This window comes from Lepidothrix coronata, unplaced genomic scaffold, assembly GCF_001604755.1.
Source record: "Lepidothrix coronata isolate B3197 unplaced genomic scaffold, Lepidothrix_coronata-1.0 Scaffold96, whole genome shotgun sequence".
In the NCBI taxonomy this organism is placed as follows: Eukaryota; Metazoa; Chordata; class Aves; order Passeriformes; family Pipridae; genus Lepidothrix; species Lepidothrix coronata.
In genome coordinates this window covers 2,203,892-2,492,249 of record NW_016690276.1, presented here as the reverse complement: position 1 = coordinate 2,492,249, position 288,358 = coordinate 2,203,892, and the positions used below count along the sequence as shown (strand labels likewise).

The window sequence follows — 288,358 nt, the reverse complement described above, 5'->3', positions numbered from 1 at the left end:
GGGAGGGGAGAGGGAAAAAAAAAAAACGAAAGAAAAAAACCCACGTTATACACAGAGGAGTGATTAACTACATATGTCCAATCAAGCAACTTCCTTAGCGTGCCAATGGCAATGAAGTACACACTTTCTCACCACAGAATAAAGCAACGAGCCGACCAAACCATAGCACTATCATCATTATTCAGATTAATTTGAATTCATAAGCCTTCCACAATATTGTAATGCCCACATGTGCTCAGAAGGCCCATTCACTTACTGCATAAACACAATCTTAAAAATCAGATTTAACGGAAATTATTTTATTCATAGAAAATTATTTTTAGCTGCTTTTAGAAAATAAATAGTAATAAATAATATTCTGAAAGAGCCATAAAGGATTATATGAGCTTGTGAATATATCTGGTTTTACTACTGCACTAATCATCTGATAAAAACATGTAAATTCTTCCTAGCAAATTCCGTGCAAGCTCAGCTTTATAGATGAACGACACCCTAAAATACAGTATTTTGTGTTGTTTAAATACTTACACTCTGTAAAGAATAACTAAAGAACAGCATAAGATTAAAAAATAACGCTAACATACTTTACAGCTGCTCTTTGGGGAAATACAAAGTACAAATACCGATATCAAAAGGGGAAAATATCAAAACAAACCAATAAGCAAGTAATGCATTCCCTCTGTGTCCAAAAACAGCTGGAACTCATACATGAGTTTTCTTCTGGGAGTTGCTTACTGCGGGTTTTTCTTTTGTTATTTCATAACACATTTTCTACAGTTACACTGATGCCACTGAGAATGGCTTAGAATTCACCTGTGACAGTCAACTAGTTGTTGTTTGTTATGAAGTCAACAACAGGACTGGGACTTGTATGTTTGGGGTTTTTTAAATTCCCTGAACACCTCTCAAAGATAACACAAACTTTGGACTTCCAAAAAGTACTTGTAACCATTATTTTTGAAAAATCAGTAAGTTAACAAGAGGAAGAAGTAAAGTGAGAAAAACAGATAGAAGAGGTTCCCTTCTCCAGTATCTCCTTCGTGCTTTATAGGCTTTTTCGATTAAAAGGAAAATAGAAGAATAGAAAGCAAACTCCATAATTGTGATTTGTTTCAAGTTACCTAGTGGATGATCAGCATAGTCAGGTCTCTGAATATAACTTGGCACAGGTCTTGTTGGCGTCTAAATAAATCACAGGCAAAGCTGGTTAGGTTGCAAGAACACTTACTATAGTCACAAAAACTCATGCAGCAAAATTAAATACAGTAAAATATGGCTAAGTCCACTTAGAAAAGGTTGTGAAGTACGCAAACACTGCAGAACAGTTCAAATTTTCATTTCTCAAACACTCTCCTGTTACTCTTTGTTGCCTTCATATTATACAACTTCTAGTATCCAACTCCACGCCTTTGTAAAAATCAAACTTTTATGTTTAAACTAAATTGGTTTTATAACATATTATCCCTGTTACACTGCAGTGTTTTTTCTGCTACTTTCCAGAGTACAAGTGCACTGGTTCCAAATACATCCTTCCTCTCTCTAGCAAGGTTGCTATTTCTAATCATCGCCGTATTCATTAGCACTAGTTTCGTTTGCATCAGTCCTGCAGCAGTCAGAAGACAAAAAAGCCAATGTTCAGCAATAACATCACTATTACTTGGCCAGTGAAATATCCAAAACACCCTTTTCTCCAACAACAGTAACAAACTCACGTGGGCTCAGGCTCTGTTAATCTGTTCTCTGATAAGCCTGTAACAGATGGAGAAGACTATAGAGGGGATGCCACTGGGGCAGCATTTCCAGCACAGGCCAATTAGAAAAGACAAATGTAAGCAAAACACCACTACTCCTGTAAAAAAGCTTTGGCTTATTCCATATACAAACTTGTACCAATTCAAAAACATACCTATACTGAGGTCATCATCTTCTAAACCCACCTTTCATAGCCAAAGATCTTACTGACCTCTTGTTATTCTTCAACATTCTAATGCTGGAGATTACTATAACCTCTGTTCCTTCAAAAGAGCTGTTCACCAGTTCAGTCACCAGGTTATTTCAAACCACTAACGTAAAATAATATAAAACCATTTATTTAAACGTTAAATTAATTCACCTGAGTTTTTCTGAAAATAGACTGCTTCATAATTGGCGAGGACACTAAACAGCTAGGAGACATCATCTGAACTAGCAGTAGCTTTCTTGCAAAATAAATGTCAAAAGATGCAGCTAAAAGGTATGAGCTTAAGCCCGTTACTGATGCATGTTACCTCACTTCTTTAATTTTAAACATACCAAGAGACAGAACAAGTTAAATCAAAATGAACCACAGTAAGGACAGTCATATATGTCCCTGCCATCAGGTTCAGACTGCTTAAGAAGCTTGCCTCTCTCAGCTAAAATGTGGGAGGTAATCAGGTCAGGAGTGGTCCATTAGTTGCTACAGAATCATAGAATCAGCTGGGTTGGAAAAGACCTCTGAGATCATCAAGTCCAACCCTTGATCCAACACTGCCGTGGTTACTAGACCATGGCACTGAGTGCTGCATCCAGTCTCATCTTAAAAACCTCCAGGGACGGAGAATCCACCACTTCCGTGGGCAGTCCATTCCAATGTCTGATTACTCTTTCTGTAAAGAATTTCTTCCTAATATCTAACCTAAACCTGCCCTGGCAGAGCTTAAGACCATGCCATCTTGTCTTACTGAGAGCTGCCTGGGAGACCAACCCCCACCTGGCTATAACCTCCTTTCAGGTAGTTGTAGAGAGTGATGAGGTCTCCCCCCCAGCCTCCTCTTTTCCAGGCTAAACAACCCCAGCTCCCTCAGCCTCTCCTCACAGGACTTCTGTTCTATGTAGCAATGTAGCAGTTCTATGTAGGAATGTAGCAGTGCTGGAGTAAGGAGTGGCACCTACTGCTTACCAGTGGATAGTGTGGCCTGAGTTTACCAGTATATCGATACCCAGACCAGGGATTTGTGTTAATGTCACCTTCCAGGGTCCATGAAGACACTTCACGCTTGGCTTTTTCATCTTCTGAAAAGACAAGAAAAAGTGGGGAAAAAATTGCAGCAGCAAGATCAGTTCTACTTAAGAATAAGAACCGTGGGGTCTAGAAAATGACTTAGAGGTATGTAAGTCTAGATCTGACTCATTCTGGCATTTTAGATATTGATACATGAAAGCGTAACTAGCAGTTATCATTTTGTATTGCCCTTAAGTTCTTCGCATTCGAAATTCACAATTTTCCAACTCTATTCAATCACAAACTGGGGAATGTCAGGACTTAATGCACAAATGAAGTGCAGCAATTAAGTTGTTCTTCATTTGTAGTTTTATAATCTAATGCTTGTTTTCATTCCCGGGAAAAATATATTTCTACAGAGACACTCACTATCCCTTCAATTAACACTCTTGCACATCCTTTTCTGTGATCTCTCTTGGCATCCAGTGACAGAAATGACCTGAGGTGGGAAAGAGACCACCCAGCTGTCACTTTCAATACATGGAGCCTGCTACCTCTCCAGATCTGATGAAGGGAGTGCAGGTGCTGCCACTTCTGCATTTCTGGACAAGCACTGTGCACACCTTATAAGATGGTCCCAAACTGCTGGAGGTTCCCAGCTCTCTTGACCTTGTGAAATTCATGCCTGATGTGGTCCAGTGACTGACTTCATTCACAAATAACACAGTCCTAAGAGGGCAGATTGAAGATGTTTATTTAAAGGCAAGTAGATTGCAAGCATTACCAAAAGGAGAAATATTGACTCAGAAAGAGGAGGTAAGGGTTAAGGAAGAGCATGGTAGTATTAATCTTTAACTCGTAACATGATAACTTGTTTGTTTTCTCTTTTTATATCTCACCAGGATGAAGAGATGGCAAAAGGTCTGCCATACCAAGCTCTAACGTGAATTCCTCAGTCTCTGTGGCTTACATCTGAGCCATTTGCTCACATGATATTCAGTTTAGATGAACCACTGGGAAATAATAATTTAAAAATCCAAACTTTTTCATATCCATGCAGATGCAAAGTAATAGGATACAAAATGCAAGTGTGAACTATGAGATCCCTACACTGGGAAGGCAGAACAAAGGAATACATTCGTAATTGTCTGTACTACTCAAACCTATCGTTCGATATTTATCATGGAAAAAGGAGCTTTACTGGGTTTTAGAAAAGGAGGTAAATTATTCGAGGATTTGAATTTCTGACGTCCTCCCTTTAAAGCAGGGCTTAATGAAGACAGACAGGGTGATGGGGGAGAGGAGGCAAGGGGGGCAGAACTGAGGACTGCTCTCTTTTTGGTTTTAAACTCATGGGGTATTTTCACTACTCAGGTAAGGCAGAATCTATCAGTCTACTCGTATTTGTGTGCCAGAGCTACCAGCTGTAACTAAGGCATACAGATCCTCTTATTACCTTTAAACTCAGGAAAATCCTAGTTATGACACATCCTCCTATCAATGGCTGCACCATGCACACAAGCATTTTCCCTTTTTTTTCCAAAGGGGTACACTCCAAATTGTACAGAGCAGCTGCACTCTGACTTGCTTGAAACACACCAAGTGTCTGATCACAAAGACTTCACACAGACGTTTCCCACTTTATTGTCTTTTACTGCAATAGACGCCAAAATGCTATGAAGGAACAAGTCTGAACTAATGATTTATTATTCTCCTTGCCCTTTATTTCAGCATCCTTCTTTCTCTGTTCATACACCTGCCAATGTAGCTCAAGCAATAATTCATACAAAGAGAAAAGTGTACAGAAAGAGAGACTTCTGTGCACTCCCGTCTCTGAAATTTTACACAACACTTTAAATTACTGCAAACTGGTCAAAACTTCAGACATGCAGAACCCAGTGCCCCATACCTTGGAAAAAACCCAACACCATTCTTAGACAGAGAAGCACAGAACAGCTGAGGTTGGAAGGGACTTCTGGAGGTCATCTGGTCCAGTCCCCTGCTCAAGGAGGGCCACCCAGAGCTCACTGCACAGGACAAAACCAACTCAAAACAATATTAAAGTGGATTAAAAAAAGAGTGAACTTACTTGCTTTCTTGTGTAATAACTTGTGAGTGGCCCAGCTTCCCTTAAAGCACTCCTAGAATTGCAAATAAAATATATAAATATGTGTTTTAAGTAGCATTAACGTGGTCATCCTCACAAAATAGAGAAGCAACTGTATTTTAAAAGAAAACTAGAAGAGTGTTTTTATTAACCCTTGTAGCAACATGCATGAAACTGCTAGTCTTAACAACAGAAAATACCACATTCAAAAGTTTATTAACCAGAATAGGCAGAAAGAGCAGCCAAACACTCGTGGTAGTGAAATACATTGACCTAATCTTATATACTAAATACTGTCCCTTTATCATTTTAATGAGTAACTAAGCACCGTGGTTGCTCTGGGTTGGCTGAAGCACAGAGTCTATCTCTGTACATGATCTTACAGCATTGCAGTGGGCAGGATGGTCCTCCCTTGGCTCCTACAACCAGCCATCTCCTCCTGCTAACTGCATCCCTTCTGCCTCCTTCTCCAGCACAGGAAAGTAACAGAGATCAATCAGCACAATCACAGGGGAACTAATGAAGTAGATTAAAGGGTAGGAAATGAAGGTTGCTGAACAAAAATAGGAAATGGAAAGAAAAAAAAAAGAGAAATGTGAAATGGAAATCAAGAAAAGAGTGACTGTGGAGGAGTCTGGCTTTTTCTCTTTTTTCCAAGCAATAAAAGAGCAGTGTCACAGACAATGAATCAGCAACGGGGCAGATGGAAATGGCTGGCAGCTGGAGAAGAAAAAGAAAGACTAAGAGGAAGGAAAGACATGAAAAAAGAGAGAGATTTAAGCAGAAAAGCTGCAGAAGGCAGCATTAAAGGTGATCCTTTAAGGTGCTAATTAGTAAATTACTCAGGTTTGTAGCAGAAATTCTAATTGAATGGCTACATGCACTCAAAACAACCATTAGGAAACAGCTAATTCCAATAATTTACAATAAAGAGGCAGGAAGCAAACTGTTTTCCTTTATAAGGAAAGACAATACTAATGCTGAATCATCATTGTAGAACTACCATCCAGAGCCAACAACTGATTCAACCTAATGTATACAACGCTCAAGCAGTCCAAGACAACAAATCTGTAAACTAAACCCAGTGTATAACATTCTACCCCTGCTTCACAGTTGCTACTGAGTGGTCTTAGCTGTCTGCTCCTGCCGAGCCGTCTTCTCCCCTTTTCCTCTTTAGTTCTTGCAACCAGTAGTTACCAAAATGCCTCCACAAAAACACAGTAAAGTGGTGCACAAGTACACCCACGTTCAAAAAGACCCTGTTGTGTGCTGTTTCCCTCATTACCAAAACCAGTTGCTTGCTGTCTTCTGCTTCCTACGCCACATACCAGGAGTCACCACACTCTCTGGACCAGCACAAGACGTGCTGTGGTGCTACAAAATGGTCTGTCTGTGCAACAAGATGCTCTGAAACCAACACTTTGGATGACCAGAGAGAATGTCACTTTGAACGAGCAGCAGAAGGTTTTCCTGTACAACCCACTGCATACAGACCTTTGCAATGCACTAATTTCTGTTTTCTGTTGGAGAGCTGGGAGAAAAGGAGCAGGTTTTAACTGAGGCCTATTTAAAAAAAAGAAATTAAAAAGCTAAAAACGCTATTTTCAAGGACATTGGAAGCACCAGTATGGTTTTAATCCCCTTTCAAACATGAGGTCTCTGTTCTGAAGCAGAAGGATTACACAACTAAGGACTTAGAGCAGCTACCAGGTATGCAAACCTAGAATCCACTTATTTGAATATAAAAGAGCATTTGGTGGATGAAGATGTACATAAGCTGTGGTAATTCCTGGCTGTAGTTCATTCTCTCCTTCCCTATGGAATTTTGGGATATACTCTCCAATGTTGTTCCTTTGTCCTATATCAACAGTCTTTTCCTCTTTGATGGCCTATAGCCAGAAAACACCAGGCAAACACGGCACCACTGACAGTACCATAACCTGACAACAGGCTCCATTTTGGCTTTTTATGCCCTGCAGCTGCGAACAGCCGAAGAGGATCCTGCATAAGGCTGCCATAAGTCTGATTTTCCCAAACACGTTTCCCAGATTCTACTCGCCCTCTATTTCTAGAGGAGCAGCAGCTCCGTCAGAACTCCTAGAGCACAGCTCCGCAGGAGCTGCTGTACAGCGGGACATCCCAGACACGTGGAGATGTGGACATCCATCAACTGCAACAAGCCCAGCGAAGCAGTAAGTCTAAAGCATTTTTGTGAGCACGGGCTATTACACGTGCAGTGTACAATTAATGAGTATCTCTGCCTTGGTCTGACACCTTTGTAAGTCGCTCAAAGGATATGCTGAACATCCACCTACAACCCATCTATTTTGTGTAAGATCAGTCATATGCTTCCTGTAAGCACCGGACTTGCTGGGTACACACAAATTATTTATATTCAACAACTTACTGCACAAGCACCACGTTGCACATGACTGCAGAGCTCTGCCTTGGCAATTCCAGATAAAACTACGGCAGCTGTCATCTCACGGGTTGAAGAATCACAGCCCTGGCAACAAAGCACTACTCAGGTACCACTGCACATTGCAAGCATCCTCACCTTCTATACCTCAGACTTCCTGACAAGCTATGGAAGAAAGCTGCTCTTTCTCTCCACCTGGGCCACCTTCTGAAAATTTTTTGGAAAAAATGATGCTTTTCACGGAGCCTTCTCCTGAGACATCTACTTCAATCTTCCTATTACCATTCCTGTCTCCTAACGATTCTTCCATGTTCCTATGCCCCTATACAGGTCAGGATAGAAAATTTTCAATGACTAAATAAAACAAACCTAGAAAAAAAATATCCAGGGTGATTTTTAACATTAAAATTAAGAAAATGAAGATTTTTTTTTCTGATATGGTGAAAAAAGGAACATGTAAGATGGCATGGCTATATTTTAAAATATTAAAATAGCTTCATGGGGGAAGTACGCAGGAATAATATGAATTTGGCTTCAAGTTTCTTGGAAGACTTTCTGGATTTAATTTCAAAAACTACATTATCCATCAGTATGCCTGATATTAATACCCCCACCCTTCTTACCTGAAGCATTTTTCTTTTTATGGAATGTGGCTTTTATATAGCGAACAGGACAGACTTGGAAACACTGGAGAGGACTGTACAAGAAGAGAGGCTAAATGTACGACAAAAATGAAGGCAGAGGGGTAATCCTTGATTTGTTTAGAGCAATCCTGAGTACAACTATTCTATCAGTAAGAAACCTTTAACAACATTTCTGGCTTCGAGCCATTCTTAAGTCAATCCCACCAGTTCTGTGTTTACAAACAAGCTCAACACAGTGTTCACCAGAACCTGTGCATATATGAAAAGGTAACCAAAGGCACAACCAGCATTACCATCCAGAAAGATTCCTGCTGGATCAACTTGTGGAAGCCATGTTATTGCTGTAAATGATTTTTACCTTAAGGAGTCAGCCCAAAATCTGTTTACTGGTTGAAATATTGACAGAATCATTCAGCATAGCAGAATTTGTTTTACAGTACAGTGCATTTTCATTATTAACACAATGATCACTACTAAATAACTTAAGCTTTCTTTTTTTCTTTAAATCAGCCATTGAAAGAACAAAACAAAACCCTTTAAAAGAGTTACTGAACTAATTAGGAAAAAAAAATTCCATGCTATGTTTATCGTCATCCTTACAGTAATAACAGAGAGTTTCTTATTCTTTCAGTTCATGTACCCATGCAACCTGATTAAGAGGTGGAAAAGTACAGCCAACTGCAAATTCCAGAAGAGAAAAGGGTGCTAAATCAACCAAGATTAGAATACTACTACACTGCAAACCTCTGTATAGCACAGACATAACCAAACTATATTTAAATAAGCCACCCAGAGAAGTTGTGGACACCCCATTCCTGGAAGTGTTCAAGGCCAGGCTGGACGGAGCTCTGAGCACCCTGAGGGTGTCCCTGCCCATGGCAGGGGAGTTGGAACTAAGTGATCTTTAAGGTCCCTTCCAAACCAGGCCATTCTATGATACCCAAACACAGGAAGCTATGAAGGCACCACAGCACAGAATTCAAGGCACACTCATAAATGGTGTTTCTGAACTGCCTTTGCATGGGAGTAGTTCATTTAAAGTTAGCTCTGGAAACCCTCTATCAGCACTTTCCAGCCTTAAGGCTGGCACTCCTCTTCAGGCTCCCCTTCCCCTTTGGATATGGCTTCTTTACACAACCTGGCATTCGACACTGTCAATACACCTATTAGGAGGTATACAAAAACCACCCCACTGTACAGTTAGAGAGAACTCGTGTCCAACTGTCACAAAATTACTGCCTCCATCCCCTGTGCTCCTCATTTAGAGCCACTGTGATGAATTTCCAAAAATACCTATTTCATAGCAAAAAAAAAGAAAAAAAAAAAAAGGAAAGAAAAGACAGTTGGAACCAAGACTGTGGGGACAGACTGTCTGTCTCTTTGCATGCCATTACACCCTGAATTGTAATAGACAAACATCTAGGAAACAGTGCCAAGCAGTACACTGTATTTAAAAATATTTTGAGCAATCATTTTAATTGAATTTACACATGTCCTTTAGAATGTAAAGTTGTCTTGGGCTTAATCTGACATCATGCCGTTTTGCTTAATGAGAACTCGTTTCTAACCAAATACCTTGAAGGTATGCAAAACAGAAGACAAAAAACCCCCACTTAAGTACAGTATTTAGCTGAAGAAAAATATAAGGCTATCAGTGAGATATATATATATAAAACACACAATACAAATTAACTGTATATTTTATCCATAAATACAAATATGTTGAGGAATGCAATAGGTAATACATCTGATGTTAAAATAAAACAGTTGCTTCTTTTCAGCATGCTGAAATCCTTCTAGGGCGGTACAAGCCTACAGAAACAGCCTCTGGCCTGAAAACTCTGTACAAAATTGCCAAACTAGCCTAAGCGGCATACATGAATAGTCAGTTTTCCAGAAAAGTCAAATATGTGTTTTCAGATTCAACTCCAATGGAAGCAGCTATACGCAGCATGTTGGTATCAGATCAGCTTTCTCCTTCATCTAAAGCCTGATCTTAATCTGAGACTCCTAGATCCCACACAACCGAGCCCTTCCTTTGAGGAAGGGACTGCATTTTGCACCTCTTCAGATTTACAGAGATATACAAGTGATTTTTGGGAGTAGTGAAGGAACAACAGAACAAAGAAATACAAACTGGACTATCCTTTCAGTATATTCAACACTAGCTCAGAAAGTTATGAGGGCTCAGTTTTTGTGCCTCAACAATAATCAGGCATTTAGCTCAGACACAGGTATTCATGGTGGTTTATAGGCAATTAAAAATGTCAACTTCCTGATGAAGGAAATCTGTCAAAAGATTTTCTAGAAGATAGTATCTGCTGAGTGCCATTTATACCCTATGTGTTGCAGCTGGATATGAGCAGCAGGTTTTAGCCTGTTTTCTGCACATCAAAGAACAGTGAACCAAGAATGAAATATGGCACTTACGTGACAGAGGACAAAAAATAGTTCCATCCAGGTCCACTGCTCCCCACCTCCTACCCCCAACACACTGATGGTGAAAGGAAACAGCAAAGTGGGAGATGGGACAACACCAGTCTTCTCTTCAGGACCACAATTTTTCACAAATTACTGTGACCTTGAGTCACACGAGCATCCAGTCCACACCACAGAAAACCTACTGCTTTGTTCAAGACACTTACACAGGCATAAGTAGTATGAGAGAGGAAGTTTTCAGGAAAGCAACACAAAATCTTTAACAAGAGATCCATTTACCATTAAAAGGTTTGCATAAAAATGGTAACTGGAGATCTCAAGAACAGTCACTACTTTCCCCTTCTTTATCATCAAGCCTCTTCTGGAGGAGACATAGAAGAAATGTAAATTGTCCATTTAAATACAAACTGTTTATGTATACTACATACAATTTACACACAAGTGACTGTGTCTACAAGGTAGATTTTACAATAGCAAATTCATCTTAGCAAGAGAAACAATATGCCTGAGACACGATGCTGCACATCTGTGTTATTTTCACATTCAGAAGCTAGCCTGAATTACTCTAAGATGATGAACACATACAACACTGCAGTAGCTCCCTAAAAGAAAGAAAGCAAGACAGTGAAAGAAGGTAGCCAGTAGTGACAGTACTTGATTTACTAGCCAAAAATATTATTAAGGGTTAACAGCAGACAGAATCCCAAAGCAGAACAGTCCCTCATGTTATACCTTGAAGCGAAAGAAAAAAAATTATGCCAAGGGTTCAACACATCACCTCAGAGCTCCTCCACTGCTAAATGCCATCCCTACCCTGTCTCCACTACCAGTTCAAAACCTCTCTGTTAGGCCAGAACCCGGCTGCCTTGGCCCCCTTTCCGCGTATGAGCACAAGCACAACTATTATTCAACAGCTGTGCTCAGTTTCCGAGGTACCCCATAGCCAGACAAGAAACAGTGTTGGCTCAAAGAAATCTCAGAGAATGCTGAAGTACTTCAGCATGAGCATTTTCAGGGCACATTAGTGAGGCATATGTTTCAATGCAGAGAGGTGGGAAAAAATAAATTACCAGAATAATACCCTTTCTCAAGGAAAGGAGAAACACAAATGATAAATCCACTGGGGAAATCATTGTCTTGATGCAATCTACTTGAAAAGTTCAATTCTTTATGTGCAATAATGAAAAATAATGCTTAATCAATCTCCACACTTTGCTGATATTCTCAGTCCTATACTTCCTGCATTTTCTTAGCAAACTCATATGTTACTAACTTATAATCCACATTGCTTCATGCTAGTTACCTTTCTACATCAGTACACACTTTCCTACTGTTTATTCTTAGCACTGGAGAATATAAACTCCTACAAATTTGGGCTTAGCTCTGACTGGAGTTTTGGCTGTATGATAAAGTCCTTGTAGGCTTCCAAGCAGTTAATTAATAGAGCCTGTGTCCATACAGATGCTTTTACCCCTCAAGGAGACACTGGTAGCTTCTTGCTCCCACCCCGCCCTCAGCCCAGAGTAAGTGCCTGCACACCCAACTAACACCACCGCATTCCATAAGGACGGGTTGACTTTACAGCTGGGCCAAACTGGGCCATAACACTCTTCAGCAGCATGTTCTCCAACTGTTTTATGACCCTGCAGTGCACAGCTTTGGAGAGCTAAACCAGCAAAAGAATTAATGCAACTGCTTGTCCTTCATTAAAAGAAAACCCTGAAAACCCCAGAGGTGGTTCAGCTTAAGAGAAATAGAAGTGTGCATCCTTCGGTGCTACGTAACAGCATGTGCTGTGAGGTGGAATAATATCCTAGGTCTGTCCACTCACTAACTTGTCTAACAGTTATTTATGCATGTAAGACCACAGCGGAAAGAAAAACAACAAAGAGAGAACTTAGGAAAAGTTTCACAGATGATAACCAGTCCACTGCTGTCAGCTGAAACTTGCTGGAAGTTCAGAGAAAATTTCCTGGCTTTTAATCTCCTTCACCTGTCATGTGCTTATCTGAGCAGGCAGCCAGGTCGTCAGCAGCACCTCACCTACCCCTCCTGCCTGTGCTCGCCAGACACCAGTGGAGGACTGTCCAAGGCTCCTCCATGGCACACACCAGATGAGAGATGAGGAGAGCTGGAACCTCGGGGCAGTCCCGTACTGGGCCCCACAGAAGATACTAAGGAGGTGCTCAGGGTCCTTGCTACAGAACATGGGCACTGCATGACGCTTCTTTCCTGTCTTTAAACAGGCTGCTGTTAATTTCCTTCTCTCTTCTGTAACACATCGCCCCAAAACCTTCAAAGCACCTTCCATGTGCTTACCTACTTTACTGATCGAGGCACAATTAGGAGGAACAACACACCCAAGGTCACTCAGAAGTGGGATTCCCAGTTCAATATTTTATTTTCTAGGCAGGACAGCTTTATAAGCATGTAGTCAGTTATCCAGCAGCCTATTTTAACAAGTCAATAAATATTTCAGGTAATTCCCGTTTTAGCTTACAACAGTAGCAGATATTTCAAAAGAATTAAACCTAGTATATAGATAACAAAAATCTCTGCATCCTATATGACATTAGCTGATTTGGGGACGGGAAAGAAGGAAGTAAAGATGTAACTAGAGCTCTTCATATGGCCCTGTTTGGTCTGTTAAAAAATAGTTTTGTCATCACGAACTAATATTTGTATATGCTGAAGATGCATTATGATGAGTTTTATATTAGACATGTCAAAACGGGTAGTAAAATGTAGAGCAAATCCTCCGAGCCAACTACAAGCTCTACATGGGAACTAGAGATACAGAATCGTCAGAAAAAATTTGAGTTGTAACTTGGCATTGATTTCCAGCATATGGCACAGAGACTTCAGGGGAAAGTACCAGAAACTGTGCAGTGGGTGTGTCACATGCACGTGGGAAGTTTTCCCCTAGTTCTATGCAAACTATAACTATCAGTTTACACCCTAACTCAGAAGAAAACCCTGCCAAATAAATAAGTAAATCTAGCTGATGTGACTGTATGATTTTCTTATGTCAATCTACAAAACTTCAATGATTTTACCCTGGGTTATAACTGTGACAAGGAAGGTCAGCTGTAATCTCTGAATTAAACATGTGTCCTCGCTGATTTTGACAGAAATTACACATACATAAAGTTTAAAGGATTAGATCACGTATTTTACTGTGCATTGTAAAGTTAATAAAAAAACCCGAAAATACCACCCACAAACCAAAAACCCCACTCAACAGTCATAAGACAGTTCTTTCTATTTAAGGACCACACTCCATTACCACTGTGGTAATAGGTGAGGATGGCCGAGGCCTACAGAATACATTTAATTCTCTAATTTACACGGAGGAGCTGATGGCTGTATGACAAGTGGCCTAACCTGAACCTCCTTGTTAGGCACCTTTAAAGTAAAACATCAAAAGATATATATTAAAAAAAAAAAAAGAGGAAAGAAAACAGAATTAAAGAAAAAAAAGGAAGAGCATAAAATAATTTTCAAAAAACCCTCATAATTTAAAGAAAATCTGTTTTCAGAGCAACAAGTCTCCCAGTGTCTATCAAAGCCGAGCAACTCCAGAGCCAGAGCTGCTGCAGACACAGACACGCACCCGCTGGAATTTGATGAGCACGTCTCATTTTGTCCCACTAAGCCATTATTTTTAAGGGGGGCACAGGGACCACAGACACCTCCAGGCAGAGAAACACACGTGCCCCCTCTCACGAACGCCCCGGCTGCTCTTTAGCCCGCTCAAGTCCCGCATCGCCCGCGGCCACGAGGTGCGACGGGGCTCCCGCCCCGCCCGGGGCCGCCGGCCCGGCACCCCCGGCACCAACAACCGGGGAACCGAGGGGGAACTTCGTGCGGCGTCCCTGCCCGGACCCTCCTGCCCGGCGCTGGCCGGGCCCGGGCGGGCAGGGAGGCAGAGCCGGGCACGCCGGGCCGGGCCCGGGCGGCCGGGAGCCGGCGCGGGGAGCTGGATCCTGCGCCCCGCCGCACGCCCGGAGCGCGGCAGCGCGGCGCTGGGGCCGGGGGAACCTCACCTGGGAGCAGAAGTAGGAGCCCTGGATGCCCAGCTTGAGGCAGGTGGGGCACTGGAGCTTGGCCTCGCTGCTGCAGCCGGCGGTCTCGCACACTCTGCGGGTCTCCACCGCCGCCGCCATGCTGCCGGGCGGCCACGGGGGAGGAGCCGCCGCCCGGAGCTGCCGCCGGCTGGGGCGGGCGGGAGAGCAGCGAGGGAGGGCAGGGAGGAGGTTGTGAGGACTCAAAGCCCGGCCAACCTGGGCTTTGGACGCTCCCAGTCGTGGGGCATCCACAGCTTCTCTGCGCCAGCACCTCACCACCCCTCGCAGTGAAGAGATTGTTTAGAGGATGTTTAGTGTGGAGAAGAAAAGACTGAGAGCGGATCTCATTAATGCACGTAAGTATCTCAAAGGTGGGGGTGCCAAGAGGATGGCGCCAGACTCTTTTCGGTGGTGCCCTACGACACGACGAGGAGCAGTGGCCGTAAACTAAAACACAAGAAGTTCCACCTCAACACGAGGAAGAACTTCTTTCCATTGAGGGTGGCAGAGCACTGGAACAGGCTGCCCAGGGAGGCCGTGGAGTCTCCCTCTCTGCAGATATTCAAAACCCACCTGGATGAGTTCCCGTGTCACCTGCTCTAGGTAACCCTGCCTTGGCAGGGGTTTGAACTAGAGGATCTCCAGAGGTCCCTCCTAACCCTAAGAATTCTCTGATTCTGTGAAAAACTTGTAGTTTTCATCAGTGAGGTTATACCAGAAGTTTTTCAAGCATATCTTCTTTATTATGGAGTGTTGGTATGTAGGGCTGTCTCTATGGTTTATAACAATTCTTCCACTCTATTTTTAGCCCAGGTAAAACCATCACAAATTCAACATTCAGTAAGGCAGTAACTAAAATTAGAAAAATAAGCTGCAGAGTCATAGTGGCATTGTCACAGGAAGGACACTGATTTTCTTCCTGGAAAGAGAAAGATTAGATACCAGTGATCGGTCATAAAAATAAGTCTGATTAATACACACATTACATTTCTCCTACTTACATGGGTTGGTTGTGAAAAAAGATACTACCTGTGCCTGTGAAGGTGACTGTGCTTATGTTCTCTGAGGATTGTTGTCAAACTTAGTGTCAATATAGAAAAGACCTTTAATATCATCAAGCCCAACTGTACATGTAGCACCACCATCAAATTCACCACTAAACCATGTCCTCAAGTGCCATATCGACTTGTTTTTTTAACACTTCCAGTTATGGTGACTCCACCACTTCCCTAGGCACTGTTTCAATGCTTTACAACCCTTTTCATGAAGAAATTTTTCCTGCTTCGATGTCATTGACTTCAATGAAACTACACCAATCCTTTTTCTGATCTTAATACGCAAAATATTCTCTTGATTTCTTGGAATCCAGATAAATCCCCAGAAAGTGTGATTCAAAGTCCAAACTATAATCTCAGTATTTCCTGCAATTGTTTTATTCCCTGTGGTCTTCTGGCCCCATCTTTAACAAATAATAACAAAAAAAGCTCTTTATCTCCTAGGCTTAGATGTTAAGTGAAAAATTCTGCTTTTCCAGAACAGAAAAGTATACGTCTTATTCTTTTGTCAGAATAAATGTATTCATATAAATATACTTGATATCTTATGACAGTGTTAATTGGCAAAAAGTGGCTAAGTAGCCCTGCTGACTACAGGACCACAGCAAGAGATAAAGGATCTGACCCTGTTTTGCTGTGTGATAAGCGCTTTCACTAGCATGGTCAAATAACCGAAGGAATTTGATGCCATGCTATTACTGAAGCGTAGTTGCTACTTTTGTTTCTGACATTTCTCACCTTCATTTCTCTAGTATTGATAATACTTGTGTCAGACTACCATTTGTAGAAGGAGTGAATTAGGAAATGTTTCTAGGATGCTTGAAAAATGTAAAGATTACAACTATTATTTTCTTCACCTAGTGAAAATAGCTACGTACTGACTCATGCAGCTCATGCCATGAGAGCATTTATGTCCAAATTCTGAAGACACGCAACCAGCTGCCAACCAACATCATCAAATATCTTTAAAGGGCACATTATTAAGTTCTTAGTTTAATCTTCTTAAAGCACAATGTTACTGAACTGGCAGAATCACTCTTAAATGACCCATGTTGCTAGCAGGTATTTTACTGTGAAAAATCAGTGCTCCTTTTCCAAATAACCAACAAACAAAGCTATCAAGCAATGCAGGACAGGTACCTTTGTGCACTTTAGTTGCCTCTGTGCCATTTGAAGAACCCTAAGGAGTTGCATACATTGTTTACCTGGTTAAGCAGGGTTTGCAAGTACTTGGTGACACTGACATGGTATAAAAAACCTGAAGCATACTGGTTGATCTAGTTCAATGTCTTCTGCTCAAATGTCATCACTTACATCTCGATGAGATTTCAGTATAACCAATATTAATAATTTAGGATACTTTACTAAATTTTATGAGCATCTAATTCACATTTAAATTCATATCTGAGTATAACCTCACAATATATTCCTATTTTTGTCTTTCAGTATCCTTGCTTGGACAATGTCAGTAGATGTTTGTGCTCATTTTGCAGTGGTCGACAATGATGCAGGTTAGGAAAAAAGAGGACTCCTACTCTAACTAGTAGATAAGGTTCCTCTTGTTACTCAGTTTCATTTATTTGTTCTATTTCTGCAAATGCAAAGCAAGCTGTTTCCCTGCTTCCTTAGAAAAGCCGAGGATGCCTATATTAATTAAACAGTTTAAAAATATATGTAATTTAAAGAACTGTGAGCACCCTAATTGAGGGATTAGCAAACTCGCATGCTTGTCCTCCTCAGTCTTTGGAAAGAACACAGAGTGCAATTGCTGGTCAATCTAGAATAACAAACTCTGGCAGATTTGACCTAAGATTGGTTGTTGAGATCGTTTTTAAACAGCCCTGTATCATCATTCCCATTGTAAAAATTATGTGGTTTCTAAGCTATTTCGATGCTTTTGTTTTCCAATTTGACCCTGATTTTCTGATTTACTAAGTGAACCGACTAATACCTCCTGGAGGTCCATCCACTGACACTTCCCATTATCTGGTGGCACACTCATTCTCACTGGGGAAGTTCACTGATCTTTGCTGTGACCTTCCCTGAGTAGAGCTCTTTTTTCTCTGTCAGGCTTTTCATGTCACTTTCTAGCTGCCTGTCCCCCTGTGTCACAGACAAACGCACAGAGAGGCACATGAGTCAGAAATTTTATAGCCCATTCATGATCCTTGATTTATGTCCATGCTGTCCTCCCAACTTCTCCGAAGTGATGCAAGGCTGGGAGTGCGTAAGGCAAGCAAACAAGGGCAGAAGGAGAGGTCAGCAATGTCTCATGGGTCAGATGGCTGCTGCAAAAAAGCCAGAGCAGCTGGCAGCTGAGGCAGCTGCTGCTTAGGAAGAAAATGGCCACTGAATTTGACATTACTTAATTAAGAGAGTGCCTTAGCTCGGGTTCCCCCCTTTGCTTCTCTACAGTGCAGTAGTGGGGGCTGGGCAATCCCACTTTCCCAGTGAAACTCCTGGGTATCATAGCTGTCTTCTGTTCAGGCTCATTGAAGACACAATTAAATGCCTCTTTGTTCATCGATAACTGAAACAATGCAAAAATACCACCCAGGAGCCAGATCACATGCAAATGTGCACTGATGTGGCTTGGCACTTACTGAGATTCTCATACCAAATGCAGCAGTTACTAGGTTGTGTATGTCTGTATGGGCATGTAAAAAAAGAGAAACTGCAAAACCATCACAAACGCAAAGACAAATGTCTCAAAGATAAATATATGTAGCATGATCTTAAAAAGTAAGACAGCCCTGTAGGAAACATTACCCAGAGCAAAAGACAAACCTGAGGTCAAAGCAAAACAGTCTTACTATGACCAGAGGGGAAAAAAAAATTCTTTGTAAACATCCTTGTAAATGAACAGAGTCACATTAAAGAAATACCTGTCTCCATTTTTCCTCTTTAAGGATTTCAGGTTAAGTGCAATTCTGTAAGTCAAAAGGCACTGCAATATATTTTAAGCCCCTGCATCACTCTTTTTCCTTTCAATTGGTGCAGATGCAAACTAAACTACTGAAAGGCCCACTCCAGCCACAGTCCAGTCTGTAGCAGGCTTACTTAAAGCTAATTCCAAGCATGCTTTAGCTGTGGTGAAAAGGAAGATCCTGCACATTCTTTTGTTTTGTTTTGATTGTTCAAGTGGCACTGCCTCTTGCAGCATCTGTATTAATATAGCACATCGAAATTACCACTGTGATTTAAGAGTGGTTCTCTCTGCATTCAAGAACACTATTCTGCTATCCAAGAATCTTGGCATTTTCTAATATATGCATATGAAACCAGTTGTTTTATAATATGACAAGATCCAAGGAAAACAAGCCACATCTTTTTAAACAAAATGGTGTTTTATAAAAAGCATTCCTATTTAACCAATAAGTTGCAAGCTTTAAAGAGAGAAACTCCACTGCTTGTAATAGTTGAAAGAATCCATGAATGTGTCTTGAAGTGGTGAAAAATTTTATTCTTTACTATGGAAACACAATAAAAGTCATAGAGTGAAGTTCTGGTCCAATGAATTCAACAGGAACATTACTGATACCAATAGGGATTTCACTCAGTCTGTGTCATCAGAGTCAAGGCCATAAAAATAGACTTTCAAGCAGAAAATACGATCAGTATTTTATTTCCACTTTAGATATCTTGGACAATACTGTGAGACATTAAAAAATTCTTTTTATTTTCAGGTTTCAAAATCAAACTAAGATGATCAGATTTTTAATCACATAAAATACAACGATTCTAACTCACCGATGTGAGGGCCTGCTCCATTTCCACTCAAACCAGTGAGATACAGGTGTGCAGTTCAATTAGAGCTTGTACTTGCACACCTTTGACTTGGATGCCACACTTTGCAGAATGAAGCAGATGTTCCCAACAACTACTTAAATTCACACTGGAAATTGATAAATCCCTGAAGTGTGTGAGGATTCCTGAAGATGAGATATCCAGCATTTCTTTACTTCAGTCCCTTCTTTTTTTCCACTATAACTTCAAAGGGTGGGATTTTCTGGTTGTATTGATGATACCTCTTTGCCTTCTATCTTAAATTTCATTTTAGTTTGAAGACGATATCACTTGCAAGGCAGCCACATCACTTCTGAGCATCTTCTTTATTATGTGTGTTAGTGACTTGAAGAAAAGATTATAGTAGCTCATAATCCTCTCATTGCTACTATAAGTTGTTGGATAACTTCCGATGTCATCTTTAGAGGCTTTGTGCCTCCATAACTCAAGAAATCAAAGACAAACATACCAAATCACAACACATACTTACTTCCTATTTGCATGGCAATAAGGTAGGCCATGTTCTGAACTCAGCAATACTATATTCGTCTAGCTAATTAAACATTGTTAATAAGCATAGCTGTCTTATAAGGGACTTCATGCTGTTAGCCCTGTGTTGCATAAGAAACATGAAATAGCCAAATGCTATATGACATTCATTGATTTGGTTGTTATCACTCATTTATAGTTCTTCTCAGTAAAATGACATTCACAGCTATAAAATTTAGGTCTGTGCACTTGGTTTATTGAGAATATAAATAGAAAGTTAAACACAGAAGAAGCTGAAGAAAAATTATCAGGGAGGAAGACGATTCTGGGTGGATTATCTTTATTTATGTTAAGACACTTAAAGACAGGATTAAAACAGGCAGTCAAAGAATGTGCACGGCTGCCAAACAAGTAAAATGGAATATCAGATCCATCTGGCATTCCCCATTCTGGGAAATAAATAGGAAGACCTATTAATTACTCTATTCACATTAAAAAGCCTATAAAGAATTAGCAGAAACCAAATTGTATAAAATGGGTTAAATGGACAGTATGTCACTGGACAAAAAAAAAAAGCTGCTGGATGTCTTGGTGTACTTTCTGAATGTACAAATGTAATAGATTATGTTCTTATTTTGCTGTCATAACATGATTTAACATTATACCGTTTAGGGAGAAATATTTTCTTTCTCAATTTCTGTTTTATTGCTGGGATAAAGATATGTCCTAGTTCTTTTACTTTGAAAACTGTTATGGTATTTATTATTATAAAAGGTTAAGAACTTAAATATATTTTTGTTGTGTTTTTCTTTAGAGATGTGAGGTGGCAGATGAAATATTACTTTATTGAACCCTCTGCCTTTGTCAAACAAAAATCAAATCATAACACTGAACTGAATTCCATGGCTGGGATTACCTGGTTTAACGAGGCTGCCCAGGGGAGTGGTGGAATCACCAGAAAACGTGGATATGGTGCTTATGAATATGGTTTAGGAGTGGGCTTGGTGGTGCTGTGTTAACTGTTGGACTCGATCTTAGAGTTCTTTTCCAACATGAACCATTATGTGATTTTACCTCTGCCAACATACGGCTTCCCACGGAGTTGGGGAAGTGAGGGGAAGAGATGGGAAGGCTGCATCAATGGGCCGAGATCAATGGAATGCAGTCCAACAAGGCCAAGTGCTGGGTCCTGCTCTTGGGTCACAACCACCCCATGCAGTGCTGCAGGCTGGGGGCAGAGTGCCTGGAAAGCAACCCAGTGGAAAAGGACCTGGGGGTGCTGGTCAACAGCAGCTGAGCATGAGCCAGCAGTGTGCCCAGGTGGCTGAGAAGGCGAATGGCATCCTGGCTTGGATCAGGAATAGTGTGGCCAGCAGGACCTCTGTACTCAGCACTGGTGAGGCCGCACCTCCAGTCCTATGTCCAGTTCTGGACCTCTCACTACAAGAAGGACATTGAGGTGCTGGAGCGAGTCCAGAGAAGGGCAATGAAGCTGGTGAAAGCTTTGGAGGGTAAGTCCTATGAGGAGTGGCTGTGGGAGCTGGGGGTTGTTTAGCCTGGAGAAAAGGAGGCTTAGAGCGGGCCTTGCTGCTCTCTACAACAACTTGAAAGGAGATTGTAGCAAGATGGGGATCAGTCTCTTTTTCCAGGCAATAAGAGACAGGACAAGAGAACATTGCCTCAAGCTACACCAGGGGTGGTTCTAGTTGGACATCAGGAGGAATTTCTTCACAGAAAGGGTGATTAGACATTGGAATGGGCTACCCAGGGAGGTGGTGGAGTCATCGTCCTGGAGATGTTTTAAGAAAAGACTGGATGTGGCACTTGGTGCCATGGCCTAGGTGACAGGGTGGTGTTTAGTCATAGGTTGAACTTGATGATCTCAGAAGTCTTTTCCAACCTAATTGATTCTGTGATTCTGGGAAGTGCCTCTCACTTTTCCCTTATCCTACAAAGTTCTCTTTCTCCATGTGTGGAAGGCATCCCACCTCCTGGCTTCATTCATCACTGTCCCGTACTTCCCTGCCAGAAGTGTGAGCGCGCTCAGACAGGGGCAATCTCGCTCCTTGGATGCGATGGCATTCCCGACACCAAAATGCAGGTATCTCCTGTCCATCAGGTTCGGGAAGAAGCGGAATTTCATGTTTGCTACCTTTTTCTGCCTGGTGAGCCAAGGTCACCGGCCGTGTCCCCGGAGTGACAAGTCAATTAAGTGTGGAATCGGCAAAAGATCAAATTCAATGAAACAAACAAAGCGCGTGACCCGAAACACCGTGCCCGTCTGCGGTGAGTGAAAGTTCTACTATGCCGGTAGCTTTTCCCTGGGGAGCACCGGGCAGCTAAAACCACTTCTCACGAGCCACCCCCTCCTGCATGGCCAATCCCAACGTGCCCGTTCCCGGTGTGGCCGGGGGACCAGGGGATGTGAATCCCGGCGACTCCCGAGCGCCCCGGCAGCTCCTGCGCTCCCCGAGGGCGGGCGGTGCCGCCACCGCCGCCAGGGGGCGCTACCCCATGGCCGCCCGCCCCTTCCTGCCCGGGCGGGAGCGGGAGGGCTTCCCGGCGTCCCCCGCGCCAGAGGACTACACCTCCCGGCGGGCACCGCGCCCCAAAAGGCCGCCGGCTCCACGTGACCTCCGGGCGGCCAATCGTGTGTGGTCCGCGGCCTTTACCCGCCCCCGCCCCGCCTCGCGGCGCGTCGGCGATCCGAGCGCTGTAAGATGGCGGCGGTGGAGCCGGTGAGTGCCGCGCTCCCTTCTCCCGCCCGCCTCCTCCTCGCCTTTCTCCCGCCGCATCCTCCTCTTTCTTCTCCTTCTTCTTCTCCTTCTCTTCCTCCTCCTCCTCCTTCTCGAGCCGCCGCGCCGCTGGCCGCGGCGGGCGCCTGGCGGAGCGGGCGGGTGGCCGGGGAGGCCGGCGAGGAGCGCACGCTCGCCGGGGCTGGGGCGGGGGAGGGGGCCGCGGGGCCGGGGCCGGGGCCGTGGCTGTGCCGGCACCGCCGCCCTGGTGCGGGGAGCGCGGTCGCGGCTCCGTGAGGGCCCGGCGGGAGCGGGTTGGGCGGCCCGGCGGCGCCCATTGTGTGTCGACCCCGCGGCCGCCCGGCCCGGCCGGCGCATGTGGCGCGGTGGGGGTGGCCATGTTGGTTCCCGCCGCTGCGGCCGTCCGGGAACCGCGGGGCGGCTCCTGCCAGAGCGGGAAGGGCCGGGTGCGCGGCACTCACAGGGCCCGAGGGGCCCCGCGGGGAGGGGACGAGCGGTCGGTCGGTCCCAGACGCGCTTCTGGGGCAGCCGGAGCGACAGCGTGGCTGCTGAGAGTGGGTAGACGGAATTGCCCTTTTCAGGCTGTGTCATCGTTCTGGATAAAAGTTATAATTTTATTCAAGTTTTTTTATATATATATATACACCTTTCATGATAATTAAGTAATTCCTTCTTTTTCCAGGTGTTAAATTATGGTCATGGTACTATGCTCCGTCTTACAAATGTTGCCCCCAGCCTGCGCTTCCATAATGAGCTGAAGCATCTGGAAGTGATCCAAGTGCAGTTGTTATTCTAATCCCACATGATTGTGTATCATGAGGAGTAGACAGCAGAAAGCTGGGTGTTAGTGTTTCAAGAAAACACAGCTAGGGAAGGCTGGTCTCTTGCTGCTGCACTTACCAGCTGTGGTTAAATAGCCAGTCTGCTCTTTGGAGATGCTTTGTATCATGTAGGCAGAAACTACTTCAGTTTGAAAATCACGGGGTTTAAATAAAGATTAACCTTACCTTTCTCTGTGAGGGACATTGGTCCTTCTCCTAATGGTTTTCGTCAGTGAACAAAAGAAAAAATTTCTACCCACAAGGAAGAGATTTAGGTTAGTCAACATTTATAAATTCCTTGGCAACAGTTCTGAACAGGAAGAATGTCAGTTATTAATACAGGAAGACAGACCACCAGCAACACCCGTCCCATGTTCTCCAGCCACAGTGTTACACTTATTTTGCCATCCAAAGGCCAGTCTTTCTGAGCTGTAGCCCATGTATCTGAAGATGAGAGCGTACTGTGAGTGCAGTCCTCTGTTATGGCTGTGGAACTCGGCAGGAATTGTGATAAATAATTTTTAATATTCATAGCCTCTAAAAATTGAAATTACTCTAAAGGCCTGGCTGTGTGGGGCTGTCTGCACCATGCTGCTGGCACAAGCCTGTCTTTGCACCATTTTCTCCACTGTTTGTACATCAGTGTTAAGCTGGACATGCAGGTAGATCGGGGCCCTAATTTAGCCAAAAGCAAACAATTGATCTTGCCACACTATTTCCTAGCAGGATTGATTTGCCAGGTCCAGCTCACCACGAGCAGTCATGCTAAGCCGGTAGAAGTGGAAGATGCGGCAGCACAACTGTTCAAGTAATGCAGTTGTTCAGTGTTCTGCTGTAGCTGAAGCATGTTTGACTTCGGGAGTCAGATATTGGCTGTGCTTGCTTACTTTCAAATTGAAGTAAATAATAAAGTTTTTGTTTATTGTCCTCTTAGGTGGCTCACTTCTCCTGCCTAAGGTTAAGGTTAGACTCGTGTAGTGACCGAGGTCAGAAGATGCACAATGTCACGGAAATGCTGTTGCTTTCCACTCGAACAATTAAATTGGGTGTGTGGTTAGGATTACCTCTTGATCATAGGGAAGCCTTTCTGTTCCTGACCTTCAAAATCTGGACATGAGTTTCTAGAAATGTCATCTGTGATGCTTCCCTGGTGTGAAAATGTGTTTTTTGGGAAATGCAAAATATGACTGAGTGTGGGTTTGTTTGGTTTGTTTTTTTTTTTTAAAGTAGGCTCCTACTAAAATCATTGCTTCTTACTTCCATGCTTTCAGATTGTTAAGAAGCTTGAAAAGTGCTTCAAACTCTTCACAAATATGAACTTGAGTTTAAAGTTGTGTAGAGAGTCCCATGGAAGCTGCTAAGAAAAAGATGATTATTCTAAGTAAATTCAGACCTACTGCACAGGGGTTTACTTCTCCACTGCAGGGAAGACTTAACCCTTTGCAACACTGACAGGTTAAAACTCATTTTTTTTCTCATGTGAACCAGATTTTTTCTCTTAAGAATATTCTAGGTTAATTTGTGAGAATATGCAGGAGTGTGTCCTGTTCAAGTGCTCTCACTGTAGCCTTTGAGGATTAAATGTGATCAGATAACGCTGTGCAAAAGTCAACAAAGTCAACAACAAAACCAGTAGTAATGCTTTAGTAAATAGTAGTTTGCCAAAGGTGACTTTAAATTGTAGCTGCCTGTAACTTTTTGGTGCATATGAATCTGATCCCTCATCATTCAAATTAGAAATGGGTGTCATGGTTCTTTTATTATATTTTTGTTTAATGGCAGTTATTGTTGTAAGTGCAATTCTTAGAAATTTAACTCTGCACTTTAGGATACAAGGGTGAAATTTCAGTTACCTAGAATTTGAAAAAATGCTTGTTTAAGCAGCTAATTATCAGTAGGTGGGACTCAAAACTTATTTTAAATGAAACTTATCTTAAGGGCTTACATAGTGGTGTAAGGCCTTGAAATTCTGGAAAGTTCAAAATAGCTCCTAAAATTCAAGGTAGGCTGAAAGGTATTTCTTTTGTGTTATTTGCAGACAGACAGCATGTAAGTTGAGTGTTCAACTTTAGACTTGCTCTTTTGCTGGGTGTTTCTGCTGTAATAGTCGATGACCTGCTGAGGTTGAAGTCAGTACAGCATTGAGCTGCAGCATTGTGAACACAGTTGCTTGCTCATTGCATTTTTCTGAAAAGATACAGGATAGATATGTCTGTCATGCAGTTTAATAATTGAGAATATCTGTTACAAGCTTTTGTAAATTTCTGTCTGAATACAAAGCTTCCTCTAAGAGGAGGAGTATGTTGGACAACTTAAATCTTTTGAGATAAATATTTTTTAAAAGCAATTTTGAAAAGTTACATTTCACACAGCATATAAAATACCAAGCTTATTTCAAGGTAATGCATAAAAATAGCATATGAGACGGAGCTGTGTTTCATTTACCAGTACTGCCTGCAGGTGTGGAGGTACATGGGAAACTTTGAGAAAATGTGCTCTGTAAAGTAAAGGTTAGTTTGAATTTTGAGGGGACAGAGGGGAGAATCAAATAAGGGATTTGGTAGAGAGCTGGCATTGAGGAAGAAAAGTGCAGACTTTAAAAGTGAATTAATGCGACTTTCTCCTTAAATAAATTTTTCTTTCACTTTTGAAATATTCTAAAGTCAAGGCTAAACCTGAGTTTAGAAACTGTTTTTAGCTTACAACAGTCCTCATTTCTTGAAGTTCGAAAGCCTCTTGCTCTATAAAATGTTCACGTTATGAAGGTAGCAAGTGTGTGATCTACAGATTTAAGGGTACTGTGTAATATAAATGTCTTGTTAGCTGCCTGAAAGTGGCAGCTTGATTCTATATAGTGGATGGAAGCCAGAAAAATTTTAACTGTTTAAAAGTCCTTTTTTTCCCCTAAATGCACGGAGCAGTTGTTTAAATAAATGATTTTTTAAACAGTAGTCTGTCTGTCTCGAGCTCAGTGCTGTTTATCAAAGTAGCTTGTGTGTATTGCATCCTTTACAAGCATCAGGCATACCAGTAGTGTGTCCAGCACTTTCTGTTTGAAGACTGACCTCTTGACCATTGACATTATATGTTGTTTTAAATTCTTTTCTGAAGATTGAATGTGTTCTAATTTTTCATCTGATAGAGAATTCTATGCTTACTTGTACCAGTGACTCAGTACACTCATGGAAATTTGGAGTGGTTTTGTGTAGAGGTGTGTGGGGAGATTAGAGGTTTTTTGTCCTTTGAGTCATCTGAACTGTTCTCCTCAGTGTTTTGGGAAGTTTTTGTTTCCTTGTTAGAGTGCCTTAGAACTAACAAAATGTTAGATGTGGAAAGTCATCCCATGGATAGATTTTATGTTCCAGTAGCAAAGGCAGCAGCAGAGTGCTGACTGGTGTGAGGGGTGTTAGCACAAGGGCAGCTTGCTTGGGCAGCTACAAAATCACAAAGATATTGAAGTGTTTTGATGTTCCTTGTAACTTGTTTGATAATGCTAGTCGGGAGGTTGTGGGGTAAATGGATATGTTCAAGTGTATGTAACCCATTTTTCAGAAGTCAAAAGGGCTATAAATATCCTTTGTATCTTTTAAAGCTGAGGTGATGATTAGTATAAAACCTCTGACTTTTTCTCTTGAACCTTTTGTTCCTGTCCTCGTGTACAGGTGTTGCACTTCAGTTGTAATTTGAGGGGATGTCACTCAGTTAAACTCACGTTCTAACGTTTGTGTTCTTCCTAAAAATCTGTGGTGTTCTAAATGATGCTATATGCAGTTAGGATAGTCGCTCTGTATTAGGCCTTGTTATGTCACATCTAGGAATCTTTTCTCTGTCCTGGTGTCTGGAAGTCTACTTCACACTGTTAAATTGGTAACAGGTGCCTGTTAGTACCACTTTTCCAGTTGCTCTTACACTACCTGTGGTTTTTATCGCTGTATGCTCATTCCTCAGAGTTGCATATCAGATTGTCGCTTGGCTTGTTTTCTTACAGAACACAATACTTGCTTCTTGGGTGGGCTTTAATCCTTTTTGTTCTGTCCAGAATATTTTTAAATAAATAGCTCTTGATTTTGGGTCTTTTGAATTGTTATCCCGACTGTAGCATAGCAGCAGTTATGTGCAAGAAGCAGAAGAACCAGGAGACAGTCGACATGTTTTTCCCTATACATCAGATAACTGGCACATACAGGTTTCTCGTTCTGTTGTAAACCCTAAATGAGAAGGTGAAAACTCTGGAATGTGACTTGTTTTGGTTTAGCGCAAGAAACCTTTGGAAGCCTTTTCCACTTATGAATTCTCTTCGCCTTCACCAAAAGTGCATAATTGTCGAGGACCAGTGCTGAGTTACATCCTTTTAGGCAATAAACGTTGCACTCCCTCAACTGGTCTTGCTGAACAACTTCCGTAGACAATTAATGACACAAACGTGGTCTGGGCAGCATCTGAAAACCCTTAGTAAAACCCAGTCAAGCTTGTTGTTCTCTTCAATAGACAAACCTGATGAGGCAGTTTTTACTGTAAATGCTATTTGTTTCCTGTCCTGGTGACATGCACACCTTCCTTTGATATGTTGGTCATTATGTGCTGTGGAGAAAGAGTAAATAGCACCAATTAAATCTGCAAGTGTCAGAATCCAAGTAATGTGCAGATACAGTCATTAAATGCTGAGTAGGCAGATGTTTTGTGGACTTTTGCAAGCTGATTCCTACATCAAAAACCATGTGGGTAGTGAATAAATGTCACTTTTAATTATGTGCTGTCCTGTGTATGAGAAGTGGGATTGGCCATATGAAGCTTTCCAGTTTATCTGGTAATACTACCCTATTTTATGACATACATTTTAAAAGCAGCAAACCAAATGGTTACTTAGTTTAGTTCTAGATGCAAAGTCGATTTTAGGTTAAAGAATGCATTAGTTGTGAGCAATAGTCAAGTATTAAGAAGGATTTTAAATTTAGTAGACCAGAAACTACTGGTGGAGTCAATCTGACTTCAGGTTAATAGTGTTGCAATTTTAAGGTTTCAAGGTGTGAATTGGTAAAATGTGAACAGTGTAACATTAATTCATGTAGTATTTATAGAATAGAATTCTAGATAATTTCCTGTAGAATTTCTTGGATACCAGGGATGGACTTTGAATGACAATTAGTAAACTTACATACTTCCTATTTGACTAATAATGAAAAGTGCTTTCATATACAAACACTTCAGTTTCATAGTCAGAAGAGTGAGATAAATGTAAGATGAAAAAATAGGAGCTGATAACGATTAACCAGCCAAAAATTAAAATGTTTCTTTTTGTTTTCCTTGATGGCTGTGGGAAATATAAGGAAGTGAAAACCACCTGCTTTAGGCTTCTGTCTGAGACCAGCCACAAAACTGTTTTGTGATAAAAAGCTCTACTTCCAACTTTATACCTGGCACATAGAACTGTACCTATCCTTGATGGGACAGCGTGGTGTTTAAAAAAAAAAAAGTTTAATCTGGCTGGGTTAGTTTTTGAGGGGAGTGGCACAGTCCTGAGTCAAGGTCATAGTTAGCTAGGCCTTGGAGGTGAGCTGTCACGTTCTGTTTTTGGACAGGAGCTTGAAATAATGGTTAGTCCGAGTTTCATTAATGCTTTGTAGCTTTCTAAAGGGACTTGTTATTGTTGTGGCTTAACTAAAATGTGCCGAGTCAGATATCTTTCATTTGTAGTTGTGCAGAGGGGGACTGTTGGTGTACTAGGCAGGTATGGAGGCTCATTGGTTTGTTTGTTTTTTAACTGGACGTGCTACCTTAATCCTTTTGGATATTGTCTTGCATTGGAAGTTATGAAACAGCATAGCTCTGCATGTCCTCAATGGCTTCGTATTGATTGTTTCAGTTTATAGTTATGACACTTCTGGAAGAGTGACAGGTAGACTTCGGTATTAGTTCTTTGTATATTGAAAGCTAGTTGCTGAGCAAACGTGAATGAGATTCTCAACTGAAATTATTTTTGGAAGATAGACTCACTCTTGCTGAATGCAGACTATTTGTAAAAATTTTAGTGTAATAGCTCTTGTAGATGAGTTGTAAATATTAGATATCACAACTGCAGAGTATTGTGAATGAAAGCAAGCTTTAGCACAAAACTTAGTGCTATTCCAAAATATCAACAAGATTTTTCTTGTATGGTCACTGTATTTGCACATGTAATTTTTCTGAATCTTCTAGTTAGAAGGGGCAACAAATTTTAGTTGTCTGTACTTGGCTTTTTGTAATTCAACATAGATGATAAATTGAATGAGGAAATATTGCAGTGCCTCCTTGATGTATTCTGCAGCTGGTTGTGTGTAGTTAAAGATGTATGTTTGATACCATCAAGGTAAACATGAATGGGGGTAACACTAGAAATTTTATTCTAGGTAGAATTTGAAGAACATAGTAAGTTTTTTGAAGATCTGTTTAGCTTTTTATAGTATTACACTGGAGGAGATATGACAGATTGTTCAACACTGTTTTTCCATGGGTTTGTTAGTGATGATCCCTTTGGATAATCTTCAGAAAGCATTTAGTTTTATTAGGAGGCAGGAATTTGCCCCTTGTACTGTATAAATCAAAGCACTGGCCTAGTGCTCCTGTTAGGCCTTCACACTTCAGTCTCTTTGCTGTGGACAGGGGTGCATGTGAAAGTATTTGAAATGTGATGTAAACCAGCTTTTGAACTGAGGTGTTTTTCTAGGTGAGCTGTTAAACTAAAGCATACTTGATTATTTTCAACCATAAAGGAGTAGCTTCTCTGATGTAAAACATATCGTGGTTAATAATGCTAACTATATTGATAATGAAAAGAAAATCCCTGTTAAGCCAGATCTTTAAGTGTTATCAGAAGAGCTTGCCAGCTGGGTCTGTGAAGATTGAACAGTGTTATCACTTCCAATCCATTCCACTTTTTTCAGCAGCTTTGGTGTGATGATAAACTGAGTTGTGTGGAAGCCTGGAGTAAACTGTTCCATTAATTAAATGACTTACCATTACTTAATCCACCCCTGTTAATTTGTTCTCTTAAGACCACAGAGTTTAAATTACTTCTTAAATACTACTTTTGCACTGCCGCATTTAGAAATGTCCGGAGTCTTTGAGTCTGTAGTTAGCTTTTGTTTGTATTACTGAAGTGGTTTTTCTTTCATGGGGTCAGCTGTATAGGCATTTTTGTGTTAGCTGTAGGGAATGAGCTATAGTCATCATTCCATGTTTCTGTGATTTTTCTAGCATGGATTGCCAGATTAGGGAGAGACGGTGGTAACTGGCAGGGACACTTGACCTCACAATAAACCTTTGTATTCCCTGATTTGAAGGAATGGCATTAGAATTTCAAACCTGACACAGTGGCTTCTCGAACTGAATGATGAACATGAGAGAGTTTGCATACAAAGAGAATATATTTTACTATTTTGTGTTTAAGTATCTTTAACATTTCTATCGCTGTTTCTAGACATTTGAAAAAATAACATTTGGAATCAGTCTAATCTGTGCTAAATCAGTAATTACATTTATTTCAGTTTGAAATTTGAGAACCTATGCATGTTTAAATTCTGCTGTTTGGTTGGTGAAGATGTTGCAAATACAAAGATAACTACTAACTGGCTTGGCTTCTATCTGCTTGCAATAGTGGATTTCAGACCTCAGAAAAGCAGGTCTGTCTTCTACTTGTCTTACGTTTTTCTAAATAACAGGGTCTGTATACCTGTTTCCAATAATGCTTTGTCAGAAACTAATTAAAATTAATTTTCCTTCTGAAATTATTACTCTCTAAATTTATTTTAGGTGTGCATATTCTAGATAATATAGTATATTTTATATTTCTGAAGTAACTCTCAAGACTGTTTCAAAATGACACAAGTATGTAAAGTGAACCATTCTGAAAACAAATGACATAGGAAGCAAATCACCGAACAGCAAAATGTGAATTCCTGCAGTTAGTATTTATTGTAGGGCCTATTCAGATGTTGAAGAATAAAGGGATACAAATTGTGCTTCCATGATGTGATTTAGGCCCTCTAATCAGAATTAATTGTAGGAACTCTTACCTTCAGCCTTCTTAAAGTTACTTCAAAGAACAAAATCACCTCAATAAAAATTGAGAAGGAATGTATTAATAACTCCTTTCTTCAAACAGGAAACCACTCCCAACCCACCTCAACCTGCAGAAGAGGAGAAAACCGAGCCAGCACCTAGTCAGGAGGTTGCCAGCCCTGAACAGTATATTAAACATCCACTACAAAACAGGTAAATAGTACAGAAGCATGATTGTAGTTTTGCCAAAGACAGAAAAATGCCTGTGGCTTTGCAGTTCTTGTTTACCTTGCATTTTCTAGCAGTATTTTGACAGTTCTTGGGGAGTTTTTTTGAGGATTTTTGCAATGAGGTTGCAGATTAAATAGAATCTGATCCAATTGTTAATATTCAGAGTCTTTTCAGATAGTGCAGTTAGAGAAGGTGAAAGTCTTCGCAAATTTTCAAAATGCAGCCAGGTACTTGGAAAGAGCATGGCTTTGCTTTTAGTTGGAGATGAGCAGAGCTTTTGTTGCTTTTGTCTGGTGTGTTTTAATAGGCTGACACTGAGCTGAAGTTGCTGTCCAGCAGAACTGGAAAGCCTTGCCTTATACTTGGGTAAATTAAGGTGCCAGTGGTAAAAACTTGTAGTTAAAATTATAGTTAAAAGTTAGTGAAAAATCCAAGCCTTCCTACAGCTTCAAAGAGACCAGCTAGGAAGTAATTTTCTCCAAATCAGCTGAAGAGTTAATGTGGGATGCTCAGTACTTTGTGTTAGTAGGTAGGCACTGCTCCAAAGTGAACCTTGTGCCAAGTGACACCTTACTCTTTTCCTAAGTTTTGAGTAAGTGTGGAAAACCATGCTACCCTGTAGTGCTATGCTGCATGCATCCCATTTTCCTTGTTGTCTTTCAGCTTCCATCCTTCCACTGTTTCCTCAAAACGCCTTGAATAAATTGGTGCTGACACTCCTTTACAAGTGGTAGTGAGGCTATTACTGGAAAGGAGTAAACTTGTAAAACAAGATTTGGAACATCAGGAAGGGTCAGTTGATTGATCAATAGATTCATATCTGGTAACCTAAAGTTTTTTTCTGTGAGAAGATAAATCTACTCTAGTGCAAACCTGAGTGATTTCAACACTATTGAAACGATTGGAGTGAAAAATAAACCTGTTTAATTAAATGCTTCATCGGGTATTCTGTTCCAGCTTTTTAAATGATGCATTTTAAATCCAGAAAGAGAATCTTTATGTGAAAGGTTTGATTTATAATGTGTTGAGATTTGTACTCAGTAGAGATGATTTTTTTCATTTAGTCTTGTCTTTATATATGCTGATTTTAGAACTTGAAACAATAAACTTGTGGGGGTTTAAGAATGTTGCCGTTAGTAAGTTAAGGCAGCTTCCCTTTTAAAATGTATGCTTTCTTTTATGTGCATGTATAGCTTTGGAGTGATATAACTAGCTTATGTAACCTCTACAAGGAAATTACTGGACAGGGAACTGTGCTGCTGGTTTTATTAGTTGTTGTTTTAGACCGTAATCAGTTATTTGCGGTAGGGGACTGCAGTTTAGTAGTGACTGCAAGGAGAAATGGAACGTGTGAAGTTTAGAGTCTTAGTAAAGTTCCAAAAATATTTAAAATGTTTACCTAAAGGGATTGATCAAATCTGCCATGATTCTTGTAATGGGAACACAAATATCGTTATCTGTAAAGTATTTGAGAACAGAATATATCATGTAGCTTATTGATGAAAGCTGACCTCTGTGCTGATTAATATCTTAAGGTTTGCAATTAGTTTGGATATAACAATACTAATTATTATATTTTTTTATATACTTTATTTTCTTTTAGATGGGCACTCTGGTTTTTTAAAAATGACAAGAGCAAAACTTGGCAAGCAAATCTTCGTCTTATCTCAAAGTTTGATACTGTTGAAGACTTTTGGGCGTAAGTAAAAATTTTTCAATCTGCATGGTAATTCTGGGATTTGTTGGCAGAGTTTATGTCAAAGTCAAAAAAGCCATTAAGTACTCCATTAACCACAAATTTTTTGGGTGTAATGTGAAATATTTGCAAAATTGAAGGTGAAGTCTATGCCTTGTGGTAGAATGTCACCTTTGAAGAGAATGTCAGTGGAAAAGTTGTTCACAGTTTCAATGCACGTTGTCTTGCTGTAACACTGCTTATATTCATATGTACATGACACATGTAGAAAATCTTATTTGTGCAGTAGCTATCTCATAGAAGCATGGACTTGTAAATTCTGATTTTCACTTCCTTGCCCCTACATTTTCCCCCTTGACTAAATTCTCGGGCTGCTGTCTCTCTGCACATGTTCAAGGGTACCTGAATCTTGAGCAGAGTACTTGAGATTCATGCAGATTAATGGCATCCCTAAAAGAAGTGTGTTAGAGGTTACAGAAGAAATTACCTTCATTCTAATTTGAAGGTCTGTGAAAGAATTTAGGCTTCCAAAGCCTTTGAAGTAGGCCCATACTTTCTGAACAGTGGCTTCAGTCAGATTTGGGTGATTGGCTTGAAAGATTTTGCCTGCCATAATGATGAAAATGTAGAGAAAATGCAAGTGGCATGAAATTGAGGGTGAAAAAAAGCACTGTTGCTTTCTTAGTGTTTCATGCTACATTGAGTGGTAGGGTTTTTAAAGTTTTTGTCGCATACTTTTTTTGGATGTGATCAGCAAGGAAGAGACATGGTGCCTTAGCAGAATAAGATGACTAATTAGCACAAATAGAGAAGAAAAATGCTTCTACATTTTCAGGAACTTCATCAGTGTAGTTGTCACAGGGAGGGGAATGAGATTCTGGGCTCGTAACCAGCTTTCCCATTCCTACTCTGGGAGTGATTAATGGTTGAGTGAACCGTAGTTTGCAGACTTGTGGTATGTGATGTGAGCTTTAAACAAATTTAGCTGCCCTATTAAAGTTGGTTAAGGGTAAGTTTTTAAGCTCCTATAACCAAGAATGTTTGGGTAATGAAAAGAAGTGCTTAATGGAGATATCTACAGTGAGGGTGTAAAATCGGTCAGAAGCAACTGAGAAGTTAAACCTCCTTTGTGGTTGGAGTGAGGAATAGGTGTGTTCTTCTGGGAAGAACATGTTATGGTCAAGATACACATTTACCAGCTTGCTTCTTTTAAGTTTATTGGCATTGTAAATTCCTGTGCCTGATTTCTCATTGTTAGAACATCACACTAATTAATTTTCTTTTTGATGCTGAACTGTGCCTGAATGTTAGTCTTGGGCTACAGGTTGCTGTAATATGTGCAGGCAGAAGGGAACAAAAGTAATCTCTCTCCTTGCTAGAGGAGGAGACAGTATGTACTCCTTAGAATGTTTTTCTCTGAATTGCACAGTTGTAAATTTAATTCTGAATATAAATTTTGTTTTGTTGTCAGTCATCTGTTCTTGCCTTTTGAGTCCTTAATTCAAACTATCAGACCTAGAACATTTAAACCTGGAGTACTGTATTAAATTCCTAAATCTTTGTTCACAAAGCCTAGCCATGATGATGACTGTATTAAATACAAAGTCGATTACTTCTCTTTAAAAACATTCTCTGCAGTGAGATTAGCTTTAGAAATATAAACAATTATTCCATGTATGTATACGTCCAGAATACACATGTATGCAGGACTTGTTGCCGTGAAAGCTCAGTGAGTTACATTCCTAATAACTTTGTTAGAATTAGATTTAGAAGAGGCATTGGTATAAGAACCCCACAAGTGTTCATAAACTGGCTTCCATTCTGCTGCTTTAAGACCAGAGCATCTTAAAGCAAGTGCTTTTATACTGTTGAAAAATATTTAAGAAGTAGGATTGCTTTTGAAATAACTTAATTGCTCTTTAATTTTTGGGTCTTGTTTGGTCATATGTCTTAGATTCTTTAAGAATTTTGTACTGTAAAATGATGCTTAGTTTTTAATCCCACTTTTTTCCCTCCAATAGTTTATACAACCATATCCAGCTCTCTAGTAATTTAATGCCTGGCTGTGACTACTCGCTCTTTAAGGTATGCTTGCTAACCTTTTTTTTTTTTTTCAGTTATGGATGTTTATGGATGGTTTCCTGAGAAAGCAAGATACTGTCCAGATATTTTACTTAAGACATTTAGGAACATGGTTGGGAGTGTTCTAAAGGTGTTAATTTTTTTTAGAAAGTCCCAATTATGTGCTGTCTGAAAATCAGGCTGTCGCTGACTTCTGAAAATACGAGTACTTGCTTTAACACTCAGACAGTACGTTTTAATGTTACTGTTTGTCTCCATTCTACATTTGAGATTTGTGCAAATAATTGTGTAAATTTTTATAATATGAAAGGTTTTCCAGCTCTGTCACTTGATGTGAAATGAGTTAAAATGTCTACGGGAGGCAGCAATGTTTTCCAGTATTCTTTACGGATTCTACTAGCCAAGTGGACAAGGCTCCTATTAATTTTCATGCTGCCAATTAAATGCTGTGTTACTTGTGTATGAAATAGAAAATTGTGCTCAACATGGACATGTAAAGCATGCTGAGGAAGTGCCCAAACTGGTGAATAGAAAGTGCTTATGGGAAAGGGCACATGAAATCGTGCCTCAGCTGGAGTGGAGGATCCGAATTGGAGCTCTAAGTTAAATCCTTACCTCTTGGAAGTGCTTCTAACATACAGCTTCCTTTCTGGATTCAAATATCTAAATAGTCCCTGAAGTACTGGTGCCTGGTTCCTCCTTTGCTCATAAAGCCCAGCAATGGGCTGGGACTCCTCAGCAAACCGTACATTGTTTGTAAACCCCAGCAGCTTTAGATAGTGAAGAGGTGCTCATGCTTGGGTTTAGGAAGGTAATGATATTCTAAGTGACTGAAATACCTTACTAGAATTTTTGAGAAGCTGTAGACCCTTTAGAGGGTAGGATATCTATGGATCATACTTGTATTTTTCGCATGAATGTTAAATTTGTGTTTTAAGTACATGTATCTATCCTGTGTTTGCTTATCATCAAGCAGTAAAACCTTAAATATATAACTGAAACAGGTATAAATTGGCAACTGTTGCAGGCTCACCAGCCATCTCTTACTGTTGTCCTTCAGTTGTGACCTCCTAAGAGTGCCTCTTAAAGGTGATGAAGTAGTTTAAGATCTGCAGCTGCCAGTGAGCGTGTTATATTTAAAGTGAGCTGACACCACTCCACATCCTGCATGTTGAACACTTTTTGTTTTCAGCCTAAGTTCCGTAGTACAGTTCTCTTATTGGACAGTTCTTAACCAAATTCCTTTGTCTAGACAATTACTTAGTTTTTGAATGACCTTCTGAAGTGCAACATAGCTGGTGGATCAGCACATCCAAAGTCATTTAATTCAGTGCAGGGCCATTGGTAAAATGTGAATCAGAACTTGCTTTGAAATAATGTGTTGATTTTTTTCTTTTTTTCTTTTTTTTTTTTGTCCTGACAATGAAAACCCTTATTCTCACCTTGTGTGTGAAGAAGGTCAGTGAGGTAGACTGCCAAAGGTGTCTGTTTCAGTGAAATAGTCTGTATGCATAAGTGAAGCGCTTGGCTGACATTGCACTGAGTCCAAAGCATAAAATAAGGACTGCAGATAAAATTAGCAGCTACATTCTAGTTTCGTGCAGGACAAAGTGGGTGGTTGACTTTGCCTGTTGCCTCAGGTTTTTTTAATGTAATATGTAGCTAAGACTTGCCTGGGCTGTGAGTCTTCTGTAGAAATAAAGATTAATTAGAGAAAGTGTACTTGTTGAGCTGTTTTGGAGCTTTGGTATTGTTGTGAGACAGTGTTTAATGATCTTAAACTATAAATTTTTTTCTTAACTTACTATTTCAGCTGTCATTGGCCTTTTGGTTATTCTATAGGAAAAATACAGACTGAGTCTAATATAACTTCTGGCCATTTTTTGCAGGATGGGATTGAACCCATGTGGGAAGATGAAAAAAACAAGCGAGGAGGGCGATGGCTAATTACACTAAACAAACAGCAGAGACGAAGTGACCTTGATCGCTTCTGGCTAGAGACAGTAAGCACTATGGCCTGACAACTGTTGCAGCTGAGGAGTCTTGTGTTTGCATTAAAATATTTTTAACTGGTTTGATCTTTGTGTGCCACACTAATCTTCTAAACTTCTTGTCAGCAGTGTCCTGTAAGTTTTGATTGACAGGCTGTATTTGAAACATGATTTTTCAATAGTGATCCTTAATGTAGTTGTATTCTGTTCAATACTTCATTGTAACAGGCAGAGAGATCTCTGCAGGGCAGATTAATCTTTTCCTGTGGAATGTACAGAACAGCTGTTGAGCTACTGTGAAAATACTACGTTGTCTTGAGTGTAACTTGCAGATTCAACTGCTGGAATATAAAAATTTGCTTTACAAATACTTCTGGAAAAATGAATAGTTCTCAGGTTTTGGCCTTGCTGAAACAAGGGACTTTGATTTATTTTTTTCTTCCTGTTTTTATCTTAACACCAGGGCAGGCAAGTAATAGTATGTTCATCCTGTATGTACACTATAAATATGTCTTCTATTGCTGTTCTCTCTTAGGAATAGATTTAACTGAATGGTAAATATATTTCTAGAGATTATGTGGGTTGCATTAAATGTGTTGTAGAAAAGGATATGACTGTATTGTTTAGGAACTGACTCAGAAGAGCCTAAAACAGTCTAGTGTGATCTAGGTTTAGAATCATGGATTGTAGACAGGACAACAAAAGCAGTCTTAGCAAATCTCTGATCTTTTTTCCTTGCTTGTGTGAGAGGCAAGAAGTATTGTGTCCCTTCAATAGAGAGAAATGGCTTTCAGAATGAAAGCAGAGGTATCAAAAACACCTGAACTTTCAGGATCTTTCTAGTCCCTGTAGTTGTGGTTTGCAGAGAGGATTGGGAGCATTACGCTACTAGGCTGTGTGACTGCACATGAGTAAATTAACATCTTACAGTGTGCATTTGGCCTACACACGTGTATGAGTCCTGATTCCTGCCAGCCATTACATGTGGCTTGGAAACATGCAGGTGGTCTGTGTAGACTTAGGGTTAGAGGGCTCTGATTTTTGTTTAGCAGCAAGCAATGGCACAGAGCCTAAATACCCGGGTGACTGATATGTGCTCCAAAGCAACCCTTGTCACTTCTAATTCCAGTAATTATATGTAACCAATTTTCTCCAATAAAAACCAAAGCCTTTATAACTCTCATTTGGAACAAATTTTTTTTGTAATACAATGATCTTAACTGTAAATTAAACTTGAGTTGAGAAGACTTTTTTCCCCTGTTGTGCAGCATTCATGAAGAGTGTACCTGACTAGTGTTTATTGAGCATAGTAGTCATCTTTGCTTATGTGTGTACTAAGGCTGTTGATCAATATTTTGCATGTTTGTGTGTGGTTTAATCTTAGCCATTTATGGCTTGCATTACTCATCGAGTGCGTGCAGCCTGCGGTTGGGTGTAACATTTAAAGCACAAGTAGTTATACCTGATTTATTCATTAGCACACTTTGTCCTTTTTGTATTTCCTCGATGAGGCCAACCCTTGTAGGTCTCATGGGTACTGGAAGACCTGCTTTGTTTGAAAAATTGCAAATGTGTTGAATTTCCAAATGTTATAAGTGATTCTGGAAAACTGATGTAATAGCACTGTATTTAATGTACTGTGCAAGTGAATTAAACAAGCGTTCATTTGGAGATTGTGTACTTCAGTGTGTAGAAGGATTTTTAATTCAGCATAGACTAGATGAATCTGTCTCAAAGACAAGAAACTATAAGTTTTGATTATCTGTATTGCTTGTTTTATAGGTTGCAAGTTGAAGATTTTAAATATCACTTTGACAATTAGCATATTGCATGGGGCTGTGACCCCCCTCAGTATGATGTTCCTGAAGTAAAATACCTCTGCCAGTTCCAAACTTCACCATTAGAAGCCTGTTGGGAAGAATCTTGTGTTACTTGTACACTTGTATTGGTGCACTTGCATTGCACACTGTTCAGGAGCACTGATGCCCACTGTAGAGTTTATGGAAACACTGAAACTTCCTGACTGTGTTGCTGGAAGTAGCACTTCATTGAATAGCGCTTCTCATCTGACTGCAGTGCGATTTACCTCTGCATTGATAGACTTCAGCATTGAAGTTAAACCTTACATGGCTGATATTATGCAAATAGTTCTTCACAGGTACTTCCTAGGTAATGGATGGAAATAAAATTTCAGATTTGTCTACCTATGTTAAATGTACTGTAGAAAGAATATATTCCTTTAATTCTTACCTTGTTTTGGATTGGGAGTATGTGGAGGGAGGCAGCACTGTGTAAATGATCAGTTGTGTCAGAACTCGTACCTGGTGGGACAGGAGGAGGAATGGAAAATTCAGAATCGGTGGAAGATGTCCTACTACACCTGGGTTGATGTTCACTTGTAACATTTGGAACTTCAAGAAGATACTGCAATAAACAGAAAATGATTGCTATACGGCAAGTGACTGTAGGCAGTAAAGTGTAGCATTCCTCAGTTCTTGATGTGTACACTGAGTGTTTGCCTATGGAGCAGGATTCTGACTCTGAACTACTGCTTTGTTTTCTAGCTGCTGTGCCTTATTGGGGAGTCGTTTGATGACTACAGTGATGATGTATGTGGTGCTGTTGTTAACGTTAGAACTAAGGGTGATAAAATAGCAATATGGACAACTGAATGTGAAAACAGGGATGCAGTTACACATATAGGGTAAGTAATGTGATTGGTGTCTTGAATATATGAAGTGTAACCATTCATTTAAAGCCAGCTAACTTAATAGAGAATGCACTTCAGGAAAATGTAACCTGTGCAGAGCTGTATCCCAAGTTTAAGTAATTCTGTGCCAAATCTGTGGTATGGTGTAGTTTTTTATATGGGCATGTGCTAGTAACTACTTTGTACTGCTGCACTGCCTTCATTGTAGATTAGAAATAATGAACAATTCAACACAAATCTTGGCAGAAGTTCTCATTTGTTGCACTTAATACCTGTAGATAATGTGGGTTCTGTTGCAGTGTGCCAGTTTGTAAAGGTGGGAAGTAAGTAACAGTAGAGCAAGGTAAGTTGTGTTGATCATCAGCTGTCATATTGCCATGACTCAGGACAGGAGTGGCCCTTAGTGTCTTGTACCCCACTCACTCTATGCTAAGGAACAGCGTGTGTGTCTAAGGGAGGTACTGCTGCTTCCTTCTCTTAAGACATAAGGTCCAAGCTGATTTTTCTTAAAGCTGCTGTTGATTTCTTAAAGCTTCTGTTGAGTAGCTGATCATGGCCAGTACCATGGGGTGGCTGCTTTCTATCAGTAGTTAAAGCAAAGACAGCCACTCTCCGCAATGGAGTTGTGATTGTTGATTAAAACTGACTGTTTCAGGGAATTGCTGTTTTATTTGGCTCAGGTGACTTTATCATCTCAGTAGTTCTGGAATCCTGGACCATGGCTTATGCATGGCTATTTTGTTTCTGTATGTGGGAATACAGCTTGCTGATAATAATGATACTCATATGAGAGCAGTAGAATCCTTGCGTTCTACATTTATGTAAGCCTGTTAATTTTTTGCAAGGGCTTATTCTATTATATATGGTAAGTCATTTTACAAAACTGTAAGGGGGTTTTAGATGCAATACGCTAGAAAAATCATATTTCAAGTCCTTTATTCACGTCTGAGAAACTGTTTCTAAGTAGGCAACTCTTTTTGATGGTGTCAGCTTATGTTAAAAGCAGGTGTCCTGATACTAATTCCTTCCTAAGGACTTTGCTTAAACTGTTGTTCTGTTGTGTTTTTTTTGTTTTGTTTTGTTTTTTTCCTCCAGGAGGGTATACAAGGAAAGATTAGGACTTCCTCCAAAGATAGTGATTGGTTATCAGTCCCATGCAGACACAGCTACTAAGAGCGGCTCCACCACTAAAAATAGGTTTGTTGTTTAAGACGACACCTTCTGAGTATTCTTTCATAGGAGACTGCGTCAAGCAATCGAGATTGGGAGCTGAACCAAAGCCTCTTCAAAAGCAGAGTGGACTACATTTAAATTTGATTTCCATCTAAATGTTGCTAAGATTTGTGAGAAGTCTCATTCGCCTTTGTCTTGTACTTCTGTGTTCAATTCTTCTATTTTGGCTGAAGTAACCATTACCAATCAGAATTTTAGTACACTTCACCCCCCAAATCCATAAATGTGTTTCTGGCCCACTCTGTATTAGCTTGGTAGAAACATTACTATTACAAAAAAATTATTTGTTTATCCACAGTATTCAGAAAAGAAGTTGCATTTCTGTACCTGCGGGAAATTACTCTGTTCTACATTTGCATTGTATGCAGTAACATTTTGCTGGTTTGGAAAAGAGTATGGTGCATACAGTTTTCTAGCAATTTTTTTATACAGCATCATCTTTGCTGTAACCTATGCTGATGGCTGCTAGATTAATTTATTTGTTTTCCCTATTTGATAACATTAGTGATATTTTGATTTCAGTTGTTTTTGCTCATGTAACACTTGGTGAAGAATCTGGGAATATGACAAAGGTGGAATAAACATTAATTTTGTGCATTCTTTGGTAATTTTTTGGTTTTTTTGTAACATCAAAGCTTTGCTACGAACTTATGCATTTCAGTCAAATCAGTGATCTGTTTGTGTGATTTCCTAAACATAAATGTGGATTTTTTTTTTATGTAACACCGTAATTTACATTCCTTACTAGAAATAGTATGTCTGTTTTTGTATCTTATGCTGTATTTTAACACTTTGTATTACTTAGGTTATTTTGCTTTGGTTAAAATGGCTCAAGTAGAAAAGCGGTCCCATTCATATTAAGACAGTGTACAAAACTGTAAATAAAATGTGTACAGTGAATTGTCTTTTAGACAACTAGATTTGTCCTTTTATTTCTCCATCTATACAGCAAGTATTTGTACCTCTTGTGACAAGGCAGTCTCTACTGTGGCTTCTTTTGTAGTAGTGTCTTCCAAGAAAGGTAAAGTCTGGAGCTATAGTCTGTTGAAACTTTTAATAAATCTATTAGATAGCACTCTATATCAAAGTGAAATTATATTGATGTGGCTACTGTTTTTTCTTAGTGGTTGGTCTAATTGATAACGGTTTGCGTTGTTTCTCTTTTGGCTTTGTTTTGTGCCAACCAGGAATTTCAAGGGTACATAGAAAGCTGTTTAGTTTCAGGTAGGAGCTACACTGAAAGTGCTTTAGTGAGTGATTCTGCTCTGAGGATGTAATTCGTATACAAAGTACAAGTAAAGTGCACTAGAGACATGGCTACAAAACGAAAGTATGCAAGGGCCTAGATTGTGTTGCTAACCGAAGTTTCATTTCACCATTTGAAAGTTGCTGTGGGAGCTGTAAGTTTGCTTGACTTGCAGGATGGGGGGAAATTGAGGGTCATTGAGTTAACTTGTTTTGAGCAAAAGATGAGATACTTTTTCTTTCCACTCATTTAAAGCAGAGTATGCAGGAAAGTCAGTGCTTTATTGCTTTTGGTATTTTCTTACTTTGTGAGTAAAGGTCTTGCCAGGGCTATGTAGCCTTTCTTCAGTGAAATGTTAAGGCAGATGCTTATTAGGGTTTTGATCTTTGATAACTCCTTAAAGGAAGTTTAGTCACTGTGGCAGTAAAGCTTCAGTTGAATCTGCCTGATTAAGGCACTGAAGTATCTGTTGTGTGCTAAAATAGACTTGAACACTTATTTGCGTGTTTTATCAGAAACGTGTGTCATAAAGAGCATATCAGACTATACCAAAAAGGTCCAGATCATTAATTACAGTAATGTCTGGATCATTATTATGGCTGTTTAATAGGAACACTTAGAGTAGGTATCTATATCTAATGGTACTATGCCTTCAGTATTGGTCATTAACCAGGATAGGTGTTGGATGTGGAGAGAGCTATTAAGGCAGGTTTTTGTGGATTCTGGTGAAACTGGTTGCCTGTCTCGATTCTGCAGGTGTGCAAAGCAAGTCAGGTTTGTTTAATAAGACCACAGATAATAGAATAGAGCAATTCCTGCATGTTTTCCAGCTTACAGCTTCAGCTACTCATCAGTGATGTTTGCATGCATGGGAATGTGAAGACGAATTGGCTTCCTGAGTGGTTGACATTAGGTTGTCTTTGTGTGTGTAATTTGGGAGCACTGTGGCCAGGCTCACTAGAAAGAAGTGTCATTCAGAAACGTTAATAGTGCTGCCATTTTGTAAAGAGTGCTGAGATTAACTGGAATGCTGTTATGAGAAGTACATTGTATTGGTTTTGTTTCATTTCACTGCAAGTCTGAGCAGAATATTGTTTAGGGCAGCAGCATTTTGTTCATCTAGAGAAGTGATTGATTTCTTTTGGTATGGTCTCAGGTTTTTGAACCTGAACCTCTTTAAGCAGCCAACTGACTTGCACTGTAGTATGAAACTGCAGGTAGGTTGATTTGAGGCTCTTTGCTGCTCCTGTAACAATTGTGATATTTCTAGAAGACTTGAGAGAAAATTAGCTGGCATAGTTGCTTTATCAAATATATAACCTATGCCTCTAATTCACTGTTAGAAGAAGTAAATAACCATGAACCTGGTTTTCTCCAGCTTGCAAATCACTTTGTGCTGCATTCTAATGTTCTTCTGATTATAATGGTGTAGTTTGTATTTGTGCTACGGGAGAAAACTGAAAGCTCTCCATTCTGTGTATCAATAAAACAGCCACAGGCTCAAGAGAGGAAAAAAGCAGTAAATGTTTAAGTATCTAATGTTGGTGCAAAATATTCAGTGTTGTTAAACTCTGAAGGGTTAGTAGCCATTGTCAGCGTGTGGTTTAGTAAGCCTGGGAAGACTAAAGAGTCCAAAGCATCTTCATTCAGAAGTGGTTTTCTGTGATACAAAACCAGGAGAGCAAGGAAAGCAGAAACTTGCTGTGTTTGAAGAGGTGTAAGAATGTGCCGAAATACAGCCTGGGAAGATGGGTAACAGATGAGGAGTATGTGTGAATTGTCAGCTTCTGGGTGTACTGGAAGTCTTGGGCTGTGCAATGCTTTTCATTGTCACTTCCTGTTTGTCTTGCTTGTCACTGTTTTGTGTTTCAGTCTGTCTCTAGCTCAGGAAACTTAATTTTAATGTTAGCCAAATTCTGGAAACTTGGAACAGTAGCTTTTAGCCAAGCTTGGACTGAGCTCAAAACTTCCATCCTACCTAATGGAATCTTTTCCTACTGAAATGCTTGGAAAAAAATGTTCTGGACTCCATGGGGCCCTTACTAAAAGAAAAAATAAATTTGTTGCATTTCAGTCTGTAAAAGTCACATATATCTTCCCTTCGATATATGACCTTCCCTGTTTCCGAGAAGCTTTATTTTTGAGTCTAGGCCTGATGGTTTTAAAACCAGATTTTAAGAACATCCTCCACTGAAGTACTCAATCAAATAGTTGAGCTTGATAGTTAAACCCATAAAGCTTTCAGACTGGCACTTCACTTTTATATGGCTTTTGCCCTCTTAAGAACAGTCAATGGTTTCTACAAAATTTTGTTGTAACTAGGTTTTAGTTAAGTCTTACAATAAACTTTTTTAATGCAGAATTTGTGCCTTTCCACATTGGGCAAGAAACAGACAAATGAAAATGACATGACCAGTAAGGAAATAGTTATACCTGGTTCACTTTGAGACATTTCATACCTGTCTATCCAAATTAGAGAGGAGAAGTGCAGAGCATATTAACAAGCAGTTAATATTGAATGCACCTGCTGAACCTCTCCATCACTTCCAAGCTCCAGAAGCTGTTAAATCTTGAAGGTTTGCCATTTTGATCTCTGTGGGGCACCCATTTACTTTAGCTGCTAGAACAGATTTTCTGCCTTTTAGCTCTTAGTTTTGTATTCCACCAGAATTTGTTTTCAGGCATCTGGCTGTGGCACTACAGCAAAGCCCTTAATAAGCACTTAAATTCCTTTCCCTGTGATAAAAACCATGGTCACTCCTGCTCTTGCCTGTTGGCTGCCTGGCACTTTCCCAAAAGACTATGGGATTCCCTTCTAGCCTTTCTATTTTGAAATAAAGCAGGTTCTGATGTCCAGAGATAAATGTGAACTGTGGCTGTGCACATGATGACTGTTATGTTTCCCAGTATTAACTTGTTCTGTGTGATGCCTTAAATGTAAAAACATCCTAGCTGAAGTCTGTTTGTTGGTATCAGTTTGCCTGCTAACCAAACATAACTCAGTTTTATTTTTTTGTTACTCCCCACTAGTATTGAGTGTGTGACAAGCTTAGCTGAGAATTTGTGGGGTTTATGGCTGCCTCTGCTTTTCTCATCTCCATTTTTCTAAATCCTGATACTTTTCAAGCCTTATTAAAACATGTTTAATAAAGGGAAAAATTACACTGAGTCTAGTCACTGCTTTTTTAGTCACTGTGATACCATGGAGAATTCCAGGTGTTGCTAAATCCAGATAAAGACTGTGTGACTTCTTCGGCATAATAATCTGCTTATGGGATTTCATTTTTTTATCTCTAGCCATGTAAGTATGATAATAGTGAAAATGATACTTGAAAGTGTGTGTGTGAATATATCATATATAAAGCAAAAATGACTCATCTATTTTTTCAAAGTAGAAAACTGTTTTTTTTATTTCTAAAAGGTTTCTTTGACTTTCTGTAATGAATTATTGGATTTTGCTTACAATAGGTAGTTTAGATAATCTTTTTCCTATGTTGTGCCTATTAATGTTATCAAAGAGTTGGAGCCAACCTCATAGGTAAGGTTTGGCATTCTTTGAAGTAAAGCTAGTTTTTGAGCCTTATATTCCTCCGTATGTACAGGGTAGTTTATCCTAGTGCATCTCACCCTGAGCCGTACAAATACACAGAAAATATGATGGGAAATTGGAAGGTACTACTTTATTTCTGTAGCTTGAATGAAAATAAAGTTTCTGAGGAACTAATGTCTCAGCTTCTTGACTCTGTCTGGGATGTAGAGAAACACAGATCAAAGATGAATGAGTGTGGGGCTACTTGGAAATGTGTGTTCACTCTTCAGTTTGGAGCTTTTGCATAGCTGGGGCTCCTTCAGCTCACCCACAGATGAGCCTTATTCTGAACAGAACTGGAGTGACATGATTGCAAAAACGCTGCTGACTGCTCTCTCCTTGTTGGCCATAGGTTGTCCAGTAGGACGAGTAGTCTAAATGTGTTGGTGTAGTGGCACCAGCTAGCAGGAAACTGCAGGTGAACTCCTAATAGGAACTCCTATTGTACCACCATGGTGATGTTTAACAACTGAAGATAGTGTCTTAAACTTGGAGGGGTTTTGGTCTGTTTGTGCTGTCCATTGTGGCAAAAAAGAAAAAAGAACTTGTCTCTGTAGGTGTGTCATTGCACAGCTGTGCATTTAATGCTTGAGATTTTTTATTTTATTTTTTTTTGATTCAAGAATAGATGTTTGACTGCTGTAAACTGATTTCACTATTTGGCCTCAGTTCATCTCATGTGTTTGAAGTGAGAGTGCCTCCTGTGTAGTGACAAAATGATGCCTATCGGTGTCCAGAGTTGGAGATGCTGTTGAGAGTTTCCCTGGAAAATCCATCCTCGAGTTCGTTCCCTAAAAGCAAGGAAGAAATATCTGTCCCCAGACAGTAGCCTGCAGATGTGCTCCAGAGTGGTTGGGTAAAAAAAAAACTTAAAAAGATCTCTTAAGTGTTTATTGCTTCGTCAGTAGAGTTGTGTCTTCCTTGTACACACCAACTGGAGGTTGTGGGTGAGGTGAGAATCAAGGGCAGAACTGAGGTTTGATTTTTGTCAGGCCGTGATGGGTTGTGAAGTGGTGCAGACTAGTACTAAGCTGTAGCAGCAGTAACTGTTAGGGCAACGTACTGCAAAAAAAATTAAATCTGTTTGGATATGGATGGCTTCTTAAACAATAGGTGGTTCTTTCACATTTGTGTGAAATGTGAAAATGATGCAAAGGGGGGAATTGGATTTTTTCTAACAGATTTGTGGCCTTTCCTTGTGTGTCGTTTCTTTGTAGGTGTGGTGCTGTCCAGCCATCTCCCTGCACTGTGCAGCAGGGTCTCACCACAGGAGGCAGTGCTGAAGGCATACCCAAACAGAGCTCTCAGCAGTGGGAGCTGGTTCTCCTGTAAGCTTTTATCATGGCTGCTATTGGTTACCTTCAGGAAGCCCCAGGACTGAGACACTTCTACCCTCTGACATAATCTTCTCCAACTATACTTGTATTGTAGTGTAGAAACATAGTCCTGGTTCTGTGCACTTGATGTTGTTGCACTAACCCTCTCAGCTGTATGGTTTTCAAGGTTGAGATTGTAATCCAGGATGAATATTTATGTGAAATTCTAGGTGGTCTGCCTGAATAGGATTAATTCTGGTTTGAATACAGCCCAAACAGTCTTTCCTCTTTTATGCTCTTGAGGGTACATCTTAATTGCACTGGAAGTGGTATGGTTTAGGATCATCTCTAGTTAAATTAGCTTGAGGTGACTCGGTCCTACTCCTTGTCTAATTTTAAAATTTTTCTAGGTTTTAGCAAGAGAGACTCAGCTTTTTGGAAATGCTGGACTGTATATACCTTTGTTGCAATACAGGTAAGCTTCACCTGCCACCTAGGTCTGCCTTCCTGTCGCCTAAAAGAAGCAGTTACTGGAATTTGCAGCAGACTTGACACGTGTCAGGAAGGGAATAAAACACCTTGCCAGCTGGCTATCCTGTTGCCAACTGCTGTACCTTGCAGTGCTGAGCCTGGAGTTTGTAAGGAGGTTTGTGCAGGTGCATAACTATGCTTGATATTACTTCTGCCTTAAAATCACGGTGTCTTCCCTGCATTGTGTCAGTTTTGAGAGGCTTTATTTCTGCCTATTTTATAACAGTTTCTGAGAATTTCCCCAGCATTGTTGAGATGTGCCAAGATTTTTTAACATCTCTGGAACTGTATGTTGGTTAATGCACCTGCATGCTGGCTGCAGCTGGGCTTGGCTCACTTGGAAAAGGAAAGAAGAGATTCCTAGCTGCCTGGTGCATCTATTTAATTTTTTGGTTGGTTGGGGTTTTTTCCCAAAGCTGACCTGTGCTATTAAAGTGGAGAGTGCACATAGCTATGGTAGCCTTTCAGTTGTGCCCTTTAATATCTTCCTGTAGAGGGTATGGCCAGCAGCAGGTAGAGGAGCAGCCTCACAGGAACATGCCAAAGGGCAGTGAAGCTATTACTCAAAAGTGACTGAGCTACTGTGTCAGTGAAACAGCTTCTTCTGGATCTGAAGAAGTCAACCCAAAATACTATTAAAATCTGTAGGTTTTGTCCTAAGCGTTAATAGTTCCTTCTTTCCATAGGTCTGAGCCTAAATACTTCAGAACGTCTTCAAGAAAACATTTCACACTTTGCTCTGCATGTTTTAGGGGCCAGTATAAGCTGTGCTCATACAATTGATGCCACTTTGCTGAAGTAGATAAAAGCTGTGTGAGAGGGGCAGAAGGACAGTGCTGATCCGCACAAGAGGAGCTGCGTGTAGAGCATGTTTACACCAGCCAGAGTGCCTCAAGCACTGAGCTTTTTCCAGCTGCCTCTGTGCTCTCCCTCTTCAGGTAATCTTTTGCTTAGTTAAGCTACAGCTGCTGGGCTGTAAGCAGTCAAAAGTCCTTTACTGGACATGAAGTTTCAGCACAGCTCAGAGGCACAGCATGTGTGAGCTGTTCCATACCTGGTAATGGCATTAGGGGATGGGTGACTTGTGCTGCAGTTTTCGTGCCAGTATATTCAGCAAGTGCCATCTCAATGTTAATTCCAGTGAGAAAACAAGTATTATTGATGGTGATAAAGACAAATTGAAGGCATCTGAGCCAAAGCACTTCCCTAGGCCCTAGGCAGATGCTGAATCTGAAATCAGATATAATAAGAGATTGAAGAGATTGAACAAGTTTTACAACTCATCCTCAATCAGCATCAAATGCTTTTGATACAGCAGCTGCTCTGTGAGGTCAGTACTGTGCATGTGACAGTTTTATCAATTTTATTGCTTACCTTAATGCTATATTTTTGGGATTTCCAGTTTACCCCGTGCTGCTCCCTTACTACAGCAGACAGAAACTGGAGTTTCCGAAATGGTATTGTTGGACAGGGCAGTTCATATTTTCTAGTTTGTAGTCTAAGCTGTCCCTTGAGTCTTGAGACAATTGACTTTAAAAGGCCTTTTAACTGCAGAAGTCTAAATGGGAGTAGAAAATAAGTTTGCAGTTCTGTTCAGCAAAGTCCCCATATAAACATCAGTCCTCAACCTGACAAGAAAAGGCTTTTGCTGTGTGGACAGTTTTCTGCAGCATTAGTCCAGTGTCCATCTCAGGGGTTAGCAGATGGCTCTGGGGCGACATGAAAGTAGTAAAGTTAGAGAAAAACAAGTTTTTGTCACTTCCTGATAGTTTGTCAGAGTCCATCCTGGTCTTCATATCTTTGTGGGGAGTGCTGGGGTAGAAAATTCAATCCACGGACTTCTCTACCTGTTTCCTATCTCTGTCCATGTGATATTTTACAGAGGAAGAATTCAATTGAGTTTGAGATCTTGTAGAAAGGGAAAAAATTCAGATAAGGTGCTACTTAAATCTTTTGTTTCAGTCATTTACTGAGACTTAGATATTTCCAAAATAAAAACAAAAAATTAAAAAAAAAATCACTGAGTTCTTGTTTTCCAGTGACTTCAGGCCTCTGGTGTTTGATCTGTTCTAGCCGCATTGTTACCCATGGAGAAAACAGTAGTTGACAGCTTAAAAAACTTACCTTGTTGGAGTTTTTTTTCCTTTCAGTGAAGTTCCTTTTGTGCTTTGTCATTAAGCACCATGGGGCAATTTTTTGTGGTTTAGATTTTGCTGCAGGGGCTATAGAAATGGGTGGGGATAGGAATGTGTGGATTAAGAATTTTGCCCTGGAAAAAGCTTCTCAGTGGCACAGAACTGGAAGATACTAGGAAGATATAGCAGGATGATGTGCTCCCTTAGGGAGATGGTATGCTGGAGGCACAGCTTAGAACAGCTCCAGTCCAGCTGGGCAGCAAGCTCCCTCTCTGACTCCAGTGCTGTCCCTGGCTTTTAGGCATCCTCCCTTCTCTGCTTTGTGTGTGGCTGCACTGCTGAGGGAATGTGGCCTTGTATTTCCCTGCAGCAGGCTGTGGATGGCACACAAAGGAGTGTTTGAGAGCTTCACCAGGTGTGTGTATTGTTTCCAGATATGCTCTGGAAAGGCTTAACAGCTGGGCCTGTTCCCACCTCCTTCCTGGCTGAGATGATTGGATGCTAACTCAAATACTAGCAAGCACACACTTACCAGGTGCTGGCCTCCAGCTATCGTCTGCCCTCATGCAGTAATAAGATGGTAGCATAAAAAATTTCAAGCAGTAAACACGTGTGGAGGGAGACATTTTGCACAGCAGTTGGCAAGCATGTCCCAAACAGAACTCCAATAAAAAGTGAGACAGAAACCAGCAGTGCCTTCCCTTTTCACAACAGTTGGTGTTGTGTTTGTTGTGATTAGGATCACCTAAAAAAACTTTCAGCATGTTTTCCTGTACAGCTGTTCATATCTGCCCCAGCAAGAAGGACTTAACACATTTGGAAAAATCAATAGACTTCAGCTGCAGGGGGATGGGGCATGGGCTGGCTTTTGCACTGAGCCCTTTAGAGACCTTATTTATCTTAGTGGCATGAGATGTGCAAGAGGAAAATAACTGTTACATGATTCTTGTGCCTTGCCAGAGTCCAAAGCAGGAAATGCCATAATTACAGCAGTTCTGTGTAGTTGCCTGGATTAGAAAGGTAACTCTTAAACCATGGTAGATGTTTTTGAACTTGTTGAAAGCAGTTTCCAGCATGCAGTTTGATGTGATTGTTGCTCTCCCTTCAGGGCAGGAGGACAAAAATGTGAACATTTTTTTGTTCATATAGTTAGTTGTTATCACTATGAGTTGTGGTACAAATAGGAAAATTAGATTATATGTAACTATAATACTGAACTGGGCTGACAGGAACTTATGTTCTATAGACTAAAATGTCACTAAAAAGGGGATATTCTTTACTTTTCAACATGTGGTGAAATCCAGGACCTGTTTATTCTTTGGAGGCAATTTAAAAGCAAAAAAAATCCCCCAAATGCAGGTGTTCCATTACTACTAGTAGAGCTTTAAAGATACTTTATTACTTGGAGCATTCCATGCAGAAAATTAGTTTTCTAGCTCACTTGGGAGGCAGGAGCTCTGCTGTTTGCCTTCCTTTGGCACATACTGTAATCTTGACCATGCTTATTTGAATCTTGGGGCTGACAGCAAAGATGTCCTCCTATCTACTGACTTGGTTAAAATATTGACTGAACTTTGTGTCCTGTTTCCAACAGTAGCTCATGACAGATGATTAGGAAACAGCTTAAGAATTGGAAGATCTGTAGTGTAATCTTTGCGCTGGGACACCTTGTTAACTTCTGGCAGAAGTACCTAGACCATCATATATAATAGCTCCTGATTGATCTGTCTCCATTAATTTGGTGAGTGCCTTTATGAATGAATTTATAGTATTGTTCTTCAAAGTTGTCACAGCAGTTGAATTTCCAGCACAGCCATGCCTTGTGAGGAGGATGCCTGTGTCATCCTCTGTAGCACCTTCCTGCAAACAAACCTGTCTTGGATTGAACCTCCCCTTTCAATTCAGTCTGGTGTCAGACATGTCAAAACTACCACTTAACAGAGGAGGTGGAGATACTTGTCTTTGCTTTAGGTTTTGGGTTTTTTTAAAAAAACTATGCTCTCTACCAATCCCATTTACGGTTTAGCTTGCATATTTTGTTGGGTTTTCAGTTGTTGAATACTGGAAACCTGGCTAACAACTTCATTTCTTCCACCTAGGGCAACGCAAACAGCGCAGTTACAGTATGTAAATAAAAGTATTGCAATTTAGCAGACTATGTTGTAGAAAGGATGGAATTACAGAAGCAGAAAAATCTGTTTTTCAAATTAAAAAAAGAAAGGGGCAACTCCTGATAATTAGCACAACTTTTCCAAAGTAGTTCTGTCTGCCTTCCTCCAAGTCTACATCGCCTTATAAAGCAGACCAGGGGTGTTTCAAATGCAAGCTTTATTTTTTGACCCTAGTAATAGTTAGATCATTAAGCCCAGATGTCACTTGGCAAAGCTATCTGTAGGTACTGTGGGCTTTTCACTTTGCTACTGCTGTAAATCCTCTTTCATTTAAAAGTAAGCAAATACAAATGGTGTATATCTGTAGGGGAACCCTCTCTCCTGTACTCCATCCTCTTGTGTTAACTATTTTCAAACAGCTCCATGGGTTCCCAATTACTTCAGGAACCTTGTGCTCTAATAAATGAAACAGCCATAATCAAAGCCAGCTTAATCTCGTCACGTCAGGCATTTTGCCATGGGAAGTCATTGTTAGCTGGCTCAACTCTGTCAAATTGAACAGGTACAGAGAGAGAGAGAGAGAGATATGACCCACCATGTAAACTCATCTTTCTCTGTCATGGTGAGAGAGCTTTATACATTGCCCTCTCCCTGGGCTCTGCAGACCAGGAACCACACCAACTCGACCAGCAGGACCCTGTGTGCAACTCTGCAGTATGAGGTGTATTTTCATGGAGCAGCATCTCCTTGGGTGAGTACGTGCCTGTGTCTTCAGGTTGCCTCCTTCCAGAGTTCAGACTCCTTCCTCCATAAAAAAATGCTTCACAGGCTTTTGAGGTGGCTACAGTAGCTTGCTCTTTTAAAGCTGACCTTCAAAGGAATAAATGCTGTCAGCATGTTTGAGGAGGTCCTGATTACTTTTTCTTTCTTTTCTGCTTGTTCTTTATGTCACTGATTAAGATCTTGTCTATCCTGGATGACAGAGTGGCAGATCTGGAAATGTAACAGAAGTGTGAATTCACAAGAGCAAAACTTGGATCTGCTTGAGGGTAAGGGTCTTTTTTTTTTTTTTTTTTTTTTCCCCTTTGATTGTTCTAGAATAATTAATTCATGGTGAAGCTTGCAAAAAGGAAGGAGCTACTGTTCCTGATAAATAGTAATGTATATAAGACCCTCACTCTCATAGGTATAAGTTTTATTTTTTAGGGTATCTGACCTATTACTGGAGCCTGAATTTCAGGTGCATGGACTTTCCCTATCGAGAGACCCTGCTGTAATTGCTACAATTCTTTATAGACCTGTTGGTTTTTCTCTGCCAAAGAAACATCTTATTTGATGTATTATGTCGCCTCCTGAAAAACTTAACTCCTTTTTAGACAAATTCAGTTGAAGATAAAAATACTTCCAAAACCCATTGTGCTTCATTTGTGCACAAGTTTTGCCAGGAAGGGAAGTTTAATAAATATCCCTCATCTTGCCTCCATAAAATTAACTTTCATACATCTGTACTGTAATTTATTAATAAAAAATTTCTTAGTTCCTAAGCTTATACCAGCCATTCCACATCACAACTACTTCAAGATAAATTTTTTACATTCCAAGAGTAAGAGGATATAAATCTTACAACAACTGATAGAAGACAGGCTCAAATAACAGAAAATTCCAGCTATAACCTACTTTCCTTTGGAGAAAAAAAAAAAAAGGGAGGAAGAATGTAAGATTTTATAAATATGCCAAGTTTGCATTTTATTTCAGTCCTCGGATTTAGTTGAAATAACTGTATCTGTGTTATGGACCTGTATTGTAATGCATAGGCTCTGTTTGGTGTCTTTACTTTAGATAAAGTTTCTGGAGAGACCTGTAATGCAGCGGTAAACTCTGCGCACAAGATTCAAAAGCTAAATGTGAAAACTGGATGCTGGTGGTTGTTGCTGAGTCATGCTGACAGCTCAGCCTGGTTAGCTTTAATGAAGGTTCAAAGTGGAACAGGGCATCTTCTTGAGTAATGAGGTAAGACCGAAGAAGTCCTGCAGGCAGTACCGGTGCTCAGTCCGATTCCTGCTGAACCTGCTGTGCCTCTGAGCTGACAGTAAGGGAAAGAATTTGGCTTCTGATTCTCAGGTTTCTGGTGCTGTAATTAGGGCTTTGGCTTTTTGACTCTCTGCAGAGCAGCATCTTAAAGCAATCTGAACAGTTCCTTTGCTGTCAGATATCACTGTGGTGTAAACAAATTTTCATTGACTTCAACGATGGTGCCCAAAGTTTTACTTTATAATTTTTCTTAAATATGATTAGGCACTCTTGCAGTGAAGGCTGCCATTGCTGCCAAGGGATTCTGGGAACACATATAAAATACAATTTACTTGTGAGTAAACTACGAATGGATGAACTTTCTTTTGATAAACAGTTAGGTTAGAACTCAATCATGCCCTGGAAAGCCAGTGGAAAAGGGACATGGAACCTCAAGGCAAAAGTATTTTGTCCCTAAATCAATCCTTTGTGGTATCTGTCACAGGATGTCCTTTTGCAAATGTGTGTCCGCCATAGAAAATGGCTTAATGGAAAAGTTGTATAGCAACAGATGTTGTTTGTCTTCAGGTGGGTTTACTCAAGGTGCAAAGGATGTGCTTCCTGTTTTCTGACTTTGTGGGCACGCATTTGGCTGGGGAAAAAAGATGCTATTAGCCTGTGGTAGGTCATACCCTACCAAGGATAGAGCTGTTTGCCCTTTCGATATGAGTCACGCTGGACTAAGCACTGCATGATGCCAATCAGTTGTTTCATCCTGTTAGTTCTTGTGAAAAATAAAGTTTCTTGCTCTTTCACCTGCCTTGCATTAGTAATCTGGCCTTGCACATAAACTAAGATCAGTCCTTTTCTCACAACCAAATATAAAGCCCACTTTTAAAGTGCACATGACTCCTGCTAGCTCTGACAGCTCTGGTCTGCAGCCCCTGTCAGTTATTATATTGTGAAAGTTCAGGTTTCAAACTCACCTGTCTGCCTGACACTACAAGGTTTCCCTTTGGATATATTCATTGGATGTGACTTTAGCTTTATTTACCACTAGGCTTGTTTTACTGTTCCAAGTAAGGGCTAGCTGCTTCCTAGAGCAGAACGTGTGGTATTTGTCAGAAGGAGACTGCTTTAAGGCTTCCAGATAACCTGACCAGCCTGTTCCTCTGTAAACAATTTTGTGGGCCCTGCTGATAAGGATAAAGCAACTGCACTGAAGATGATTAGAAGATGCTGATATCTGTAGGGGAGCAGACTAGTACTGCTCTGGCATATGACTACCCTTGAAGAAAAGCACTTACAAACTTATGAACATTTATAACATCTTGTTACTGGTGATGGCACCGATCTGCAGTTTTTCTGCTGTCAGTGTATGCCATCAAGCCCCAGATGCTTGTTATTTTGTTCTGATCAGAATCCCTGCATTGGTTTGCAGGCCCACAAGAAACTCTCTGTGGCTCTTTGCAACAAACTAAATGATAAACAAACTCCCTCCAGACCAGTCCGGGTGATGTTTATCAAAGGGCTACTCATATAGATCTTGCCTGTACTGGAAAAGGTATATACTCCTAGAATGAGGCAGCTGGATCCATGGAGCTGCTGGTTCCACTAACTGTTCAATCTTTATCTGAGATTGATTTTAAGCCTTGCAGGATTAATATAAGATTTTGCAGTTAGGGATTACGTAGACCTATGAGGTCATGCTAGTGACATTTTGCTTGTTAAAAATTGTGTTGTAGATTAGATTCTAAGGGACTCAAGTATTTTAAAACTGTCGTTCAACCTTGTACAGGTGGACCAAATTTATCTGGTGGGCATGTATAATGAAAACCCTGAGAAGAGGAGTGGAGATCTGTTTTCTCGTTATAATGGCAGCAACAGAGAAGTGATGGCTTTAGGTTAAACCTGTCAGGTTTCACCACTGCAGGCAGGGTAAGGAGAGCAACACCTTCATCCTTCCAGCAAACCGGCAAATAGAAAAGCAAAGACTACAAAGCAGAAGAGGCTGAAAGGAGACTCTGGGGTCTAAGGAGAAGATGGCTCAAACAGAAGCACTGCGTGTCCTGCAAATACTTACTGTGTTGAAGCATGGGAAGCCATAAAAGCAGTCTGAAAATCTGAGTATTTGCCATCTGCAGAAAGAGAGAAGGGGAACCAGAGAGCAGGTATTAGCTTTTTTTTCCTCTGGTTCTATTGCCAGAGGTAATGGTTGCAGCTGTCTCCAGGGTATGTGGGCAAACCTATCAGACTCCTTGCATTGCTTTCATTTCAGTGCAACTCTGCTCCTTACACCAAATTCTTTTAGAAGATCTATAGACTGCTACTGCCTGCCCTTGCCTGTGTAATTTTTGCAGGAGAAATGGATCAATTTTGCTTGATGTCTGCTGCTTTTAAATCAGCTTCAACTGATGTGAGACTCAAGTGGTGGCAGCTGGGAGACTGCTTAGCTTCAAGCATGGATGGAGTTGTTCTGTGACCCGAAGAAGATGGCAGAATGCCATGCATTAAGGGTGATGGAAAATAGGTATGTGGGAGGAAGCCCTTACTCAAACAGTTAATACACCTAAATGTGAAGAAAAGAGGATTTGGTGTCAAAGTACATCTGTTGCCTGTGGTTTGATGCAGTCAGCATGACATATTGCTAAACCTTTGTTCCAGCTGTCATAGGTGCCTAAGTTTATGTGATTTTTTTCATTGGCTGCTGCTTTTGAAATTTAGTGCTTCTGACATATGGGAAAATTTTTTTTCAAAGTGTGAGTGAGCCTGCAGGATGGGTGTGTTGGTAGTACATGGCTGACCGCACTGTGCTGAGAGCTTTAGTGCAGCAGCATTTCAACTCCTGGCTGCAAGGGTAGTTAGAAACAAAGAGAATCAAACTGGATAGCTCTCATCAAGTCCTCTGATTCATAGTTCCTGAAGAGATTCTTGTCCTAGTCTACTCCTATGTGCTATATAAAGGAAAACATATAAACTCTTCCCTTTGTATTTAGAAAGCGGGCACGGATTAGGCTTACTAAGCAATAATCAGCTTTCACTGGTTTAAAATTAACTAAAACAGCACTAGTCTTTTTTTTCTCTCAGCTGGTGGCAGTGGGGGACAGAAGATCTCTGGAGGAGGTGGCTCAGTCTTTTGTCGAAGTGTGAAGAGAGATGTGACCTGCAGCAAGCTCTGTCCATTGCCAGAGGCATGGTGCTATGTCCATCCTGGATGAGTTTTCCTGGCCTATCTTCCCAGCTGCCAGAATGGCTGTACTGGAGAGGTGAAGACTGCACTATTAGGGAGGGGGGAGGGAGAGGTGTTGTTCCGATGGGATGGGACTGCATGTCCTGGGGCTGGTGGCGTGCCAGCAACAGCAGGTGTCCTTTGCTGTCCACCATCCTCAACCTGTTACCCTAAAGAGAATTTCTCTGGGCACTCTCCTCTCCTCCCCTGCGCTGATAGTTGAGCTATTTATTTGAGTTGTAATTGAAACAGGCACGTTGGGGATTTTAAGCCCCTGCCCATTTCAGGGGTAAGGACACTGAGATGCCTTTGCTACCTTCTCTTACTTTGCTCCGCTGATAACATGCTAAGAGCTTCAATGACAGAGGATGTTTCTGATAGCTCAAGCTGAGTTTGGTTTTGTTTTATGTTGGCTGAGTAGCGGCTAAAGTTTTCCCCTTTCCACTACTGAGCAGTTGAGCCAATGGCCTCCTCCTGAAATCACAACTGCAATCCATTTTCTCTGTTAAAGCAGCAATGATGCAATAGTGCACAGCATAGCACAGAGCAGTGCCTAGGAGGCAACACTCACAATTTCTTCTGTTTGCCGAGTTTCTTCTGTTTGCCAAGTCATGCTGGGAGTTGTAACTTAAGGCTAAAAACCCTCCACAGGGTGTGGAAGGCCTGTCTGTGTGTCAAGCATCTTTGCGTCTCCTCTTATATGGCACTGAATAGTAGAAGGCTATTTTCCTTTTCTAGCATTAGGGGGAGCACAGCTGTTAAGAGAGAGATACTACATGGTAAAAAAAAAAAAGAAAAAGAAAAAAGATACAAACTGGAAAAAAGTTCTGAACCTTATGAGTCCATTTAAACCCTGTCCCTACACGATGGTCTGTTTATAATCCCTGTGCCACCAGTAACAAAGTGTCTGCAGGCACCCAGGACTGTAGGACCTTGCTCGCAGAGATGTCAGGCAAAGAGGAGGAATAGAAATGGACAGCCTGCTAATTTTTCAGTCCCCTAGAAAGAAGCAAATAAAACTGAGTGACATTAACAACTGTTTTAAGCTTTCTTGGCGTTCCAGAAGCCATGTTGACAATGTTACAACAGCTATTCAGGAATGCTGTTATACCACCAGGGCTGTCTTTGAGAATTTATAGACTGTAATTTCTTGTTTTAGCTTCCAGTGGTGTCATTGATGATTGTACATAAGGCCTTGGCTTCAGGGGAAAATATTCTTCTCTTGTTCCAAGCCCTTGACTCTGCAAATTGATTTTGTTTTGCACTTTGGTAGGAACATTGCCCAATAAGCTGTGTGGTAAAGCCTCTCTACCCATAAAATCCCCAAACTCTTAATGATTTTCTCAGAGCTAGGATTTCACATGTGGGCTCAAAGTTCATAGGCCTATGTAATTCCTCTGCTTCTACCTCTACTGGCTTGTGCTTGCTTCCTCTGCTTATGAAAATACTTTATTGATCAGATCTCTTTAAAACCAAAAGGATACTTCCTGGCTACTCAATGAGCAAGGCTAGCAGAATCAGTCCCTGTGTGCATAAAAGGTACCAGATAACGACATTTAGGCCAAATATTCTATCAGGGATATTTAGCTTCATATATTTTTCCTCAACTCAGCACACGCTTTAATCATTGGAATGGACAGGCTGATTGATTGCTTGGCTGATTCCTCTACACTCAGCACCTAAAAATAAATGTTTAAAAGTTACATAATCTTGGAGTTAAGGCTGCTGTCTGCATATTCTTGGGAAGTGAGAAGTCCAAGTTAGGGCTTATGCTTTGGGAGAGCAGACAACGTACCAGACTTGGTTTGTAAAGAAAGGTCAAGAGAGAGCACTGTAGTTTGATTCTGCTCTTTCCACTGGTGCGATCAGCTGGCTCTTGGTGGTGTTACTGATTTGGTTCTGTCAGGTTCACAGGAACATGTCAGCATCCATGCATCTCAAGCTAGTCCATTCTAGCACATGTTCAATTTGCTTCTTTAGGAATATACCAAAGTTAGTATTGTGAGGAGAAATGAAGGACAAAGTATTTAAGAAGAATTATTCTTTCCAAGGGAAAAGTTTGAGATGCCCAAAAGAGGCATGCCTGGGTGCCAAGCAATAGTACTGCTACCTGCAAGAATACTGTGCAAGGAGGAAAAATTGTAACTGGTACATGTGGATTTCTCCTTAGTAGTATTACTCGAGGAGAAGTTCCTATGAGACGTGTGATATTTGTAGTGCTTCCAGAAGTCAGAGAAGGAGAAGTGGGAGAGAGTTGAAAGGTACTAAAGAGGGAGGAAGAATCTGGGGAAAGGCAAGGAAGAAGACCAGAAAGAAAAAACATTTGTAGGTCATTCTGTGAAGGGTACAAAGGTAACACATGCTCCAGAGGGACAGTGCCATGAAAGTTACAATAGAAATCACCAGTGGGAAAGGATACTCTTCTTTCCTCCTTTTTTTTTTTTTTTTTAATTTAATTCAAAAGGATGGCAGGAGCATGATGCAAAGTGTTATTCATATACTGGGGAAGACACACATATGAGGACATCTGTTTTAAGAAGCTGCTTCAAAAATAACCACAGGAGAGGAGTGTGTTTGGAAAGTGCAGCAGGCAACCTGCAGAGCAGTGAAAAGTAAGACAGCAGTGGTGCTCTGAGTGCAGATAGCCCCAAATGTTTACAGGATTGTGTACATTTATACTCGCTGCTGAACCACCCCACCCTGACCCCTGTGGGTGTTTTACAAATGGAAGGAGGTGCTGTTTCCATGTTTTCTGCATGAGAACATTGATCCCTTTTCTGTTGCTCTCCTTCTTGGCCCCTTTTTCTTAAGTCAGCAGCTTCTAAATTCCAGTTTCAAGCCTTTAAGAAATAACCCTGTTTCAATGAATATCCAAAATGTATGGGAGAGGAATACAGATTTGAATACTACTCCATCCCAAAGATGAGGCCTTATCTGCCTGGAAAAAAAGGAAAAGCAGGCTGAGAGATTTTGAAGCAGGATGCTCATATCCAGCATTCTACCCTAGCCTCTTACTGACTGCTGAGTACAGGAACAGGCAGCAAACCTGGCCACTGATTTACTGAGATACTGTGAGGAAGTTCATTACAGCTTACCTGTTGTTTCAGCTTCCCGATGGGTAAAACAGAAGTGAAAAGCACAACTCTTGTGCTCATCTTCTTCCTAAAGTCTGTGGTTTCAGACAGCTCTGAAAGTGCTGTGGTGTAGGATTCAATGCAAGTATCAGGTGTGATCCATTAGTGAAATGAGAAGGGGTAAAGCCAGATGGCAGGAGACATCCCACTGGGGAACACAATGTTTCAGGCACCAGGCAGTTAATTTCTTGTGTTAGCCAGGTAAGAGAGCATGTTTGATAAAGACCAGATGAACAATGAGCATAATTGTGCATTGGGAGATTCAACCTCTCCTTAAAACAGAACTTTGACAAAACATTCATGAAGAATTTTCATCCCTATCTATTTTCTAGTTTTTCGTAGGAGAATCAATGGCAAATACCACTTCAAAGTAGCAACCAGATGTTTCCCTCCTGCTTTTTTAGCTACCCATTGTCGGTAACAGAAACATTTCACAAATAGAAGTGAGAGTTTGATATATAGTAGCTGATATCAATCTAGTAGGAAACAGCTGTATTTCTTTTCTGCACTAATGGCTGTCAGCAAGTAACACTGAGCTGACTTCGGATATCCCCTACCTCAAGGGAAGCGTTATCCTCTGTGCTCCCTCCAGTACTATGTTTTCTGATAAAGAACAAACGTGTCTCAAAATCAGTTCATGCTGCAGTAACCAGTTGGAGCAAATCTTTGTTTTCAGTTATAAAAATTCTCCCTTACAGCACAAAGTTAACTATTTGGAGTTTTGCAGAATTATTCCATATTTACCTGGCTATGCATGGTATAACCCCAGCTCCACTTTGGCCAGTGTTTGGTAGCTGAGTGAAACCTGCAATGCATTTTCATATGTATGTAAACCAATAAAGGGATGTGCTTTGGACAGAATCTGATATTTCAAAAGAGTTGAGTAGCGGTCAAATTAGCTTGGAGTAAAATGTAGCAACAGGGAATTTAATATCATGCTGTTACTCTACAGGTTAAACAGAGATGGAAATAAATTGCTTGTCACTATGTAAGAGGCTGTATCTCTAAGATATGTAAGAGGCTGTTTTAAGTAAAGTACTTACATTTACAGTTAAATAAACAGATTATTTGCTTTATGTTTTTGCTGGGGCTCAATTCACGTTGAAACCAATGGTCATTTAATGTCCAAATTGCTTATGCCATCCCACTGGATACCTCTTCTCAGTGCCCAAGCAAGTTGCTGACTACCCTGCAGGACTTGCATCTGACTGCTTTTAAGTGGGCTTCTAAGCACTGAGATTGCTTTTGGAATGGGAGCTCTGGCATACTGCACTGAATACTAAGAGGTATTCAGGCATACAAACTGTTTGGTTTTTAAACTTTCCTTGAAGTATTTCATGGTTTACTATTTTGATGTCACTTCAGGCTTTGCCAAGATTAAGCTTTTTCTATTATTTTGTAACCATATAGAAGATATAAAACAGTTCACTCTCAAAAAGCGTTTTATTCCAGCTAGGACTATGCATATGGCTTTCTGTGTTTAGTTGTTTGTTTGCATCATTCTTGTTTCAGTTGTGACAATTTGACTTACACCTTTCTCTTCTTGTGTGAAGTGAGATCTGAGTGCACTGCACTATTCTGTTGTGCATACCCACTGGACATGCTGTTCTCTGCTATGGGACTATGGAAAAATGCCCAGATTTTTCTCTGAATGCTGCTATACAGGTGCAGGCAGGGTGGCAAGCGTAAACTCATTGGGACAAAGACGTATTCTGAAAGAAGGACTGACTAAGCACTGTAAGCAGGCACCTGTAAGCAGTTGTACTTCTACAGTGTAGAACACTGACTGCAGGCTCCTCCTTGTCCACCCAGCCAAAGCTGACCTTGTGTTTGATACGGTTACTGCTCCTGTCTGTCTTCCAGTTTTGCTGCAGGGTCCTGTGCACCTTAGCTAACTCCCTAGATGTCTCACTGCTGCCACATCCTGCACCTATTAAAATCTGGGCAGTGTCCCTTTCTCCCTCTCCGGAGCACATGGAGGCCCTGTGAGTATCCCCATGGAAGGCTGACTCCAACAGGCTGCACAGCGGGGTAATTTACCACTAGATGGCTGGACCTCCTTATTGTCCAGCTCTCGGTTTTGTTCCCGGCTCAGCCTGACCATGCTTAGTACAGAACAATGGACTCGTTGTAAGCTCTCTGCCCACCCACTTTATAGCTTAACATTTTTAAACAGCTGATGCTTTTAGCAGATTTGCCTTCGTGATGAATAGTTCAAACTTTTGAAACGTACTGAAAGAGCTGTGGTAATATCGAAGAAAATTATAGCTATTTTGCAAGGTGAAAAGGAAAAGCTCCCTAGTCCTATTCTATTTTTTTTCCATTCCATTATATGTGTAATACAACATTCACTGAGTCTTTTATTTTGTACGTGCAAACACAAGTGGGACACATTTAACAGTTTGTCACTCAGGCTGGAATATAACATTATGATGTCCTGAGTAATCACAGCCACATACTTTGATCTGGTGAATTTGGTGATGTAAAATCTGTAAAACTTTTAGACACTGACATATATGTCACTGTAATTTGGGGCAGAAATGTCTTTCCTTTAAGAAAAATTATTTTGCTCTCAATCAATCTCTTCAAAAAGTTTAATACCTCTGAGTGAAAAATGTCAACTTTGCTGATGATTGCAGACTGATACATTATACAGAGCAAGAAAGCCTACTTCAAAAGGAAGATTTCTCCTGCCTGAAAGCAGACAAGAGGAATAGACAAAGTAAACATCTGTTTCTTAAAGATATCACTTTTTTCCCCTTATCAGTCTCTTCACATTTTCAGCTCTGTTACTTGTATTTACTGGGTTCACGTTGTATGTCTATAGATGCATTTGTATCCTTGGGTTGCAAACAACAGAGAGGGATATTTTTAAATTAAAATTACTTTAGTTGCTTTGCTGTCACAACAGTAGCATTTTATGCTTGCCATTTGCAGGAACACAGAGGAGTCATAGTCCCTGCCTCCAAGGTAGTATAAACTAAAATATCAAACCTGGAAATCTTAGGGCACATTAACAGCTTTGTGAGAGCCTGAAGATGTGTCTAAAGAAGGTGATACATGGAATGGTAAGATAGAGATGAATCTAGGAATAGATTTGGAGTGGGTTTTCTTTTATTTTTTTGAATATCAGTATCAGTCTTTCACAGTTCAATTTTCTTAAAGCACTATGACAGTAAAAAAAAAAAAAGGCTGATAGTATAATTAGTGTGCTAGAAGAAGAACAGGAAATTAAAATGAACTCCACCCATCCAGACTCACAGAAAAACATAGGTAGTGAAGCATACAGCAAGTGACAAGCCTCTGAAAAAACAGACTTCAAAAGTAATTGCTCAACCCAACAAGAATATGGGTTGCTACTGTTCTCATCTGCAGGAAGGTTTCTGGTTATGTTAATGCAAAAGGTGAGAGTAAGAAAGGCTTGGAAATTTACACTTACTGGACTTGCAAACAAGTAAATTATATATTTTTCTGAAGTGTTTCTTTTTAAAGGTGCTTGAAGGGTAATGTGCAGGTTATTTATGAAGTACAACTTCATGCTTGGAAGTAGTCTGGACCCAGTTTACTTGCTCTTTGAACTCTTAAATACTGAAGTTCCAAAGTAAATAGATAAATCACATGGCCAGCTTCAATCTTAGTTCTGGTACTTGATCCTGTCACAAACAGCGTGTTATTGCTGAGCACAGAGATGTAGCATTATCACAGGCATTGTGTATTCCTCCTATGAAGTTATAGGAAGTATAAAGCCCTGACAACACAGCATGGCTTTGTAATCACTCTAGTACTGCTATTGGGAATGTTTAAAAAAACCCTTTATTTGCCTTGTTCCTAAGGTCCAGTGATTAAAAAGTCTACAGAATACTGCTGTGAAATACCTGTTCACTGGTGATATTACAAGTGCTATGTTTGCTGTGGCAGCTCTGCATAACATTAGAGAAATTAAAAGTGTCAATGCCAAGGTAAAGGAAATAGGTATCTTTGATCTAACCATGTGGTAACTGTCATTAGATGTGAATAAAAAAGGCATATATGAAGAACCAGACAAAAAATTGTGAGGAAATCAGCCTAAGCATTTCAACCACCTTCCTTTGGGATTATCAGCTCACTTGCAGAACTCTTGTACAGTCCTAAAAAACTGGTAGAGGCCCAGGATACACCCTGTTATGTAGACTGACAGACAGGAGACACCGATGTCACAGCAAAGATGGCACCCCTTTTGTCTGCTGCTCTTGCAGCAAGATGATTTAAGGACTTCACAGAGGTCTGGGGGCTGAACTCCTGACCAAGATGGCCAAACATATACTCCAATGCCTTGTTGCTCAATTATTGGTCAGGCCATGGTAGCAAATTGTTCTAAAAGCTGAGCTCTGAGATTAATTGTTCTGTCAGCCTCCCCTCCTACCACTTTGGCAGCAACTTACAGTTAAAGCCTACAACAACCAAATTTGCAGGCGTGCACTCTCTCATTCTGCTTCCTGCTTCCACTCCATGCCCTTCTGTCAGGTTTACAGATATTCCTGGCAAGAGATGCCAGAATGATTCCTGAGGGACTGTTCATGTGGAAAACTCTGATCCAGGCTCCCAGGAAAAACAAAAATCTGCACAGGAGGAGGGATGAGAGAAGCTCAGGTGGTTTAGGCCTGAGTTAAAGGAAACCCTTGAAGGGAACCATACTCAAAGATTACTTAAAATGGTGGACTTGCAGAAAATCTTATCACCATTACAAACATACTCAGAGGAACTTGTTCTCACACTTGTTCTTCTGAGTGGTATTACAGAGGAAATAGCTGTTAAACCTCTGAGTTGTAGGTGTCTGAGGGAGGATGTCCTGTGTTATATGATGAAGAATCCCTGAAAGCGACTTGGAGGGCCTTGAAAAACCTCATGGATCTTAAGAAAATCATATGGTGTTCCATTTATAGGATAAATATTGGTTGCCCTTTTGAACAGAGCATTGTCAAGAATTACACCTGAACCCCCAGGTATACACAAGCAGTAGTCTGTGTTTGGGAAGTGAACAGTTTCCAAATTTGAAGTTTGTCCAGTGCTTTTAGCAATATGAAGTTAGAAGGATAAATTTGACACTGGAGTCTAAGTTTATATCCATATTAACAACCAGTAGCACCAGTAATGAAAGGGGAGGTCACTACCCATATTCTGATTGCAGTCACCCCTAATTTAGAACTGTAAATCTGTGTCTCTTTTTGTAGAATAATGCATATGTTTTATCTCATTAAGCCCTCTCACTGTCCTGTGCACGAAATGGTGGTAAGAAGTACCTCATAATTAATGCACTTTGGAGCCAGTTTGGTTGTAAGAGTGCTTGGAACCACACCTGCAGTCACTGTGCGGCAGTGAGCTATGGACCAAGTATGTCATATTATTCCTGCTTCACCGTTGTATAGACTCATCAGAGGATAATTTCTGATAAGAAAGAGGTCTGTAAAACACTTCAGAAGAGGAGCTTGCTGAGGCACAGCACTACAGAAACAGAGCTGTGTGTCAGCGTGTTTGCCCCAAGCAACACCAAGGTGCAGCTGCAGCCCCGGCTGTTCCTTTGCTAATGAGTGCACAGTGTGGGGAGGAAGTGTGCCACCACTCCCACTCCTTCCTCCCACAAGCAACAGAGGTAGCAGCCTCGAAGTGCCTGACACAAAATGTACAGCATTTTGAGAAAGATAATAAAGACTCAGATGCATGTTCTCATGAGAAAGTAAAATCACACTTAATGCGATTGGTTATTGGTTGTTATTTGGTACTCCTTAGCTTCAGATTCTGGCCTGGAACCCTGTATAAACATGTTCAATGCTTTGTGAATCATCATAACAATGTTGTTGTTATCACATTCTAATGATGTTGGGTTGGTCCTGCAAGATGATATCATTATCCAGTATTGAGAGCTAAGTTTCATATGAAAAAGCAGCTCACTACTCACCAGTGCTACCCATAAAAGTAATTAAGCAGTACTTGCACTTGTAAATTAATGAAATATATTTGTGTTATTCCTGAGAGAAGCTGAAGTCATGTTCACATCTGGGACACAGCATGTGATTCCACCAAGGCCAATACAACTTGTATCACTACTTGAGTTTAGACCTATGAAATTCTTAGCTCAGAATTCCTTTTAAACCTAAAAAAAGTCCCCTCATCACTGCTCACTCAGTTGCTAAGTGGAAAGCATGGCTGCAAAATTATCAAATGAACACAAATGGCGTTACAAGCTAGTATGGTGTTTAGATTGAAAAATATTTTGAGGTAGGTAATACCTCTGACTCTACAAATCTTGTTTTATGTCAGAAAGCTCTATGCCTTCCCTACAGAAAAAGATTGCTCTCCTATGAATTTCTACTAAAATAAAGTGTCTAGGAAATACCTAGACTTATGGACACAGGCACTGAACTTCTCTTAGACCACAACTCCTTATCTCAATACTTGTGGCATGAGGTGAGATTGGCAATGTGATAAGTCCCAGAACTACAGTCTTCAATGTGCTGCTCTGCCATTTCTCAAGTCGCTCAGGCTTGCATTTCTTTTTCCCTGGAAAATGTCAAAGAATTCATAGATCAAAAACTGGGAGCTGATGCACAGACAGAGGTGCTGGATCTAAGAAGTGATTGAGGAACTGGGATGAGAGTTCTTGGTGGAAAGTAAGAATTTTAGAGTCTGCAACTCTACCTTTTCTAAGATGTGAACTTCTTAAACTTGCCGCACTTATTAGCATTAGAATTGGCCGGTCTTTAGTCAGAAGAAGTCCATTGATATCTACATCTTAGAGATGGGAAGTAGATTGTCATTTGGTGGGGACTTTTTCTCCAGTGTCAGTAGGAAATCAAGGCATTGCCCAGTGTTATGAAGCAGTGTGCTACTAGAAACATTGCTCTGTCATTGAAATACCATCCATTAGTAGTCGTGACTCGTCAGATGAATTATGAACTAACTGAATTTGAGTAATTGTCTTGCCCTACTGCAAGGAAAGGTAATATTGCTCCTGCTTAGTATTGCCTCAGGCTTTTGTGCCAGAAGAGCACACTAGAATTCAATGTTGACTGGTAACTAACAGTGAATTTAAAGTGCTGTCACACTCATCGTGCTCAGCTTCCCTAGGTGGCCAAAACACGTAAGAAACAATCCACAAGAGTTGGCACAAAGCTAAAGGATGGGGATTTTTTTAATCCCTGTTTGTTTAGGATAGGAAACAAAATGTGTTTGTAAACCAGAGAGGCTGCTGCAGGTGTAGAGGACTCTGTTACAGCTGGCATTCTGAAAGATCAATTACCTACATCAAAGCTGTTCTGCTGCCTTTGCTGTCTGCTTGCTTATTTCTGAGGCTGCACAGGAACCATACACACAAAGTGAATTAAAAAGAGCAGGGTTCTGCATTCAATACCCTCTTTGAGTGAGCTGTCTAACCCTTAACACCAGACATCCCAAGTTCTCCTTAAGCTGATGAGATGATGGGACAAAGTGAAATGCTTTTGGCTTTGAAAAGACACTTGGCAATGATAATATTATGCTTGATTGAGAAAGCAAGTGAAATCATGTAATATGATGCTAGAAATGATGTAGGTTGTGTTTCAATTTGAGTTGTTGATTGGGAATGAATGGATTAATAGGTAAAACATCTGAGATTGTTACTGAATTTATTGTAATAAATATTACTTTACAATATTTTCCTCCTGCTTGTGAAGCATTAAAATATTAAGGGGTGCCAACACATGATATTAGGAGTGTGTTATGACAGGAATATTATAAATGTTTAATATTAATAATTTAATAAGTATTACAGATTGTCACCAATATTTGAAGCCACTTGTATGAAGCGCACCTTAATATAACACATTATTACCATACCCTACCGTAAGGCACCTGTTGTGCCTTTATCCACTGGTATGGAACATATGCATTATTGATGATTCACCTTTTTCTACCCTCTTGCCATGGATGGTCTTGTAAAGACAGTGTTAACAACAGACACAGGGATAAAGCTCATGTGATAAACGCTACCGTCATAGTTAGTGTATAGATGTGTTGCATTAATTTCTCATTTACCAATAATTTTATAGCTGTCAGGATCAATATAAACTCAGAGTATGTTAAAATATAAATTCTAGCAATCATTGTAAAATAGTTCTTCACGCGTTCCTGCGCACACGAGGTCCCGTGGGAGGCGATCCGAGGGCGCCCATTCAGAACAACACACACGGTGTAATTACGGTCTGGCTCCTCCTCGTTACCGCAGCCAGCCTGGAACCGGGGCTGTCGTCCGTGCCAGGCGGGGCTATTCCTCGCCGTCTCGGCATTCCCGGGCCTGTGTCACCCCGGAGGAGAGGGAGGGAGGGATGGCACCAGGACAGGGGGACGGAGCCCTCGGGAGCGGCTGCGGAGGGAGCGGGGCCGCAGCTCCGCCCCTTCCCCGCCCACACGGGGCGGGCGGCGGCCACGCGGTCTGATTGGCGGGGAGCGGCGCCAATCACGGGGAGGGGGCGGGGCCGGGCGCGCGCGGCAGCCGTTGGCGCTGCGGGGGCGCGCTCGGGGCAGCGCGCGGCTCCGGCCTCTGCCCGGGCAGATCCTGCCCCGCCGGCGCCTCTCCCGCTCCTTCTCTCCTCCCTCCCGCCGCGAGCAGCCGAGGGCGTCCTCCATGCGGGAGAAGAGGAGGAGGAGGAGGAGGTGGGAGCTGCTCGCCGGCCATCCCCGGCGCCCGGCAAGTCGGAGCCGACCCGCCGCCGCGCCGCTGCTGCCGCATCTCCCCGCGGCGCGGAGCCGGCGCTGAGCCCTGCCCGCCGCGCCGCACCCGCACCCCTCCTCGTAGTCTTACCCCCACCCTCCTTCCAGTCTTCCCAGCCCCCTCCTCCTAGTCTTCCCCCTCCTTTTTTTTTTTTTTTTTTATCCCCCTCCCGCCCCCCCGCGCCCCCATTTGGTTCTCACCCTGGCCGCGAGCAAAGCGTCTTCATGAGCGCAGAGGATGTCCGGGAAGCACTACAAGGGGCCTGAAGTCAGTTGTTGCATCAAATATTTCATCTTCGGCTTCAATGTCATTTTCTGGGTAAGCGGAGCCGGTTGCGCGGCGCTTCGTGTCCTCCTCTGCCACCTCCTCCTCATCCTCCTCCCCCTCCATCCCGGCCGCCGGCGCCCCCGGTCTGGGCACGGCCGGGAGCGACAGGGACGTGTGACAGCCAGGCGCGAGGCCGCGGGGGGATTTTGGATGGGGTGCGGGTGCGAGGCCGGGGGTGCCGCCGCCTCCGACACCTCCCCCGGCCCCGGACAGCCCTTCCCCGGGCAAGTTGTGGTGCTGCATTCCTCCACCTCCCGGGGATGCCGGCTCCTCTTCCCTTCCGGCCCTCCTAATTGCTTTTGTTGTAGGTGCGAAGAGGATTTCGTGCCTTTTTTTTTTCCCCCTCCTTTTTTCCTGTTTCCTCCTTCCTTTCCCCTCCTCTGCTTTGTGGTGGGGGAGGAAGGGAGCAGCCAGACACCCGGGCCTGGAGAACGAATTGATCTGCGTGTTTTCACGCTGACATCCCTGTTAGATGCAAATAATAATAAAAAAACCCATCATAGCTCAGATTCTCTTAACAGTGATGTTTAATGATTGCACAATGGTGAAGCTGAGTATGGCAAGGGTTTGTTATGATTAGCTGTTAACACATACTAGTAGTAGCAATCATAGAATGGAGGAGGAGGGAAACTATTTCCACCCATCCTTAAAGTTCAAGCCCATGGGAGGCTTGCTTGGGCATTTGTTGGGATTCTGGCTGTGATCTGCCTGCACAGTATCTTGTTGCACCGTTCTGGCTGTAGAGTAGGCAGAACTGTATAGTGAAATGTAACCTTCATATACTAGTGCTTCTAGCATCTTCTCCATGTGTTGGATTTGAAAGAGAAGCAGCTGATTTTGGATGTACATGCCAAATTTCGGAACCACAGAGGGGAAGGATGTGAGCATTCTCACACACGTGTAAATGATGAGATCTTCTTACTGCATAGAATGTTCAAGTCGAGTGAAGGTTCTTAGATGTACAATCCCCCTCTTGTCATGAGATGTTCCACATAACAATGAGAAACATGCACAAATCCAGGTAGGGTGAATGTGTTTTTGAGGGGCTTTGAAAGCAAGTTGAGTATATATCCAGTATAGTGGCTTGTTTGGACTAGAAAGGAGAATTGAGGAAAAAACCCCACACCACTTTGAAGTTTTATGGATGAAAGTGGGGAAGAATAGAAGAGAAAAAACCTAAGCAGTACTGAGCTTCTGATTGTCCCCTTGGTGAGAACAGAGAGTGGTTACATGGGCAGCAGGTATCCATAGCTAATCTCAAGTCTGTTTTCCTGGAAAATAAAGATATCTGAAGAGGATGTTTGAAAGGATGGGGGGTTTGATTAATTACATTTTTATACTGAAATACCTTTCCTTAATCAAGAAGGTATGCTGCAAGAGTGAACCTGACTCTAGCTTTATGTCGGTGTTTACTTGGCCCCAGGCTGACCCCTGGAGATGAGTGGTAGCAAGCTTTGTAGTGTTCTGACCCGACAGAGCTGTTTTGATTGTACTCTTACGTTCAGTTTTTAGTGGTTGAGTTTGCCATGGTTCTTTTCACTTGTCTGTTTCTTCATTTGGATTCTCCTAGGCATATGTTGCTGTGAGCATGAATATTTTTCAGCAGGAAACAAGTGCTGTGAGGAACATTTGAGTGCAGTGTCCTTGGACCAAGAGAGGGAGATTATGGTGAAATCTATGTTCACATGCTGTTTCAGGCACTGTCAGTATATCAGAGGCTATACACCCTATAATTGCCTTCATTTTGTTTTCTGAAGGTTAATGTGTGCAGGGTGCAAGTGGGAAAGTGCTATGTTTTCTGTAGCTACTAGTTTTCTAATCCTGTGTTCTTGAGGCTGGTGCAGCACAACTTCTGCAGATGTGCCTCTCTTGTAACTGAATGGGCCAAAGGATATTCCACTAGGCCAGAGGCTTTATACTATTGGAATGCTAATCTGAAAACCTGAAAAAATATAATTGTATATCACTCACTCAGCCACTTGCTTGATGTGTGGCCCTTGCTTGCAGATTTCCTCTTTTGTGAAATGCTAATCATCTCATTTGTGTTCCTGGCAAAACTTCTTGAAATTCACGGATACCAAGCACTTTATAAGAGTTTAGTAATTTCTTTAGAATATTGTAATCTCTTTACAAGAAAGCCTGCATTTATTACCACATCTTTCATGATTTGGAGTGAAAATATAGGCAGTTACTCTCATAGAATACATTTTAATATTGTTTTTACTGAATTAATAGCAAATCCTTCAGTAGTCTATGATGAAACTGGGCCAGAAAAACTGTAAATGAAAATTGCAAATTCAGTTGGCTGTTTACAGAAAGTGATTATCAAAAATAGCCACTAATGTAGTAATTTTATATAGGTAAAAATAATTAAGAGGTCGTCATATTAATGCCATGACACTCTCCAGGATCTTGCAAACGTGGAGATACGTAGCACACCTTTGATAGACCTTTTACCTGAGCATTGTTATATAGTTGTTTCAACACAACCTTTAAAAATTTTAATGTAAACAAGTGGGAAATACTCTTTATTCTGCATCATAAACCAATGGACTAAAAGAGAATGAGTTGGAAGAGTAATGATTTTGACAAGAAAATTGTCAATGCCTTGAATAGAGGAATGTTATAGATCTGCTGAAATGATTGGGAGAGTGATTGTACACGCTACTTAAACTGAAATTATTACAAAAAATCTGAGACTTTAAATGCCACAGAATGTGGGCAAAATAAATTACCAGGCCTTTTTGTCTTTTTGGTTTTGTGCTGGTTAGATATTTCTTTCTTTAAAAACCACAACTGAATTATTGGAGCAATGACTATGGGAAAGTTGCACTCTAATGCTCTGTATGTAGTTGTGACTAAAGGTGACAGCATGCTTTTTGAAGATAGTTCTCTGACTTGCATCACACCAGGTAACATGTTCTTGCCTAAATATGTGCTTCATACTGTTGTAGAAGACAATATTATCTGCTGAGTCTATGCATAATTAATGTTTTAGTTATATTTGCAAGCTTAATTTCTTTTGGAAATTCGGTATTCATGTTGGTAAATACGCTGAAAGTGTTTGTTCAGAAAAACTTATTTTATGAGACTACTATGCTGCTGTGGAAAACGGAAGCTCATTTTGCAGTGGTCAAAGTAAGATTTAGGAATGGAGAACTAATAGGCACAAATACATCTAAATCAAAAGTTAGAACTCAATATTATGCCTCCTTTCACATTGCTCAGCTGCTGTCCTTCTGCAGGTTGTTCAGGGGGCACACACCTGTGCTTTAACTTGATTAGCATAATGCCTATGCAAAGCATCACATGGTTTGCTACCTTTCTAGGCTGGCAGCTGGTGGAATAGACAGGGCTTTTTTATGAACCTCTCTGTTTTTGTCTAAGTAAACCATAAGCTGTAATATAAGGTAAGAGAAAGCATTTTTCTATAGTTAAAGAAAGCAAACAAATGATGCTCCTCCCTCCTTTTCCCCTTAGGCTTCCATGTACAATGTTGTCAAAGATAGAGTGCAAAAGGTCAAAGTAGGCCAGCCAGCTTCCCAGAGGCCAAGAACCATTTTTCCCTCTTTCCCCCTCTACTTTTGCAAGACAGTTTTAGGCTGACTTTAGTTCCAAGAGTTGTTTTAAATTGTTCTCTGTGCTTTATTATATTTTATGGAAACTGCATATATATGCTATTGCTTAACTCTGAATTTCAATCCACACTTGATTCCACTGACCCTTGTCTAATTGGAAAGATATAAAAAGCACTGACAACTCAGAAACTTTTGCTTTATCTGATGATTCACTGTAAGTTGTGAGATATGCTGCAGTTATGATACATCAGCATATTACAAGTCATAACTTGTGTTTTAATTTGCTTGGCATCTGATGGTTTTGATGGCAACCATATGGGAGTCTAGTCTTCCGAATTACAGAGAGATAGCAGAAAGAAAATAAGGTTATGTAAGTGTGTTATGGGAAAAGTGTTGGAAAAGTGCAGTGACCTTTAAAGGACAACCAATAGATTGCTTTTTAAATTTTGTACATTGTTGATAGTTTGTTTTCAGCGGGGGAAAAGATAATTTTTGATGTCAGCTGGTTTTCAGATATCCACAAGGAAGTTTGGATTATGTAATTTTCCCTTGCCAAAACAAATCAATGTTTGTTCCGTGCAATTTTCTAATGCATTCTGTAGCATTTGATCTTTAAAAATTTGCATTGAGAAGATGTCCTTGCAGTGGAAGTGGAAACATTCTTTTCATTTCCCTCCCTTCCCCCTTTTATGATCAAATGATTCTTATTTTTTATTTTGCATTTCTTAATAGCACAGATAGCTAAACATTCCACAAGTGGTCTTGCCAGAAGCAAAACAATGCTTGTTTTGGGCAAGTATCCTGCTGTTTTGTAACAGTGAAGGGCAGTGGTATATATATTGATGAAAGAGATGCGTTGTTGTGAGTTTGTGATTCTTGAACTCCTCAGTGTCTCTTTCAGCAGGTGTAGCCCCAGTATTTCAAATGCATATAAAAATTTAGTAGCTCCCGGCTCCAAGAGGCTTGCTTCAGATTTGTAGAGATTGTTCATGGCATAAAATTTTTCCTTGCCCTGTGTTCCCTTATAGCTTGGTGGTAGGCTGTGTCATTGGTCATACAAAAAGAAATAGGTAAGGAACATGGATGAAACTGTTTCCTTTCTCATAAATATTTGTTTTCCCAAACTAGATGTTTGTAAATATGTTACTGTTTTAAGCTCTTTGATGTCTCTGGTTTCTGAAAGACTGAAGAAGTGTAAGGGCACAAGAGCAAGAGAAAACTCATTGTGATTGATTGTGTGACTCCTCCTGTTTGATGTCAATGTACTTCAAGAGAATATTATAGAAACTATCATAAACAGCTTACATACTTTTCTCCTCTGTTAAAGACGAATTTGGTAAATATATTTACTAGTCTCTCACCTTGATTGAATTGTCAGAGTAAGTTTTTTCTGGTTGCACATCTTTCTCAAAGTATGAAGAGTCAATTTTGAATCTTTAATGTTCCAGTCAGAGAAAAATGTGAATGGCACACAGAGTACAGTCAGTCCCAACAGAATACTTCTGCAAGTGAAACATCTTACTGATATGTGTATGTGTAAAAAGAGGTTGTCTTTGGTCCTAATGTCATCCCCTTTGTTGCATGTTGATAATACTTCCTTAATAAAGGCAAGAAATCCATGTTCTGTAACACTGAATATCAGGGTGGACGTGCTACCTTAATTCTGTAAGGCAGTCTTGTAACTGTAAACTTTTTGGTGAATGGATTATGTGTATGAATATGTACATATTCAACTGCAGTGTATGATATAATAGGCATATAGGGAAGGCAAGCATCAGCTATACTGGGGAAGAAAGGCTTTTTTCCCAGATGGGAACCCAGAAAACATATTCTTGTAAACAAACAAAAACTACCAGGTACAATAGATGTAGGATAATTTTCAGATGGAAAACGTGGGGGAGAAAGTTTTTTGGGGGGCAAGGGAGAAGGAAGGGTTTGGGTGTTTTTGTTGTTGTTTTTGTGTGGAGAGGAGAAAGAAGAAAAATGTAAGGAACTTCTCTATCCTGTCCAGTGGAGAGGAGTTTGAAAATATGTATGTAATCTGCCATTTAAGAATGCTCTCTAAAACCTAGTTCTATAGATTAGAACAATCGTGATGTACTTCTTAGTGAACTTTTAATTTATTCTTTGTTCCTTAAACTCTGTAAGATGCAAGTTAGTGATTAGTAGAGGATGAGAAACTTGGGCTTACATTGCTTCCTTTTCTTTTGATTTCCATTCCTACAAATAGACTTTATGAAGTCTATGTTGAAAACAAATTAGAAACTGGTTTTGGCACCTGGACTACTACAAGTAATAAATTTGGAGCAAGAAGCTGATGTGTTGTTCAGTATTCAGGCTAAGTACTTCAACAGTTTATACTCCATTAACCAAAAGCAGTAAGCTGTGAAGATTTGCTGTGAACATTTAGAGTATAATGTTTTGCTTTCAATTAAAACTGGAGGTGAGAGAGAATATCTTTTGACCCAAAGAAATCGCTTGACCTAATTCTGCCAGTTAGGGGATTCTAATCTTAAACCGTAGTGCTGTAGGAGAGAACCAGCCTTCAGACTTGGCTTTGCCCAAAATATGCAGCACGTTTCTCAAGTGCATGGCTAGTAGTCTGTCAACAGGACTGTCATTGTTTTATTGATATGGACAGGAGCGAGAAGCTAAACAGCTCGTGAAGTAACCCAGCTCTGTTAGAGATGACCCAGAAGTCACTGTTAGCATTAGCCCTAAAAGTGCCTTCCAGTATGGTAATATTTTAAACTCTTCTTAATATCTGACTTTTCCATTAGCTAGCATTTCATAGTGACTTTGTACTCTTGTACCAGTTTCTGTCTTTGTTTCTCATAAAAGTTAGCAAGTATTGTTGCAATGCAGTAAAGAAGTAAAACAGAAAAAGCTTATCCATTTCTAATGAATGTACTGAATTGCATTTAATGACATATTTACAGTGCAAAATCTAGGAAAACATTAGGCCTCAAATCAGTAAAGAATAATCTGTTTCTTTTTCATTGTACTGTTGTGTGAGTTTGGAAAACGTCCCATTTTTTGTGATTGTTCTGCTGCTCCTGCCACAAAATATCCTATCTCATGGATCACTGTGGATATAGATTTTCACTGATTTCAGCAGTATTTTGTACAGGTGTTAAGGGTTGTTGTGGGTGGATGTCACTGTTGGCACAGTGCTCAGTGTAGCTACTTCTGTAACGTACACAGAGATCTAGAGCAGTTCAGCCGCCTTCTTATGCTGGCATTTAAAAATGTCACTAACACACTGAGGCTTGCAGTCAGGGGTGCTTGATTTGGTATCAAACTCTGACTCATTGTGATCTCATATAACCTCCAGATGGCCTAACTTGCGGAGATGCTAAAAACAGTCAGATCCTACTCCTTTAGCTTTATAAAATAAATGAGCCAAATGGCAGTACAAGTATTTATTTTAATGCACATCAGTCTCCACATCAGATTCTCCTGCTAATGTTTCAACTTCCCAGCCACTTTCCTCTGGACACATTTAGAATAAGTATTTCAGCACACACAGAGGATCTTATGAATGAACTGTCAATTTCCCACAGAACTGGGAAAAATCAATATGCCTCTTCCAGGCCTTGAAAATCCCTGTGCTCTTAGTGAAGACTCCATTACATCAAATAATATTGAAAATCATTTCAAGCAAAGTTCCTGATGTATTGTGATGGAAGAGGTTTTTTCTTTTTGCAGCAAAGCAAATACATATTATGAAGACACTTCGTATATCTGTTCTGTACCTTTCGTCACTTGGTTTTCCTAACAACATAACTTCTTATGGAAAAAAAAAAGAATTGTAGGAACTTTTGCTTAAATAGGTTCTTTTTCTCCTCAATAAGCAAGTAACATTATTTCTAAAAGTGTTTGGTCCTTCTTTGTGGTATTAAATTCAAAGAAAGCATTAAAAGGAGACTAGATATCTTTAGATACATGGAATACCTTAGGTTCATAGAGGCTTCTGTTTTGTTTTCTTGAACATAGTGTTAATGAGTTAAAACCTGAGTATGTCTCCGGTCCTAGCTCCAGTAAGCTACTGTTAGAGGGTAATGAGTGTGATAGAAATGATACTGCAAGGATGCTTGAAATAACTCAGCCTATGAGGTGTTTCCTAGTGTTAGTAGCTTACATTTGATGAGAGCCCAGCTTAATTTACTTTGATTTAGGGGCAAAACTTCTATGATGTGGAACACTGTTTTATGTCAGGATTTTCTCTGTGTCAAGAGGGCAGACTCTCTCAACTGAGCTCCGGTGCCTTAAGCAAAGATGTGGTAGCACTTTGTGTGGGCTGTCACCCCAAGCAGATCCACCTGGTATCTGTTATTTTGTCAGAGCCTGCATCACAGGTTCTGCCTGTTGGACACCTTTGCTTTATGTACTCATGTAAGCTTCACATATGCATATATTTACCCTTTTGAGGCTAGGTTCTCTGTGCTTCCCTCGCACTGAACTGCATCTCTTCTGCTGCATTCTGTGTTCCAACCAGCTGTGATTTAAAAAGAGCTTGATGGGAGTTCCCTGTACGTGCTGTAAATGCTTTATATATCAAAACAGAGACACTGAGGAAAAACATTTACAGATAATATATAGCAAAGGTTTTGCTGCTTCATGCAATGCTTCGGTTAACTGTGTCACCTTGTGGAAGATCACTCTCAAGTTTGTCTTTGCAATGCCACGAGGTTAGAGTGTTTCAGGCTGGAGAACAGAATTTCAAAATGGTGACAGTTTAAAACATTGAGTCCTACTAGGTAATGAGGAGGAAGGTTCGCAAGTATCCGGGGCTATTCTCAGCTGGGAGTATACAGAGGTGTTCTACTATGCACAGAGCAAGGGTTTCAGATTTTTTAATTTTTGCCATCTAAATATAAAACTAGAAAGGTTCCCTGTGGGTATAAGATAGCATTTCATAAAAGTTGTCTTCCTGACTGCCAGTTTATGTGGGTGTATGTCAAAAGGAATATGTGTGAATTCAGTCAGTCCAACAATAATGAAATATAAAATTAAAATAATTTAAAAAGAAGAGGTAAAACTTGGACAGTTAGAATCCCTCTTTTCCAAGGAGTTATCTAATTAATTCCTAGATGAAAATTCAGCCATTTGGCTTGTGAAGACTATTGAAATATGTATAATTGTACTTAAAAAATTACTAAGGTCCAGTTTCTAATCAATATTGCTTGATATCATGAACATTCTCTTGTTTCTTTTTCTTTCTGTAAGCATTAAGGGGTCACGTGAGGTGTTGCCCAATTCAAATTTTTTTCCTCTCTGAATACCTAGGAAGACCTATTTCTGTAGCAGGGCCACTTCCCCACCTTGGTTGGCAGTAGTTTCATGGATGGTTTTGGTGTGCTGTCTTGCAAATTCTGGTGTCAAAAGGAAAGCAGAGGGCTGCAAGTGGCTGAGGCTGGCACAAGGCTGCAGAACCACATGTGTTAATACAGCTTCAGTGGACTGATAGCAGTCAGTTACCAGATCTGACTGAGAACTCTCTCATCTGGAACAATTTTTATTGACTTGCTGTTTAGCTGCAAGAATGAAGTATGGGAAAATGATAGGACCATCTTCTCCTTTCCCTGCACAGATCAACTTTAAGTGATTGTACAGGCATGGCCTGTCTCAACTCTAGGTAAAGTGGTTTTGGACTCAGGAGTACACAGAGGTGTAAGACATATTGCTGTGTTAATAGATAGCTCACTCCAGTGAGGACTGTTATGTAGACATGGGCTACTTGGGAATACCCCTCTGGTGCACTTTGATCTCTGTTTTTGTAAGAGTTGTGGTGGTTATCTGTTTTCTCCTTAGTGCTCAGTGAAGCGGAGAAACAAAGAGCAATGTTTGTCTACCAAGTTTATTGTAATGTGAACTTAATTTGAACTTAAGGTTTAGTGGACAACTCCATCATTTACCTCTCTAGTTTCTTCTCCTTCCCATAAATGTCATTCTAAACACCATGCCACTCCCTGTAATAATGCAAATCCTTCATTGGAGTGGCCTGCTAGATGGCAAATGATCTCTCTGAAGAGAATTTGTCATGATTATCCCTTCCCAAGTAGTATCCTTTCTGGTCGCTTTGTTATAAACAAAAGGTTAGTATGCATTTAATGTTGGAGATACATTTATATATATATAACACTATGCATGCATATATATATATAAAACATGTACATAAAATAACGCAGTACTAAAAAAATTTTTTTTGACTTGCTAGAGCAGAAGTTTATTATTAACTTATGTATTTATCTATTGTTATGTATCTAAAAGGAGCACTTGAAGGGACTGGAAACCCATCTAATTGCTGTTACGGGCAAAGGACTTTTTGCTTCCTCTGACTATTGTACTGTTCTGTTCCTGCTGGGAGCTCTGGCATGGTCACCAGTTGTGTTCCCGCTTCAGCTCTGTGGGCTGGGTGTGATTTGAAAACGTTGCTTTTTGTTTTATTTTGTTTTCTTCGTTTTGAAGATAGGCAAAACCATTTCCTGGGTAAGTCTAGTGGTTTGTGGTGATATTTGAATCAATGTTTTATTCTGCAGAAACTTTTCCATGCAAGTAAGTTTGTGTTTGACTCAAGAACATAAGCCTGTTAAAGTTTAACATGGTTTACATCCTTGTTGACCTCTGCTTTCCTTCATTTTTCCTAAACCACTCTCATGCCTGTGGGAGGGAAAGTAGCTCCTGAACAGATGCAGTTAATAACTTTGCATATTAAAGAAAACCACTGCCAGTCCTGATGAGACTGACACTGAAGAGTTTGTGCCACTGTAAGAGGTGAATGAGTTGTAGCTCCCATCTGGCCATTTTTTTTGTTCTGAGTACTCTTCTCTGCCCTATAGTTTCATGACCCTATCAGCTGTTCTGCAGAGGGGCTGACCTCTGACAAAGGCAAAAGGACAGCAACAGAGGGCAACAGTAGCTTGTGTCTTCAACTTTTTCCATCCCAGAAATTTCTCTGTATATGTGTGTGTGTGTGATTTCCAGTGAACTCTCTATCATCCTGTATTTCATATATTATTTTAAATGTCATACTTAATAAATGACAGTGATGATGTACTCCACCGTTACTTGTGGCTTTCTTGTCAATAGCAGCTTACTACTGCCTGGATAAATCACTGTTCCTGCCTCTTGTTACCTGATTCTTGTTGGTTTTGCCCTCCTTTCAGTTTGTGCTGTACTCCAACTTGCAGAGACTGTTCCATTCTCCAAGAAAGCCCTTTTTGTGTCCTATATGTGTCTGTTCTTGCTCTTCTCACCTGGAGTTGAAAGCTCAGCTGGGTCTGTGCTGTTAGCCCACAAGAGCCTCTGCATGGTCATTGCCGTGCTCCAAGAGGCGCAGTTTGCTGGCTTTGTTACTGGAATTCAGCTAAATGTCCACAGGGTTGAGAGTTGGTGGGATTCCTTTTTTGTATCTTTGGAGATGATAAGAACTCCAGTGGATATTGCTGTTTGTTTAAATCTCTGTAGTGTACCCAAGTCAGATTTTCATTTACTTTAAAAGGCTATCTTGCTCCAATCTGCCACTGTAACGTGTCCTTAAAACGACTGCAGATGATGTTTATAGAGCTACACTTCTGGTGTAACTGTGTTGTTAAAATTGTTCAAGTGAGCAGTATTGGACACCTAGCTTGAGGAATTCAAAGGACTTTATAAGTTGGAAGGATGGACTTTGCATTGTGGGATGTGATTGGACTTCTGTGTAAATGATGGTGAGAAGAGAAACCTGTAACTTTTCACAAAAAGAACAGGAATGGAATACACCACTTGTTCATAAAGCAGAAGGTGTTAAAATTTAAGAATGTAGTCTTTTAAAAGTGAGAGGATAGTCATATTTTGTCTGAAAAACACTACCTTATTTTTTATTGTATGTCCATGTTGCTTTCTGCAAAGATACTTTTCTGCAGTTATTGTTATCAAAGCGCCATTCTGGGAGCTCCCTTGTTATTGTTTCACTTTGTTTTGTTAGTAGAACTTTAGTTTAAAAACTTTCTACCTTGGAAAAAAACCCCACAAAGACAAACCAAAACAAACGTCCTTAAAGATGTCTCAGAATTCCGAGAAACAAACTATGGATCAATTATTAAGTGCCTTCCCTCTCCCTCATGCACTTCCTGATGTGGTATTAATTTTACATGAGCCCCCTGCATTGCCCTTCATCTACTTAGGGTATAGAGCACAAAGGCTTTCAGCACTGTAAATGATTGGGCACTTGTTACAACCCTCTGCGTAAGAGCAGATCCTGTTGACTTCAGTGGGAATCACTTGTTGGCAGCTGCATAATTGTTTTTCAAACAATGTAGTTTTTTGAAAAAAAAAAAAAAAAACAACAAAAAAGGGAGGATGTGTGGGAAAACTCAAAGAGGTACCCGAAACAAAACACTGAAAAGTCTTTCATAAGAGCTAGAGCAATTACTTCAGTTGCCTAAGTAGCTAAGAGCTGGCAAAAAGGGTGTTACAGTAGTCTAACCAGAAACTCTGGCAGGGAACAGTGGAGCCTATCAGGCAGTGTTCCTACTCATTTGTGTTTTAGAATAAGCATCCTGTCTGACCATCCTTTAGATGATAACTTCCCCTCAGTAGCAGGAGCTATATGGGACTCTAATACTTGTAGCACTGGGAGAACTCAGCCAATGAAGCACATGGAGTTTGTCCTCAGCAAGCAATTGTGACTGTATTCTCTCTAGTTGTAGAGTAGTGGTGTGATTGGATGAAATAGATTTACATGTGCTGAAATACGACTTAACAGTGGTTTCTGCAGGCTATGTGCCTTGCCACCAGTCTGGGCAGCGAGCTGGTCACCGGTGTAATTTTTTTATAACTAGCAATTCATAGTACTTCATTGAGCACTGAGTCCTGCTTTTGCCAGGCATGTACATAACAGCAGCAACTTCATGATAAATCTTTGTCCAATGGAGCTGCTAATGCTCAGCTCTAAAATACCACTACTTATGTGGTCTACCATTAGCCACATAAGAAATCTCCACATTTTGTTTATGGCATCTGAACTTCAACAGCATCTTGGGCTAAAGATAATAGCTTCTGCATGAAGTATGTTCCATTACTGCTAATGGTGTCTTATTTTATCTGACACACTAGCTTACTTGATAATTTCTGTAAACAAAGCATAAAAGAAGCCATGTATATAAATCAAGCCTGAAAATCAATTTATAGCTGAATGGGAACTGAACATCTCGGTCTAGTTTTGTTTATGCTTTGGTGATTGATAAAGGAAAAGTAAAAACAGTCCAAATGTAGAACTTGATGCATATTGCATTTATTTTCTACTATTGGATTGTTTCAGCACTTTGTGGAAAAGCAATATGAGTAGGTAGTTATAGTCTGTGCTAATACCAATGATTTCAATACTATTAAAAGTAAACAGTAAGAGCCACCTTTCTTTTTGCCTTCGAGAAAGGCTTTAGAGAACTGTGCAACTGATTCTTATTGATGGCTCAGGGAAAAAAAAAGGGTCAAAGTTAACAATCCCTGCTTTTAGATTCATTGTACCACCAAGGGAGATGAAGAACTTTGAGCTATTGCACTGAATCCTTAATCAGCTAAGTTGTCATGTACCTTCAAATGAAACATTAGCCTCCAGAGCCAAAAGTTGCTCCACAGTTTTGGAGATGTGCTGAGCCTTCCCTTTTGACTAGATTCGATGCAAGGGAGTTCCCCAAGGGAAAGAATCTTGCTCTTTTATTTCTCACTAGTATGTGAAGAAACAATATATTAATGCACCTACAGCTCTTATTAAAAACGTCAAAATTTTAATGGTTTCAAGTTTAAAAGTTTGAAGATCCTGTAGTCTGAATTTCTGTTACTTTTGTGTGGATTGACTACTTTTAAATACCTAGAACAGGTGTTTGTTTATTTTAAGATATATTTGGCTGTGTTTTGTACGGTGTGAAAGATGTGATTAAAAAGGCATTTTTGAATAATCTTTAATTTCCAGATGGGGTCCCATACAGATCAAAAGTAGCTTGGAGGTTTGATGTTTTTTTTTCCCAGAGGACATTTCAAGATGGTATCCTTGCCAGCTAAACTAACTTAGAACAGTTGGACCAGTGTAAGGTATGGCTTCATAAACCAACTGAGAGGCTGGTGAAGAGTGACATAAGAGGAAGACAGCTCCACTCAGGTGAGGATGTGACCAGGGGAAATAAACAGACCATTTTGCTACTGAAAAACCTATCTGGTTTAACTGCCTTGAGTTAAAGTCATGTAGGTTTTGTTTTTATGAGTGTTGTCCATGTCAAACACCACCACTGGAATTAATATTTGGCATAATTAGTAATTTTTATGGACAGACCCAATCTGAAAAAAAAACCCCACTGTAGACCGAGCAATGTCCCTTGAAAATATTAATCTTAATTAGCTTTGAAGTCTGTGGACAAGTTGTCATTTCCCTATTGTTTTCAAGGTCTGATGCCTCTGATTGACGCCAGGCTGAGTTAAGAAAGCCTGAGTTGTGAAAGGTATGTTGAAATCTGCAGAGCTAGAGTTACTACAGAAGTTATGGAAACTAAACCATTAATACTGGTCTGGTATGACCCAGCAGGAGTTTGGAATGGTTTTTCTGCTGTACTTTACTTAAGGGTGGTAAAGGTATGCTCTTTTCTTTCTCCCTTGAGCTTTGGGATAAATGTGTCTAGTGAAAATTCTTCTTTCAGGCTTAAGCTGAGATAATGCCAGCAGTTTGGACTGCATTATCTGTAAACTGTAACAAAATTTCAAAATGAATTCTCAGTGTTCAGAATGAGTTATATATTTGCTGTTTGTGAAATGTTCTCAACAAACTAAAATCATCAGTAAAGTAACCGAAAGCAAAAGGAATAAATAATCTTAGGTTTCAAAGGTAGTATTGGAAGTAATTTTGTGAGTGTTATTAAAGGTAGTTCTGAAATTTTCAAGAAATCGTTACTTTAATGAGAATATATAGAATTGAAACGTTTGTTTAAATTCAGATAAACTGTTAAATCAGTGTCTTCCTTTTAATAGGGATATTTTGCATTTAAAATAAAAGGGAATGTTCTTAGATTTGGATAGGATGCAAGATGAAAACTTGCAGAGGGTTGGGCAGAAAGGTGTTTTGAAGCTTTTATGGTGAAGTGCTGTGAGCTGTTCTAGTCTTTCCTCTCTGACATCTAACATTATGTTTGGATTGAAGCATTTCCTGATATAGAATAAATAAGATATAGAATTTCTGATGCAGAATAAAATAAGACATCACTGTTAAGGTAGTCCTCAACCTTTTTAGAAGTGCAGCAGAGACCATACCAGTGATCATACTGGACCAGACAATAGGTTTGTTTAAGGTAAATATTCTTAGAACAGCGGCCAGCTGGTAAGAAGTATGAGAAACAAGGCAGGTAGTGATAAATGTTAGGGAGTATGCTCTGAATCCCCAGCCTTTCAGATCTAGAATCAGTATGTTTGTACTTGGATTCCCTATATGGATTTTTCTTTATGAATTTATCTGGTTGGTCCTTGAATCTCTGACTTTCTGAAGTGTGTGACATCCAGTTGTTAGCTGTACATTTTCCCTATTAGTATTGGCTTACTTTTGCAAGAGGTGGAGTTCCAACAGGCATCTAATAAAGCATTCTGCAGCTTGGAGTCAATTAACTTTCATGTTCATCTGCTTAGTTTCTGTGAAACCACAATGAAAATCCTGCATCTAAAGAATGTAGTTTGAAACACCTTTTATCTGCTCCCTCTGTACCCTGCCCCTGGCTTTTCCACACAATACCATTAAGAAACAAATTTTGGATACCTTCCTTTTCAGTGGTTCGGATGGTTGAATTATAAATGTAGGAGGCGTGTAAAGTCAAGTAAGTGTAGCAGTCCAAGGCAACTACAGCTGGATGTCACAGATGAAAAAGCTTTCTGCTGGGAAGAGGAGCTTTAAGTTTCCAGATGGTGACCTACTTGGATCTTTACACAGCTCCTCCAGTTACAATGAATTAACCATTTTCAGCCCAGGCTGTGTTTAACAGTAAGGTATATAGCTGGCAGTTTTTATGTAGGATTCCAATTGCTTGTCCTTTTTCATCCTCTCTCTCCCTTGCCTCCCAAAAGGAAGAAATGAGCAAGTCTGCACTCCGAGTTCTTATTTAATTCTGACATTGGTTATGGTGGATCCTTATTAAGTAACAATGGTATACTAGGGCTGAGAGTTCTGCGATAGGCAGGTGAATCTGAAGAGTGTTCTCAGGCAGGTACCAGACCGTTCCTTCCTTTGATTACTATTTTGGTAGGTTCTAGAAATTAGCTTTAACATAAAAGCTCAAATGGTAGCACTTACCTGTTATTTTGGAAGGAAAGGTGGGAAATTCCTTTCTTGTCTGGGCCCTGAGAAAGTCCACGAGCAAGTCTGTGGCTTTTGGGCAGTGCTGCCTGCTGCCTAGGCTGTCTCTGAAGCAGAGACCAATGTGCTAGGAGTACGACTTTGAGGGGTTGCATCAGGTAAATCAGTGGCCAGACAGTACAGCGGAGTCATCGGTGCTGTATAAGCATGACATCCCTAAGGTTGTGTTGTAGCCCAAACAAATTTGTTAAGACAAGTTTATAGAAGTCACCTTAAGTTATACCATGGCATTTGACACCTGGTAAATGAAATGTGAGACTTTTCTTGTTTATTTGCATAATAGTCATGAGAAGGGAGGAAGAACATAAGTGTCATGGGTGACTACTTGTATTTACTGACTGACAAAGAGAAGACAAGAGATAGGCAAGAGAGCCACATGAGCTGGTGATAAGGTTCTCGCCGAAAAATACCAGATCCTTTAAAGCTAGCTGACCATGCAGAGGCTGACTTTAGATTTAAGTTAGTTTACTAGGCTTGGGGAAAAAAAAAAGCTTACAGAGTTCTAAGACTTTTTGTTTTACTAAGAAATAATAAATGAATGCTTCTGAATGCCTTTGTAAGTCCTTATTCCCAGGGCCCAGGTCCATGATCTGATCCCACTGGGAATAGGATTTCCAGATAAACAACTTAATCTAAATTCCTGTTGTTATAGGAAATGGAAAAAAAAAAAAAAAGGAAGAAGGCCTGAGAAAACAGTTTGGTAGGTGTTCATCCTGAAATCTGTTTTATTTGCTGCACGGGGATCTATTTTAGAAGTACTTCAATGAAAACTTGCACAATAGAACAAAGTGCTTTGAGGCTTTACATTTAAAGGTATGTTATCTTGTTTGGTTGATAGTTTTGGTTTTCTTAAGTTTTTAGGTGTGTGATTTTGTGTGGTTTTTTTGCGGGGTGTGTGGGTTTTATTTTTTTTTTTATATATATGTGAACTACTTGGATTAATTAGTGTTTTCTTGGCAGCAACAAAGAGTGGTTCCCTCTCTTACCTCCATCCTTGGTCTTTGCTGTATAACTGTGTTTTGCATCGTACCCTGATCTTTGATATGATAGATTCTACTGAAGAATAAATAAGCCCATCCTGCAAACTGAATTTCATGCTGTGGGCTAGGTATACTTCCAAAGGTGTAATTGCTACAAAATTATGGTTTCTACTAGTGTTAATAAAATCCAATGTGAGCAGCGTGTGCTAGGATGTTTACTTTTATATAAAGATATGTTTATGTGTGTATATATATATACTTATTTTTTTAATGTTTTTCCCTGGTTCTGTTTTTCCACTTCTTCTCCATACCAATACTGCTGAAGCTCATTGAAGAGAACAGCTTTTGCTCTTGCCAGCCAGAATCTGTTTTTGCAGTGAGGGGTCCCTGCTGGGGAAGTCTTTCTTTTTCTGCTATCTTTCTTCTCTCTGCAGGGTATCAGGCATCAGGGCTGCCCTCCTGTCTGCCCTGCTGACAGCCGTACGTTCTCTGCTCTTACTGCAGCAGCTGCTGCTCCTCAGCCTGACTGAGAGAGCATAAATTAAAATACAAAAGTCTCCTGTGGCCACTCTTGGCTGACAGTGCAATGGCAGATCAGACCTTCCTACATCATCTTCACTTGACTTTCTTCTTTTTCTCAAGAATTTCCTCAGCATTTGTATCAGTCACAGTCTTTTACCACTGGGCTGAATAGCAGCAGCAATCCAGTAACTCTAAATGTTTTATGTACTTGAGTGATTGGAGCTGTTTGCAGAGAAAAGAATCCGCAATGTGGGTTTCACCAAAAGCTCAAGTCTTTCTTTCTGCTTTTTATACTACCTGAAGAAGGCAGGCTATTTTTGTGCTTTTCATGGCTGCTGAAGATACAGGGCTAATTCCTGTTCTCTTCTCCCCACGAAGTCAGTCGGAGAGTTAGAAACATCAGAACCATTGCGTTGCCACTGTGTGTGTGTGTGTCTGTGTGTGTGTGTGTGTGTGAGTGACTTAGGGCACAGCAGTGAGTGGAGTGTTTTCTCAGATGAGTCTTTATTGTTTTGAAGCCTGGTGTTTGTAAAGGGGTTCTTAACTCCCAGAGGGCAGAGAGGGAGCTGCTTAGTGGTGGGATGGAATGCCATGCCTCAAAATTGACTATGTAGAGTTTCTGGCCCAACTGTATTCTTTTTGTGAGGAGGTTGTTTTGTATTTACCCTGTGTGTGTCTGACGTAGATGTTCTTTGGCTCAGTGTACTTAAATGTGAGGACCCTTCCTTGTAGAGGTGATAAGTGATGAGGATAATGATTATTTTTAGTCTTTTTGTTAAAGGAACTATGCCCACCTTCTCTGCTTTTCCCTGCTCTGTATTCCACAAGCTGGTTTGGCTTATTGGGCACTTGAGTGTAAATGTATTGATACATCGTGTTTGAATTTCATATCTTCTTTTAACTTTCGGGAGAGCACGTTAAGCCACAAACGCTTTTCCAGATGGTTCATTTTGTTAAAAACTGCAGTGTTTTCAAGTTAGGTGGACACTGCCCCCTCAATGCTCTTCTAACATGTCATTGTGAGCTTTAAGTTCTGACTGGGCAGTTGGGGCATTTCATCAAAGCATTGCTCTGATTATCTGCATCTTTTGAGTGGAGAAACAGCTTCATCAAAGAACCCTGGAAAAATGTTGTTGAGACTGTTCCCTCCTGAACTAAGTGTAGCTGTCAAGTTAATTTTTTTTGTTAAGAGTTATTTAGGCCATAACTGAACAAAAATAGGCTTCAAGGACTTAGAGAGTGTTACCTGAAATCAATGGCACTGCCTTTTGTTTACTGTGGAAAAGGGTCTTAATTTGCAAAGACTCTTTTCTCTGAAGTAAGAATTTGATAAAGCTTTCCAAAGTAGTGTAAGCTGTGGCCATCTTCACAAGTGGCTTCAGGCTGATGGAGGCTGATAAGAATCTCTCATTGATAATACAGCAGACTGGAGTCCATGTTAAATGTTAATAGGTCGTCTAAGTGCTTTTTGAAAACTTGCCCTGTTTAAAAATTATTCCTTAAAAATGTCATAGATATTATGGAAATTGTATAAGCATATGGTAATGTTTGGAAATAATCATGGGACTAACGGTGGAATTGCTGTTCTGCCTACCAATTGGACTTAACAAGAGCAAAATGCCATTACTACCTTTGTAATTAGATTTATTTTAATGTCTTTGAATAAAATACCTCTGAAATCAACTACTGAGTGCTTTAACTGCTTTGTTGCTGCTTAATGAAACCGTAGCCTTGCCAGACTGCCTGCTAATGGAGTGCTTGTTCTTTTCCTCCCTGTATATTTAGTGTCTGGACCATCTTCAGTAATGCCTAATGCATATGCATGCAGTAATGAGATTCAAGAGGAGCAGGGTTGATGTCCCTGTATCTTTAATCACAGTTTTCATGTGTGGTGCTTATAATGGCAGACAGGCAGGATGAAAAGTTCTTCTTTAAACTTGAAGGCGAGCAAACATTCTTCCAAGACCAGTGAGAAAAATGTTCCTCTCCACCCATCCCCACCCCTCCTTGGGTGAACTTCTTTGAATGAATCAATTACTCTTCCAGCAGGTTTTACTTATATGGTAATTGAAATTTGCATTCAGTACCCATCGATCAGAACAGAATTATCCTGCTGTTAGGTTAGGTGAGGAGGACTATAATGGGACTGGTGACTCCTTGCTCACAGGGAGAGTGGGAGGATTCACTAAAAGGATCTGAATGGTGTTCAGGATCAAGCTGTTTACTGTGTTTCTTTGTCTGATTTCCCAAATCTGGAAGCAATGAACAAATGTCAGTGTAATTCAAATACCTCTCCTGAATGAATAAACAGGCTATCCCATTTTGTCATACTAAATAATATTCCGCATTGTGAAAGCCTGAAAGCAAAGCATGCCTAAGCTTAGAACCTTTTAATCCACATTACATTAAAATGTCTTGATTTATGTAATTGATTTTATGGATTTGGAGGTAGGGAAGTATCAGGACTTGCTCATGCTGTTCATTTTATCATGCTGATTAGGCAACTGAAAGCTACCTTAGTGGTGGGGTTAGAGACAATATTGTGCGAGTAAACTGTTATATGAAAGCAAAAAACACACATGTGGAAAAGTGCATGTGTGTTTTTCCTTCAATAAGTTTAGTGCTAGTAGCAGGTGCCAGATGAGTAGTCCTGTAAGCTGGCATCCTGTATTTCCATGTCACATACAGCAGGATGAATGGGAAAGCAAGTGTCTGTACAGCATCCATGCTGAGGTGCAGTGCCAGGGTACTTCTGTAGCTGTTGGTAGCTCTTTCCTGGTAACTGCACCCCAGCTAGTACAAACAATAGTGGCTCCTTGGTGTGAACTTGCCAGCTAGTGCTTGAATTGAGTAAGCTGATCTTCCTTTGTTAGCTGCTCTTCTGGAGAGTTGCAGTTGTAACAGCGTGTTGACTCTTCCTATCTTTTTTTTCTCCTTTTTTCTCTTTTAAATGGTAAGCCTTCTCCTTGGAGAGAATGGGAAATATTTTGTGCACTGATTTGCTGTTTGTAGTGATGTGAAGGAGTATAAATTTCTGTTAAATTCTGGTCAGTCCAAAAATATTTTGTTAGAAAGAGTCCAGGGTGTGTGGAGATTACCCAAAAAGGTTGCTAATTGTAGGAATTAATAAATTAATTGTAGGAATTTTACCGTTCCTGTCAGTTGATGGTGCTCACTTCTTTTTTAGTTCTAAAATTGTATCATCCTTGAATGCATTTTTGTGAATCACTGTCACTTGACTTGCTTGTGGGTTCAGAAGATTGACTTTTGTGTAAAGTTATTCCCTGTCCTTTCCTGGCTGATTAAATAAATAACACTTTCCTGAATTTTTGGCATACCTTTGTGTTTGTGTTATCCTTTAAAGGTGAGGAAGAGGACCGAGAAGCGTATCTGCATCCTCTTCTATTTAATACCAAAACTTACAAAACCCGTGTGAATCACGAGGGCACCTTTGATGTTCATGCTGGTCTCTTCTACAGGCTAGAAGATAAGAAAATAGGAACAGTACCTGAAGTACATGGTAGATGTAATTGCCTACTATCACGCTGTGATTTGCAAAGACTGTAGAAGCAATACAGATAGCATTGGTGGAGGGTTTTTTTTCCCCAGGCAATGTTCCTTCCACCCTCAGTTATGACCAGTGCACTTTAGTTACAGCTCCCTAATATGAGCTGAAGAGACTTATAGCAGTAGCTCAGTGTCAGAGAGGGAGTGTGTAGCTACAGTGTAGGATTCATTATGCTCTGCACTGACACTGCCATGATTCAGCTGACGGTTTTTACGCTTGCTGGCATGGCCTTTTCACAACATAAGATGCTTTGTTCATTTAGTATTGTGCTAGGTGATTGCCATGATTTCAAACAGGCTGATCATGAGATTTTGAGTTTTTTGACACTTGTTTTGGGTTGACTGCACTAGCCTGTGTTTCCTGTGAGTGCTGTAATAATATAAATAACTGTGCTTTTTGTTCTGACCAAGCATATTCTTGAAATGTCATTTCAAGTGTAATAATGGAGAGCATGTTAATAAGAACGAGTGGGGAATGCAGCTGTTGGGTTGTTTTCTTTTTTGAGACTGACCTGCTCAACCTTCCCAGGACCTTCTTCATTTTTTCGTGGGAGCTTGGGAAACAACTGCTGATACATTACCTTCAGGACATTGACAAGTATTGTTCAAAAGGGTAGTTTGTTCTGTTCTGTTTCCTCTACTTCCCACTGCAGTAAAGCTTGGCCTGGCTTGTGTGTTAAGAAGCCAGTTACTCTGACTGAAGCTCTCTTAAGGGCTATAGACAAAGACGGTGAGAACTCGCCTAAAATTTGGTGATGTCTTGGACTGGAATAACAGACTTCGGTTTGGTGTGACTTGCTGTTGTCAATGCTTTGCTCAGAATTTTGTAGGCTGTGCAGATAGCTGGAATACACTTGCATTAAGAATATTTTGGCATTAAAACAACATGTATTTTCATACTGAAAGTAAAGCCCTTTCTTACTGATCTTGCATTTGTTCCTAAAAAGCAGAGTACTTCAGAGGTGCCTGTGGAAAAATAGAGATCATTTAGTTTTGAGCAGTTACTGGAAAACTAATCCTGCACTCCAGAATATAATGAGTTGTGGATTCTTCACTTCATTGAGTGAAATATAACTGGTGTGACCTACTTTATTTGCATATTTAACATACTGGATACTTTCTGTCGGTTTTGTGTTTTTTTTTTTTTTTTTTTTAGCTTGTTTCCTAGGAAACAAATGCCCTGGTATACTAGAGAACAGCTATTGTATGGAGAATGCTGCCCTTCTGAGCATTGTTCTTTTGTAGGTGGAAGGCTTTATAGGGGAAAGAGCTGGAGTTTTCAAAAACATCTTTCTTAACCAGAATAGCACAAGGATGTGTTTCATGCTGCTCTGCAACCACTCAATGTATTGCTTTTTTTTTTTTTTAGTAAGAGTATCTATGTTATAATGGCTTATCTAGTAAAACTGCTGTATATGTTCCTATGGAAGGCATACCAAAATAAACTGAATGAGTAACTAATAAATGGTTGTTTTTGTCATCCTTGCTGAGCACCATGTAGATGCATATTTCTAAAAGTGTTTTATTTTGAATTATGTGGAATGGAAACAATAATGCAGAATATAGGGGTCAAGTAGACTTCAGGAAGTAATATTTGCATTAGTGCAGTAGATCAAGAGGGGAGCGAGAAACCTTTTAGATGTAAAAATTGTCTGCAGTTTGTTATGCTGCTGTGGGTTTTTAATTTCTTATTTTTATTTTTAGCCCAATGTTTATTGTTATGATGTTAAAAAAATAGTTGTGATTTTTGCAATGTTAAATTTGAAGCTGTGATAGTGGCATAGTTTTGGGATTGGTAATGCTGAATCTTACTAAGTGGTGAAAGAAAACAAACTAGCTCACTGGTTGAATTGTCTGGTTAAATTACAAGAATGGTGGGGAGAGTGTTGTTGAGTTTAAAAATACTGAGCAAACTGGGGGAGGAAGAATAAAAGGAAATCTGAGCTTTTGGTAATGTGTGACAAATAGGGAATGAGTTCTATGGGTTGAAAGTGCTGCACAGTTCCCCTTTGGTCTTTTTACACAGGCTTCAAAAACTCGCATAATGACCAATGATCAATGGGGCAGGTAACTTACAGCCATATCTCTTGTAATTTGTGGCTTATTCTGCTGTTTCTGAACTGCTTGAACTGAGCGTGTAGAATGTGGTGTAACTCTCAAATACATATGTCACTGTAACCTGAGTTATGTGCTGCAAGGTCTTGATAGTTGTTGTGCTGATAATTTTCTTTAATTCTATAGTTTTCCTGTAGCCCACCTTGAGAAGGGAATAGTGGCAGGATGAGAGAAATCCGTCCATGTAGCTCCTTAATTTCTCGCCAGAGCTTTATTTAGTGCCCTTTTATTCAGCGCCTTCCTGAGGGAAGGGCAGATTGCTAACAGTAAGAGTGTGTGATCCTGAGCAAAATAAGGGGATGTGCTGGGGAATGGAGCTTGTTTGTGTAGAATTGCTTTTGGGTTTGAAATCCAACAGAGCTAATTCTTTGTCCATATTTGCCAGTAGTAGGGATATAATGTGTACTTCCTGCATTCTCTAGGGGTTACCACTTTCAAATAACAGAGCATGTTTCATATAGGGAAAGAAATGATGATTTTTCTTAAGAAAAAGCTCTTTTTGGGGTCAAAGGGAGGTTCAGATTCTGTGTGGTGACTTCTGCAAATGAATCAGATGGTGATCTCCCCAGGTGGTTGTCATGTGATTTATCAAGCGGTTTTACCTTGTGGAGAGAAAGTAGATGACTGACATTGTTCTGGATGTTCGATACCAGCATTAACTGCTGTTCACAAGTACCTGTTCCTACTTGTGCTTGGTCAAAAAGATGACTGACTGCTAGTAATGAAAGATTTTACAAGTCTTTGAACTCTTCACATGCCAGCTTTTGTGGTTTGGGAGTACATTATGCCACTGCACCTCTTCACTGCTTACCAGGGAATCTCCTCAAATTGAAACAAAATTTGAAGACACAAGCATTATTTAACAGTCTCTCCAAGTAACTGCTTCAAGTTCTTTTAAAAGCAGCTGTACTCGATGTGATCTGTGCCTCTTGTAAGAGCTATGTGCCAGTGAAACCGTTGATCTTGTCTAACTTTGTGCACATAAAATAAGACTTTCTCAACACATAGACACAGGCAAACAACTTCAGGTTTCAACACAAAGCATAAAAATCGAATTCTCACACAGAGCATCTAAAGTTGTTTGTCAGCGTAAGGGCTGGAGTGGGGAGCAAAAATAGATCTAGGTGTCATAGATCTCTTGAAGCAGTAAAATATCTAGATTATATGACTTGAGCCAGTTAACTATTGCTGAACTGTCCCTTTGCATAATAAATACTCAGCATGTGAATGAAATAATGAGAAGCTGCTGGTTATCTTGCTCTTCCACTGGTGATGGTGGAAGAATCTAGGGGAGAACTCTGTGCCCTGACTACTCAGTTATTAACATCCATGGATACAGCAACTAAAACTGCAAAACATGGAGAGGCCAAGCGTTTGGGAGGGAAAATCTCTCTTTTAATTCCAGCTGGGATTAAGTTAAAGCCTGTGAGCGGTGACCATGGCAAATTTTGCAGCATGCCATATTAATTTAACCATAAGAGTCCCCGTTGTGTGGATACATTAGTTAACACTGTTACAAGCTGCTCTCTTTGAAAATGCTGAACGCCTTCCTCTCCCCAAACCCAGTGCTTGCCTCTGTTGCCTTTCTTCTGGTTACCTTTTGAGACAAGGTGAAAGGAGGTTGAGATGACCAAATTGACAATTGCAAATAGGACTGTAGCTTCTGTCTTTGCATTAAGCATTCCCATCTGTTGGATCTTTAATACTTCTTTTCTTTCACTTACATAGTGGTTTTTTTCTTCTTAATAGTACATGCCATGCACATCCATTGCTGCTCTCAGAGCATTTGTATGCAAATGTAAAACTCTGAAGTGTAGTGCATTTGGGGTGATTGTGTAAAGCAGTATTTGATTGTGTATGTGATTGCAAAGTACAGGCATTCTCTGCTGTGGAACAACTAAATGTGTCATTTAGGGCAAGATCTCAACTGTTGTAGAAAATACAAGTGGAAATGTTTTAAGAGTTCATTACATAACTGGGGCATCTGATTATTGTTATTCAAATCACTTCTCATAATAAAAGCCAAAAACTTGTAGAGGAGTTGTCCTTGTATGTTAGTGTCATCCTAGCTGTTCCACAGTGCAGTGTAAATCTCAAAGCAACTCTGATACAGCAGTAGGATGGTTCCCTCTTACAGCAAAGTTACAATTTCATTTAGTTTTACTATGCTTTTCATCATATATTTAATGACCCGGGCATAGGAAATTTCATCCTTTTTTTTCCCCTTCAAGTAAAGAAGTTCAGCTTTGATTTGTAACATAATCACAGAGTTTCTTAAATCTGTTAAGATTACTTACCAGTGCTAAAAATAGCTTTTGCCTGAGGTTTTGGAAAACCTCAGGTGCTCTGAGGAAATGAAACTGGTGGCCAGATAAAAGAGCAATATCAAGCAGTGGCTACAGCTGTCCCAGGTTGATGTAAACTGGCACTGATGATGTGGGAGTGTATTCTCACAATAGCTGCAGTGTTAATGGGGTCCCTGGGTGTGGGGTGAATTGCATGTGGCAGTACCTACTGGCAAAGATTATTTTCCTCCCTGGGGTTCTCTCTAGGGTGTTGAAGGACACGATGGTGATATGAGAAGCAGAAAACAAGGACTATTCTCAACTGTGCTGGTTCTCTGTTTTCTGCACCACTGATGACTGTGATATGTTGGTCAAAACTTTAAAGTGCTCTGTGTGCAAATAAAAAATCCTTAAATATGGTGTCTAGATAATTGTCAAGTACGTTCTAGGCCTCGCAGAATAAATCAGCAGGAGAGCAGTGAGGTGCAAAATGACATGTCTGTTGCTTTAATTCAAAGTGCTTGGTCATTAGGGCTGCAAAGTTGCAAATATTCATATAGTAATACTGTTTTTTCCTGGTGCTTTCAGTTGCATTCAGTAACTCCTTGCAGAGGAACAGAGAAAATCCTGTCCCCTTTAATGATGCTTAGTTTGTTTTGAAGAGCATCCTTACTTTCAGAAAAATTCTGGTGAGTTTCAGCTAGATGTAATATGAAATGACTGTCTTGGTGGCAGATTCACCATCTGCTGGTAGGTGACACTGTTAATTGTACTAGCATGATTGTTGGTTTGACAGCTCTCTAAACTGAAATGGTGAAATGATACAGGTTGCAAACATACAGAAAACCTCCTTTGTTTTTATGCCTTATTTTGTTTCCTGTAAAAATGACATAATTCATAGTTCCAGCTAAACAAAGTAGTGTTAGTGCGTTGAAGAAGAGCAACCTCTGTCTCAGGGTGGAGGAGAAATGGGCATTGGAGGGAAGATCTCAGGCTTAAGATCTGTTGCCGATGAAAGATTATTTGCATAACCTCAGATGAAACCCTGGCCAGAGAGCCAGTCAATATGTGTCACATATGACCTTTGAAAGGAAATCAGGATCAACTGTAAGAGAATGTAGTAGAGCTGCTCTGTGGTGTTGTCAATTTTCTGCTTGCTAGGTAAATGCAGTGGTGCAGTGAATTTGAAATGGTAGAACCTTAAAAAGATTCAACCAATTTTGTTGAAGATTGTGGTTTTTAATGGGAGTACCAAATCCTTATGATTTGGTTGCTTTTTAGCTACCTGTAGTTCCTGCTTTTCCTCATTGTTTTTTTTTTCTCTCCATTTAATGCAAGTTGCTTGCTGCAGAACTACATAATCGTTTTTTTCTCTCAAATAAATTGCTGTATATTAGTATAATTATACAACAAGCTTTATTTTGTTCCTTGCTTCATTGCAGTAGATCAGCAGTTCTCTAGGCCATGTAAATCTCTGCATTTCAGCATTGTTTTGCAACCTGCTTTAAACTTTTTTCAAATGCAACTTGCATTTTTACTGTATACCTTAGAAATAGAGTTAAGTCATTGACCTGCAAAGTAAGAATGTGGTTTGGGTTATTTTGACCTGAAATTTCTGGGGTATTTTTTTTAGGACTGCATTTCTGCTTGATTTTTCATTTTGTTTTGCTAGCACAATGACTAGTGCATGCATACTGCACAGGATGGGACAGAAAAGTTCTACTTTTAGAGGGTTATTCTTAGCAGCATTGCAGTAAAGAGAGAATTGGTATTTTGATTTGCTGCAGTGTAGCCACGATCATGAATTAGGTGCATGAACAATGCCAAGAGAAGTGCTATGTAGCTGGTGTGCTGCCCTTTCACTTCTATTAGCTCTTTGCATGAGACAGTGACACCCAAACCTACTGGTGGTAATATACTATCTTTGTGTTCTGCCTGCACTTTGAGCCTGGAGTGGTTAATGTTTATCTGTGCCCACTCGTGAGTCACTCCCTTACAGTGCTTCCTCGATTAGCTTCAAGCACTGCATTCCTGCTCTGTTCTTAGGCGTAAGCTCTTCCTGCAAGGACTTGAAATACAACCCTATGCTCCTGAAGCAGCAGATGGAAAACTTTTTGTTGCCAACGTTCTTTTGTTGCTAGCTGATCAATGAATTTGAGTTTCTCTTCAAGTAGGGTTAGGTGTACTCCTGTCACCCTCACTAACTACTCAGCTGCTCATGCTTTCAGCAGACCCTCAAGGAAAGAAGCAGCACTGCTGGGAACAGTGATGTGGTGGAACTTGTTTATCATATACAAGAGCAGCAGAGCTACCTTCATGTGAAAAGGCTTTTACAGTGAATATGTTGTTCTTATCAGCTGAAGTGAGACTTTAAAGCTTCTGGAGGAAAATATTAAGATACTTTTGAGTCTGCTAGAAGTTGCTTTATTGTGGGAGATGTACTGGCACAGATACTATTGAAAGCCTATTTTACATGACAGCATAATAGTAAATTTAGTTGAATGCTTTTAAAACCTTTCACAAGAGCTGAGATTTAACACTATAATTTTTTCTTGGGTTGTGTTTCAAAGAAATTGTTTTCTACCTTCCTTGAATAATCTGTAGGGAAGCAAAGCAATTTAGATCAGCAAACAGGAGCTCCTCAAAATACATTTTTAGCAGCTAGTGATAAATAATCTTTTTCTAACAATGGATTTGTTGCTAAATCTAAGTATTGTTCTCAGGTGTTCGATTACCTGAGCTGATTTTGTTCATATACTAGAAGTATTGCTGTGCTCCAGTCCTATGCTTATTGTTCAGATTTGAGTGTATGTATCAGCACTGAAGATGGAGCTTTTGATACAAAAGACATACAGTATCCATTTCCTTATTGTCTTGAGTGGAGCTGCCCCAAGCTGGCAGTCCTCAGACTGATCTGCAGCTGTTTTGCTGTACTGTGACAACACTGTGGCTGAGGAGAGGCAGCAGCAGCAGGCAGAGAAATGGGCTTTCCTGAATTCCCTTCCTCACAGAGCAGTTTCTGTTCCAAAGGCTTTGCTTTATGGGAATTCAGTGTGATTGTAACTGAGAATGAAGCCTACAAGGAATGCGTTTTGAAAAACTGAAGTTCAGCAAGTTTATGATGTTCATTCATTAGTTTAAAAACATTTTCAAATGAAGTAAAGGGTCTCATGGGGCCAAGTGTCTCAGTGTTGAGCCCACGCTGATTCAGTTGAGCTCACATCTGGGGATTGCCACGAGGGAACACCTGGAGTTGGGGAAGGGTAAAAGAGCCACGCTGTAGGTCTGTTTGCCACCCAGCTCTGTATTTGACACAACAGGACTTGCTGGACTGTGCAGAAAGTGTGAGGTGAGCACTGTGTGGGCTTATACCATGTGGTGCCAGTAACAGAAGCTACGGTGGTTTGAGTTGGTCAGGTTTGGATGGAAAGCCTGCGGTAGGCTCAGCACCCAGACAACTCTTGCTCCATTCTTGGGTTATGGCCTTGTAATTTCCTTTTGTTCCTGCAGAACAAAAAATGGGCTGAGTGCTGTTGCCACACATACTGTGTCTTTCCTTCTCAGTTGAGTGGAATGCTAGTTTTAAAAATACTTACTAATCACATACGTGGCTACACAAAGTAAGTGCCATGTTCTCAGACCTGAAGCCAGTGGCTCATGATGGTAATGTTCCCCAGTACTGGTTAACATGTGCGGATCTGTATGACACCTTTTGTAAGTCTTACCTAAAGGGTCCAGCATTTGACTGTTGTTTCATCTCATTTATAACATTTTGCATTGCATTGCGTAAAATTTGTTGAAAGCATTGTAGCCAATTGCTGTGCAAAACTTACATTTGGAAGACTTATTATCAGTTCCAAAATGTTAATGGCTCAAATATAGTGCCAAATCAACAGTTTATTCAATTTTTAATTGATTATTTTATATCTGGCAGTTTTTTAATTGCCAGTCATCACTTTAAAAAAAGTGATCATTCTGCAGTTTTTAAAAGAATGAAATCAGGTTACTTTGGCTGTCCAGTTTCTCAGATTATTGTTCCTTCTGTGAACACTTGGAAAGAGGGACAGTCCACTTCAGCTGATTGTGTTGTAACTGTCCTAGTGGCTATGAGAAATTGTATGAACTCTTCTGTACTTATGAGAAAAAAAGGAAATATAGACTTCATGTGAAGATCTGGCTTTATTTGATAAAATATATTTTAATTTGAACTTTCACTTGTTTTCAGCAGCACTGCTAGCTTGATATGTTTATGCATAGTCTGTTTCTGAGGGCCCTTGAGTTGAAAACTACATGGAGGTATAGGTAAAGAATTTCGTTTCGTGTTTTACATTGTATGTGATCCTGCACCTGGAGAATTCAGCTGGCTCTTCCATGCAGTTCCTCGATTCAACCAGTAATTGTGTTTTGTCCTGTTTGGGTTTTTTTGTTATTGTTTGTTATGCTGATATCCCAAAATAGCAAGGCATATGTAAACAACCATGATAATTTATAACTACCTATCTTTTTTTGAGGGAGAGGAGGAATATATTGAATTGTGCAAAATCTTGGTCCTGTACCAGTGGGCTGTGACAATTCTGGTTCCACCACTCTTCAAACTTTTGCTGACTTGTTAACAAGAATACAGAGGAAGTAAGGACCTAAATGTGTTACCCTCTCCTCCTTCCTCTGTAATAATTCTAAAATCCTTTGGCCCACAGCTGCAATATTTATTGGAGGGAAAATGAATATATGCCTTTGATCTTATCCAAACACCTTATCCAAAGGGATGGAGTAGGAACCTTCTGCAGAGGATCCTGTTTTATAGACAGGAACTCTTTGAACAGTTAAAGTTCTGAGTTGTCGTTTCCAGAACTTGAAAAAGAGGGACAAGAGGGGAAAAAGAAAAAAGCTAAGAATAACTGAAGCGTCCCTTATTATTCAGATCCTAACTCTGTTGCCAAAGGAAAGCCTCAGCAAAGCACAAATTAATGATGAGTTAGCTCAGGGTTTGCACCCTTGAGTTACTAGTTAACATAGGAGGACGTGGCCTGGCTTTCGAAAGAAGCTGCTGGCAGAGCACTGCTTGATATTTGGCTCTGACATATTCACGATGATATGAATAGATTTCTTATGTTGCAGCACGTAAGCAGGATGAGAATGTGAGTCTACTACAGCAGTTGGTGAAAACAACATACGTGTAGTTTTGTGAAGACTTAAGGACAGATGGTGTCCCATAGAATAATTATATAACAGCCAAAATTCCCTTAAAAAAATCTTTATATAATAGGTGTGATAATTACTCATAAATTGCCAATCATTGCAATATTTTTCTGTTACATAAATAGTACAGGGATCTAATTTAGCCCCACTTAAACTCTTGGGTGAATTTGTTCTTTAGTCTAGGTTATTTTTTTTCGCTTGCCTTGTCATTTCTAGTCTTCCCTTGTTTTTGACAAAAGGCCCAAGTGATGTGCGCTTCTGTCCAATCAAGTGAGATAAAGCTGAAAATGTCACCTCTCTCTTACATCTGCCTCTTTAGGACTATTTTCTTTGCCTTCATGGACTCCCGTGTTTTACTCCTCCCAGTCTCCGTCCAAAGGCATTAACGTTCCCCTAAGAAGTTGGCTACTGCATGTTGCCCTGCAGTCTGCCTGAGAGGGATGGAGTATAGAATTAAGATCTGTTTTCTGGGAACTGCTGGCTTTTGCCCAAGATTTTACACCCATTTCTTCAGCTGTTATCTTGGCTGTTTCTTGCATGACTCTTGAGTGGGCTGGGAATTTGTGCAGATTGCTGGAAGAGGGCTTTTAAAACTGGGAATGATCTGGACAATTACTTCTGAGGCATCAGTGTAGCAGCCTTTGAAGCACCAGTGGCCCTGATTGATCTGACATCAAGATGAACTGTCTGCTAGCAAAGGACGGTTGTCTTTTGTTGAGAATTTTAAGGATTGGATTTAACAAAGTCCCTTCTTCCCTCTCTAAGTCTAAGCCCTTTAGTATCCAGTAGCTCATAACCCATCTGCTTTCTGTATCCAAAGGGCAGTTTGCCAACTCCATACAAGCCACAGGTTGCTCCTTGACTGACATCATTTTAGGGGAAGTTACAGATAAAGGTTTTTTCCTAGCTTGTTGCCTATATCATGTCCATGCTGATTTCTGCTTTTTCTATGGGAGGTAATATAGGGCAGGGATTCAGATATATATGATGTTAAATAGACTGGCCAAAATTAGGGACACTACATTTGGGAGGGACAGAATTCTACTAACACAACATTTCAAGTAGTGCTAACCAAAAGTAGAAGCATATATTAAGCACTGACCAGTTTGTCTGCAAAGTGTGCTTCTTACTTAAAGGCCTCTGTCTGAAGCTGTGTCCCTGCTTTCCCCAAAGGAACATTGATAGCTTCCTTGCTAGTCATGGACCTGTACCAATCAAAACAGATGAGGGTTTGAAGAAGTAATTATAGGAAGTACAGCAGCAAAAGTACTTCAGTAAATGCCACGGTTTCTCATCTGGAGAAGTACTAATGTTGATTTCCTTTGGGACACCACACTTATTCTCAGTGGTAGATATGAGTGTGGTCCTTGACAATTCTACTTGAGTAAGTTACGAGAAAGTTCCTCATAGCAAGAGCAGCTCAGGACTGCAAAGTTGTAGAGGCTGCTTGTGTTAGCCAGGTCATTACTCTGAAAATGAATGTTTCTTATGTGACCCTGTGCACAGCATAACTTACTTCCATGCTGTTTTATGAGAGCATCAGCCCCAAACAAATTCTCTCCAGCAGTCAGCTGGAAGCTGATCAAAGACTTCTGCTTGCTGGGGCTGTATCTGTCTAGGTAAGGATCCTGGAAACTGGGCATTCACCTGCAAAAGCACAGATGGAGGAAATATTCTGGAGTTTGGGGAGTGTGCGAAAAAAGGGTATTTGTGACCTTTGTAAGTTACCAAATTAAAGCATTTCAGTAACAATAAATTAAGGAAAATCTCCCTTTCTGAGGAGATTTCTAAGTCAACCAACTTGCTCACAATCTATTAAGAAAGAAATGTCAGTTTGTTCAAACTTTAACAAGGAAGTGTCTATTTTTTACTTCTCATTTCTTTTTAGGGGAAAGCATTTTTCCAATATGGAATTGTTTGGTTGGCTGGTAATACAGTTAATTTTGTCACTCTGTCTGCACAAGAAATTCAAATCAGATTCAGTCCCTGGCTCAGACAAATTGAGAAATTAAACAGATGTCTCTAGCATCATAAAGAAGTCTCTGAGCAACTAGACTCTTGATTACTCTGTGATAACTTTCATGGTCATCCATCAAAGAGATGTGTTGATTTCTTGATCTGGATGTTGTTAGGATCCTTGCAGGACACTTAAATTTCTTATTTTCCAAGTCTAGTGTGGTTTTTGCTTTACAACTTCAGGATCATCTTTCACGTTGTCTATTTGAATTTTTAGCTCATTCCTAAACAGTCCTTTTCTTGTAGTGCACAAGATTCAGCAAAGTCAGCTGGCTGTGAGAGAGCAGGGTGCTGTCTTTGCTCACCTGGGTAAGACAGCATACCTGCTTTTAATGCAGTTGACCAGTGGATTACCCTTGAAGCCCTCGGAATGCTAGTTGGCATGGAGTTCCTTCTTGCTCCTGGTTGTAAAATTGCAGTTTCTCATGATAGATCTCAGCTTCTCTGTTCATCAGCCCCCTGACTTTGCTTTCTCACAGTGCTCAGTGTGTTTTGTTGTCTTGCTTGTTTTTATTTACGTCTACTAAAAGCAATATGACTGATAGTGGCTGTCTAATATACATACTCAAGGATTAAAGACTGAATTCTGTGGAAAGGCAGTGAGATTGCCATCTCAGGCCTGAATTATTTTATATGCCTTTTTATCTTTTTTTTTTTTTAGGGTTTTTTTCCCTCCCCAGTTTATTGTCAAGATTGGTGTTTGTTTTTTTTTTAACTGAACATCTGTTCAGATTTATTCTGTGGTATTCCAAGATGATTGAAATTAGTATTTCTAAACCAGTGGTATAGATGCCTGCATTCCCTTTATCATGGAGAGCTGCTCCTCATATTTTTCCATGTCCTGCTTCACTTCAGCCTGTTAAAATGACTCCACTGTTCTCAGTCTTGTCCTTCTCTTATATGGAGATCAGGTTGGTGCTTGGACAAATGAATACACAAATCTTGCACATCAGACTTCATAGTCTTTTTTTTTTTTTTTTTTGTGTATGTGTGTGCATCTTACATGAAACTCATTTAGGAATGAGATGTATTTTGTTCTGTGTTTAATCAGTTGGTCATTCTGTAACTTGCTTAATTACTGTTTGTATATAAATCAGGTTGAAAAGACACATAGTTTATATTTGTGAGTCTACAGAAATGCTTGTTGACCCGTTTGGTGAACAGTTAAAATATTTGTTCTTGTTTTTTCACCCTATAGAATTACAGAATTTAATGTTGGATTATTTGCATATTCAGTGTCTTAGTGTCACATATGGTAATTTGTATTATTTGCTCTGAGAGACCTGTGGCTGGGAGTAGGACACCCCTGATCAGCAGAAATCTTTCTTCTTTTGAGTCCCATGCTGCAAGACCTGGGAGTGCAATAGGATCACTAGGGATCCAGAAATCTGTTCCCAGAACTTCTTGACATGGCCCATTTATTGTTACAGCTTTTGTGTCATGACTTTTTCTAACACTAAGTGGAAATGTGCACATCTTCCCTTGTTGCTTAACATGTTACACATACTAATTACATGCTTATTAAATATTTAATTATCATGCATGTCCTATAAAGAGCTTTGAGATGCAGAGACAGGCATTACCTATGCTGACAATTGTTTGCCCTTCTTAAGATGGGCTATAGGAGTTCAAGAGAAGGTTGACCTCAGACGTAACAGGATTGCTTTCTTATCTGTTAATAAAAGCATCAGCTCTCCAGTAAGATGAAGTGATAAAATACAGTCACAGTTAGGTGATTTCTAACACTGCCAGTGCAAGCCTTGAAAAATATCAAGGCTCCAAGATATGAGACTTGATTTTTAGTAATAATTTAAACTAATATAGTGGGAATTTTGGACTACTAATTTTTATATTTTTATTTGCCTGTGAAGACTAATGAGCCAAGCAAAACAGAGAATCTCAAGTAACAAATAACAAGTTAACTCAAGCTAACAGTAACGAGTAGTTAGAGTTTTGTGGAAAAACTTAATTACTAAGAGGTCCATAAAACACTTGGAAGAGTTGATGCCTCCCTATTTTGAGGATTTTAATTTTCTAGTACTGAGAATTAAAGAAAGGCTCTAAGCCTAAGAAGTATTGCTCCTTGTTAATCAAAGGAGTTGCACAGTGGTGACCTGAAGGAGTAGAATGCCAGTGTCTTTCTCAATAGGTAAGAAACCCCACTGATGTTCCTGCTAAGCAGGTGGATATGTGTTGTTTTTTTGAGTGAGGAATAGGAGTCAGAAAAGTGTAAACTTTATTCTGTTTTGTTAGAAAACAGAAACAGAAGTTTCTGTTTTGTTTTCTGGAATAGTCTGAGAGGATGTAATTCCCCTTCCTCTTAAAAGGTTCTTGAGCATTAAATCCTGCCTGGAAAGGTGCTATTATTGTCCCTTTATTCAGAGACTGTTGCAAATTCTCATTGATTAATGTTGAAATAACCTAAGCTATGCTAGAATAATGAGTGTATAGATAAGTGTATTTATATATGCATACATAAACACAGATATTTTTAAATTGCTTTGTATCACAGAAATTGCTTAACACTTCTTGCATTTTTTTTCAACTTGATTTGCTTTGTCCTTCAATTAGGAAATGTTATATTCTTTTTCTTTGTACATTTTTTTTTTCATTCAAGTGAGGGAAAAATCCCAATTGTTCTGTTATAAATATAACTAGCAGACATCTGCCATGTTTGCAAGTTCTTTTATTACTTTCTGGTAATTTAAATGTCATTTTTTGTAATATAACTTTTCTAATTTTCATGCTTTTAACCCCAACTGGCAACAAAGCTCCACACAGCTGCTCACTCAGTCCCCCCACATCAGGATGGGGGAGAGAATAGGAAAAGTGAGAAAACTCATGGATTGAGATGAAGTCAATTCAATAGATAAAGCAGAAGCCACAGGCACAAGCAAAGCAAAACAAGAGATTCATTCCCCACTTCCCATGGGCAGACAGGTGTTCAGTCATCCCCAGGAAAGCAGGGCTCAATCACATCGAACAGGTACTTGGGAAGGCAAACGTCATCACTCTGAATGTCCTCCCCTTCCTCCCTCTTCTCCCCTCTTTATATACTGAACATGGCACCGTTTGGTGTGGGATATCCCTTGGGTCAGTTGGGGTCAACTGTCCCAGCTGTGCCCCCATCAACTCCTTATGCACCCTCAGCCTCCTTGCTGGTGGGATGAGATGAGAAGTAGAAAAAGCCTTGACTGTGCAAGCTCTACTCAGCAGTAACAAAAACATCCCTGCCTTATCAACACTCATTCCAGCACAAATCCAAAACATAGTCCCTACTAACTACTGTGAAAACAATTAACTCTATCCCAGCCAAAACCAGCATGCTGATGGAGGTGGGGACTGCATGCAAAAAAAAGGCATTAGGTCATAAAGCAGTGAAATGTTGCAAATAAAGTTTATAGCTAATATTTGTGTTTCTTATCTGATCCTTAAAATTAAGAGTATATTCTGTTCATTCTTTTGTGGGAAATGGCTAAAGAGAGTTAGAGTTTATGATGTTGATATTATGTTGGTGAAGTGACAGTTGCCAGCAGTTTGCAAAAGAATATTCTTTCAGATTTCTCCAATTGGTGCAGCTTCTTTGCCTCTTTTTAGCAGTAGGAGTCAGATAATTTAAGAAAAAAAAAATCTCTGCTACTACAGGGCAAACTGCATTAATATTTCATCTATTCTAGACCATTGTATTGTGTGGAAGGTACAAGGTTCATGGGAATAAACTTATAAGCAGCAATTAGTTGGTATGTGATTTACATACCATGAAAATCTATTTAACTATTTTAGGCCTTTAGAGCCCGTGATTCTTAAGTGGATCTATTGTCTGTCAAAGTTGGAGGACAGAGGCACTTATATCCTCAGGAAGATGCTGGTTTGGAGGAGTGAACTAGCTCTCTTTCCAGCCTGGAGTTAAAAGTAGGACTGTCAGATTTCCCTAAAGTGATCATTTGCAGCATGATATTAAGTCTTTTATAGTGAGGAAATGAAAAATATGCAATCTTAAATGATAACACTGAGAGTGTTGAGGTGTAAAGGTTTATTATCCTTAGTGTATACTGCTAAGTCTAGGGGTCTTACATTAGTCTCTTCAGTTTGCATTTTTTTGTTTCACTCAGAAAACCTTTTAATGCATTCAACTTGTTCTTGCTACAAGGAAAAAAAGCTTTCAAAAGCAAAGAATGTGTATTCATTGAAGATGTGGGTGAGACAAAGCAAAATAATTATAATGACAGCTTGTAAGTTGGTCTGTACCAGCTTCAGTTATAACTTACTTCTACAAGTTTTTCTTTTTTTTGAAGTGCTTGCCTTTCTGGAATTTTTAACCCTACCTTGTAACTTGTCACTTGAATTTCAGAAATGTGAAAAAAAGATTTTGAATCCAAATCAGTTTCCCTTATTGATACTAGATAACAGAAAACTGCTAATAGTTTGATTTGATTGAGGTCTTTAAGGAACAAATCATTCCAGTGTGCAGGAGTGCTAAGAATGTCAGAAGAAGGGATGTTTAGCTAAGCAAGGAGTTTTAATGAACTCAAATGTATTAAGAGAGCGTAGAAGAAATACAAGAAAGGACAGGCAAGGCAGAGGTGGATGCAAGCATCCTATGGGCCCTAGGGATTCTACCAAAAAGGCCAAAGCCTAGTTGCAGTTCAGACTAGCTTGGGACATAAAAAATTGTCAAGAAGGACCTCTACAAGTATACCAGTAGCAAAAAGAAAGTTCTTTGAAAATACAGGTCTGTTATTGAATATGGAGGCAACTTAATAATGGATCATACAGGGAAGGCCGAAGTATTCAGTGTTTTTGGCCTCAGAAAAGCAATAGGACAGAGACCTCCCAGAGAAGCTGAAGTGTTCTAGTGTTGTGCTATGAGAAAGCTTTATTTGATGTCTCATCTGAATCCTCTTTGATTAAATAACAGCCTGTTGTTGTTTCTGTTTGAACGCAGAGTACAGGTTATTCTTTTTTCCTTATGCAATAAAGGCTATTACCAGTTTGCTGCCCTTTGCCTTGTAAATAAAGATCATAAGCCTGTTCTTTTGAGGCCAACAGTCATTTCTTTGCTTTCTTAGGTACTATAAACTGCCCATGTCTTTGTAAAAGTTAAGTGCCTAAAACTAGATGTAACATCCAGCTAAGCTTTACAGGGACTAAGTAGAACGTAAGGATTACTGTCTATATTTTGCAGGATATATTGCTTCATTTTTAAGCTCCTGTATGAAATTTGTGGGGTTTGTATAGTAGCTTTTTATTGTTGACTTAACTTACGATTTACCTTAGGTCTTTAAAACACTTATTTTTAATCTTTAATTTTTTTTAATTATACCTTCTCAGTAAGGAAGCAGTGTATGACTCTGGTTTTGCCAGAGAGGCACGTAGTTATTGTGGCTGAAACTGCAGCAATGCCTTGGTGTTGCTGTCCTGGAATGAGAAAAAGGATGGGAAGTGGGGGATCCTCCTGAGAAGTCTACGTGCTATATGTGTGCATATGTATATATATGTATAAATAGCTGAGACCTTTGAGTCTGGGCAGAATTTACTTGCGCTGAGAGTCTTAACAAGCATCAGCCATTTGAATAATCCTGCATTAGATCTTTTTCTGTGAGGAACTGCCACGTGGTGTTCTCTGCACTGCACTTCTGCACTTGACTGTGTCAGCTTTTGAGTAGCTCCTTGTACATTGTCCCTGATGAATGGATGATTTCATTCTGTTTTGATCTCTACTCTGTTAAAATAAACTTGAAGTCTCATTCTGACTTCTGTAGCAAAACCTATTAAATGTGCTGTCTTCTTTTATCCTGTTGTTAAGAAAAATATTGAATGGCACTAGACTTAGGACAGGCACCTTGTCATGTCCTTCCATTTTGGCAGGGTGGTATTGGTAATTACTCACTTAGCTTATTCTTGTCATTCTTACTGTCATCCTAGTAGATTCACTAAGACTACTTACCTAAACTTGACAATAAGAGCCACTTAATTGAAATTCCTTCAAAATGCCCAAGACTAGTTAGTCTTGCTGGAGGTAATGGGGCCCAGGACAGGCACAAGATATGGGTGGATATTGCTGTAAAAACAAGGTTTTCACTTTGTATGTTGACATTAATCAAAATAATTTCAGCACAGTGCACAGCTGCAGTGTCAGTGTCCTCAGGGAAACCTTTTTGATCTAAATGCAGTGGGTGTCATTGAGAGCACTTAAAGTGCACAGGGGAAGTGCAGTCTTGTGGCATGAAATAATCTCAGAATGGTTTGGGTTGGAAGGAACCTTAAAGATCATTTATTCCAACTCCCCTGCCATGGGCAGGAGCACCATCTGTCAGGTTTTATTTTATAAAGAATACAAAGACAGTTGCCAGACTTTTTTTTTTTTTTCTTTTTTTGTATTTGTAGGTTACGTTTGTCTTCCTTTGAATGGAGGAAAAGAAGCTTCTAGTCATTATTTGTTTTGCTTCAGAGCCATTATTGGTTTTGGAAATTCGATAAATATCTGAGTTAATGGTTACTCTGTTGCTTTTTCAAGTGGAGCCAGGCTTGGCAGAGGTTTGCCCTGGTACGTGGCAAACATGATAAAACTTGTCATCAGGAGCCTGTGTTTTGATTCTGTAAGCTGAAAAACAGTAACATCAACTTATGATCCTTTTTCCACTGCTTCCAAAAAATGTTTTAAAAGATGCTCTCATGAGACCCTGCCTGGAATACTGTTTTGAGCTCTCAGGTCCTTGGCACAGGAAGGACATGGACCTGTTGGAGTGGGTCCAGAGGAGGCCATGATGATGATCACAGGAATGGAACACCTCCAGTGCAGACAAGCTGAAAGCTGAGGCTGTTCTGCCTGGAGAAGAGAAGGCTCCAGGGGAAGATTATAGCACGTTCCAGTACCTAAGGGGTACCTATGAGAAAGGTGGGGACAAACGTTTTAGGAGATTCTGTTCCAATAGAACAAAGGTTAACAGGTTCAAACCAAAGGAGGATCGATTTAGATTAGACATAAGGAAGAAGTTTTTTGCAATGAGTGTAGTAAAACACTGGCACTGTTTTTGTCATTTAAGGAGATGCTACCTTCTGAAGCTTTCAAGCTTTAAAAAATTTAGAGTTGTTTCATGTCTTTGATATGCTGTTGTGGTTTAACCTTAGCTGGCAACTAAGCGCCACACAGCCACTCACTTGCTTTAACAACTCTGCCAATTTTGATGTAAAATTTACTTTGTCCTGTCATTACTGACAGTCTGTGGGAAGTAGTAAAAGTATCTGAATGAGCAGAGTCACCATTTTGGACGGAAATATGAGTCTTTTAGAAATCCTTCTATTTGTAAGTGTAACTTTTTTCTTATTAAATAAAACAAAAACCCTATCCAAAGAAAAAAAACCAAAACAATCCAGCCTGCAACATAAAGTGACCATGAACATTCTAATTGGAAATTGTCCTTTAAACACCACTGGGACTGCACAGTAAGTATTCAGTTGAAATTACATGAATTAGTAGTAGTTGCTTGAAACTGGTAATTCATATGGAAAACTCTAGATCTGTTTTGCTGTCTTCATTGCTAATAACATTGTCAGAGAACATTAAAGAATGAACATTTTGTCACTGAACAGTAAATTTATAAGATGTCATATAGCAGTGCATGGGATGGTCATTAAATGTTTTTTAATTTTTGTTTCTCTGGAGGAGCCGATTAAAGCTGGTCGCTGCCTAAAAGCACATTGGAAAAAGCTTCTGTTCTTGTTTCTTGGGTTTTCTCTTTGTTTTTAAAATAACCTAATGCAACTAATGCAATCTGTTTGGGATCTAAATGAAAGAAATCTGCTTCAAGCAGATTTCAAGCAAAACAAAGATTTTGCTCCAAGCCTCATTTCATAGGGGAATTTCTCTTCTGAGAACTGGGTGGACATGCAAAACAGATGAGGAAATCTGGAACAGACAAGATAGCGGGTAGCAAGTACTGCCACAGAGAAAAATGTTAACACACTTTTGGAATTTCCTTTTTTTTCACATTGTTGTTAGTATTTCTTCATTGTCTTGTCTGGGTTCCATCTGTGGTCTTGGTCCCTACCAGCTTGGAGTTCCCTGAATTATATTTGTGATGTCTGAGAGTGGCAAAAAATATCACAAGGAGCAGTTTTTGATCTAGTCAGCACTTCAGATTACTCTGGCAAGGACAAGGACATACAGCTTGTAGCAAACAAGCTTAGTGCCCTTGCTCTCTTAGGATTCTCTATGGCATTACTAGACTTAATTGTGTTGATCCCAAATGCACTTTAATTAGGACAGGCAAGGAGAAAATGAACTGGACAGCACAAATCACATGAATCCCCTCTATCCTGCTTTTTATGTTCTTTGCTTTATTTTTCTCCCTCGTTTGATGCTCAGACTTTTATTGGGGAAAAAAAAAAAAGAAGTGTCTGGCTTTGTCAGACAAGGTAATTGCATCTTTTAAAGTATAGCTGTCTGCTGTGACTAAAAGGTACCAAAACAGCCTTTAATGTTCTGATACTGATGAAAGTTTGTCAGGTGTGAATGGTTGATAAGGCTGCTGTTAGGTTTGTTTTCTAGTGACATTTAAGACAGGCCACTAGAAAAGATGGGCCTCTGCATTTCTCTTGTGTCTCCTCTGGGTTTTTCCTAGATACTTTTATCATACAACAGTAGTGCTACTCCTTTACACCTGCATTTATCTCTCTATTCTCTCCCTTCCTTTCCTTTTAGACTTCTTAAAATCTGTCAAATTTGTAACCCACTGTAATAATGTATGGCCGAAACCAATGAGTGTTCAATTTAGCATTGCTAAAATGAAACCTTTGCTAAATGCTTTTTCACATGCTGTGTTCTTTCCTGTATATTCAGTATGTTTGAGTGGAAGCGAACCAGCAATAATCTGTCATAAACCCCCAAATCCAGCCTTGTTTAATTGAACAATAAAAACCAGTGTTTCATCAACACTTTACCCTTCCTGAGCCTGAGAAACTACTGGGTTTTTTGCCTGTACAATAGGAATAGTATTGTACTCAACCGTCAGCTTTGAGAGAGGCCTTGTCCTGAAGAATTCAGTCTATTTAGACAAGACAATAGATGATAGGGAAAACTGAGGCACAGGAGGGACATGACCTGTGCGGGGTCTTGTTGCAGGTCAGTGGCAAAACCATGGTGAGAACTCGTGTGCTGTAGCTGTTGTCTCATTGCTGGGTCAGCCAGCGCTGGCTGTGAGCTGCCGCTTCCCAGGCACTCCTGATAATCAACTTGCAACATGCACTGAAGGTCAAGCTTCTCAGTGACTCTGTGGGTGGTGCTGTCATATCTGTTCTTTCAGTTCATTGTCTAATATATAGCTTTGGGTCTCTCAGCTTGTTTCTAAACTTCTTCATAAATCCGAAGACTAATCTGGAATGAGAAAATGTTAATTTGTAGAAGTATCTTACACCAGATTATAATAAGCGGGTCATTAAGCTGTCATGGTCTGTCATGTCTGTGGGACTTGAGAGACCTTTAATCAGCAGATTATTGACACTACATGGCCAACAGTCTGATATGGAAATGAAAGTTCACGACCTTAGGAATTGCTAATAAAAGTTCCTGATTCAGGTTACTGCTGCTGAAAAAGAAGAAAGGTTTATATATATTTTTGCAGTTGTTTTTATTGTAAGGTCAGTGAGAGGTGAAGAAAGCAGTGCCTTGTAGTTCAGGCTCAAGGCTTTTTATCAGCAACTGTAGCATTGCACTGCTGCTAATGTTCAATTTTGTCAAGCCCGCAACAGTTTCCATATGTTGTGCTGTAATCCTCTTTTTGGTAATATTTTTGTCAAAGTTGTTTCAAGTTCCTTTGACATAATAAGGATTGAAACAGTATGCGTGTAGTTTTAGGGATTTGTTTATTTAGTGTTAGTAAACTCATACACATTTTTATGTAGACTATAAGCACTGTGCAGAAGTTGCAGTTTCACTGTGTCTTCGCACGTGTAAAACTGATTAGCTGTTGCTTTGTAATGTTTTAGATGGTCTTAAAAAACAGAATCCTTCTCTGTACATCAAGACAAAATGCATTTTGCTTATCAGCCCTCTCCCAATTAAAGATGTGAGAGCATCTAAAGTAGAGAAATTTCAGAGCCCTTCTCTAAAAACAGCCATGTTGTCTCCCCCGCCCCAAGCTCAGTGCTCTGGGACCAAAGTAGGTTGTGAACTGCAAACCAGAACTGAAAGGAGCTCCTGGATTGTGTGTGAAGTGTAGTAGTTTTGGTGCAGAATACAAGTACAGATGACCACAGTTAGTTTAGCTCCCCCAGAATTTCCACTGCAATCTCTTGTCCTTATGCAGTTGCCATTTTCCGTGTTTCATATCACAGTGAAAATGAAAACTAATGTTTGAAAACAACAGTTCTCAGGAAGAAGCTACAGCCTTAGTCCTTGGTGTCTGTAATTGACAATAAAAAGTGAATAAAACCAACAGAACTGACAATAACCCTTTGTGGTAAATAAATTCTCTTACTTAGGATTTACAGAAGAAATTAATAATAGCTGACATTTTATTTTTCTCATATTGTTTAGACTTGTTGCCAGTGCTACTGCCTGTGCTACTCTTATTTTGAAGGGAAATATGTTTACAGTTAATTGGCCTAACCCTAGTTAGCTGAATTTGGTAGATAGACAAAATTTTAATAATGAAAAGGATTACAAATTAATATAAATAGCTAATACTTTTGAATATTGCGTAAAGCATTCTAAATGTTAAATGGAACATGGGAATACAAAAAAGGCTTATTTTTAGTTGTTCATTCAGCCAAGTGTAAATCAATTAGATACTGTACTTCTTGTCTTATAGTTGTTTTGTCTTTCATACTAGTTTTACAAGAACCTTAGCTGAAACTTTGTAAGAAGGTACTGTAGTTTTAGTTAAATGGGAAGGATTTTTCAGTGATGAATATTTCATACCACCACGTAATTTCGGAGCGTGAGGACTACCCCTCTCCGAGCTGGATCAGGGGAAAGACTGTCCCTGGGGGTCTTGAGACCTGATGGAAAGGTGGGTCCCTGGTGTGGAGCATCAGAAGGAACTCGGGAGACAGGAGATCAAAAGCGGGCACAGGCCGGAACTGCTCTCTCGGTACCTGGGTTTTGCCCGCTGGAGGACGGCGGACTCCGAGTCTTTTGCCGGAGTGCTCAGCCTTCCTCTGCTGTTCGGCTGAGCTCAGACTTGGGAACCACCATAGCGCTGCTTTTTGAAGCACTTTTGGAACTATTTTTCAGTAGCCCGGGAGGCGCCGCCAGCCCAGGAGTTCCCCTTTCCGGAGTCACCGCAATCTCATCTTCAGCCATTTCGCTCTCTCGCCCGCACAAAGCGCCACTGCCCCGGGGCCTGAGCCCGCTTGGCCCCGCCAGCCCCAGCCCCGCGCCGGGTCAGCCCCAGCTCTGCCACCACACACACATGTGGTTTGCTATGCTGGAACCCACACAGGCAGCACAGGACTTCTTCAGTCTCCTCTCCTGAATATATTGTCATTAAACCAAGACAGAAGGCTTGAGTTACTAATTTCAGTGATAGAATAAAGCAATGAAATATAATGAAATATATAGTAAGTATTAGGTGTTAGACTGTTCAAGAGAAATACTACACTTGTTAGGTGTTTTTCTGACTTCTGAAATGTAGTTAGATTGCCATAACTTGGGGTTTTTTTAAATTTATCTCCACTGTAATGGCATCAGTCTGTTGCTCCTAATCCCTCTTTATGGAAAAATCTATGGGATTAAAAAAACACACTGTACAATTTCACTGAAATGTGCTCTATTTTTTGTAATTTGATGTGAGTATGTTCAGTATTCACTGAGTAATAGTTCAGTGAAGAATTCCCCTTGTTAATTCAATTAACGCTTCTTGATCCTTCTCACTGTCCAAGTTGCAGCCTTCCTTTTGTGGAATGAAATTGAACAATTGATAGGAAAGGTCAATGGAAATTAGTTTGTCTGTGCTGCGAGACATGCAGCTTGTTCAAAGAATAGTCACTGAAAAGTAGATCAGGGATAATTTGTCTTATGTAAAAACTTTGGTGGCTTTGAGCTCATACACATGCTTCTATAGCGAAGTTCTTGCTCTTGTGTAAATGGAGAGGTGACGGGGACATGAGGTTGTTTCTGTATAAACATTTTTTGGCAGCTCTTTTTCAGTAGAAAAATACAAATGATGACAGCTGTTGGAGTGAAAGAAATTTTGCTTCCATAAGGAATTTTTTTCCTATGCAAAATCATTAGTGGTGGCCTTATTCAAAAGTATTAACAATAGCAATCTGTCTACAGTTTGAATGATAAAAATGTATATAGTTTTGCTAGAAGGCATTACTCAGTGCCTTTTCTTGAAGGCATGAAAGGAATAGATGAGGGACCAGTGGTTAAACTGTATCACCCTTGATAACGTGTCAGTGTTATGGATTGTTATTCTTTTAACAGTGAATCAAGGAAGTTTTGAAAGTACACGTTCAGGGTAAAAAAATCTGAAGTGAAAATTGTGGTACAAGGATGCATTTAAAAAAAACTAAGAACTTATTTCTAAATCATGAGATGGACTGTGCTGCATTGATTGCTTATGCATACTACTAAAGTGCACCATCTTGGAAAATGAAGCGCATCCAGGATACTGCTTTGGGACTGGCAGATGTCATGCAGCACTTGGGGCAGATAATTGAGCACAGCTTACCTCCTCAGCTTTTATAAACAGGTTTTGCATTTTTCAGGTTTCTGGATTTTGGTTTTGGTGTTTGTTTTTTTTTTTTTTTAATTTTATTTTGCAGGTTAAGGCAGGGTGATATGTTAACTTTCATTATGAAATGAACTTCCTTGCTAAAGAAAACTTACCTGGATGCTTACCATGCAGCTTACCATACCGTGCATTGTATGTGCCAAGAATAGCATTATTTTTGGTATAATTCCTAGGGGACTTCTACAAGTAGGCAATTTTCAACATCACTGAACACAGGAATAAAATTCTCAATTTGTAAGATTAGCTGCAGTGCACTTATTAGGAAGGACTCAGAGCTACACACTCTAAAGAATAAAGAGAGAAAAAAAAGGGAAAGGAAGAAGAGCCTGAGATCCAGGTACTATTTTTATTAGTGTCTGATCATGTTTTGCCTTTTAAAGCTAGAAAAAACTCTGATCAATATGAAAAATATTATTATAAAAATGTATCAAAGTTCTGGTTTTGCATTCACTAATATCTCTCATTACCCTAGAAGTCTGTGTATTGGGGAGGAGAACTTTTGTACAAAGTTCTGAATGTGTGCTTATGGCCAGTGTATACATACATGTATTCCTCGTGATTTTATCAGCTGTGTTATTGCCTTTCCTGCATATACCAGGAGAAAAGGAATGGCTGGATTACTCAGAAAGCCCTTGGTGACGGGATTTGGAAGAGTGAATTAAGTAGAAAGTGTATGTCAGAGCTTAAGCTGAGCTCTTAATTGTATTGCTCCTGTCAGGTGAGATTGACCCACAGAGTAACCTTCCCCTGGCATTGTGCAAACCTCCAGTGTTTTCAGTCCTGACTTATGGAAAAGCTACATGGAAATATAGTGAAAAAATATAGCAAAAAAAGACTCTTCTGTGGTTTACTGCAGTGCATAGGACACACTATCGGGCAGCTTAGGGTCTTTGGTTTCGCTCCCACAGTTATTGCTGATTCATATGGCAGAAATAGGAAGAGCACCAGGATGTCTGTCTGTGTTACATTGATCGGTGAGGTTGTTGAGAAAGAAATGGTTGTATTTAATAAGCATATATGAGTATCTTATGACTCAAACTGGATGAAATTATTTTGTATTTACTGGGAGCCAAGAACTGAGGGAATCCCTCAACTGATGCAAAGAGGAGAATCTGTATTCATGATGCATCTTTTTTTCTCCAGGGAATCTGTGATCTGTAAGATGCCTTAATTTTGCAAGGGGGTAACCATTTAAAAAAGTAAACTGAGAGAATACAAAAACACAGCTAGTTATTCTCAGATGGAGATATAAAACAGTTTCATTTGTAAAACTGACTTCTTGCAGTTTTAAGTAACAGAAGATATGGTAAGGCTGGTGGGCATTCTCATGTCTTTCTAAAATAAAAATTATTTTTAAAGAGGAGATGGAGCAGTTGGCATCAAATGCAGTGGTACTATTTGTAGTCTTCTGATTCTGTGATGTGAATTAATGGTAACTGAATTAAGGAAAGCTTACTGGTTTCTCACTATGGTTTTTTTTTTGTCCACTTCTTAGTTTTGTCTACAAGTATGGTAATAAATTGTTTCTCTGAAGTCAGGTACTGTGGACATTAGCAATAATTATAGGGAGAATTTTCAAAAGCTTCTAGTAGTTCTTGGCTACTGTTAAAGTCAAAAGGAAAATTAGAGGGAATTGTGCCTCAGTGAAGTATGTTTGTATATCTTGATTGTTGTGCATATTTTGCCTAATTTTTTCAAACATAAAAAAAAATTTTTTTAGTTGTGTTTCATACTTTTGGATAAATAGATGCAGTGTCTTATGGGGATAGACAGTCAGCCAGCAGCCAAAACTAATCCCCTAGTCACTGGAACATTGTGGGATGTGGGCTTTCTCCTTCTGCTGCTTCTTTCACAGCTTCAGCCTCCACACGACCCCATAGATGATCAGAAGCTCTTTTTTGTATGTATATGTGATTATGTTAGTTGAGAGTACAGGAACTCATTTTCCAAAATGGGGCTTGTAAGTTCTTGTAGCACAGCCTCAGACATCCGTGTCTTGTAGGAATTGTGTAGGAGAGGCAAGAGTAGGAGCACTGAACAAGTCAGTGATAGACCACACTGACAATGTAGAAATCTATGAGATTTGTTGTCCTGCATTGTTATATAAAAATCATATGTCTTTACTGTAATGGCAGGGCAGGACAACTCAGTTCCTTAATTTGGGGCATACATGGTTTTTCCTTCTGCTCCACCCAAGGCAAGATCTGGTAGTGCTAATTACTGTATTAACTGAAGGAGGGACAAAAAGCTATTGGTGGTGTCTCTTGTCTTCATACACACAGTTCCCCTTGCTCTCTCTTTTAGTGCCCTGAGGGGGACTGCTGTAGAGTATAATTGTTTGATTTGGTGCATCGAGGGAGAGAGAGAGAATCTGACACGCCACCCTGCTCTTGTTTGTTCTCTGCCCATTTGGCAGTGACAGAAACCAAGGAGAGGTCATGTGAGTGCAGCCAGAATAGCGTGGCAGTGCTGGGAACGCAGTCGCATTACACTGGGCTCCTTTCATGCCTTCTGTCTGAATAGGGGTCAGTGCTGTACCAAATGTCATGGAATTAATTGGTGATTTTTATGCAGACACATCTAAATGGCATGCACTGAGGAACCCCACCCCGTGCTGCAAACAGCATGTTGTGCTTTCAGGGCAGGTGGGAAGAGCTGACCATGGACTGTTGAATGAAGGTTCAAATGAAAATGAGAGTGACTTTGGTTAAAGCAATTATGGGGCTGATCCTAGAAAACCCAGTTACCTGCTGTTTGTATGACACAAGCTAGATGATCTACCACGGAGACCAGAGTCTAGCAGTCACACAAGGATCTGCTGAAGACGTGTTCCCTAATAAAAACACCTGCCACCCCAAAGTTTTAGGGGGTGTAATCTTGTATGTTTCTGTTCGTGTGTTTGTACTTCAGTGTTCCCTTGCTGGGATGCCTTGTCTCCCTAGCATCCTTGAGGTTGAAGTGTAGTTAATGAATGTGCAGTTTTATGCTGACATGCCCAACTACTTATGAAGTATGATGGTCCATGTACAAAAATCCTGAGAACTCAATTTCATTGCTGAGTGTTGATGGGGTGCAGTGGGGTCTCATACAGGAGTTGTAATCCATATGCTTTAACTCTTAGAGTTGGGCACTGCCAGTGGCAGTGACATTTGAAAGAAGAGCCCACAATCATTTAGCAGGCTATAGCTGTACTAGTGATGCTGTACTAGACCTTTGCAGAGATAATAGAATTGAGGGAAACTTAGAGAGCAATTAGTTTCTTTCTGAGAATGTTTTCTTAAATGTCATGAAATTTATTTTGCCTTTCTATATTCCATCAACTTTCTAGCTCACAGATTGATGCATGCAATTTCAAAGCTGTCTTCTGTTGTGTTCCCAATGAATAAATTTTCAGCTTATAGCAGGTATTTTCTTAGTCCTTAAGTATATGATACTCTGTTTGGATGGTTAAATTTCATTCCATCTGTGTGTCCCATATGTTCAGACCTCCTACTGTTCCAGTTTGTTTGTGGTCACATTTCTTCACTAAGTTAAGAAAAGGACATGAGGTACTAAGGGGAGGATTCTTGCTGATGGCTCCACAGTCATGTTGATGGCCTGTACAGCTGTGTTCTGCTGACCTCTTACTCTGTCTCTGGGTAGCTCAGCGTGGGGTTAATTGCAGTTTTTGTGCAGCAGGGGAGGATCAAAGTTAAAGGTCTCTTTCTGTCTCCTGATGTTTCAGCTTAAATAAAGAAATACCTAAAAGTATATGAATATGGTTGTAGTGGATGTACTACAGCACAGGTTAATGGGGAAATCTCCTAGGCTGGAAATGGAAGAGAAGATAAGAAGAGCAATCTGGATTTCCCTGGGCGTGTTGGTCAAGATAACAAATAGTTTCAGTTGTTTCAAAGAGGTCAGTAGATGAAATTATTGAAAAACAGTAAAAATATATTTGATGTTCCTTTTCCTTGCTCAATTAAATTTTTTTGGTTAGTTTGCATTTACTTCTCAAAAATTTGACTTCCAATTACACTTGTTCTTAAACAAAAGCAGGACTGAAAGCTGGAGAAGCTATGTTAAGAGTGCTTTCCTTTCCAAACCTTCCTCTGGGAAAGCATACCATTGCCTTTCAAGTTGTCTCCTCTCCTGTTGTCTCTGTGTTTGTCAGGATTAGTGGCTGGAAAGTGGAACCGACACTATTGTCTTTGGGTAAGACTTCAGAAGTGTTTTTCAGATGAGGGAAAACCTTCAAATAAGTTGTTATGCTTGCACTTTTGTGCTGCAAAATGTTTATCTTCTCTTCTAGCATGGATTCAAATTGCAGCACAGGCAGGGAGGTGTCAAAATTGATTTAGCAGTTTGATGCTGTGCATGTTCTCCTTTATACTTATGTTCAAGTTTTTACCCTTACTCTACCAGGATACCTCTTGACACTGGTATTTTTAGCAGGAATTAACTGTCTCTGGTTAGCAGCGGAGATACACCTTCTTTGCTGTATAATGTATAATTATCTGTTATCTGTAGTGTGGAGTTATACTCCTTTAGAAGATGAAGCCTTTTAAGCAAAGTTGAGAAAATGTCCTGTTTTGTGCTTTTACCCTTTTGTTTCTGTGACACGTTTGTTAAAACACACATTTCTTGATCTCTTCCTATCCTTGACTTTAATATTTATGCTGAGAAATCTGCTGTCAGGGGTAGTTGTGAGCCTCTCTGAGGCTCTCAATCTGACAGAGGTCTGCTTGCCCTAACACATTGGTATTGTGTAATGTGCCCAAAGCATCACAATTCCAACGAGATCCTGTGGGACTCTTAAAGCAGAGTTCTAGACAGTTGTATTATCTTGCAGTTGATCAAGCCAACTGTAGTAGATTTGCCTGTAAGGCTGGAGTTGGGAGTCTGTGGATTGCAGATGTCCCTTTTGAGATTCTATGCAGGGTTTCCATGGGGAAACAGCTAAAGTTGTTTAAATGAGTTTTACTTCTGGCAATCAATAGTAAAAAATAAATGCTTTCTTTTATTCTCTTCTATAACAATGTCCAGCTGGGCATGGAAACTTATCCAGTATTCATATTTTTATGATTAAATGGCTGCTTTGTACTGCTCATATACCTTGTGCCTTGAAACCCTTTTGGGGCTGAGCAGAAAGAAAGAAAATACTTTTCCTGCAAATGAGGAGTTGCAGTTCTTGGACCAAGTTAAAGTGACGGGTGAATGCATAAAGTCAAACCAAATCCAGTTCTCTGTGCATGATTGTTGGGGGTTTTTTTGGTGGCATTTGTTCTTGAGGTGTTGTTTCGTGTGATTTTTGTTTTCTTTTTAATGTGGGCCTCTGTTTGAATACTGAGATGTGACATGAAGACTTTACTTTGAAGATCATACTAGTGTTTCTAAGGCTTTCTTAAAAGTGGTCTTGAGGTACTGTCCTACTTGGTAATGACTATCTACAAGTATGTAAGGTGGGATCTTAAAAACAGCTGCTCTGCTTTTACGGATAAGGGAGAAAATTAGATTATCTGGTTGGCACGTACACTCTCTGCTGCAAGTTATCTTTGCAGTACTAGAACATCATCTTCATCCAGAGAGAGTGGTAGGCAAAGACTGACTGACTGCAAGAGCACAGCTATGCAGCACAAGGGTCTTAATGGTACAGCATCATTTGCTTTTCATAGCTTTTCTCTTAGGGAGCCTCCGTATGTACTACAACTACATTTCCACATCCTTCAGAGCCATTTTCTAATCCTTGCTTTCCTACTAGGTGTCGACAGAGGGATGAGCTATTGGTGTTTGTGCAAAGCAGCGAAGGTTTGTGCAAACAGTAGGCAAAGGTAGTGGATTCATCGGGAACTATAGTTTATGGAAATAATGTAGTTCAAAGTGGCAATAAAATTGGGAATAAAAGTTTGCACTTACAAATGAGCATTTTATATGATATAGGTGATACTGCTCATACTGTTGTTTAAGCTGAAATTATATAAGAGTAGGCTCTGTTGTAGTGAACTGGAAATCTTCCAGTATGGTTCTGTTTATTCAATGCATTTATCCTTAAAGCAAGTTTAATACCCTCAAATTAAATTGGAGTGATAACGTTGTAGATATCTTCAGCACAAATCCAGCAAAGGTGTCAGCAGCAAAACCACCCCGGGCTGCCATATGTGATCTCAAGAGGCACCTGTAGAGAAGGGGAGAGGATTTTGTCTACATGTTTTGTCTACATAGTCAAGCCCCGATGCCTCTTTTGAGAATAACAAATAATAGAGATGCTTTTGATACTACCTGGAAACTACATAAAAGGGACAGCAGTCTGTTTCATTTAGACAAGCAGCTGTTTATAACTTTTTTTTTCCCCACTGCCAAACTGTGGAACTTTTGCCTAGAAATAAAGCCTTCAGGTAAATGGCATTGTGGCCATTTGTTGCCTCTTGTTTGTTCCATGTCACTTGTGTTTGAAAAGCAACTGAAATCACTTTTGTTTACTTTGCCCCCTGCAAATAATATGAGCGATAAAGAAATTTGGCCAATATTTACAGAACATCTGTCTTGTAATTTGGCTTTGTGTGTCTGGATTGCTGGTAGTAACTGTGTGTGGGTATTGGAAAATAATTTTTTTATGTTTTCCCCACATTTCTCTCAAAACCCAAGGTATGCATAGGTATACACACAGCTGCTCTGACTTTTGAGGTTGTGCTTTTGTTTGTGTTGACAAAATAGTGCTGGTTTCTGTACACTCTTGGCTGCATCTTTGTATAGTGAAGAGTTACTAGGCTGTCAAATAACTCTTAATAAACCTACCACAGCCCTTCTGGTGTCTGCTTCTATCCTGCATCCTCCAGCACTGGGTGCTGTGACTATTGGAAATTGATTTAGTTTGTATATTAACATATGCCATATATGTGTGTGTTTGCCATTGAAGAGTGTATAGTTCTGAGCCAGATTTGTTCAGGGGAGAGGTGTGATAGGCTATACAGTTACATCATATCAGGGTTGGAACTTAGGATACTTGAACTTGGCTTCTGGCATGGTGTTGAATTGCAGTGCACTTCATACCTTTTCAAGCTATGATTTCTTCATAAATGTGATACCGATTTCTTTGTAAATGGTTTTAAACATATTACTGTGGGGGACCCTAAAAAAGAACCAGGAGTGAGCATTTGGTGAAGGTAAGAGGCAATAAAGCTATTAAGGAATTTGCTAGGAAAAGTTCTATGTGCACTTGCAGATTGAGGGTGTGTTCACCATTTGCTTGTTGTTTTTTTTTTTTGGTTTGGTTTTATATGTGTGTGTGTGGGTTTTGTTTGTTTTGGTTTTTTGTTTGTTTGTTTGTTTTTTGTTTGTTTTCTTTTGTTTTAAGTAGGAGAGCCAGTTTACATTGTTTGGCCCAGATTTGTCTGTAAAGCTGATGGGGTTCACTTGCCTCTCTGCTCAGACTTGTTCAGTGTTCTCATACTTCCCTCATCCTCCATATGCACTTGCTTCTCTGCAGAGTGAAGGAAATGAATCTCTGAGTATAGACCATTGAAACAGCCTGGGATGCGGCAGCTTCTGTAGCTGGGATAGAAGATCTTGGGACTCTCTCTTGTCCCTGTCTCAGCTGTGAGCACAGCTAGAAGCTGAGACTGCTTTCTCAAAAGGAAATGCTGAACATTCAGAATATCGTGCTGTGTTGACAAACCTACCTGTTTGTGTTTCCTGGCTCTGCACTTTGAGGTACTCACCACTTCAATCAATTGTGTACGCAACTCAATTGCCAATTTGTTACTAAGGAAAAAGACTAGCTCAGATTGTTTCAGTTTGCTGTATCAAATGCTTGAATTAGGCATTACAACTTTACTGCTTGTAGCTGAAATAAGTGAATATTTGTGTATCGGTTTCCTAATGAGACTTTAATGTATACTATGTTTTGTTCTGGTTGGGTTTTTTTGTTTGTGGTTTTTTTTTAAACTTCTGCTTTTAGTGGAACAGCAGCTTCAGGAAAAGAACATGAAGAAGAATCATAGTGGGGCTGCACCTAAATAGTCTGAAGCTCAGGTAGGGTGGTTTGGGATGAATGAGATTGGCACAGTGGCAGGAAGAGGACAGCCGGAGGAGGTCTAGCTGTCCTCTCGGGCTGGAAGCTGCTAGTCCTGGGTAGCACAACAGATCTGGAAAATGACCCATTTACAATACTGCTTCCAGACCTTTTCCTTCACCTTAGCTTGAAACAGAACATGCTTTCTTTACCTTTAAACTTTTTCTTAGCTTACAGGCCAGAATGAGAAGACTTATGTCTTTGCACTGTGAAATTGCCGAAAAGAAGTAATGAGTGTACTGCTAGAGGATGTGGAATTCAGGTTTAGTTTTTTCCCCTGATTATCTTATTTTATACTTTTCTGCTGCTTGTATTTGTGTTTTAAACCCATTCTATTTTCATACACTGCTACACCACCACTTACATAATTTTGGGCCGTTTTAAAAATAGAAACTGACTTTGGGCACAGAAGCTGCAGTGGAGGACTGATCCAGAGATGGAACGGTATGGGAGAGATGGAACTGGACAGGAAAAGTAGAGGGACATGGAGCACTTAATGTAGTTCAGAACTGAAGGTGGGGAAGAGATCCTTGAAGAGGTGTGTGCAGCAGAATTTCTCAGTCTTTCCACAAAGTCTTTTGGGCTCAGGAAGAGCAGAGAAGAGTACTGTGAAACGAAGAGGAATTGAGAGTGTAAAGAAGAGTAGAAGAGAAGGGATAGGAGCTGTGCCAGATGCATGTACCAAAGTGACAGTTAATGGAGATGTCTTGTTACTTCAACTCTGTAGGCTTTTTAAATGTTTGTGTGGTAGTGGTAGTCTACCAAAGACGTTAACGGTCTTTGATTTTTGTATGGGGAAAAAAGGTACTGGTTTTAGGAAATGAGCTATATCCCATAGAAACAAAAATATTAAACTCTCAAAAGCTTTAATAGAAGAATTTAACAAGTGACTGTGATGAATAAATTTTATGTGCTTTAAAATAAATCTGCTCCAAATGAAGTATTTTCTTTAGACATCAGGACCTGAGTTTGAAGAGTCTGTGTGCATTTGAAAAGAGTTAAATTTATTTTATCTAGGCTTGAGAGGAGTTATTTGAAAGTTGAAGCAGGGGAAATAGGGTCCAATTCATTCTCCTTTTTCTGTTTTCTTGTATATCAATTTCTACGGACAAGAGGAGAGGGACTTCAGTCTTTAGGGACTCTTGCTCCAAGCCGATTGGCAGTGCTTACAATTGCACCACCAGAAAGCAATAAAATAAATACACAGAACAACAGTAACAGAAAGCAGATGTCTTACTTTTGCAATTAAAGAACTGGAGAAGGCAGTAAGAAAACAATGGCAATTGACTATGCGTTAGGACTGAGTGTATCTATCTTGGTTACTTGTCAAAACAGAAAACTGGTGAAAATGAAACATACGTTAACAGCCATAGTATCTTGCTTTAAAAAGTTTGGTCAAATGTGCTTAATTTTTCATTAGAGAACATCATGCTAAGAGTCCTGCAAGATGGAGCAGACAGCTTTTCTCATTGTGTTCTCGTGTCTGCTTTTCTACTTTGGATAATTCTATAAAACCAGTCAAGTCTCTGATTTAGCTGAGCAAGATGTGTGGAAACTGGGATCTCTTTTTTTTTTTCTTCCATATGTGTGTTTTGTATCAGGAGGGAAAAGGTGTTACTGAGACAGTTATCTGTGAAATATAGTTTAATGTTTTTTTAGAGGCTGCACATAAAATGGAAATATATGTGACATCTTGTAGTCTATATCTGAATGTCACCGTGAACTAAAATGGTAATTAGTCACCTACACAGCATCTTCATTCACTGACTGTCATACATGGAGCTTTTCTGCTGGTAGTGTCTCAAGGCAAACAAGAAATAGGCTTTAGGAGAATGCCTTCTTTGTAAGCATTAGCATAACGTGTAAATGTATATATATACTTTGAGCAGTTTGCCTCTCCTTTCGTCAGCATGTTTGTTTAGCCACGTGAAAATGAGATGCTGTAACAATTTGTGTTGAGAATGAAAAAGTTCTTGAAACTGGGGTGTATGGAAAAAGAAACAAGGGCAGACTTCTGATACCTTCCTTCCATGTGATATTGGTTCAGGCAAAAGCTGTAGGGTTGAGAAGATCTTTTTGCAAGAACGCTAGCTGACATATTTTAAGCAGAGTACACATCAGTGGCATGAAGGGGAGAAAAAAACTGTGAAACCTTATTTTAATTTCTGGCTTGGTGCTTTTTCTGTCAGAGCTACTTAAAAACAAACAAGCAACAAAACCAACAACAAAATCCTTTGTGCTCTGACAGACAGAGCTCCTTTTTGCCCTGGCTTCAAAAGCAAAATGACTGATTTGGCATAAAGTACCTTAAAGAAAGCAGTGAATATTCTGGCTGAAATATCTGTGAGTGAGTCTGAGCACAGAATACTGCAGAGGAAGTGCTTAGGGAAAAATTGTTCATCTGGGGTTTTGGAGTCAGTCAGGAGCTTGTCAGCACTGCTTTATATATATACAAAGCTCAGAAGTCCTGTGTTTTCTTGATTGTATTTCAGGATGTGAAATACTACACTTCATGTTGTCCTGATCACCGCTGTGCTTGTCAGTAAAATACTGTACCTTGTATTTCTGTGCTGTGCTGACTTAACTCACACAGAAGGAAGTCTTGCTCTGTGAATAACCTACAGCATATTGCCATGGAAGAAACACCGAAGTGCCCATAGGAATCCTTATAGATCTGCTTGCTAACAGTCCTTGCTAACATTGTGCACAAAGTTCTTGCACCTTCAGGAAAGGGCAGGTGGAACGTTTTCACACTGCCAAAATATAAGGCTAAACACCAAAAAAACTCTTGCAAGTAAGCGCTAGTTCTGAACTCTGACAATTTTGGCAGGCTTCTGATAGCGTGTTTGTGTTGTTATGGGGAAGGTGAAATTAGTGGCTGTGCTAGGGTTCTGTCTCTCACAAGTCTTTATGTAACCACAGTTGTACATACATTGGTTTATACACGTGGCTCATTAACCAACCTTTTACTGCTTGGCCTGCTGCTGTCATCCTTTTGGTTGAAAACTGGTGCCAAGTTATTTAAGAATGTCAGCTGAGATGAAAAATTCAGTATGTGAAGTCATGTCTGATCCCTCTACAATTAAGCGCCTCTCAAAGTTTTTCTAGTGTTTCTGTTAGTATTTGCCCCAGTAGCCTTTAAATGCACTGCTGTGCTGTATGGTGCTGCATCCCTAGCAACAAAGAATCACTTTCCTCCACCCAGGCAAGACCCAGAATAAGGTATGTGCAGCTTGAAACACTTATTGATCAATTCACTTCTGAAAACCACATGTGAATTTTACAAGCAGGGTAACAGTAAAAGTATTGCTACATGTTCTATTTTTAAATACATATAGTCTTTATAGAAGAAGAAATTGGAACGCATTTGTTTTATGTTTGTGAATAGAAAACCTACGGCTGAGAAAGTACTACTATGCCTGTTTTTTTGTAAGGCTTGTATTCCAGAGGAATGTTTTAATATTCTCCTGCAAATTATTTTATAAAAAAGGAAAGGTATCAAGATTTTACAAGCTCTGCATCAGATCCAGTGACCATTTATAGTTAGGCCAAATGGTCTTACTTGATGTCTGTGGAGAATTGAGACTTTTTCTCTGTTAAATGTTTTGTAGATAATGAGGCAAACTTCCACCTTTTTATTGCTCATTGGAATAATTTAGTGGATATAAATTAAATTTTCCAGACTTAACTGAGATTATGTGTGTGCCATCTCACCATCTTCCCACGTGCTTCAGATGTGAAGAGATTTTCTTTATGGTTACAAGCAAGCAGAACAAGACTGTCCTTGAGACATCTGCAGAAGGGCCGCAAGATAATCAGGATATGCATCCAGTTTCAATTCTGGTTCTAAGAGCAAATAGAGGGATTTTTGCTAAGCACTTCCAGATATTTTTAGGCTATGCAGGAGTTTATTTCATAATTGTCAAGAAAATCCAAAGTTAATCCTGGTGAGAGGTGTAAGTCTTCTCATGAACAGCTGTCTTCTTCCGGTGGGGATTACTGATAGCCTTCCTATGTGCTTTGTTGCCATGGCAGGCTGTGTTTCTGTGAAGGTGGGCCTTTTTAGGGTGTGATTGTAAGGGCTTAGGTCAGTGGTCTGTCTACCTCTATATTTTATCTCAAGTAATGCAAGTGGAGTTTCTCCAAGGCAAGAGACATTTAAACAAAAAGCATACACACAGAGATCTTTCCCTGATTGTAATCTCCCAATGAGCAACAGCGTAAAAACTTTGAGCCAGGAGCTGCATCAGAATCACACTTCAATAGCTATGAATCCTCCGTTAATTTATCTGATCTCTTTTTTCTGAACGCCATTAAGCTTTTGGTTTCTGTAGTATCATATGAGAGTTCATGATTTCATTCTGAACCTTTTTCACCTAATGGATCTTGTTCATTGTTCCTGTTTCTTATCTGCTCAAAAGAGCATTTCTGTTTTAGGGTATGGAGAGGACTGAGCAGCATGCAATTTTTTGAGCCTCTTGAAAACTTTGAGNTTTGGCCAATATTTACAGAACATCTGTCTTGTAATTTGGCTTTGTGTGTCTGGATTGCTGGTAGTAACTGTGTGTGGGTATTGGAAATTGAGCTTTATTTGTTTTCCCCACATTTCTCTCAAAACCCAAGGTATGCATAGGTATACACACAGCTGCTCTGACTTTTGAGGTTGTGCTTTTGTTTGTGTTGACAAAATAGTGCTGGTTTCTGTACACTCTTGGCTGCATCTTTGTATAGTGAAGAGTTACTAGGCTGTCAAATAACTCTTAATAAACCTACCACAGCCCTTCTGGTGTCTGCTTCTATCCTGCATCCTCCAGCACTGGGTGCTGTGACTATTGGAAATTGATTTAGTTTGTATATTAACATATGCCATATATGTGTGTGTTTGCCATTGTAGAGTGTATAGTTCTGAGTCAGATTTGTTCAGGGGAGAGGTGTGATAGGCTATACAGTTACATCATATCAGGGTTGGAACTTAGGATACTTGAACTTGGCTTCTGGCATGGTGTTGAATTGCAGTGCACTTCATACCTTTTCAAGCTATGATTTCTTCATAAATGTGATACCGATTTCTTTGTAAATGGTTTTAAACATATTACTGTGGGGGACCCTAAAAAAGAACCAGGAGTGAGCATTTGGTGAAGGTAAGAGGCAATAAAGCTATTAAGGAATTTGCTAGGAAAAGTTCTATGTGCACTTGCAGATTGAGGGTGTGTTCACCATTTGCTTGTTGTTTTTTTTTTTTGGTTTGGTTTTATATGTGTGTGTGTGGGTTTTGTTTGTTTTGGTTTTTTGTTTGTTTGTTTGTTTTTTGTTTGTTTTCTTTTGTTTTAAGTAGGAGAGCCAGTTTACATTGTTTGGCCCAGATTTGTCTGTAAAGCTGATGGGGTTCACTTGCCTCTCTGCTCAGACTTGTTCAGTGTTCTCATACTTCCCTCATCCTCCATATGCACTTGCTTCTCTGCAGAGTGAAGGAAATGAATCTCTGAGTATAGACCATTGAAACAGCCTGGGATGCGGCAGCTTCTGTAGCTGGGATAGAAGATCTTGGGACTCTCTCTTGTCCCTGTCTCAGCTGTGAGCACAGCTAGAAGCTGAGACTGCTTTCTCAAAAGGAAATGCTGAACATTCAGAATATCGTACTGTGTTGACAAACCTACCTGTTTGTGTTTCCTGGCTCTGCACTTTGAGGTACTCACCACTTCAATCAATTGTGTACGCAACTCAATTGCCAATTTGTTACTAAGGAAAAAGACTAGCTCAGATTGTTTCAGTTTGCTGTATCAAATGCTTGAATTAGGCATTACAACTTTACTGCTTGTAGCTGAAATAAGTGAATATTTGTGTATCGGTTTCCTAATGAGACTTTAATGTATACTATGTTTTGTTCTGGTTGGGTTTTTTTGTTTGTGGTTTTTTTTTAAACTTCTGCTTTTAGTGGAACAGCAGCTTCAGGAAAAGAACATGAAGAAGAATCATAGTGGGGCTGCACCTAAATAGTCTGAAGCTCAGGTAGGGTGGTTTGGGATGAATGAGATTGGCACAGTGGCAGGAAGAGGACAGCCGGAGGAGGTCTAGCTGTCCTCTCGGGCTGGAAGCTGCTAGTCCTGGGTAGCACAACAGATCTGGAAAATGACCCATTTACAATACTGCTTCCAGACCTTTTCCTTCACCTTAGCTTGAAACAGAACATGCTTTCTTTACCTTTAAACTTTTTCTTAGCTTACAGGCCAGAATGAGAAGACTTATGTCTTTGCACTGTGAAATTGCCGAAAAGAAGTAATGAGTGTACTGCTAGAGGATGTGGAATTCAGGTTTAGTTTTTTTCCCCTGATTATCTTATTTTATACTTTTCTGCTGCTTGTATTTGTGTTTTAAACCCATTCTATTTTCATACACTGCTACACCACCACTTACATAATTTTGGGCCGTTTTAAAAATAGAAACTGACTTTGGGCACAGAAGCTGCAGTGGAGGACTGATCCAGAGATGGAACGGTATGGGAGAGATGGAACTGGACAGGAAAAGTAGAGGGACATGGAGCACTTAATGTAGTTCAGAACTGAAGGTGGGGAAGAGATCCTTGAAGAGGTGTGTGCAGCAGAATTTCTCAGTCTTTCCACAAAGTCTTTTGGGCTCAGGAAGAGCAGAGAAGAGTACTGTGAAACGAAGAGGAATTGAGAGTGTAAAGAAGAGTAGAAGAGAAGGGATAGGAGCTGTGCCAGATGCATGTACCAAAGTGACAGTTAATGGAGATGTCTTGTTACTTCAACTCTGTAGGCTTTTTAAATGTTTGTGTGGTAGTGGTAGTCTACCAAAGACGTTAACGGTCTTTGATTTTTGTATGGGGAAAAAAGGTACTGGTTTTAGGAAATGAGCTATATCCCATAGAAACAAAAATATTAAACTCTCAAAAGCTTTAATAGAAGAATTTAACAAGTGACTGTGATGAATAAATTTTATGTGCTTTAAAATAAATCTGCTCCAAATGAAGTATTTTCTTTAGACATCAGGACCTGAGTTTGAAGAGTCTGTGTGCATTTGAAAAGAGTTAAATTTATTTTATCTAGGCTTGAGAGGAGTTATTTGAAAGTTGAAGCAGGGGAAATAGGGTCCAATTCATTCTCCTTTTTCTGTTTTCTTGTATATCAATTTCTACGGACAAGAGGAGAGGGACTTCAGTCTTTAGGGACTCTTGCTCCAAGCCGATTGGCAGTGCTTACAATTGCACCACCAGAAAGCAATAAAATAAATACACAGAACAACAGTAACAGAAAGCAGATGTCTTACTTTTGCAATTAAAGAACTGGAGAAGGCAGTAAGAAAACAATGGCAATTGACTATGCGTTAGGACTGAGTGTATCTATCTTGGTTACTTGTCAAAACAGAAAACTGGTGAAAATGAAACATACGTTAACAGCCATAGTATCTTGCTTTAAAAAGTTTGGTCAAATGTGCTTAATTTTTCATTAGAGAACATCATGCTAAGAGTCCTGCAAGATGGAGCAGACAGCTTTTCTCATTGTGTTCTCGTGTCTGCTTTTCTACTTTGGATAATTCTATAAAACCAGTCAAGTCTCTGATTTAGCTGAGCAAGATGTGTGGAAACTGGGATCTCTTTTTTTTTTTCTTCCATATGTGTGTTTTGTATCAGGAGGGAAAAGGTGTTACTGAGACAGTTATCTGTGAAATATAGTTTAATGTTTTTTTAGAGGCTGCACATAAAATGGAAATATATGTGACATCTTGTAGTCTATATCTGAATGTCACCGTGAACTAAAATGGTAATTAGTCACCTACACAGCATCTTCATTCACTGACTGTCATACATGGAGCTTTTCTGCTGGTAGTGTCTCAAGGCAAACAAGAAATAGGCTTTAGGAGAATGCCTTCTTTGTAAGCATTAGCATAACGTGTAAATGTATATATATACTTTGAGCAGTTTGCCTCTCCTTTCGTCAGCATGTTTGTTTAGCCACGTGAAAATGAGATGCTGTAACAATTTGTGTTGAGAATGAAAAAGTTCTTGAAACTGGGGTGTATGGAAAAAGAAACAAGGGCAGACTTCTGATACCTTCCTTCCATGTGATATTGGTTCAGGCAAAAGCTGTAGGGTTGAGAAGATCTTTTTGCAAGAACGCTAGCTGACATATTTTAAGCAGAGTACACATCAGTGGCATGAAGGGGAGAAAAAAACTGTGAAACCTTATTTTAATTTCTGGCTTGGTGCTTTTTCTGTCAGAGCTACTTAAAAACAAACAAGCAACAAAACCAACAACAAAATCCTTTGTGCTCTGACAGACAGAGCTCCTTTTTGCCCTGGCTTCAAAAGCAAAATGACTGATTTGGCATAAAGTACCTTAAAGAAAGCAGTGAATATTCTGGCTGAAATATCTGTGAGTGAGTCTGAGCACAGAATACTGCAGAGGAAGTGCTTAGGGAAAAATTGTTCATCTGGGGTTTTGGAGTCAGTCAGGAGCTTGTCAGCACTGCTTTATATATATACAAAGCTCAGAAGTCCTGTGTTTTCTTGATTGTATTTCAGGATGTGAAATACTACACTTCATGTTGTCCTGATCACCGCTGTGCTTGTCAGTAAAATACTGTACCTTGTATTTCTGTGCTGTGCTGACTTAACTCACACAGAAGGAAGTCTTGCTCTGTGAATAACCTACAGCATATTGCCATGGAAGAAACACCGAAGTGCCCATAGGAATCCTTATAGATCTGCTTGCTAACAGTCCTTGCTAACATTGTGCACAAAGTTCTTGCACCTTCAGGAAAGGGCAGGTGGAACGTTTTCACACTGCCAAAATATAAGGCTAAACACCAAAAAAGCTCTTGCAAGTAAGCGCTAGTTCTGAACTCTGACAATTTTGGCAGGCTTCTGATAGCGTGTTTGTGTTGTTATGGGGAAGGTGAAATTAGTGGCTGTGCTAGGGTTCTGTCTCTCACAAGTCTTTATGTAACCACAGTTGTACATACATTGGTTTATACACGTGGCTCATTAACCAACCTTTTACTGCTTGGCCTGCTGCTGTCATCCTTTTGGTTGAAAACTGGTGCCAAGTTATTTAAGAATGTCAGCTGAGATGAAAAATTCAGTATGTGAAGTCATGTCTGATCCCTCTACAATTAAGCGCCTCTCAAAGTTTTTCTAGTGTTTCTGTTAGTATTTGCCCCAGTAGCCTTTAAATGCACTGCTGTGCTGTATGGTGCTGCATCCCTAGCAACAAAGAATCACTTTCCTCCACCCAGGCAAGACCCAGAATAAGGTATGTGCAGCTTGAAACACTTATTGATCAATTCACTTCTGAAAACCACATGTGAATTTTACAAGCAGGGTAACAGTAAAAGTATTGCTACATGTTCTATTTTTAAATACATATAGTCTTTATAGAAGAAGAAATTGGAACGCATTTGTTTTATGTTTGTGAATAGAAAACCTACGGCTGAGAAAGTACTACTATGCCTGTTTTTTTGTAAGGCTTGTATTCCAGAGGAATGTTTTAATATTCTCCTGCAAATTATTTTATAGAAAAGGAAAGGTATCAAGATTTTACAAGCTCTGCATCAGATCCAGTGACCATTTATAGTTAGGCCAAATGGTCTTACTTGATGTCTGTGGAGAATTGAGACTTTTTCTCTGTTAAATGTTTTGTAGATAATGAGGCAAACTTCCACCTTTTTATTGCTCATTGGAATAATTTAGTGGATATAAATTAAATTTTCCAGACTTAACTGAGATTATGTGTGTGCCATCTCACCATCTTCCCACGTGCTTCAGATGTGAAGAGATTTTCTTTATGGTTACAAGCAAGCAGAACAAGACTGTCCTTGAGACATCTGCAGAAGGGCCGCAAGATAATCAGGATATGCATCCAGTTTCACTTCTGGTTCTAAGAGCAAATAGAGGGATTTTTGCTAAGCACTTCCAGATATTTTTAGGCTATGCAGGAGTTTATTTCATAATTGTCAAGAAAATCCAAAGTTAATCCTGGTGAGAGGTGTAAGTCTTCTCATGAACAGCTGTCTTCTTCCGGTGGGGATTACTGATAGCCTTCCTATGTGCTTTGTTGCCATGGCAGGCTGTGTTTCTGTGAAGGTGGGCCTTTTTAGGGTGTGATTGTAAGGGCTTAGGTCAGTGGTCTGTCTACCTCTATATTTTATCTCAAGTAATGCAAGTGGAGTTTCTCCAAGGCAAGAGACATTTAAACAAAAAGCATACACACAGAGATCTTTCCCTGATTGTAATCTCCCAATGAGCAACAGCGTAAAAACTTTGAGCCAGGAGCTGCATCAGAATCACACTTCAATAGCTATGAATCCTCCGTTAATTTATCTGATCTCTTTTTTCTGAACGCCATTAAGCTTTTGGTTTCTGTAGTATCATATGAGAGTTCATGATTTCATTCTGAACCTTTTTCACCTAATGGATCTTGTTCATTGTTCCTGTTTCTTATCTGCTCAAAAGAGCATTTCTGTTTTAGGGTATGGAGAGGACTGAGCAGCATGCAATTTTTTGAGCCTCTTGAAAACTTTGAGGTTTTTTTTTTTTTTTCTTGACAGAAGCTTGACAATCTCAGTTTTTTAGGTGCTTCAGTTTAGTATAGTACAGTCTGATTGCCCAGTCTGTAATTGGAGGCCTGACTTGAGACCCTGTAGTCTAAGTCACCTTTTACAACCCATGAGGTAATCTTATCCTTAAGTCTCAACTTCTGGTGAAGGATCAGGACACTTGACTAGATTAAGTATGTAAAGTGAGTGGATCTGAGCCAGACTTGCAGCTGATGTGTATGGCTGTAAAGTTACATTCGTATGCACTGATAAAATTCTTTCATTCTGGTTTTCCACACTTGTTCTGTTCAAAGCCATATTAAGCTTTTTGCAAAACATAATTTTTTATACCTCTTACCAATAACAATTTTCCACTTCCAAATGCAACTTATGGATTTCTATAATACTATAGCTATTCCCCCCCCCCTTAACTCCTGTTCCTTCAACTATTGTGCCTTTGGCTGTGTAAGAAAGAAGGAAAGGAGACTGTTGCTGAAAAAAGATCTTTGTCTGAGAGATTTGGAAACTTGAACAGCTTTATCTCAAATTTCAAATAATCACTGCAGTCAGGAGGATTACACACGCTCTTCTGGCAAGCTTTATAACCATAATAAAAAAAGCAGTCATGATACAGGTAAGATGACCTTTCTTGGCTCAGGTAGTGTATCACAGGAGGCTGTACCGACTTTCTCAAATCCACCTTTCATACTTTATGAAAATTAAGGCTGTTGAAGTAAGACTTTCTTGACCAACAGTTATGTTTTTCTATCTAGGAAAAATTTCCATTTATCTTGTGTTAAAATGTGGCCAAGCCTGCAATGGTTTCCTTTGAAGAATGCTAACTTGTAGTATTGTTTAAATTTACAGTCATGACTCTTCAAGTAAAAAAAAAAGTTTCATTCCCAGTATGCATGGTCCTTTGGGTAGCTGGAAAAGCACACTTGGAGGAGAAAGTCAGAGAAATGAAATGGGCGTTAGGGAACTCCAGGGCATTGCAGTGCGCATATTTCACTTGATATTGGGTTATGCTTTTACATATATTGTTGTGGTACAAAGATAGAAGTGCCCCTTCAAAAAAAAAAAAAAGTGCATGTAAGAAAGAAGGAATCTTTCTTTGAAAACATTGAAATCACTTCTGGGAAAGCTTTTAAAGTTTATGTTCCTGCCTCCTCCCACTTTTCAACAGAAACCCACTTTTGTCCTGTTCTGCAAAGGAAAAATCATTAGGATACTTAACTGTTTACACAGATCTTAAGAGAAAAAGTACTTGTGTGCCAGAGTAAGTCCACGCCAATGCAGTGTGGAGAAACCACAAAGAAGACCAGGGTTTTATGTCTGAGCAACAATTCATTATGTGCTCTAATACTAATGTGAATATAGTTTTCTTTTTAGTTAGCGCTTAGGTTTTAAAAACCAGATATGCAAGTTGGACAGATGGACATTTGGAGATGTGCTCATACATTTGCTGTGTGTTTTTTAAACATTTTACATGATAGCTACTGTATCATGCCAAATATGCAGTAATGATGTTGGGAGATGGAATGCTTATTCTGCTTGCTTTGCTTGTCTCACTAATCTTTAGTGTAGATTTTGTATGGAAACCCTGTAGATTTGGAGGGAGGTGATGCCCTCTAAATTATTCAGTGGAATGGAGAAATACAGGGATGTAACAAAATCCGGGACGCTGTTCCCTTCTCCTTAGTGGAGGAAAGGGAACTTTTGAGTTTGGAGCTTTTGAGTCCCTTGGAGGAGAAAGGGAATGTTAACTTCCGTTATTAAACACAGAAATGCTCAGTATCAGAAAAGTTATAAAGTGTTGATTTCATGGCTTTAAAAAGTTCTTAGTCTTTCAAACCAGTATTGTTTTTATTATTTCCCCCCCCCAGTCATAGGTTATTTTCTGTGGACAACATTGCTAAAATTGATAATACATGTGTGTCTAGGACTTTAAAAGGACTTTCTGTCACTGGGAGAGCATTGTGAGAACAGATACTTTGTGCAGGTGGTGGTAATACAATAGTAAAATAATGTGTTGCTTGATGGTGGAGTCTGCTTTGAATCTGGCAAACTCAAAAAGAACTTAACTTGCTCAGTGCTGATAAAATGACACTTACTGCACTTACTATTCCTATGTGGAACATCCCTGAGTTGTGCAAGTTTTAAATTCTTCAAGTTACAATGGTTGAGTTGTGAAATAAACAACGAGATACATATTATACGTGTCTCTCAGTCCTGATAAAATTGATTCTCCAACAGAGAAGATGAATCAATGTGTATTTTAAAAAAAAAATAAACAAAGAACCCCCCCCAAAAAACCCTGTGCAAAACCCACCATAAATTTCTAGTTCCTGCTCTGATTTTTTTTTTTCCTTTTCCTTTAGTTCCTTGGCATAGCATTTCTTGGGATTGGATTGTGGGCATGGAATGAGAAGGTAAGCTGAATGTAGCACCAAATTTTGTTTTTCTTCTTAATCTCTCTTTTTCTGATGAAATGTTAAAATAGTAATATGCTGTGTATTTTGGGTCTACACACATTTTCTACTGAAACAAAATCAAGCCGCTCTGTCAAATAAAACCTTGGCTTGGGTCACCTAGAGGAACATCACTGGCATTTTTCCCAAGAATACCTTGGCAAGACATCATGGCCGACACTCACACATAAAATAACCATTTCAGGCCTTGCACACTCAAACTGCAGCTCAGACACCAGAACCCTTTACTGAGGCAGTATTGGCAGTGTGTCTCCACTCTGTGTGTCCCCAGGAAATGGAGAGGGAGCCTACATGTCTTATAAAGCAGCTTCCTGAAAATAGGCTTGCTTGGCTTTGCCCTAACATAGCATGTTACTTGCTGTTCCTATTAAAACAACAAAAACAAAAAAAAGAGAAACAAAATTAGCCCTGAAAATCAAGGCAAACCTTTAGGGAACACTCTCTGTTGCAAGACTGTAAAATCATCTTCAAAATGGGAAGTATGTATGTGTGTGGGGAGCAGGCAGGGAAAGAGAAAACATTTGTGAACCAGAGCCCAATTTTTAATTTGCTTGCTGCTGAAGTTGAGAAGAAGATCAAGACATGCTATACAAAACAAGTCAGTATATCTGGGGTTACTGGATGAAGAGTTGGCTCGCTAAAAGACATCAGCTAAAATTAAAGCCAGAGTTTCCTTTTCTTCTTTGTTTAAAAAACTGAAAATAACAAAACCTGGCCGATAACAATGGTGCTATGAAGTTCAGTTATATAATAGTTTTTTCTTCATTAAATGGAAAACACTGAGTAAGTTACGAATTGATGTTCACTTAAGGCATAATAACTGGCACTTGCAGCAGAACAAATAACACATTGGAAGCTCTGAAGTTTTGCCACTTAAAAATTCACAACAAATTTTTCTGGTTCAGAAGTGAGTTGTTAACTTAGATTCTAATTGCTCTCTGCGTATGCCTTGAATGTAAGTAATACGAATACTAATGGGATATTAATTAGCTCACACTATATACACTTTTATATATATATTTATATACCATATAATACTGATGTTGGGTAGGTTCAATAGCTGTGTCTATTTTCATTCAGCAAGGGTGTAAAAACATGTCTTTTTTAATACTCTGAGCATAATCTCAGAGCTTTGTACCTGTGTCTAAGCCAAAGAGAACAGCATTATTTAGGAGTGGTTTTCTAGAAGAGATTTAGACATTTTTGTTTCATTGCAGTAGGCAATAGACGTGATTCCTCTTCAGAATGAATGAACAGCCATAGGAAAATCAGCTGTAGTCTAGTGTTTGAAGTCTAAAGTATGCCAGTCCTACAGCTAGAAGGTGTTCTGGCAGAGTAGTGTTTTTCTTAGGGTTTACATATTTTCTATATGGGAATGCATGCGCCCTTTCCTAGGAAAAATGTATTCAATTCATAGTTGCTAATAGCCAGAAGTCATAGGTCATGTTTTTACTTGAGGTTTGGACATCTGTTACCAAGTCATCTTAAACTATTTTTAATCAGATTCTGAAAGTGGAAGAAAATGCCACGTTGTTTTTAAGACAAGCAAATAAAACCACCTACAGCAGTTTAATATGTGTTAGCTCAGGCTCCATATGTAGTAGGTTTTCCTTTAGAAATTAATAAATAAAATACTCTTTATTGGTATAAAGCACAGGTTTTTCCTTGAAAATGAGCATCTTTTCCCAGCTTTTTTAGCTGTTGTGTCTTGCAGTGCTTAGTGTGGACTCTGCCAGTTCATGGTTGTAACAAACAAAATGCCATGTAGGTGTAGCTGAACCACACAGCTCCTGAGCATAGACAGATTTGAGTTATTGCTACAGTTTTGTAGCAAGAGCTATGGAAAAATGGACTTGTGTCAAGCTAATTTGAGGTCTTTATTTCACTCAGCTCTCCAGAGGACAGGCAATGGCCAAAAGCTGCAGTCAGCAGGATCAGGTTCCAGATACATAGGCCCTGTGTAACTTAGTGGGGGGCAGATGTGTTAGATCCCAGGCAGAGTTGTTCTTACTGCAGATGGGGATTTGGAGATGAAAGCCAAGTAGGTGACGCCCAAGGTTTGAGAGATCTGTGTCTTAACTGAAAGGCACTTCTCTAGTTAGACTGATTCTTGCCTAAGGGTGGACTGGATATCCCTTAGGCTTTGTGGGCTGTTGTAAGACAACAAAGCAGCTTGTCAGAGAAGGACACAGGAGTCCTGGTGTTCACAAAATTGAACTTGAGCCAGCGGTGTGTCTTTGCGACAAAGCCCAGTGGTGTCCTGGGCTGTACTTGAGTGTTGCCAGCAAGTTGAGGGAGGGAATTCTTCCCCTCTACTCAGTGCTGGTGAGGCCACACCTGGGCCAGTTCTGGGCTCCCCGGTACAAGAGGGACATACTGGAGAGTCCAGCAAAGGACTGCCTAGATGATTAAGGGACTGGAGCATCTCTTCTACAAGGAAAAACTAAGAGAGATAGAACTGTTCAGCCCAGAGAAGGATAGACTCAGGGGACTCTTAATGCATGTAAATACCTGAAGCAAGAGTGCAAAGAGGGTGGAGCCAGGCTGTTTTCAGTGGTGCCCAGTGACGGGGGCAGTGGGCACAAACTGAAACACAGCAGGTGCTCTCTCTGAACATCAGGGAACACATATGTTTTTACTGTGAGAGTGACTGAGCACTGGCACAGTTTGCCCGAAGGTGATTTGGAGTCTCCCTCTTTGGAGATTTTTCAAAAGGAGTCAGGACATGGTCCGAGGCAGCCAGATCTGGATGACCAGATGACGTCAGCCATTCTGCGAAGACTTGCTGCTGCCCAATGAACTAAGTGTTTATCAAAGTTGAACTTGATGCTGTTATTGTATAATGTATAAACATAAATTTGTAAGGTTTTTTTGCAGGAGTGGGTCTTCAGAAGGACTCCTACTTAATTTGGTGCTGTCGAGGATTTTGATTTACTTCTGTTTTGAATCGTGTGACTTTATATCCAGCTGTGTGGTTTTATAGCCTGGCCATCAACTTGTATATACTTTTGCTACTTCACAGAATCTTTTTAAAGTAAAAAGATAGCATTCCAGGCCACATTAAAACTGCAGGACAAAAAGAAATCCACACCTTTCAGAAGTCCCATTTGCTGCTGGCTAAAACCAGTTTATGGTAGATTTGTGAACTTGGTGGCTAGTTTCTCTTTTTTTGCTAAGTTGTCTTGAATTCTCCCCTTTAAACTTTCTTGTAAAGAAGAAAAGCACAATATACAGTCTCGTGACCTTCCTTACGGCCTTTGCAGGGAGGCAAAAGAGCTCATTTGTCAAATAGGCAAAAGAATTGACTTGACAGCCAGTCAGCCAGCCCTAAACAAAAACTGGGCAATTAGCATTCTGAGTCATGAACCTGAAAGAGAGCTGGGGTGGGTGGGGGCAGTAAACTCCGAGGACGAATAAAGCGATCTATACATGGATGTACTGTATAGCTCACAGTCTCGCAGTGTTTTCAGGCATGCTAGACTCGGGCTTGTACCATAAAATAGTTCATCCATGGCAGCTGATTTCCACCCTCCTCCCTGCAACAGTGACATGAACATTTTTAACATATAAAGAGTCTATACTAAGCTCCAGCAACCTATACTACCTTTGCTCAGCAGCAGGGGAAAAAGTTTATATTTCACTGCTTTTTTTTAACCACTTCAAGTCATGCCTTCTGTTGACTCTTTAAAAATAAACTAGACTTGTACAAAAATGTCTATTTCCCTCCTCTGTTGTATATATTAGATTTTGTGATCTCTAGGGCTGTTCATGGTATGATGCCAGTAGGTGCTTTGGAAAATAAGCTTCCTGGCTTCCTCCAGGAGATTTATATTCAAGAGTAGTGAGCCTAATGATGAATTGCTGTTACGTCTTCTGAAACCTTTCAAGACTGTCTATGGGGACAGACTTTTTAGAAGGAAAGAACTGTGGTTTTGGGGTAAACTCTTTAGAAGGTAGCAAAAGTAGAGATACTAAAGTAGGGAAGAAATCTGCAGATCCTTGCAAATTTTGTTGATTAAACTCAGTTTGTGTATAAGTTTACTGAAATGAAGAGGGAGAAGTGGAAGAAGTTGATTATGTGCATAAGTTTGGTTTCTAGGCTTTTCCTGTTAAATCAGCATAACTGTAAGACACTCCAACTCAGAACAAGTTGTGTGCAGTTTGGAGTACCAGTATGGTACCTCTGTATGCCAGCATAGTATTCTTAGTGAGCAGGAGTTCTAAATCTGGATCTCAAGTTTTAAGGTACACTTTTACTTGTTAATATAAGGTGATTTGGGCCTGCTTTGGTGTTCTGGGAAAGGCTAAACTCCCTACATAGAAACAGTCACAATTTGTCAGACCAAGTCTGTCTCTCTTTGCCCTGAAGTGAAAACCACAGTTGTTTTCAGGAAAAATTCTCACTTCTCTTACTGTCCCAGTGAGTGGCAGACATCAAGGAGTGATACACTAGTCACTTTATAATTGTTATGCATACATGCCTGTCATACAGTTCTTCTAAAAATTATTGCCAGCAAGGAAACTGTGCACGTATCCTATGGTTCCTTACGGGCTGAAGGATACCCAAAGCATGTATCTTGCCTCTAAGTCAGGACTGTGTATGGATTTTACGTGGTTGAGGAAGAGAGTGAGGGATACTAATATTCACTATTACATTTTGTTTAAATTTCAGTACATAAAGATGAGTAAGCTAAACAGACTTCTAAATAGTTTACTAGTGTTCCAACACTTTATAGCCCTTAATCTTGAAAAATCTAAAAATTGGTATGTTGTAATGTATTTGTGCCAGTTATTCGTTTATTGAACTCCTCTTTGTCAGGGCAAGAAAGTTAAACTAGTCATTCTCCTTTATTAGACACTGCTGCTTTTACTGTTTGCTGTGGGATATGCAAAACCAACACAAATCAAGGAAATAAGATTTGTAAACATCTCCCAGCTAGTTTCTTGCTTGCGGAGACAAAATTCCGAAGTAGAATTAATTTGGCATGTTTCAATGACTATTGTTCTGTTCCCCATTCTCATTCAGATGCACAGCATGGAGAAACTGCATGGATTTTATGACTAACAAAGCAGAGAGACATTTTTCCGTTTTAAAATCATGCATTTGGAAATACTTTTATTTACCATCACCCCCACATGTTCCTGTTTGCCGGTGATTCTAAGTCCCACAGACAAGCCTGTGAAAAGGCTAAACCTCAGTTTGCAAAGAAGAAATCTTTTTTTTGATCTTCTGGGTTGGTTGTTTTTTTTCTTTTTTTTTTTTCCTCCCAGTAATGGAATTCTGCAACAGAGAAGTTTTTTTTTCCCCATCTTGGAGGAAATAGAAAATAAAAAGTAGCTGATTTCTCCCATCCTACTCTCACAGTGTATTACCCCATTGTTCCCTAGGATGATGATTCTCCTAAGGTGTCTCTGACTCAGTATGCCTTGAATTTTCATTACAGGATCAGCTTTTCAAAATTGCTGCTGCCTGGTGTTTCAGTTGGTGCTGTTCTCTTGCCCTGCAGTGTGGTACTGGGCCTGCTAAATCAGCAGCTGTTCACAACAACAGACCATCTGGAAATCTCACTAGCTTGTTAGTGCACTTGTGACTTCCTTCTCTTTGGCCTCATCAGGAACCCAGGATCGCATCAGACTGTACAGGTGTGACAACACTGAGGCACTGTTCCAGCCAAGATGACTGTCTTGCTTTGGGTTCAGTGTGCAGGGGCTGTGCCTGCTAAATGCAGACAGTGTGGACCAATAGAACAGGAAATGGTGTTGAAGATCCAGCTTGCAAACTCTACTGGTTTTGAAAGGGTTTGAATTCTCTTCAGCTTAGTTCTAGGGTGATCTCATGAACTGAATACCTGCTAGTGGTTGGAGCATGAATTATGTTCCAGGGGCACATCTTCATTTCTAAGTAATCTAGTGTGTGTGCTCTGGGACTGATGTGGACTGAAGCACAGCTAGTGTGTGATCACGTCAAATGAACTGCTGGATCTGACCTGAAATATTAATGCAGATGTGCACCAAAGGCAGGAGCTAGAGTCAGGGACCTGTCTCTGGAAAGTAGTACAAGTTGTTCTGATGATCTTAAAAAGTACAAAATGGAGACGGGGTGGGGTAGAAATATGAGATCAGTCTTTCCTGTTCCATCCGTGCATCATTGCATCCTAGTGATTGAAGTAAAATACATTTAACAAATAAAGGAACTTTTCTAATAACTTCACTGTTATGTATTTTAGTTCACATATGGATGACGCTTTTGTTGTTTCACTACCCCAAACAAATTTTGACTTGTGTTGGATTAAAAGATTAATTAACAACTCATGCACTGTTATGTACAGCAAGCTATGGAGGATGGAGGAACAGAGCAAACAGATGATCTGGAGCTCAGCCAGGGAACATGTCCTACTGGCTCTCCTTGTGGGACTACAGCAGAGCCCTAAGTTGACACTATGGGGAGAAGTAAAATATTTGAGTATGTAGCTTTTTACAAACAAAGTGTTTCCTGCCAAATACAGATTATACACGTGCTTAAACTACTAAGAACGTGATGTGCATGTACCTCAAAAATAACCGTGCTTCCAAAATGAGAATGTGTGTTTAGAGGAAAAAAAAAGTTCCTCCTTTTAGAAGCTGAAGTATCAAAGTACCTGCAACTATTTAACAATAAAGGTTGAACTGCTACTGGGGAACTGCAGTAGCATTGCTGAGGAAAAATACCTTGCATTTGTAGAAAGCGTGATGCTAAACTACTTTGAGGTGGTTTGTTTAGATGTTGCGTTGATGCAAGAGAGAAGTGGACAGTCACCATATATGACAGTCAGTCACCATGACTGACTGCTCAGCCTGAGGATTCAGAGCAGATCACTGGAGGATGCAGTGTTAGGATATGAGATTCTTGATCCTCTTAGAATATGAGATTCTTGATCCTCTGCTCAAGCACCTCTGTAAACAGTCCCTTCTGCTTTTGGCTAAAGATGGGATGAAGACAGAATTGATCACTACCAGCTGTTTTTATATTTCTGTCAAACTTTCCCTAGCAGTAGCCATTGCAGCCAAACAATACTGAATAGTGTGGTAGTAGGTACAGTAGGCATTACAGAAACCTGTGGTGGATAGGAAGAGTATGTGCCTAGAGGACTGTACATTTAGTTCTTCTTAACAGTATAAAGTGAGATAATATTCCCCAGTTGTTGCCCTGCTGATTGAAGCAAAATGTGCTTTTCTTCAGGGTATTGCACCACTGTATCTTCAGAGAGTTTATCTTTAAGTGTCCAGAAAACTGTATTTCAAGCAGTAATCTTCTATCAGACTACCCCTGTGCATCTCTAGATGTAACCACAGAGCATTGTCTGTGTTTCTCATTCCCACTGCTGGCTATTGTTTTATTGCCAAAGCCTCTCTGACGATTGTATGTCCTGAGATGTCCCTTCAGAATACTGATAACTTGGGGTTCATATGCAGAGAACATATGCAGTACAAACAAGAATTACACAGCATGTGCTTTGCATTGTCGAGATGTATGATTTGGGATTTAGCCAAGCTAGGCTTATGATAGCCACGTGTGCATTAGCAACAGATGCTTTCTAAGGACAGCAATCAATGGCAGATAAAGCTTGTGTTGTTTTATTTCAGTACATGTCAAATCATTGCTACCCTGAGAAGCTGGAACCTGGAAGAGATGAGAGATGGGATAAGTGACTTGTGCCAGGTAACTGGCCAACATGTTACATGGTAGGGTGCTAAGAGCCCAACTGTGCTAGAAAATCAAGTAAAGTGGGGAAGGGCATGATCAGAAAAAGAGTATAAAACTGGTTCAATAAGTTTTACTGCCATCGACTTTCATGGCAGTGTGGCAAAATGCAAAGGAATGTGTTTCTTACTACACTTTATATTATGACTAGCTTCTCTAAGAGTCCACAGATGTGAGCTGAATTTCACCTGGATTTCTTTTCATTTGAATTTTACTACTTTCATATGGAAAGAGGTTGATTTAGCATAGTAGTTTTCTTTGGAGTTTTTGTTGTTTTTTTCTTCGTTTTGTTTTGTGTGTTTTTAAAGAAAGACTAAGTGTCATACAAAAGGAGACTTAAATGGCTCTTCATCCATCTTGGATTTTTTCAAGTAAATACAAATAATACAAAGGCAACATCCTTTATCCAGTGACTGTTTTTTTCCTCTACTATTCTATGGTCCATCAACTTCAAAATCAGCTAATATTAAAAGAAAAGAGTAGTAGTACTTGCTTTAAGGTAGAATTTATTCTCATCTTGTGGTAACTATATAGGCACAGAAGAAAGCACTTTAAACTTTGTGAAGACATCATTTCAGTAGCTTTTTTTTTTCCCTTGAGGCAGAGGTCATGCTTCCTGTCTTGTGTATGGCCATAGCCAAAGGCCCCGATTTTTTCAAAGGTTTCTGTGTTATTGGATTGTACTGTTTATATTCTGGCTTGTTAGCCAGAAAGTTGTCTTAGATTTCTTTTCTATGACAAATGTAATGAAACGAAAGTAGTGGGAAACTTTTGCACAAGCTGATATAAGTGTTAATGACAGGTAAGTGTTCATTTCATGCTGGTGTGTACCATCTATTCACTGAGATGATCCCAGAAGAGGGGATGGGCCAACTGGTTTGCTTTGATAGTAGTGCTGGCTTTGAGTTGTGTTATGTCATTCCTTAGATCTATTTTTGCGTTTTTAATGAATGACAGTAAGGCTAGTACTATATGTAATGTAGGAGGAAAGTGATGAATCTGATTTAAAATTTTTTTTCATCCCTCTCTGTCAGGCAATAGCCTGTTGTAGTAGGAGGGAGAAGAATCCGCTTTGAGAATGTCATTCATGCTGTTGGATTATTGTTTGTACTTTAGGATTGGGTCGTAGTCAGGTTTTTCTTTTGCTTTTAGCATACTGGACTTTTCTAAGGGTCCTTGATGTGTGGATTGGAGAAATTCATGTGTACATTTTTATCTAGTCTGTCCTTGTCTGCAGAATTAAAAAACTTTGTGTACTGTCTTTGTCTAGTACTTGTTCAATGTCAGTTTTGCTTGGGAAACTCTATGAAAGTGGTTGCAGACTACATGAAGTAATGTGTTAGAAATATTGGTAGCATGATAATTGGTATGTTTTGAGTGGCCCAAAATAGATTTATATATATAAAATAATCACAGGTCTAAAGCTACGGTTGTGAACAGTCATCCATTAAAAATGTTAATATCAACTTCTGGAAATAAGGTTATAATAATTTCCTTCTAAATTATTGCTGGTTTGGGACTATTTCAAAGAAACAAATGGGATATGAACAGGAAAAAGGAAAAGGATGAAGAACCTAATAACTCTGCAAATAAGGAGCTGTAGATGTAAAGGTCTATATTGCTGCTTTTCAAGCCACAGCAATATTCAGGAGTTAGTAGGAAGCAGTAGCCAAAGCGTTCAGCCTGGGTTCAGAGTTCTTTGAGGAAATGCAGCAGTGTGCTTTGCATTGACCTACAGCACCAGGGAGGGGAATGAAGAAATAGTAACACTTCAGCATTTTTTTTCTGCCAAAAGGCTTTAGGAAACTGTAACTGTTGCTGTGCAAACACACTGGAATAAGGGAGACTTTGTACTTGCTTCTTGATATGACCCATCTGTTCAGCATCAGCCAAGGGATTACTGGCATCACAACCCAAGCTCTGCTTCTAAGGCGAAAATGGCATTACAAGCAGACTGTGCTGACTGTCATATCTAAAACACAGCGTATGTGATTTAACATATGATAGGTCTAACCTAAGTTAGTGTAAACCATATCCCAAGACAAGTCCTTAGACTGTCTTATGTCCCACTAAGAGACTTTACATTATTTTCAAATTTTTGCTGCTAACTAATTAGTCAGTAGCCACTTTATTTCTAGAATGAGGTTTTGGCACTGGAGATGCCTGAATCTGAATTGGCCAGGTATGTAGTTTGTCAGAATTGAGTGTAAAATTTTTTGTTGCAAGGTGCTGCAACCTAGGACTAAATTCAAGTTGGTTTTATTACTGTTGACTGCTTTTTCTGTCATAGCATGTGTAACTGTGTGCTTACATAAATGGTGTATATGATATGTAAAACGCACCTCATCATGGGTAATAAGATTGGGTTGAGTTTTGTTCAAATATCTCTTCTGACTTTCTGGCAGACTACTTTGTATTGCTGCAGAAGCAGGAAATGCCCTGTGGGTTTCTCACAGAACACTCTAGAAGCACATTTTGTTGTTCATTCACATGTTGATTCAGAAATGTTGTACATAATTGCACTTTTTATCTCTTCTGGAATGCAAAGATTTTCTTAATTGTGTTTTGTTGCTGTACTGCAGAACATTTATTTTGCTGTAGTCTTCCACCTTTTTAAAAAGAAAAATGCAAGCAGAATTTGTACAACTGAAAGCTGAACACGCTAACTAATTCTTGGCATTGTCTCTTTCCCAGGGAGTGCTGTCCAATATCTCCTCCATCACCGACCTGGGAGGCTTTGATCCTGTTTGGCTCTTCCTAGTGGTGGGAGGAGTAATGTTCATTTTGGGATTTGCAGGATGCATTGGAGCTTTACGAGAAAATACTTTTCTCCTCAAATTTGTAAGTAGCCTTTGCAGCTCTGGCATTCATCAGTTACACAGTGTGTCATGTTATCTGTTCTGCTTAACTGTGTGAAGCTTTTAAAATGTATTTTGGGGAGGAAGGTGGTATCCTGTGTGAGAGTACCACAAAAGCACTTAACTTTTAACACTTTACAGCTCTTCAGTCTCTAGTGCTTATTAGTTGTGTTTTCTTAAGGTTCAAAACTATTGGCGGTAAGAATCATAACATGGAATTACTGCTTTTCATATGGATATAGCCTAACATTTTGCTTTCCTGGCACAAAAAGAGAGAAATTTCTGCAGAGAATCTGTGTGTTTAACTTGGAGGCCATAATAAGCTGCCTGTGAAATACAAGGGATGTACATACACCCCTGAATGTGACCCATGCGGCTTCTGCTGTGCAAGTGCTCCCCATGGTACAGAGGAGATAGGACTGTTATTAGGGGTTGCTTGCTGATATCCTCAGTCTGTGCTGTTTAGCTAATTTGGAAAGGCTTCAATGCTTACTTTCAGTGCTGGGGCCTGAGAAGGAGGAAGGGAGGAGAATGTGCCCAGGATGTGTAAAGAAAATGCAGCTTGTCTTCTTGAACTCTGGGCTGAACTGTTGGTTAGGAAAGGAATTGCTGATATGCAGTCATACCTCAGTGTGCAGAACTCCTTTAGCTAAGTAGCTTGCTTCTGTTTTTTTGAAAACCTTCCTCCTGTGAGCTTTGAAGACGAGGATGACAGTTCCATTTTAGATAAATTGAAGATTTATAATAAAAATGTAAGATTCTTTCCTCCACCACTCCCACTTCCAGAGGTGGGCACAGCCTGGGTAATAGCTGTGTCTCCATAACCATTAGCAGTTAATATATACATGAAAAAGCTTTCAGGGAAATAACTGCCTCCGAGTGACACATTTGGCTCCCACAGACATGTTGTATATGGGGAGGAGGCAACTGAGAGTTACAGTTCTTGAGGCATTTATAAAGCAGCTTGTAACACTTTTTTTTCTCTTCTTCCTTGCTTCTCTTAGCTTGCCTAAAATGAACCCATCTGCTGAACCAGAAATAGCTCCCCATACAGCAGCTGCAGGAGAAATTAAAAATGCATCTGAACACACACAGAGAGCATATTAAAATGAAATTCAAAGGCGCAGTTGCAAAAAGGATGGAGTTCCAGTATACCAGGACCCCCTGTGTGTTCTAAAACAGTGTAGACTCAGTGGAAATGCTTAGAGAAAGTGGCAGATCATTAGTAATGCCTTTGGCATCCATTGCATTTGCATTAATCATAGCAGCCTCATTTGGTTTTAATGTGGATGTGAGTCATTTCATAGACATTCTGCTCTGACTTAGTCATTAATTAAGTTCTGCTGTTACCAATTTTTGCTTTGTCTGCTTAGGCGAAGCTTTTCCAGTGAGAGTAGCTAAAGAAGAAGTCACGTAGAAAATATTTTACTGGCACTACTGGTTGTTTATGCCTTTGAAAATATAAGTGCCTATGTGTAAATTAAGATGGGTTTTCAAGGGCCTTACATGTGGTGACTAGCCATTTCTTGAAACTTACAGTGAATTCTTTTGGATCTCTTTGAAAATCCTAGTGAAATGGCCAAGGTTTGAATTTGTTGGCATTTTTATTATTTGTTAGACTAGAATTAAGATTTCTGTACTACAGCCCTAATAAGAAATGGTATATTTTTAATTGAAAATTTCCTGTGTGCTAGAATGGCTTGAACTTGCACTGAAACAAATAAAGCCTTATCATTGGATATAATTATGAGCCTTGAAATAGTTTTTGATCATAAAGGAAAATAATTTTAACCTTTTTTATTTTCTTCATAGTTTTCTGTATTTCTTGGAATTATTTTCTTCTTGGAGCTGACTGCTGGTGTTCTAGCATTTGTTTTCAAAGACTGGATAAAGGACCAGCTGTATTTCTTTATAAACAACAACATCAGAGCATACCGAGATGACATTGATTTGCAAAACCTCATAGACTTCACGCAGGAATATGTAAGTTGGCCTATGTTTATTTTACTTTAAAGAAATATTTTAGCATATAATACTTTTGAATGTATATATGTATGTATATTTGTCTTTACAGAACTTCTACAAACAGTACCTGTGAAAAGTGGTTTATTTGTTGATGTATGACTGAGTAAAACAAGGTGGAGAGTTGGGGTGACTTATGCTGGAAGACTTAGTGTGTCAAATACATTAAGTTGAAATATTTTATTGTAGGAGATGTCACATCTGTTTAAAAAATTATTCATTTTCTAAACTTAATTTGGTTCTAAGATGAACGTTGGTGTAGTTTTAGCAGCGTTAGAGTTGCTACACCATACTGCAGAGTGGCAGAGATATTTGGTTGGTCCAAATGAAACTACAATGTTGTTTCTGCTGAAGTAGACTTAGTGGAATTGGGCCATTCGTAGAGTTCTTGTGACTCTAAACTCTGTGACTCTTGTTCTCTAAGTGACACTACATCTGCACTTAGGAGGGAGTGGTGAAGCCAGAGATGTACCCACTTGTGAGGGTTAAGCTCTGTAACTTAACAGTGTGTGTAAAGGAAAATTGCACTGAGTTTTGCACACAGGTTATTCTATCAGTACCTTCTTGCTCCAGTACTAGGTTCTGGCCTGTGTTGATGAACTTTCTTTTAATTTGGCCCTGTGTGGCTAAGATGGTTAAGTGTTGTTTGAATTCATGTTTACTAATTTTTGTACATTCTACAGTTAAGATAGTTTCGACATTTGATTTGCCTCTATGTGCCTGGGGGGAAAATGGCAAGTAACAGATCCTTGCACTGGTTTGAATCTTGTCCAGTTGGGAGAAGGTCAGAGGTCACTACATCTGAAAACAGTGGTCCATTTGTATGCAACCAAAAGCCTACAGTCCAACTTTGCAGTCACTGTATAAAGCTTTCTCTCCTTATTGGATTAGCACTCTTAGCAGATAAGCCAAGGACAGCACAAGTCTGAAGAGCAAGCTACTTTTTCAGCCAGTAAAGATAGTGCTTGAAGACATATTCAGGTATTGCAAAGAGAACTGTGCTACATCTAGAAAGAGAGAATTGTTATTCCAATGCTTTTAAAAATGTGGTTTGTTTGTGGGGTTTTACATTTTAAAACTTTTTTTAAGTTGACACAGATGGGTTCATTGGGCTAGCTTCTTAAATGCTGTAACCATCAGTGCTCCACTGATCTCCAGTCCATTCTTTGCAGTTCAGCAAAGCACACCAGTTCTTTGTGTGTTCGACATGTTTTGCCAGAGACTAAGCCTGCCTTTTGGTAAATATACTCTTTAAAGAAGTCAGTAAAGATGTTATTTGTGCAGTGTGTGATGCTCAAGAAACAGTATGTTCATACAGTCTGATGCACAGACAGGCAAAGTTCCCCCAAACTGGCTAAAGTACCAGTGTAGCCCTCAGAGCTGATTAGTTTTGTTGAGAATCCAGGACACAATTAGACTGGACAGAATGTCACACTCTTGGCTCTACTGTCTCTTGGGCTGAGCTTGTAGGCTTGTGCAATTCTGTGGTGGTGTTTGGGCTTATCAGCTCACTCCACAGATTTCTCTCCAGGGAGCAGCATAGCAGGGTGTGAACATAACTTTAATCACATAATAACTTTAGGACAACTTACAGGTTTGGAATGGTCTTTAAAGAAACAACAACAACAACAAAAAAAAACCAACAACAACAAAACCAAAAAACCCCCCAAAACCCAAAGAACAGCAACAACAAAAAAACCAAACAAAACAACCCCCCCCCCGAAAAACCCAAAAAACCCAACCAAACAAAAGAAGCCAGTGGGAGCGTCAGATTTTGTTTTGAAAGCTAGAGGGAAACTGGCAGCAGTGATGCGTGTTACTAATGCTGAGATTTTTGTTCTGAAAGTTAAGAAGCTCTCCTTTCTTTGTTCTAGTGGCAGTGCTGTGGGGCTTTTGGAGCTGATGACTGGAACCTTAATATTTACTTCAATTGCACAGATTCCAATGCAAGTCGAGAGCGCTGTGGTGTGCCATTCTCTTGCTGTACTAAAGACCCTGCTGTAAGTGACAGTCAAGAGGGTAGGATGGGTCTGCTGTTCCAATTGTAAATCACTCTTCAAGATATTGTTTTTTTTGGTCTGGAAATCATGCATAATCATTACCTTCTCACCCACATGTATTCTTTCTGTTCCTGAAGCTCAGCTTACCACTAACTTTTCTGCAGACAGCAAAAATCCTAAGCTAACTTAAGTCTTCATTGTTTGTTTTCTGTTGCTTTTCATTAGAATGAGAGAACCATGGGCTTGGCTGAATGTAAATATTAATTTTAGCAAGTATAAAAAGCAGAAGCTCTTAATGAGTTGAAGGATATGAGCTTTCAATTGAAAATCATCAGAACAGCACCTCTTAAGATCAGACACTCTGAAGGAGATATTATTCATTATTTAATGCAGTGTCCTGAGGCTGCAGCCAGTTTGACCCAGTTTGTTCCAGGTACAGTAATGAATGTCGGTCTGTGCCCTGAAGAACTGACGTGTTTGCATTAGAATCTGGAGTTGGGTATAGACACCTTTACACACTCTTTTTCTCCCCTGTAAAATTACTGCCTGTCCTACGGTCACCTGAAATCAGACTTGAGAAGTCAGAAATTGTTTGAGGGAGCAGCTTTTTGGTAAATTTTCATGTCTTTTAAAATAGTTATAGTTCTGGATCAAGTAGAAAATGTCGGAGCCATGTATTGCTAATGTGGACATGATCAAGAATGAAGAGTAAAGTGTAGGAAAGGGTTCACTAACAGTGAAAGACTTGGAACAGGGATGGCTGTGTACATAGAGAGTGTTATGCGCCTAACAGTGTATACATTTGACTTTCATATGGCTTGAAAGAAGCTGGCTTTGAGTGTTTGCATTATCTAGCAATTCAGCTGTGGCTTTTTCTCCACCTGGAATGACTTAGAGTTCCTTAAATGTATGAGTCTAGCACTGACTGAAGTTAGGCAAGTTTCCAACAGGCACCTCAGGTGCTTCCTGCCTTGCTAATGCAATGCAGTCACTGCTCCCAGCATCCAGTCACTGCTGCTGCACTTCTCCTCTCCTGATAAGGCACTGCCACTTGCATAAGCTGGTTCTGGTTCCTCTGCAGCGAATGTGTCTTTGCAGTAGTTTGAATCTTTCTCACAAACACAGCTGAAAATGTTTCAATGGGATATTAAAACAAAATGTAGATTAGGCTCAAGGGGCCTCTGGTGGTCTAGTGGTTAGGGTGCAGGACTCTCACCGCTGCGACCCGGGTTCGATTCCCAGCCCCCCGGGCAGATGGAGCTCGTCAGCCTTGTAAGGCAATCCATCTAAGAGAAGGTCACTCTAAACAAACCTATGTCCTGGGGACCTCACTGCCACTGTCCAAGCTTGCTCGGCCCCGGCAGATGAACCTCAGGATTAAAGGGTGGGCTCAGTTCAGCGCACGCTGTGTCTCACCTAAAAAATCCACTGCGCAGGCTCGAAGGGTTAATGACCTTTCCCAAATCTTTGCTCGCGAAGACTGGCCATTATATATATATTTATTATATAGATTAGGCTCAAGCATTACATTATGCTTTGGATTCCCTCTACTGTTTGCCTGTCTCCCCACCCATCCACACAGAGGTCATCACAACCCAGTTTTAAAAATATGGTTGTTATAAAGCCAAACCAGTGACAGCAGTACAAGGTAATCCTATAAATCCTATAGTTCTCTCTCTCTTTGTTGTGTATATGGCTATGCAGTTTCTTAGAGTGTGATGGAGCAACCAGAAATTTAAAGATTAATCTCATTCATTGTAAGGAAGCAACACACTTAATTGCCTTTAAAATAAAGACTAAAAATATTAGAAGTCATGTATATAATGGATATAATTGTAAACAAGCTGTGACTGGTTCAATTGCAGTGATTAAATGTAGGTTTATTCTGTGGAAAAGCAAAGTTGTCCCTTTTGGAATTAGGATTCAGTGTTAGACTGATGCAAAGAGTTATGTGGATGCTTTATTGAACAGAACTTACTTTTAGTTTAGCTTGAATCAGGAAGTGGTAAGTTTAAGGTAGACTAAAATAAGTATCTTAAAACAAATTTTGACTCCTGTAGTTCACTTTGCTATAGTTTAGCAGGTTCCTGTACAGACAGGTGTAGTCAAGTTTGTTTATTTCATTTGCATTCTTCATACCTTCTTTCTGTTAACAAATTCCAAGGCAGAAGACATTAATGGTGAAGCATACAGTACAAGGAAGAAAGCTTAAAATCCCTCTGTCAGAATCTTAGGTACTTTTAGAGCCCTGAAGAACTTGGCACTTATATCCCGGCATTGAAAGATACAAGTTGCTCAAATGTTAAAGGTTCATTAAGGGAATCCAGTTTGGGCAACTGACAGAATGCAATCTGTTGTACTTCCTGCAGAGTGAGGAAACAGAGGAGCTTTAGTGCCGATAGGAGATATTTTTTTCCATATGGCTGCTTTTTAAAATCCATTTCTCCACTGCCTGCCTTTCTCACTTCCCACAATTTGATTACGTTGTGGTGTTTTGTACACCTAGCTAGGATTGGCTGATTTTCTCACTTTCTTGAGTAGTTCCTTCTTCTGCTCATTGTTATTATATGATAAGCCAGTAACTTAATATTTTGCTCCCTTTGTGGATGACGCCGAAAGTACTTGCTTCATTTTGTTGCCATGAAATAATTGTATACAAAGTAATAATGCATCTTCAGCTGTCAGTAGATAGCACTTGTTCACTAGGGAAAGTCTTCCAGAGCCTATTTTATTACCTGTGCTTTGGGAGCACTAAAGGAAAGGAAGTAGGAAAAAAAACCCCCTCCTTTCCCATTGGTATTGAACTCCTGTAAGAATGAACAGGCAGTAAGAACACGTTCTGTTCTTTTTTCTTTCTGATTTTTGGAAAGGAACTAGATACTGTATATATTTCTAGGGACATTCCCAGAAAGAACTTGCAATTTCTGCAACAGAACTGCCCCTTGTCACCTCTTCATTTTGCACAGACTGAACCCTGAAAATGTTAACAGTATTCTTGGCATATATTTTTTAGTATAGACAAAACCTTTTCAGCAGAAGGTTCTTCCATTTAAAATAGATGTTCCCTATTCCCTTTGCTTTGACTTCTGAATGCTTGTATCTGGAACATGAAGTTCACCCAGGTGGAAGGCTGGTCTTCCCAGCTTGCTGACTAAATCATGAAAAAGGTTTTTGATCATGTGCTTTTGTTTGTTGCAAATAATTGATAGCACTGAGTGGAAGAGGAAGGCTTTGCTTTAAAGCAATATGCTAATCAAAGTTAAGGTGATTGTCTTATTTACATACAGGACCAACTCTGGGGAGCCTGGGAGAGGTGTTTGGGAGACATTTCACTAATTGTCTCTCTCTCTCTCTCCCCCCCCTCTAGGAAGATGTTATTAATACTCAGTGTGGCTACGATGCAAGGCAAAAACCAGTAAGCTTTTTTTTTCTTTCTTCTTAATGTGGTATGTTAAGGATCTGAATCCCTGTTGCAAGAGCAGATTATTCTACTGATGGGATAGTTGAATATAATTATCTCTGTTTTCTTCCCTCTTCTCCTTGGCAGGAAGTTGATCAGCAGATTGTTATCTACACTAAAGGCTGTGTCCCTCAGTTTGAGAAATGGTTGCAGGACAACCTTACCATAGTTGCTGGTATATTCATTGGGATAGCATTGCTGCAGGTAAACATCACGCTCCCTATAATGAGTCACGCAAAGGAATAACGAATAAAGTGAATATATGAGGGGGGAAACTGTATATGAGAACTGGAAATACAGTGTCAGGTGCCCATAGAAATATAATGTGCTGGTTTTAGTGAGGGGAACTAAATGTATGAGGCTTTCTTTGTGTTAAGGAGTATTTAATTTCTATCTATAGGGATGCATTTTTTTCTTTTCAACAAAACAAACACTCCCTTAGATAAAGCTTAGGTAGAGGTTTTTAGTCCCTACAGACTTACTGCTTCTGATGGTGTTTAAATGAGCAGCAGAAAGCCTTTAGAATTGCTTTTGTTGAAGCAAGACTAGAACTGTTCAGTTTCCTGAAAGCCAGCAGCACTATAAAAATACTGGCATTACAGGAGTTTTGCAATATTATTCCTTCTTGCAATTTACTGTTAATTTGATTTCTGTCTGTTGCTTGTTTTCATACCTAAGTTTTATATAACCTAAGGAGCTGAACTTTGTGAAGAGTTGTCTTATGCTCTAAATGAATAAAGTGTTGTCTCTTCCAGATATTTGGGATATGCTTAGCCCAGAATTTGGTTAGTGACATTGAGGCTGTCAGAGCCAGCTGGTAAAACTGCTGAAGTAACCACAACAAGACACTGGACAACCGAAACCCTCTGAAACCTCCAGTGTGTCACTCCGACACCAAGCTGTATGGACATGGGTGACAGGGAAGCCTTCTCTCCAGAGCAGTCTCAAGTCTAAGTTCCTGATATTGCAGTGAACTCGTGTTTCTTTGGGGTGGGGGAGAGAAGAGTGGGCTATTGAAAATCTGCTGCTCACTGTCAATTTTTTTTTTCTTTTAAACCACCACTTTGAAAGCTGTTGAGCCGTGAATCTCTACTGTATTCTTGATTTTGAGTAACAAGTGGACACTTTTTTAAATTGGTGTATTCAGTGAGACAGAGTTGCATCGTTGTAGTCTGTGGATATGCTGTTTATTCTTCATGTCATGAGCTCTTTGGTAGCTGCCAAATATTCCTGAGATAGTCTGTCTCATCACCACTCCATAAAGGAGCAATCTTCTTGTTTTCACAGCTAAACGTAGCTACAGGCATAAACCCATGAAGCAGGAAGCAACTTTCTATGCATCTATTGTACAGTAAAAGAAATTGTTTTTAAAACAAGGGAAATTTTTTTTTATGTAAGCTTCCAACCATCTCCCTGTAGTACCTTGAGGTTGGAATCAGCAAGCTCACAGGGAGAATTGCCTAATTTTATCAAGATCTTTCTTCCTTCTCCACCCTTGTATGATGGGAAAGGAGTTTTATATTTGACAAACAAGGGTTGTAGAGCCTTTGGTTGCTGCCATACCTTTGGACATCAGTCTTTTAAGGCAAGGATGGGATATAACTGTATAAATGTATGAAAGCAGTGTGGATGTTGGGTCCAAGTGAAGAATAATATTCAAAGAATGATTTATATATTAACTTAAAAAAAATCAAAACATATGTATCTGATATGGCAAAATCTTCTGTTTCTCTGAAATTTAGTGTAACCTAATGTTTTTAGGGATCTTACTGATATTAATGCTTTGACATACTCCTGCAAAAATTCCTTTTTTTGTCTGTTCCTAGCTGAGGCTTTGGTCTTTCTTTTTTTCTTTTTCTTTTCACTTGCATGAGCTGTGGAGTAAGCATCTGTGACACTCCAGTGCTTTAAATACGTGCATATGTTTTAATACAGTCTAATCCAATCTTATTTATTGGTAAATGCATGTGATTATGGAAAGATCATATCCCATTCTCTTGGAAGTTGGAGAGAACAGTTTTTACCAGAGTAAATGCATACCTCCAGTGAACAAATCCTTGCTATGGAGATGTCTCCCTTTCTTGCTCTAAAGGCAACAAAAAGCTTTCTTGAAGCAATGGAATAAAAGTTTTAAAATAGAAGTGTTTATTAGGATCAGCCAAGACAGACTCTTTTGAATTGGACAAAAGAGAGTAGAATTTGGAATAAAGCACAACTAGTGGAAGAAGGCTTACATCAGGTTCCATCCAGCTCAGGCTTTTTGATTTGTCCTTCTTCACTAACAGTAGTGAACTTACAGACCTGACCATGGCTTGGGTAGTTTTATTGCACTTTGTATAAATTTAGCTTGTTTTATGACCTTTCTCACTATCTGCAGAACTAGTCCTGAAAGCTGTAGGTTCTCAGCTCCTGCTTTGGTCAGACAGTGACAAAGGGTGTGCAGCACCTCTTTTTAAGAACTTAACATCTTTCTGAGTTGAGTTTCCTAAAACATGAGGTATGTGGAGTAGAAGAGATGAATGCATTGCTTTCAAAGCTTTTCTGTTCTGGGGGATGGATAGAAGGCTGATCTGATGACCTGTTAAGGCCCTTTCTGGTCCTGTGACTCTTAAACAAATGAGTATACATACCCTTGCACATTTTGCCTTTCTGTGCTTTAGCTGGCCATGGTTTTTTTCCCCTCTGAAGGCTGGTGATAGGCACACCAGCACTTCACAGATGCCTCAGACAGACCTGTTGTCCTCCTGTCTTTGAGCATTACCTCATCCTCTTCTGGTTAACTCCCACTGACTGGCTCTGAATCAGGCAGCCTCCATATCCCTTGCTATCTGCTGTTAAAGGCCAGCCATGACTCAGAGTATTTTTTTAAAGCCTTTGAAAGCAATTATAATTCACTGTCCTTAATAAAATTGGTTCCACCTCACCACAGTGTTATGTTTTTCTTAGCCACTCCTCAACTTGAGGAGTTACTGATGTTTGTTTTGCCCCAAAAGGGACACACCATTTTGCCTGATAGCGGCAGGACAGGTATTGGTGCACTGAAACAAAATGATGCAGGGAGGAATCAGGGAAGCAGGGTTGAGGAAGTAACCCTTCCACCAAAGAGCCTTGATTGTGACCCAGGGCTTTGGTTTGGAGGAAAAAAAAGCCTAATTACAGAAACATTCCTTGTTGCCACTGATCTTGAATACTGCTGTTGCTGCTCTGGGCTTCTGAAGACAGCTTCGTTCTTCTACTTGAATTTCTGCAGTTGTACTGTATTGGCCTTTTGTCTTGTCACGCTGTTCTCTCAGTTCCAGTCTGCTGAATGTGCTGTTGGCAGTGTCAGACTGATAGGAGGGTAGATGCTCTGAGGTGAGCAAATCTTGTTCTCACTACTTGCATGTGTACACACAGATGTGCAACACTTCTGCTGAATCCCGGAATGACTGACTGTTCTTACAAAAACCACTAAATAACTTATTTTTCTAGAGCTTGTCTTTATTGCTGCAAATGTTGATCTTCCTCCCTTCCCCACTCCCAAGAGATACTTATTTTCCTTGTGTTCACAGTTGTTTGATGTATGTGTACTGAATGTTCAGGATTAGCTGTCTATATTGCATATTTAAATCCCACATTTTCTTGTCTAAAGATCAGGTAAGATGTCCTAATAATGCCCCATCAGCAGCTGGGCTACTCAGCAGCTTAAGTGTCCAGTTTGGATAGCTTGTGGGGAGGCCTTGGAAATCAATGTATTATTGTTAGAGCCTGCTGAATACAAGCAAGCTTTCTTCCAGAAAACTGAAAAGTTCAGGTGAGCTGCAACTAAAGCACAACTGTTGCTACATGGGCTCGTTGTCTAAAGCAATAAGATACAGTAGGCGTGAGGACTCCGTGGCAATTTCTAGCCTGCCTGGTGTGGTGGTGGGGTAGATGTGAGGTCAGAGGTCAGTGTAATTATCTTTAATGTGCAGTAGTTGTTCAGAGAATTGTTGTCAGGCTTATGGCCCTTTAGACTGTGAAACAGCTCTGTTTGCTGTGTGATTCCTGTGGGATGGTGGCATTGCTAATGAGGAGCCTGGTAGCTTCAGCAGCAGCACTGGCTTTAAAGCCATTTCCATATACCCCATTGAGCCCTGCCAAAGGGCATCACAGTCCTTGCTCCTCTGCTTTCTAAATACTCTGTGTTCACAGGCCTTTCTGTTGTTTTTTTCCTTTTTTTTTAATTAATAGCCTAATTGTCAAATGTTTGATTCATCTCTGTGTGACTCTTTTGGTAGCAGTAGAATCTCTTTGTTTCAAAATCCATAATTTTGATTGTGCCCCTTAGAGTTTGAAGCTGTGGGGATGCTTGCTCAAGTGTGCTCTGTCCTGAAAGCCTTCTTCTCTCCCCTTTGAGAGAGATGCTCATTGTAGTTCTGGTGTGTAAATAGTGTTTGAAATGTAAATAGTAGCATGCAGATTAAATGATTCTTGCACATGACTGCTTTTCACCCTGAAAGTGTTTATTGTGGATAGGAAAGGTGTCCACCGTGAGAGTTTGCTGGTGAGTCCTGTGTGGTGGTCCAGGCTGTCCCTCACACCAGGGGTGCGGCCTGAGCACCTCAGCTGCCTGCACTTGCGTGTCTGCCCAGCGGGCAGGCAGGTGGCAGCACCTCAGAAAGATGGAGCCCTGGCCACCCTTTCGGGCTCTGGGCAATGGCAGGACCTCCTTTGCCTTTTCCCTTTGCTGCTTGGCATTAGAACAGCATTAGACTGTAAAGTGGAGGGTGGTGTCAGCACCTCCAGTTATGGGAGGTTGCCATCCCTTTGTGGCGGGACTAAACATGGTGCTATAAGAACTGTCCTGGACGTCAATCTGTGTTTTTACTACTTTAGAGTTGCCCTTGGTAAAATTGGTTCTGATTAATATGGTTGGTAACAAGAGAAACTATTGTGTGAGTTTTTGATTCTGTTTCCTTTCTTGCTGTGTGTGCCTTTTGGTGCATTGAAATGGCAGTTCTGCAAATACCTAGGAAGGAAATTAGACTTTAAGAGGTGTCAGGTACTCCTGAAGATTCAAGTTCCTCCCTCCCATTTTTGTTTTCTTTCTGAATCTTTTTCAGATACCTATAATAGGTGATGAAACTGTCTAAAGCAAACAAAACAATACTACCCTGATCCATTAGCTACCAAATTTTGCCACTTGAAGAAATAAAAAAATCAGTCTCCCTTAACATGCAGGATACAAAGAAGTGTTTGTGACTACTAGCGTGCACCAGGCAGCACTGCTAGCTGTCTTTTGTGTTTTGGCAATATAAGTGTGTTAATAAAAAGCTCTATGCCTACATGTGTTCATGTTCACGCTGTGTACATAGTAGAGATGGACCTGAATACCACCTTGAGCTCTGGGGAGATTGGGATTTGGGTTTTGTGACTCAGACCCATTTCTGATACGTGTATTCCAGATTAGTTCCGGCTGAATCTCTTTTTCTGGTTCATCCTAAGGTGTACAGCAAGGTGTTGATATTTACCCTTTGTGTATCATTCCTTTTTATATGAATGTACTCTCTTGTGTTCCTTTTTTTATCAGTTGTAAAATTGATTGTAAAAGCCAACTACACTTACCGATTGAAAGTATTGCTATAACAGAACTGCATGCCCAGTAGAGTTTGACTTGAGCTTTAGTTTTCTGATTTTGGATTGGTTCCCTTCAGTCTAGGAGAAAAGCATAGATCAGGTGCATAATGTATTACTTGTCATCTTTAGCATTAGACTGTGGTATTGTATCACATGCTGATCTCAATGGATGTAACTGGAGTCTACTTAGGAAGTTAATGCAACTTCCTGGTAATTCATTTTAAGCTATTGAAAGTGGTCTTGGTCATGCTACTTGTGTTCTTGGGTTTTTGTTTTTTAATAGAGGCATTTTTTAGGAATGTTTTAATACACTTATGATGGACAATACAATAGTTTTAATAGTCGTGCAGTATTCTGTATTTACTTGAAGTAAATCATTTTATATGCAATTTGTTAGATAATTACAATTTTATAAATAAAACTGTGTGAAATATGATGTTGTGAATGTGTACTCTTGATGTAGCACTTAATACAATACATTCATGCAAAATCCCTCCAGGAAAAGACCCCCTACCTCCGTCCTCCAAAGTAACAGTGGAAATAAATCCCCAAGTCTCTCATCTACGGTGCAGAATACTGTATTCTAATTAAGTCACAAAACACATTATCACACCACAAGTGGCTGCCCTTAAATTAATGATAAGCTAATATGTGAAGAGCATGTCCTCACTTGAAGAGATCCTGTATCTGCTGTCAGCTCTTGTTAAAGTCTCTGGCTAATGAACATGCCCTGCTTCTTTCCAACAGGTCGTTGGTGTTCCTCAAGCTGCAGTGACTGCTCTCTCCCCAGAATCATTTTGGTGACCCTGAAGTGTTCATAAGTTGCTGCTTTGCAAGAAACAGCACAGAGGAGATTTGTCACAACTTAAACTTTTGAAAGGGAGGTGGGAATTTTATTTGTCTACATGCAACATGTCCTTAAACAGAAGTAGTGAGAGCTGGCTTATTTTTTTTTGTGCAGGTAAAAATGGGTAATGATGTCTTATGCTTCTTTGGACAAAGAAGGAAGCAGCCCTTTTTTTTTTTTTAAAAAAAGTATTTCAAAAACTGTAGATTTTGTACACAGAACACCACCATGACTGATTTGAAAGAAGGTCTCTACATCCAGATTGAAGTGGGTGCTCTGGATCCAAGGATCCATATTGTTGGGATTTGTGTCTTACCCAAAGTGAAAATTCTCCTTGTAATAAGGACATTGTGAAATGTAAAAACATACAGATGTTTTTTTATCTTCCTGGCTGGTGTGATGCTAGGTCTTGCAAACTTCCTAGAGATGCAGACAGGTGTAATACACGAGGCAGGCACTGCCTGCCCTGTGTCGTGTGGCCACAGAGATGCTTTAGCTTGGTTTACGGTGGTAGTAAGACAGAAGAAAAGGCCCCATGTCCAGCATTGCCATCCTAAAAACAGTCTGAGCAGCAGATGTCAAGCTTTGCTGAGATGTAATCTATTAGTAAACATCTAATTGGAATTATTGTCAGCAGTTTCACTTAAGTTGCCTCCAGTCAAGTGAGTAGCGAAATACATGCGATAGTAACATCCTTAAATCCCATTTCTGGTTTTGAAGGTGCTCAGAGGATAAATGATTTACCAGCTACATAGAAATGACCTGCAGGCTGCAGGATGCCTCAGGACAGTGCAGAGTTTGTGTGGCCAGATAGAGTCTCCTCAATTACCTCCTTCTACTGTGACATATACCCATCTTCATCCTTATGCAGCCTTTCCTTCTTAGACTTAGCACAGATTTTATCTAGGAATGTAAGTCATTTGATGTTCCATCCAGGGAAACCATCTGAAAGTAAGGTATCACCATTGGCCTGTGCTTATGCTTGCTATGACAGTGGTATCCTTGCTTTGATGATCAGAATATGGCTAATGCTTAACCACAGCTACCGTCAGACAACCAGGCAAATGGGAATTTTGTCAGTGTCACAACTTTGTCCGCTACAGCTCGTATGAGCACTTGCAGTTTATGCCAATGTCAAAAGAATGGTCTCTTTCTAGAACCAGGTAGGTCACTGATAACTGGCCTTTCAAATATATTTTGGGATCTGTTTAAGTCAGTTTCTGTGCCTGACAAAACTTGGGCTTGTGAGGGCCTATGACCCGTGACTGTAAACATGCTGGTTATGTTCAGCAGCAGTGCAGAGGTTCTGTGTTGTTTGAAGCCTGATGTCACAGGGTCCTGCACTCTGTTCACAGCTCTGCACTCTGTCAGTGGCTTTACTGCACTATTGCTAGCAAATGCCTTTTTGAATACGTGGGTTTGTTTTTTTCTGTTGTTGTTGTACAGCTTGGTATTAGAGGCTTTTTCTGGATGTTTCTGGCACTGGATTAAATGATTAAATGGATGTGGAATCTCTGCAGTGTGAAAACTCCTGTAGCATCTGCTGCGTTTTTTCAATTACCTGGCACAGGGATCTCATGGGTGATTGAACTTTGGGTTTGCTGCCTCTGATGATAAAAAAGGAACCTGAAACTTCCAAGGCTGGCACTTCAGCTCTGGAAATGCTGAATTCACTTTAAAATGTTATAGATCTTACGACCTTCATGCATGGTGGGCTTGATCAAGCTAGGTAATGGTATCGCATAGTCCAAAATAACATCTGCTGGCTTGCTGGAAACTCGCAACTGCTCATTGTTTTGCCAAAGTGGTGTCTGCTGATTTGCTCACAGGCATGTTACAAACCTACAAAGGAGCAGCTGTGAGATACGATGCTCAGACTGGCAGTTTCCATCTCCCTTACCTAGGAAAGGAGAAAAAGGAAGTGTCTTGCATCCTCCATTTCTCACTTGATGGGCTTCTGTTGAGAAACTGCTGCAAGATATGCCCTTAAAATTCCATCTACAAAAACCCCCCCTAGTAAACAAAAAAGCAATCCCAAGCAAGCCCAAGAGCACTTGTACGCACATGGCTTTATAGGATAAGGATTGTATCACGCACTGCTGCTCAAATGCATGATTGTTACACCACACAGTGCCTCTGTGTGAGCACACACAGCAAAAGTGGTTGGAATAGTTTCTTTTGTATCCGCTCAGCTGCAAGGGAGTGAATGCGTCGGGCCAGAGCCAGGAACAAAACCAACTCCTTGCCAGTGCACAGTAGTGCAGTCGCAGCTTCTGCATGAGATTACAAAAGAGGATAAACCACAGAGTAAAGTGAGAGCACTGAAATTTTTATTTGTTACCTCTAGGTACCACGAGTTTGACATTAATAGGCAAGACCAGTGAATGAGCAGCAGTACATTGCATTCAAACCTGAATCTCCAAAGCACCAAAATTTGAGCTAGATTTACTTCTTAATCCTATAGTCAGCACACTAGTCTGGACTTGCTGCATCTCGTATTGTCCCTAATTTAGTAGTACATTGTTATGCAGTTAAGGGGCGTGAGGAAAGAGTCAGTTGTGTAGTACCACTTCTACATCATCATTGGACTACAACATGCACATTCTACTGTGTGGCCCAAGCAACAAGAATACAAGTAGAACAGTTACGGGTGGAGACAGGTTCATGTTAACACCACCTATGAATTTGTAGAAACCTTTTTGGACGGGTACCTACAGCAGTTCATCAATTTGTGTGGGAACGTTACACGCATGCACGAGTGATACAGTGGAAAACATAGCAGGAGTGGCAGCAGGACGGAGGACAAAGGAGGAATCTGTGATGGGATGCACTGGAAACAAGACCTTCCTCAGCTTTCTACAGCAAGTCTCTGCTCTGTTAGCGAGGCCTGCTGGGCAACAGTTTTGTTCTCATGGCTGCGGAGTTTTGATATGACTTCTAGAAACGCCATGCTCTGCACTTCCTTTTGAAGAGGCTCTGGAAAAGGAAATATTAAACAGTGCTTTGTATGAGACGGAAAGAAGAGCAGAAAATGTGAGCAACTTTTCTACTGAACCCTGTACACACATAAGCACACAGCTCTGTGTGTACACATAATCTGGTTATTTACTTTTTTGAATTGCTTTTGAGGAATGAGAAAACTCTTCAGGGCCTGGGGCATGCACAAACTCCATGGATTTCAGGTAATTATCAGTGATGAAACTGCTGAACAGCAGTTCAGAACATCCACCTGGACTGCCTTCTAAAACAGAGGCTTTGGAAGTATTTTTACTGAAAACATTTTTTCACTTTATTCCTTAAACCAGCCTGACCAAGTGAGGTCTCAGCCTTGACAGGCTCACTGCCTTGTTTGTGTGTACCAGCTCTTACTGGTTGTGTGGGGATTGATGTCTTTAATGGATGTGTCATGACCTGGTCACTGTTTGCTGTCCATTCACAGCTCAGCTCTGAAGTTAATGCAAACACAATGCATGGAGCATTGCCCAGTGCTGTGCATATGGATACACTGCTCATGTTTTACTCAAAACTAAGAGACACTCTGATAAGTCTGATCCTGGATTGCATGGTACTTTAATAAGAAGAGGTTGTGAGCAACTCATAAAATCAAAGCCCCATACTCTAAAAATCTCACAATTTTGATCCAAAGCAGTTGGTTTTGTTTCATGCTCTGTTCAGGCATGAAATCCCACTCAGCAACAAATGCCTACATGTATTTTTGCTTTCCACATGCTGCTCTGGTCCTGATCTCTGAATTTCCCAGGAGAAAACCCAACCAAACCTGCTTCAGATAGCTACGCTGTAGCTGTGGCTATTTACTTCTTTTTTTCTTTTTAAATAGCAGACTTTGCATTTGTTCCCATCTCTACCTTCTTTCTTGTTCACATATTTTTAGTTTTCACACAGTTTAACCCCCACCATGTCAGAGCTGGGAACTCTCATGCTGCTGTGTACCTGGGAACCTGTACGTGATGTCATCAGAGTGATGTCAGTGAAGCTGTTGGGGTGATTATGCCATGTAAGCACTTTCTTCTTTCTCCTGAGATATCAACATGTTTATGCAGGCATTTTACTGTGCTTTACAGCGGCTGATAACATCCAGGTTCCCAGAGACTCTCGCACACAGAAGTGACTGTGCTATCTACAAATGCTCTGCTTTTGATGATTCTTCCGTTTTCCATTATCCTCATTTTTCTTTCTCTAACCATTCACTCAGTTGCAAGAGAAACTTCCAGATGGCAAGAATCACATACAAATTGATATCTATTTACTGCTTAACACTCAATGAAGTTCAACAAAGGCGAAAGCAGGGTCCTGCACCTGGGGAAGAATTACCCCCTGCACCATGCTGGGGGCTGACCTGCTGGAAAGCAGCTCTGTGGAGAATGACCTGTGGGTCATGGGTAACAAGCTGTCCATGAGCCAGCTGTTTGCCCTGGTGGGCAAGAAGGCCAATGGTATCCTGGGATGCATTAGGAAGAGCATTACCAGCAGGTCAAGGGAGGTGATACTGCCCCTCTACTCAGCCCTGGTGAGGCCACATCTGGAATGCTGTGTCCAGTTCTGGGCTCCTCAGTACAAGGGGGACAAGGAGTTCCTGGTGCAGGTCCAGGAGAGGGCAACAAAGATGCTTAAGGGATGGGAGCGTCTCTCTTATGAGAAAAGGCTGAGGGAGCTGGGAAGAGGCGACTGAGAGAGGACCTCCTGAATATATATATAATTATCTGAAGAGACAGTGGCAAGAGGATGGAGCCAGGCACTTCCTGATGGTGCCAAGCAATAGGACAAGAGGCAATGGGCAGAAACTGATGCACAGGAAGTTCCACCTGAATATGGGGAAGAACTTCTTTACTGTGTGGGTGACCGAGCACCCGAACAGGTTGCCCAGAGAGGTTGTGAGTCTCCCTCACTGGAGATATTCAAGAACGGTCTGGATGCAATGCTGTGCCATGTGCTCTAGGGTGACCCTGCTTGAGCAGGGAGGTTGGAGCAGATGACCCACTGTGGTCCCTTCCAACCTGACCCATTCTGTGATCCCGTGAATACAGTTGTTGGCAATATCAAGTTAAATGTGATGCCAGATATCCTGTAACAAAGCACAGTAACAACAGCAGTCACTGGAGAATTAAACTTACCAATAATTAAACCAGTAGAACCGCTTATAGTCTTTATGAAACTATACTGGGGTCTATTACTTTAAAATGACTACCCAGGTCTGTTTACAGTAGAATACAGAACATGTAAATGCTCACTGCGTGGAGACAGTGATGAAAAGTTTAGAGTCAACAGAACTGGGAGAGAGGTGTACTTTAGTATTTTCCCATGTAAAGGACATTTGGCTCTTTGATCCTCCCCTCCTTGGTTAAAATAGTAAAAAAAAAAAAAAAAAGTTAAAAGTTAATTTGCTCAGTTGCTATTCTTGTGTTCTCACTGATTTTACATAGGTCTGTTCGTCAGGAAGCAGGGCAGAACACTGGGTCAGTCAAGTGCTAGGCCTAAACTTCACAGCTGCATAATTCAGTAATGTGCTGTCTGTTCGCTGGAAGCAGGGTAAGGAGCCTCATGTCTAGGCAGAGCTTACAGTGTGGTGGCAGACTGAACTCTGCCAGTCAGATAATCCTAAAGAACCTCCCCTAAGATAGGACTGATCCATTCTCTGGTGGACTAGAGAGACCAGTGTTTGACTTTAAATAACTGTCAGTCTTGCAGGTGACAAGACTCAAGGAAGGGAAAACGCAACTGTCAGGTGGAATTTCTGAAGATGAATATTTTAGTTGGAAGGAGGTAGGAATATACACAAGAACATCACAGTGAGGCTGAGTGGGAACCTTTGCCAGAAGAATTCTGCTCTACAATGGATGGATAATCCAAACCATGAAATGGCTCTAGAAGGTTGTGAGTAACAACTAAATTTACATGCCTTAACGTTAAAATGAATGCTTACTGGCAGCTGAGCCTGGTTAGCAGATTTAGAGCACAACCTTTGCACACCGAGATGTGTATACTCTCTAAACCCAAGTATTTGTTCCTATAAGATGGCAGTAATACAGCATTCACGTGCATGGATGTACAAGTCACCCGAATTACACTTGCAGTAGGCAATAGCTCTGTTTAAGAAAAAAAGCACCTCTGTTTACAGAGACAGAACATGCTTAGCTATGGTAAAATTTAATCAATTAAACTGAATTGCTGTAAATTCATCTGAATTCATCTCTAGAAAACCCCAAATATTTCACACTTGGCAAGTTGTGTGCAGATAGACTCTGAGTTTACACCTTTCTGTACTTAATCCAGTTGCCATCTTAGTTGTCTGTAAATGCCTGAAACCTTTATGGAATGAAATTAGTTCTCCTTCCACAGACTAAATACTTCTTAAAAAAACAAATTAAAGAAATGTAGCAACTTCTTGAAACCTCAGCTGGGAATCAAATTTTCCCCTCAATGACACCTTGCTCTTTTTGTTTTGTGGTTTGTTTTGTTTGTTTGTTTGCCCACACACAGGAAGTTGCAGTATCAAACCACAGCCTGCTACACCACCCTGAAAACAGCCTGACCTTTAGCAGAGGGTGAGCTCAGAGAGATGAGAGTTTGCAGCGTCCAGCACTGACATGTGTTAATGCATGTCCTGCTCATCTTTCAAAGCAACCTAAACAGTTGTGGCTGGTGGGCTGAGCACATGAGGGCTGCTGAGGGAAGGACTCTTCCTAGTGAGGTAAGTGTAAGGATCCTTCCTAAACCACCATCGCACATCAGTTATAGGGAACTTGCAGCTTAAGATGAAAATAAAGTTCTTGCTAACCTTCATATTTGCAAAGACAACCTGATACTGTCATTTCTTTCCTGTCAAAGTTTGAGCTAGCTGCACCCTGCAGAAGCCAGAGTCTGATTTCTACAGTTAATATTCCAAACTGACTTAACAGCCCCTTCCTTGACACTATAAATGCTATCAAGAAAGTGTCATAGTAAATTGAACCTTTCTGTGTACATCCATTGCGAACAGAAAACCAGTTTCAGTGTGTTTGCATTTGCTCTATGTTCAGGCTGTAGGAGGGAACTAAGTTTGCATCCATAAATCTCAGGAAGCAGCCTCTCCTGAATACTCACCAGATCCTATAAGAGCACAGATCAGCACCATGGAATTGTATTTTATTTCTGGAGCACTCCTGTCGTCTGAGAGCAGTCTGTGTAGAATCTGAACAAGCTGAGCATTTTCAAGATCCTTTTCAGCAGTGACTGAAATAAAGTGAAAATTTTTAAGTCTGTAAGTGCCACTTGCTTTGATGCTTCCGTGTGTAGCTGTTTACTGAAACATGGATCTCTCACTGGAGTGAAAGGGGTGCTGTGGTACATAACTCACTGGTATGAAACTGAAGCACATAATTGGTGGTATGATGACAGGAATCACAGCTCTTCCTATAGAAATGTGAAGCTGCCTAACTGCTTGAAAGGACAGCCACAGAGTTTAATGACAAAATCCAGTCTTAAATGTGCAGTGAGCTGATGGAAAAGCCACCAGGCTTTCTAGCTATTTAGGCCAACACTTGCAATATTTCAATTTTCAAGACTTCCGTTGCCTGAATTTGCTTTTGGAAATTTTGTCTGAGTAAATACAGATTGTGAAGTTCTTGATTCCATGGTAGAGGGAGCTCAGAGTCCATTATAAAGGCTGTGAAAAACTTTTCAAGATCACAGTGTGAGTTACTACCTCTGTAGCTGTCTAAGAAACATTAGGTATTGAACTGGGGCTTAGCCTTTAAAGGCCTGAAGACAAGAGAGTTAGACGATTCATGTGACTAGGAACCTCTTTCCTTTTATTTAAAACAATTCCTTGATGTATTGGCAGTGATTTGGAAGTTGAACAGAGCATTCCTGTAGTACACACTTGATGACAAGAGATGAAATCAAGAGCAAAAATAAGTAATGCTATTTGTTTAGTTCCTTATCTTAGTTAATAAGCAAGGATAAACAGAACCTCAGTTGGCCATTTACCTTTCTGTTTGGAAATCTGAGGTACTACAAATGCAAGTCAAGCCGTGTAATCATCTCTGCCTTCATATGGCAACTCTTGCACCTGTTTCTGTGGAACTTAATGAAGACATTTTGGGGACATTATCCATCTGTGTGTGTTCTGTAGCCCTTACTAATTAGGTAAGTGAAAGCTTTATTTTCATTCTGCCAGTTGGTTAGAGCATGGTCCTAATAACGCCAAGGTTGTGGGTACAATCTTTGTATGGGCCCTTCACTGAAGAGTTGAACTCAATCCTTGTGGGTCCCTTCCAACTCAGAACATTCTGTGATTCTGTGACCATTCCAGTGTAGGAACAGGGTCAGGTCATATAGTCTCCACTGTAAAGTACGTTCGCCTTCTTTTGGGTTTTGCCCAAAATCTGAAAGTTAAATTGAATGGCCCTTCTAAATCATGTCAACATCTGCCAGAAGGATGGAGCAGATACTGTAGAACCAGCAGTCTCCAGTTTTCTGCACAACATGACAGCCTGCCAGTGTCTTCATGAACCGTCACATATTGCTGTGCTACCCAAAGGCAGGTGGAAGGAGAAGGCTGTTCTACACTGCCAAAGAAACTCACACAACTCTCCCTCTATGGCTTCTCTTGGGCACAGACTGGAAAGGCAACAGGTGAACTGCTGGGATACTCACCTAACTCTAATGCCGCTATTAATGCCAGTGCAACGAGGGCTTCGTTTTGCATTATTACGTGTTCGCTGGTCGCCATGGTTACTAAATGCTTGATGCCACCACTCTGAACAATGGTCCTAATTACATCCTAAAATAAATAACAGAAAGATAAAAAAAATCTGTATTGCATACAAACTGCATTAAATAAGGAAACTGTCATGAAGGCTATGTTATCTTCAGGTAAGGATCCGCTCACTGGCTTTATGCACATAGAATCACTTTATACATAAATGTACACACACACAGGCCTACAAGTTATCTGTTACTACTTTGCAACTGTAAGATACATTGTGTTAAACCAAGCCAGGTAACCCCATGACTAAGTTAAGACACACATAACTAACTCTTTTCCAGGTCATATTGTGTAACTCAACTTCTCCCGATGTGCCATCAATCAACAAACAGTGAGGTGCTCAAAGTACCCAGTGAGCCACATATTTGGGATAAGGAAACACAAGAACATTTTTAGAGTTTCTTCAAAATGTTCAGAGAGGTGAGATCACAATTATTACACCTCACTATGTAACAGAAATGGTGTACTTTAAAAAATATATTTAGAAATAGGCAGGAAAATGAGCATCAGTCTCTTAAATATTGTGGAATTTTCCTTCAAATACAAAGGAAAGGAAAAGGTAGGTATGGGATACCAATGTGTTGGTTTCTGTTCTAATGCCAACCATTAAAATGAATTGTTGGCCAATACTGCTGCCCGGTATATAAGAAATTAAAATGTTGACTGGGTTAAATATCCCCTAAATCAGTTCAAAAATACAAAGCTGAGATTCTATTTTCAAGTCCAAAATTTGATCCAACTTACTTATGTGACAAGAATGAATAAAGATTTCTAGTCTCTGCAGGTACTTCTCAGTTATAATTCTAAAAGTGATTTTGCACCTAATGTTTTCACCATTTTATGTCCCAAAAATTGCAGCCTAATAACTCAAGAGTAACACATTTTAAACCCTTTTTTCCCCTAAATGACATAATGTATGCAAGCATTTAAGTATTTATATATATATATATATATAAAATAATTATATATTTATTATTTATAGAGTGTACTTGCAATGATGTGTTTTATTATTTGTGATTTTCTGGTGGAACTCCAAAGTAGTTTTGAGACAATCTAGAAACTGCTAGGTCCTATTTGAATTGGTGTGGAATTTTGGCTGTATAAGCCTTAAGAATCAGTCAGCATCATCGACATCAAAATTTTTTATGGCTTGGTGCTAGTGTGGCTAAAATTAAAAGTATCTACTCCATTTTTTTAGAATGACTAAAACTAAACTACTGTTGCCTTTGTAAATAGTACTCCAAATCCTTTAAAGTTAAAAGCCAAATTAAAATCTGACATGCTGTAAAGAACCATACAGTTGTACTCATATTCAAACCTAGAGGGCAGCAAAAGCTTAAAAAAACCCACCCCCTCAGCTCTGTTTTCTTCTTCCAGTCAAGTTTCGTCTATGAGTACATAAACCACACAAAAATTCACCTGTGACAATTCTGTTAACTTCTGTATTAATATCTATTTCATGCTATCAGTAGTGTCTCCATATTTAGAATTGAATTCTGTTTTCCTGTAGAGAATATTGATAAAATCTTGCATCTGTGGTGGCATTTGCCATTCCACGCATGCTGGGGATTGTGTGGGGTGGGTGTAGAAAAAATGAGAACTCAGAGAAATGAAACCTGATCAGTTTGAGAGGCTGAACATAAAATGGAGAACGGGTATTAGAGAGAGGTAATATTAGAAACCAGGAAAGATTTAAATCTCTATAAGGCCTGTTGACTTGTTCTTGGAGAGGCTCAGTATAGATCAGGCCCACACTATGTTTTTGACTTTGTAAATACCATGCATGAATGAAGAGGTCACTGTTACAGTCTGAGTTCTCCAAATCACACTTGCTATTTAAGCTCAGTAATGCAGCCTGTGTTCATATCAGTGAACACGCTGAAGAAGTCTGAGCCTGAAATAGCTTGTCTCCAGAGGAGATGCATTTGTCCCTTCTAAGGCTTTGTTCTGCCTAATACTCTCTGAACAAGGACAGCAGGCTTGGACTGTTTAGGTAAAGGTATTTGATTGAAAGGTATTGAAGGTGACGAGACAGACAAATGAGTTTCTCTTAACATCATACCTTCAGCCACGTGCAAGCTAGCTTTTGTTAGAATTTGGGATAAATTATGATTTCTAATGATCCGTCAGAATCTTGTAACTCTGAAATATGCTATATGAAAAGCAGGGGGACAGACTGTTTCTGGATCTCATTTTTATATAAATATATATAGCAAGTTCATAACAACTGAGCTCAATGATTCTTCACATATAGCATCACTAAAACATGGAAAATATGGCATGCTGAACTGCTGCAGGATACATTAAAACCAAAAATGAGTCAAGACTTGGGCAGGGGAGATGTAACACGTGAATACCCAACCTGGCTCTCTAGAAGGATTGTGTGCTGAAGGGTCGGCTACCGATAGCAAGTGCAGAGTAACTCTTAGTTGTTACACTAAGAGTTACACTTTTTCACCACTAACTTACTTTTGATTTGCTGTGTCGTATAAGTGCAGAAAGTAGTCTGTTGGACTCTCCCATCACACCTGCGTGATCCTTGGCTTCACACCACTCCACCAATCGTTCCACCAGTTTTACATTTTTGCCCAGCTGTTCAGCTGCTTCTGCTACACGATGCCGGAGCCAACAACACAACAAAAAAGTTGTCACTTTTTTAAGCAAGTGCTAGAAAAACAAGCTGAAAGTTACTAACTAGAAGGCGTTAGTAGAACTTCACTAGCTTGCACTACAACAGCAGAAGTCTAGGCTGCATTGAAGCAAGTAAAGCCAGTCAAAATGGAAACACCTTATCAGCCCAGTTAATGAAGCTTATGCATTGATTAAGAGCAGGGAAAATACAGGTGATGTCAGACCCCCAGGTTAGCTGTGAGCTAGCTCAAAAATTTAAAACCAGGAGGGACCGCTGCCACAAGGGAGCTCTGTTGTCAGTTAGATTAGGTTTGATAGACTAAGTCATGTAAGTTTCTTCAATGAATTTCTGTTTCACATCTAATAGCTTTACTAGAACTATAATGGATCTTTTGAAAAACTCTGCAGGACTGGGTCAAAAATACATATGCAGCTAATTTTCTTCATTAACTACTTGTGGTTTTTACCAGACTTTTGATTTTATAAATCCTCATCCTGGAATGAGCTGTTAACTCAAAGGTGCTTGTTCTTTTTGAAATTGCAGTCTATTAATTAATAGAGTATTAGCCTGTTCCAAAGAGTGAGGTACAGCCAGGAAATGCGGTAAGTGAACAGCAAAACAGGAGTGGTTGCTTCAAGCACTCACGCCTCAATACATACTTGTGATGTGACAGTGTAAAGAAATTCAAAAGTAAATAAGTATTTGACACTTATTTGGAGGGTCCTTAGTAGTCAGCTTAGGAGTTCTGAAAGAAAAAATCAACCCACATTCCTCTCCCTTTGCATATGCATTAGATTTATTCCAAGACTTCAGGAATAAAATTTAAAAAAATTCCCTGCTTCTCTCTTTTAAGAATCTTGGCAGCATGTCACAGACTGAACCAAAGAGAATCACTTAACACAGAGAACAGTTTATTTTTACCTTGTGCATCTATTAACATTCTTAATGTTCCCAGCAGCTTGAACTGAACAGGGGGCATCTCCGATCTGAGAAATTTCAATACAGCTTCTGCAACGCCAGCTGATAGCATCTTAGCCTTATTTACAACTGCATGAATAAAGAACAGGGATTGATCTCAAGAACGTTTCTGGAAGATAATTTATTTCCAAGATGGTCTTGAAGCAAATCTTCAGACGTGGTTTGAAAAATAGGTTGTGAGCACAGACTTCAGGAACACGAGCGTGCGCTGGTGCTACCGCATTATGGAAAAATGTCACGGCTCCTAAGGCACAGCTGTGAAATTAAGTGCTTTTTCCTAGCATGCACATCTAATTTCCAGTGTTCAGCCTGAACACAAACTTGGGCTAGACTTCTCCACTTGGTCTAGGAATGGCATCTTCCACAAAATGCATCAGGTAGAAGCCCAGGTTAATACTTGCACCCCAAATTATGAGGTAACTTCCCCGAGTCCCAACAATTCTCTTCTATTCCTCAGGCAAAGAAACTAAAGCATCTAATTAGCAGAATAACCTCTTACCCAGTTCCATTACTTTATAAGAACAACACTGGCCTGACATGTCTGGAGTCTGTAGTCCTTTTATTGCCCCCTACCCTCTCTCAACCTCTCTTTTATGCCCTCCGCTAGTCTACGCTCCCCGCTTTCGCAGAGCTCTCTGAAATGTATTTAAGGTGCAAATCCTGCCCAACAGCGTACTTAGAAAAAAGCACTTATTTGATATTCAAAATAGTGTTTTAACAAGCAGCTTATCACTGAGGTCAGTCATTACTTGCTCATTTTTCTTTAACAATGTCCAGGGAAGCTTATTTAGGTCTCTGGCAGACACCCTTGAGCACAGGCTATAGGGAAGCTGACTGATGGAAGTGAGAAAAATGACTCACCTGCATACCACTAAAGCAGAGTGGGTTTAGTTATGTATGCATGATCATTTCTAAAAAGTTATGGTTTGTCAAAACTGAAAATAGTAAAATAAGGTTAAATGGATAAAAGACTTATTTTTGGCTTGGCACAAGAAAGCATACCACAAGTATTACAGATTTGCTTTGTTTTTTATGTCCATGTGCTCTACCTTTTATGCTTGGGTAATCAAAACTCATACAAATTAAGTTATTAAAAATGACAAAATTGGCATTCAGCTCACTGCCTACAAACAGTATCTAATTGCAATAGGCTGGCTATTCTAACAGTCTACCTCTAAATCTAATTTGGCAATTTTCAAAGTCTCAGGAAGTTACAGTAAGGTGCATTGTTTCAACAAAGTGGGCACTGTTCTCTGGTGGGGATCCTCAGCTGTGAGAGAGATCCCAAAGGAAGCAACCAAAAAAACTCATAATGCAGTGCTCTGGGCAAAAAGGTTTGAGAAATCATATCCAAGGCCTCCTCACCTCCTTGCCTTTTACAAAGCTGCTCTTTTGTTGGTGGGAGATACTGTGGGATCAGAGGGGCAGAGGACGGTCACTAGGCCTGTGATGTCTTTTGAACTGCTTGTCACAACTGCTGTACAACAGACACAAAAGCAATGATGGGGCAGAATGAAAAGCAGCAGTGTGATCTCCCTCTAGGACTGTCAGTCAGTTCTCCCACCCTCATTCCCTGGGGGGTGCAGTGGGAGAGCAGAATGTCACCTTTGGGTAGTTAGCAATGCAAAGAGAGGCTTACCAGGAATAGCCAGGTTTCTGAGCGCGCTCAGTGCAGCATGCTGCACAGTTACATTTCCATCCTCCACATGTCTGTCTAGCAGATCCATCAGCTTTTGAACTATGCCATTATCCACCATATGGATGCAGTTTCCGTCTGTGCGAGATGAGACAAGTCACTTGTGAATGGAAGATCATTACTAAGATTTTTACGATAATGTCTAACAAATGGAAGGGTTATTTCCTTCCTCCTTTCTAGATTTCATTGTTTAGAATTTGACCACCATCATCAATGGGAGCTGCAGTGCTCGTGACAAACTTAGAAGAGTGATAGAAGAAACACTGAAGAAGGCAGAAATCCCCTATACCCCTCTAAAAATGCGAAACAGTATTTTTAAAGTAGGCTTAATGCTTTTCAGGATTGTAAAGTATAAAACTACTGATGTTGCTGTATAAACACCAGCTTTACTGTGACACAGGTTTTGTTTGTAGCTGTACAGATAGAGCATGATAGAAGGGCACACATAAATTTACATAAGCTATTATGGCATGTTCTTACCATTTCTGGCAAAATTTGCAATAGCCAGTGCTCCTGCAAGCTGTAGCTGATGACTATTGGAAGGAATCCATGAAAGCACTCTTTGGAACACACTGCCTTTTCCTCCTTCAAATAACTTCTGCATGGATTCATCTGGGGTAAAAAGCACAGACAGTCAGCAAACCAAAAAAGTGTTTGTTAGGGAAGCTTCTCTTTATATTTGTGAAGCTATGCTGGTTGCACTACAATTAATACAGTCCTGCAGTGGGATCAGGACAAAATCTGACCTGTTAAATGTTTGCCTGGTGGATAGCAGGTCCTCTAAGTTATTTAGAAAATTAATGAATAGTGAAATTCGGCAGCCAAAGAGCATTACAAATATCTGCTGTTGCTTTGCAGAAGACAGTGACAGCCCATACTTACCTCCAAGCAATAACAGAACCATAAGATCAGAAGCTGTTTTCAGCTCTGCAATATCATCCTCTTTGTCACTGTCCACAGTCTTCTGGACGATCTCAAGTAAGCACTCCACCAAGCCTGCTTCAACCAGCTGCAGTTTAATGACATCTGAAGAATAGCATGGATAATGGGAGTCAGAATCAGGATTTTAAATACACCTATTGCACACACACGCAGGACAGACTGTGAGAAGAAGTAATGAAGAAGTCACTGGTTTCACTGACGGCTTGTGTACATAAACCTGCAACTCCTTTATTTGAAATTCTTAGGGCCAACTTCTGTTATTACTCCTCTAGCAGGCGCTCCCTGGACGGCCTTTAGAGCACAACCATACACTGAAGCTCTGTGGAGTCCTTCACTTCTTAAAAATGAGGATATTTCTCTACAGCAAACTTCTGGCATCTCAGTCAAGACACAGCAGACTTATAAGGACTGTGCTGTGTTCATGCTTTCCACAGACTTTGGACTATGCTGCAGAACAAACTTAGGGTTTCTTATTCTGTTTCATGTACAGAATGTGTACATTTGTGACTTCACTGACACAAATAAGTATAAAATACAGAACTTTTTGATGAAATCTTAGACCAAGCAATTTCTTTTAGTTGAGACAATATTTTTGCCATTCACTGAAAGGGCTGCAGCAGGAGTATAGTAAGGCCAAATCCAAAAGGCTGGGTCTGGAGGGAAGTTTGTTGTTATTCAAGAAAAACTGGAAATTGATGAGGCAAACACATTTCTTAGTTATTACTAGAAACAAGGCTCAAGAAGGCAATAAATAAGTTTTTCAGGTGGTGACACAGAACCTGGGAACAGTGTTTTATCTCCTGTTTCCACAACAACAAAATCTTTAACAGATACTTCCCTGTGAACTTGGAGCTGGGAATCTCCTCACATGCCTAAACTCCCTTTCTGTTAAGATGGAATGGCAGGTTGTCTGATGCTGTTATTAAGTCTTTTCACACATGAAAGTGATTCTGGTAGTTTTTGCATGCTGGTTTTGGAAAACACAGTCACAAAGCTCTGCAGAAGTGTGCAAAGAAATAGATTTCTCTCACCTTTCCGCATGAAATGGTGTTTTAACAATAAGCTGTTTAACCCAAGTTAAAATACTTGTAAAGGTCAAAGCTTTGGAAATATTTTTTTCTTATAGTTTACAAGCCACAGATGGGAGAGGAAGTGTATTCTACCTCTGGTGAAGGATGTGTCTGACTCTCAGTTTCCTGGTGTCAGTAGGCTTCTGGCCTGAGTGAAATTCATTGTTCCTCTAAGAGCAACTGACCTTCTCATGAACTTTGTTAGGGAATGTAAAATATCCCGTTGGGATTTTTTTAAGATAGGCACTTTTGCACTGAGGTGCTTTAAAAAATAGAGAATTCCCTTAGTTCCAGAATATTGGGTTGCAGATGTCTTGTGATTTGAAACTGAAATTGCTACGCCAATGTGCTTAATCAACAACTAAATAAGAAACAAGCTTAAAACACCCCAACCACCAAAATCTAGACTCTGCAAATACTTAATTTAGATGGTTTTTCCTTCTGACCTATTGCTAATTGTCTGCAATCAAAAGCACCTAAATAGTACCAGCACAGTGAACTCATTGAAGTATGCCTTGAATTCACAGTGGAAATGTTCAGCTACCTCGTACATGCAAGCACTTGAGTTACAGTCAGGTGAACTTCTCAAATCTACCTGGAACTAAAAAACAGAGTCTAAGAAAAATTAAGCATTTGAACTGAAATACATCAAATACACAAAACGTTCAACCCTATTCCATGTCAGTCCCTGAGAATGGAATAACTCAGAGCAACTTGCTAGTTATTATATAATAAATTAATATATTTTGGAAAAAATTTGCAGCTTTAGAACTGAAAAAAGGAATTTATTTCCCATACCACTTAAAAGTCAAAATAACTTTTTAAATTAAAGCTTATCTTAATTTATACAATGTAAGGCAGACACACACAGAGTGTGTAGGTACACAGGGTAGAATGAAACCTAAATCTTTAGAGTTTGCAATTCTATCTAATAATTTATTCAATTTAAACAAGCTTTAATGCTGAAATGGTTAAAACAAAGTTATAGAGCCATCAAATACGGTGATGTCTTCTATACTTAGAACTGTTTCCCACTGCAGTCCAGCTCCATTTCCACTAAGGGCAGATGACAGATTGTACAAACTACCTTTGTACGACCCTTTGTTCCTTTGGGAGGAACATCCCAGAGGGGTCATCAGGTGTACGTCACTTCCTGCTCTGGCTTGAGCAGTGAATGAAACTCCCAGGGGCCACCTGGGGCTACCACAGTATATGCCACCAAACACCCAAATTAAATTCCTATGATCTCTTAACAAACATTAAATGGAGTGTCCATCTCTTAGCTCTGCAATTAACACGTCCCTAGCAAAAATAATGTCCATAGGAAATGGAACTGCCAGTGGCTCTGCGATTCCAGGAAATGATGTCCTGGTGCTGCAATGGTCTATGCATGCTTGAGCCAGCTTTTGCAGCCAAATGTTGTAAAGCCCTCTAAAAAGCAGTTTTTGATATTCCCACTGAGGGCACAGGGAAATAAAATATAACATAATCGTAGAGTGAATCACAGATGGAATTAGCATCAACAATTTGTTGGCTCCTGTCATACGCTCGACAAAAAAATGAAGACCTATTCGCCGTGCATGAAACTACCATCACAAGGGTCAGTCATAGTGGCTTCTGAACAAAGCAGCCAGTTACTCTGCATTTAGTCCCTGAAAGAGACACCAATATACCAAAATACACATAAGGGAATGAGTAAAATATAGTGCAAGAAAAAATTCTCACCATTTTCTGCCAGGGGAGCCAAAACTTCAAAAATCATCTCTTTTTTATCATGCTCTATTTGCTTCTTGAACAGTTTCACAAGCTCTTCAGCAATGTTTGTGTAGGCAAACTGCTCCTTACTTGACTCTGTGAAGCAAAAGGAAAAATTCAGTATGAAGTAAACAAACCACATGAAAAGGTAGGACTATTTCTTTTCTCTTTGTTACCAGGTTTATTCACTGGTAAGATGTTTATTCACAGTAAGATGACTAAGAGTGCTCTTGACAGACAAGAACAATAGACTCGTGCTTGTCACAAAATGAAAAGATACATGTCTCACACTTTCAGATAAATGTGCTGACCTGAATTTATTATGATTAAGGCTGTAAAAACTATATAAATATATGATCAAGGCTGTTGGGGCTGGTTTTGCCCAACAAAATGTAAAGGTAGCTATAGAAACAGTACCAGTACAAAAATATATATTAAGTCTGATTTCCCTCATCTTAACAGGAAGAAGAGCAGGTTATATACCACACTTTCTATGGGAAAGATGAACATTTGCACTCAATGCTTTAATATTTACATGGTTTCACGATGTTGACATTTCTTTTGAAATCTGTGTGTGGCTGTTGCTGGGCCATCTCACCCTGCACAGAGAGCATAAAGCAGCTTTTAGAGATGGGTGGGCTTCCTACCAGCAGATTAGCCAGCAGATCTTCAAATGTACATTCAACAAAAGCATCTCTTATTCCACTGCCCGTATCATATTCCTTCTCCCTGGCAGTATTACAAGGGATGCAGGTGGTAGGGCTGGTGTTCTGCATTCTCCAGTTGCCACCTCCTGAGGGCCATCTGTAGTTAGAAAATCTTCCAGCACCTTTGCTATTGCTCTGATGGATGGTTAGGGATTATTTTAATCTAGAACTGACCCCAAGGACTTGGGAAAAGCATGAACTGAAGACCTAGACTCTTTTGTGCACATTCCATTATTGTTTTATCTCACTCTGCACAGTTGCACAGCATATTCTAAGTGGATTTTTGATTTTTCCAGTATTTTTAAAAGGAGATTCATCACTCTCTTTATTGGTTTGTGCCCTGCTTTGGCAGAGAATAAGAGTCATATAATGCTTTCCAAGGGATCTGTGCAATGCAGTTGTCTCTTAAGTGATGCAAAATGGTAACTCCACCAAAAAATTCCCTGAAGTTACAAGGCAAAAATAAAATAATACAGTTTCAATGTGATTGACTAAACTATTGCTTAAGGGAGAATAAAGTATTACAAACTAAATTAATTTTGTGCCGATCCTAAAGAATGAGGACCTTTTCATCATATAACAGGAAAGGAAGCAGCTACTGTTAAGCTTCTTTCCCATGGTTCTTGTTCCTCAACAGGACAGAGCTGGATCTTTCCAAAGAGGGAAAGGCGATGTAGTTCTCCATGAGGCTACCATTTCTTGTATTTAATATCCTTATGGCTTTAGTTGCATCTAAGCACTAGAATTTTCAGAGTATGACTCTCATTATACTTTCTGTTGTGCACACACAGTACACAGTGCCCATCTTGAAGACCTGTCATCTATTAACTTCTTTAGTGCTACTTTGACGGCTCTTTCTGTTGTTGAGTTGTTAAGAGGAGTTGTCTACTCTAAGTGAAGGTATCATGTGTACGATCAGACCGCTAGATATGATGTTCTTTCTGGCCTTGGAATCTATGAACTCAGGCCACCAAACACTACAAACCAAACTCAGAGATATATTTTTCATGTTTTGAACTGCTGAATGTTCTCAGAAAAACAGGATGATATCATAACTGCTATATTATTCTACTGCAGTGCAAAAAAACTCATAAGACTAAAATTTCATTGAATAGGTTAGCAAAAGAACAGCAATGTAAAACACAAGTGATATTAAAACATAGGCTGTAACAACCTGTTGATTTACACTGGATCGAATTCCAATGAAAACTAATCCAGTTGCAAAGACATTGGATCAAAGCAGGGCTACAAATTTCAATTTAAATGAAGTTGTAACTAAAATTGCTAAAGATAACATCTATTCATGACTTATACATGGAAGCATTTAGACTAGAACATGTTAAAACTCTTCACCTAAAAGAATATTGTATAGGCAGATTAATGAACTGTGCCCGTCTCAGTTTCATTCAGAGATTTTCATGAGTCAAAGTTAATCCTGATAAAACTTTGTGGACCTACACCAGGATACAATATTTATATTATTAATAAACAATTCACAGTAAGTAGCAGTGCTATGGAAATACTGTTCAGATGATTTAAAACGTGTTTAGTTGCACTGAAGAACATTAACATAAAACATAAGATTGTATTAAGCACCCAAATAAATTTCAATTACTGAAGGCAAAAAAAAAGACAATTATAGATTCTACGGAAAATAAGCAGAAACTGCTTGTCTATTATTATAGAATGTACCAAAAGGAATGAAACAAGCATCAGTGCAAAGCTTTTGTTAGTCTTTAACTAAGACTTAACTGAATGTGAATTTGAGATTAATATCATGGACTTACCGAGTTCTGCTAAATTGCCAAATGCAACAAGGCACATTTCTGTCAGAGCTGCATTTTGGCAATGAATACCCAACAATTTCACTAACGTAGGAATAACACCCATATTGATAAGCTGTGACTGCAACGTATCTACATAAAAAGAGAGTACAACAGTGAGTTAGCATTTCTGTTCGTAGTACCATTCCTTTAACCAAAAAAGCATTTTTCACACAAAGCAACTTCTAGGCTAAGCAGCATTTAAATGTCTGTCTCCTCTACTCTGCTACACTATCAGGTCCAGAGCTGAGATATGGACTCATAATTCTCCTTGTCCCTGGCAATGGGATGTATTCCCAGAAATATTCCTTCCTGATCTGGTCATAGGGTATAATGAGTTATGCAGCTACTGACAATTTTGTGGTTATCAGGTTCTTAATACATGTCGGGTTTGATTCTGGGCTCACTGAGACGAGCCAGCTGAAATCAACCTAAACTAGGTCAGTGAAATAGTTATTTATCTGAGAGCTTTTTCTACATACTCTTTTATTATTAAAGAGCAAAACCGGAAAATTAAAATTAGGATGAATATAAACTGGCACTGAAATAAACACGAAAAGTTTTATAAACACAGGAAGTCACAATGTAGATTATGAGGAGCTTGAGAAAAAAGAAAGTTTAATAAAGACAAAAAATGGAAGGTTTAAGAAAAGTCCTTAGAAGCCATTCTGATAATTTCTTGCATAGGATGAAGGTTTATAGTATTTACAAGTAAGAAAGTTATTGCTCCTAGATGTCTGCAAATAGAAAGATGCTTTGATGGTTAGGCAGAAACATGATTGTTTTGAAAGATTATTTATAACGATATTTTCTCTTACACATTTTACCTATAACATAGCAAAGAAGAAAAACATTGTTTTACAGTTGAATAGAATGAAGCAGACTTAAATAAACACACCAGATGTTGTTTAGTAATTTTCCTAAGCATCTTTTTTCCTTTGTTTCCAAGCACTTTGACTATGTTTAAATGTTACAGACCCAAAAGACAAGGATCCAAAGCCCAGTGAAGTCAAGAGAATTGTATTACTTCATTTAGCTTTGGGTCAAGCCCTACAGGGGAATTCTGGGGGGTTTTTTGTGTTTGGGGGTTTTTTTGGTTGTTTTCCTTTTTAAGGAATTCATTTTAGGCAACTGAAATCAGTTGGAGGTTTTATATCTGTGGGATCAGAGCCATAAAAAATTGCAGATTTTTACAGGGAGATAAAAACAAATTTAGTACCATCTCATGCTCTCAAAAAGCTCTTTGCCCTCAAAATTCTGCCAAATGTGTTTGAAATTTTCATATAATAAAAATTATGAAAATATTCCAGAATATTTAGCTCATTTTTATTAAGCATAAAAGACTTTTATAATAATTATCAATTTGGTACACTAAGTAGGTAAAAGCCTTGGTTATTACAGGTTAGTGGGGATGAGCAGGAATCCTTATGGCTTGACATCTTTAATAAAACTGTATTACTTACCAGTAACTGAATTTCCTTTTCTGGGGAGAGGGATTATCTCCTCCACAGATTCATGATCTTTAGTGAAATTTATGAGAACGCCATGTCAGACACCAAAGAGCTGTTGAAGTTGTCAAATTTCAGGTAAGTACAAATTGTACTAGCGCATGCATTGAATGCCATTTTACCTCTGGTAGATGTGTGAGTCACTACTACACCCTCCTACTTCAATCCAAACTGACTGTAAAATTCTGTCTCTGAATAGGAAAATTGGAGCAGGGGGAGATGGTTCTGTGGAGAAAATTATTGTGTAGGAGAACTCAAGTTACTGGTAAATAATCTGTTTTTGTCCTTGTTTTGTGATTGTCCCCTGCAGACACTTAAAAATTCTGAAGGAAAACTGGTAGTCATGGAGAGTGGGAGAACAAAGACACAAACCACAAATGCCATAGAACATTATGTGGAAAGAAATTGCTTTGTTACTAGACTATACCTTTAGTCACTCTAAAAACCACTTTATCCAACTGTAATGGACAAAGAGACAATCTCTATGGACTTCATTCTGACATCAGAAGCATAAACTCTCAATTTTGAGGAGGGTTTTTTTTATCTGCTGTCTCTTTCTTAATACAAAATATATAAAAAGCATGGAGGAGAAGATGAGTGGAAAAAGGGAAACCACATCCATCTTTGAAAGGAAATAGGAATCTTTAGAGCCAAACAGAAAGATATATTGTTGGTCAAGAGAGCATGGAGTGCACTGACTAAAGGGCCTCTAGAAAAAAACCCCATATACTAAGAAAGGACAATTGTACTGGGTCAAAAGTCAGGTATTATACCAGACTCCATACCAGTCTCATTTCCCTGGATAGAAGGATGACACCTGAGTACAGGAATTGTTTCCAGTGGTAAGAATGGCATTACAAGAATTGTCAGTAGGGTAACCATTGCCTTAACAGCAGTAAGCGAAAGGATAAATTTTCTCTTTTGATGAAGACAGGACAACCCCATGAGTCACAAAGCTGCATAGGAGGTGAGATCTTTGAAAATAAAAGGCTGCCAGCAGCTATTTGCAATGTTTATACTTAAGCTTGGGCTTGCCATACAAATTCTGGACTTGACATTTACATCTGTCATTACCACCAATAGGAGGTTCTTTCTCTAGCAAAGTCTATTAAGCAGTTCAAGAGAAAAGCATTAGGCATCTCAGTGGTATTGAGACCTACAGAACTTTTTAGTTCAGAGAAATTAAAAGCATCTAAGTGGTTCAGTCTTAGCTGAAAAGACTGCCAGCAGTTCTGTATCTGTCCGAGGAAAGACCTCAGACTGGGTAACTTGGATTAACTGCGTATCTTGGCCTTTCACTGCAGGAAGTGTTAATGCCCTACTAGAGCAAGAGACGAATTCAGGGGACACATGCATCCATCCTACAAGCAGTTGCCTGACACAGGACTAAAGCAAGCCATGAAGCCAGGCAACATCGTGTCTCAGGATGAAACAGCTTCCTAAGCAGAACTTTATGCACAGTGAGCAGGAAGCATGAAAAACTTAATGCCTCTTCTGAATTTATGACTCAAAGCCACATTTTACACTGCTATCACATGTTGCACTAGTAAAATGCCTCTGTGTTCTTTTGGGGTGAAAAGCACTGACAGTGATGCTGTACAGATGCATATACAGGTATATAAAAGGCAATCAATACATGCGCCAGCACAAAGAATTACCTACCTAAAACTTGAATTTCAATGGCTCCATGTCCTTCGGTGACACACATGGAAACTCCAAAAGAGTAAGATCTGGGGAGAATATCCCAAATTGAGAACTTTATCGGGGGCATTTTTGTTTAAAACTCTGATTTAGGCTAGTTCATGATTTTGAAAAGAATTCCAAAAAACAACTCATCATTTGTGTCCCATAAGCAACTGTGATTATAATGCTGAAGGAATTTGTACAAATTGGTGGCATGATTTCATACCCTAGAGAAACCTGCTTGCACTCCCCACAGCTATATTAAATCATCACATAACATAAAACTGATTGTATTGATTATCTCACTATCATAAGGAACATACTTTTAATCTGCTTTTACATACTTTAGGTTACTTTGCATTTAAATATATTTAAGTCTTGAAAGCATGCTAGACATCTTTAGCTGTGATGTAAATGAAACAAAAACCACGGCAAGCATGGAAATTAGCAAAGGTAAATCTTAGGAGGAAGCATTATTGAAATATTACTTTTAGACCATAATAATGGTGTCATAAATCTCCCTTCCATTTCTTGTGTATTTACATAATTTCTGCAGATGGTCAACAGTGCACATCAGTCCCCAACATTCATTCCAGTTGCTAAGAGTTTTGTGAGAATAAGAAAGGCTTGGCAGTTGTATGATTTAACATCGGGATGTCACCTTTTACAAAGGCACTGAAGGAAAGAGAACCTTGACAGACTGAAGTTTAATATGAAATGAAATGATGAAGGAATCTATAAACATAATTATTTTTATCTACTATATGCCCATATATATAAATGTATGTATACTTTCACACATGCATACTGTATCCAGCTAACTTCCAATCTCCAATTTGACTACCTAATAAGCCAATTGGCCTAGTTCTTGCATAACTTCTGTATTTCTTTAAAAAGGCTTTCATGGTTTGTTTTAGAGATCTCAAGAGACAATTAGTTACCTTATAGACTGATCCCATTAACTTGCAAATAGTCTTGGCTTACAGGATTATGAGATCTGCAGAATAACTACTCATGTTTCTAACTCAAGTAAAAGAGTGTTTGCATATGATTATTAGTTTTATTAGATTAGTTATTAGTTTTTCCCTCTTTATCCAAGCCTGCTTTGCTTCTTGCTCTTAAGCAGATTCATAGCTACACAGAGACTAATAATGGAAAGCAGGAATGAACTACTTGTGATTGAATTTGTGTAGTAAAATACAATTATGACAAGAGGGTCAAGATAACCTGAGCTGAAGGCAAAGGGATGTTTTCCATAAGAAAAAACCCCTCTGATTTCTAGCAATGCAATTAAATATCAACACTTTCTTTTCAGCTTGAAAGAACTGCAAGAGATGCCAAAGCTCAGTTTGTCCTCTTAACTCTGTAGTTACTAATAAAATAAGATACTAAGGAAGCAAAGAAAGAATTGAGAGACAGTAGGCAAAAATAATTCCTACAAGCAGATGACACAAGAACCTTGTAAAAGGAATCTTAGTTTCAAAGCTTAGATAAGTGTTATAAATGGAGTTACAACTGCAAGCTGAGTGTCCAGAATCAGGATGAGATACAAGTATGCTCCATTAATTTGCTCTGTTTAGAAAAAGGAAACCTTACTTGTAGATGCTCTTCAGTTGCCTTTTTTACGTAACTCAGCGTAATAAATCCCCGAAAGTACTCAAGAATGAGTCTCTCATGTTAAAAAAAAAATGAGGTAGTTGATAGTTACTACTAATAAAGCAGTAGCTATTGGAAAAAGGCAACTGGTTGACTGGGAATGACAAACTGTTTAGAATCAAATAAAACAATTCATATACTCTTTGCTCATAAAATGTTAATAATTGGAAAATATTAGGGTGTTCACAGATAATTAGATGCAACTAAGAGCCAACTCTGCTGTAATGGTCCTTGTCTAGATAGCTAGTGCAACTTAAAAGAGTGCAAGTCATTAAGAGCAGTTAGAAATCTTCAAAGTCCCCACCTGTGATTTTGTAACACAGCATGCTAAGCTAGAAAAGATTACAGAAACATGAAAAAAGAAGGTAGAAGTGCTATTTCAAAGACTGGAACACCTCCTCCTTACCTAATATTTTTCCTTTTATTTTTGTCCAATTGGTTTCCATAACTACAAAGAACGTGATTCTAGGCTGCAATCCCATACTGCTCATCCTTCAGCAAAACCAATGCAGTGTTTATCTTCTTTGTAAGTAACTGGGACCAAACCTTTATAAGTAAATCCTGAAAATGATATTCACTAATCTGTGACCACAATTAACTGTCAGGGCAATCTCAGTTTTGATGTTTAACAGGTCAGCAAAGAACTGCATTTAGTCAGAATATTATCCACCTGATGCTGCAATGCATGGAAGTTAAGTGGTTATCTCAGGCTGACATTGACTGCTGTCCTGAAAATTTATGATGGCCCACAAGCAATATTTTTGATCCATTCACAACTATGGTCCAATTGTACTTGTGGTTCTTAAAACAAAATTGGAAAGACAGGTCAACTATGCATTTCTCCATTCACATGCTACAGGTACCGTCACTGAATTTTCTTCTAAAAATAGTCCTCTAAATCCTTTTTCTCCTTTTTTCTTATTTTTTTTTAATATTGTTTTGGGGTTTTTAATATTATTTGGGGTTCAATTCAATGGTTGCCCAAGTCAATGGGCAAATTTTACACAGCATACCCATGGGTGCTGGGCCAAACACGAGCTGGGTTCCCACCAAAAGGAACCCTTCCTCATGGAGACCCCCAAGTATGTGGGGTAGGGTGAAGGTTTGGTAAGGCCCCAGCACTCCTCCCTGATGTGGTGGCAGAACAGGGTGGTGGTGTGCACCCAAATCCAAGAGCTGGGAATACTCCTGCATTGATCACTTCTGACATTGGCTTCAGCAGCTCTTGTGAATATTGTGTCAGTGTGTGAGATGAAAGATGTTCTTTAGCAGAGAGGAGAGCAGCTAGTGAATCCTCCTAGTTGTCACTGAACTACACAACTGCTTTACTGATTGCATCAGAATAAGCTATCTAACTAGATGGAATGAGTCATTTATTCAGTGTTCATAACAGTTAAGCTGTTCAGAAGCTGCTTGTTTGGGAGATTTATCTCATAATTAGTTTTCCTAGGGAAGATCTGCTGGGAGCTTGGTCACTGAAGCAAAACTGATAACAGTATCTCTACACATCGCTTTTGGACTCGTCTGTCTTGAGCTACCAAGTATACTGTATGCTCATTAGTCTTAATACATAGGATTCCAGTAGCTTAGAGGTGAGAATATCTTTTTTTCCCAAATATTTTAACAAAGAAAACATGGAGTTAACACTATGAAATGTAATAAATGTGACACTCATGCAGACATCAAGCAAAATAGCTCCTGAAGACTATATGAAATAAAGGAACTAGAAAGTTGCTCTTTAGAGAAGATGGAAGAAGTACTGGAAACAAGAATTCTTAGATAATACAAAGAAAAGAGGAGGAAAAAAAAAGAACAAGAGAAAGAGATGAGACACATACAACAGTTGTATTTGGAGCTGAATGAGTAACACCAAGAGATGAGATCTCCACAGAGATGGCACAGAAAACACATATGGAAATTATGCTAGAAGAGATGATAAAGCAGATTAAAAATGTATACAGTAAAACCATTCTGAAAACTAGAAGAGTTTTAGGAACACAGGATCAGAAAGTGAGTAACAGGAAGTTACAGCAAATTATATCTTTCCGGAAATGGTGAGTAGCTAATAAAGAAGATATTTCTTCCTAAGATAAAACACTGAAATTCATGAAATGGGCATGACTGAAGGAACAAAGTGATTACTAACTACATTTGCAATCTGTGCCATTGCAAGTCAAGAGAGCAGCCTCTATTTAGCCTTCCTCACTTATCCCAAATTTCTTCAAATTTTGAAAGCTTGAAACTGTGTGAACACTATAAATATGCTTCGGCATATTAACATACTTGTGTGCAGAAGCAAACGAGGCACTAGTTTCTACAATTAATATAGAATGCTATTTTGTTACTCTCAGTGGTCAAGGGTTTCTCACTTAAGATACTATCTTGGTTTTTGCCCCAGCCCCTAAAAAAATCTGTAGACACAGAACAATGTTGACCATACCCATAAATGATTTCCCATTTAACTTAGAAGAACATAACATGTTGTTTTATTTACATTTCACAAGGAGAAAAATTATTAACTGTTTGGCATACATACCCCCAAATCATTAACAACACTGCATGTCTGCAACAAATTAGTCTTATTTGATACTAAATGAAAAACAGAGGACTGAATGTAGCCTTCTAATTAACTTCTGTAATTTGTTTTTTCCTAAGGTGTACGATACATCTTCATGCAGTGCTTTTAAAAGAAGTGAATTCCAGATGTTGATCTTAAAACTTTATACAATATACTATATGGAATTGTGTCAGGAATATATCTAGTATTTTTGGGGAACGTAATTTTACTGACACAGAAAACTGTATACGTGAACTGAGGTCCTTCATCTTTTCAGAACAGCTTAGTGTTAGTATCCACAATGTAAACCTACAGATGACTTTAACTTTTTATCTTTTTTTTGTTGGGGTTGTTCTCCTGGTAGACAGAAAGCAAATTTTTGGTGTTGTTTACCATTCTCATTGCTATAGTTCATCAGCATGCCACAAAAGACAGTCAAGAGCTTCTCACTGGCTGGATCTGTTTTACTGCACAGTGACCTTAAATGGTCTACTACAATATGTGCACCACCTGCATGGTCAACTGCGTTCCTGCCCTCATCTGTAAAACAAAGAGTTACATTAAAAAAAAATGAAATCAAAGCCGTTGAATCCCAAACATAACAGTAATCATACAAAATGAAGTTTTTAAACAGAGTGAAGCCATTCTTCCAGTGTTGTCAAATTCATCTAGAGAGATGCTTGAGGGCCAGCTTTTAGTGCAACAGGGCTAGGAAAGTGAAAACACCTACAACAAAAGGGATTAACCACCTGGCACTAACACCTTTGTAAAGAAGTTCAGTGTTTGAGGCAGAGCTGCTGGAGCTGATAAATAAAATTCTGAAGATACATTCAGTTTAGCCAGAAGGAGGTTCTGGGCACTTTACAAAGCCTAGTCCATATGCAGGTAAATTACTCTTACCATTATGCAACTTGAGAAATTGAAATACAGAAAATAAATCGCTTGAGTTACTTAAAAACAAAATGGGGAATAAAAAGGACAAAGCAGAGGTACTAATTCACAGTGACAAACTCTGTTCATGCACTCACTCTGCCACACAGCATGTTCTATGTGCTCCTATAGCTGAAATTTAATAACACTATCAGATTCTTTTTGTATGGCTAAAAGAAAGATTTGCTCTACATCTATAAAAGGCTACAATGTTCTGAAATGTTGTAAATAACACAGTATAATCTTTGTATGGAACTCTTCCTATATAAAAAAATCAGAATTTGATGTAACAATTGCCTTCTATTACATTAATCATCAATACTGCTTTCTTTCCCAGCAGGCAATCAGCAATACTCAACAGCCAATAACCTAAATTCCAGGGCTTTCAAAAGAAAAGATATTTCCATGTGAGCTACAGTTGGAATCAACTGGAAAATCTGGATGAAAACAAAACCTTGTTCAGAAAAAGCAATAAAGCAAAAGTTTTTGCGTAATAAGAAAAAAACCAACCCTCTCCCCAATTTCTTAATGGCACCAAAGCAAATCTCCTCTTTTCCTTGTTATTCACCACTCTACCATCAGTCCTCTCTCCCCCCCATCATACGTGGAGGCCAAGCTATCAAATTTTCAACATTCTGCAAGGTACGCAGCATGAAAACCAAGACTGCACACATCTATAATACGATCTTCCACTATAAAATGTTCCAGAACTCTGCAAAAAGAAGTTTTTAAATCTTCCAGTTCTTGTTAATACTATTTATGAGGCATACATACCCCTTATACTAGATATAAAAACCAATATTATAAGTATTGTATATAGGAACTGCAGATAATTTGCTGAGTGGAGTTGGAACATTCATTCTTAGTGGATCTTAACTATTAGGATTATTACCAAAGTGATAAGTGTTTTGCAGAATAACTGAGATACATGCAACAGAGAAAAACATCACTGCCACGACTGTTTCCACTTTGGACAGGATCAGGGTATCAGAAGACTGTGTTTTGCTGCAAGCATGTATACTCCATATTGAAAAAGGAGATAGTCATCTATTTACACTCAAACAAATTCAAGGTAAGATTCCGTGTCAAGGAAGGACTATAAAAAAAAGGATAAATACAAAATAAACCTCTCACGTATTTGATGTTATAACAAACATAGCCATACTGCTGAAATGAAAGGAAGTCCTACATCAAAATAGAGTGGAATTATATAGTTAGGTGTTCAGATTCGGTGTTTACATTTACCAAATCTGCAGAGAATAAAATCAAATTCGGTTGGAATATTACAGCATTCTGCTTTATGTATACCTCTTCTGGTATTTTTTATTACAAAAGTAATGCAAATACATGATTTTGTATTTGACTCACCTGTTTTGTGAGTCAAAACAAGTAAGCAAAATGAAACTGAATCACTGATTCTGGATCAGAAGGGCTGAATGTGGTCCTCAAATTACTATAATGCAATTAAAATCAACAAACTGAAACCATAATAAAGATTAGCTTCAGATAAGGATCACATCTCAAGCTTGTTCCTGTGTCATGATACAGAACTACATGTAAAATGTGTAAGTGAAGAATAATGTAAAAGTAGAGTCAGGTGAGGGTTTGGAAGCAAGGGTTAAAAAAACAAAAAAAGGTTACAAGCCAAGCTCCTTACCTGGATGGAATTTGGCAGAACTCCACTGAAAATAATTGTGTGGCAATACTTAAAACAAATTAAAATCTAAGTCATATATCCTTTAACTTCCATTTTCTCTGGTTTGTGAAAGAAGTTCTATATTAAAAACTGGTGTTAAGTCTCTCAATTCAAATACATGACAAAATTTGTATCAACACAATATTTTTGTTAGGTAAATAGATAGTCAGCTTCCACTGTAGAGTCAGCAAAAATAAAGGAGAAAGAAACAGAAACAAATCTCACTCCAAGAAATGTCGCTGTCTCTATGGTATACTCAAAAAGTTAAGTACAAATGAACTTCAGGATCCCTCCCAAGAAGGTGGCAGGCTGTAAGTGCCAGACTTTGACAGGACTACATAGGCTGGCAGTCTTGTAAAAGAGATGCCTGAACTGAGTTTGTTGCTCTATCTCTTTCCCATGCTAGAGCTCACCTTGCATGGCTGCTTCTCTGCCCTAAGCAGCTGAGTGAAGAACAGACCTGGGCTAGGGCTATAATTAGGATGTCCTGGTGCTGCCTTCTTTGCCCAAGAGGATTGACTCAGCTCATTAGTGCAGGGCCACAAAGAATCCTGTACCATATGTAGGAGGAACATTCTGAAGGTCCTGACTACCTACTGCAAGCACTGCTATGACACCCCGCTGCATCCACAGGCAAAAAGCTACTTCTGACTCAGAATGCTTCGTGTACATATTGCCAACTTACTTCTCACTACTCCGTCGCTAAGAAACAGATCTTGCACACAAGAATACTCATCAAAGTCCAAATCATTTACAGTCAAAACAAGCCCACAGCATGTTGTCGTGTCTTGTTCTCAATCCAACTATTACCTTGCAGTTCAGCAGCTCTATGAACTCCCACACTTAACGTGCTTCCAGCCTCCCAGAAGCTGTGTTGAATTTTTTTCCTGTGACCTTTTTAAATAAACATTTGCTATTCCTAAGAGAACACTGATTGAACAGTTTAATGAGAGCATTCACATTTCTGCTTAAAAATGCTTTACTACAGCCCACAAAGGGCAATGCTGTTGTATAGCTTTTTTTTTGAAGTACATGTAACACTGTCTAAAGATGCCAGAATGACAACAACCCAAGAGACCAGATATTTTTTTCCCTGTAAAATGTACAGTAAGATTTATTACAGAATGAGCTATTACTTCCACAACATTCTTTAGCCCAATTCAATACAATCGTCTCTAAGAATTAGTACAGTCTCTTTTCTCTATCCTGAGTTGCTGGAAGGAGTTTTATGCAAAAAGGGGTTTTAATGTGGATTATCAAATTACTGCAACTGCTCACATTCCTTCTATGAACAGTCTTGTCAAATTTTCCCATAGCTCAGCCATGCCTGCTCCAATGGATGCCCAAGTCAACAACCAAACTTTTTTTATTGTGTATGATTGCTAGAACTTTAAAATGCAGCACTTAAAGTAGTTTCAATTTGCTTTTCCCAAGATGTATTTGCATGATTTTTGCTTGAGTTTTTGTCCGTAGTTCACTAAGCCCTAAAACAAATCAGTCATAAAATGTAAACAAGAAAAAATAATTAAACTGACAGCTTAAAGAATGAAAACTATGGAAAGCATAAGCTATATACCGCCAGTGAGTTATTTCTAAACCACATGCACCAATACTCATAATAAGCTTTCCTCACCAAAAGCTTATTATTTCTGGACATACAGCTAAATCAGGAAAAAGGGCTGTGCCACAGTATAGGCACAGTGTATATTGGAAAATATTTAGGCTTAAAAAAACCCACCCATTTCTCAAATAATCAGCTAGAAAACTATTTGACAGCATTTCTTAAAAATGATCTTTTGGGCTTGAAGTATACGATTTGAAATGTTCTGATTTTGTCTTGCAACTGGAAACCTGAATTCTTCTTTCCCCGATTCATGTTCTGCAAAAGTTTATTAGTGTAAACAGCTGCACAGTATAAATGGTGCAACTCAGAGAGGGAAAGGATCATTTGTATGATCAAGGTCCCTGATTTGTATATTCCAAGCTGCCAAGACAGCAACTTTTGGTAACGTGGTAAAAACAGTATTTATTTTAAAATTCTTTTTACTCTGCAATTGGCTCATCATTTAAGTGACATACTGCCATTTTATTTTAATTACTACATCTTTATTGCATTTGGCTACAATCCTGCATTTTTTTTTTACCAAAATATTGCTTAGTCCTGTAGTAAGTTTATCTTAAAATGCTGGCAGCTATCCTTAACCCTAAGGGTAAGCACTGAGGGTACTGTCTCATAAGCTATTCCTTTAGAATAATTGCTAAAATAATAAATATGTAATCAGTAAACTAGAAATGCTATAGTAGAATGTTGTCTTTTAATACAGTCTCTTCAAGGATTGGAAATAGGTAGCGTTGATCTTTTTGGATAAAACTGTTGCCAGCAATTTTGTTGGGTAATGACAGCTCATGCAGCAGCATACTGGCCCTCTTATGCAACTAGTTCATTCTAACAAACAAATACAAATTTTAAATGTTGTATCCAAATAGAGATGTACGGGTGTTTTTGGTTGACTCCTTGTAGTATGTTCAATGTGTGGACCACAGGATATCAATGCCAACAAGCCCTAACCTCTTTCATGATTTCTTTTGTCTACAGAGTCAGGAGTTTGGCAGAACATTTGAAGGGAAAGGTAAATGTGCCAGGACTGCAATCTCCCTAATGTTACGCTGAGGCAGCAGTCAAATGCAAGCCAGATTCTACTCTACAATTTAATTTCAGTAAAATGTGCTTATTTGTCATATTCCTCTTATGTCAGATAAATACAAGAAAAATCATATGTTTCTGATTTCAGACAAAAGAACAGTGATGAGTTTACTGTTTAAGACTTCAATACTTCATTTCCAGTCAAATTCTACTAGTGGACCTGAGATTCCAATATAGCAGAAGAAATGTTTTTATCAACAATGAGGCATCCAATACTACTAGTCTGCGTATTGGCAAATTATTTGTTCTGGATTCCAAGGATACTTCAGAATGTAATTAAAATGTAGTAATTACCCCTACTGAATTTATTTGAAATTAAAGAAGCCAACTAGTATGAGAATGTTCTACTTAGATATACAAAACTCAGGTAAAGGCCCTCACAACCGAATTTAGCAGTTCCCCTTGCCTTCCTTTTCATGTGCAATATACTTACAGCAGACTCTTCAGGTGATTTTATAACTCTATGAAACTCCACAGTAATTCCATTGCAGTCAAACAAATTACTCTAGGTTTATGAGAGCATAAGTCAGAGCTGAAGCCTGCCTAAGTCAGAGCCAGCCTATGCTTATTATTTCATACAGCATGAAATAAATCATGGAATCCAATTATACACTAAAACAGCAGGCAGTTTTTCTATACTGGTAAATAGGCATTTATAGCATCTCATGCTATTAACAGAACAAACCTGCACAGCACAATTAATTTAGAATTCCTACTCCCAGGCCTGCAGTGAAATGCTGTCTTCTAGTTTCAAACTGTCCAAGAACAAGGGTGAGAAGTAAGCATGGCATGGTCACAGTCTGGTGCAGAATAGGGTCACGCTGCTGACTGCTGCTGAAAGGAGCTTGGCAAGAGGCTTAGACTGGTGTTGTGTGACAGTGGTTCCACTCTCTGAAGGAGCTAAAAGGAGCTGGGTCTCCACCAAGGCAGCCAGAGGAGCAGTCACAGAAAGTGTGTGACCCATGGGGATTTGGAGTAGATTAGGAAAAGCCCAAGAAGGAAAAAGCAAAACAAAGCCAAAAGAATCCACTGAAAAGCACATCTGTGAATCCTACTAGGCCCTGGGAAGAAAGAAAATTATTTAAAGAACTGAAAATTAATAAATGGACCTGGAATCTAGGAAATGCAAGTCTTGCATTTAGGGTCAGTGCTACTTGCCCCAAATCATGAAGCCTAGAGGTAAGTGAGAGGACCTGGCCCTACAAAGTAAATCCAAGCAGCAGCATGGGAACTGATGCTTGTTGTACTCTCCTTGTGCAGCCTGCACAGAGGAGCTGACTTGTAGAAGATTCTTGTATCTGAAAGGCTGGAGGATACAGCCTGCAAAAGACCAGAAAACATCTTGTTTTAGGAAGCCTTTTACTTCCTTAGCAGAAGGCAACCCACTGATTTGACCGGAGGGCAACTGGCAATGCAATACAACTGCAGAACAGCCTGAGCTCGAGGCCAAGTGGTACCAAGATAGGATTGATAAACTGGACACTGTCTTAGGTAAGTGACTCTTTTCTAAGGGGAATCTGAATGCTGTTGTAGACAGGGTATTCAAGCCATCTACTGTGATGCCTCAGGCCATCCTGCTGGCTGGACAACTAGCCAGACATACAGCAGTCTCAGGATCAAGGAGGCTTAAAGACCAACTTTGCTTATACGCACTGTATTCCTAACACAGACCACTTTGCTAGTATGTGTAGTGTGAACTAACTCTTTCCTCACCATTTTTTGCCAAATACTTAAGCTGCAACTTCCTCTGGTGGGCACTGTCTCCTGACTGTACTAGTGTACAAACAGCATTATTAGAACTCTCTAACTAAATGGAGTCCTGGTCCCCTGGCTGAGGCATTTAAGGGCTCCACTGCATTAAAGGGCAGATTTTACTAACACAGTTCCTCCACAATTATGTCCAGTTTCCGTTTCTGAGAGTTACACAGTATTCCTTAGATAGGAACACAGCAAATGGGATGCAATTTAAGGGGTTTGCATGTAGTATGTTATCTCTATGCTGTTATTACACTGTAGGAAATGCTGTATAAAACCAGATGCTTGTGCAGCTATCATATGAACAACTAAAAGACTTGATCAATGCAATACATGCATGGTGCACAGTGTTGCAAAGATCTGCAGAAGTGGATCTGAGAGTACAACAAAATTATATTCTTTGGTACTATTTACGAAGCTGTCATTACACAATTAGACTGTATTAAACACAAAGTTAAAAGGAGAAAAACAATGGCTAAAAACTTTAAAAAAGACAATAAATTACTAAACACATTCCAATTTTATATAAGCAATGCTTAGCAAGATACTAACAGATTCTTTCTTCTGTCTTCCATAGTAATCAGTTGTCGCTTTCTACCATTGCTGACTTATTGACAGTTGATATTTCTAGTCACATAATGCCTAATTTTCTAAATAGAATAAGCTAGACACTTTGCCCATGTTGAGACACTCAACTAACAAGCTTTGTTTTCTGAGGGGCGAGAAATCAACAAGCTGACTGTGCAGTTATCTCTAAATATGAAAAATTTCACATATCCTTAACAGCAAAGTGAAAAACAACATGAAAAGGGAGGTTGAATTAAAAAGAGAAGAGGGAGCTACCCATTTTGGGTTGTTCACTTAGAGTTACTGAAATTCTAAATGCTTTTCCTCCTGATAAGAATTTTTTTTGTCATCATAAATATTAGGGGAATTCCAAGTTTTTGCTTTCCTACTGTGTTTAACTTTGAAGCATGAAGAAATAGGTCAGTTTTTAACTGAAGTTTGAATCTTAGATTTCCTTTTAAGGTGGCAACAAGATCTAGCGAATAAGGGTTTCTTTCTAAGTCTGCTCATGACCCTGGAAACATCTTCCATATATTTTTTTTTTCCTTTTTTTCTTGTTGCCAGTGGCTTCTATTTTGACTGTTAATTAAGCAGATGTCTCTGAGCCAGTTGTAATATGAGCAATACACAAACTTTACAGACTACGGATTAAATGCTGGAGAGGAAGAAAGGAAGGAATCAGAAAAAATCTGCTTGGTTTCCTAGATATTATTTTCTTTGTACCTGTACTGACAGAACAGCTATCGACTTATTCTGCTTATTCAAATAATCTTCCTGGAAAAAAAACAGGAAGAGGAAAAGTATTTGCCCTGCAGAAAATAAACAGGACCTGTAATACCTATGAACTTTAAAACAAACAGAAAATCAGGTCTCATAGCTTCATCTTAAAGGAAAGAAAAGTTCCAAATCTATGGCAATTTGGTTTGGGTTTTCACACACACATATGCAAACAAACTCTCCAATGTGGGCTTCTGTGAAGTTTTGGCTTAAGTAATGAGAATTTTGCCATTTGTTTCAGTAGAGTTAATATTCAGTGTAAATTTTAAAAAGAGTATTAGCCCGAGAATGAGAATTCATGGGTTTTGTATCACCTTTCAAATGGGTTTTTTGTGATGTTCTAGGAAGACTTCATCATCATTCTGATTCCATTTAGGCCAGCTATAACATAAATAAATGAGAATAATATTGTTTAATAGCTTCTTAAGAACATTCATGATTAATTGCTGTTAAGTACTAAATATTACTGAGAAAGTATGTGTTGGCATACATATGGTATGCTTAGTTTCTAGCTGATGCACACAAGGATTGCATCCCTAGAATTTTAATCCTCTGCAAGCAAAACAATTTTCAAGCAACAATTTAAGGACTCTGGTCTTGATTTCATGGTATTTCTTGGGAAACAGCTTAGTAGGTGGCATTTGCATTTGGTAGGATCTAGTACAATGATAAGTGAAAAATCATGCTAAGATGCTGCCTAGCTTCATGAATCAGGGTGACCTTCATAAAAATGATCAGCCAGTAGTGTGCTGTTATCAACACCAGTTGTGTTCTAGGACTCTGCTGGTTTTCCATATGGTAATGAAAAAAGTTATGCCATTTTCTAAAGAAAACTGAATTTGACTGCTTTCCAGTACGCTTAATTTCTTAAGTGACTGGCTTTCTGCTTTAGATCCTGAAATTAATCTTATCTCCTGAGATGGACATAACTGAAATTGAGTAGTTTCTTATTTTTGTGCTTAGCCTTCCTTAGCAGATCTCTGTAAGAGGTCTGTATATCCTTTTAAGATGGGCAGCTGAGAATTTATAGCATGTGCAAGATCTTTTTAACAAGAAGTGGTATAACGTTCATGTTCCAGTGTTGAGGGTAAGAAAGGCCACACAGTCAACATTCAGCTAGGAGTCTTGCCATCAATACAAGTAAGACTGCATAGATAACTGAAAAATATACAGCTTGGGAAATGAGAAAATGATCCAATAAATTTCCTGCTGAGAAAGGTAGATAAGCAGCTGTCAGAGGAGAGCCTTTATAGAATGAGTTGGCATTTCTAGCTTCTTCCTAACTCTGTAGCTGTTTATATCATGATGTATGGTTGCTGAGAACATGTACCCAGGCTGGTGGTTTCATGAAGAAACAAGGTACTGGAGCAAAAAGAAATAGCTTTGAGATTCCCCAATGAGGTCTTTATGCACTACTATTAATATGAATATTGTGGAAGGGCAGAATGGGAAATTTTTCACTTCTGTTACAAGATACATGGAGAGCTTACTTCCCTTTGCTAGCTTTCAGAATACGTGTATGCTCTAAACAGCAAGAAGGACTTGCTTTCTACTGGGTAAGAGTCTAATCCATTCTCAGCTGAGTCAATCAGAATCACTCCCTCTAGTCTGTATGGCTCCTGAACCAGGCTCTAAATATCCCAGCCTTTCAATTCCTCTTAGAATTATCACTTTTGTAGTATAATTATGGTAGCCTCTATCATATGCACAATTCTATATAAAAACACAGGAAAGTAGTTTGTCAATCAGTTCAGAACTGATGTGTGTAACAAATTACCTGTGGAATAATGAGAGATTAAGATAGCATGTGCATCACAAACTTAATGATAAAAAAATATTGTGAGGTTATTATCAGCTAAGAAAATAATACTAATTTAATATAGCATCATTTTCCATTAAAATTCTTGATAAAATTTATTTGGTTGGCCTGATCTTTCATCTATACAAACTGCACTGCTGGGGGGGGGTGTCAGAGTAGGACAGAGATCTGGCTACAGACAGGTTTTGTCTTTCTCCCACATTGTCATGTAGGTCTTGCAAGAAGGCAGGCCTAACTCGAAAACTGTGTCTTAGTCTCCCTGTCCCCCAAGCATTCAATCAGCCACATGAATCAAGTCACCAGAGTCTGCCCAGTCTACTGGGAAAGAAGCCAACAGAGAGAGCAGAGGTGTGTACTAGCCACCAGGCTGTTCATTAAGTGATCAGAAGCTGCAATTTGGATAATGTTGTTTCCAACTGCCAGAGCTGATAGTAGCAAATAATTTTTAGGCTTTATCTACAGCAGAATTAGCCATTCTGTTCTGACTTAAGACATTGCTTTTTGTAGCAAGAACCATGTTAGGTTATACATAACCTTCTCCAAACAATGGAGACAAGATCTTTATGTTGCATGTGGAGCCCAGGTGCAGGGAGGTATCCTTATTTGTAACATTTGTACATCCATAAGAGACAGCCCTTAATGAACAAACTTACTGAAGAAAAAGCACAGGGGAGAATGACAGGAGGGGTTGGAAAGACATACAGTAGGAAGGCAGCCATAGTTTGACTTATGCATAAAGAGTGATGAAGCAGGTAGAAGGACAACTCTTGTGCTCTGACTGGACAATGCCTAAGAATTTAGCTCGGACTATAAGCAAAAAACCATAACTGGTGGCTAAAAGGAAAGAGTAGGCTAGGAGCCTTGCATCTAGTACTATAGTTCAGATACAATTCTGTCCCCAAGTAAGGTTGTGGAACCCGTTGTCTGGGGATACGGAAGTACAAGCAGCTGTACTTGGTACAGGCTGTAGAGACAGTGGGGAAGAAAGCAGGAGAGAGAGGAGGAGAGATCATGTCTCCATTTCTTTACTTTGCACTTTCTGCTTTGACAAAAATTTGAGGGCTGAGGTGTATGTGCCATTTACTAGATAAAGCAGGTAGAACAATTACAGGCTGCACAAGAACCTTCTTAAATTGTACGACTGCACTGAACAGTCTGCATGCTGTTGCTTCTGACAGTCTGCAATTCATTGCTTCTGACTTAAGATCTTTTAGTCTGCCTCAATTGTTTCTTTCATTTCTGCATACAAAAGGAAGGCTGGGTGACTAGAAGACTCATCACTACTAAAAATCTGCCTTCTACTCTGCTTTGCAATTGTATTTGCCTGTATTCTTGATGTTCAGAGATTCACATAATGCACATTTCTTCACAATACAAATACTCTAAAAAGGATGTTCTCAAGGCTGCTTGGTATAAATTTGACCTATTTTTTCCTCTTTAATTGTTTATGAAATGCATTTAATTCTCTGTATTTTCTTCCATGCTCAAATAGGTGATGCAGTGTTATTTTAGAGGGCCAACACTGATGAGCACCCAGACAACAACACTCTGCCATGTGTACCTCAAACTTAATAAAGAAGAAAATCTGTCAGTAAGTCAACAGGTTTTCATTTCATGTTTTTTTGTGAGGAGATGAATCTGTTCAGTGAGGTCCTTGGCCAGCAAGTGTGTAATTCCCCTTTTACCTTGTGGAAGGTACTAAACCTCTTTCAGCATTGGGACTGAGCTATGAATTACCGTTCCACAGCAGCTGTGTTCCAGGAGTAGTCTCTCCTGAACTTATGTGGAAATGGTCTTGCCTTCATGACAGCAACTCTGGCATCTGTCAACACTAAAAAACTACTGCCATTTTCCTTTAATCAAGAAAAAAATTTCAGGCAATTCTCTTCTTCAATGTCACTTTTAAGAGGCCTTCCCTGCAAAAAAAGCCATTTGTCCCACAACTTTCCTTCTGCACCACGCAAACTTCTCTCAAAAACAGAGACCCTATTAACTCATTTTTGTAGAAACTGTCACTAAACCAAGTGATGCATGCTTGCTGGGATGAAATACAGGACAACTGGGGCTTTCAGTAAATAGAAAAGTTGCTATGAGCCATCCAATATGGGCTTTATTTCACAGTTTCATTCTAACATTGATTTAGGACTTAAAAACATTCCTCGTTATTGCATAGTATAATTACATGAACAGTGTAAGTGAAAAAATGCTCATGCATATGCTAAAATAGTCGCTGATGTATTTCAGGTTCTTATACAAGTCCCAGTTTTCAGAAGGGTAACAGCTGCATTTGTCTCAACTGAAAAGAAAAATACTGTCAATATGTAGCATTTTAATTAAAACTACTGGCCTCCACATGTTGTCTTTGTTATACTTTATGGTTCCTTGTTAGAAAAAACAATAGGAATAAATTGAAATATATTAAATTTTCTAGTAATAAGCATAGTGAAAGTATTTGTCCTAAATAAGAATTCTGGATAGGGTACATAACAATTAAGCTTAATATATACATTAAGCTAACATATAAAATAATGCCAGATAGGGTGGCTGTGATAACTAGGCACTGTAAATAGCCTCTTCCACTCAAATCCAATTTGTTAATCTTGATTTTTGTGACATTTTATTACATTTTATTCATTAATCTTATTCAAATACACAGGGAAGGTAGTGACTGTCCTTCCACAGGAGCACAGCAACACATGGCACACAGAACACATCACTGCCCTACTGTAGATTTTATCAGTGCCAGCTTTGCTCCACAGAAGGTGAATAACACAGCTTTTCTGCAGAGGATAAATCCTGCACTGTAGAAGTCAGCAGTAGTCCACAACACCTAATACTGCAAAACTGTTCATGTGTGCCCTTATTGTATTTCGTGAAGAAATGTGAGGTGGACAACAATGACATGAATAATTACATAGATTTTACTTATGTGAAATAAACCGTGCACTTGAGAGTGACCTTTATGTCACACATGATCCTGAAATAAAATATAGTAAATAAATTATGTTATAGAAAAGCTCAACAGCTTCTACTTGGAAGTTTCCATGGGGAAGCAGTTGTTCAGTGACTGGTCACCTTAAAGAAAATCCTAAATGAAAGAATTATACATTAACATCCTCAAGAGTAGTTATCTGTAAATGGAAATGCCAGCATGGAAAATATGATTAACTTTCCTGAGGTCAAAGGCAAGGTAATTTAAAACAATATAAAATGTAAATTTTCAAACTTGGATGAAAAATGGAGCAAGGAGAAAGGCTACAAATAATTCATTTTTTGTTTAACAGGCGGTATTCAGAACAGCAAATTTTTTAGTAACTACAACACAGTACACAGAAAATTTCTTGTCATATGAGTAAGGCACTAAATCTCAAGATAACAAAATGCTTTTACAATTTCATCTCACTTCCCATCTGCAGACATCCATAGCCTTCTAAATCCTTATGTGCTTGAAAAAATGTTCCTGTTGTCTCTGCTTCTGCAGTGGCTTTTATCAAAATATTTAAAGTAAGGGATAATGAGGCCACATTTTCAAAACACTGCAACCACTGACTTGGTTTTGCAGATGACATATCTACGCACGTAATCAGCACATGGAGTCACAACCACATTTCAAAACTCAATTGCTTCTCAGTGTAAAAATTTATTGTGCCCATACAAAGCTAAAAAACCTCACCAACCTCCCCCCTCCATCACCCTTGACTACCAAAAATACCAATATGTAATCTTAGGGTGATTGACTGGCCACGCAAAAATGTTGAGAATTAGCAACATAGCTCAAACATCATTTCAGCCACATACGCAGCTCTTCACAGCTTTGCAACTGGCAGAATAGAAATATTCCCTTCTGACTCTGGTCCCTTCCAAGACATTCTGTTTGAGGAAAAATTAACTGTTCAGGCCTCTGCATATGTAGCACCTGCTCCTTGAAAACCTAGTATATTGTGTTTAAAAAATCCCAAACCCAGAATCATGAATCTTTTCTATTCTTATATCCAGTTGTATCACAATATTGAAACAGGTTTTTTAATCTTTCTGTCACAAAAGCATAATCCAAGTGTGACATTCAATTTTCCCATACAATCAGAAGAGTCGTGTGGTAAATAAAAAAAATCAAGGAAAGAGGAAAATAACCCCCCAGTACACAAAGTACAGAACACCAAAACACTCCCCTCCCTTCTACAAGAGCATCTACAAAATAGGGCATATTTCAACACTCACGGCTATCGTAGCATATATTGCCCAGGGCACGTCCTGTTTGAAGCAATACTTCCTGGTCTTTGCAGTTTAACAGCTGCACCAAAGGAGGGATCAAGCCAGCATCCACACATGGGTTCCGCATAAATTCTGCAAGTAACACAAAGCCTGTTAAAGCGAGCCAGCTGTTTTCAGTTCATCAATTCTAGTTACACTGGCGTGGCAAATGGGCCTTTTGTGTGACTAAACACATGCATAGATAAACAGTGTAAGTTCTCATGAAAGTTTCTAGAGAATAAGCCCAAATCAGGATTAGGGCTTAGTTCTTTCCATTATTTGCTAATTTAGAAGGAATTCAGAGTATTTAATTGACTTCCATGGAAACTAATTTAACATAGTTCAGACTGTGAATATTTTTAGCATCACAAAGAAGTGGTCAAAAGAACAGTGAATTCACAATAAATTCAACATAAATTAAAACTACTAAATAACACAAAAGGTGATATTTTAGTACTTAAAAGTAGTATTCTAGAGCAACATTTTTCACTCTCTATTCTCTTAATCAGAATTCCTGAAAAGCTTTTGCTTTAAAACAATAAAAAAAATAAAATTAAAGCTCAGTAAGAGGCTATTTATTTAGAAGGTAAGGAAAGGAACAGAAAAAGAAAGAACGAGAAATACAAGAGATTATGTGAGCCCAAAGGCCTGTATCTTTCCACAGTCTAACCGACGCCCACCATGGGAGGAAAGGTAGAGGATCCATCCCTTGGGAAGCTCTATCCCCTTCTGTCCCTTCTGGCTGCTGTGTCACAGAGAACCAAAGTATTATTTCACACTCATACAAGTCACAGAGTATGATCCTGCTGTCAGACAGATAAAGGGCTGATCTCCAGAAGGAGCTATAGTTAGGCCGGCACTGTGCTGCACATTTTAAAAACGAAGTTTATAGAAGGAACCAGCTGATACATCAGTAAGTGTTACTTCATAGTTTACTACAGTGTACCCTTAGGGATGTAGTACTGTACCAGGCAAATGGCCAATATGTTTTTGATTTGTTGTGAATGGCAAATTATCACAGACTGGTAAGGTTGGAATGGACTACAGTGGGTCAGGTCATCTGGTCCAAAATCCCTGCTCAAGCAGGGTTTTCCCAGAGCACATTGCATGGGACTGAATCCAGACAGATCTTGAATATCTCCAGTGGGGGAGATTCCACAACCTCTCTGGGCAAGCTGTTCCAGTACTCAGTCGCCCACACAGTAAAGAAGTCCTTCTTCATACATTGGTAAGGTCCCTCTTAGTCATCTCTTCTCGAGGCTGAACAGGCCCACCTCTCTCAGCCTGCCCTCAGAAGAAAGATGCTCCAGTCTCTTAACCTTTTTTGTTGCCCTCTGCTGGACTCCCTCCAGGAGCTCCACATCTCTCTTGCACTGAGGAGTCCAGAAATGGACACGGTAATCAAGATGTACCCTCGCCAGGGCTGAGTGGAGGGGCAAATTATGTCTCTTCCTGATCCCAGACAATGTTGGATCTTTCAAAATCAGTTTGCCTTTGTGTTACTTAGTCATTTATTAAACAGACTCAACCAGGGTGCACAATCCCCCTAAAAACAGATGAAAAAGTTTTTCTGATTCTGGATGAACAAAATTCCTCATGCCAATAATTCCAAGATTTCACACCATGCCTGAAGTACAACTACATCTTCTTAAATACTCCCTTTGTTGCATCCATTACAATGTTCTTTGAAATTTCTGTAGCTTCAAAATCTAGTCTCTTTTGTAGTTAATCTCACAGTGTTATTTTAGCTAAAGAATTGTCATAGAGGTAAGCAATAGTCCCGTGATGATAAACTTCAATATATCAACAGTAGATTAAGAAGAATCAGCAATATCTAAACACTTCCACAGGTACAATGGAATATAGTTGTGAGTGCAATTAACATGCCTTCTAAAGTTACTGCAACATTTTAAAACTGTGGCCAGATGCTATAGTGTGATAAACAGTGATGATATCCATCGTAATGAATGTAACAAATATCAGATACATCTGTTCTTTAAAATTGGTCTTGCCATGTCCTTGTAATGTTCAATCTATTTCTTTATCACCCAATTTCATCTTCATTGCAACATTTGTTTGCTAAATGTATTTTCTTCCTGTCTTCTCTGTCTCCTCAGCCTCTTCCTCTCAATTGCCTGTAAAAGCTTTTCTCTGGTCCTCAGCTTCTGAAGCACTTTCTTTTACACCTACTAATTTACCATAGTCTCTACAACACCAAAGACAGATTTATGTTTTTCTCCTAGTCTGTAACGGGAAATGAAACCTTTTCTCTTCGAAAACATTGAGAGGTCTCAGTCTGTTCTGCTGTTTGTTTAGGTTCTTCCTCACGTGGTGAAAAAGAGTAAGAAACCCTTTTTCCACCCTCACTCCATTTGGAGTGCACAGAAGCTTTCAGGCTCTCATTCAGCAACAAAACAACCAGGCAATATGCAGAGCAAACTCGTATTTATGTAGGTCATGTAAGGGCAAGAAGTAAAAGAAATGGTGCCGTATATAGCAAAATAGATTTCTGAAACAGGAACAAAAATGTGATAACTGCAACCACATTTGCAGTTGACACTACACAGAAGTAATAGAAGAAAGAGGAAGTAATCGAGCGCAGACTCACAAAGTTCCCACTTACGTGGCAGGGAGATGAAGCAGATCCTGTGAAGCAAAGAGTGAAGAATAGCTTAAGAAGTTAGGAGGAGAACCACCAAGGACAGAGTAACATAAACCAAAGGACAAGATTTTGAAAGAGAAATGTGATTGTGATCTAGTATTACAGACTGTGAAGATGATGTTCTCATTCTTACACCTTGGCAAAGAAGATGAGGCTAAAGACCTTGGAAGAGGGTTTAAAAGGTACACAGTGGGGAGAGAAACTCCATGTAAAAAGTGCATCTGAGCCTTCAGATTGCTCACAATTGAAAGGGAAATAGCCATAGCTAGAAAAACAAGAATGACTAACAGGAGTTTTGTGTGTTTGGATATTCAAAACAGGAGAGACTAACATGAGGTCATGCTGGGAGGAAGAAGAGTCATGAGGGCTGAAGAGGTGAAGCAGCAAGAGCACCAAGAGGTCGAAAGAAAGATGAAACACGACAAAACCACTAAAGCAAGTAGAGGAATTTGATGTGACCAGATGTGTGAACGTGTGTGTGTGTGTGTGTAAGACCAGATAAGGGGAATGCAAAAGGAAAACAAGAAGTGAGGAAGGAAAAGATGCTCTTTTTTCAGTAACATCCAAAGTCAGTCTCTACTCCCAGCTCTGGCAGTGTTGCATGGTGTGACCATACGGAAATGAGCTCAAGTGCCTGGGTTTAATGCCTACTATCCGTAGGATGTTGATAACACAAATCGCTCGAAGTGCCCTGAAACTTGTTGAAAACAGGTGCAGTATAAGCATTAAACTCTTGTATTTTTATGTAATAAAACAAAGAAAACAGCAGAATTCAAATGAGGTATTCCTTGCTATCCTGCCTAAGCAACTATTTCAACAGAGTTAGAATCCAATGAAAAATACCCAGATGATCTCAGTCTTGAAAGCACTGGGTACCTTAAATAATTTCTGAATACTGTCACTTTAACCTTGGCTGACAGAGGTCCCAGTTACACTTGCTAATGACTAAAAGAAAGACAAAAGCTATTTTGTATGATGAACCAGGTAAAATGCCAGCTTTTCTGAAGTTTGTACATATAACACCAGTTTAAAAGCTGTCAGGAAAAATGATACATTAGAAACTATTCAGACATTTCATGTATTATTTCAGATTTGAAAGGTACTGGCTAAAATGCTCTGTAAGAGAATCTGTCATGAAACAATACACAGTAATCAGTTTAGCCATTGTGAACACTGATTTTATTTTTAACTTTCCTCAGGTAGGAGCTACAAGGACTAACTGGGAGGATACACAGCTGACTTTGATATTCTAAATACACTTATTATGAATTCATTAATTACAGAAAAAACATGTAATACTGTTTCATAAATCTCTATCATGCTGAAACATTTCTAAGTTGAAATTTCTATGTTTACATTTTTTACTGGCTACTTATCTAAATAATTTTAACACTTAAAAAATAAACATATATATCCTTTTTTTGTTAATGTAGTTTCTGAATGTCCATATATAGCACTGTCTCAAATTCAGTAAAATGGGTGGAGAAGGTCACCATGGGGCTATCAGTAAGAAGCTGTATTATTGTGATTCCAAAGAAAAGGTGGAAATGGAATGTGGAAATAGTCAGCAGTAATGTAACCCTTTCTCTGAAGAGGCATCAGCATAAGAGTTTACAAAGGGAGAGGGATAAGGCTGCCAGGACAGCAGTTAAGAGGCATCCTACTTTTCTCTACCTGGCCTCTGGAGAAGGGAAGTCCAAAATGCAATCTCTGCCTCTTTTGCTGGGACAGCAGCAGGGCCAGGGGTGAGAAAAGTCGGCCTCTACCCTCATCACAGGGTCTGTCCATAGTGCCCTCCTGCAAATATGAGGCCATTCTTCTGACCTCAAGGTATGCAGGGTATTGGGTGAGTTTAATATAATTCCTTATAAAGAAAAATTTAAACAGTCTTTTATTATCTCCTATGTTATATCATACACTATATGTATATAATACATACAAAGATGCATGCCTAATTCTCATTTGGGACCCTGGACTCTAACACGTATAATGCTCTTTAGGTAGAAGTAACTGGTTTTGGTGTGGTATCAAAGGCCTCATAAAGGTAATAACCTTATCACAAATCTCAGACCAAAGAAATGATCTGCTATCCCTTAACTACCTGTATACATGCTACTGCTGTAACTGCATGCACTATGCAAAACTGGCTGCACAAATGGTGCATGTCTTTTTTTCTACATGTATTTCATATAGAAATGCATTTCATCAGTGGTGTGCTATTTCTGCCCAATAAATTGCACTATTGTCTTAAAAACTAAATACCCTGAAAGTAAGAGCTAAAAAAAATCCCAGCAGGCCAAATGCTGTTTTGACTGTATTAAAAAGTAGAGAAAAAAAATTTGACAAAACTAAAGGAGTGAAAGGGAGAGACATGAAAGGTGTCTAATCTATAAAATGAAAACATAAATGAAGTAAAACATACTGACAAGTGAGGTGAAAAACTGAAGATGTTCCAGCAGAAAAGTTCTTGTAGAAAACCTCACCATTTCTGGCTACTTCTGCTATGATGTTAGCTACTTTTGCTGTGCAGGAAGATTGTGGCGTCAACAGATTCGCGAACACCTGAAGAACTCCGCTTTTCTGGATTTTTTCACTCGTCTCCATATCTGAAAAACACATCACACAAAAATGACTTGTGCATCAACTTGCTTTGGGGAAGAAAAGAAAGAAAAGCAGAAGGGAAGTTAAGTCTTCTCAAAAGTAATGATTAAAGTCATTATTTTCCCATATAAGAAGGCAACTGTTATTTCAGTAACCATATTTATTTTATCTGATGTGCTTGTAGAACTTAATACTTTGCCATTCCCAGTCAATTGATCTTTATAAGGTGACTGCTATATAAGTAAATATGATATAAACTTATGCATACATAGGGAAAGTCTAAAGGTCATGGAGTGATATGTAGCAGACTAAGGTACTATGAAAAGTCAAGGAATGATAGATACTCTGAAAGGATGAACTATTGGAAATGTTCAAGGAATTATGGGGGAAGTCCTTACAGCTGAAGGTACAGCTTAATGCAGTGCAGGAATCAGGAACTGGAGAAGAGGGAGAGCTAAGATGATCCTGGTCTAGACTTCTCTTATACTCAAATATTTTTTATGTTACTCTGCTAAGCTACAGTAGCTCCAATGTAGAATCAGTAGAAGGAAAAGGGGAAAAGAACACTGAGTTTCCTGTAGTAGAGATCAAAGATTTGTGACTAAACCTTTCCTCTCTCAGCATGCAGTAGAGAATTGTGCAGCTGCTCTGTAACAAGGCCCCGCCTAATATTTTTGGCCAACAGCTCTGTAACAAACTGAAAATTAACACTGATTCAACTGCAATTAAAGACAAGATACTATAGATGCTGTAACATATTTTGCTAATGCTTTAAATAATGGTATATTTGAGATGAATACTAGTGTGACATACAGCATGATTGGATGGCAGCTATCATTTCAGAAAGCAGCATGGCTCCTTAAGCCATTTATAATAGAAGTTGCTTCCCTTCTTCAAAAATGACTGTGAGAAGCTCCAATTGATGTCTTTCGCAAAGCAAAACAAATTCACCTGAATGGAAGTCTGCTGTTCGAAAACCCTGTCTCACAGGGTCATTTTTAAGCAGTACAACATGCACAAACCCCCTGACATCACTTTTAATTAAAGGCGTAAGTGTAAGTTAAAATTTATAATAACGCTACAGCTTGCCAGTACTGGTGAGAAACAGATGTAGACCTTTTAGGGTTGAACAGACAGTCCTCTGAGCACCACTCTCTGCAGTTTCTTAGAAGCACCCTTAGTCTGGCCTAAGAGCCATCAAGACAGTCAGGCAGGGCGGGCAGCTATACTAGAAATCAATGGAATTTGGTTTTATAAAGTCTCTTTCAAGTTTGTGAGAAAAGTGAGGGATACTCCATACTCTTGAATAGCAAAGGAGGAACCTTAAACTAATCCAACAGTTTTTTCAAGTCAACATCCTCTGTTTTCCCCCTAAACAAGTCAACGCATATTTTGTGCACCACAACCAGCTGGTCTTACAGAGCAGCAGTCTGCAACCACTCTTTAGCTGTGCTTCACCTGTAAACTGGTAACAACATGTCCCTGGGCTCACCACTCACTCTCCGCCTCCTCCCTTTCCCCACTCTCAGGGCTGCAATTGATTTTTGACTTGTGGCAGCCCCAGGACCATCCTGCTGCCTCCCAGCATGGGCGAGATCCACTCAAGCTGACCCCGAACAGAAGCCAGTACAAGCCTGGCAGAAGTGACTCACAGGGGTTTTGTGGCTCATATACAGTATGTATATGCTTCAGTGGCTGGGAGCTGGTTATGTCTAGATAACAGAAAATAGATTAAAAGAGAGAATTTCAAGTCCGGATTGCAGTTATGCCTCCTATTTCTGTATTCAATTCCAATTTGGGATGTTGGTGTTTAGCTAGAACCACTCATCTACAGTATGCCATTGAAGACATTTGATTACAAACAGCTTAGGTATCAATAAAGGTTAATTTCAACATCTCATGCATAATGTAAATGCTAATTATTATTAACCTGTTTACAATTTACTTAACTGCAATTTTGGAAATACACTGAGAAAGCCTCTCAAAAGATATAATGTAAAGAAGCTTATGGCTTATTTGGAAGCTTTTATAAGTTCTAACATATAGCATATATTTAGGAGCTGTATTCTCCTGTGGATATATACAGAAGAAAGAAAAGTTTGAATTCAGAGAAAATCATATCAGGACTAAAGACTGGTCCAGACATCTTAGCTGTCTGCTAAGGAAGAGTTCCTCCTTCTCCCTTAAGTTCAAAACTCAAAGTACAGAATTCAAAATTCAAAATGTAGGTATCTGTGAACCAGTATCAGTAGGCAGGAAACATTACTGCACTTTCTCCTGTCATGCTGCTGAGATATACAGTATCCAGTCTTATTTTTATAATCTCTAGTTTGATGGACTCATTACTGTGCAAAGCATAAATTACATAAGTAGAACTAAATATATCCTGCAAGAAGAGGGGAAATAAAATTAAATGCTTCTCCAGGCAAGTTGCGTGTAGCAGATACACCCTGATTTATTTTCTTAAGATAAGCAAGTGAGCACCAACAAAAGTACAGACCTCAACAGGCCTGTCAGAAATTGGGAGATCAGCTAGGTGTGATCACATAAATGAAAACAAACCAGTGAATCTTTACTTACTCTCTTAAACAGTAGAGGAGGCACACCTGCACACACTCATCCCTTCGAACCAATATCTGAATCTTTCTTGTTACCCAGATTGAGTATCAATGTCAAACTTTTGCTAGTCATAAAGGAGAGAAGACTGATTAATTTGACCAGCAGTGAGTGAGTATACCTGTCACTGGGCAGGGACACTCTTACCTCTGCTCTACCCCTGGTGTGTGTTCAAGCATAATTATTTCAGGGAAAAAGCACATTACCCTGGCATCAGGCAGAAGAATTGCTACTAACCATGCAGCCCACAGTGTTCTCTGAGGTGTTTTTTTGCCAGGAACTGCCTTAGGTATAAAAAATGCCACAGGGTGCTTCAGCTTGTCTACTCCAAGTCTACCTAACCCCTAACTAAGCTCTTCCTCTGCAGAACACATACAATTTACACTTGGTGTAATATACTGAAATTAATCCAGTTTCAAAATAGAGAGGTGACAGTATGACATTAAATCTTTGAAAGCAGTTTATAGTAGAACCTCCATATAAGGCATCTTAAGGGAATGTGCCAAGAAAATTAGTTACATCTTCAGGCACATTACTCTGTTTTGTATCTGCAGAATAAATCCTTTTTTTTCCCCCCAGGGATTCTGTGTTCATCACATGAAAGTTCTATTAAAGAAGGTGGGGAAAAAAAAGACTGTGCTGAAATATGCAAATTAATTTCTTAAGTCACATGTAATTAGTAGATATTTTAGTTATAGTAAACCAATCTTTCTGGAGCTTTGAAATGCTTACACATGAAAGGGTATTTTAATTGGAACAAGATGTCTTACATATAAACATTGTTAATTTTTTATTTAAATTGTTAATTGCCTTGTTAAATATAGCATTTTTGCTTGTTACTTTTTTATGTTCTTTTAAAGGAGGAAGACTTTACAGGCAAATGATGCACAGGGCTGCCCTGCAAAGTACAGACAAAGATCTTCAACCACTCTTCAACTGTCTGAGAAGTCAACTGTACACTCAGTTCATGTACTAAGTGTTAAAATGCATGTAGAAGAAAATATCAAGTTGGAGGTCCCAAGGTTGACTTCAGCACAGCTATGTATGTATGTATGTATGTACAGTATGTAAGTATTTCTTAGAAGTGCCCAAATGGGACAGTTACTTCATGGCTATTTGCAAAACATGAGCTAGCAGTCCTGTGAGTGACTCCGTGCACACACGTGTGTGTGCAGTTCTCAGCTCTGTTCTGTGGGATACACCTGAGGCATAACTGTGCTAGGAGGGGACTACAGCTGCAAACGCACTGTAAAGCAAATAACTTCCTTAATCAAACTAAGCCTTTCTACTCCTTTGGGTTTTTTTCCACTTACAACTGTAGAGTGGCACTGTTAATGCAGGGGCTGCCCACTCATTAAGGCCCATGCACCTCTGTCTCCTTTTTGCTCAGCTTCATATAACACAAGTCCTGTAAAAATACGTAAAACATAAAGGGACATACACAGGGACATAAATGAAGGAAAGTGTGTGTGGTGTTATTCTTCAGAGTGGACAATGAAGGGTCATGTTCATACAGCAGTATTTTCACTGTGATTGTAAAAACCATGGGTTAGCGTTCTGCAGAACCTGAGACTGAAAGACCACACACCAATGCTTGCCAAAGGGTTGGTGCTCATACCAATGCCTGGCCCTGGCAGAAATACTGTAGGGTTTGCTGAGAGAATTATAAATTGCTAGTGGCTTTAGCATAGGCAACCCTCAATTCTTGTTTTTATTTGTTCTCTTCAGAGGCTGGAGAAGGCCTGACTGGCTCCCTGTCTGTGTGTGTGTATGCATGAAAGAGGTATTAGTTATTAAGAATATGCTTCTGCATGCTAGTTTTATTCTGGGCTTCCTAGTAAATTATTAGAGGCTAAATTATTTTGAAAACTCATTTCAGCTCTCATCTTTTGAATTACTCTTTAAATGTATTGTCCACTGTAGTTAGAGCAAGCAAAACCAAAATATTTCTCTAGGAGCAAGAAAGATCTAGGCAAAATCTCTGCCACATATTCTTCTTCTGTGCTTTCTATACTGGCCAAAAAGGAAATTATAGCCAACATTTCCTTTAGCAGAATTGCACCCCCTTTCAAATCTGTTAGTTTTGTGTCTGAAAGAAACATAGAAATCTAGGTAGCCTGACATTAGGGTGCTAGACCTCAGGATCCTTTTGCTATATGCAATGTCCAGATTTCAAATGCTTTCTTTTAAAGCCTGATTTTCAGTCTGCTTGCACCAGCCCACCTGTGGAGCACCCACTGTCCCCTATCTTAAAGCAATGAAACTGTAGGACTGTAATAATGTTGCTTTAGAAACAGCCCATTTGCACACAATATAATAGTGATGTACCACAGAAGCAAAATTGGGGGAATAACCCTCTAAGGTTAAACCTGCAGCTTTAGATGTCTCTTTATATCACTAGATATCAAGACAAAAGGTATGTTAGATCACATAGTGTCAAAATCTTATTAATGTCATAGCTGGGTGATTAAAATGTCAATATCCTTGCTTTTCGTGGTTTTTGCAGTGCCTGAAGTCAGAATAATAAAATGTGTGGGCAGGAAGTTTTTTTAATGCCATAGATCAGAGCCAGAGAGCTGAGCACCGTGGCTGCTTAATTAAGTAGCAGAAATCAGTATAGGAAAAAAATTCAGTGAGTGCCCCAAATTAAATCCTACACTTTCTCCCCTCTCAATTCCTCTGAAATTTCACTTCCCTCTATTCACTCTTTTCTCCTCTCTGTATCATTTTGTCTAACTTCAAGTGAAAGAAAAAGGAAATGGGGAACAGAAGGGAAAGGCAAGGTGCATCTGTCAGAAGCACTATACTATGCCCTCGCTAGCAGAAGAAAGCTATAGGTTCACCATAACTATTCTCTATAAACAACAAGTTTAAGTTACACTGTTGTTAGTAACTCAACAGTAGTGATGGCTAGCATTGCAATAATTCCCATGTTGTGGAGCTTCACACCACAAATGAGGCTCACCACAGAATTGTAGATAAACAGCTTTGTGAGTGTCCTCTTTCTTAAACAAACCATGTTTGCCATGTACTCTTTTGAAAAACATATATCTTTCTAGCTGCAAAGATGTTTTATAAACCTACTGAAACTACTGCAGAAAATTACCTTGGCTTTAAAATGTTCCTCCTGCAGGTACTCTCATCAGAAAGAGAAAGACGAACACATGAATAAATGATGAGCCACATATATCATGAAAGGAACCTTCCATCTGCACTTTCAGGAGGCAGAAGGGAAGAGAATGAAGGGAACAAGGGATATCTTTCAAACTGGCACATCTTCCTAACCACCACAGTAAAAAGGTTCACAAGACCAAGAGTAAGTACTGATGTTCTCTCCATATACAGCCTCCCTCAAGCAATATCGTCTCTCTCCACAGCCTCCTACTGTATTTTTCAAACCACATAATGAAGATTTTAGTCTGACTACAAGAGCACAAAAAGTGAGTTGTAAAGAACCTCAGTAAAATTATGTGCTCTCATGCAACAAAGAAAGTACCACTGATAAGGAGGCTGTTGCTTAGCATACCTTAGCCAAAAAGGCTGTTCCAGTCATCAAGAGTTAGTTTTACAGGAAAAAAACCCCCTTTAATAATAAGTTATAAATAAAAATAACTGTATAAATTTAATTTCTTTTTGGCATACTCTTCCTCACATGGGGAAATCCCCAAAAATACAATCTGCTTGCTCACTTATCCTTCAAATTAGACACCTTTGAGGCAGGGAGGGAGGATTCTCCCTTAGCTGTGCAAATGTTTCCATCATGGTGTTTGCTCTGTTCTGTCTCTGTCAGCAGCTACAGGGCAACTTCAATTCCTATTTTTAATGAAGAAAAAGAGACAGTACACAGATGTTTGTAATTAAAATCTCAGTTCTAACATGGAAGGAAGGACAGATGGAGAGACAGATTCATCAATCAACTAGCTGCAGGATTCCCCCTGATTAAATTCTCAAAAAGCTACATCCAAAGTAAAAAAGTGAATTTCAGGATGAGATTCCACCCCTTGATTAGCCTGTTGCAGGTACCAATGAAGTAAGTTAATAAAAATACTTGTCACCTTTACCTTCAATGAAGAAATATGCATACCAATACTTCCACAAATACTTCACAGCACAAGGCAGAATATTAAAGTTAGGCAGCTCGGAAGCCTCGAGTTTCAGAACTGGATCCAGTTTAGAACCCTGACACATAGCTTGGTGGATTTATCTAAGCTGTTCCCCTGCTCCCACTTTCTGACTCACCCTCTCCCAGGCTGTAACCACTTCAGTAGCAAAGTTGACAGAAGAGTTTGACATTTCTGCCTCAGCATCTTCATGTTCTATACTCAGCCTGTGTGGACATTTTCATCTGCCTCCTTTGGTACTCATACTAATTGGAATTGTTACAAGGACCCAGGGTAAAGGGTACCATCATGCTTTAGGTTTTCAAACTTTGTAACTGAAATGCTAGGCCTATAGTGTAAAATCCTTTTTCCAAACTCGATTTAGTTTAAACATCAAATCAAACTTGAAAGCTGACCATTATATATGCAGGAAATGTTTCATGGTCCTTTTAAGCAACCTCTTAAGAGTGCTCCTAAGTGAGCTGAAATGCCTGCTGTAAAATTCCATCCTCTGCTCATTGAAAGAGTAGGTCTACATTCAAAGGAATCTTTTACCTACTGATATTTTTAATAAGTTCTGCTGTCAAAGTAGCTGAAGGAAAGCCTAATCTATAAAAGATCACATTTATAAGATATAAGTGACTGAAGCAAAACTAAGAATGAAATTTCAAACCTGAAATTGTGAATTACATGATGTTTAAATATAACTTTTTTTAAAAAAAAAAAAAAGTAGACAGCTTCCTTTGCCTCTGTATTGCATTTTCAAAAGGCAGGCATTTTCCTTTGCTTCTGTATTGCATTTCAAAAACGCAAACTAAAAAAAAAATATGTGTCAAGTCTATTATCTGGAACTGCTATTCACTGACGTCTTCCGCAAAGAAAAAATATGTAATAGTTAATCTTTATTGGGCACATTGTGTATTTAATGAATAGCACTTGGAATTTAACACTTGGATAAACATTTAACTATCTGGCACTAACTAAATACATCACTATTAGAGGGACTTTATGTAAAATATAATCCCACTAAGCGGTGATGATTACCACTCAGTATCATTAGGGTAAGCCAGTTTACTGCGAGACAGTCCAATAAAAAGCAGTCACCTTGATTTAGTATAGTTACATTGTATTAATATACTACATACAGAACTTATGATGAAACATTTCTGGATTATTTGTATACAGTGCCATGACAAGGCAACAGCTCCATGAGCTAAGACACAAGAAGCATCCTTCTTCAGCAAAAAGAAGGAACACTTTATAACACAGTATTTGAGCCAAAACTCCCTCTTATAAAATATCCATCAGGATCCCCAACTTTTAGCTGGATATTTGACTAGAAGTCTTCTCAGGTAAGCTTAACGACCTGCAATGAGCTTGATGGACTGAGATGGCCCAATTCAATTTGAACCCCTGGCTCTGCTACAAGAGATTATCTGCATCAGAGGCAGACTAGAAATTCTTGCTTGTACGAGTAGACTGGTCTAAGATGTGGGGTTTTGGTTTGATAGTTTCCTACCAGCAAACCCTTACTGCTGACGCAGCTATATTGCCAAAAACTACAAAAATAATAGAATTCTGTTTTGTTGGTAATGTTCTTTCAGAGGGACATGGTGTAAGGTACCGTAGAAACTGTCACTGTACTAAGATGGTTTCCATTCTTGCTAGTGCAAAAACAGGCCTAAGCCTTCCCTAACAGCAGAATATAAAACCTTCATCAGCGTTTTATGTACTATCTTCATTTTCTCACCAAAAATCTGAGTGTAAGCAGCTGTTGTAAAAGGCAGTGGGAATCACAGAGGGATGGCATCCATCACCACTTAGGTACCCACATTTAGCTTGTTTTTTTTCTTTCAAAAATGTTCTCTCTAAATCTTTTTCTCCCTTCTCCCATTTCTCTCGTTCCTCTAAAAGAAAATCTTATGCACTACTTTGATCCTTGTTACTCACCCTCTTAGTTTCATTTCTATTCCCTCTTCCTCCCTTGGTCTGAATAGACATTAAATGCATTATCCCCACACCACTGAAGTCCAAAGAAACTGGATTGAGATTTACAGAAGCTAAACAGACACCAGCTCATGTCTCCAATATGCAAAGAAAACAAATCATACAGGATACCGTGGGTAGCTCAGCGCTGCTACTAATATTTTCGCAGTTTCCAAGACAAACTAGGAATAATACAGTAGTAAAATCTTTGTCATGGGCTAAGGCCACTGTCTTCCTAAAGAATACTTTAATTTCAGTAGATAACTATAAATTTTAGCAGCCAGCAATAATCCTGTTGTTGTTTTATCTTTCTGGAGGAGGATATTCTAACTTTCATCTGCATATTTCCATTTTGTGGATATACACCACAGGTGTCTGCTGCTTGTTGGAACATTCAAGCTGGGATGCTTAGGTGTCAGGACTAACATTCAGGCATGTGTCTGCTGTGTCTAAGTATACATCCATGGGTGTCCTCCTCCTTCTAAGATCACAGGTAGGTGGCGTATAATAGGGATCATTGGAGGGCAGACCCAAGGAGGATCAAAAATCCACCTGGATGAGAGACTGCTGTTAAGAACAAAGGCAGATGCTGAAGATCAAAGAGGAATAAGAAAGCAGGGAAATGCTATTTGTCAATTAATTTAGTTCTACTTGCTATCAGTTGTTTTAATACGCCACTAATCCAATTAGTAGCATTTTCTACCCACTCGCTTGTGCTAAGCTATCTTGAGGTGCTTTTGCACTGGTTTGTGTTGCCACAGCTTACGTATTAGTAAAGTGTAGTAAAGCTATGGGGATGCTGAGAGCTAATTTTTCATTTACATGAAACAACTGTATCCAAAAGTTAATTCTATGTATGAGGGTCAAAATAGAACCTAAGGTATTTTATTTAAAGCTATAATGCTATGCAAGCACTCACAATCATGAAAGCATTGTTATTTGGCCACAATATGCATGAAATTATGGTCACCTGCTTTTACTCTTATTCTGTTCAAACAGTCTCTTCAAAACAGAAAAATGTTAGTCTGGTGATGTTTAAGGATATCTTTGTTTGAGCAAGCTGTGAAATGTGGAGTTCCACCTCCATGCTATGAAAGGGAATGGAGAAAGCTTAAAACACCTGGCCAATGGGAAAAAATGAAAGTGATTTCAGGAATGTTTGTGACTTAGAATAACTCTGCTAGGACAAAAGTTTCTACAACTTAATTTTTCTTATGTTTGGGGTGGGAAAAAGCATGTCTGTTACTTTCATGCTAACATGTAAAAGGATTGTGGAAAAAAATGATGAAGTGACTATTGCTTAATCCTCTGTGTACTAAAGACATACAAGGTTTCACTGAAGTCAGATGGCACTCTTGTGTTACAAGTTAAACAGATAGCTGCCTGACTCTTCAATAAATAAATAAGAACTATAATGAATGTCCAAAAAGGACATAGATAAAAATAGATAAAGCTCACTTTTGTCTTTTACAAATCAAAGGCATTAAAAGTAACAATAATTTTAAAATTTCAATTTTTTATTTTTTTTAGTTGAGCCCTGAATTAAACAATTACAAAACACTATCCCTAAATTCTCCATGATTTTTCTGCTCCACTAGAGGAATTGTTCCATCTTGCAACAATCATCACTGGCTATAGAAGATGATAGAATCTGCAATTCTGTCATCTTCTATGGCCAGTGAAGATCAGAAAAAGGAACATTAGGTATAGAAAGCACATGAGTACTAACTAAATTCAACAACATAGGGAAGCCATAGCTATAAAGAACAGAGGAAAACGAAGAATTTCCAACTCAAATATAACCTCAGTGTTAACATATGGTTGTGAGAACTGGAAATCCACCATAACATAGATGTCTTTCAAAGCAAGTGCCTACAGAGGATTCAGGGCATTGGATGTAAAATTTAATCGCTGATGAAGGAATGTGAGAAATCTGCAGTCTCTGCAGAAATCCAACACTTTCTTAAGCATTCCAGATGCTAACACATCCTCCTCTGTGATGCCTTCAAATAGGAACGAATGCATTTCAGAAAACCCACTGGTGACTTTCAAGAGAAAACCTGAACAAGGTGGTTAAGGTAGGAGGGCTGAGCTCATGATTCCAACACCATAAAGCTGGAACAGCAGGAAGTGATTGATGGCAAAGGCTTACTAGCAGTTGCTCACAGAGTTTGTAAAAATGATATTTTCTCTGACACAACAAAATCAGTATATTCAAAATAAAACATGGCTGCCGCATATAGCCAAAATACATTTGGGGGCAAAACAAAATATCACTAAGAAACTGTGTTCATTATGTAGAGAAGAATGACATACTGAAGTAGCCTTTGAAAAATGCTGAGATTTCCAGTTTCAAACATAGATTCACAATTTTCACGGGTCATGTGATGGTTCCTTGAGTTACCAGGTATCAGCATAGCTCAACGAACAGAAAATAGGGCATCTTAGCAAACACATCTTTAAGGTAAAGTGTATTATTTCAAAGCTTTCCAACATTTCTAAATTCCTCTCAAAACTGGGGCCCTGCCCTCTCACTTAAGATTTTTTTTGCTGGTCTGATTTTGCTTAACTATTTTTACATGTAACATGTAGACTCATACTCTTAGTCTCCCAAAACGTATGAGTTAAAAAAATGTTTCAAATGCATGTGCCAGTCTTTGCACTTCAATTACATGTCAGACATTTTCATAGCCAAGTGCTGAAGGCTGGGATTAGTGGGCATTTTCAGCCTCTTACATTGAGTACATCAGAGCCAAAAATATAATTCTCAGCAGATTTTCCAGATTTCTCATTTATCAAAACTGGGTTATTTATGTCTGCTATAACTTCTTGTATCTGAAACACAGTATGTCTGGACTAGCAATAACTTCTTTTTTTTTTTTTTTTGTTATTGCAATAATTATGTCCCAGAAAGTCTGTGGTTTAAAAGGAAATCTCTATTTCCTTTTTATTTTCTTTTTCTCAGGTAGTCCTTTCCTGCAGACCTCTATTTGGGGATCTTAGCTTAACAGCATTTTTTTGATAGACACAGTATTTATGAAATTACTCTTAATAGGTAAAAATTTGTATATATATTTGTTGATATAAAATTATGGTCAATATTGTTTTCTGTTGCATTTCCTTATACAAGACAACCAATTGTTCTCAATATCCCATAGTACATACCCATATTTTTCTTTGGGTGTGAGATACAAAATAAAGCATTTATATCACTTTACACTCCATATCACTGTAAACAGTCTGATCCCAGATCAGCAAAATTCTTTCTTTACAATAACACATCAAACCATGTCTGAATAGAAAGAATCCAAATTCTGTGGAGCAGACAATGGAGTAACTTGTGTTAATACACAGTTGTTAAAAGAAAACACATGCAACATATGAATTTCACTTCTTGATTCAGTAGAAGCCAGTATTTCATTTAATGCAAGGTTGACTGTTTTTTTGCTCCTAATATTGCTTATGGATCATGTACCCCAGCCTTCTCTTAAAAATCTGAATTAGGGAAAGTTTAGCAATCTAGAGAGGGTGAACGTTGGCAGGTGGAGAAATACCAAGCATTCCTGTTTTTCTTTCAGAAAGAAGGTGGACAGAATCTCAGCTTATGTGAACGAGGTAGATGCACAGAGGTGCAAAGAGCTGTGCCGTCTCACATTACCTGGGAATCTGGACTAATGTTACTGCAGCCTTATGGCTGCAAAGTTCCCAGATATGTCAGTTAACTTTACTGGGAATGAAGCAACTCCACAGAAAATGAGGTATGTTCTTACTATCCTGAATAATTTCTAGTTTCTAATTTCTACTCTTCTGTTATTGTTGCCTCTTTCATCTTGAACTCCTCAGTTTTACCTAGTGCCAGAAGCTAGGCCATATATGACTGGCCTCAGCCAGAAGTGCTGGTGACAGATAAGAACTAAAATACTTGCATAAATAGGAATATACATATTTCCAAGCAATGTCTCCTAAGGAAACCGCCTGCAGCTTTTTCAGACCTGGCTCTCAGATGTGAAGGGCTACACAACTATCTCCCTAGACAAATAGTAGCTAAAACAATTTGAATTTGGTTTGCCAAATATTTACCAACAGTTATCACATTCAGCTATCTGACTCATCCTTGTGTGTATGCATACACCTTAATGTGACTGGTGTGACAAATACCATAATATCTCGTAAAGTCAGACAGGAGCTATCATATTCCAGGGCACCACCTGTCTAGGATTATCAAAACATCAGCTTTGAGAAAGAGCATGAAAAACAAAAGAAAAACCATCAGATTACATAGAAAGAAATGAAAAGTTCCAATATTAATCATAACTTTGCCATCTCTTTCTATACAGTAAACATTATGAGAAGAAAGTAATGTTTTAACATAATGAAAATTTAAAACATTGTATGCAAAGTAAATGGAACTATAATTGTCACTGCATTGTTAGAGACCAGGGAACTTTGATTTCTGCAGCAACCACAACCCTATGCTGCGTGCATAGAGATACCAATTAAAAGCAGCATAATGGTCACTGAAATGTTCCTATGTATATGCAATATGCAGAATCGAAATTGTGCAAACAATTCTTTCCTTTGCTGAAAATCTGAGTGTTGTATTAATACTGGGTTTAACTGCTGATCTTGGCTGGCAGTAGATGGGAGTGGGTTGCATTACTGTATTAGTAATGTACTGAATTTTATATAAGATAGAATAATACTTTTGTCTCCAAGTCTTAATGAAGTGAATAAAACTCACTTCTGTGACTTACAATACCACTGTGAACTCCCAATGAAATCACAGTCCTATAAAATTATTTTAAAATAGACTCTATTCCTTGTGTGGCTTATTTCTCTAGTGTTACTCTAATATGATGATTTACTGAACTATAAGCAGAATGTATACCTCATTAATACAATCAAACACATGGAAATATACTAAAAGAGAGAAGAATAACTATTTAAGAAATCTTATTTAAATTATTTCTGCATTACAATTAACATACTTTCATATTAAAAAATTGATTTCTAATTATTATTGTGTAATAATTTATAAACTGACACAGAGGTACAGTGTGTATCTCATATCTAGATATCATATATATGATAATAAAGACTGTAACTAAAAATCAATAAAATCCATTTTAAGATGTTAACTGTATGGATGAGAACTATGAGAAAGTATATAGAAAGCTGATTCTGTATCTATTTGTTGAACCAATCTATTACATGCAATTTACCTCATAAAGTCTTTTGAATGTACTGCTGTTCTCACAAAATTATCCCAAATCAGAAGTCTGTCTTCTATGAGGATTTTTTCCCCCCCAAATCATCAGACTATCTTGAGAAATAAAGTCTGTTGTCCAAAGAGACTTGGCAAAACTTAGGTATTGGAAGTGTCCCGTACCCTTGACAGAGCATCGATATACTGGTTCCTAAATTACCAGCAAGCTGTTGAAAAAAATGTCCTATCTAACCCATCTAGTTTTCAGAGTCTGTTGTTTAAGTTGTCCTCAATCTTGGGCAACTGAAAATATGTGGAGATATGTATCATATGGCAGCTCACCAGGTTTATATTCATATTACTGACTTACATGCAAAGAGCCTGGTAAATGATGCAGAGATTAAATTTTCTAAAACTACCCAAAAGAGAGATGTCAGAATCCTAATAATCTGTTTATCTGATCTGGCAGCTATAAGACTAAAAGAGAAAATATTTTGGAAGGAAGAGCAAAGCCCTAGACTGAGAGGGAAGAGAGTCATGTGGATGCAGGGAAGCATCAGTAAGTTTTCCATACATTAATCAAAATTACTGTGCATCTGCCAAACTTGTTCTGTAACACATCTACGTGACCTTCAGAGGCAAAATGGTAAACTCAGTTATTTACACAAGTATATTCTCACTTTTCATAACATCTTCCTTTAGTACTTATTGTTCAAGTATTAGACTTAAAGGTACTGGAAATACCAAAGCCAACTGGAGGTTGGATTAAAGTACTAGATACACCTTATAAATAAATCCATAAGAAAAATGATTCAGCAACTTCAAAAAATGGGTTATTCTAAACCCCAAATATTTTATTACTTCCTGGCTGACATCCCCTTACAAAATAATCAGAATTAAAAACTGACTATCATTAAATGCAGAGGCCATTATAATGCATTTTTTACTTGATATGGATGGTGCTAATATTCAGTTGTGAAAAACCTCATGAAGTATTTTACACCAATTAAGCTAAAAGGCTGTGATTTGTAGAATACTATCATGGGAAAAAACCCAAGACTTATTAATAGTATATACTTTTGAGTGTATTGATATTTCCAAAGGGCTAACTTTTTTTTAAATGAAGAATTTTTAACCATGGCTTGTAACTATCCTGAGAGGTCTTTCAACTTGAAATTGTACACGCCTTTTTCTTCTGCCACAATCTGAAGCACTAAGAAAGCTGAACTCAAGAAAGTCTTATCAACTGTCATCTTCATGTACCTTACCTTTCTGTTCACTAAGAGTGGGGACATGCATTCTACAGTTTTTGGTGAAAAACACATCTTGTTCCCTTCTGATGTTAATTTTTTATCATACTACATATCAAATTTGTACTATCTTTGGACATCCAGCCTAGTTCTGCTGATTGAAGCTCTTGGAAATAAGACATCTGTGATCAAAAGTATGAGGAAAATACATCACAAATAGGAAATCATACTCTTTCAATCAGAATTAGCAAGCAGCTCCCTTATCCCTCTCCTCATCTTATCAGGCTTATTTCTCCATCTCTGTTCTTTTTCTCTTGAACGATCAATTAGAAAAGTAATTGTGTTACTTCATCATATTGGTAAAAGGACTGGACTACAGCTGTTCTAAATATTCAAGCGTTTACCTGTCACTGTCTTCATTGTTACCTGAATGTTACAGATATACAGGTTAAAAATACCTTCTCAGAACAGCCAATCCAACAGCCTACTGCTTGACTGAGTCTTTCTGCCACATTTTAATACCTCCATTTTAATTCAGTGATTTCATATGATTTAAAATTTGAAAGGTCCATACAACTTACTGTTTTGTGCCAGAGCTTGAAGCAGACAGTCCAAGCATCCCTCCAAGCTATCTGCTGTGCTGTCAGTGGTTGTTATCTTCAGCTTTTTCAGGGCATCACTTAAATTATCTGCTTGGTAAATACAAAGAAAAGAGAAATCAGTGTTCTCATCAATTTGGTAATAGCACTAAAGCCTTGAATGTAAATACTTAGTGTAAAATAAAGAATTTCTGTATCAATGAAGAAGGCATGTATGGTCTGTGTTCTGAGGATACAAAAAGCCAAGAGTCAAAGGTTATAGATGAAATTAAACTTGTCAAATTTATATGTACATTTATCATTCTGCATTTGAGAAAAGATGTCAGCAGGCACTTTATGAAATGTCACCGAATAGTAATCTAGCCATCAGTATTTTCTCATCCTAACTGGTGCAGAAAACCAGGAGCCATTTCTTTGCATCTATCTTTGTGTGCAAGAATAACATAGAATGAAAATAAGCATATCTTGATTTTTTTCATCAGTAAAGGGAAAATAATTGAAAATGCCCATTTCTGCATGCTGTGTAGGCTTTCATCTTAGTTATACATTCACAGATTCCTAGTGCTAAGCTTACAGCCCTTTAAGTATTTTGCCATTTTCCAAAAAGAATGTTACAAGCATCATTGCTTATATTTATATATGTTTTACTGTGTTAACTCTTTAAATTCAACTGATCTGTAGAAACAGATGGCATTTTCTTGAAATAAGAAAGTTCTGTTGTGGACTTTAGATAATTAACCCTTTCCCTCTTTAAAAAAAAACACTGCCCAATGCAAATGACATAATATCATTCTCAAAAGATGCACATTTTTCCCCATAAAGGTCAGGGTAGTAGGACCGTTACCATTTTGAAAATTCTGTCTATTCACGAGCAAGGTTTAAGTGCTGGCAGCTGCAGCCTGAGTCTCCTTGGTAAGACTGCTGATGACTAACCTCACTCTGCATGGACTGTTCTTCAAAAATGAGTGCTGATTCAGTTTCCATGCCAACTCTGACAGTAAGCAGAAAGCGTTACTCAAAACAAATAATGTTAAATAATGTCTAGCTGTCCCTTGTTTCCCAGTGGCTAATCCAAGAGCCTTGACCCAAACCCAGCTGAACTCTAGGTGCAGTTTCTTTGCAATGCATCACCGGTATCTTCTGAGGCTGAATGGCAGCCAGCGCTGCCTTAAAGTTTCACACCAACATAGGAAGCCCCTTTCATAGGTTGGCACCTACTGTGCTTTGCCTCCTCTTCACCTGCCTACATATGGGATGGTGCAAAGGAAAGGAATGGAAACATAGCAGGCATCCCGTGAAGAGGGTGGAATCTCACTCCTGGAACTGCTCTGTTTCTCAGCCAAAGCTGTGGCTTTGTTCCACGTCCATTTTTTATTAGCACATGCTTTTGCAGTTCAATATCCCATACAGATAAAGGTAAGGTACTTAATTTTTAAAGTGCTCAGTATTTATGAATGAAATTGTTTATATGTTTCTATGACCAATCTGTTCATTAATAAACGTGTTCTTAGCAACACTATACCCAGGATTCCCATTACTCCTAAATGCAGAGAGCCAGCAGCATACTGGGAACTCTATAAAAGCCTTTGTGGCAACTGCACTTAGTTGTTCTCCTTGAGATCTTAAACCTGCCTCCCTACCGTCTCTCCTTGCTATGCTGAACTCCCAACTCCTTGAACAAGCTAGAAGGGAAAAAAGCCCTAAATTTACTTTCCTTCATACTCATGTTACTCTGTAGCAGCTTACTGCAGCACCTTTCTTGAATGACATTTAACTAACAGTAAAATTGACCATGCACTGCAAAGTATCGCTGGTTAAATACATTATTCAGGAAATAACATTGGAATTTGTCAAGAGACACAGGTGTAGAGTACTCAATGACCAGTCTCAGTACTACAACTGTGCACTCCACCTCCTCTTATATTTTCTTCACCTGCCTCCATCTCATATTCTTACCTTCAGTTTTCTGCTAATACAGCACGAAGTCTCTTCCCCCCTTACAGGCATCTCTCCATATATTCACACATTTAACTTTTAAACTCTAGAAACATTTATAGTAAGAGTACTAAATCTACTATACAGATAAAAACCAGGGGCTCCTACAATCTGGGGAAGAAGAAAATACATTGGTAAGAAATCCACCTTCACATCAGATTTTGCAGACTATGAGGAGAGGTTATTGTAATCAGAGAGCACACACAGACTTTATTTTTCTCTTACAGCCTCTTCTACCTCATACGCTCAATAGATCCCACTTATTATTTCATTTTTGTGTGCAGAGATGGGTGCTTTATCTCAAATACCTGTAATTTCTTCCACTCCACGCCACATCAGAACCTGCAATAGAGTTAGGAAAGTCTCTCCAGTTGTTCTTCCTACCTCCCCATTCTGCTCAGTGCCATGTTAAGCTTCTGTGGGTGAAGGCCACTATTTTAATACTATACAATTGCATATGACATGCGGAATGATGCATTTAGGGCAAAATTGTCAAATGTGACTGTCCAAATGTTTCATTCCCTAGGACAAACAATTCATTTTTTCATGGTACTGAGCATGTGCATGTCCCACTGACATACATAAACATTAAACTGCAAATTAAGACACACTTCAAGTATCAATGGACACTTGTAGCAACGGTGTACCATATTACCTTTAAAATATCTTATGAAACCATGATGCACTATGTCCCAAACTGCCACTTTACTGGGTATACTTGGATGCTACAAGTACTTTAAAAATAATAATAGAAAACAATTAATAAAAAAAATAAAAACATATGCATTAAGTGTGTTTCTAAAATAAATTCCACTAATCCTTGATTTTTTAATAACCCTACAACTCTAAACTTCTTGCAGCTTGGGATTTACTCACTCTGTGCTATAGAAGAAAACATAAGTAGGAATACTGTAGAAACAACAAATCTTTTGATACAATGTCAGAAGGCCAAGAGCACAGAGGGAAAGAGAACACCCTTCAAGAAAAAATTTATTTGCTCACTTCTGTCATAGCCAGTCTCCTTTCTAAAAAGTCAACACCTTGAAAGATACAGTTACTGTCAAAACCCGAGAATCTTGGACATATGCAAATACACCTTAAACAGATTCAGGAGTTTTGTTATTATATAATTTTTGTTTCTGTTGTTGTTCTGAAAAGCACAAACCCTTACAGTCTGAGATGACACTGACACAGATATTCAGAGAGAAAGGGCTGTCATGTTCTAGAGGGCTCTTATCATATAATCACACAAGGCTTCCCAACTTCTGCAGTTTCACAATTGCCCTAAACCTGTCATTTAGGGAAGAAGCTGCAGAAGCTTGTCTTCCAGGTACAAAACCCCTGTTGTTTTCTTGTGATCATCTCTTGCTTACTTTAATGTCTCTTTCTCTCCTTCTAGAGAAGCTGCTTTCAGTAGGCTTGTTACTACATAGGCTGATCAGATTCTCAGCAATAAAACCTCATTGGAGAAAAACAATATAAATAATCTTTTTCGCTGAGTATCACAGAAATCTGAATAAGTAGATTTTGTGGGCAAGGTGGGTAAGATTAGGATGGTAAAGGTAAAAATAGACTACTAATGTTCCCTATGGCACAGTTGCTCAACAATCTGGTATCAGATTGTGAAATTGTGAGGCATCAAGTCTGAAGTTTAACAGAAGTATCAACTATTTTGTTGATGACCCCAAGCACAGGATGTCTCTCACACTTGCTGGCTTACTGTACTGCTTTCAGAAGAATTAGTTATCTTATCTGGACAAAAAGCTCAGAATCCCACAGATCTTAATCCTATATAACCTAATGATACAAACTGGTAAGTGAAGAAGTGGAGTCTGCCAAGAGCTGTCAGACCTGTCTGCCCATTCCACCTACTGTTGCATTTTTTTTCCCCATAACTGCTCCTGCACAAACGCACCTAAAAAATGATATGGTTTAAATACTATGGTTGCCCACATTGCTTTTGGTGTCACAGTACTACTATTATCTCTTGCAAACTATTTCTATCTCTTGTGCAGACATTTTTACAGAAAAAAATTAGTCAGAAACTAACATAAGTGAATGTTTTAATATTTAATTTCATTTCACCATACTCTATTTTTCTGAGAGCTTTTCTGCGACTCATTCCTGTTTTCAATCACTAACTTGTTTTATGCAGAAGACTATTCTTTTATCTTGTGAAAACTGGGTAGTTGATCAACCTTGTTCAGGGTCAAGACCACAGGAGTGCTGGTTAGACCACAAAAAGTCTGATAAGGTACCCAGCAGGCAGCTTCTGTGGGCAAGAACCAACTTGCTAATTTTGCTGTGAGTTCACATCATCTTCACCCAAATCACAGAAAATGCCCTCTTCCAAGACTGATGTTAAAAAAATTATTTAGAATGTCTTAGTTGAGTATTTAAATGGGCATCTTTTGTCTGGACTGTTTGTTTTTCATATATTTGTATTATTTTTCGAGTATGGATATTTTCTCTGAAAATGAACACTTTGAACATATTAACGTTGCCTATATCTTTTGATTGACACTTAGTCTGCTGTTGTTATTAAAGAGACTATTACATTATACATCCAACTTAACAGATAAGGAATTCAAAATTAATAGATATTGAAATGAGACATACTGAAACAGGCTGATCAGATAAGAAGTTCAAGCAGTTCTGCTATTATATGGATGGTGGCTGTATTAATGCCAGAGCCTTTTGATTCTGTTTCACTGCCTCTCAGGAAACAATGACACATCAAAGTGAGCAGAAGGAATGTGCCATTTTATGGGTCTCCTTGTAATAATGGCATAAATGTCTTACAAATTTAAGTGCATATGACTAGACTTCAGAAACTACTTAATTTTCTTGTATGAACTTTAACTTATTAGAATTTCAGTATAAACTAACCTATATAGGCAATCCACCACAGACTCACCACAGTTGTTTTTGACAAAAAGTGTATTCTGAGGTTATATTATTTGAAAACCTAGGAACTGACACGAAGATCAGACTCATAATCCATTTAGGGGAACATCCAGCTCCCAAGCCATCATTACCCCAAGCTCTTCCCTTCTGATACCATCAGTGTGTCTACTCTAATGCAGACCCTACACCACCAGCAGAGCACTAAACCATATTCAGTGGTGCCTGAGGTGCCCTGTGGTGTATAACAAGTATCTGACCTTGATAACCTCCCACAGGGTGGTGGTGGTTTGTTGATCCTGAAGAGTAGGCACATTTGGCCTGAATTATTTTTTGGAGCAGAAAGCCCAACAACTGGTGAGATCTCTAGCATGCCTTTGGTTTTTAATGACCCCAGATGCCACCTCTCCTTCTTCTCCATAGGAAACAGAAGACTGGCCCAAAATTAGGAGAGCCCCTTAGTTCCCAAGACATTGAATAAGCTGTCAGAAATGGACACAATAAGTCCTTTTTGAATCTGTATAAGGAAAAACTAAGACACTTCTTGGATAATTTATAAGAAGATATCTAGTCCCATACAAGTGTTCATCCACCTAGACATGCAAAATACCTCAAATGCAGAGTTTATTGAGGACAAAAGAATTTTGTTCTCATACTTAGTCTATTGCCAAAAAATACTCCATCTTCAGCTGTCTTTGTAGACAGCTGCCCTCAGGTGCTCCCAAGTGTACAGTGGTTTCTGTCAAATCACACGAATCCATCATTAGAAAAACACTTTGTTCTTAGTCCATCTGGGAAATTTCTAAAATTGGCATCTAATCAGGAGGTACCTATATGCTGTCAGAGGGTAGCGACAGGGGTAAAGAATTAATTTTTGGTAAGTAATGCCTGGAGACCTGGTAAGGACAGACAAGACCAAATGGTCTTTGATAATGCAGAGGTCAACGGTTTTGTTGGGAAACAAACAGGAAACAGAAAACGATTTTGCCACTGTTAAATTATTAACTATACACCCACAACCCACACTTTTAATACTGCATACATCTCCTGGCACCTCATGTTGCAAATGACATGCTGCAGAAGAGGCACAGGCATGGCTGAGCAAAGGTAAGGAACAACTGCTCCCCAAGAAGTTAAATAGACAAGGACTTTTCATTGTGCAAAAAAAAAAGGTGTAGATTTGTGGAATCAGAAATAAGACTAAGGTAACTAAAAGAAAGCTAATAATTACTGTTTCTTTTAACACAACAACTAAAATGCCAAAATTAAATTATCAAGCAACAAACTTAAAACCGACAAAGTATATTTTCACACCACACATAATGGAAACATGGAACTGTTAAGAAGCTGGAACCATAAACAGTTTCACTCCATGCATGGCTACTAATACTATGATATGTGTAACAATTCTGGATTAGGAAGTTCCTACATGCCAGATTACTGGAAACTGGGAGAATACCTCCCTGTATTTGTGCTACTCCTGTCCCTGCCCTGCCCACTGTTTTCCCAGACATGAGCTACTGGTCATTCACTGTCAGAAACAGAATAATTGGGTGCACTGACTTTTGGCTACGGGTGGTGACATGGCATTTGTTGTCACACTGTGCCTCAGTGCCCTGGTTCACCAAGAGAAGAAGCTGGCCAAGCAAACCTACCCAGATATGTTTGGACTTTACTGGGCCATCTGCCTGGATCCAGCAAGCTGAAAAAGATTTTGGATTCTGTAGTTTCTCTACAGTCACTGAGGTAATTCCCATGTTTATCAGTTGCCCCTTTGTGCTGACGCTGATCCTGGCCCTAAACCAGATTAACATTTAAATCCATGAATCCAAACATCTTAATCAGGAAGGAACTTTTTTTTTAAAAACAGAAATCCTGTTTATTTGTTTCTGTCCTACCCTGTCCATTGAGGTGGGTTAATGTTTTTTTTCCAACAAATTTTCTAGTTCTAGGGATATACTGATAGATCTTTAACTGCAGGGCTCCTGCTGCAACCTGTCTTTACTTAGGTACATTTGCTCTACTTTTCTAGCATAGTAACTAATTTTAATGAGAGTGCCTATTTTTGTCAACAGTTCAGCTGCTTCATTCTTAAACACTTTCTGAATCTTAGATATATACCATCTGGTCTTAGAGACTTGTTACTCTTTCATTTATCCACTTGTTTCTGCATCTGTTCTTCTGACATGGGACTTCATTTTTATTACCTGAAAATACTGACATGCAATGATTCATTGCCACCTGAGCACTAAGTTACCTAATTATTTTTTGTAATTATCAGCTGAGCCTATACACACTAATAACTACTTAGTCAGTTGTATTCAAAATCAGGATAGAAACCTGAAAAAAGAGACATCAGTCAGCATTCAGTTCATTTGGAATCTCTTGTCAATGCAAAATTTTCATTTTGTTGCTGAATTTTGGTTATTTTTAAACAAAAAGAGTGGTGTGTTGCTGGGGTCTTTTTACTACTTCTGAACTCCATCAATAATATGTTCATGAGTAAAATTAAAAGGATCAACTGTTACTCTCTCAGTAACAGAGATTAGCTAAAATTACTTTTATTGCTTGTTTTCTGGTGGGTTTTTTTTGCCTTGGAGGAAATTTGGAAGATATTTGAAAATAATTTCATGTATTATTATTACTGTAGTCACAGATAAACAACAGACACTAGTATAAACATATTTACACTACAACAAAGTATATTGACCTGTAGCTGCTCTAATTGGTTTCTGAACACTAATGATCCTTTTCCTACTATTTAAATCATAGGTTGCAAAGACTAGACTGTAAGAATGACATTTCAGAATATTTTACAGAACCTTAGAGGATTTTTGTCTCTTTCCTAGGAAAATGTGGTACAGATTTAGGTATCTTTATATTTCATAATTAAACACTGAAGATCTGGAATTATCTTAAGGTCCAAAGAAACTGATCAAAATTCAGTGAAATCAACGTAACAACTTGTACTGGTTTATAAAAAGCCCTAAGAGATCTTGCTTAAAATCAGACTTAAAAGAAGAATTACACTTAACTGACAGATAACTGCACATTTTATTTTCATATAGTCTGTTTTCTCCAAGTGCCTGATCTTCACTGAGTCACATTATGAAAACCCAGGAGACATGCCGGGCATAACAGAAAATACTAATTGGGACTTTCGATAGACACAAGCCTTTAAATTCTCACTGGGGCCTTAGTGAGCAAGAAACACACAACATCATCTGCAATCAAAACTGAATCCACTTCAGTGGCTTTATTCAATGCTCCGTTATAAAACTGATAATAAAGAAGGTAGATGCCTGTTTTATCCTAAGTGATGTGCTGTGTCACGATTAGCCAAATCTCAAGTGGTCTGGGTACTGAATGGAAGAAAAATCTCTTATTGTCTTCACCCTAAGTAATACATGATTTTCCTCTGTGCATTTTTTTTAATTCTTATATGTTCGTATGACTCTTATAAATATATTTCACAAAGTAATGCATATCACCATTAATTTCTTCAGAGTCACCCTACAGAATAGATCTGATCTTTTTCCCTTACTGCATAGAAAGTTCTATAAAGACAATCTTTATGTGAACACACCATCATCAGAAATAAGAGCTCGGGCACAGATTTATGTCAAAACCAAAAGAAAGTTATAAAACGTGTAGCACAACCTAAGCCTTTAAATACCAAGTTCTGTTAGGGCTCATTTTTTAAATATCCTGTGAATACATCTAACGCAGGCAACAAATACCTGTGCATCATGGTGTATATGGATTTTCCTTACTCTGTGTAACTGGCTAACAAAAACATGTTATTTAATAGATAAAATGTTCTCACACTGATAGATTGTGTCAAAGCCTACGCTACTGGCCAAGCTGTGGAAAAGCACTAGGGTCAGGGGCTTTGCTGTCTCTAGACAAATGCACTGAACAGGTTGTTTGGAAAAAAAGAAAATAAACATCCAATTAAGAATTTGAAAGCACTCTGTCTAAGAGCACCACTGTGCACCTCTGCCTGCTCAGTGCGGTGGGTGTTACGCTCCCTCCTCCTCCTGCCTCTGATCTGCAGCAATGCAATATGTGATGGCTCACGTGATGAATGCTTGCGAGAAGGGAGTGCAGGCTGCAAGTCACCTTGCTTTCAGTACTGCTTGTCTCCTTATCAGTCCTTGCTGAAGGACAAGAGAATGACCACTACGAAGTAGAGAGGTTTCTTCCGGGATCTAAGCTACTATAGGATGCAATGAACTGACTTTATGAATGAGCCAACCAGTTTGCCACCATATGTAGCCACAGTACTCAGTTTTCTCTTTCTATTTTCAACCAGATTCTGTCTTTTTAACCCAAACTACCGGAATGAATTGTTTGGTTTGGTGGCCTACCACACCAGCTCTCAAGAACCGCTAAAATTATGCAATTCCCAAGTAATCAATTGTCAGTATATTATCATGTACTAGCTGGTATTTTCATCCAAAGGGATGACTCTGAGTCTCAAATACCTGAGAATATCAGGTTACATTTCTCAATATACATTTTTTAGCTTTCATATCTGGGAAAAACCCAAGAACTTGAAAATATAAACTAGATATTACAGAAGTAAACAGAAACAACCCAAAGGCTTACCCTTTACAAAATAATACCTTTATAAGCCAATCTCAATTACTTTTTTCATGTTGCTCATCATTTGTGCTTTTCAAGCTTCACTGTGGTTTTTTTCCAATTATACACATACTTGGCACTGTTGCATTAAGTTGGTTAGATTTACACAAACACTATTACTTACTAATATAATTCCCCAAATAAGTAAAATATGTATCTGTGCAAAAGTTGCATGACTTCCATATTATAAGATCTCCAGATTTCCTTTACCTTAGACACAGGTAAGCATATACAAATACATACAGTATATACATACATTACCACAAACAAAAGAATTGCTAAAGTGATATCAGGTTGCATACTCAGGTTTTAAAAACAAAAAAAGTTCCGGAATTAAATCAACCCATATATATTTCACCATGTAAAATATTTACGAGACAATACAGTGCATGTCAAGATGTACACATGAAGAATACTGTTTTATCCAAGGGACACCAATCTCTTTCAGGAAAAATGTTCTGTCAAAGAACAGTTACCTAATATCTTCTCATATCCTCCTTCGTCGCAAGTGGTTCTAGTTTTATTTCCCAGATACTACGAAAAAATCGTATTCTGAAGGATCGCTTCCTTTCTTGTTGACAGTTATAAAGTTAGTATCATTACATTATGTCATCATGTTTCAAAGATATTAATGTGCTTGCTTTCACAGGGTATTTATAAGGTAAGAGAGAATCAATATACTGGGTGAGTGAATGAGAGAACTGAAACTTGAAAAATTTAAGGTCAAAAGTATCTCTGTGGGAATTTGGGGTTTCCAACACAAGATAGCTCCCGATTTTCAGGTTTCAGAATTACTGCACATTCTGGATTTTTTCAGAGTCTTCAGACGAAGGTACAGATTACTCTCAGCACTTCTATAAAGCAGACCATGACGCATCATGCGTAGATATCAAGAAAGCATGAGATATGATAACAGATTACCAGGCATATATTTTTAAAAATTGCCTACCATACTTTCCTACAGGAATTCCTACAGGAATTATGTGCCATGGGGCAGAAGTGGATCTAGTTCTTTGTGGGAACATTCAACTATAAACTGTCAGACGAATGCTTCTTTACACATGCCCACCCCCCTCTTAATTTGTGACACGGCTTCGAAGTACTGCAACGTAAAAAGCGACAGAAGGTCTCCACCACCAGATTATTCTGAATTACTGCCCACCCTATGCAGAGAATGAAAAAAATTTAGAGGGAAAAACAACAGGACCAAAACAGTCTCTTAAGTGACTACTGATACTTCAAACAATAGTCCAAACCTGTTTCTTGCTCATGCTAAAACAAAAGCCCACCAAGCAAATTAAAATGGACAGCCTAAAGCAGACACTTGGTATAGCATATAGCTCTTCCAGAAGAGTCAGTATATGACTGAAACAGGATCTTGTAAATAAAAGGGTAACCTTAATAATAATCAAATCTATCATTCCCTACAATGCTATATTACATATAAATAGGCAACCAAATGGAGCAGTATAGAAAAGACAAGCTGCATGTGTGCATGAGTCTATGCACACACACACACATGCAACTAGCAAGGCTTGCATCTCTCTACTAGATCTTTTTTTCATTCATCTTAGGTGTTTTATTATGTTCTTTTGTCTTTGTCCTCTGCTCCTCCAGATGATTTCTGCCTGAAGCACTTTTAATCTAGCAAGCAAGAGTCACTTTGTCAAGTCAAGACAGGAAGAACAGAGAAGAGGTAATAGAAAACACACACAATGAAAATTAAACTACAGGGCTAACCATGAGTCCACAGTGTGTTACAGATTTTGTTTCTTTGGTTCTTAAACTGTCTGGTTTGAAGATATAGGATAATGGAATCATTAAGGCTGGAAGAGACCTCTAAGATCATCGAGTCCAATCTTTGATCAAACACCACCATGTCCACTAAACAGTATCGCAAAGTGCCACATCCACTCAGTTTTTGAAAACATCCAGGGTGACTTTACCACTCCTCTGGGGACCCTGTTCCTGTTTTTAGTGAAGACATTTTTCCTAACATCCAAACTGAACCTTCTCTAACACAACTTGAGGTCATTTCCCCTTGTCCTGTCACTAGTTAACTGAGAGAAGAGGCTGACTCCCACCTTGCTACAACCTCCTTTCAGGCAGCTGTTGAGGGTGATGAGGGCTCCTCTGAGTGCTCCTTCTCTGGACTGAACAACACAACTCCCTCCACTGCTCCCTGTAGGACTAACTGTCATCCTGCAATTTATCAGAGACAACAGAGACTTCCAGTTTTCAGATATTTCTTACTGACAATAAATAAACCCATGATGATGACAGAACGGGAGGAGTCACATAAATCTGCATGGTCTTATATGTTTCCCAGAATCCTTAAATGGAAATCTGACATCACTACTATCAGTGGTTACTGATGTCTGAAATCAAGTTTATTTTAATACTTAGGTACTATTTATTCTTTCTTATAAAATACTTCTTTAAGTCTGTTTATTAAAAAGCCTGTTTCTAAATTCTCCTTTTAATATGATCACCAACTGTGTATATAAAACCACCTTTTTAAAATTCACTAAAAGGCTGTGATACTTAAATTACCACACATCTCATAACTCTTTTCTTACCCACCTTACAAAAATGACAACCTCTGAAGCAGTCATCATCTTTGCATTAAGGGAAGGTATATGTGTAATTTTGCGTAGTAGGAAAATATATCAAGCTTTCTGACACATCCTCTACAAGCGTTTCAAATATAGTAAGTTAAGAAACAAAATCTCAGCCCTTGTCCTGTTGGGTGTTAATAAAATTCCATCTGGTCACTTAGGAGCTGTGCCAACATTACCACACAAAGAGCCTTTAAGCTGTTTGAATGTTCAAGAGTCATTTGACAGCTTTTTTATTTACCTTTTTTTTTATCAAATATGCACCTAATAGTGTACAGATGGCTAGGTTTTAACAAGTTTACTTGTATGTAAACATGAAACTAACCTTGAAAGTAAACTGCTGAGGTTTTGCTTTGGGTTGTTGCTTGGGTTATACGTTTTTCTTCTAACATTTAAGATTGTTCAGTTTACTGCTACTCCAAGTTCCTTATTAGGCAAATACAAAGCGAAAGTGAAAACTTGATGCCTAGTTTTCCTAAAACTGCAAACATAGTAAGAATCTGCTCAGCCTGCTCAGAGTCAACAGAATGGGAGTAGGTACATGAAGTCTCAGTAGACAGCAAGTTAAAGGAATGTTCACTGATAAAAATCTTCACAGGGGAAACAAATCCCAAGAACTGCTCTGGGCAATGAGAGAGATTTCAGCAGCAGATGGATAATAAGCTCAGTGTATACTAAGTATATATCTTTTAGTGCCAAAAGCAGTTCTAAATTTATTCTCTAGTCACTGTGATAAAAGATGTGTACTTAATACAGAAAAATAAATTTCACACTGTAATTTATATTCAAACTTGAAAAGCAAAATTGATTTGCCCAAAAAAACCCCTACCTCTCATTTAAAAAAAACGTTCTGGGTGATCTAGCTTCAGAGTTACCCAGCTTGGCAGAGGAGGCTGTATTAGGTGATGTCCCCAGTGACTTCATTTTCTGTGTAAAGCTATTATTCCATGTGATGAGGTTGTATACATCATAAACACATAGCACTGAATTTGCCTGGCCTGGTCTGTTGCCTTCAATAATCATTCTAATAGCCTCTAAAGCATCACAGAGGATTCAAAATGTTGCAAGACTGGCAGAGGTAATTTAGGTCATCTACTTCTGCACTATACTGAGCCAAAACAGACAGGTAAAACAACCCTGAATGGTCTATCAGACTCTCAGCTAGAAGATCAATTGTCTGGGATGTGAGGAATACACAGTGAGAGAAAAATGCTATTTCAGTTACAAGAAGTGGTTTGGTAACACTCCCTCCTCATTCCTGTCCCTCAACACCTTTTAACTGAATCAAGAATAAAATCTGTAAATTAATGAAATTAATTTATATCTTAAATCTCTGTAAGACATGCACTCAGTATACAGATAAGGGTCCAATTCTGTCACTATTCATCAGTGTGTAACTCTTTCATTCTTACTGGAGTATTTTGTAAGCAGTCTTACATGTCTGCATAAACTCTGGGAGGTCCAAAGACCAATCTACTACAGAAAATAAAATGGGTCTGGGTAGTGGAAAATAGAGACTAACCTAGGAAAAACCGCGAAGATTTAAGGAAAGACTATAAAAGATCTAAAATAACAGAACATAAAAGTGTTTCTACGCATGTTCTGTAGCTACTCAGTGCTATATTTTTAAAGGTATCTTGGCACCTTAAATGAAGATGTGTAATTCCTGTTCCAAAATCTTACACTTTTATCAATTAATAACTCTTTGGTTTGCTATTGGGTTTTTTTGCATGTGATTATGAGGAAAAAAAGTGTTGTACCTGCCTGCAAATGCATACCACTCTAGAAGGAAGTTTGGACCTTGAACATCCTTCTGAACGGTAAGCCCTTTTAAAAGCTCTTAAATTAGGGAGACTTGTATTTCCCAGTCCTTTCCTAAGCGAAGAAATTGTTTTGTTTGTTGGATCTTCAAGCAGATAATTTTAAACTCAAGATTGATCAGAGCACTCTAGCAACCCATTTTCTCCTGGTGCAGATACTGATTTAAGTTTCTCCATGGCACTTGCTACCACTGTCCCGTGCAGAAATAGTTCCCTCAGCATGTATGCTCTATGAGAAAACTCTGACACCTGACACAGAACAAATAAATAACAGGTATTGAAAGGCTCAGGGCTCATGCAACACACTTCAATGAAACTTCAGCAAGGAAAAGTAAATATCTGCCCTGATATAATTATAAAGGTAATTTTGTATTTTATTCTTTTACATTTAATATTAAAATAAAACAAATAAAAAAGGTAATAAGTAAATAAGCTTAGCTGTTCCTAATTAAAAAGACATAAAGGCATTCTGTTATGCAACAACACTCATGCAAGTTCCATTTTCCTTCTTGACAAGATACATATCCTAAACCAGCTGATCTACTACACTCATCCCTGCAGTTATCTTTTTATGGAAACATACAGTTTTTCCCCAGTTCTCTATCCCAGCAGAAGGCTGAGAGTTGCAGCCTCTGCATCTTGTCAGACTGGGGGACTTCACAGTGATGCTCCAAAGCACACATATTGCTAAGATATGAAGTCTTAATGGTGGTTTATTTTGTTCTCCAGAGGACTTTAAAATTTGCTTTTGTTTTTATTTATTTTTCCCAGAAATGACCAAAAAATGTCCCTACTTTTAATTGCAAGCTACAAGATAATTACAAACCATGCATGAAAGCTTTCAGCCCTGAAAATACATTGTTTGAATTTGATGAGTGTGTGCAAACAAATTCATAATGGAAGTGATGACCTGCCATTTGTTATTGTTTGGTTTCCAGTAAAAGTTTCTTAGAAATAGGTTGGTTGCAATTCTAATGAGAGACTCTGAACCCCCTTTTTTACAAATGTTTTACAATTAAAAATTCATATGGTTCTAAGTAATTGTTTGCGTGTATTCTCCTACTAACATCACTTTCATCATTTTTGTCCCAAGGAGGGAAGAGAGGGAAAGACTATCACATAAAAATGCACCTTTCCAGCTGAAGACACAACTGTTAAACCTGCAATTAAAAAATTTCCTTTAATCACAGAAGGGCTAATAGAAGTGTGACAGCTTCCTCATGCCATGGAGAAAAAGGCTTTTAATATTCTCTAATGCCAATGAAGGATACAAAGGAAATTAAGTCAGTTCTGGAAAGCACAGCTTCTAGGCTGGTGAGACTGTCTGATGCCACTGGTCCTTTAATTTAGCAGTTTAGCAAAAATTACTAAAATGGCCCCAAATCAACAACATGCATTTTGTAGGCAGATTGTGATGCCCACATATCACAAACTGAAGACTAGGCTGTCAGCATCATTCCTCTATAAGCTTTTAGGGCCAAAACATACTCTAGAGTTAGTCTGGTTTTATAGGTATCATGTATGGCTTTAAACCTGGTGTTACTAAGATTAGTAGACATCTGTGGTTAATCCCTCTAGTGATAAATATTTACCTATTAACACAGTTATTTGTTTTCACTTAGGAATGCACAGGATGTAGAACAGCAACAAAAACACTGCAGTGATAGAATCAGCTCAGATCCTCTCTGAAGGATTCAACTGAGTTTTCATGTAAGATGGACATAAAACTGCAGAATTGGATGGCAAAATTAAGATGGTGTACAAACTGCTCACTATAACCCTATTTTAAAAAAACATTTCCACAAACCCCATTAGTATTCTGCATGACTGCTGCAGTTACAAGTGATCATTAACCTCTGCACAGCATTTAAGAGTTTTATTTAGTAAAAATTATACAACAGTGACAATTCAGTAAACGTGATACTGATGTTCTGAGGCAGCACATTACAGTACATATGCACAGCTGGGTAAATCGTAATCCTAATGTTACAGTCCTCAAGCATAACTTCAAATCACTATGATGAACATTGGAATGAGTGAGACAGGACAATATGTATCCACTAAAAATACGTTTTAGGAGAGAGAAAATCTGACAGTACAAATAAGAGGGAAAAAAATCTTCAAAAGAAAAGGCTACTTTATATGTCTTAAATCTCAGGACTCTTAATTAAACTGTTAATCCTCCATTCAATCAGCTGTGTTTGGACAGCATCCCAAAAACAAGCGAAATGCTCCCAAGAGACACATATTTACAGGAAGCTCAATAAAAAAGGCAACCAGGACTTTTTTTCTTTTCAAAAAGAAATATATCTTTAAAGACAAAAGTTTTCTGCAAAATGCCACTTGCTACATTGAACTGCGAGTCATTTGCTTCTTCTACAAGCAGGATCTGAGTGTGCTGCAAAGTGGAGGAGTGATTTGCTTTCACTGCTTAATAACCATCTCTCAGACTAAGTAAAGAGTCATATTGACAGAAACTGAAAGGGGTCAGGCTCTGCATACAATCTGCAGGTCTCAAGGATGAAGGGCAGAGCTAATAGCAGATAGGGAGGACAAACAAGTCCTTGTGTTTCACAAGGGATGCAAGAATGTGTGACACTTGGATACAGTTGCACACGTTATACCCCCAAATTAAGAATGGCCACCATACTCTCAAAGACGTGTCCCTCTGATGGCCAAGCAGATCTTGACTGACCCTTAAATCACAGGGGAGGAAAAAAATCAGGTTCTTATGCAGAGATGACTGTAGGAAGCCTACCTCCCATGCTCCCATTCACCGGACACCAAATTCTGGAGAAATTTAACTTTTTTTCCTTTGAAGTTCCACATGCATTCAGCTAAAGCTCAAATGCAGAACTCTCCTAGTTCTCTCAGGTAGCTTAGTGAGATCTCTGAGGGTGTGGCTCCTTCTTGGCCCTTCTTTGAATGTGCCCCGTACTCACAGGCAACAGGAATTCTTGGAGAAAGGCACCAGCATCTAACAGGAAGCGCATGGCAAAAATGTCAAAGTGCCTTTTGCACATTGGTCTGAACATGACAATAAAGCAAATGCTATCCTCTGCCTGAAAGGATTTAAACACAACTTCTCAGAAACATACTTGAATCCGATTTTTCATGTGAGGACTGAAACACCTCTTACCTCTTCTGTTAAGATATATTTCATATTGGATGGGGCTTTGAGCAACCTGTTCTAGTGGAAGGTGTCCCTGCCCACGGCAGGAGGGTTGGAACTAGATGATCTCTAATGTACCTTCCAACCCAAACCATTCTATGGTTCTATGTTAAGCAATCGATGCATAAAAGCTAAGAAGTCACAGGAAAAGTTGCTGGAACAAAAAAATCTCCATCTTTTAAAAAATATGCCTTAAAAAATAGGCTTTGACACGCACCACTATTAGGCCTGATATACAGGTCTGTTTGAGGGTATAGCTTTAATTTCAGGCAGAGAAAAAGCTTAGACTTTTAGAGCTATTTAGAGCTCTTTCCTGCATAAACATGTGCCTTACACAAGGAAGGTGAAGGTGGTAGTTCAGTCATGCCTCTTCCTCCATTCATGTTTGAAAAGAAGGCTTGAAGTTTTCTTAGAAATATCCACCTTTAAGAAATAATTTCAGGCCCTGGGCTTAAGGAAGAAATCATGCTGATCAGAAAATAATATGCATATTAATTACGGGTGGTTTCCTGCTGAGCTCAGTAGCTGAGCCTACTCTCAACTCTCCAGGCATTTTTTATTTAGACAGCCAAAACTCCTGGCTCAGGTTTCTGAATGCCATACTGGAAACCAGCACCTCAAAACCAGAGCATATCTGTAATGTAGTCTGTCCCTAACCATGCCTCTACAAAGAAACTACCACTGCAGTAAGTCAGTAAGTATTTCAGGATATTCATGTTATTTATTTTACACAGACGCTTAAAAGGACTGAGCTTCTGATCAACTGCCAGTCTTTTTGCCATTAGGGATGAAAGAAACAGTGATACTTCAGAAGGCAGAGATGCAGAGAACAGAAGTCAAAACTCAGCATGATTTTCTGGGATGATTCCTGACCAGCTCCTGCATGTAACAATGACGCTGCAGCCTTCAGCATAACTGAGTGCACTGAGGAGTTATTCATGGACTGCTTAACAGCCAAGAGATGCTAAGAATCTTCACAATGGTCTGTCATAGTCTGAAAAATTTCAATAATGTGCCCTAGCCCATCCTCCACTAGGCATCTTGCACCAACATTAAGGAACAGTGCGGTCCTTTCTATATCATATGTTTATAGTGTTTAGGTCAAGGAAATTCCTCTCGGTCAGCATATGTAACTCCCACAGATGCCAGCCACAAAGGGACCACAGTTGAGGAAAGAATCTCTCTCCTATTAAGTTTTCTGATTATGCTGGGTTTTTTTCCTGAAAGTTTATTTTCTCAATTATAATTGGTCTCTTGAAAGTGGAAGAAAGGGGAAGTGGATAAAAGAACAGCTCAAAAATTGTCACATGTTACAGTGGTAAAGCTTAGAGACACTCCATGGAGTAAACATGTGGCAGCCAAAAGCTGCTGTCATTTTTAACCACTGTTCATACGCTGAGGTTTTAATGAAATGAATAAGACCAGGATTCTTCTGGATCAGCAGGCATCAAACAGTACAGCTTTGTTGCTGACCACATTTCATTTACTCTTAGAAGCTGCACATAAGAATAAAAATTTAAAAGAGCATTATCAGGTTTAATATTCTTCCTCTCCATCTTAAAAAACACATAAAAGCCTCATATGGAATGTTATTGAGATAATATTAATACAGTCAGCAATTGATCCATAAAGTATTATTTATCAGGAAAACTGTAAATTGTTCAGCTATAAGCACAAGATAAAAAAAAAGTCTTTCTCCTTCTTCAGGTCCCATTAGAACAGACAGTTAGGCACAACAAATAGTAGTTTGGTCCCCGCTGGTAATTTCAAATCTGCTAAAAATCCAACAGATGACAGGAAACACATAGTTCCTTCTATAACTCATCTAGATATCAGGCCTTCTCAGACTAAGCAATCCCCTACTCTACATCAGCACTTCTATGTGTAGTAAGAGCCAGACTCCTCCATGCAAAAGATTACAGGAAGGTCCAGAGGGAGAGAACTAAAAACTCTACTCTACACTGAAGAATCTAAAATACCCCAGGAAATACATCTCTGTTCCTCACCACCCTTTTATACTGAAGTTTGTCTTCCCTTTGAGTAGGATCCACTGTGATAACCCCTTGAAAAACAGTGTGGTTATGTCCTACTATAGAAGTATTATATGCCTCTGTCAAAAGGAATTATTCTCTGATCTAGTTGAGCAGAAGTTTTCATTGTCCTACAAGTCTACACCATGGGTGTCTAGAAGGATAAAAACTGTGGAAGATGTTACCAAATAACTCTGTTAGGATCTATCTTGGAAAAGCTTCCTTCTGCTCCAGGTTGATAAAAATGTATTACCGAAGATGAAAAAAAATTAATAATAATAATTATTAATTATACAAGTAAAATACAATGTGTTGGGATAAATTCAGCTAATTTAGGTAGAGGCTTTTACCTCTACAGTTAATACAGATATGGGCCATAAAAGACAGACTTTGGATATAACTAAACTGCAGGACTCGAGAGCTTCCAAGTACGGGTTCTGGCTCATCAGAAAGCTCAAGGTATGCACTCTCCCCTGCTTAGCTGGAAAGGAATATGGACATATCATAAAATCATAGAACCAGTCCTGAAATCCAAAAAGATTACATCAACAACATGTAGACAAAGCAGGAACTACAGCACGATCAGCAGGGCCTTCACATGAAGACCTGCACCCACTGGTTTCCCATTAATTGTTGCTGCCAGTCAATCTCAATGCATTTCTCACCAGCTAAATAAGTAATGTAGCACAGAAAGAGCTGAAATCCTATTCAGGCTACACCTGATAATCCATCTTTCATCCCCAGTGTGATTCTGCATAATTAAGCCTGTTGGGTGTGTACGAAGTAAGGTTTGACATCTTCTATTCACTTCCATTAACTTACAGTAACTCATGGTTACTTGTAACTGCAGCTACTGTAAGTTACAGGTACTTGTAGGCTAACGAAATCCCCCAGGCAATTTTTCTAGTGTACAGACTTTAATTTTCCTTTATAAATAAACAAAAATTAATAGTTATTATATTTTATATATAAAATAAGTAAATAAAGTTTAATTTTCCTAGAGCCACAGTTATGAAGGGTTTATCATTGCTTTACTTATTATCAAGAAGTCAAATATAAGTCTACCAGCCCTATTCAGAAAGGTTAAACCACAGATTTTGAGTATGCAGTTTGTGCTTAAAACCAGTATAGCCTGAAGGTAGATATGCATTTGGAATCCTTGCAGACAACACTAAATTTGGGGGAACAGCTGGCATACCAAATAGGAATTCAGAGGCACCATTCAGAAACCTGGGGGCTGGATCAACAGAAGTCTCCTGAAGTTCAACAAGGGTAAGGCGTGAGTTCTGCAGCTAAGGTAGAATAACCCCAAGTGTCTATGCAGGCTGGGAACAAACTGTTGCAAAGACACAGGGGTTACAGAGGATGCCAAGTAAAACATGAGGCAGCAGCATGCTCCCAAAGTAAATAAAGCAAACTGTATATTGCTTATATTAGGAACATGACCAGCAGATCGAGGCTCTGCTTCATGCCTGCAAGGATTTGTGTCTCCCACAATTCTTTCTCTGTTTGGTTCTGTATGTCCCAGATCAAGAAGGATACTAAAAACCAGAGACAGTCTAGGACAGAGCTATCAAGATGGGCATGTTCCCACAAGAAGTAAGAGGAGGCTGAGGGCTTCTTTAATCTGGCAAAGAGGAGGCTAAGGGGGAGGCCTCAAGCTACCAGAAGGGATGTTACAAAAACTACAGAGGCTTCAAGTAGTAGCTATGCAAAGTCATAGCCGACCTGGTTCAAGTGTTGCCAACAGCCCTGCTTCAAAATCCTTCCAAATGATGATTCTGCATTTCTTCTATGAATCTGTTCAAATTTCAGCTCAAAACAATTTCACTCTTTCTACCACAGGACTTATTACAGTGCCTCCAAGTAGGACCTTATTACAGGTACAGCCAAGTCTTTCTGTATGACTTGCTTGGTCCAACTAAAAATTAGCAGAGCACAGATTGGAAAATTCCTGACCTGACTATTCCTGCTATCTACCTCTCAAACAACAAATCTTTTCCTTTTCTTTCCAAACAGGTTAAGTACCTTTTTGTTCTACAAAACAGGAAATGGTTTGGGGCTCAAGAAGGAAAAGTCTCAAACACAAGTAAAAAGTACTCCTTTTACATCTAAAATTATTCCATTTCACTTGCTAATAGAACTAATTTTTATTATGAGATTTCTGTATTGCATTTACTCAACAGTGCGTGTATTTTTGGTACTGCTTTAATTCCCACATATATATATTCCCATATATATGAAGACAAAATTTATTGTAAAATACCATGGAAGCTAAGTCTTACTATTGGGAAAAAGCAACTTGCTAAGTATGCTGTAAAATTATCTTGACTTGGTAAGTCCTTCACGCTACTCCAGAAGGATTTGAGTACAACTCTGGAGAACAGAAAAGATGGACCCCCTTTCACTGTGGTCTTCATTTGAAAAGGCAAAATAAAAGGAGCTTGACTGAGACTTGCCTTCTGTAACAGTATCTTAATACTGAGGAAAGATTAATTATTTCTATCTCTAAAGAAAAAAAGAAAGCATTAAAAATGTGACTTCTGCTTAAAAAAAAATCTCAAAATACATGAGATGACAGTATATATGACACAAATGGAACACAAGCACCACAGAGGTGATTTTGTGAACTGTTTACTAGTAGAGCTGCAAAAGTATATTAACTGTCCATATTCCTATTAAAGCAAGCAATTAGGAACTTCCCAGACTATTAATCATCAGGAGGTGATACATATATAAGGAAGTAATTATCAAAATACCTATAAACTTTACATTTTAAAGTGAACAAGGAGTTTTGGTCTGAACATAGGCCTTTGAAAATGCTGGTGTTATAATAACGCATTTTGCACCTTGACACCTCTTTAAGTGATGTAATATCACACTAGAACACCACATTTAGGAGCAAATGTTTTCACATATACCAAACCAATATTTTTTTGCACAGCATGCTTTTCATTTGTTATGCTACTTGTTTACCTTCACATTTCAGAGTTCAATGTAAAAACCTAGTTTTCACCTAATTTCTATTGCCTCATCTGAGTCAATAATAACCTTCTGCAATACATTAACTTTACATCCTGAATGAAGGCGGGAGTAGAGAGGAAGGCAACTTTTTACAAGCCACTATCTTGGTCTTCTTGTTTTCACTTTTTTAAAGAAACAGATGGGAGGGGGCTAAATTTGAGCTTGGTTTTATTTATCTGCTTCATTTTTTATGTAGATAAAATTGTTGATAAATATTATCTTCACTCTTGCACTTAAAAGGCTATTTAATGAATTAGTGTTTATAGACACCTCTGAAGAGGATTTTTTTTAATGACAGAGTTCAGTGCTCTTATTTTATCAGTAACTGTCTGTTTGTCACCCGTTGCTAGCATGTCTACCTTTTCTCTCTAATGCATGGGAAGTCATATTTTCTCATCTTTATCTGACATCATGATACACTGAACTGACTAGTCTTTTGAGAATACAACTCCTAATTCCCTTGTGCCACAAATGCTCCAGTGTACTAATCATGTGCAACTTTTTGTGGCTTCCACAGATGTGACTCGCTGCAAAAAAAACCCCTGTATGCAGATCTTAAAGCTGTTAATTGTACTAAACCATGATGACTATTTAAACATGAGGCTTTGTCAAGTCATCTCAAATATGAAGGCACCGTGGGCATCATTTTATTGCACATCACTTTATTACCCATTATCCTATGGCAATTTATGTCCAGGTAGAGTATAAAAGCTACAGTTTGGGCCCAATTACCATCTTGAATCAAATCTGCAGTCTCTTTACGCATAATGCAGGGCAAAGGGGAACTGAGGCTACAATCTGACTACACAGAGGCTTCAGCAGCAAAGCTGGTTTCAACAGATTACCTTTTCTAAATGCTCTGCAACGAGGTCACTTGTAGCACTGCACTACAGTGTCATTTAAATCTACAACACACGCTTAAACCTTTTGTTAGAGTTTTCTGTACTCAATTTAAAGAAGTCATATCTCAACACTGAATAAAAAGTTTTACTTTCATTAAATTAATGCCTCAATGCCTCTTTATAAGCTGTGTTGAGCATGCAGATCTTTCATGTCAAAGCAACTAGACTTTCTTGTCTGATGGTTTTATGTTAGATTACATTAGATGAAGCAGCAGAAACATCTAAAATTAAAAGATTCAGATGATATGCTGAATTCTGAGGACAAAGTAATTCTTCAAATACAGAGCAGAATAGCATGCTCATCTAAACAAGCAGAATTGGGCTTCTAAACAACTAAGCCTTGGAAAGTCCAACATACGCTACAAGATCAAAGCCTAAGCAGTAAAGAATCTGTTGTGTAAACACAATAACCACAATAGACATCAAAACCCTATTCTGATTGTTCTTTGAGATTCCAGCAAGTAAGTGTTGAAACAAAAATTGTTAAAATGAGTATTTTAATTCCAAATTGTGATCAAACTCAGAAGAAGCCCTTTTTAATAAAGCTGCTTTTTCAAGCAGCAAAAAGTCAGGAAGCAAAAAGAAAGAAAAAAATGAGGAGCTTGCAAGAATTCCTGAGTTTTCAAGTTTGGTATCTACTCCTTGATCTCAGATTTACATCTCTGCCCAAAGAGAGTTCAATCTTAAACTGCAAGTACGCTCCTCAGCATATTTTCAATTGTAAGAAATAAATTTCTGGTAATGGGAAAAAAATTAAAAGACTCATCTATTTTTTTTTAAGAAATAAAAAGGGTCAAACAGAAAAGCCTGTGTTTCAAAAACCTGCCAAAGATTAAGTAATTTTTTAAATGTGCCCATTGACCAGCTTTCAAAAAAATCCAGCAAGTTCTTTATGTACAGCCAAAGATGCTATTTTGTTGATGACCACTTCCCATTTTAGAAATAAAGCAGTTTAGTTTAGCTAAGTATGCTCACTTCCAAGAGATACCTCTCTGTTGTGACCACTAAAGTACAGAAAACTGTTCAGAACTGGAACAGCTAAAAGCAGGCTAAAAACAATCCAGTATCCCACAGCTGTTGCTTTTTATCAGAAAGCCTACTTAATATCAATTTAAAGAAAAAAAGAAAATGTAAAACAGGCCACCCCTTGCTAACCTGAAGCACTGTATTATCTAGGGCATTTCTCTCTCCAGCCATCTGTTTTGAGCTGGGTACATGCACAGAACTCAAATTTTATGTTCATGGAAGAACCCTACCCATCTCTTCCAGAGACTGTATGAGAAGTCTTAAATTCTACCTTGTTCTCAACAGCCCAAAAAAAAGAATGGTGATACCTCGTAAAGGGAGCAGTTCTGGCCTTCATAAAGATATGCAAGCACTTCAGATAATTTCTGGAATGAAGTTGCATTACAAAGAAGTGTATTGAACTGCTTTTTGTTTCTTTCCACCATTCCTACCTTCGGAGAACTAAGTGTCCACACTAGTATATATCTGATTAGAAGCATAATGTGTAAAAAGCCTTCCAAAAAGGAGTTCCTAACATTTTCCAGGAATATCAGAAAGCATCAAAAGCCATCATCTAATGGCTACAACAAAGCAAGTTTTTGAAACAGAGTTTTGAAACCTTAATTTCTCCTTTTTCCCTATGCTGCTACAAGATAGAACAAAGGTCACTGTATGTATATTAATAGCTTATGGCACCGTGCTTATTATTCCTTTTACAGGAGGATGTTCTAACATGATGATCTCCATGTTAAATCAGTTTCTCCTTTGATATAACAAGTTATACAAACTACATACACAAACTACATAATTCCACCAGTTGTAAAGAAAAAAATCAAGTTCACCAAATCATTTTCTTTACCACAGAACATGGCTCTTTCTTCATTTAGCAAGTTCCTTCAGATGCTATGTATTAGTATAGCATCATACCTAGGAATAAAAGACATGCAAACAGTGCTTCTGATAGTAAAAATTGGTCCAATGTCTGCTATTCTTTCTCCAACTGTATAAACTGGAGAGCCAATATTACTACACCTTGAAAGGATGGGGTGACACACCGTTTTATATGGTTTCATCAAAACAAGACAGTTTAAGCTGTACTACAGCCGAGTCAGAAAAGCAGGAGCCCAATGACTTCAGTGGCGCTCAGTGTGGGCTTTGTGTGGGCACAAGAATGCTGTATAAATAGCATTTATACAAATAGGGCCCAATTCTGCACAATTTCTTTCCTCCAAGATACATTCTTTCATATATTCTCACTTACTGTACATTAGGTAAAACTGAAGATTTTAAGCTGGCTATAGAAAATTGCTTCACCTCTTGAAATTAGAAAGTTGCGCAACAGTTTTTCAATTCTTTCCCTAACAATGATGGTGAAAAGGGTAGATGATAAAAGAAGCTGTTATATATTTAACTAATAAAGACAGAACCTGAGGAGAAGAGAGAGTATGAGATGGGAGGAAAGATGGAAAAGAACAGGTAATGGAAGAAAACTGTTGTAGAAAACTGGGTAAAGAAATAAAGAAGCCTGAATAAATAGGACAGCAGTGAAAGACAGTCCAAAGAGTAAGAAAGGATTATTAGGCAAAATAGAAAAGACTGTAAGAAAGTAAGTACATTGTAACATCAGATACAGAAGTGTGGGTTTTGCCTGGAAAGCACGTACTGTATTTCAGGCACTACTGTACTGATTACTATCTTTAACTGGACTGAAGCACCATTGTCCTATAAACAAACAGGTAATGGGATTTTTATTGCAAAAGCTTAAAAAAAAATAAAAAAGGCCAAAAAAACCCCCATGAGCCTGCTTGGTTCCTGTGAACAATCCCTTATGAACATGTTCCTTCTCTTTCTCTCAATCACCAATGTTTCCCTGCTCTTCCCCAATTCCATATGGCAGAAGCCAGCACGTCTATACATTCTCGCTGAGTTTTGCAGAGAACTGACTAAGAAAGCCTGCCACGTTTTGCAGGATGAGAGCAAATATATCTGTATAAAGTGTAGTAATGGACTTCTAAATTAATTTGATCATACCAGGTATTTTTACAAGGAATATGTTCACAGACCAGTTTTCTGTTGTGGTTGTCCTTTTTTTTCCCCTCTCAGAGATCAACATCCTGATCCTAAAATCAGATTGATGCATAAACAAGGGAGAAGAAGGAGGAAAAATAATGGTTACTAGTTACTTAGGAGAGAGGGGAAAAAAGAGAGAGAGAACGATAAATGTGAAAATGCCTCGTAACTGCTCACTACTGCTCCTCTTGATGGTCATGTTCACTCACTGTTCACTCCCTTTAATTTGCTCACTGAAGTTCAGGCAGGGTGTCTTAGGTATTTGTACAACAGGGTTCTAAAATTGTCAGCAATCCAGTGACATCCAACATGCACAGTGAAAGACTGCTGAAGGAACAGTGGTCATATATATAAGATGCTATTACCAAGTACAGCGGACTCAGTAAACTGACTTCAGTCAGTTCCTCCAGAGGCCCAAGAGGGGTAAGTTAAACATTCTGTGGACAGGGAAGATTTAGACAAGAAAGATGTGTACGATCCTGCTTCGGTTTCAAAACCCTTTTCTCTTCCCATGCTTTGTTCCTACTGTCAAGATAAAATAGTGTTTTGATTTAAGGAAATTGTTCCAAAGCTTTCATGTAGCACAAGGAGTTTTTTGGCAGTACTGAACTTAAGTTTTGCCTGCAGGGTACTGGGTGCTGTTGACAGTGAGCACGATGGGATTTCTCCACAGAGAAGGGATACAGGAATGAACTTAGCAAGGCTGGAGAAAGGAAAAGGTATGCTACTGGTGGTATGCTAGTGGCATGTACTGTAAGGTATCATCCAAGGCTAGAAGAGTTAAAATAGTCCAATTAATTTAAGTCACTGGACTGTCATATCCAACATCAAAGACAGGCAGCATTTCTAAATATGCCCCCAAGAGGACCTCCTAGCTGCCAGAGAGCAGGCCACCATCAGCAAGAGGCAGACCTCCCCAGCCAAACACTCCCCCGACCCTAGAGACTATAAAGGCTTGCAGACGTTCACATGGTGTGTTTCTGATATTTACGAAAAAGAGCTAGGCTTGCAGCATTTTCATCTTCCATTCACAAAGCACTGCCATAGAATTAATCCATGTGGTATAATGCCATTTTATTTCCAGTCTGGGTATAATTAAGGGTAAAAAGGGGTAGAACAGAGTTTGTGAAGTGCTGGTTACAAGAGTTCTTTCCCAACTGTAGACCTCTACTGTACAGAAGATAGGATGAGAGAAAGATGAGTGTTCTGTTGTATCTGCCGTTCTTTTTGGAATGATGTATTCTAGAGGTAAAGACAATTACTGAAAGGTAAAGAATGTAATAAGGATGGGGTTTTCAACTGCAGGTTTTGTGCCCGGTTGCTCTATATTAGTACATCAGGAAGGCCACACATGCACAGGCAGCTGACAGTGGATATGAGAACTCAAGACTATCAGGAGATGCTAAGCTGTCACACGCCCATGTCTCCCAAACACAGGCCTGTTCCCCACAGGCTCACTGACAGCCTCGACAAATTTCTAAAAGGTTGTGTTCTTTCTCTTCATGTCATCCATCCTATACTGCTTAGCTGCTCTCCTCCATGAATCACAGTCTTCTCACTCAGTCTCCATCTCTCAGTCCAGCCTTTCTCCCAAATACACTTGCAGAGCACAGGCAGTAAGCCTGAAAAAAAGGCTGCTATTCACCATGTGAGTTTAATGATCTGTTTAACTGGGTTTAATCAGAAATGACTTGTCAAAACTGAGCCAACTGATAGGAAGAGTCAACAAAAAAATTAAATTATACACAAGTTTTGCATATGTCTCCAAAATCATTGTGTCCGTCAGGCTGGTAACTATCAGTGGATGGAACCAACTGACAAATTCAAACACTGATTAACTTTCATGAACCTCCCTGAGTTATCACTAACATGAATTAATAGCTCAATGTTTTAATAGAAGCTCAGAACTGGCTTATGCCTCAGATGTTACTATAATATATGACTACGTAGCAGTAAGCTTGTAAGAGATGTTAAATATTAGGAAAATGGGACCTAATATTGAAATGGATCACTGAAGATATTTCCTTCACAAGAGTGTGATTTTTTTTGTTTGTTTTCCCTGACTTTTCAATGTGTAAATGTGATTTCTGTTAGAGGTTTCTGTCTGACCTATAAATGAAAATCATGCAAGCATTTAATTTATTTTAAACTGCAAAGTTTAACACAACTTTATACATGCATCTACAGTGTCTCAATTAATGTGTATGGTTAATTTCATCTACCTCAGATGTATACACATTTATTCCCTGACATTTCTTATCATAATTTGTGAAGATATATCTGAAAGTGTTTCAAGTCAGAGATATTTCTAAGACACGTGCCCTGCCCGCACACACACTTGTAACAGTTCAGGCATGCTGTATTTATTTGCAAGTCCCAGAGCATCATGCACTAAATTCTGTCCTTTATCTCGAGTCAAATGAACAGCAGTTATCTGGTTTATAGATTTGACAAATTCTTCTGGATATCTGCCAGCTTTATAATCTACTTGAACTATAGCTTAAGAACGGTGTGAGATCACCAGGGTTTCTGCACAACTTCAAAGCTCTCTAAGCTAGAGCTGTGCAGTTCTCAGGCTGAATAAACGTCGTCAGGCTATGTGCACAGCTTTGAGGCTCCTTGAACCACAGCCATTTGTTTCAGAGGGTTTACAAATTCTATTAGGCATATCTGGAGCGCACGTAAATTCTAATATACATCATCTCTTTTTTTGCACTAAAAGAAACTTCAACATTCAGAAATACAGGGCTTTTAACTGTCATTTTACTCTACCAAAACAAATTTCATTTAGTTACTATTATAATAAAATTTGTAAATAGAAACAATTTTCTATACCATATTTAACAAAAAGAGGCCCTGGGAGATTGTCCTTTCAGTGAAAGCTGCTACTTTTAAAATCCCTTACTAGGAAAAGCTCCTTGTCTAATTAAAATAAAACTGCCATTAAAAATAAATTCTCCATTAGCTGGAGAACACATATTAACATTTTAAGACACCTAATTTCCAGAAGCTTAGATGGAGTTTCTAATCTATTTTAATCTGGAAACAAGTTAGAATCTGAAATGTAATGCCTTTGACAGTATCAAGACAGCACGAATGCTCATTTTCTCAAACACATCATGTGAACAGACCCAGGTGAACTAATCAACAGTGGAAAGTGGGTTTTCTCTTATGTAAGTAACTGGGCCACTGTCTAATGTCCCTTTGTTATGGTAAAACATGAACTTCATCCTGTGATACAGTTAAGAAGAGATAATGACCAACATTCTTGACAGATGCCACAGATGAATCTCCACAGCTTTCTCTCCTGTCAAATGGTAATGACATTATTTTCTCCTTTATTGAGCAAATGCTAGTTTATGCTAAACTCTTCTTTTTGTTTTACATATATATTAATAATTAAATTCTGACAACTTTCAAAAATAATTCAGCTTTACCTGAGGAAGATGGAAAATTACATTGAGTCAAGGACTGTCAACAGCAAACAACTGTTACAACAACAACAAAAAAAAGAGTAAAAATTATCTGATTATTTATATTACCCCAGCTATTTTCTTATTATTGGGGGGAGGGGCATAGAGTAGAACTCCTCCTTTCTTCCTCCTATTTCTGTCTTCTGTTATTCTATTCATCCATCTTTCCTCTACTTCTAGTATTTCTCTCCCTTCACGCATTTCCCTTCAGGGATTTTTGTTCTCTTCTATTCTTGTCTTGTTAGCTTTCTCATTTCCATTATTACTGCTTTGTTTCCTTCACGTTTCAGCTGTTCTTTAGCCCTTTCTCTTTCCACTTTTAGTTTGATGCTAAGGATGTTCTTCATAGACTTCTGAAACTACCTCTGAATATTCTGTTCTCAGGAAACATACTTGTGAAAGAATCCTTTAACCTAAAGTGAAAGACAAAATTGGTTGGTTTCAGTCTCACATAATAACAGAAGATCACAAACATTGGCCTGAACACAGGAACTTATTCACTGCGGAAGGTCAATCAGAAGTAACCCAACCTTTCTGCTTCAGAAGAACACTTCAAGGAGCATCAGTGAAGCAAAAGAGATGCACTCTAAAAGCAGTTTCCTTCATGTTTATGTTTTAAAAGAGAAGACTTTTGCCAAAATCAGCCTTGGTTTTTTGAGAAATGCTAATGCAAAATGTTATAGTGGCTTAAACTGGTGTATTCTGGCTGTCCAGAACTAATATGCTGGTGGTTTTAGAAGCCTCATTGTTTTAGCAAAACCTTTAAAAGAATTACAAATTATCTTTTTGTGCAATTGATATATCTCTTCTCCAAGCAGTTTATTAGTCGGACTTGCATTTCTTGTAAGAAAACTAGCAAAAGAGCTCTGACGATGGAAGACTTTTTTCATCAGCTGTCATTTCTCTCATCTAAGGCTACTGATCACAATTTTTTAATCACAAACGTGCTAGTTTATCCCTATCTTCCCAAAAGCATTAGTGTACACAGCCATGCCTGAAGCTTCACACCCTCCCACCTCCTCTATTTCATGAACCTGAAGACAGGCCGTGGTTTGTTACACCCTGCTCTGTGGTTCACAGCTGGTTGCATATGCTAATTCTTATGGGAAACTGGGAGAGGAAATTGAGTATATTTGGAGGAGAGGGGCAATATAAATCCTTGTTCTGACAACAGCGCAGCTAAATGGTCAGTACTTAAATAAACCCATCTACACTACAGACTGGAAATCTGACATATCTCGTCATTGTGCTCTTAATGCTAGGTATTGTAAAGAGAGTCTAGCAAGCTGCTTCCGCAGTTTGTTGCCCAACTAGGCACCTAAGTTAGAGCAGAGGCTGCCTTCCATTTCCTGCTAACAAAACTAGTACTCTCAAAATGGAAGAATACTTTTATAAGCTTTCACTACTACAGACTGTAACTGACACTTCAAACAAAATGATAACTGCCACAGAAAAACATTGTGTCCTGTATTTGTCTTCTGCATACAAACACTTTTATATGGTGTTTCTCCTCTTTTGGGTTCAATGGATTACTGTTGAGTGGTCAATTTGCAACTGAGTTCCTAATTTTTATTTTATTAATTTATGTCTGTGGAATAATTGCAGCCTGCTTACAATACACTCCATGGGCCACTGCTTTAAAATAGAAAGATTTTCTTGGATACAGTGTGTTTGCATGAGTATACCAGTTGTGTTTTTCGAGGTTACAAGCAAGAATTGACTGAGGAAATGGACCATTCATTGTGAAACTGAAGCATTACATTAATAAATGAAAAGTAAAAGCCTGTAATTGTTTTTGTAAAAACAGAACAAAAGTAGTGGTGGTGCACGTCATCTGAAGTATTCAAAGTTCTCTACTGAGAGCAGTACTCAAGGCGACTTGCCTCTCGAAGCCAGAAGTTGAATACTGTTTAAACTGTACTCAGACACAGCTCTAAAAACTATAAAGGCAAGAAACAAAAGTTACAATTTTGGATAGAACTGGTACTAGTGAGAAAAAAATAGCTATCCTCTAGGAGGAAACAACTGCCATGATAATGTCTTCAGAGGAACACACATTTGGAAACAGTGTAGCAGAAGAGATATTTCTATACTGTAAAGATAATGCAGATCCATGTATACATAACAAGCATTTTTAACTACAGAAGTCTTTTGATTGGAGTTAGAATATACCTGCTTGGCCTTCCATGTTATATCTCCAGTATAGAAACCAGTTAATACTACACCAACATTCACAAACACAGAATAGACCATATCTTTTACCATAAGACATTACTGCACTCTCTGCCACAAACACTTGTTTGTTGAGCATCATTTCAGGAGAGATATAAAAGCTGTTGGAAAAACAAATTCATCCTTGATTTAACTCTAAGGATTTTCAGCTTTTATGCAATGTGTTACCAAAAAGAAAGCTGTAAGCTGAATGGGGGAATCGAGTGCATTGACTGTATAAGTATAAACAGAGATCTTAAAAATGAAAAGTCATTAGAGTTGCTAGCCAAGGTGAAACTGATTTCAGTTTTTGCCACTCACAAGAGTTGCTGCAGAGGCTAAAGTTTGCTCTGATTTTAAAGACAGTGGAATCAGACCCTGATATGTGAAGAAGGGGGAAAAAAAAGGTTCCTCAGTATTTTCACAAGCTGTATCTCTGGGCAGTTATGGACGGGTGCTGACAGATTCTACAGGAAAATTATTTCAGTCTTCCCGAAAATAATTATAACTACTCTTACTTTTGCAGCAAGCTGTAGCAGATTCTCAAGATTCTCAAGCTGTTTTCAAACTTGCCTGCAAGTGAAGCGTAGTCTCATCTAAAAAGGAGTGCTGCACTCATTCTGCACCAGCTTTTCTGAACAGGTTTTAGCTGATGCCCTGAAGTTATTATTTTTGCAAGCCAAGAGAACTATAACTAGACTTTGACCAGAATGAAGAGATTACCAGTCTTACTTGGTGAATGTAGATAGGAAACACATGCCAACTGTATCTTGGTGTCTTGTCTTTTTAACGCTCATGAGAAGAGATCTTCACTACGTTGTTACAGTTTTACCTAATTCTGATGAAATCTGACAATTATCCCTTATGCCTGACCCTGGCAGCTTCTAGCTTGAATCATTCTCCAAAGGTTCTCCACTGCTTTAAAGGAGTTAAATAAGTATTTAACCCCATTTCACAATCAGAAAAACTGAGGTACTGCAACTGCTTCTTTCCATGGAAACTTCTAGTTAAAAGTGAAAGATACATGTGATCTGCAAAGAAACTACTGATATACCTAAGGCCACAGGAAGTGCTGATGTCAAACCCCCGAGGCAAATTCAGGAACTGCCACCTCCTTATGCTGGTAGAGAACCAAAGTTCCTTGCGCTCTGGACCTGCAACCTTGATCCCACCATCACATCTGGCAGACTGGCTGGGTCTTTGGCAGCTCCATGTAGGCAACCCCTACGTATCCCTGGGATCTACACTACTGCCAGATTTCTGGAAAATCTGTTTTATGATGGCTGTTTCAGACTGGGACAGCTGCAGCTTTGTGCAAGAGGATGAGGTGGAGAAGGCAAGACAAATTAACCAACAGCTTTGTAAAGCAAAACCAAACACCATACTTCCTAGACTCATATGGCATTTGTTGGACACTTCGTACAAGTGTCAATCAGCGTGAAACTACTTAATTAACAATCTCATGATAAAAAAGGAAGAGGTAACATGGCTGCATTTCTAGGCATGATTAATGCCCTAAGAGCTAAAGAAATACGAGGATCCTCGTCTCCCACAAACAATGAGCAAGAGATTACAAAACAACCTAAACGTACTACCCCAACTTGTCTCCATTATGCAAACAGTAACTGGGAAAGAGTCCTGGGGGTGCCTTATATAACTCCTTGCTCTAAGTCCCCCCCGGCACCGGGGGAATTCGTGCTTCCCCTAACCTGAATGCCCACCCGGGGCCGTGCGGGAGCCCCGCGGGCTGGGCTGGGCTGGGCTGGGCACGGCGGGCGGGCGGCACCGGCGCAGCACCCGCGCAAACTTTGCGCCGCAGGGGCCGGGCAGCGGCCGCGGCAGCGCCGGGGGCACTCGGGGGGCTCCTCCCGGGCGGCGGCCAACGCGAAAGTTGCAGCAGTCACCTCTCTCCGCCCGCCGGAGCCGAGCGGGCGGCGGCCTCCCGGGGGCAGAGGGGCGGCGGCAAGGGCTGCACGGTGCGGAGCTGGGGCGACTTACCCATGGTGCCGCCGCGGCCTCTTCCTCCTGCTCCTGCTCCTGCTCCTCCTGCTCCTCCTGCTGCTGCTACTGCTGCTGCTGCTGCTGCTCCTGCAGCCGCCGCCTCTCCGCCGGCGCGGAGGGAGGCGCGGGAGGCGGGGGCGCGGAGCGGGGCGCGGCAGCGGCGCGGAGCCTGCGTGCGGCGGGCTATGAGTCAGGGCAGCACATCCGGGCACGGCCGGGGAGACACCCCGCCCGACCGCCGGGCAGCACCGTGCCGCCGCCGCCGGGGAAGGGCGGGCAGCCGTGCAGGGAGGAGGCGGTGCAGGGCCGGCGGCAGCGCCCCCGGCGGGGAAGGAGGCGGCCGAGGGGCGGGTCCGCGCTGGGAGCGGTGGCTGCCACCCCTCACCGCGGCCTCGGGCCTCCTTTGTTAGAGGGGCTGGGGCGGGGCCGCCAGCCGGGCTGTGGGGCGGCTGGCGGGCAGGGAGGGAGGGAGTGCGGAGCGCCCGTCCGGCGTGGTGTCCCCAACACATTCCCACACCCAGCGCATCCCCACGCCCGCGGCTGTGGTTGGTGCCGTCCACACATCCCACCGCATCCCCACACCCATACCGCGCCGCGCCGTTCCTCGGTCCGGGAGGCAGGTGGGGTGCTTTAAACACGGCGAGCGCGGTGTTTAAATTAATATTTAATGATACGGACTCAAGGAGGAGCGTCCTGCAAGAAGGAGGGGATTATGCTGGGTGGGTTAGTGGGTTTTTATGTGTGCTGTGTGGGGAGAAGGATCCGTGGAGGAAACTGCACGTAAAGTCCTAGTGCTGCGTGTTTTGCTGAACCAACGTTACAGGTTTTACACTCGAAACTGAAAGACACGAGGTAGTTCTGTGTGGAAGGCATTTTTAACAAGAAAATAAATCTCCATGTTCAGTGGTGCCTCTTCCTTTCTGCCCTGGGGTGCTCAGTCTCTGTCTAGCAGGGAACAATAAGGAACTGCTTGCTGTTGCAGCTCTCTCCTTATAGCGCTTTCACTAGGAACCATTTGGGGCGGAGGGCAGTGGTGAAATTAATTGAGTACCTTTTTGTGGCATTTTCACATTTTTTGGTTCTTTCCATTGTGTATTCACGAGTTTACCTGAGTAAATCCTGAAGTGTGGTTAAATAGAGTAGGAACAGTGTGATAGAGGGGTTTGCTTGCTCTGTAGAAATGGATCGGCCAGGGACAATTCAGAGGAGTGATGCAAAAAGAACTTTCAGTTGAATCATCCTCCACAGTGCCTTCACAAGTGATACCAGTAGTCCCTTTCACCAGAAGTCAGCAGCTGCCAGGGGTTTCCTCTCTGGAACAGGTCCCAGGAGCTTTCATGCCTATAAAAGGGCAGTGTGATGTGACAAGCAAAGAATAATTCATCAGTCCTGCAGACTACAGACTGAACGTGTTGGGGTTTATCCATTTACTTTGGCATAGCCCTGATTCACCAGCTCTTCCTTCCTGAGGACATTGCAGAATTTTGCAGTTGACTTCAGTGGGGTTAACCACAGTATGCAGAATTTGGCACTGAAGATATGTAATTTTATGATCAACTGATACTGAAAATCAGTATGCTTTTACACTGGCTAGACAACTAAAACACTTTTGTTACTGTTTTCATTGCACTGAGGCTGAAGAAAATTCAAACCAGAACACGCTGGGGTTTTAACTGCAGGTTTTGTCTAACTCAGTAGTTTGTAAAACACAGGATTCTTAAATGAATCTAAGTGGTAAAAAGCTGTATTTTTTCTGCTTTCTTCTATCTCTAAATCTTGTCTGAAATTCATCTTCGTCCTGTGTTTTTGCCTCCTTATTTCTTTCACTCAGCAATAAATTCTGTGTTGGCTTTGTAGCTGTGTCCCAAATGTTTCTTCTACTTGTCTGGGAAAAAAAAGGCAGCAAAATTCTCTTCTTACTGATCTGTTGTTGAGGGATCATGGAAGAGATATTCTACATGGTATTCCATATGGGATAAGTCCCACCTGGGATAAATCAGAGCAACCTGTCAAATACACAGGCGTCTCAAGTTTACTTGCATACCCTAACTGAAATGCACACGTATATCTTTGCAAGACCTAGAAAAGTAAGACTGTTATCTGCTCCAAGAAAGAATTTTGAGGATGGTGACTTCTAAAGAGTTCTGCTTTCAAAAACACTGCCAGAAAGAGGTCTGGCACTACAGAACATCTTTGATTATAATTGGTTTTCGTGGATCCAAAAGAACCATGCAAAACTAGGGAGAGCTTTTGTTCTTTTGACTGAATACTTATTAATTCTAGGAGAGAAAGAGAAAGTTCCAGACAAGCTGAGGACTTGATTTTTGTCAATCTCTTAATTAGGTATAAGTTTACAAGAGAACAAAGAGGTGTTGTGAAAAAAAAAATCCAAATAAAAGTCCTGCCATTCCTCCAGTTGAATGCAAGATCCTGTATGTAGGGCTACTCATGGAATAGTGCAAAAGAGAGAGGGTTCTTCACGAGAGGAACGTCCATCTCCAAAAGACTATACAGAAGAGCTTTGGGCCATTAGGCATAGATATCATATGTGTACAAGATAATACACAAAGTCAGCAGTGCTGAATTTTTTTAAAGTGATCAGCACCTCCGAAGTGTGGTCCAATGATACCTGTGAGAATATCTCATTAAAAACAATGAATTTGGGATGTTCCAGATCCAGATCACTCATCTCAATTGTCCCTGATGTATTCATAAAGGAAAAAATAATTAAAAAGCAAGTTTTTGAGAAAAACTGGCAACTAGGAGCATTATACTGAGTTATTGGTGAGGTTTGCAATAGAAATTGGGTAGAAACCTGTACAAGTGTATTCTATGGGTTTCAGTAGATGTTTAATTTTAGCAGTGGGGAAAAGACTAAAAGATCAGTTCATAAAAATATCCTTTAGGACAGCTTATGACTGCTTTTTTAATGTACTTCTAGTGCAGCTGTGGAAATTGAGTTGTAGACTACAGAAATTAGGAAGTTATTAACAAGTGCCATCTCTGCACTCCCAAACATTGACTGTCTAATGTCCTGCAAGAAAATGGAAAATTTTCTTTGACCTTCCAATGCTTACTATTTTATGAATTTTCTTTCTCAGATCTTGCACCAGTTTCAAATTCTCAGCACACCTCCTCACCCCTGACATAGCAACTCCTCAAAAAGCTTCTCACATACATTATGTCATTTAATTTGGCACTAAGGCCCATGTAAGGAATATATTTTTAATTGCCTCTGTACTGATGTTAGAAATTTACATGAGCAACAGGAGCATGCTGGGATGCTTGAATACATAAGGAAATATGATACAGGACGATAATTTAGTGGAATTCAGATAATCTGATGGGAATGGGCTGTCACAACTTGTTCTGTCAGTAATGAAGGGCAAAGAAAGCAAAAGTGTGGGTAGTGCTTTACTCCTATTAGAGGCACAGGAAACCCTTCGAATCCTGGCACCTTGAGAAATCTCAGTTCTTGTAAAACTAGAGGTGGAAATAGTGCAGAACTATCTGTGAACTTGCACATGGAAAATAGGACAAGCTTCTTCTTGAGACCTTCCTCTGTTATGTGAATGGGAAGACAATAAAAGTGTGCAGAGGGAAGTGTTGCCAGGGATGACTCGATATTCTTCTCCCTGAAGGTAAGCTACCTCAGATTTTCCATGGGATAAGAGGAGTTATTGATACAGAAGTGAACACCTGACCTTCTTCTATTATAATTCATTCATGTTCCCATACCTGCTGTGTAAGTATTCATGATAAAACCTTTCTGGTAAGTGCTAGAAGTTGAAATTAGGAAACGTCAAGCTAAGGTAGAACTTTCTCTCTGTGAATGCAGTTTAAATACAAGAATGGCTGACCTGGGAAAGTAAAATCTGAGAAACTCATGAGTTTTTTGTGGTTTTTAATCCCAACCTTTCAAAAAACAAAGCTTTTATCTGGCTGAAAAAAACCCAACCTGTATGTGAGTTTGTATGCAGTGTCATGCTATAAGACTCATACAGTTACCCCTTCTGGCCTGAAAATTTGGGGCTTTTTAATGACCAGTATCTCCTGCTTTCTCCATAGGGAGAATAAAAATAGCATATTGTATTTGGTACATTCATAACATATGAAGACAGTAGTTGTATGCTTGACTTACACTTTAGAGCTGAAGGAGTTTTCCTGCACAGTCAGAAGGGAATTTCTTCCTCTTTGCCCTCAAATTTAACTGGGTAGTTTGTTTTTTGTTTGTTTGTTTGGTTTTTTTTGCTAGTGTTTTGCATTTATTATAGCTTTTCTACAGACCTCAAGAAGAAATAGGAGAGAAACTGGAAGGGAAAATTGCTCTAAAGCTATTTTGTATGTACCAAATCTGTTTGGATGACCTAGTCATAAGATCTGGGCTTAGAAAAAACTTTGCTTCCAGGTGAGATTGGTAGGAGCCTTGCCTCTATTTGCCTTTCCCTTCACTATGGGAGGTGGTCTGCCAGCTGAACTCTCTGTAAATCTCACCTAACCAGCATCCAGTTATATAGCTGTCTTGAGTAGGAGAACTTGGTGGTTGCTGTTCCTCAGTCATGTTACACAGCCGAATTTGACTAAATCCTATTAGGGCTCAGGTGAGTAAAGTCAGACTAATTATGGAATATCTTGGTTAAATTTATTGGCCTGTGATACGCAGGTGACCTAATGGCCTCTGCTTAGAGAAGTAATTTGAGGCAGCTGAGAGGGCTGGGAGAAAAAAGTTGAAAAGGGTGAACTAGCATTCTGGTTTATATCCCCTCAAGGCAAGTGACAAGTCAACTTCCTTCAGCAAATGTAAGTATCATAAAATGAAAGAAGTTAAAATATTCACTCAAAGAGAGTTTGTCTGCAGACATTTCCAGCTGTTCTGTAAGTATATTCTTCCCAATGTTGACTAACTATCATCTCTTAATTTTAGTAATTTTCTTACTTAAGTTAAAGGAACGTGAAAAAACTGGAAAAAAAACTTTTATTGATTCACAATGTTTCTGAGATAGTGCTAATACGTGATCACGTTCTTGTGTAAAGGTTTATTTTGGGGGGGTTAGATGTACAAAGCAATTATATGCTGCTCTTTATTTTTAATTGTATGCTTTTTGTACATCTTAATTTGTGTAAATCACATGTTTTTGGACTTAATCTAGTGAAGGGGACACATCTGCAGCAGAGTTTGCTATGGTGTGCTTTATTTTGGCATTATGGAGCATTTTATATTTAAATGTTTTTTATTACTACATAAATAATGTTACTGCTCTAGTGGGATCATTATGTCCTATTTATTTCTCTGCTTCCATCAATTTCTCTACCTTAGTGCAAATAAAAGTAAGCTCTGAAGTAACTTCTAATTTGTAAAAAACAGCTCCTGACCTGATAATACTAATGGAGATAATTTGAATTCTACCTGAGCAATGATAATTGCAAGAGCAAAGCTGTAGCTAAGTAATGCCACTGTGTCAACCATTACTGGTGCCTCAACCAAAAGAAAGGACAAGAAAAAGCACATTTTTAGGGTGGAGTTACAGAAAAAGACCCGATTTGAAATCTCACCTTTTATATTTCCCAGGTGCTATAGGCAAGTTACTTTAGTCTGTGATTGTATGATCATGAGAATGGCCATTCTACAACTGAGGGGTAACAATTGGTCTATTGTTCACTGTATGTGTTCTGCTAGAATCAAATAGCCAAAAAAAAAGTCCAAGAAAAACCCCACTATGCTCTAGCACATAGTATTCCTCAGTGCCACATGAAATACTGCAGTGCTTTAATAATATCAGTAATCTTTCAGAATTTAAATAAGACCTTACAGAGACATGTACACCAGCCTTTCTTATTTAAATCTTTCTGCCCTTTTACAACCTTACAATTTTTTGAGCTTGGGCTTCCCCAGTGCTCTTTAGCTCTTTCTTTATTTTGACTCCATTTGCTTAGTCCCTGTCAGGAAATAATTTTGCCACATATGACAACTGAACTAATTCTTACTGAAGTTAGAAATGGGATATAGTATTAGCCAGATGACTCTCTTCAGAGGAACTTGCAACTCTGAGGCAACGTCTTGCCTCATTATTGCCCACAAGATGCTAGTGTTACTCTGGAGAAAGGAATATCCAGCTGCCTGGACTGTGTCCTTTTAAAGCCTGTCTTTAGTTGAAGCAGATGAAATATGAACTCCGTGGTTTATTTAATTTTTGATTCCTTAGTACACAGATTCAGGCTATATCTTAAGGTAACAAAAATTGTTTGGTACGTTTATATATGCAGAACCCTCTATGCTTTGTGGTTCCTCAGCTGTAAAGCTGGCTATAGTTTTCACTGAATTTCAGAAACACAACTTTCACTAAATGTATGTTTGTCTATATTTTCACATATATTTAACGTATGTGTCTATATTTGCACACAAATATGTATATGTGCATAGCTATTTCTGGGATATCTTAAAAATATAAATTGTGTATGAACTGAAAGAAGGTCTTTTTTGCGTTTGTGCAAATGTGAAGTAATAAGTCTGAATACCACAGACAAAATCCTTAGGCTTTAATTTTTCAACGCTGCAGAATTAGTAATTTTCTCAAGTAAGTTACAGTCTTCACATTACTGTTGAATACAGCATTTTGCTGCAGCTGCATACCTTCCCCCCCGCCTTGCATTTTGTGACTTTTTTTTCCTAATTTCAGTTCTACTCTCGAGCTACTGCAACTTCTCTCTGACTGCATTCCATGACACAAATAATTAGTTGCACCCCGTTTTCCTGGGTCTTAGAGGTAGAACCCACTTTGCAGCCAGGCAGCTCCAGCTGCAACCTGGTGATTTGAAGTGACTCTTCGAGTTGTCATTTTTCCTGGGCAAGCTCTCAAAATTCATAGTGTGTTTGAGATTCTGCAACAAACTTAGCCTGCAATAGCATCTGTGATGTCTGTAGCTGAAATCATGAGGTTCACCAAACCCGAGAAGAATAATGAATTTTCAGATAGATGTTGAGTTCTGATCTGCTTGCTCTCAAGCTTCTTTTCCTTTTATTTCCTTCTATCATACAGCTCAGGAAGTTGGGGTAGAATAGCAACTTATGCTGTGAAAGTGATTAATGCATAACAGCAAAGGCAGGGGATGGGGCTGTGTGTGTATAAAAGGTGCATAATGGAACAATAAGTGTAAGTGCTGCTTTAGGCAATGAAGATACTGGTGTTCATGAAGGGATTGGCAAATGTCTCTCAGATTTGTCAGCTGTGAATTTTACATTCTTTTTAATTTTTTTTAAACGTTGAAATCTAGATGCCAGCAATGATATTGCCAGTAAAAACCACAACCATTGTAAGCATCAAGAATAAACTGTAGCAATTCTATAGAAAGACAGTGCCTTCCAAAACTAGAATTAGGGAAATTCTGCACCTAGGCACCAGCAGTGAGGCAATTATCTCCTCAGAATATTTTAGCAAGCGCTTAGTAACCTTTCCTGTTCACTGAGGCTGAGAATTTCAGAAAGACAATTCTGAGGTGTTCAGATGCCCACAAGAGAGACTCTCAGGATGTTGAAGCATTTAAATCTGTCTGTAACTACTTGATAAGTTAAATCTAGATTATCTGTTCTCCAGAGTTCTTGGAATTTGCACACACAGAGAGCTCGATACCTCAAAATGTTGATGTCAGTTTCTTCTTCCTTAATGCCCTTTTCTTTTCCTCAAAAAAGGCATTAATCTAAATACAGTAGCAGGACATCTTGGAAGTTGTCAAATGTGCCAATTTTATGTCTCCCACAAAACATTACTAAACCAACTTAACTGAGCCAGGTTTCTCACTTATTGTTTGCCTTTGTAAGGTTTGGTCCATGCTAAAAAGTAAACATAATGATATTGCAGGCTCAAAATTTTTTTTTAGTTTGCCTAATGGGACTGGAAATACAAAAATATTGTTGTTAAAAATCATGCTTTTGGGAACACGTTCAGTTGCCTCTAAGTTCCTCAGGTTGTACATAAGACTTGTGTCTTCCTTGAGAAAGACTGAAATTTCACAATAAGCAGATGAATAATACCGGGCATCAGGATTGTTGATGAATGTGAAAGACAAGAGGTGGTGCTTAGTCTAGAATCTTTAAGATGATACTTGAAAGGGCTGTGAGGATGATTGGACTTGATGGATGAAGATTCCAGGTATATGACAGTGGCCTGATAGCTGATGCAGCAGTCAGACCAGAAAGGACTAAGACAGACCAGACAGAAAGAGTTTGCAGTTGTAATGTAAAATTACACTTGAGATCAGGAAAAAAGAGTATTATTTGTTATATTCCAGGTAGTGAGAGAAAGCTGATCTGATGTATCAGGAGAATAGAATGCAATAGAGAGACAAAAAAATCTGACATTTACCTTGCATAATGAAAAAGGATTTGTGGTCAGCTGTAGTGTTCTGATGTGGAGGGAAAGCTGCTAAGCTGGAAGACATCTGGGCTATAGCAGCAATAAGAGAGGATCAGATCATAGACAGAATTGAATGCCAGTGCAATTAGAAATGCAGAGATTATTTAATATTTCCGTGTCGTCATTATCTATTGAACAAACTACCAAACCAAAAAAGAAAATAAAAGGTAAATTAAAGAAAAATCAAATCTAGGCTGTTGAATCATTTAAAGATTATTTCCATCAGTATCGTAGGCCAAAGTCTGGGTTATTCATTGTATAGAAGCCTCAAAATTGGCATAACACAAGAAGGTGCAAGAGTGGAAAGTTTCATTGCTCTTCTCCTTATGGAGAAGAATACTGTTGGATAGATGCGAGACTGTGACAGATTCACATTCTGAGTCCATGTGATGAAACTTGGACCTCATTTTCCAGCAACTGTACAAGTGTGCCTCTAATGTTTGGGACCACTCACAGGCATGCTGAGCATGACCATTTAACAGTGTAGATGAAGGCTATGTATTGTACAAGTTGCACAAACACTTGTGTTCACAGTCACAGCTTTATTTTCTAAAAACTGCTAGGTACACACTTTTTCTAATAGTGGGTATTAATATACTGGTTTTACTCATCAGGCTTTCTAATTTTAAAGCTTAGAGCTGATTTGAAGTTGCCCTATTTTAGTGCTGCATGCCTCTGTTAGCATATTATTCCCAGCACTACTGCTAATTTAGCCTGTCAGGCATTGTGACACACTGCAGAACCATGCAGGTACTTGTCATGTCTGAAAACTTCATCCCTAACAGTGCAGGTGGGGGTGGAAATCGCAACAAAGGTAATTACCACGTATCTTGATCTTCAGGCATTGGAGATCGTGGTTTGGAGTGATTTCCCTTGGGGAAAAGCAGAAGGTAGGAGTCAGAGCCTGCAGTGCTGACTGGGTGCTCTCTGAATGGTTTTTGGCATGGTGAGCAGAGCTGCAGCAGCGTAGGACTGGCAGTGTCTAAGAGGAAATACAGCCCCTCAGCAAGGAGTGGGGTACAAACTGGAGCTGGAAGAGAGGTGGTGGGAGGGAGAGCATATAAAGAAGGAAATTTTAAAAGAAAAGTTTTATGAGAGGTATATTATATTTTAGCCTTACAAAAACATTTCTCATTTAAATGGCAGTTTTCCATTATGCTGTACTATTGCGTTTTCTAGATATACATTACAGCTCTGACCTCCCCATCACCCCAAATGATGCTGTGGTTTGCCTGTTAATAGTTACTGTATAAAAAAAAATGTCTCTTGATGTTAGTCTGCATTCAGGGACACTCATATATGTACCCATATCTCAGTACTTTTAGTCATTAAGGACCTCTGGAATTGAAACAAATGCTGTTGTCAACAACAAACTGAGAGGCCTTTGAAAAATTAGCTTTGAAGTCTTAAACTTCTTGCTGCAGGGCTCACCACAGCTGCACTTCTTGCACTTCCTGATGGCAAGAACTGCAGGAATGTTTAAAGAAAAAAGGGGTTTCAAATAATCTCATGTTGCTTTATGTTGCTGAATTTTGATTTTTTTTTTTTTTTGGATGTTGCATTTGAGGTTATGTCTTATTTTTCTTTGTGTATGAAACTGGTAACTACCCAAGCTTTGAATTTTAAATCAGCTTAAGGTCTCCGGTATTCTTAATTAACAGGCCCCAAAACTGTTTTATTTTCACAATCCTAATTAATAAATGAAATATTAGCGGGAAAAAAAATAATAAAAAGTTATGAACCAGTATAGTTAAAATGGTTATTTGCTTCTCTGCTTGCTTTGATACATTTGTCCTGCATGAATCTTTACTTCCTGTTTTAATAAAGGAAGTTTTCTAAGCTCCTGTGAATGTTATCCTAAGTGGAAGCCCCCATGAGATTGCTGCTTAGTGAAAGCATATTTCTCTCCTTTCTTGGGTTTGCATTAGTGATGATGAGTTTCTGGAGCTTTCAGTGCTCTTGCCAGAAAGATAAGGCTATCGTGTCTTTGCTGTTGTCATGCATTATAGTCACTGCTGCCTGATGATGTGCCAAGAATAGTTCAGGGATTAGTTGGAGCTGGGCCTATGGGCACACCTGTGTATTCATGCTAATATTGTGAAAATAGTAGACTTGGAAGCGTAATTCATATGTACTATGAAGTATGTGCAAATAAAATCTGTAATTTACAGGTAAGAAACATACACGGAGATGTAGGGCTGAAAAAATGAAAACTCCTCTGTTGCAAAACTTGCTTAAAACTGCGCAGTTAGAGATCTGTGCCTATGTCACTGTGTAGAGAGACAGCTTCATCTTTTTATTCCCTTTTCTTCTCCAGCACCTGCCCTCCCAGCCCCTTGTACTGTCTCATATATATTGTAATTTTCTTAGTTCACCTTCTCCACAGAGATTCTGTAGGGCTGTGCATTTTGTAGGGAAGCCTCTTCTCTTTGTGCTTGTCTAACTCCAGGTGACCTCTGTGTCTTCTCTAGGATAACAATGAGACCCATGGCTCAGTGGAAGCAGCTGTGTGTTCTGACATCAATGCGCACCAAAGTCTAAGCTGAGCCTCCTAGGCCCCATATGGGCTCATACACAGATTCCTGTGGGATCCACGGCTTATCAAAATTCAGAATTACAAGTGGCTTATCTACATAAAATATCTGGAAGTGAGAGCAAACAGGAACCAGTGAAAGGCACAGTGATAGCATATTACCCTGATAAATTGAAAAGCTTGAAAATAAAAAGTCCTTGAGTAATTTTACAGGAGGGAGCAAACATAAATAAATGGAGCCTTCAATAACTCTAACTTCTGCCTCAGAGTTTCAATGGAATATTTGATCCACTATCCTCTTATGTCTTACTCTACCAAATTAGAAGCATTATTTATTGAGGTAGTTGTCAGAGAGGGAGTCTAAAATAAGGGAATGCTGTACTGTGGTTCCTTGTAGGCTTTTGGACCCCTAGGTTTTTAATCTCAGACTGAAGAATTCTACTGCCCCTTAGGTTGCTTATTTTAATGGAAATTCTTTTGTTGTGCAGGGGAGATAGGATATAATGACTTCAAAATTAATTCAACATAATATTTAGCAGAAATTAAGCATTTCCAAAGCTTCAAACTTTGGGGAGCTGAAACTGCCTATCCTACAGCACAGATATTTTCCTCAGGGTCAGACTTCTGTTCTCAAAGAAGATGAGTCAAACCTTGCTAACTGGCTTTATAAAACCCTGAGCTCTAAGAATTCTGCTGTCGTGGACTCTTTTGCAGAGCTTTTTATTTCCCAGGCAAAACCTCATTTGCATTGTGGTATTGTTATGTGTTTTCCTTTGATCTCCTACTTTGGATTTCTAAGATTGAGTGCTTTTTTTTTTTTCTTGCAAATTTGCATTGCCCCAGGATATGAGAGGTTTGTTTGAACTCATTTAATTGGCCAGTGATGTGAAAAATGATCACTTTCTATATTGAAAATGAGCTCAAATAACCCTTTCATGGAGTCCTTATAACCTACTGTAACTTTCCATGCATTTTTACTGAGTCAGATTTATCTTGTCTGGAAGGAGAATGAACATTTCTAATATTTTCCAAGTTTGCAGACATTGATTTTTGGATTTACAAGGCATCACAATAAAAATATAGAAAAATTGAAAGATAATTAGCCACACTCTCCAGTGTTCTAATTTCAGTGAAAATTATACAATTCCAATTAAATCAAAGGTAATAATCACAATAGATATGATGTGCCTAAGAGTAAAATGGAGTTTGGTTTTTTACATTTGATTTCATGCTGTTTATATTGTAATTTTGGAGAGATTACCTTTTATTTACACAGAGGCTAAATTTTATAGGATGTTTTTGGTCAAGAAAAAAAAAATTATCCTTTGAAAAGCCTGAATGCAAGAATCCAACCTGAAGTCTATAAAAGCTGTATGACTGGTCTTAAAAAAGAATATGCTCTATTAAGATTTTTTTATTAGCATTCATGACATCTTAAAATTACTTCTTGATTTATTAGAATGTTAGGGGGAGATAAAAGTGTATACATTAAATTTGGCATTTTATACTGAAATTATAAATATATTAAACTATCACTGTTTCTTCTGTCAACTTTATCGACACTTAGAGTTTTCCAGCCATCTCTTTTGTCTTGTCCCTCTGCAGAATCCTCACCTGTAGCATTTTACTCTGTTCACAGTTGCCAAGCCTTGCAACTAGAGGTTGCATATCTCCTTTTAGTCCTATATAAAAGGAACTTGTCTCTACCTTGTAGGTGGGAGGGTATTATCTTGGCATTATGAGGAAAAAATGGCAATTTACTCAGCTTCCATGCTGTTCAGAATCATCAGGTCCTGCTTTTCTTCTTTTTCTTCCCCCCTCTTCTCAGCTCTTAATTTAAGCCATGTACAAGAAATAAGCTTGGTTGTGTGGTTTGTTTTGGAATTTTTTGGTTTGGTGGTTTTTGTTTGTTTTGTTTTGTTTTGTGGTTAGTTTGTGTGGGTTTTTATGTTTTTTGTTTTAAATAATCTTCAGGTGTAGCTGGTCTGTATGATCCTATGTGTTTTAAACAATGTACTCAGGGAAGAGTGGACACAGATTTGCTATTAGATCTAACATAGCAGTGCTTTAAACTCGTTACTGAAGACTGAAACTTGTAATTGCTACATGACAGGATCCTTGTAATGACACAGGTGGCTACATGCATTATGGCATATTTGCTCTTTGTGATTACTATGCCTTTGAGTTTGTATTTTTTTATTGAAAATAATAGTTAATCTTTCTTCCTATTCTTCAGTACCGTTGCTGAATTATGGTACTTTCATCCTGTTTGGTAAGAGCTGTCTGTGATCATTTTTCATCACTTAGGTTTAAATTTCTCTAAGGCACATTAGATATGGAAAAAAATGAACAAAATGGTGATGAACAAGTCTGAGGAAAAGAGGTGATTCTTAACTCCTGAAATATGTAGGGACCTTATGCCTTTCTCTGTGTAGTACAGAGCTAAATTATTAAGATGAGAGGGATGACCAATGTTTATCATTCTACATTTCTCCTTCTAAAACTCGTCAAAGTAATGCCTGTTGTATGTGTTTGGTCAGTTGTAGTGCTCTTGGTGGTCTTGAATATAATCCCCTTGCCATGGGAGACTACTGCCTGGTTGGCATGCCAAGGCACACATCAAAGATATTTTTGAGCAATTAGCATGGTTTTGCAAACTATTCAGCAGAAGTTCTGCGTAATAGAATTGACTTGTCATGCTTGGGCTTTCTCAGAGAAATTCCAGATTGAAACCAAGACTGTCACTTGCATCACATGACAGAGAGTGCAAGAAAATAATTATGAAGAAAAAAGAACAGACAGACTGCATTCCAGGCATTTTAGGCTGTCTGCTTCTATTTTAGAGTGAACATGCATCACAGGTAGAAGTACCCAGACTGGAGGGATGTACACAATACACTGTATCATTTTAATTTTCTTTGGAGGAAGAAAATCCAGACCTATAGGTTCAGGTTATTGAATTACTATCTTTCATGTTCCAGTTATCAGAGTTCAATGAATAAGAAATACTCTAGGAAACAAACACAGGATAATTTTTTTTTCTGTAGAAGATTTATTTTTGGAATGATCCAAAATAAACGGTTGCAAAAGATATATAGGAGGCTAGTCTACAAGCTGTTCCAAGGATGGCCTCCTTTCAAATATTTGGAGCTTGTGAGCTCTCCTACATATCCAGGAACAGATTCAGCAAACTTTTTGGATGTATTCCCTAGTAAAACTTCAGTCTTTGATTTCAATAACTGATTTACTGATTTCTGTATTGCTGCAAGTGTCTTTAAGTTAATACCACAGGTAATATATGTTTACCATAAACATATCTGTTTGTATTCTCCTTCTTCTATTAGTGTTCTAAATCTATTGTCTTAATTAATCTGAACAAATGATTTTTTTTTGCCTTTTTTGTTTAAGTGCTGTATTCTTCCCCTATGTACTACGTAAGTATCCTATTAAAATCAAGAGCTGCACATAAACAAGACGTGAAATATGACTGCAAGTTCACAAAACCCAGCAAAATACCAATTGTTTCATATTTGTCCTTGCCTAAAGGGGGAAGAGGATAAAACAGGATACCAGTTCAATGCAAGCTTCTGGTGTGGACAGGTTATATTCACACCGTTGTGTGTTCCAGAGTAGCTTCTCTCTGCAGACAAACCCTCAGATCTGTTGACAGGAATGATGTCTCATCAATGTATGTATGCATATCTTAATTAAGGGTACACATTGTTGGAGCTGACAAGAATGTCAGGCTCTTTAGATTCCCAGAAATTCTCTAAGCCTGACAGATATGAAGCTGGTTTTGGCTGAGTGCATTCAGATAACTTTTCACAAAAGATGAGTAATTCCTCTTCCTGTATGAATTAGAACCATTCCCAGAGTCTGAATTTTCCATTCCTCTGTGAGACTTTTTTTAAAATGCTTTACAATTCAGAGATAGACATGTATATATTATACTACTTAACAAACACTTAAATGCAAGAGTGTACCATACTTTTGAGACATACATAGAATTTTAACTCAATTAGAAAAACTCACTAAAGGCTTACCAAGTGTTATCAGGGACATATATTGAGATGCAAATATATTTCTTGTCAGAAATTCTGTTATTTTTCTGGGCAGATACAGCATAACTACGAAAGCATGACTAAATCTTGGAAAATATTAAGGGTTCTGTAGCTGAGGGAAAGGGTGTTTTTCCTCATCTTTCTACGTGCTTCATTTAAGTTATATCTTACGCAAACCTTTAAGGAACAAATCCTAACATTCTGTGGTGCTATGAGTAGTTACTCTGGTCTAGTAAATAAATACATGATTTTTTTTTTTCTTTAAATATAAAACTGGCATACTGATAAAATCCCTAGTGTGGAAGCAATTTTATAGGGAATATGTACTTTAAGCATATATAACTAGCTGTAGCCATCACCTTTATGTGCTTATCAGTTTGTCAGTAAAATAGGTATTGTTTAACTATATCAATTGCATCTTAGTACATAAACCAGTTTTCTTTCTCAAATTTGGTTGAAGTAGTCATTTTGGTCAGATCTGCACTACGAAGTTTTGCTGGCATAGATGTTGTTGCTTTTACTGAATAGTCGATAACCACTGATTTCCTTTAATCTTTTATTCATAATAATCCTTTTCTTTGTGTACAGTTGCCAATAAAATAGTCTCTCAAGTAAAAGACCCTGGAAGTCTGAGATCTACCTGTGGAGCAGGAATAGATACTAATGAGCTCAGTGAGGGAAACAGACTTATGGCTCATGAGAGATTGTCAGAGAAATTAAATGGACTGGACATGAGGTTTTAGGCACAGGGAGAGCGTAATTATGGCCCTCAGACAGTTCTGAGGAAATGCTTTGAATACTACATCTAGGACTGAGAAGAAAAATGATCTAAAAGATGTCAAACACTCTGATGATACTGAAGACAATTTTCATGATAGTTGGAAGGTGATTGCTGAAATTGAGTATTTGTCTTGGTAGGAGCAGTGGTTGTAAGCTAAAGAATTGTGTAAGAGTTCAATTGTGTCAGTACTAAGTACAGTTTATTATTTACTAGTTCAGTGTGAATTTTCTGACAACATTAATTTTGATTAGGGGCATTAGAGCTTGATGGTCCCCCAGCATAGGTAGAATCCTCCCATATATGTGGTTTTGTATCTGTTTTGTTGCAGTTGGTCCTCAGTTAAAGCAGCACAAAAATCTGTGTGGACAAGCCAGAAATGAAAAATCAGTATAAATAAATGTCACAAAAAAAATTATTTCAAAATCCATTAGCAGCAAAGGGTTAAATAAGAAGGAAGTGGCAAAGAACGACTACTTTAGCCTTCCTACTAGTCTTGCTATTTTAGCGAAACAAGGGAGTAAATATGGGCTTGCACTTCTTTCAGTCTAGCCTCTAATCAAGGATCTGCTTTTTTCTTTTGCAATAAATAACATTGGGCTTAAGAGACTTCAATTAAGAGAGACAAGTACATTAATCCAGGGCTTTATCTCCTCTTAGGTTGGTAAATATACAGATCCTTAATAATACCTCCTCTTTAGCATCTTATAGATGTCTTGATCTGTTTCCAACATGGAAATTCAAGCTGTAAGATGCCTCTTAGTGGTTAGATCTTATTTAGGATCTCTATGTAATTATAACTACCCATGTTCAGGAAAGGCAAATTCAAATTTGCTTTACAGGAAAATGGAGTATCTATATTAAAAGTGGAGTATAACCTGCATCGTTGCGTATAGATGGCAATTAGCTGACAACATATCTGTTATCAACATCAGAAAGGTGAGGTACTCCATGTTTGAGTGTTTTGGAGTTTGTGGTGTTACAGGAGTGATAAGCTACTAGAATTCAATTAATTTCTTCCAACATTTAATATCTTGTGGCACTGATCCAGACTCACTGGGACAAGAGCTAGTCCTTAGACTAGTACAATTTTTCTAGTCATGCTGACAGTTCAGTGTTTTGTGGTTGTAGTGTGTGTGTGGGGTTTTTTTGTTGTTTGTTTATCTGACACCAAACAGAAATGGTGCCCTGCAGATGAGCAGCCACTGCTTTGTGCCATACAGGAGGCACAAAGCAGCCCTTAACAGTAGCATCCCAGTCTAGGCATGATGCAGAGCTTGTGTAATGACTTCTGTGTTTCCCAGCTACCAGCAGAGAGGGTACTGGCAGGTAAAGAAGGTGTGGATGTATCATAGTAACTTTGGACTACTGACTTTACCTGCTGAGAGCCTCCACAGCTAGCCTGCTGCTCAGGTGCCATGTTAATGACAGACAGAAGACAGGTATTTGGACAGATTTATGTACACTTGGACAATAATGGACCTTGCTACCCCTGTCTTTGTTCTTCAGTAACCTTTAGGGGTCATATGTGTGGGACAATAAAAGTGCTATCCAAGGCAGTCAACCTATATAGACATCCTATAATTTTCTCTGTTGGATGGAGGCTAAACTTTGGTGTAGTAGTGACAAAATCAGAGTTTCCAGGAAGAAAGTTAGTGAGGTGATATTTCCAGTGAGTCCAAAACAGAACTGTTATAGAGATGCTGAGGGCATTGAAAGGCAAACAAAAGATGCTAAAAGAAGTCCAAGAAATGGGACAAAAGAACTAGAGATTTTGAAAAATTAATTAAGATATTATTTCCCAGTCTCTTCTGGGAGACCTCCAATGCTTTGTCAGGGGAGATAAAAACTCTGTTAACCATGCAGTTTAAAGTGTCTGAGTGATGTGGAAGCCAAATCACAGAGCTCTCAGTCTGTAAGAGCAAGACAGATTGATGAGGTGCTCAGTGACCTGGCTGTCATGACCCAGAAAGTTTTCCAGGAAATGAAGGAGACATGGAAACTACTGGTCAACTTGAAAAATGCTGAGATAAGATACTGTAAGTAGTGCAGGAACTAAATAATTAGCTTGCAAAGAAAGAAAAAGATTTTAGACTGTAGTAGGAGCTAGCTTTCTGCATAAGATATGCTGAACATTCAACGGGCTTAGGTAAGAAAGGGTATTTTCCTTGCCTGCTCCTATTTTATACCCTATTTATAATCTGTGGAAAGCAGAGGCAAGAAATTGGATTGCCTCAGTTTAAATGACATTATCTTTGAAGAGAAAACTCCTGTGACCATTATTTTACTGTAATGGACAAAAAGAGGCACTTTGGTAGACAGCTTAGGTGACCCACATCTCAGGGTGCCTCAGAATTTATGCGCAGGAAAAGAAATCTCATCATCTGAAGCTTAAACAAGTCTGTAATATGCACCTCAGAACTACCCATCCATCTCAGTTCACCAAGAGACACTTGAGAACTAGAAAGAAAGAAAAAAGAAATTTTATTTCAAGCGTTAAAGGTATGACATTTCTTCCTTACGTAGCTGAAACCACTCGAGGCATTCTGGAGTAAATTGGTAGCATGCCAATTTCTTGTTCGTTGGAATTTAAGACTGAAGATAAAAAGTGCCAACATAAGACAAAGCAACGGCTAGTGAGAGTATTAAAGGGAGAGTGTTTTGTCTGTATGAATACTAATATAGTATGGCCTTGCTCAAGAGAGTCTGAAAGTCAGTGTTCTTTAATACCTGGGCTAGTAATTTATAAAACAGTTAGAAATCCTGATGTAAGGAATCCAAAATCCTGTAACAGTACCCAAAGTGTTCTGTTGATTAAATTCTTCATTGCACCTGGAGTTCTGAATTACAAATATTTAATTCTAAGTAAGTAAAAACAAAGGTTTAAAATGTCAACCATTCTAGTGCTTTTCTCAAGTCAACAGAGAAATAAAAGGATGTGCATCTGTTCACTGCTGTTTCTATTGATGGCATGCTAAACTGTCAACAGCGTGCCAGACTATAATCTCTTACACAGACTGCTCTCAACCTCTGATAATAGTAAAGAACCAGTATAACTTTGCAAATGAAAAAAAAATTGGCTTATTCGGGTATTGAATGTTGAAATACAGAAAGTGAAGAATGTGGCAGAGTTGGCAAAAAGCCAAAGCTTGAAGCCTTGCCCAGGTTTCCTCTGCTCTCTTACCAGGCAGCTCAGGTGCACAAATATCAGACTTCCCTATTAATCAGACTTTTGAAAAGACCTTGTTATCTTGGTTGCAGTGATGGGTCTAAGGTGACTGTAGGCTTTTGCACTGTACTATGCCTCATGTGTGAAGCCTTTTATACAGCATAGAGCCCCAAGGAACATGCCACTTGGGCTCATCACAAGAAATTAGCTTGGAAAGACCCAGACTTATGAGCTCTCATTTGATAATTGTCCTGCTGAATGCATGCCAACCCAGAAAAGCACCTTCTCTAGAGTTCAGTTTCTATTTGGGAACAGGCTGAAGACTGCTTTCAGATCTCTGATGAGATGGTAATGTTACGCTGCACAAAGAAGTGCTGGAAGCTTGGTCTGTTCTTGTGATTTGGAGAAGGAAGGAGCCATATGGGGGAGGCAGTTGGAAGGCGTTGCAAGTTTTGAGGACCCCCTGATTCATTGTGTATAATGTCAAAGCTGAAGTAACCTTTGGGCATGTGAGATAATTCAGAAGCTAAAACTGCCCGTGCAAATTCTCTATTAAGATTATTAACACAGATATTGTACACTGTTGATAGGATACCTGTCAACTGGCTTCTGTGTTTTCAGGGCAAGCAGTAAGTAACATTTAATGAATTGTGACACAATATGCATGGTTTGTACACTATCCTTTCCATTTCCAGAGGTCTTGCAAAAGGTCAAATGAATCTAAGCAGTAGGTACTTTGCTCACTGATTTAGTAGTTACGAGCTAGAATTGCAAAGCAGGGGAGGGAACTCCATTCCATGGAACAGACACTAGGAAGAATTTGTGGACTTCATTCAAGATGAATTCAAGTACACTGACATCCTTCCTAAAAACTAAATGGAAGAGATACTCAAATTACATTATTTAATAAGATGGCTAAAACTCAAAAGTGTTTGCCTGGGTTCCCATGCCATGAATGCATGCATGGGAGGAAGTGAAACTCAGTTTAAGAACAAGAAAACAGACTCCTGGACAGGCTAGTTGCAACTGTGGTTGTCCATGGTAAGTTAGACACAGAAGGTAACTAGAAGTCAGAAAAAGTAAGCAAGAAGTAGAGAAGAAATCATGAACATGAATGCATATTTAATCACTGGGATATTCGTCTCCTTACAGTATTTAAAATTGCTCTCTTTTTATGCTTGAATTTGAAAAGATTTTGTGGGGTTTTTTTGGGGTTTTTTTTATGTATAGTGAAGCAGAACTAAGTTGGATATGTTTCTGAAGATGTCTGTAGAAATCCATTCATTTTACTGAAAACTCAATAAGTGAAACAAATCTAACAGCTGTAGGTATGATTTAAGTCCAAAATTGGAAGAATCCAGGAAAGCTTTTATCATATTAAGTCAATCACCTTGCAAAACATATGTATCTTGTAGAAAACATCAATAATTCAGAAAATATTTGTAGAAGTTTAATCTCATGTCAGAGGAAATATTTACATAATATATTTTTCCAAGCATAACACTGGAAGTGCACAATGTTCCTTAGCATTTTGGGAACAGTCTTCAGGAAAGTGCTGATTGGAGTTATCAGTCACTACTCAGGTTTTACATTTGAACTGTCTTTATAACAGTGTGTTTAAAGCAAAAGAAATATTCCTTTCCATTTCATCACCAACCTGCAGGCATGTAGACTGGATCTTAAATTCTGTGTCACTGCTGTGTCTTTATTTTTGCTTACACAGCAGCTATTTTAGCAGCATATATAGATCTTAGCTAAGGTCTTCCATTCCCTGAAGAATTTACATTTCTAGAGGTGTTAATATGGTATGTCCTTCTTCCTATGTATTTTTTGTACATATATTAGTAGAATAACAGAGTATATTATTTGGTAGATGTTCTGTTACATCTACAGTGTATTAAGAGTTTTATTTCTATATTAATTAATATTGAACTGGGATTTGGTTGGGAGAGATCTGAGTTAAACTGAAAGACAAAAAGAGAATTTATACTTTATTTTCCAGGGAAGGAAAGGATGGAAGTAAGTGTAGGCAGGGCAAAAACTAGGAGCTCAGAGGAACAATACCAGCCTTTTGGCATTTCACTGGGTTCACCCTAACTCTATTTCCACTTTCATGCCAGCTCTAAGAGAGAATCCTTTGCCATTAGCTGGAACACACTGAAAGGTTTTTGAGACTCTCAAGCCCACAGTGAACAGGCAAGTTGTGGTGACTTGCTGTTTCTTTGGTGTTACTTTTCCAGAAGAGTAATTTCTAATATAACTTTTGCCTCTACTTAAGGGCTGAACTACCAAATGGTGCTATACATTTACAAATGTGAATAAGAAGCTCAGCACTTACAAATGAGGTGGATGGGGGCCCACCGGGAAGAAAAGGAGTCTCCTAAAGTGCTGTTTGCATATTAGGGGGGAAGGAGGGGGAATTTCGGGAATGCAGCTGTAGAGCCTATAGTGCCTGCTGTGTAAATTGCCTACATTGCTTGCCCCTGAGCTCACAATACAGCTGGTGTGCTATCAAATATCCCAAAGGGTATTAGCAGTGGGACTTCAGTAAAAGCCTCTCTGTATAATTACCAGTGCTTTTTTAAAAATAAAAACTTGTCCAACAATAAATAGAGGGGAAGAACATAACAAAACCCCAATTGTGCAAATCTTATTTCAGTATGTACATGTCTTTGCGCAGCAAAGAACAACTACTGGGCTTTGCTGATGCAAATGTTTTTCCTAGAGATGGTTCACAGCTTTCCACCTTATACTCTAATTAGATTTTCACTTTTGTGGTCTGAGTTTCCAAAATTTTTTGTCTTCTTTTCCCTCTTGTAATCACTCTTTGTTTAGCTTTGGACCCTGCCTTTTCCCTTCACCCTTGAACTGCTGATCTAACTTCTAAAAACTTTGAGAAATATATATCTATGAAGTCCTTTCACCTTGACCCCTTTCTGTCTGCTGCTGGAAGTGCAGTTCTGTGTGGCATCTGTATGCTTCCACCTGTCTTTATAGTTACCATGGAAACCTGCCACAGGCTGCATAAAGCCACTGATGAGACAAGGAAGAAGGGATAAGCCTTTTAGTTCCTAAAATAGAATGATAAGTGTAGGACTGAGAGCAAATCTCACTCTAATTGTCCAGGACACACACCCAGCAAAGGATGAATTCTGGTAGTGCTCTAAGGCTGGGTTTGATGGTATTTTGTTAGAGGAAAGTCTTGGTCTCTTTTTCATTTGCACAGGCTTGTACAAGAGGCTTTTTTGGCCTGGTGAACAAGATTGAATTCAGCTTGCTTCAGTTCTGAGGCAAAATCCAATTTTTCCATTGAAAGCAGGTGATCCTAAGTATTCAGCAGCTTTGGAGTTTGAGTGATTGTTTTCAGCTGGGCAACATGAACATTGAGCACAGGTATTCTGCACTGATGGCCATTTATAGAGATGGTGTGCAAATTGATCCCATAAAGTGCAAATTGAAGGCTGACAAAAGCTGCAGCCTGGCAAACCTGCAGCTGGTGAATGTAACAGAAACTCAGACATCCAAGATCAGGCTCAGCAATCCATTCTGCTTCTGAACGTGGGTGGGATCTTGGGTGGCATTGAAGTGATAGCTCTGCATGCCCAGAACACTGAGGAGCTGGAAGGTTGAGTCATTTTCCTGTCTCCTGTCTTGCTCTCAGGTTTATGTTTCTCCAGTGGTAAGAATTTACTAGAAAAAGCCCCACTTTGGATTTACTAAAGCCTCGGTTTGCTAACTTCAAGATTTAACAGGAGATAGATTTAGTTATCCAGGACTTTGTGGGTGCCCATTTAGCAGAAGGGTTAATGAACAGAATGCTCTATATACTTCACTGATTTCCTGATGGCAGGTGATGAAGGGCAAGAATGGCACATGCACTGTATATACGGGTGTGTTGAAGGCAAACATGAGCAAGCACAACTTGCTCTTAAAGCCAACCTGAAGTTATGTGACTGTACCACTAAGGTCCTGAGCTAAGGCTACTGCTGAAATTTCAGGAGGGCTTGTCAGTTCAGGGCGGGTGTGACACTGCAACCACATGGCTTTGTCCAGGGTAAAATATGGACAGAACTGCTGAATCTGCTGATTTGTCTTGCTGACAGTTTGTGATGCTGCTTTTTTCCAAGCCAGACAGCTGTTCATTGGCAACTGGAGTAAGAACACTGTGCTCTCAGTTCCCACAAGCTGCTAAAAAGTTGTCAAGTGAAAGCTGACTTCTATTAAGACTTCTCCTGGCTGTATGTGATCGGAAATGACTTTGAATCCCGTTACCTGTGCTTTGCAACTGCTGGTGCTAGATCCTGGTCTCATTTATGGCTATGAATATGGAACTGTGCTTTGATTTCACCGTGCTTGCTTTTCACTTTAATTGCATTATGAATGAGACAAGACTGACTTTCCCACTCCCCTCTATACTGTTCAACCTTACTAAAGTCTTCAGTACTTTATTTGTGTGGTCTCCATGTTATACTTCAGTGGGTCTTACTCAACCTCTTTGTGCCTAATAAAACTCAGTAATAGTTGTATTTGCAAGAATAGATTGATTTTTTTTTTCTTTTGAAATTACTATAGTTTTAACATAATAAAGAAAAATTCCTACGTACTAAATACAGTGATATTTAAAACGTACCTTTTTAATATCTTTTGTCTTATTTGTTAGAGTATGAAGCTTAACTTGAAAAAGAAATTTTTCAGCTGTCAAGTGAAAAAATGCCACCAGTTTAAGAACAAATTAAAATATGTTACAAATGAGATTACTCTGGTGCCACATTTATATCAATAGTATATGTTTGCTTATCCAGTTCCTAATGAAAACAGCAGATAGAACATAATAAATTTAGCTGGCTGTGTAGATTATGCTGTTTAAGCAGTTTCTTTTGAGAAGGGTGTACTTGTGAGTCTTTTATGCCACTAAGCATATTTTTTATTTTTTTACTAAATATGAATCCAAATTCAGTACTACTTATCGGAGACCCCATGGTTTATAGTCACAGATTGTTATTTCTGGTAATGCTCATGTGATAACAGAATAGCAAAATCCCCTGCAATTCTTTTTCATATGCGTGGTTGAGTAAAAGGGGTATAATTAGAAACTTTAAACTAATAAAAATATATCCATGGCTGATAGTGTTCACTGTTCTGCTTCTTGAGATAGCTGATGTAATTTATTTCCAAAGGACCAAGCCAGCTATAATGATGTTCCATAGCAGAAAATGGCTATTCTTCACAAAGCCAGCTTTTAATCAGCTCCTCTCAAGGGATGTTTCATCTGATAGCAAAGATACGTAGATGCACACACTACATATGTTAGTCAAAAATACTAAGCAGATAAAGGCAACTTCCAAACCATTTAATCTGTAATAATCACCCCTTTGGAGAGGAGAATTGCAAAATGTAATATGTTTATATTACATGGTGTGAAAGCTGAGAACATCTCCTGAATCACAGCTGTAATATAATGCTTTTGTTTATAATATCGTCTTCTTTCATAGGATAATTATGGTTCGAAAAAACAATCTTTAAAATAAGCAAACAGTGAAAACACAAACCTTGCTTCTTTAGCCTTTTTTCCACTCTTTAGAAATTCAATATTCAGCTTCAGTAACGCAATATGCTACCTTTCTCAACCTGTACAGCATGTCTTAGATGTTGTGCAGTTGTTACTAATGTATTGTGGCAATATGAGGTGCAAATCCGGGATCATGTTTATCAAAGCAACTTGCTTATTTTTAAAATTTTTCTGGTGATGGCACTGGCTTTTCTCTTTCTGCAAAATCTTGATATATATTAATGCATATGAACTGTACTTACTGCATGGAAAACTTAATCCTGAATTAGGTTGTTTGGATGAAACTGGAGTACATATAAATAATGATAAATAGAAAATGTGCATGAGAAATTAGAGGACAATACTGGAACTAAGGAAACCAATTGCAACAAGCATGTCTTTATACAAGACCTGTCTTCAGACCAGTGTCTCCATTTCTCCAGACAAACATCATACATACAATTTGTCCATTCAGTAACCCAATTGGTAACAATAGTTTCAGCTGCCTGTATAGCTATTTGGAAATGGGAAAAGGAAATTAATCAAAAAATCTCACAGCAGACTCAAAGAAGATAATGCAAGCAGAGTGAGGTCTGAGCTGCAGAAAGAATGCTGGTGGAAAGCTATGGTTAGATATTTTCACATGACAGGCTTGAAAAATGAAACAGATGCAGAATTTGCAGCAGGATGTAGAAAGAAATGCTAGAGTAAGGAGAATCATCTCTCGGGAATATTCTCAACAGAAAAAACATCTGGCCTAAGATTAGAAATCTGGACTATTTCATCTGAATTATCATAAAATATTTATGATTTATTCTGTTGGTGATTTGATGATCTCCAGCTTCCCTGATCACTGTTTCTTTTATAATAAGCCCATTTTTTCTGTCTTCCCCCTCTCCCTTTTTTTTTTTTTTCCAGTTAAAATGTACTTCTTTATTGCTGCTGTATTTAATCAGCATCTTTGTATAGTGGAATTCAGAGTAGGTTAAATTCAGAGTCTAAATGATAGTAGGTGCATCAGAAATAGTAATACAGCATTATTAAAACATCTTTTTTTTCATGTACACACCCCAAAATACAGCTATTTTTTTCTTTCTTCTGATATTTTGGCAAACTTCTTATCTGTTAGTTTCATGCTGTGCAATTGCTTTTCTACGGGGATGTCTGTGTGAGTTTTCTAAATTTTCCTTGGAGACAAAAAGCGCATTTATTTTTATTGGCTTACTCTCCCTACAAGATTTTTATCCTACAGAAATTCTTTTCCAGCTTCAGATGGGGATATATGGCTACACACAGTTCAGATAAGGATGATACCAGAAAAAGAGAGGAGCAGAAGCCTGCAGTTTTTGCTGCATGAAGCCTGCTCCAGAAATGATTAGAGAAACAGAGATTTCCACATATTGAACACAGTTACCAGCACAGAGGTCACTGTCAGTCCTGAATCAGAGGTCCGTTCTTGGGTGAACTCTTGATCCTTGTCATGCATATTTAAAGCTTTGTTTATGTGAGAGCTCCATAGCATTTCCCATATGTAACCTGAATAAAAATCATGAATACTTTACCTAAGCAGGAAGAATATCACTTATGGTAAAAGAGTTCTATTATTGATTTCCACTTGTAGCAGCTTTTAAAATTTATCCTTACTGCATGTTATTCTGTAACATGTAAATGGATGTAAATGGAGCACGATATCTTCATGTGAGTAGATAATATGGTATGGATATGTTTAATCTTGGAGCTGCAGTAGCCTGAGGATACTGTTTATAAATATTTTTTTTTGTTTGTTTGTTTTTTGTTTTTTGTTTTTTTTTTTTTGTGAAAGCGCTGGAAATGGCAAAGCTTTCTGCTGCATCACGTTTGCAATGGTGAAGTGGGCAGAGTTCAGTTACATGCACGTAGTCTGATAAAAATAGGGGAGATACGCCATCTACAGCTACCTCTGTAGTATTTCTTTTCCTGTGATTGTGGGCTGCTTTTTTAGTCTTTTTTACAAACCTGTTGTTGAAAACCCTATCAAGAAATTCTACCTGTTAGTACTAATGAAGGGGAGTGAATATTTTTAACCTTGTGTATATTGCCTTTTTTTTTTTCACCTATGCCAGCCTAATGGTAAGGAATAATAATTCTATTTAGAGTTAAATCCCTGAGTTTAAATCTTATTACTGTATTTTTAGGTTTCTAGGATGGGGGCTAAATTCACTGCCTGCATAGCCAGCTGCAGTCTCTAGGAATTGGCACCATTTTTTAACAAATGCTCTGTGTGAATGTAAGAAAGATGCTCCTGGATAGGCTGAGGTATGTTTAAATAGGCAACTTGGAACCATGCCCTCCAGAGATACAATTTCACTAGAAGGTGTAGGTTGATGGAAATAGGATGTAAATGATTGCTTGCTTGGAGGTAACTGCTTTACGTATGCTTGCTGTTTTTCAGCAGTGGGAAACACTTGACGTATCATTTCCCATCTGCTCCTTTGTTTATCTTCCCGTATTTCTCCCTGGTTTGAAAGGATGTACCAAGATGCGGTATCAAGTGTCTTTAGGAAATAATCTATACTCTTTAATGGTAAACCTAGTGTAAATAAACAACTTATCCAGCTGCTCCTGGGATCCCAGCAGAAAGAGGGCATATTTGAATGGAGGAATGAATTTCCTCTCAAATGCATTTTGAGAGGAAACACTGAGGCCAGTTGTCGGCAGTTTGGAATCAGTGCTGTGCAGGACTAGAAACTGTCCATGTAGTTCAGGCACTGTGGTGTGGAAGCAAAAAAAAAAAAAAATTATGTGATCAGCATTTGTCATTTGGTTTTTTTTTTTTTTTTTAATTTTTCCCTGCCATCCACTTCCTCTTGACTGATCTCTAGGAAAAAATTGCTGGCAGTGATCAGCATTTGTCATTTGGTTTTTTTTTTTTTTTTTTGGGGGGGGGAAAAGATGGAAAGAGTACAATATTTAATAATAATCATTATAATTATTAGCAATAATCATTCCAAGGGCTAATTTAGCCTCTTTTGAGGCTTGCTGGAGGAAAACTTTGCTGCGTTTTCCAGGCATGCTACACGTCTCCCAAAAGTCAGTGTTATCTCCTCACCCCTCCTGCAGCTTCTGGAGGTCATGGGTATTTCAGCTGAGCGATTTCCACTACTGTCACTACTCTGTTGCTAACAGGTCACAGAACCAGGTAAGACCTATTAAAACAAGCACTGTGAGACTGTTGCCAAGCACCATCACCATACTTGTTTCTGGTTTACTGTGACTGGAGGTGAATGGAGGGTGAATGGTGGCAGCCACGATTACAGGATGAAAGTGAACAACAGCTCTGCTGCAGTTCAACGTGTTTAAGTTCCATTGAAATTTTAGAGGTAAACAATAGGGGAGAGTGGACTTGGAGATGTGAAGTTTGAAACCTTGTTCTTAGGATGGCAACAATCAGCAGTCGTTTCATAACAGGTTTGGTTAGAGTAGCCTTTTTTTTCAAGTAAGTTGGCCAACTACAGAAAAAAATAGGAAATACCATTTGTTACAATTATTAGTCTCATGTGTTCTCTTAGCTTCTTGTAGTTTCTTCTTCTTTTTTTTTCTTTTCTGTAAAATGTAACCCCCGAAGGTGAATGCTATCTGATGTTTAAAAATCCCAGCTTTGCCTTTGCCTTTTTTGATGGCTGTCATATTTCCTAAATGTTTTTTTTTGCTACTTATTCGAAGTCACAGATTGTGCTGTAGCTAAAAATGTTTTTGTAGCCTAATGAACTAACAAGAGAACAATTTCTAAAGAAATAAATTGTGCATTAGTTTTATTCTAAATAAATATATATTTAGTACAAATATATATTTATATATATTTTAAGCATACTTTAAAAAAATAAAAAAATCAGACCCCCAAAAACCAACAAAGCAGAGAATTTGTAACTTAATTGTTCTCATGAAACTGATATATGAAACCACTGCCTTGAGTAATTATGGTGTGCAAATTACTACAATTTGGTTAGTACCAGGAGAACAGATGATGATGTGCATGATGTATTTTTGAAGAGTTTTAGCAGAAACAAGAAGTAATGTTGATTTGATTGATGTATTCTGTAAGCATTTACAGAAAGACTTTGGTGTCACCAAATGAGTTTAAAGAAATTGAACTTCCACATATCAAGGTTTAATAATTTTCAAGAAAATAGAAAACACAATGAGAAACAGCTGCTGACTTTCCTATATAAGGGAGAATCAAGGAATTTATTCTAGGTTCTCTGCTGTCTAATATTCCTGTAAGTGATCTGGAAAAAGGAGATGAAAGAGATGGTAAAGTTTGTACAATGCACTGTTTTATTCAAAGTAACAAAAATGAAATCTTGTTACAAAGGACTGTAGAGAGAGTTCAAGATAACGCATGATGGAGTGATAAAATGGCATGTGAGATCCAGTGCAGATAAAAGCACTTGAGAAAAACAATCTTAATTTTCCACATTAAAACCAATGACACATTTTGCTTGAGAGAGAACTTAAAAGTATAACAGTTCATTCTAAGCAAATATTAGCTCAAAGCACAGTATCGGTCAAACAAAAGGGGGGCAGGTAACTAGACTATTAGTGCAATTTTACTGTTAGAAAAGGGATGGAAAACAAACCATAAAACCTTATTATGCCCTTGTATAAATGTCATAGTTTGCTTGCAGATTCATTGTTACCTGAAGTTCTGGTTACCCCTCTTCTGAAAGTGTATTTTAAAATTAAAATACGTACAGAGAAAGATAACAAGGATGATCATAGATATAAAAGGACATTTTCTTAAGTTGCCATTAGTTAGATTAAGGTTTTTCATCCTGGCAAAGTTACAAAAAGATGATGGAAGTCTAGGTAGTGTTGATTTCCATAGAACAGATGAATTAAAGTGACTGTTCATGATTTATTTTTTCTTTCTGAGGCAAAAATTGTGAGAGGTATCATGTGAAATTATCCCATGAAATGTTTACAACAAAAGGGTACACAGTTATGTGATCAAAGATTAGACAAGTTGGTGAAAGCAGAAATTCTGAAGAGGTATTAAATGTACCTTAGTAAGAAGTGCTTTTGTTGTGGATTTCAAGAATCTAGCAGTGAGTATTAGGAGAAATATTGCTGCATGCTTACCCTTCTACAGCAGATTATCAGGGAAGACTAATACAGGGCAACATGGACTTTTGGGTTGATCCAATATTGTCATTCTTGTGTTTCTATGTGATAGGAACAACATGTGTCAGAGACTGCAGAAGATACCTGTGTGCCTTCCTGTACAACTGCTCAACATGCAGTAGGGGAGCTTCCACTGTGGCTGCTGCACGGTGTGTCCCCTCTCCTGCTTTGGATCCTGACCTGCCCATGGCAGTTATGTGAGGTCTCAAAGCAGAAGGATGGCTATGATTTTAGGTTAGTGCCACATAGAGTGTGGGTATTTTGGGTAGAGAGCATGAAATGGGGATCACGTGAAAAAATCAGAACTGCATGTGACTCTTGTGTAATCTGTGGAAGGAGCTGGACTTTAAGTTCTGCTCACTTCTACATCCTTGCACCACAAAGTGCTGCAGTTGCAGTCCTGTTCTTGGAATCACAGAATCATTTAGGTCGTAAAAGACCTTTAATGTCACTGAGTCCAACTGCTAACCTAACACTGCCAGGTCCACCACTAAAACATGTCCCCCTGTGCCACATCTGCATATCTTTTAAATACCCCCAGGGATGGTGCAGAAGTCTGATCTTCCTCATGCTTTCTTGAGTACTTCTAGGAGATTCTTTGACACTTTTTTTCCTATCTGTTAGTAAAGATAAATGTGTGGGAACAGTGTCTCTTGCTGCT

The 288,358-nt window shown here is 39.1% G+C and overlaps 4 protein-coding genes and 2 long non-coding RNA genes across 13 annotated transcripts in view; 4 read left to right on the top strand and 2 right to left on the bottom strand.

Moving 5' to 3' along the window:
- Positions 1–14,759, bottom strand: part of METAP1 (methionyl aminopeptidase 1) — a 26,459-nt gene extending 11,700 nt beyond the window's left edge. The window contains exons 1-4 of the mRNA XM_017822223.1: positions 14,618–14,759; positions 5,052–5,103; positions 2,921–3,033; positions 1,122–1,182 (exon numbers count right to left, since the gene is read on the bottom strand). Coding sequence (XP_017677712.1) covers positions 1,122–1,182; positions 2,921–3,033; positions 5,052–5,103; positions 14,618–14,737 — 346 coding nt within the window. The 5' untranslated portion in view covers positions 14,738–14,759. The remainder of the gene's footprint in view (positions 1–1,121; positions 1,183–2,920; positions 3,034–5,051; positions 5,104–14,617) is intronic.
- A 214-nt stretch (positions 14,760–14,973) lies between these two features.
- EIF4E (eukaryotic translation initiation factor 4E) lies at positions 14,974–46,495 on the top strand. 2 transcript variants are annotated; one of them, XM_017822229.1, is made up of 7 exons: positions 14,974–14,994; positions 31,686–31,795; positions 33,417–33,512; positions 35,531–35,594; positions 37,481–37,594; positions 40,147–40,286; positions 41,388–46,495. In XM_017822229.1, exons 1-7 carry the CDS (start codon positions 14,989–14,991, stop codon positions 41,500–41,502), a joined length of 645 nt encoding a protein of 214 aa, XP_017677718.1. In that variant the 5' UTR covers positions 14,974–14,988; the 3' UTR covers positions 41,503–46,495. The 2 variants fall into 2 exon arrangements, with proteins under 2 accessions (XP_017677718.1, XP_017677717.1); XM_017822228.1 differs by lacking the exon at positions 14,974–14,994 and adding an exon at positions 22,632–22,706.
- A 23,164-nt stretch (positions 46,496–69,659) lies between these two features.
- TSPAN5 (tetraspanin 5) lies at positions 69,660–160,458 on the top strand. 2 transcript variants are annotated; one of them, XM_017822235.1, is made up of 8 exons: positions 69,660–69,869; positions 136,236–136,286; positions 146,782–146,928; positions 148,758–148,928; positions 150,842–150,967; positions 154,335–154,382; positions 154,515–154,631; positions 155,183–160,458. In XM_017822235.1, exons 1-8 carry the CDS (start codon positions 69,789–69,791, stop codon positions 155,246–155,248), a joined length of 807 nt encoding a protein of 268 aa, XP_017677724.1. In that variant the 5' UTR covers positions 69,660–69,788; the 3' UTR covers positions 155,249–160,458. The 2 variants fall into 2 exon arrangements, with proteins under 2 accessions (XP_017677724.1, XP_017677725.1); XM_017822236.1 differs by lacking the exon at positions 136,236–136,286 and having other exon boundaries at positions 69,772–69,869.
- Positions 160,459–163,180: 2,722 nt separating this feature from the next.
- RAP1GDS1 (Rap1 GTPase-GDP dissociation stimulator 1) lies at positions 163,181–258,160 on the bottom strand. Of its 5 annotated transcripts, none has more exons than XM_017822230.1 (15): positions 258,035–258,160; positions 224,148–224,258; positions 208,291–208,413; positions 203,113–203,238; positions 189,040–189,186; positions 181,207–181,335; positions 178,683–178,808; positions 175,828–175,971; positions 175,426–175,557; positions 174,889–175,023; positions 173,193–173,318; positions 172,109–172,248; positions 169,528–169,654; positions 167,974–168,102; positions 163,181–163,848 (listed from the first exon to the last, which is right to left on the bottom strand). In XM_017822230.1, exons 1-15 carry the CDS (start codon positions 258,036–258,038, stop codon positions 163,721–163,723), a joined length of 1,827 nt encoding a protein of 608 aa, XP_017677719.1. In that variant the 5' UTR covers positions 258,039–258,160; the 3' UTR covers positions 163,181–163,720. The 5 variants fall into 5 exon arrangements, with proteins under 5 accessions (XP_017677719.1, XP_017677720.1, XP_017677721.1 ...); XM_017822231.1 differs by having other exon boundaries at positions 224,148–224,255; XM_017822232.1 differs by lacking the exon at positions 189,040–189,186 and having other exon boundaries at positions 258,035–258,150.
- Positions 163,830–168,021, top strand: LOC108500893. 2 transcript variants are annotated; one of them, XR_001876050.1, is made up of 5 exons: positions 163,830–164,887; positions 166,314–166,419; positions 166,579–166,764; positions 167,371–167,581; positions 167,910–168,021. It is a non-coding gene; the product is annotated as an uncharacterized LOC108500893 (long non-coding RNA). The 2 variants fall into 2 exon arrangements; XR_001876051.1 differs by lacking the exon at positions 166,314–166,419.
- On the top strand, positions 195,360–211,938 carry LOC108500894. The gene is made up of 3 exons (XR_001876052.1): positions 195,360–195,467; positions 200,387–200,485; positions 211,885–211,938. It is a non-coding gene; the product is annotated as an uncharacterized LOC108500894 (long non-coding RNA).
- Positions 258,161–288,358: the final 30,198 nt, after the last annotated feature.

Bases quoted from the DNA above. Each gene is read 5' to 3' on its own strand.
- RAP1GDS1 (XM_017822230.1), bottom strand. The intron at 189,187-203,112 runs GTGAGTGTTGAA...TTTGTTTTACAG, and splicing joins CAATATATGCTACGATAGCC to ATGAGGGCAGGAACGCAGTT. The intron at 163,849-167,973 runs GTGAGTATTCAG...TTCCTTTTCCAG, and splicing joins CTGTGCTCTTATAGGATCTG to AGCCTCTTCAAAAGGAAGTG.
- EIF4E (XM_017822228.1), top strand. The intron at 33,513-35,530 runs GTAAGTAAAAAT...TCCCTCCAATAG, and splicing joins ACTGTTGAAGACTTTTGGGC to TTTATACAACCATATCCAGC. The intron at 40,287-41,387 runs GTAAGTAATGTG...TTTTTCCTCCAG, and splicing joins GATGCAGTTACACATATAGG to GAGGGTATACAAGGAAAGAT.
- TSPAN5 (XM_017822235.1), top strand. From the start codon at position 69,789: ATGTCCGGGAAGCACTACAAGGGGCCTGAAGTCAGTTGTTGCATCAAA. The intron at 136,287-146,781 runs GTAAGCTGAATG...TCTCTTTCCCAG, and splicing joins TGTGGGCATGGAATGAGAAG to GGAGTGCTGTCCAATATCTC. The intron at 148,929-150,841 runs GTAAGTTGGCCT...TCTTTGTTCTAG, and splicing joins TAGACTTCACGCAGGAATAT to TGGCAGTGCTGTGGGGCTTT.